Raw genomic sequence first — 288,358 nt, forward strand, 5'->3', positions numbered from 1 at the left:
GTTGTAACATCTCATGATTGTTGAAAATAAACCACTTCCGTACAAACGTCGACTACATTCGACAGCCACAGATGAATGCATAACCAGATTTTACTTGCTGCGTTACCACACAGAGTCCGTCTTGTTCTTTAACACACTTGTGATGAGAGTGTTTTATATTAAAATCGGATACTATCGGATAAGTTCACCTAATGTTATTATTATAAATTGTAATTGCAGATATAAGGTAAAATTTCTTGGCTCAGGACTAAAGTCGACGCATGGCTGAGCACCGTACCGAAGAGGTTAATTACTGTAGATACACATTTTGGAAACAACCGATATATTATCATCGCCATTTTAGCTCTAAGACGTTTACTGCGGATTATTAAAAAGTAATTATTGGGACTGTATAGCCCTTGTTTGTTAATATAATAAATTCTTACTCCATTATCATTACGTAATTTATTCTTTCTGAAACTATTGATTTTTGGATGCGATGTACCATACATTTATTGACGCCAAAGTAGCATTTATTTGACTGAAGCTCTCACACCTTTAACCAATCATCCTATATATTAGAATTATTAAGTTTGATATAGACCTGTTATTTTTCGTTAGTAAGAGATATATATTAAAATATTTATGTTTTGATCGGACTATACATTACATTTTGTTTGATTTTATTATTAGAAATAATTAACAATAATCAAGAAAATAATATTGATTTAAAAACAATGTTACAGTAACTATAATGCTTAAAATAATATAGCAGCTATTTAGCAAAAGGCGACAACCTTTGTTAGAAATTCTATTTACATATTTTTTTACAGTGTACATACAATCTGTTATATTTATGTTAGGGTTTAGTTTATTAATCTATCAAAAAATACATCATACGGAATCTGATAATAAAATTCTGTTAATAGTCTATTCTACTTTTTATAATAATAAACATTATTTTTATTTCATAGCATGTAGCATATAGCATGAAACTTATAGCACTTCGTTTTTCAGTATAAGCCTAATAAAATTTGTTTTGTTTTCGCTACAATACAAAAGGTAAAGTCGCAAATAAGCTACGCGGTTATAGCTGTATTAACAGCTAAACATATAATTTAAAATTCTACGTCGTCTCGAAACTTCGGTGATAATCATTTCTCAAAATGCTGGAGGGTGTTGTAAAACGACTTACAAACAAGTGAGCCCCCTGAGTACTAATTTCATTCAGAAGTGTCATTGACTTAACGGCGTCTCAACTTTGCGGGATGTTAGACAATGACGCGAGTTGAAATAAGTTTTTTTTTTTTATATTTAGGCAATACCAAAGTTTTGAGGCCAGAAATCCATACTTAAATATCTCTAATGCGTTTGTTTCAGTACAATGTAAATAATAACATTTACAAAATCTTATCTAATATAGTTAACAACTTTGCTAAAATTGACATAGTTACAAAAATTAACACATAAGTTTTTTAATATATCAACTGTTTAGCATGATACAGTAAATTTTACTATGCTATCATCATTTTTAAGTTAGTACAAATTAAATAGATTATTAACCTAGACATCATCATTTGTAATGTTGGACAGCGTTTATGCCTATAGGTGCTCATTGCTAAGCTTAGGCCTTCACGAAAGATATCTTTGTGGGGGTTATAACATAATCGCCAAGTTTGGTAGGCAGATTGGCGATTGCAGTGTGGTATTATGGTCGTCGAGGACACTGCTGCCCATCTTTCGGAAACTTTTTTGTGTGCAGTGGAAATTTTATATAGTGTCAATTATACAAGATGTTATCAAGAGATCGAACCCGCGACCTACAATAAAAGCTCAGTCCTCTACCGCTGGGCTGCCACTGCAATGCCGGATATAGGCCCGCCTAATAGATAAATTAGATTTCTAAAAAGACCCTTATGAAGCGTCTTCCGACAATCTTAACACCGCTTGCTGATTCGTGATTTCGACTCCTAAACCGTAATGTTCTAGCGATCATCTGTTCTGAACGCTATACCGACAGTCCCTTTAGCTTGAAAATCCGGTAACCTATGTCGAATATTGTCGTTCTTCTACAGAACTTTTCATTTCTGATGAGAAAACCCGTGCAGTTCTCTCCATGGTTAAACTGTGAGCTTACCAATGAGCTTTGAAATGAGAGACAACTTTAGACAAGTTCTTATTTACAAATCATTTAGATAAATAAATATTGCATATATTTTGTTTTACTTCCAGCAAAAGAATGTGTGAAATCGCATTTTAAAAGAGTTACTTATCACAATCAAATAATATCTTTTATCTAAAAAGTATTTATTTGAAGTAATTAATTATGACTAGTTTATATGTTGTTAATAGTACCAACATGCTCTGTTATGAGATCGATAATTTGTAACCACTAAGTACCAGTAATTAAAAAGTTGTAATATATTAAGGTAAGACAATTCTATACAGGGTGATTAGTTATATAAAAGATTTGGAGAAGTGTGAGTGTAGTCTGTCATTTGCTGTCAGTTATTCTGTGGTGGATCCGATCCAAAAATTAAATGAAAGATATGATAATTTATAAAAATCAATTTCAAATTATAATATACATAATTATCGTCTGCTATCTGTCCTTGCAGATTTTTTACAGCAAGAAATTATTAACTTGTCTCATTTGAATTGAAAATATAAATTAATTTAACATATTTTGGAGTAATCACTATGTACAGAGTGATTTAAAATAGGTGTTATATCTTTAAAGATTTAATTGCCAAAGGTAAAATACATTTACCTCTAAAAATCTTTCACACCTATAGCTAATCACTGTGTATATTTACTAATTGTACAGTAAGGTTAGAAAAATGTATTGCGTCAACACTAAGTTCTAAAATTAAATATGTTAAATAGTAGTTTTTAGTAGGTCTCCACAGTTTTTCATGTTAGTGTAACCCTTGGAAGCGATATTAGAGATGGGATTATTTATTCAGGACTCTACATTGAAGAAACATCGCCACTGTTTACCCAATTTTGTTTCTGTTTACTCTCACCTAATAGAATCACGTTGTTTATCATAAAATAGGTTTTCAAAATAATGTTTATTCTTAGTTAAATTTTTCGAGATTATAAGAGAACAAAAATTTATGAATTTTTTTAAAGAATATATAGGGTCTGTGGTTATCGGTGTAAAAGCTCTAGAGCGATTAATTTATAGCTCATTTGTGAGCAAAAAGTTTTATACCTTTTACACCTATGTCAAATCATTCTGCATAGAGTGGTCACTACGAATATTTTATAACTTTATTGGAATACGATAAGCCAACAATTTACGTTAAGATAGATAAAGTCTGCAGATGTATTATAGATAGTAAACTATAATGAAATTTAATCTACAGTAAAATGTATTTTGAAATCGCTATTTATTAATATTATTAGTATAATATTTCTGAAACTATTGTTTTTAAATAGGGTGTTTTAATAATGCATTGTAGACAGCAAATGACACATACATTATTCCCTTTCAAAGGTATTATACTAAGAACTAATATTAATTGATATTAATGATTATTGTACGAATATGAATTATGATTAATATATTTCATTGATATATACGACGATATATATATATATATACGGAGGTTTATTTTGACTTACTCATTTTTCCTAGTTTTTATATTTTTTATCAACTATCATGTTTACTTTAGTTCCCTGTTGTACTTTATTAAAAGATATACACTAATAAATATCTAAAAAATAATTGATACCTGTTACTCCGTGTATTCTAAATGTAGAAACTTATAATACTTTACGTAGTCTACCATCAAAATTATAGTAAGTGTACTTAGCTATCAAATATAAATCATGTAATATATTGATTTTTATGTATTCCATACAAAAAAGTGGTATTTTAAGCTTGTATGTATATCTGTTTGTTTTGCTACATAGCACGCTAAGCTAACAAAATTTATAGGGCTTAGTGTAATAAATAATGATATTGGCAAGTATAAGCAAAATGTCAATGTCCACTCCGAGAAATCATTAAACAGGAAGGCCGGCGACAAAGGGTAAATCCGATAAAATATTGGCGGCATTCGTTCCTTCCGAAGTTGTTTACTCGTTCTTGCCAGAAAATGTGAAATATTACAGCTAAAGGCGTTTCAATGGTCGACTCAATCTCAAAAGCTTCGGGTCACTGGGTTCGACGGAGGTGGGGTGAGGAATAGGGGAAAGACGGTATAACATGAATTATTCATTAGAACGTAATGAGCCGCGGGCAGGACCGCGCTCATACGACGCCGCGACCCATGAGCAAGTCGAGATTGGTTTAAGCATTTTTGATGATAGCTTTCACTATTCCGTATAATATTATGAATAATTTTTCTAGGAACCTAATTCAAGTCTTCATTCTAAGAATAGCGTACAGACATCAGACCATGGCATTGCAAATGATGGAAGACCTGTATCCGAAAATCCATAAATACAAAGTGTTCATAAAAGATGATGGACAACATATAAAATCACTTACACGTAGTTTCATAAATAACTTTCCAATATTTTTTTACTCCGTATGGGTATATATTTATATATATATATATATACTTATATATATATATAAGTATATATTTATATATATATATATCTATATACGTATATATATATATATACTTCTTAACCAAAGAGATCTATCATAGATTTGATCACATTCGTTTTGTGTTAATTAAACTAATTCAAATATGTTTTGTCATACAACGTTATAAAGCAATCAGAACTCACTGTTTCTTGAAATAGATTCAGATAAAACATGTTCACTCCTAAACAACAACTAACTACACATGTTCTTTCCAGACAATTATTTCTTTACTTATGTAAAGGTATGACTAGTAAAAAATATCTTTTAATGGACTACGTATTAAAATTGAATTAAAATAGGGAAAACGCAAAATTCGCTCGCAAATTATCAATAATACTTCAAATTTGAGGAGGTCAGCATATTACTGAATAAATACAATTGAGACCGATTATTACGATGCCTTCAGTGTCGACCGAGTACAATAAATATTTTGCAACCAACCCATTATTTTCTCTTTGCATGTATATATTAAGCAATTTTTAATATTACGTGAGCTGATAACCTTCTAAATTGAATAAAATTATGAATATTTTCACAAAGTTCAATTTTATAGAAAGTGATAATGTGACGCTGATTATAGATACTCGTATCTATATGTTTATTCAATATAAAGAATAAAATATAGGTTAAATAAAATATTAGTTTTCTTTAGTTTTCTCAATACTTGTTCATTTGTTTGGAACATTTAATGCTTTTGTTTTGGTGCCGCTGAAAACAAGCACTGTTTTAACTTATTACATATTGTTTTGTCAATGTCTAAAGTTTGTATAATATTATTCGTTTTTTCTTTTAAACATATGGTTTATTTTTATATATGAATGCTGTTATTTTAATATTTACAATATTATGGCTGGCTTAATATACTGCAGCTATTTATTCGAAAACTTATACATATTTAAAAAAATATCGCAAGGAAAGCTTTGTATGTTTTATATTGTTTTATTATTGCCTTCGTACAATATGCAACGTCTAATAGAAACGTAATAAGCTATTCTGTAAAGATAACTAAGCTATACAGAATACACCAAGGAAAATATACTCAGATATACAATATTTAACCATATTCGTTCAAAGAATGGAGACAGTATTTTATTTTTTAATTTAAAAAAGCTAATACGTTGTATAACATAATTAACACATAACGAATTTATCGATAGGAAAATAAAAACAGAAAAATTGGACAGTTGGAACTGAATGAATGTAAATAATAAATGGAGTAGCATAAGATTACTTATTTTTTTATCCAATTACAAATTAGTTATGAAGCGAATACACTTAAACACCTAATGGCCCTATGTCTTCTTGGCTACTTCTTAAACAAGTGTATATGTCTGTGTAATCACACTGAAATTGCTGAATTGCAAAAAAATATAAGTATAAGTATGATTGAGGGTAGACGATTATATATATGTATGTCTTGTCGGGCAAATAAATAACAACGCACCAGCGGCGCAAAATTCTCGCTTGAATCGTCCGGAGATCCGAATCTTCTAAACATTTTTTTTATAAACACTTTTTTGTTCACCATAGACAATAAATAGAGGTAAGAAATAAACAATTCATATGGTACAAGAGGCTGTCTTATTACTCGAGGCGATCTCTACCAGACAAGCTTTGGATAGAGATGAGAGACATGAAGGAGAGGGTAGTTTAAGGTGTACTTACACATAAATACGTAAAAATATACAAGTATACCAATACAAAAATATATTACTATACATACATATATACATACAAAGATACTAACATGTACATATATACGTGGTTAACGTATTTTATAAATACCAATATTTAAGAGATGCTACACAAAATTATATTTTAAAGGCGAAGGATGTGTTTTTTACCATTATTATAAACACTGACAGCAATTTAGCGCATCTAATTGGCTCTGGTAGCTCATTCCGTAACCTTACAGCCATAACAGTGAAGGATTTATCCATAAATATAATAGAATGAGCAGGCATAGTCAATTTCAAGTTCTCCGATGATCTAAGCAACTTATCATTTGAGTCACGTAAGAAAAGAAATCTAGATTTAAGGTAAGAGTGACATTGTTGTGCCGTTAAATATAAGAAGATTCTCGAAACTCAAATTATGTTAGTGACTTCAACAAAGCAGACATCGCATCTTTTAAAAACACTACTGATGCATCTTTCGATGAAAACGAAACTATGACTTCGCCCACCATATCTGACAAGATATATTCAGCATATATGTTGCTAATTTTATAAAGCTATGAATAGTGTAAAATAAATTATTTAATAACATTGCCAGCTTATCGGTTTTTATAGGATACACTTTGGTGAGTGCTCGAAGGCTCTTTTCGAACTGATTGAGCCATCTCCATTCCTTTAACGGACTACTAGGCGCAGGCAAAATTTCATCCATATATTGTTAACATACCCAAAAGTCGAACTAAACGGTTTGACGGTTTCACGTTTTTAGTGAGAGTCGCAAAGAGTTGGGACCTGCCTGGGTTTATTTTTCCTGATGAGTTGAACTCTGGAGCCTTTAAGAGCAGGGTTTTCTTTTGGATGGTTGAGTACCACCTTCGTATGCATCTACACTTTCCATCAGCTGAGATGGAAGACATACGCCTAATCCATTACAATTATATAAAAACATAACAAAGTAGCAGATTAGAAAAAAAGCTGAGGAAATTTAAAAAATAAGGTTTAAATAAATAAGATATTAACAATAAATATACATAGCTGAAACAATTAGGTCTACCAACATTCTATCTATTAAACTAAAGATTTTAGATGGCACGCATAAATAATTATGATAATTCTATTAAGATATATATGAAATAGTCATAAGAGCTTGAGTTAAGTCATATTATGATGATGATATAATAACTAGGAAATTAAAAAAGAAAAAAGAGTCAATAAGAAGTTAGAATAATAGTAGCATTTTTAATTATGAAATACAGCATTATTTTGTGGAGAACTTTCAAGAGTTTTACACATTTTTCATTATTTAAATTGTTATAATACCCCGATAACCAGATTTCGGATCAAATTATTTATTTAATAAATATAAATGTATGCTCAATATTTTCTTGTTACCTATTTTATGAAAAAAAAAATACTCTTTTGTTACTTATAATAAACTTTTGTTTGGGTTAGCGCTATTGTGCGGTAAATAGTTTCATATTTCGTAGAATAATATCTATAAGGTGTAATAATTTCCTCGGAACAACTCGTGATCAGGCAAATAAGGGTAGGCAGTAACATTTGTTACGTTCCCAGGAATATTAGCAAGAAATACACCGCAATGTACATTAGACAGCTCCGCTTCGAGTGCGTCTCACTGAATAAAATTTCTGTATCAATTTAACACTTTAAAGATTTACAGGTTTAAGCCTGTTTTATTGGGGTAGGTTTTTGTTGTTAGACTTATTTTTAGAATATCTAATAGAATCAGGCGTGTTACCTTGCGGAAGTCCATCCTAACTAAGAAAGGGACTAATATCTATACTATAGTAGCTATAGTAGTAGCTCAGGAGATGTGCCCCGTGGAGGGGTGAAATACGTGTAGAGTAGATAAACGGTAGGTAGTTGGGTTTCGCATTGTTTACCGCACACGTATTTATCAGCGGGCGGTGCACTTCATTGCATGACTACTGGTGCATAGCGGAAGTAGCTATATAGTAGTACCTTTCTCAATATTTTTAGAACTTTATTTCTAGAACATTTCGACTTACAAATAACATATTAAGACTGAACATGTTTATGTTTCGAACTGTGATAATCGATAGCATCTTTCTTTATCTGTAGGAAATAGGATGTTCATAATTGGACATAAGCCTTCCCCATGGATTCCCCATGGAAAACGTCTGCATGCAGAGTTTACCAACGGCCTTTAGTACGCTATCTGTCCAAATATATATATATATATATATATATATATATATATATATATATATATATATATATATATATATATATCTGTTACTTTTTCGTCTACGGATGCCCTCACTTCCAAATTGATCTTGTAAAGATATCCCGAGCATCGCTATTTATTTTATTTTTATTTTGAACTTACCATTGCACCACGAACTAAAAGACCACGTCTCTGATAACTGTTGTAAATACAATATATAACAGTGGGGGAAAAAATATATAATAACGTCATGCTGAAACTAAAATTTAACAGCCATTTTTCATCTCAACAAGAAAGGCCAAAAGTTCATAATTTAACTTTCAATATTATTATCAAAACTGTCAATAAAAATAAAAGTCCGCTCACTTAAAAAAAGAAACGAATTATCATTGTTTGTCTATGTAACCACGCTCTATACCCAATCAAATCGTTTATAATTAGAAAGTCAATTTCACAATAACCAATTGTACACGATCGTAAGTACGAACCCAACGGTAATTTATTTTCATTTATATACAATACGTTTAACAAATGATAAATTTAATTTATTTAATGTGTACATACTGCTGAAGCAAAAGTATTAAAGATATATTCCAAAATACGCTTCTCGAGGTTAAATACGGTCCGTACTCGAAGTAAAAACTTGTACCTTAACAATGAGAATATTATACTATAATATTATAATATAATATATGTCATATTTAAATATAATACAACAGTTATTAATTTGGAATAAAATTGCGCATTTGACAGTGCGCTACGAACTTCGCGCCTTCGACAGTTTGCTTTGAAATTAGAATGCATTATTCAACCTATACTTGGTCAGTTATTTATAACTATATATTTTTATTTTTATATCAAATAAGTTCTTTAACTAATACACCAATTAGTTTCAGATATATAAATTATTTTTAGACATATTAAATGTATTTGTATGATACTTTATACATGTTAAAAGAAAAGCAAAACTACGATACAATCGCACGTAAACCGCCGACGTTATTCTTTATTTGTGTCGCGACCGGTTCCGACCGCTGCCAATTGTGCGGCCGCAGGAATGACGTCACGTGTGCTCGACACTTTTCTGCTGCTCCAACACGTTTCTCGCCTGAAAATTCTTATAGCTTTCAATAGCTTCTTACACATACAGTAAATGTATATGCAATGGTTTGATATTTCATTTATTGTTATTAAAATTACTCTGTTTTATGTATTTATATAAACGGTTAGGGTTTATAAGTGTAAAATCTTTAATTGATTGAATTAATACCTCTTATGTCTAAAAATAGTGCCGCGGATAGATATCTCGGACGGGATTTACACACAATATAAAATAGCGCTTATGAAGATCAGGTATTGCTTGTAACTATACGGCGCGATTTATTATGGGTATAATGGTTTTAAATGGGGAAGGAATAGATATTTTTTCATCTATTTCTAATCAATTCACGTAGGTGAAGTCATCATTATGTAATATGTTACATTACTTTCTTTTATTTATTGGAATGTGGCTGACGAATAACTTCTAGTTGTACAAGTTCTATTAAGACAGTAAACAATAATCAATTTGAATTTTGACAACGTTTTTAATTATGCTATTTATTACTTCTGAAATCATTGATATTAAGATAGTTTGTACTATACATTAGTTGACAACGAATGAGCTATATATTTATCCCTTTAAATCTTTTACTCATATAATCAAATAAACTTTATAGTATCAAAAAATCTGTTTGTTCTTCTAACATTATCTTGCGTAGTTCTATTTTATGGTACGAGATATATAGTTGAATTTATAACACATGGATCTGCAGCAAAACAATGACAAATTAAAATTTATGATTTAGTATTTGACCGTACTGTTTTATTCAATGAACACGAGACTTGTCGGTTTAAGCATTATTTGATATAGTCAGATTAAATATTTATTCAAGCATTTGTATAGTCATGTCGAATTAAAAGATAGTTGCAGTGAATGTTCTGTATTTTTCATTCGTTTTGAGTGTAATGAAGGTTGAAAAGTAATAAGCTCCTAATGTTAAATAAAGCAACTTGAAGTAACAGTGGATAGGCCACATAGCGTAGAACACATGGCTTTAAGTTTTATACCCTGTCACAGGTTCTGGATACCTCAAACCGGCGAGCGTAGCAAAGGACGTTTACCCATAAGGTAGATAAACAAAAGTCCTATTGGAAGTCTGAGTCTGAAGATGATGATAAAATAATACAAATTATGTTTTCAATGGTTTATGAATACAATATCTGAAAGAAAAAATAAAAACATTATTATTATAAATAAAGGTATTTTCGTATAAAATTACTGCGTTATTAGCAAAAAAAAAAAAGATTTTTCACTTGAAAGTTAAGATATACCTTTGTTAGGTTAGTACCTAAAAATTGAATTTTTGGTGAACCCGTCAAAATCGCAATGATATTTTTTTCGATATACAATGCCGAGCCGAAAACGGTATCATTTTGAAAGCGATTGGTGACCGACACGTAATGTATTGGCCAATATAACGCGATACGAATGAAGAATATTGAAAAATTTACTTCAACGGGGGCGAGCTGCAGTGCGACAAATCGGGTGGACACGTACGAATTATTGTATTTCCCTTAGTGTGTACTGAATACTAAATTTCGTTTGTTGAAAATGTTCGTTCCGATACAATGCAGAAACCGTTCGACCGGAATCACATGTACAGAGAAAAATATCACCACGTAATATTCCAATGTTTATTCTGATGACATTAAAGTAATAAAACAAGTATTTTGTTTTCAGGTTGTCATTTACTGTTTTCTGGTTGACGTCATAGTTCGAAATTCGGTTCCAATTTCGCGTGACCCTCCGCGGCCTTGCATCGTGAAATTAGGACAGTTTGCTATTTATATTATAATTACTATATTTGTTAAAATATTTGAAAAAAAAAACTTCTCAAACGTTTTATAAAATCTTAAGGCATTGTTCAATTAAAAAAAGTAAATTTATTTTTCAATTGATAGTTTTACAATTATTAGAAATAGCAGTTATCAAAACAGTCCTGTTATTATAAAAATACATTATTGTCACTCTAGTCCCGTAACCACTAGCTAGTGAACAGAACTAACTAGTGAAGAAGATAATGCGTTGTGTAATAGTTGTAGCGTACGATACTATATCGTAGGTTCAATTTCAGTGTTTGTCCTGAGTCATTGTTTGCAAGATTTATAAAGAATCGTAGGAGAGAGGCTTGTACTCGGGATATATTTCCGAAATCGAATAAGGAATAGAAAGGTACGTAGACTTACGAAAGTGACAGACACGGCCGAGTTTATTAGCAAGTTAAGTGGTCACATTACCGCTAGGTCCTTATAGTACGGGAGAGGAAATATAAGACCGACAAGCGACCTTGTCAAGGTTAGGTTAGGTTAGGTTATATATATATTCCTTCATGTCTTATTGGAAATCTGAGGAGTAGACCAATGCAGAACAAACCCAACAATGGAAGTTTTACGGCTTAAATGATGATAAAAAAATTATGCCTCTGACAGAAAGAAACCCTGTCATCCTCAAGATGAATTTCGTATGAAAAGTTGTTGTTTTAGAAAGTATGACAAGCTAGGACTCTTATAGAAGCGCCTCTAAATCCATGCTTCGAAGTAAAGGAAAGTGGACTGTTGAAAAGGCTGTAAAACAACTTTCATTATCATGACTGCTCTAAAAGGAATACATGAGTAGGAAGAATTACCATTTTCGCAAATCTGACATGTTTAAATCATTATCAAATTAATATTAAGAATAAAAATCATTTTCAATGAAATTAATTTTTAATTATCAGCTTTATGACGGCTAATTAAATAATTTCACTTTGAGCTGAGGCTGCAATCTAAAGCTGGAGGATTACAGGAACTAGATAAAAAAGGAGAGCACGCCGGGGAGAGGGTCGTCGCTGGTTCGTGAATAATTCATTAAGATTTAATGAGCCGCGGGCAAGTCTTCTGTTACGCTGTTCTAAAAATCTAGGATAGGCTAGGCCGAGAATAATGTCTTCTGTGTATAAAATTTTGCATACCCAATTCCTTTTTTTTCTATTATAATAAGTAAAACAAATGTATATGTATACATATATATATAATTAATGTATAGTACATCTTATTCAAATAAATTGGTTGCAAAATAAATAATTATAATATAAGAAGAAAAAGGGTTTTCAAAACATCGATTACTGCGTTAAATTAATTATTGTTTATTATCAGTGCTTGCAGACTTTGTAGTGCTAGAAGTTACTGGTCTCTCGGATTGAAGAGAATTCCAGAACTATCACTTTATACAGGGTGTTTGAACATAGGTGTAAAAGCTTTTAAGCTTTCGAATGAACTATACACACACGACTTTAAGTGTGTTACATCCATCACTCTATGTAAATAAAAATTCTCAGTTAATTATTGTTACTTGTACCGTTAAAGTCTAGCTGACTTTTAAACTACGATATTTAAAATGTAAATATGTATACATACATATATCTATGTATATATTGTATATATTTGTGGTGAATTGATTGGAAGTAAAAGCGCAGTTAAATTTAAATAATTTTGCAAGTAGAATATTAATGAGAAGAATCTGTTACGTACCGATCTTAGATAACCACGAAGGTAATTTGCGGTAAAATTTCGTACCATGCGCCTGGGAAGCCAAACAAATGGTAGATGTATTTAATAGAGACACGCATAGATTGTTGTATATTATACGTTCCTTTTAGTCATTAATTAATTTATTAATAAAAAATCAGATGAAGATTTTCATTAATTTTGAGAGATATATTATAAATTTCACTCTAGAACATACGTGTTGAAATATATATTGAAAAAAAAATGTGTTATACATAGGTTGTCCTGTGTTTTTCAATAAGGCCATTTAGAAATGACCTGCATCCATTATTCTACGGACAACTTTAAAAAGTCCGTCTGTCTACCTTGTTGTCAGTGCTATCTACCTGAGAACCTTAAAACCTCATAAGCTATCTGTTCTATACGACATGTGGCCTACAGTGGCCTCAACTTACCAATACGCTAGGCTATATCGGTTACTTGGGTTGGTATACGGACCTCCTCACCGCTTTTGTGGAGTTTCTTTCTGCTTTTTCTTCACAACTATTGCACCTTGAGAAGAAAAGTAGAGTTAAAAATAAAAAGGATTGAAAATAAATTGAAAATTGACGATCAATAAAGTTTCTTAAAAGTTCCAAAGTTTTATAAACAATTTTTTTATTTTATCTTGGACATTAGTTATTCTGAACGAGGAGTTTTGTTAAATGTTCCAATGTTGAATAAACTAAATTTATGTTTTATCTTTATTATTATTATATATATATATATATATATATTATCTTAATTCGTTTTGGTTGAAAAATATCTCCATGATACAATAAATAAAGATTAATAATAGAAAATCAAACGCAATAACACGATTATATAAAATACATACCTTTAAGAAAAATGTTAAGAGTTATGTTCGTATAAATAAATCAAAATAGTACTGACGATACGTTTTATTAAAATATTGGTTCCACGAAAAATATGTGTTTTCCACGAAAAATCTCTGTTATGTCTAGCCATGTATTTGAGACTTAAGGCTTTGTGACTACCTGCGGTAAGGCATGAAACGTCAATTTATTTTTTCTTAGAAAGTACTATTTCTAGAAAGAAATGTAATACATACGAAACACCAAATCTTTTACTGACTTTTAAATGCACTATTAGACTTCGAATAAGTAAAAAAAAAAAACAATTCTTTTAAAAAAATAATTATGGTCGCTGAGCTATTGATTCTTCTTTTCACACTCTTTAATAACCAATTATTTATATGATTAAAGGTCGCAAATAATATGAATAAATGTATAAGCTAAACAAAAAATAAATATTTTTGAAGACAAAATGATTACAGTTATTCGTGAAAGAAGCAACTTCGCTATATTCGATTGTTGATGCGCACTGTTAGCCGTTTTGACTTTTACATCTTCACCGGAATCAGGGCTAATAAAGCTAATAAACTAAATAAATTATTCGTCCTCTTTTTAGCTAGCTTCCTCAAAGGTATCTATGGCAGGATATATCACCACGCTTGACATGCGGGTTGGTGATCGCAGTGTGATATTATGATACATAGAGTGTCCTGCTCTCAATGCTATGGGAACTTGTTTAGGACCAGTGGCAGCCCTTTATAATTAATGTACAAAGTGTGAACTATATAAAACTGTACCCCAGGAATCGAACACGTGACATATCGCAACTCCTGGTAATTTTTCTGTCAACATGCCAACCTTCAAAATATATACTATAGAGCCGAACACCTCTATAGTTGTATTATGTAGCCTAAAGTAAATATATGGTTTTGCGTTATACTGAGAGAATATCGATAACGATACATTTTATATATCGACTCTACCTTGTTCAGTTTTTGTGACTACAAAAATATGAATGCTCGTACGATATCCTACAAATACCCGGCCGTGTTTCGAATTTTAAATACCTTTCAATGAAGAGTCATACTAGTAACAAATATTTATTCCACGCAGCAAACTTTGCAACTCTTTACGTAAACTAACAGTCGAGAAAAAAAAAGTTTCAGTGTTTTCAAATTAAATCTATAAGAATTAATTGAATTATAGGATATAAAAAAATATTGTACGTAATAGTTTTATTGAAGACTATCCCGCTAGTTCAGTCAGAAGTTATCGACCTATCGCATTCCAATAGAATGTGTCATTGTGAGTTACTACTACACTTATTGATTAAATATGGAACAAATAATTACAATTTGTTTTTTTTTTAAACTTACGATAAAACGTACCTTGTATCTGATACGCAGTTACAAAAGTAATTGTTTTAAGTTTTTGCGCTATTCTAATATTTTCTTTTGGCCTCCTATAAAGTACTTATAGAAAAAAAATCGATAAAGTTGTTCTTAAGTTATAGCGTTACCAAGGGAATTTCTTCTTCTTCTCTTCTGCTGAAGCTCTCTCACTGCAAGGCTTTGCGCTGCCCGTAAGAACTTTAACTATGTCGTCGGTCCACCTAATGAGAAGCCTACCCTAGCTGCATCTATCAGCTCGTGGTCGCCACTATAGAGCCTTTAGGCTTTAACGGCCATCGGTCTACGACCAAAAGAAATATGAATTCATTTTTATATGTTAAGTCCGCCATTATATAAAATATAAATAAATAGATTAAAAATAGATACACGTAAGAAATTCATTAACTACACCCATTATTATTTAATTAAAAGCGATACAAGAAGGTTCTGATTACTCCACGCAAATAACCCACGGGCTTCATTAATTGTTACCAAAAATATCAATTAATTGTTTTCTTCTTCGCTAATAAAATTCACTACTCGACGTCTCTCCGTCGGGACTTAGAAAACTCGATTTATTTTCGAAAGTCATCTATTTAATTGAAGTAACTTGGCAACTGTTATAAAAGCTTTGGGCTTTAAAGGGTGTATTCAAAAGTGCCTCCGTAATGTTGTTTCATTGTTAGATGGGACACGCTTAAGCGTTTATTTTGGTTTAGTCATTTATGAAGTGTTTTAAATTCGATAAGGTTCGTATAGCTGAATAAGAACTTTCTTTGTTATGTAAATCGCTTAAGGAAACCATGATCGAACATGTTTTTTTTATTTACTCTTTTTGTTCATCTATGTAAAAAATCATTTGAAATAGGCTAAGCATAAATAACAAAGATCGGTAATTTTTTAATTTTTTTATTACTTTATTTTCATTATCATCGCGCTCATATATATATTATCGTCGATGTAAATTTTTCAGAGCACCTATAACCGCGGTATAAAAATAGACGTTAATTACAAATGTAATATATTTTCTTATTTGATTTGACTGTTAGGAGATATTGCATAAATATAATGGTGGTTTGTCATGGTGGTTTTGACTCTCTACCAAACCATCGTAGGCATATGGTCATAACAAGTATTAGTAAATTGGAATACTTAATAGTATCCAGTACATCGGTAATTAATACTTATTCAGTATACCGCGATGTGTGCTTTTATCTTATATGTGATTTGGTACGATATATTGACCTCTTGGATTGGCTATCTGAATACGAAAAAAAATTAAAAAGGTCTTATTCAAGTAGGCTTTTACATGTGCTTTTAAAACGTCAATTATTTTAACATTAAAACTAGTAGCTTCTACCAGCTCGGAACTCTGATCTGTTGAGAAAAGCCGCCCAGAAACTCAACACTTGATGAAATTTAACAATTTTCATGTGTACATTATAGTGTTAATCATATAACTTTGGAAGGTCGAAACATTTCGGTTAAGTTATAAATTTTACTTATTTATTTAAACACATTTTATACATTTTACAATGTATAACGGCAAACTTAATGCCGAAGGCATTCCCTACCAATTAACTGTTTGGATGGTGCAGAGATAAATAAATAAGGGTTGGTGAAACTAGTTAATATAATGAAACCGGAACAATAATGTAAAAAAGTAAAATCAAATTGAGAAGGAAAATAAAAACACCTTGTGTAAATATACTAATGGCTTCTTGATATATACTTTTAAAATGCTACAAAAAGATTAACTTATTAAATTATTTTATCTTTTAATTTTATATTTGAAACTATCAAATGAAAGGTGTTGTAATATACCTCGTAGAACCTTTTTTGTATATACGTACACAGGCATCCATCAAAGATCTGTTAACATTTTGAAAATAGTATATATATATAAAAATTAATATATATATTTTTATATATATATTATATACACATATTTATATATATACATATATACATAAATTTTGTTATTTATATTGAAAAAAATAGGATATAATATTGTCTGTGTTCCAGTTATATTAAAGGACATTAACGACTGTCACGTGTCACGAATGTCACGTGCATTGTTTCTGTTACCATAATGCCTGAAAAATTGAAATATTTTTGGAAATATTATATGTATCTGTGTGCATCATTCCTGAAAAAAAGAGGTAATAAAATAAAGTTAACAAAAAATGTACGTTTTTTTTTAAACTGAGCGCTTCGCCGGTCAGAACAAAGCAAGCGTTCGACATAAAAAAGCACTTGTACTGGTAAATAACATCCAATAAATTTCATATTCTATTGTGGCAAAATGTATTTGAAACCAGATGGTGCTCAAAAGTTATTTGAATGATCATTGTACGGATGTTATTTTTATCTAACATACTTACAATTACAATTAAAAATATTCAGAACGAACTAAAAGTGTGATTTATATTTAAATTATTCTTTAACATAGAAATATTTCAATTTAAATGGCAACCTTTTTCTCAATATATTTCAGTAATAGACGCAGCTACATACATATTTTTAAAATATGTTATTCTATTATTTTTACGAGAACATTGTTCAGCTTAACCTGTCAATCATACTTTTTTAGAATAACCTTAATCTACTGTTAGCTATACCTATAGGTGTATTCGCAAGTCATCGGTGTACATAAATTCATTTTATTTTATATACGAATTATTTGAGCAGTGGTAGCTCTGTGGTAGACTGAGACTTGCGACAGTAAGTCGCGAGTTCGATTCCCGGTATACAATCTCATATAATTCATTCATTAATTGTGGTTTTATTTTAAGGGTGTAAATAAGATCCAGCTAAGTCAGAGTTCCCCAAACTTTTTTTGTGTCGTAGACCCTTTGACATGTTTTTCCGTGTTGGGTAGACCCCCTACTTACCTGATATTGATTTCTTGTAAATTTCTCCTTCCTGTAAGTTTTTACAAGTTCAAAATGTATTGCGACCACAAAGCGAATACCAACATCCTACAACTTACACAATTTTATAAACATATATAATAATTTTTTTACTTCATAGGTACTTTTATAAATAATGTAAATGTTTTGATATTATAAGATAGTATGACGTAAGTAAATAGGTACTATCAGTATATGTGTTGAGATCCACTATCGTGGACCCCCATTTTAATTTCATGGACCAGGTTGTCAGGTTGTTATAGACCCCTAGGGGTCGATATAGACCACTTTGGGAATCACTGAGCTAAGTCCTAAGCTAAGCTTGAGCTTACCTACCTAAACAGGGACTTAGCTCCATCTGGTCACTGAAGTAGTTTATATACCACAGTGACAAGTACCTGTGTATATTCTGATGCATTGTATTATTTTAATGGTACCTCAGTTATTTTTATGATTCATCTATAATAATCACATCGTATTTACAAACCATTCTATCACTTATTTAACACTCTTACCTAAGTTCATCCAATGTTTGTCTGGAATAAATCGCTGTTTTTAATAAGACAATTGCTTGCATCGCTTCTTGTGCCCGTGTCATATGGGTAGCCATGAACAATAAAGAGTCAAACGAAAAATAAAATAAATAAATAAATGTATTGAAAGCCTCCAAAAAATTCTTCTCAAGACATTCGTAGACGTTCTAGTTTATCTGTGTCGGAGTTGGGCACCTCCGTCAAGTGCGGAGTCGTTACAATGAAGTCACGCGCGCCCGAGTTTTCCGGCCCTTGCTGTCAGCAAACCTATTTATTCGAAATATCAGCTACGAATAGCGATGCAATGTTTATTCCACTATACACTGATAAATATTTAAAAAATATATATATTAGCAGTTTTTATAAATATTGAACTAGCATTATTATTCAGCTGGTAGCAAATTCGGAAGTCGATGGATGTAGGCCGCTTTCGATCGGTCTATTAGGGCACTATGTCCAGAACTTGTCTTCTTACGGCTGATATGATTATGATGATAAACATTTTTTAACTACATTTAATTGGTGATATGCATATGACCTGAACATGCGCCCCTTTAAAGCTTTTACACCAATAAACAATCAGTTAAATCTGATGTGGAATAAGAAGGCTAGTCCTTGTATATGTATATATATATATATACATGTGTGTACAAGGACTAACCTAATATAATAATAATAAACTAATAGTTTCTAAAAAAAGTGTAAAAGCTTTAAAGCCGTAAGTGTATAGATAATTTGCCAGCAAAAAACTTTTAAGTAAAACCTATTTTAAATCACACTCCATAAAGAGATCACTATGAAAAATATAACGTTAACTTCTTCTTCTTGCAGTACAGTCTGCAGGGATAGGAAGTAAACAATAATTAATTTTAAATATGTATTATTTCGCTTAAAAACGCTATTACTACGTGTTATTTAATATTTCTGAAATTATTAATTTTTTAGGATAGGTTTCACCATACACTAGTGAGGATAACGTGCAGTACATTCACCCCATTTTATTTTTTTTACACCTGCAACCAATCACCCAAACTAACAAAACCCAACTTTTTTAATCTTTCCAGCCACATATTACATATCGGAGCATAAAAATAAATAGCTTCACATCTAGAGGGCTTTATGAACTCTATTTTTTCTGTATTAAACACCTTCATCCCCACTTTCAGTGTTAATTATATAAGAATTATATCACAGAGCCGAAATAACAACTCTGAAATTAAATTTCTGAGAAAGATCATTGTTCATAGAGAAGTATTAAACCAAGCAAACAAAAGCAGGTATCGGTAACAAACAGCGATGTTCAACGGATCCTCGGATTGTGTTCAAACACGCCGAGCACGAGCGTTTTCGTCAAACAAAATCCGGTATTCGTTGCACACGGTGATGAATACATTAATTGAAACGTGCCGTTGTGATTTTTAACACTCGAGATGTATTCAATAAACAATATATTTCATTTTTATTTCATATTTTATTATTTCAGGTACTTAAGCGCTTTTATCTTTATCAAAGTATAAGTTAATATTGAGTTTAAATATAATATTAGTTTACTTAAAAAGCTATAAAAATATCCCGCTTTTAATCGTATTTATAATGAATGCGATATACAATATATAGCGTATCGTCGAGCAAGGCAGTTTAACGTACAGGTTCCAAATTTTTCCTGAACCAGCGTTCCTGTAAGAAAAAATTCTAACGTATTTCTTTACAAAATTGTATAATAAAACCAATTTTATAAGTCAGTTTATCTATCTTATAATAATTATAAATTAAATATTACTTTATATATTTCTCTAATTATGCTTCTCGTGATAGTAGAAGAGGGTAGTGACTATAATTAAAAACATTGCAACCTCCAGCCGGCCCTAATGGTCATGTGTGTGGGAAGCCTATGTTCAGCCGTGGGTACCCTACAGTGGAAATAATGATGGTGAACAGAATTAACTTAGTCGTATATTCCGTTACAGCCTATTTACCTACTATTACTATTATTATTAGGTATTGCGAGCAGTAGCTACATGGTAGAGACTTGTGATCGTCGGTCGCGGGTTTGATTTTTGGGATACAATCTCACGCAATTCACATTTTGTGTATTCAATATAAACGATTGCTACTGCTCACAAACAAGATTCCTGAAGATGGGCAGCAGTGTCCTCCACGTACTATACTACCAACCTACAACCTACCTACTAATCTACTACCTGCCTACTACTTACCTACTACCTACTCACTACCTACCTACTACCTACTACCTACCTACCACCTACCTACCTACTTACTACCTACCTACCACCTACCTACCTTCTACCTACCTACTACCTACCTACCACCTACCTACCTACTACCTACTACCTACCTACCACCTACTTACCTTCTACCTACCTACCTACTACCTACCTACCTACCACCTACTTACTACCTACCTACCACCTACCTACCTACTACCTACCTACGTACCACCTACCTTCTACCTACCTACTACCTACCTTCTACCTACCTATCTACTACTTACCTACTATTACTGCAATCGTCTACCCGCCTGTTAAGTATTGCGATTATGGTATATCCCCCATGGATATAGTTAGGAAAGAGATATACAATAATGACTATGTAGATGATGTTAAAAAGATTATTGTAGAGCTAAGGAAGTTTGTATGTCATTTTTAAAACCTTTATAATCTACAAGTACGAGAGTTTTTACGGTAATTTATGGTCATAATGACCGCCACTTTCCATAAATAATCAATACATCGAATGAGGTCAGTTCAAAATAAAAAAAAAAGCTTTGGCAAAATTTTTAGACAATACTTTTAGGAACAAAGGGAACAGTCATGGCACATATTAAATTTCGTTACTTTTACACTGATTCAATAAAGAAAGTCGACGCCGACAATACGCCGAGGCGCGCGGCATTAATTAATCATTTTCACTCTCCCCGACAAAATTCAATGGCCGACATCTCGTAGACGGCACTCCGACAAGTCAATAATTTTCGAAAGTCATCTACTTAATTATACCAACTTAGCGACGGCTTACAAATTCCTAAGATAAAGTAAATAGGAACTAACTTATTTTTATATTTAAACCATATTTTTATGGAACTTTATCTTCGTTTGCTGGTAAACCTTTTCTGCGCGATTTTGAATATACAAGCAATTGTATTCTGGATAAAATTTATAGTGAAAATATGTGCTTCGCAAAAATTACATATCTATATGTTTAAATAGCCTCAATGGTGTTTTATTTGTTTATATTAAAAATATAGTGATATTAGTTTAGCCGAAATCACTAATATAGTTACAGTGTTTGTTAAAAGACACTTTAAATAAAACTATTTTTAGAAAATCTTCTTAAATTCAATTAAAATTGTAACAGCGTTGGCAGAGATCTGGAAGCTTCGATGGTTCAAAGAAAACCTCTTCCTATACCACGGGTACTTATATATCAAAGATACTGGATTCAAGCCATTTCCAACAGGTATCCTGGAATATCTTTGACCAGCAGTTGATATCCTGTGCCTGGAAAAATGATAATTATAATGAATGTAGTGTTTAAAATATAGCATATGTCTATCCTATAAAAGTACATTTTCAACGCGGTAACTACATATAGTTTACATCATAAAGATTTAGGCTACGTTTCCATTAGAGATATGCATGGAGTATTTTCAACTGGCAATGTAAATGGAGTGACTCTATTGGTTCATAACAAACATCTCACGATACGCATCCACATATCTCTAGTGGAAATGCAGCTTAATGTTTACGAAGCAACGCAGCTTGAGAAATCACCACTGACATCCGATTTAACTTTCGTCATCGTCTTGTTTTGAAAGCATGTTGCAGCAGTATGTTATAAAGGCACATTATCATCACCAAGTTAAAAGAGTGATGGTTTTCTTCACTTTATACACAATATTTAAAAAAATTGAGTAACCATCTAAATATTTTACGTAGTTCAAACACGATCAGAAGAACTATAATTATTACTTGAAGTACTCTTTCGGTCATCACAAATATGGTCACAGACTCCATTATCATTATCACCGTACTAATGTTAAGTGTGGACAGCAACGCTGAAATCATGTTTTTTTTTTTAAAAAAAATACTATCTACTCCGTCATTTACATGGTGATTGGTTACAGCTATTAAAGCTCTAAAATGTATACATATATATAGTATCGCTTATGTACGTTTACTAGTGTATGATGCAACCCACAAAAATCAATAATTTAAGAAATATTAAAATAACACGCAAAAATAGCGTTTTTAAGCGAATTAATACATATTGAAAATTAATTATTTTTTACTTCCTGTCCCTGCAGACTGTACTGCCAAAAGAAGAAGTTAATATTATATATTTGAGAGTGATCTCTTTACAGAGTGTGATTTTAAATAGGCTTAACTTTAAAGTTTTTTGCCGGAAAATAACTTTACATACTGTTTCAAAACTTTCACACATATAACCAATCGCTCTGATTATTTAAAAAAAATTGTAACCAGTTCAAAGGAATGTAGTACATAATACTCTTTGCGTTTAAGAAAGCTTTTCAGGAGTGCCTCTTTTAAAATAGAAAACTATGTATGGTCCAGAGCTATCTTAAAAGATCCTACAATAACATACACAAAAAATATCCTACAATATATTCATATTTATTTTACTCCAAAGTGCTCGTATGTGTGGTTTCTATCCAAATATGAAAATAAATCTTGTGTAATAAATAAACTCAGTACTAAAATTTTATATTCGAAATTCAAATCTATCGATGTTGTTTCACTATTTAATAGGTGGCATAATAGATTCACACTGTCGTTAGTTCATGCATTCATATCGTAAAGGTGAATTTATTGAGCACTTTCGATGTAGTGAACTGAGCTATAACCAGTTCCGCACTAAAATATTCCGTGAAAAATTCACCATTCATATGCTATAATATATTCAACGTAACATTTATATTTCGTTCCAGCGGTCAATGACTTCGATATCTCCCGGTTATGTAGCTATGAATACTGAAATTATTTAAATTAAACAGCGTGCGTTTATATTCTACATATATGAACCACCTTACAATATGCTGTTTTAGAATTAGAATAAAATATAATTTGAGGCGTTTCTATCAATAATTTAAACGTTGAAACAGGCCATCTAAAATAGATGCGTATTGCCTTTAAGTGATTTTTTCGTAACTCGAAACATCAGTTATTTGTTTGTAAAAACATAGTTTTTCATTTATAATTAAAAATGATTATAATTTCTAAAAATTAAATATCGCATAGTCAAAAAGAGTAATACTAATTTAATAATGCATTTTTCATGTTATTATTAACATAGCATCATTCACAGTGACAATGGTAATATTATTGAATGTGCGTAATGAGAAGACAGCCAGAAGAGCCCATTTTAAAAGAAACCAGAATCAGATTGAACTCCTCTATCGTAGAGTCATTAAAGCTACGAGGATTTTTTATGACTCCTATGAGGATACCACAAAAAATCGGCACACATAAAGCCTGTAATTTTTATTTATTTTTTACACTGTGTTAATGTAACATTAAAGATTAAAGAAACTTTTTTATATACTAAATCGTCCAAATGTTTTGTATTTTACTTTTAACTTATTATAAGCAAGAAAAACCGTGTTGCAGAAATAAATATAAATGATATAAAAAGAAAAACACGTTAAGATATGCCCGACATAAAGACTACGCAACCCTTGTCAAATGAAGACGTCGTAGAGCTATTTGTCTCTCGAGAAAAATATGGAAAGGAAAAATGTTAAAATTTTCCACATCAAATAAATAAAACATGAATGTAATGGCTAATGTATTTCAAGTTTTGTTTCTTACATAAAGACGGTAATTCTCAAAACAATTTTTCATTTTTATTTGACCTTGAACTTTAAGCAAGTTTAAGTACTTTTAATATCAGATGAAATTGCAATATTTCTGAAAACGATATTCTTTGACCAGTGTTTCTTGCTGGGGATGACTTAGACGTGGTTATTTACGATAAACCTTTTAAGAAGACTCAAAGACACCCAAAGAGCAACGAGCTTTGCTCGGAGCTTCGTCGCTAGATTGAATTAAAAGTAGAATATCCACAAGAGAACTAAGTTCGAAGTGGGAGTGGGTGGGGGTGTCACATCACTTGTGCAACTGAAGGCCGGTGGAACTGAAAGTTTCGCGAGTGGTGACCACGAGAGGAGACGCGAGAGTAAATCCAAATAGGAGAACCTGCGATTTATAACATCGTACAACATCATCTAGCTTAAAGTACAGTATGCTGAACAAGGACTTTATAATCAGTTATATAAATAGAACTATATTTGGATGTAAACAATTGTTTTCTCCATCTCGTGATAAGGTTATTAACTTTTGAAATATTGTTACGAGAGACGGTTCAAAAAGGTCGATTTATTAAAAAAATAAGGAAAGAAAACAGACCCAAGAAATTTTCTAAAATAAGCTCACTGCAGCTTTAAGCCCGCTTTGTGAGCCTGTAGTTCTTTATCCGGAATGCCTTCTCTCGGGAACCGACGACAATAAAGGCGGGATTATGTACTTATTGAACTTTGACATCTTTATTGAAAATGTTTAACTTATATGTGAAATGAGAATTTTATTACTCGTACAGGTAGATTATACTGATATTATACCTCTGGAATAAGGTTAATATAGTGTTATAATTTCATTGTTTGATATTAATATCTTTGAAAATAAGACACCATACTCTTGACAATATGTATATCTAAAATAGTAATAGTACTCAAATATATGAATATATCAAATATTGGAGGAATTTTTTAAAACAATACAACGAGTAATTCAATTAATTTTATTAGCTATAAAAACGGACTTAAATTAGTGATATATACTAACATGTTCCTATTTTACATTTCAGAATTAAAAATAAAAACTGAAGATTTTTTTTCTAGGATTGTTGCAAAAATAAATATAAAACATTTTTTAACAGATTTAATAGTGATATTAAAGCGTGTGAATTTCTTGAGAATATTTGGTAGTAATGACAAAAAAAAACTTCTTTTTATGCTACTATTCATATGCTCTAAGCTAAAGGATGCCATTACAGGCAGCTCAATTTGATTCTAATTACAATCAAATTAGGCTCTATCAGAACTCGTCTCATTACGTATCATTAATCACATTAAATGATCCTAGGATAAACGTAATCATCATTTCAGCTGCAAGTTCACTGCTGGACTAAGGCTTTCCCAAAAAATTCTACTTAAACCGCGTAGGAAAATAATTCTATGAACATATGAATCAAAACCAGAAAAAAAAACTGAAATAAAAGTAATATTATAGTATAAATGATCGCGTGTAAACGTATTCCATTAATTCATCCTAACAAACAGACCAATTCAGAATGGGTGTAATGTAATTTTGCGGCGATTCGTCGGCGAATATCCTGAGAACTAAAACAGATGGGACTACGAATCTTATCTTTGCTACTAAATTCATTTAACTACAAATTTATATCAGACTGAAACAATACATGCCTTAATTTAGGACGAATATATCTAATTTATATGATTAATACATTTGAAAAAAAATTTGAAACTAAACAGCGAAGACAAAAAAATGCTTAAAACATTACTTTATCATCATTCCAGTAGTAGATCGTCCACAGCTGGACAAAGACATATCACAGATTTGAAAAAAGACCGTTTATGCTTCTACATATATAATAATAGTTTTATAGTGCAAAAAACCATAGAGTGGAACATACTATCAGCATCAGTGGTTTCAAGCATTTATAACTTAAATATCTAATGGATTCAGGCATTACTTTGCGGAAGTCCATCCTAAGTAAGAAAAAGAACTAATATATAGCTACTTCCGCTATGCAGCAGTAATCGTGCAATGAAGAGCACCGCCCGCCAGCCCGCTGATAAATGCACATGCGGCAAACAATGCGAGTTATACAACTACCACCGTTAAATCACTCAACATGTGTTTCACCCCTCCACGAGGCATCATCCGGACCGATTAGTGCCATCATCGTGTGATCACTAGGTGTTTGACTACTGCTACATAGCGGAAGTAGATATATATTAGTCCTTTTCTTACTTAGAAACGATTACGCTCAGAGTTTCACTGTGAGATCAAGTCAGAAATGAGCGAGCGCTAGAAAAACTGCTCATCTGAAATGGCAATGGGACTCGAGAGTCTCGGTGTTTGGTACTAATCGGTGTAACATTACTCCTTCGTTTGCCGTATGCGCATTTATCAGCGGGCTGGCGGGCGGTGCACTTTATTTCACGACTACAGCTACATAGCGGAAGTAGCTATACATTAGTCTTTTTCTTATTTATAACTTAGGAGTCTTCAAGAATAGATTGAAAGGGTTTCTTCTGAGCAAGCATGTACAATCTTAGGTTTAGTCATCGTTTAAGGTTAGGCGAGACAGAAGTCAAATGCATCGTCTATAAAGGATAAAAAGCGGCCTCGAGCGAACTTAAATAAGTTATCTTTTTACCAGAATTGACCAAATTATGTATTTATTAACCTTAATTGAAATATAAAACAATTTATTAATCTTCTACAGTTTTATATTAATAAATAACATAATGAACAATAGGCCTATATAATGCAAACAAAGGACTTACAAATAAGTTTCTTGAAATGACTCAACTACACAAAAGCCGCTCTTCGATAAACTGAATGAGTAGGCAACATAAAGAAAGATATGATAAGGAAAGTGTTCATCGAAATTTCGCAACTACAGTCAGAGTGGGGACAGTAATAAAAAACCTCAATAAGATATTGTTAAAAGTACATTAATTTCTAAGTAAAAGTATTGTTTATGTATCATATCATCAATTTAAAACAAGAGAACATTATAAGGTTTATTTACGAAAGTTGAAAGCATTACTTAGTTTTTCATATTTTATATACAGGTCGGCGTCTTCTGCAGACACAAACACAATAGTGTCTCAGTCTTAGAACTTCTATATTTAGAAGGTTAAATTATGTCTCATTGCGACGAGATTAAATACGACGATGTTAAACATTTTCTACTTTTCATAGCTTCTTTGTAGAATCGAAAACTGACAAAATTTTTTGTAATAAAAACGATGATATGGTAAAAAGGATTGCGTGTAAACATCATCCTAATAAATAGGCCAATTCAGAATGGGAGTATTGTCGAAAACGTTTTATAGTATTGTGTGATAAGTTATAGGTATAAAAGTTTCAAAGGTGTTATTGTATTGCTCATTTGCTATTAATTAATGTATGCTATACTCTATTCAAAATTCAATGGTTTGAAATATAACAAATAACTTAACAATAATATAGTAAGATAAAGTCTGACCCTGCAGACTGTACTCATAAAACTTATAGGCCTGTAGCTTTCAATAGAAAAATTAATTAATGTAAAAATAATTTTCAATGTGTTCATTTTATACAATATATTTGTAAATTGGTTTAAAACCATTAAATGGGTGAATATCCATTAGTTAGCTAAAAGCTTTGAAATTTTTTAAAAAAGTTTTTTTTTATATTGTAATACAAAAGGTAATAATTTCTCTCAGTAAAAAGTGAGCACGGTAAATACAACGTTTAATAAATTTATATATAAAATTCTCGTGTCACGGTGTTCGAACTTGAACTCCTCCGAAACGGCTTGACCGATTTTTACCAAATTTTACATGCGTATTCAGTATGTCTGAGAGTCGGCTACTATCTATTTTCCATACCCCTAAGTGATAAGGGTGGTCCACGCCTAAATATTATTTTTAATTTTTTAGACAATTTTTTTGGTTTTTATTTTATTATGATATAGCATACAAAAATACATACAAACCTAAATTTTCACCCCTCTACGATCAACCCTTATCTTATATTTGTTAATTAAAAACTTTAATTTTTTTTGCAAAACAACGTTTGCGGGATCAGCTAGTATTATATAAATTTAAAAATACAGTCCTCCAGAGGGAGTCCATAAAAATATGGAAATTATTCTCTCATTGTGTTTACACAAAAAATCTTTAAAGAGACTTTGACAAACAGAATTCTGTATTCAGGGCACACGAAGGGAAGTACAATAATTGGAACGTGTCCATACGATTTGTCGCACTGCAGCTGCTTTGCTTGGGGTGAGCTTTTCAATATTCTTTTCCTGGCTCACGTACCGTCGACCAATAATATTCGAATTGGTCATTTCCCGATCAGATTACCAGGGTCATTCTATTTTCTAAAACGTTGCTCTCGATTGTAATAATTTTATTAAAGTTAGTTTTATTTTTCTTAAATGGCAACACTACTTGACCCCGTCACTCTTTTGTGACAACTTCCAGAAAAATGATTGAGAGTGGTGGGGTTGAAACAGCATTTTGATTATTAAGTCGGGAGCTCGGTCACCATCGAAGTGATAAGTTGTCCAGTGGAACTATGCTAGTTGGCCTATAAGAGTATTAAAAGTAGAATAAAAAAAATACTGTGCTTTGAATTGTTGTTTTTCTGATACAATATTGAAGCCAAAGCTGACAAAGAATCTGAGCTTATTTATTGAAAATAAACATAGGCTAAGAACCTTCATCACTCTCCTATATAATGTACTCTCAACACGAATCATAAAATAATACTCATAATCTACGATAAAAAAGTTGTATTGATCGTACTGTCAATTTAAATATATACGTTGATATTTTCAAGAGAGGTCCAAAAGCAGAATTAGAATTTTGAAATTTAACAAAATAAAATAGTACTAAATAAAACGCTAGACTGGTCGATGACGAATACACGAACTCTTTATTTTTATTCTTAAAAGAGAAAACTACAGATATTACAAATTTCAAGTTTTTTAGGTTAGAAAATGGAACGCTTTATTAGATAGACTCGTTAAAAGAGAAATAAGAGGCAAAGATTCCGTAGTTAAATTAGAAAATGAAACTATGTGTAAATTGTAAATACAGTACCGTATATTATTTAAATTAATTTCATTAAAATCATTTACTATTAGATTTCATTGCTACAATATGATTTTACATATTTAAATGATTTTTTTTGAAACAAATCATCAGTTCGGTTATAACACTGAATTTGGGTGTCCTAAATTATATTATTTGTCGTACTAGTAAGCTCACAGTTATCTATGGTCGCTTAATAAGCTATGACGAAGGCATTACTAGAAATTTATTTACAATAACTGATTAGGAATACGTGTAGCAGGAGAATATATGTACCAAGTAAAATAACCGAATTGGTAAGATGAACAGAGGCAAAATGACAGTGGGCAGGTTATATAATGCGTAAAATAGGTGGCTCCTGCTGCTTTAAGGTTCTGAAATGGACACAACAGACCAGACAGCGTAGCGAATGACGACCATCTACAAGATGGACATCCGACTTAATTGAGGTGGTAAGAAGGACCCGGATGAAAGTGACTTCCGACCGAACCTATTGAAAATATTTCAGGGTTACCCACTTCTGGCAGTGGACATCCACCTGCAGTATAATAACGAGATGAAACTTTTATTTATTCGCTCAAATTCTTTTTAAATAAATCTTTTCATTCCACAGAGGCTTCTCGGTGGTTGCTCCAGAGGTGGCAGTGCCAGGGAAGACGACTGCCGTCCTTGTGACATTGCACGGAAGATCTGACAATGAAACTGTGGATCCTTTAAACGTGACCGTTCGGCTCGAGACTCAAGACGCGGAGAACGATGTGAAGCTATTAACGACTGCTAGTCAGATGATTATCGGTAAGTGTTTGAAATATAAGTTTCTGATTTAAATATTTTTAATTTAATAGTGCAGCACAACCAACGCTATGGAAGAAGAATAATAATGTGAAATATAAGTAATCAGAACCTGGCCGCTTTAAGTTAAGGATCTGAAGTGTGTGGACGGAGTGCTAGGATGTCCACCTATAAGGCGAACAGCCTTTTTTTAATAAAGTCGTTTGTCAATTCTGGATATATATATATATATATATATATATATAATTAAACTCATTTGGACTATGACTATATTTAGTCCTTTATGTGATATTTTCATTTCAATCTTTATTTGATATTAAACATTACTATGTAGTAATTTTAATTTAATATTTTTAATAAATACGTTAGGATAAATTTGAAAAGTTTCACAATAATATATATAAAAAAGTACAAAGGGCGGTCTTATCACACAAGGCAATCTCTTACCGCCTTGGCCATAGTATGGAAAAGGTATATTAATGAACTTCGTTTTTATACATAATAATCATATCACTACAAAGAATTTTCTCTGGTATATATCAATGAATATACATTAATAAATCTTATAAAACTAATCACATATAGAATAAAAAACTTTACGGTATGTTTGTCAATATTAGTTTGAACTATTAAAGCAATCAATAAGTTGCAGCTTATACGACTTAGAACTTTTTAGACTAGACTTTAAAATCTGGATATTTATGTCATTTTTAAAGTGTTATCAATTCACAAAAAGGTTAATTTTATTAGGCCTACACGAACGCCAAGAACATTAGTGTCTTAAACTTATCCATCTTCGTATTCGTATCTCGTAAGCGCTTCTCCAAAAGTTTTATTAGGGCTTCGTAAGACCAACGAAGGTAAAGTTTCTTAAACTCATAGTCTGTTTACTTACGTAGTTTGCATCGGTTTAATATGTTAATAGATATTTGTATATAAATCAGTTCTAAATAAAATAAAGATTGCAAAATTTTATTTAATGTATTATCACTGCATATTTAACGGAATCAGGCGTTACCTTGCGGAAGCCCATCCTAAGTAAGAAAAGGACCAATATTTAGCCACTTCCGCACAGGCAGTAGTAGTCGTGCAACACATAGAATCTGTATTTGGCACTAATCGGTGTAACATAATTCCTGAAGATGCCCCGTGGAGGGGTGAAACACGTGGTTTAACGGTGGCAGTTGTGTAATTCGCATTGTTTGCCGCATACGCATTTATCAGCGGACTGGCGCGTAGTGCACTTTGTTGCACGACTACCACTGCATGTGCGGAAGTGGCTAAATATTGATCCTTTTCCTAATTATCACTGCAATCATTGATATATTCCACTGATTTGAGTGGACCGATCGTAAATATCTCATAGCCAAAACATCATTTTTCAGATCTTGAGAGCTCCCTCAGGAGCTTTGGCAAGGATCGCTATTTTATTAGCGAATTGGGAGACTGCCGATCACTAAGATTTCTTAGACGGACACTACATAACTTCGACTTAGGTATTTACACAGAACGCGTTTAGTATTCTTGGGCGCTGTATTACCTTGGTAAATTTATTGCCACTTCGAAACAATCTACATCCGGAGAAATGGCTAAATAACCAATCTGTCCAAGCTGATCTCAATTGGGCAAATCTAGATTAAATCTAGAAATGATCAGTTTCATTCTATTATAAGTTTACATTATAGCTATATTTAGTTATCATATTATTTAATTTTATATTTCTTTTCTTAATCTTAAGCAAATGTATGTACGTTCTATGTGATAACCGTATGCCCATTAAAACTAAGGGTAAAGTCTACAAAGCCGTTGTCAGACCAGCTATGCTATGGCACGGAATGCTGGACTGTAAGTCAGAGACACCAGCAAACACTTCATTTCAATGAGATGAAGATGCTTAGATGGTCGGGTGGCGTCACTTGAATGAACAGAATACGGAGCGAATATATCAGAGGTTCGTTTAAGGTAGCTTCGATCCCCAGCAAATTACAGGAAAATAGATTGCGATGGTATGGCCACATTCAACGAAAACCAGATGACCACGTGGTAAAAACTACCTTAAGCCTCCCAGAATTCCCAAGAGGGAGAGGGCGTCCAAAAGCTACGTGGTGGTCTAATATCGGAATGGAACTGGAAACCCTTTAACTTGATGCAGAGACAACCCAGGATAGAGTGGCCTGGCGCAAATTGATAAGGAGACCCGACCCCAAATAAAGGGAAAAGGGAAGGAAGAAGAAGAATCTTAAGCAAATGTGTAATATTTGATTAAGAAAAATGTAATACTTTTACTGTATGCAATATTTTTACGTACCACGATTTTTAATTGTGACAATTCTTTTTTACTTATAATGAATTGTTTTTGTAGTTTACTTTTATTCTTTCTAATATCTATTCAAGTATCTGATTTTTTATTTTGATAAAATATCTTCTTACGTTTTCTTATATAATGACATATTTGTAAATTCATCCTTTTATTAAATGCAAATAACATTAATCACCTTTATCAGTTTAAGCGACGTTTGAAAGGGAATTGTGTCAAAAAGATATTTAAAATTTTAATGAAAACACCGCTACAAAATTTTAATTGCTATTAATTTGTATAAATATGTACTATAAAAGTAATTTTTATTATTATGTAATAATCCATCAATAAGATAAAACCTAGACTCGTTCTCTAATTATATCGTTAAAAAAATTTTTATTCGTCGTTTCTGTCGATTGATGCTTATGCCTCCCCCAAACATATCGATGGTAGATTTATGATTTAGGCTGGTGATCACGACGTATTATTATGGTACGTATAGTACGCTGCTGCCCATCATCTGGAAAGTTATTTATGAGCGGTGGCAATCCTGTATAATAAGTGCACAAAGTTTGAAGTACTTTTTAAATTAGAATATTGTATCCCGGGACGTTGTTGTTCTCTACCGCTGGACTACCAATGCTATTTTTTGAAATGGATATTTTCTATTGATTATTATTTAGTATATAAAGTAACAGACAGAACAAAACAGAACAATTAAATATTTACACATATTTTTTCTATCTTCTACAGAAGCCTTTATAAAATGTTAAATAGGCAATATATATTAAACGTAATTCACAATATTAGGTTTAATCAAATCCATTTCCAATATCTCGAATTTCAAAAAGGCGTCGAGGTAAAGGCTGGAAGTGATTACTAATTCCATCTCAAGGAAATCCGATTTACTGCAGCACGTAGCCTAACGAACCGAACAGTGGGTGTCAACTGCGCCGCCTCATCAGATGAAATGGAAAAATTACAATTTACCTTGTTAAAGGGAAACGCTTAAGCGGGTATTGGATATTTATATACGATTATTTGATAGAATAGTTCGTATCTATTTTTATAACACTCTTTTATTTAAACTAGTTTTTAAATCATTATACTTTTGACTTATTTTTTGTATACGAGATGATTTGTTACATGTGGAAAAATTTTGAAAGAGTCAATATGTAGTTTATTTTTCAGTAAACACACTTACAGCTTTTATGTCGTAAAAATTGACTTCTCCATCCATAAGTTATTTGTTCTTTATGTTGAGTTCTTTAAGAATAGAAACATTCAACAACATATGTAGTCAATGATGCCTTATACTTATTGTACGTTATATAATAAAAGTTTATATATTTATATAATATATAATATCATGTAAAATATAGAACGAAGAAATATAGGGAATTAATTATTTCTACAGAAAGAAATATAGGAAAATTTTTAAATCGCTTTATATGAATATGAACCTAATAACATGGGTTCACATCCATGCTTATTTGTTTATGGGAAATGTAATAAAAAATCTATTTTTAAATTCTTTTAAAATTACGCCCCAATATTATTTTAGAATTTGTACGAAAATTAATACTTGAATTACGACCGTAGATATTCACAACGAAATAACTTCGTCCCAGGAGTGTAATACAGAACCTGTAAATTCGCTGTCAACTTATAATTGCTACTGAATAAATCATTGCAATTTTCGAGTCAATATTTTATAAATATTGATGTATGTACGTTGAAAAATTCAATATTTATATGATCACTATCGACGCAGGTGTTCAGTGTTTTTATTTTTATTTTTATAGACAGTTTTATTATATTCAAATATGGATAATCTTTTTGATGGTACTGCAGATATTTCTGGAAGAGATGAGATCGCCCCTTGTTAAAATTGTTGTAAATTATTATTGTTGCCTTTCACGTATGATGTTATATCCTGTTAATGTACAATAAAGAGAAAATAAACACTAAACCAACAAGGTAGATGTTAGATGCAAATTGTTATTATACCAGATTTGATATGAACAGAAATAAAATTGAGTACAATAAGGTAAACTCTTCTAAATGCTTCCTGTGTTAAAAAGAGTCCACAACAAATTCAAACTGTTGTAATCATTTTTAAAAAATCCTTAATATTATTTGAAACAATCTGTCATAGCTACCGAAATGGCATTTGCAAATTTTTGCGGATTTAAGAATGCAGGGTGCCCTATTAGGCCTTTTCGAATGTTACGAAGGACTTTTTTCTATATTAACAGGATTGGTAGGACTCTTAATATGGATATTATACCGTGGTAGATAAATTAATTTATAAGGGTGATTATTGCTTAATAAATCCTTCAAAATATGAAAGAATTTTTACTAGTTTTTATATAATACACATTTTAAATTTTTCACGTAATAAGTCTAGAGGAATATATTACAAACTTATCTTTACATACCTTACATATTATTGCTAACCATATTTTTCTTATATTTATTGTGTATATTCTTATGCACATATATATAGACTATGTATTGTCATAAATATTTTCTCAAAAAACTTTTCTTAAGGGAGTCAATGTTTTCGTGACATCTAGAAAACTCTTTAACAGAATAAACATACAATGTAATAAATAACTTACAAATATACAAATGAATAAAACATGTAACAAACTTCAATTATATAAAAGAACAATGTCCAAAGCAAGCGTTTGTCCGCTTCAAGGAACTGTCGGAAGTGCTGCGTTCGTCTCCGCGCATCCGCTGACAGTGCAATGCTTTCTGCTTTTATTGTGGCTCCTTTGAAGTGAGATGCACTTGCGTTATTATTCTTAGTGAATAATTGTGAAAGAGATTTATTACTAGAACTTTTTCGTATTTTAACATAATTCGGAATAAAGACCTCTAGTTACATATTTATTAACTTTATGCTGAACATGTAACAATAGACTTTTTTTACTTGCATATATTAACAGTGCTTTATTTTTATACTTTTTTACATGTTTTACTCTTAGCCGATTTCGGCAGAAATAAACTTTTGATCTTTGAACTTTTGATCAAAATAGGTCAAGGATTTTTTGGATAGAGTTATATTATTGGATTTTGTTTAATTTACGAAATATAGGCAGTTGACATGCTATATTGCTAAAGGTATAAGTTTTTGGAGTGAAGACCACAGACCAGTAAGACCCGAAGATAGACAAGAACCTTGTTTAGGGTGCTGGATATCCCTCGATGCTGCCTTCTTCTAACCGCACCTAGAGGAAATCTATAAAAAGGCCTAAGTCCAGCTGTGATCGTCCTCCAAAAGATGACTAGATAAATATCTAGACTATTCAAATAACCCTTACTTACCAGTACTGTTGTGATGAGCAATAATGCTAGTAAGATATTAATATAATACGTTTAAAATCTGTGAAATCTTTTACTTATTCATCAATATACGAGATTCCGCAACTTATTGTAAAGGGTAATATTCAAGTTAACTGTGGGAGAAAAACATATATCCTGGAAAAGAAACTTATGTCGGTGATTTGAAAAGAGAACCCGTTCGCTTTTCAAATCCGCGGTGTCATAAATTAAGATTGTTCTAATGGTCGCCGACCTTCGTTAGAAGGTGGAATTTTAGGAAGAAGATATTCATTACCATATTTCATCCTAGGATTCTGATGTTGTCCTCGATTTAACTCAAATAAAGTTGAAGCTAAGTACCAACTATGCTCTACCTCCTTGAACTCGAGGAATCTGTATTGCTCATGTTAACAGAGCAACAGTTGCAACACAAAGCAAAAAAAAACTTTCCGGGCCTTTTCCAAGGGAGCTCAATGTATTTTAAGCAAATTTACAACAGTAGGTAGTGTTAAAAAATAAAAAACATAATATATTTTAAAGAAAACTCGCTCCTAGCGTCGGCTAGTTGCCAGTATTTTATAAAGAGATATTTTCGACCCTGCATATCGTAACGAACCATGCAGATGTAGACATAACTGGGGTGCTCTTAAGCTGAAATGAAAAAAATTATATACGCTATACAAAAAGAAAACACTCGAGTTACGGTTGCGTATTAAGCGTTCATTCTAGAAATTTATGTGAGAGAAATATTACACTCGCGAGACGTTTTCTTATGAACATTAGCATTATTACGTTATTGTGTAAGTAAAGGTATTCTTTGTCTTTTTTTTCTGTTTATTTCAATATCAAATATTTATAATGTTTCCCGACATTGAGCTTTGGTTATTAACTTATATTTTGATTTATGCCTGTCTGCTATTCCGTATTTGGTATATGTATTAATAATATTCTATTCGATGTCCTATCATGCATTTGTAAACGTTGAAAAGCATAAATTTCACTTTATTTTTAAAGATATGTTTTTGGTTTGATTTTTAGACTTTCTTATATTATTAATCATTAAAGAAATTTCGTATTTCAACTAACATAAATTTAAGACACCTCGAAAGCGTTGGGCCGGTTTAATTTGAAGAAACAAAGAGAACCAACCGCAATTGACGGACCAATATACATATAAAATGTTTCATTGATGTTGTTTTTTGGCAATGTTTTCATACATATGTTTTTATATTAAACAGAAAAATAACATAAGCACAGTTTCCTAAAATTTAAAGATTCAAACCCAGACAAAAACTTTGAAATATAAGATCTATACATAGCATTGCGATTTATTGGTGTATTAATATTAAATGTCAAATAAAGCTTCTTGCACCCCAAGAGAAATGTTTGATAGAAAAAAGATATGTATCATTGTATAAGCTTCATTAAATTAGTACATACATCTTTTGTATTCAGTTTGGTTTGTAATAGTTATGAATTGTCGCGTACTGAATATATTAATTTTATTAAATGGAAAATTTATAAACAGTGTGAAGGATGTTTTAAGCGATGATCGTCATCGTGCCAGCCCATAGATGACCTCTACAAGACATAGGCCTCCCCCAAAGATATCTATGGGGGAATATACCATAATCGCCACGCTAGGCAGACGGGATGGCGATCGCACTGAAATATTATGGAGCACGGAGGACACTGCTGCTCATTATATGGAAACTTCTTTGTGATCAATGGAAATACTATGTAATTAGTGCATAAAGTGTCAACTATTTAAGATTGTAACTTAAGAGTCGAACCCGTGACTTACCACTGCAATTCTCAGTCATCTAACTCTAAGCTATCACTGCTCCTAAGCGAAAGTGATCACAAAAAAACGTTTCGAGTCGGCGCTTCTGAAATCAATTCTTATGCCTTAGGATGGTTTAGAGTTTATAACTTTAAGTTAAAGCGTGATATTTAAGAGAGTCTTACCCTAATTCTGGTCTCTGTCAAATGAGATTCTTCTGGTATTCTTCTCTTTACTTACACAAGTGATCACTGTAGATCCTAAGTCGATGATCAAAATAATGAATTTTTAAAAACTGATAACGTCGTTAATTTAAAATAAATAAGAAACTAAAACAATTTTAGATGAAACGCCGAGAATCGATTCCAAATCAGTTCCGTCCGATATTGGAGTTTCAATCACGCTTCATTAAGCTGTTCAGTATCTCCAGATGAGATTGGCAATTGCTTTGTGCTATTAACACTTTGATTTATCGAGCCCTTCGATAATGATTTCGTGAATAAATGAAAGCGAATACAACTTGTCGCGAGGAACAATCGATGGGCGTTAAATCTACTGTGTTTGTTTGTTTTTATTAGTACAGTTACGAGAATGAAAAGATTTATAGATATGACTTCGTTATTTTTAATCTTCTATGAGTTGATTAAAATGAACGAAATAATTAATAAATAAAAATACGTTTTTAAATTGTAATAAACAATAATTGCAACTTGCTTAAAGCGCATTGAAATTCTTTTTTAAATAAATAACAAATTTATTAACGCTTCTTAACATCAAATGGATTGGAGTAATGTAATAAAAATCTTAAAATAAATATTTTTTATAAAGTTACTAGCTAATTCCGCAAACGTTGTTTTGCAAAAAATATATTTTTAATTTTCAATTTAAAAATAAGGGTTGATCGTAGAGGGGTGAAAATTTAGGGTTGTATGTATCTTTGTATGTTGTATCATAAAAAAATAAAAACAAAAAATTTCGTCAAAAAAAAAAATTAAGGGTATGAAAAATAGATAGTAGCCGATTCTCAGACCTACTAAATACGCATATAAAATTTGGTAAAAATCGGTCAAGCCGTTTCAGAGGAGTTCAAGTTCGAACACCGTGACACGAGAATTTTATATATTAGATAATTGTACAACGTTGCTTAAAAAAATTAAATACGCACTTTTTTATAACTTTAGTAGTGTTATTCGAATAAACACAACGTTTTATTCGTTTTTATAGCATTTAAAATACTTAAGTTATTTAATGGATCTTACAACGTTCCGCAAGTTTTATGAAATTTTCTTTTAAAAGTAAATAAATTATTGTAACTATTAATACCGTGTTCTTGAGACAGGTAGCATTCAGAGTCTTTCGACGACCTTTACAATCGTGTGAGTAGAGTTGATATCCTATGCTTCGCTTGCCAGTCTGTAGTCTGCATTTTTAAGGGCCCAGCGGCCTTCTTTTCAGAGTGTTATGTAGTCTGGTCACTACCCATTCAAGTTTTCCCTATTTTCCTATTTCCCTGAGCAATATTGGCTACTTGCACTTGTCTACGAATATCATTTTTGTTTCGATCTCGTAGAGAAATTCCGAACATAGCCCTCTATATATCTTGAACAGATGTGATCTTGCCAATGAGGTCGAAAATATTAAATTTATTTCATTATTTATGAAATATAATACCATTCTTGAATTTATGTCAGTTTAAGAAAGAAAAAATGCATAACAAATATCTAATAAATTTTTTATCTATAATAAGCAGCAAAGTATTTATGTTACCACAAATGTGATTACCAATTCGATGTCAAAGAAAATCTCCGCGTCCCGTCTAACGAACCGTGCGGTAGCGGCAGCTGCTCATCACATTAAACTGAGAATTCGCAGTATTTGCGCCAGAATTACTTATACCAATTACGCTGTATGCACGATGATTGGAAATAGGTGTAAAAGCTATAAAGAGGTAAAAAAAATAATAGCTTTTTATATATATACCTTATGTAAACAGAAAAAAGTTCGAATTACGTGGAATTATAAATTTGTTTCGTCCATTAATTGAAATAAAAGTGTCAATACGAAAAAGTGGAATTGCAATATAAGAAAAGACATCGCTGCAGCCCCTATACGCCTACTGCAGTACATAAGCCTCCACCAGATATATCAGGTAGTTTGCCTATCGCAGTATTACGTGTTTACGAATATTACTCATGAAATAAAACTAATATCCAACCGTGCACATTGCGTTGAATTTTCATTTTTAAATTTCCGACTGTTTTAAATAATTTGTTGAAAATTAGTTTCACAGACACATTTATTATTGGATAGTAACAAAGCTTGTATTTGACGAAATGAAATTATTTATCAAAATAATCGAAGCCTGCGATGAAACAAAGTAATCAAACAAATCTATGGTAATGAAAGTGTATACACGTGACGAGAATTAGCTTGAAACTAGTGCGGGGTCACGTTTTATCAATTCAGCATTAGTTGGTCTCACTGTCTGCGCTACAATCATGATCCATTAGCCGATCCGCTGATCGAGTTACTGATCGCTTTGAGCTATTAACACTTTGATTTACTGAGTTCTAAGGTGTTGATTTCACTAATTAATCTAATTGGGGAACCCTCCTAGTTACAAGTTAATTTAAAACGCATATACTCGTCAATAAAGTCGATAATTATTTTTATTCTTTATGCACACACCCGTAATTAGACATGAAGATTTACAATTTCTAATAGATTCAGACGTTACCTTGCGGGAGTCCGTCCTAAGAAAGGGATTAATATATAGCTACTTCCGTTATGCAGCAGTAGTCGTGCTATGAAGTGCACCGCCCGCAAGCCCGCTGATAAATGCGCGTGCGGTAAACAATGCGAAACACAACTACCACCGTTAATTCACTCTACACGTGTTTCACCCCTCCACGGAGCATCCTCAGGAGATGTTACACCGACCAGTGCCAAATACTGAGCCAGACATATCAGACGTACAGACATTATCTGGTACAACGGTATCCCAACGGTAAAGTTTTGAGACTACCGAACGAACAAACCTAATTTCTGATTTTATTTAATCAAATTTTTTATTAACATTTTAAGCGTTGACGAATATTATCATTTTATTTCAAATAGTTTTAATCTGTCTATTTTAAATTAAAGAACAATGAGCATTTACAACCCAGCGATAAATGACGAGACTTGCGTCCATAGGTCGCGAGTTCGTTTACCGAGATACAATCCTAAATTATTCACACTTTGTGAATTGATTACATAGGAACTGAACCTTAACCTGCCACTGAACGAACAAGTTTCCAGAGAATGCGCAGCAACGTCCTCTGTGTACCATAATACCACACTGCGATCGCCAACCCGCCTGCCAAACGTGGCGATTGTGGTATGTCCTCCCAAAGATATATTTGAGGGAAGCCTATGCCTTGCAGTAGGTGTCTATCGACTGAAACAGCGACGAAAGTTCTTTAAGTTGTCTATTAGTAACATGACACTGTTTTTCAATTCGTTAAAATACTTTCCGTGATCCGTTGTTCAAACTAAGGTAATATACTAAGGCGTTCTCGTTGTTTTAACAAGGCGTCAGAGAAAACCGAGGAGTTTTTGCCGATAGGAGACTAGCATAACGCTTTAGTTGCCTCCGCTGTGGAAGGGATGCAGGAAAAAGACCGGGCGTGAGCCTTCAATATGTCAAAAAATATTATTAAAAACAGAAGACAATGTTAATCAACAGCACAATGCTTTTTATATTTGCGTGAAACGAACAATTTATCATTCTTTAAAAAACAGATTATTTTTTTTTATAAAACAATGAATGTTTCGTAGCCCGGTGTCGAGACCGCGGGTCTAGATTATGCTAACAATGCTTACACTGTTGCTTAGTCATACAATATGTTAACTTTAACTGACATTTAAATTACTTATGAGATTAAATATCACTCTTCTGTCTTATTTTACTAGTAAGTTTTATTGTGAATTACAAAGGTTTTTATTTTGCGCCATAAACCCATAAATATACGTGGTGTTTGATTATAGGTGTAAATATAAAGAATATTTGCTTTCATTTAATGTATGGTACCCTACACATTAAAAAAATCGCTTGCAAAATTCATATTATCACATATTAAAATTAATCATTATTTACTATTTGTCCTTGCAAACTTCATTAATTTGACGCATTTAAATTAATAAATAAAATAAATGTAACATATTTCAGCGAATACTTATACAGGTTGATTGGATATAGATGTAAAAGCTATCTAAATATAACAAAACCAATCAATTGTCTATTATTTAATTAACAAAATAAATATAATAAATTTGAGATAGCGAATTTAATCAATGAAGGCTGTATTATAACTTAAAAACTTGAAGTCGTACACAAGTTTTTTTTATCATTTTTTTTATATACATCTCACACATTCAATTTGTGTGTTTGTGACTCTATATTTACACTTATGTACGCATGTGTGGTTTGCCACAGGACACCACTGCAGACACTTTATCTTGTCCAGTACTCTATCCGTAACGCAAACTGGCTCCTGAATCGGGTTACGTATTTACTGCACTTTGATAAATTGAACGATTTATCTGCAGCCATTTAATTTTGTAACTCGAAACTGCATCGGTAACAATACGTGTATATACGTAGCAATAAACAGAAAACCTTCGAAGTTTTCAGTCCGTCAACAATGTAAAATTATGTCTGTTATGTGACAAGAGAACAAAACAAAAGATTTATATTTTAAATTCAGTGTTCATTCAGATAAAGTTCGTTCAATGCAAGTGCTATAATAAAGAACGGTACGAAATTTATTCAAAATATACACGAAAAGCTTTTAAACTTAATTGTGTGCGAATACTTTTATCGGCCGCATCGGTAAATGTTTTCTATATAAGTTATTGAATACCAATGAAGACTGTGACGTGGTCAGACGTTATGTCTGTTTGTCATTTTAAAGACAATAATAAGTTTTAAGTGTCTAAACGTATATTAATAAATACATTAAAAAATTATAATGGAATTGACTACAAAAATTAAAGAAAAAATGTTTTAACAAAGTTACTTCTTTGCCAAAGTAAATAAGGCTTTAGAAAGACTCAACTTGTTAATAGATCACAAAGGAAAAATATCTTTACAGATATTATATATTTTGCTTTGTAGTTCTTTACATGTGAACCATCAGCTGTTTTAAAGTTTAGTCAACTTTCAAAGGCGAACTCATTGGGATTTAGACTTGTAAATAGAAGTATGAATAATGGCGGAACAATCATAAATACTGGTACAATAAAAACCGTGTTATTTTGACAAAGGTGTAACATCCATATAAGAACACATCGTATTGCAAGCCACTACAACCACAATAATAATTTAAAATAATTCTCGTGCCATCAAATTAAAATTCAAACGGGGATTTGAATTGAGACAACTTCAGTAATGCTACCGTTGACTTTGGCTTGGGATAATTTTTTTAAGAGCAAACAAGTAGACGGGTAATAGTTTCTAGCCTCCCGTTAAACGCTTATAAATACGTTTCGTTTGCAATATTTTTTTTTCTTATTCATCGTTACCTTATTACTTAGGGACAAGGCCAATCAAGGCAGTTGTACGCTATTTTTGTCCAGGAGTTTTTTTATTTTAATATTATTTATTGTACACGCTAGGATAGTTTCACAATAATATACAAAAAAGAACAATGGGCGGCCTTATCACACGAGATCAGTGGACATATGACCTCGTTTAGTCGTAGGAAGATACTGGGTGCATGAAGCTTCCTAATTTCCTTAGGTTAACTAGGAAAAGTCTAGTACTTATTTTATTAAGCAGATGATGACCTATGGCTAAACGAATGATTGATGATGGTGAAGCGTTTACTAATTAAAAATTTATTACGTATTTAAACCAAACAACACTGTTGTTTTGACCAACTAAAGGTTTATCTGTTGATAAATACTCGGCAACGGTATATAGTGTCACGTTTATATAGTATCGTGTAATATACATATATATATATATATATATATATATATATATATATATATATATATATATATATATATACATATATATATATATTTCGCCGTAAAAGTTAGGTAAATTAGTAGATATTTCCCAAGGATATTTTTTAATTTTTTACCACTATACGTTTGAGTTATTAAAACTGTCTTCTTGTTCAGATTTTTAATTAGATGGTACACATAGTTAACTATAAAAATCTTTATGTAAACTATCATAAATATTACGAAAATATTTTAACATGATAAATTTATAACCGGTTGAGATCAAGCTTTTGTTAATTTTATTGGACACTTATGCTAATTAAAATTATTCCACAATCCACTGGTTTTCCTGTTTTCAATTAAAATAAATGCGTAATAAGCATGATTATCGCATGAATTGTTCAATTTTAATATTCGTATAAACGAATAGTTCCGTATAGTAGTCATGTACACTTGTAAAATTTACGTAATTGATATATTTCTGTTTTATTAATTAAATAATGTAATGTGTAAATTAAACTAATGTATTTTACACTACTAGATGTTATGTGTATTTTAATAACCTTATACTTAACACCTTTTGCGGAACTGCGCAAATTTAAATTTAAATAAGGTTATTAACCAGATCATTACATCACATTGAGAGCACAAATTATATGCATAGATAATAACAAACCTGTTAATATTAAGTAATATGCGTAATATTTATTTAAGACATTTGGCGAAGAAAACGGGTACGCGATTTAAGTAGCTATTTTTTTTTAATTTGATTAAACAAACTAGCATCTGTGTGAATTGAGCGATCAGCTATTTCTTGTTATCTTAGAGCAGTGAAATGTCTAAAAGAGATAATATACAGAAAGAAGCATGTGATCAATTGGAACATATTAATTGGCCAGTTCATGGCAGAAATTTAATTAACAATAATATTATTTACAATGTAATTTGTTATAAGCGAAAAAATTTAAATGTTTGAATATAGCTCATTACCTGTCAATTAATGTATGATACTACACACTTATAATCAATAAAAAAAAAAAAACTACTAGCGAATAGATAAATAACTAAGAAAAAACTATTAAAAAATTATGATATTACAGTAAAACTTATTGTTGCTTCGAATAAATCACACAGAGACTCTGTGTTTGGCACTAATCGGTGTAACATTACTCCTGAGGATGCTCCGTGGAGGGGTGAAACACGTGTTAAGTGATTTTACGATAGTAGTTGTGGAATTCGCATTGTTGCGCATTGTTTGCCGCATGCGCATTTATTAGCGAGCTGGCGGGCGGTGCACTTTATTGCACGACTACTGCTGCATTGGTGGAAGTAGTTAGATTTTGGTCTTTTTCTTACCTAGTATGGACTTCCGCAAACTAACGCCTGAATCCATAAGATATTTTTATTTTATTTTTATTTAAATATCAACTATTTTATTACCCACAACGATGTCATTACAGAGCAACAAAAAGTTAATATTAAATGAGAAATAGTAAAAGCGAATTTACTCAAACCAAACATTCAAGTTGTACATTTCCTGCAACATTTACCTCATTTTCAACGGTCGCTAGATCTATGTCATTAGCATCATGTTGGATTTAACATACTTATTTTGTTATGCAGCATTATAACTTTCGCGAAAGCGAGGCGACAGCTAGTTAAGGAACATTTTGTTCGGCAAAGTTTATTGTACAGAAATTTGCAGAGATTCGCCCCGGACGCCGACGCGTAAACAAGCAAAGTTGTTATTCAAAGGCTTTCAATATACCTGAGCTAGGAAATTCGTTGCATGAGAAGAGATAAGTTTATTCCAACAATTCGGGCGTTCTTATTTTTCCGTAAACTTATTATTATTGCATCTGACCGTTCCTTAATTTATTTGTTATAGATAATATAGATATTCAGTGTGTTAATATTCACACTAATACCATTTTCGATTCACGGAGGTTGGGTCACTAGAAGAGGAGTTTTTATAATCAAGGAAAGGACCAATAATTAGCCATTTCCGCACATGCAGTGGTAGTCGTGCAACAAAGTGCACCGCCCGCCAGCCCGCTGACAATGGCGTTTGTGGCAAACAATGCGAATCACGCAACCGCCACCGCCAAATTACTCAACACGTGTTTCACCCCTCCACGGGGCATCTTCTGGAGTTCTGTTACACCGATTAGTGTCAAACTCTGTGTTTAGCTGGCGGGCGGTGCACTTTGTAGCACGACTACCACTGCAAGTGCGGAAGTGGCTAAATATTGGTCCTTTTCTTACGTAGGATGGACTTCCGCAAGGTAACGCCTGATTCCTTTAATTGTTTGTGTAATCGTTTCTTCGGTACTAGTAAACGTTGTTTTTTCTTTCGATGTGACGCTCCGTCAATGTCAGACTACAAATACAGCAAACATTTTAAATTCAATACGTCATCCAAATCTCGTTGTATAACGTAATCCCGGTCAATTGGCTTTGATGACGTCACACAGGGTCTTAATTTTTGCTTTCCATACATCGATGACTTACTCGTTTTTTGTTCCAACGAGGCTACATATCTGCATATAGGCTTTACATATGTTCACCATTAAACATACAAAGCATCAATTTATGTTGATAATGAGACCGTTGGCTACGGCATGTAATTATGATTGGGATCGTGTTATGATAAAAGAAAGAATGTTGATTATAACAATACATAAGGAAGAGAAAAGGTTCAAGAAATACGTGTTTCATAATAAAAAAGGGATATTAGCGAAACAGTTAAAACATCCAGTAATGTTATGCAAACTTCGTTCACCGAGAGTTCAGATAAAGTTAATATAATTATGTAACTAGTGACTTGAAAATGTTCAAATTGAAGCTATTCATTCTCTGCGGTCGCCTAATGAAGCAGCTGGGTCAGCTAATTTACTGAACTTGAGTGCTCCTTGCATATTAAACTTAGAAGCGAGGGAATACTCACTTCAATTTTTCTATTTTTTAATTATCATGACTGATTTTGTACTTTCTGACTCTTCTTACATTTACAATAAAAAAGGGACAGTTACAAATGTTTTTCATCGTATTCACATCAGCTGTTAGATACCCACAGTGGGTATGTATAGAGATTCTCCTAAGATCGCCATGATGAAGGGTTTTAAGCTACCCGCATACAGCGACTTCCTGCAACCTTAGTTATGTCGTGGGTCGGATCTAGGAATCTATCAATGAATAAAAGGATAGTGTAATGTTTGTATAGACGCTTTTTGGGAGGTATAGGCCTACTCTAAATATATCTATGGTCAAATATACCATAATCGCCACGCTTGGCAGGCGAGTTGACGATCGCAGCGTGATGTTATGGTTGGCAAGGGACGCTGTTGTCCATCCATTGGAAACTTGTTTGTATGCAGTCTAAATCCTATATATATAATGTAAAAAGCGTGAATTATGTAAGATTGTACCTCGAAATCGAACCCGGGACCTAATATCACATGTCTCATCATTTATCACTTCTCAAAAACTTATATGTTCTTTAACCCTTTCACGACCACGGGGACGCCGGTGTCCCAAGCAAAAATCATGGATTAATTAAATATTTACGTAACCATTGTAAATTATTTTTTTGTTTTAATATTTCGGAAAGTACTTTTTTATTATTTTTTACTAGCAATATAGGATAACTAACACCGTTTGTTGTTTATCGTCATCGGAACGTTAGAGTTCTTTTGGCGCGAATGATCTGCTGTTTGGAATAAATAATTGATATTGTAAAAGTGCTTTTCAAGTTTTTACAGTGTCAAATTATCATTACCTGGTAAGTAAATTGTTATTCTAAATATTCAGTAGTAATGTATTTATGTTGTATTCTGTGATAAATCGTTATAAAGATTATGGGACACGGATGTCCCTTTCGGCGTAAAGGGATACTTTTTATACGGAATTTCTTTACTTTTGGCTTGGTGATATACCAAAATGTTATCATTTTCTTACTCATATTTTTCTCAGAATATGTTTCGTAAGGGACGTGGAGTTTTTGAACTTCGAAAAAATAAAATTCTTCAAATTTTTGTGGGCGACAATAGCGATGAGGAAGATGACTTAGTGCTTGATGACGAAGACCAAAGACTTCTAGTACAGGATGATGACCAAGGGGTATTTGATGTCGAGGTTGAAGAGACGACGACTCTTCAACGGCAAGAATCACCTGAACCTTCAACGTCTCAAAAAACAATCCATCTAATCACTAACCAATCATCTAACAACAGGAATTGTTTCGCCGAGTACCACAAATAACTTGCCCTATTATATTTATATTATTCATAAACAAGTAAAAAAAAGTACACTAAGTAATAAATGTACATTATTTACAACAAAACAGACTTACCAACAAGTAAACCAAAATTTAGAGTTTAAGTAGAAAGTAACCCTTAGCGACCATAGGGACATATTTGTCCCATAAATTTCCAAAAAAAATGTAAAACTTTTTTGAATTTTTAGTATAAATTATGTTTTTAGGATGCCTATTAATTCATTACATCTAGCTAAATTAATTAAATAAGGTACCGTAACCTTATGGTCCTGAAAGGGTTAATCTAAGATGGGCAGATTAAAACTATTTTAAAACAATGATAATAATCGTAAAAGACAAAAATATCCTTTCCTTACGTGCATGTGTACTGTTTTAACATCTAAAGCCATAATTTATTTTATTTAAATTCACTACAAATCAAAGAAAATCAGAAATTCGGTTTGTTTATTTTACTTCTTGTATTGACTTTAGGATTTCCGTTGCAACTCCACAAATAGCAACTAAAGCTTCTCCGCACAGAAGATCAGGAATTTCCGTTTGATTTACTTGTACTGCTTCAGGCTTCAGTGATTTTAACAAACATACTTTTCCCAGAGGAAATAGATTTACCTAAAGTTCAAGCAATCGTAAACTATTGTTGTTCGATACTGTAAGTGCTGTTAGAGGAAGTTAAATAATAGATACTAAAGTCAAGTGGTTTTCTTTTCTATTGTAGTTCTATGAATCTATGATATTTGTATCTCAACCCATAAAAATTTTTTTGAACTCTTCAAAGAATCTTTTGCGTGTTCAGAAAATTAAAATATGCCTTTACCTTTATCATAAGACAGTTTTTAAATCACCTTGGTTTTAGTTTTAGATATTTCGATCTTCTTGATACAGAACTATGAAATTTTTTTACAAAATTTATAAATGAAAGAATTTTTACTAAATATTATTAAAATATGTTACCAACGATTCTCAAATTATTAATCTTTAAAAGTTGTAGTGTAAGTAGACAGTAAAAGATCTTGTAGACGATCGGATTCTCGCTAGTCTGATCAAGTGAAGTCAATAACGGAATCCTTCGTTATTAATGACTAAGGAAAGCAAAGAAGGTGGTGAAATGAAAGCAACTTCTCATCGATTCTGTATAGGTGTTTCAAAAGAGGTAGAGCTTTTTTGTAATATTTATAGTAATATTTTGTAATTATTTATTAGTAATCAGATTAAAATATAGTAAGCCGCATTATTCTATACATGATTTACATCATAAATTGAGATATAATGTTACATTACGTTAATAATTATACTGGTGCCCCCTTTTTTATTTTTATTCTTAAATACAATATAGCTGTGTAAGGGATTTACCTACGATAAAAGCTATTGATAAATCAATTCTCAATCTAATTTTAAATAAAATCAAAATGTACGTTCTTTGATTTTCCTTTCGATTTGCTCGTTATTTTCTGTCATATTAGATTTATGTTAACATTTAGTAAATATTTTTTATTATATGTTATGGCATTTTTAATTATTTACTAATCGCGATCCTTTGATTTGTACGTTTTTGTGTCTCATCTAAGGGTTATTTTATCATTAAGTAAGCGTTTCTATTATTATACGTATTGTATAATATGTATTTTTAATTAATTTTTAACCACAATCCTCAGTCACGGCCACAATGAGCACGATTAAAGAGAAAAGAGAGAATTATTGTTTCATTGTCTTTAAAATTTCAGCCGTAGGATGTTCACTGCAACCTTCAGCGTTCAACTGTTTTGCGTACTATGGCCTCCCCTCTGCAACTCTTAAATTCAACTTACCAATACGCTATGTCGGTTACATACCTAATTCGATTTCGTGGAGAAATCTCGACCCAAATCTTCTTCGTGTCATGTTTGAATTACTGTATGTTCGTCAATGAGGCTCTAAGTATGACATAACGTTTCACATTGTTTTTTTTTTCAATTTGTGATAGTAATAAATATGATTACTAACCTGACTATTTTGTATAAAAACGGCGTTAGATTTATTCTTCAAAATATTAGAAATCTATTTGCTAATTAAGAAGAATTTTTTTATTCATAAAAGAAAGAAATTCCGAATCAAAGTTCTTTATAAAAACCATTTTCGTTCGTCTACAAAGAAATGAATCGCTTGTAGATGACTTCAAACTACTTTTTTGTATCAAGTGTAAAATAAACAAAGGAAAATACCTCCCTGAGCGGGTCTCAGCGCTGGTTCAAATAAAAAACGCTTAAAACTCTTCCGTGCATAGGTCATGAATCTTGCCTTGCTTCACCGACGGTACGGAGTTTTAGAAATACCTACATTTTCCACTTTTGTCGTAAGCGCAGTAGTTACTTGACGTTCGAAGTTTGAGTTGGAGATTGTTACAAAAAACATTACTTTTTTGTTTTATTTGAAACTCTACCTGCTTTAGAACTAAAGTTACTATTTTGTTTGATATTTCTTTCTATATTCGAACTGTTACGACTTTAATATTTTTAAATAAGACGTGCTTTCTTTCTTTATGTTCTTTCTTTTTCTTTGCTGCATAATGGAAATGAAAAACTAAAATTTAATTATTATATAATTGAAGAGTACTCTCATGCAATGTCCCCTAATTACTGTATAAAAAATTTAATAATTTTATCAAATAAAAACTTACATATATAATCGAATAAACACGTCCATAAACTTAGTACTTGTTAATGATCCATGGAGAAAAGCATGGTTACTCAACTTAAATTAGAAAAACATAAAATTGGAAGATGCTTTATCAAAAAGTATAACGCTAAAATGGCATGGCAATTGATAAAATTTTATGATATGTGTGCACGCTCAGACCCATGGAGGATTTGTTAATTTTCTGAAGAAGAAATTAAGGCGTTACAAGTTTAATTTTATTTGTTGTATTTATCATGTGTCTATCACTATTTTTCATATAAGATTTTAAATAATGGCGCAAATATAATATGGGAAATATGTATTGCAAAGCAATAGTAAGAATACCAATCTCTTTAAAAACAACTCTTAGGGAATGTATAGGTCTTAAGTTATAAATAGCTCAGCAATGCAGTTCTTTTCTGTGAAATAATCATAGATTTAATATCGGCGGCGCTGCCCTAACATTTTTTATAATCTTACGATAGATTACAAAAAAAAAATTAATGAAATTGGATGTAAATATATAGGTAAAATAAAATAATATAGATATATGTGCCGAGTACGGCCCTGCGCTGCGACAGACTCACGCGCAGCTCGGCAGGCTCTGCGCGCGCTTGCATCCCCAGTTGCCCAACCGTCCCAGCGCTTAGCACGTCGCTCGCTTCACGACTCTTATACTTTTTTATTGCTATTTTTCTATTTTTAATAGTTTGGCTAGACTAATAAAACTTGTATATCATTTGTGAAGATCTTTACTTTAATTCCAAGTAGAAAAAACAGATAAGGAAACCATCTCCATTGACATATAAAAATATATTAACTAAAATGCTTATTGTATAAAAATTGAATCAAAATTATTAAAAAGTCTGAAAATTTTGAAAAAAATCTGGCACCTATAAGTATTCGGAGTATAAAAATACTTCTTCATAATTTTAGAAGCAAAGATCTGCTAAACCTGTTATAATTAATAGATCTTATTTTAACACAAGAGAAACCTAAAATGTTTTTGATTCACTAAATGTGTTCTCCTGTAAAATTGTAATTTTTTCGATATCGGATTCATCTTTGTTGTTATTTGTATCACAAACCACTAATACAAAAATAGACGCAAGTAATAAAAGGATTTGACGTGTCGCAAACTATATGTTAACCTCGTAATATCACTTAACTTCTGAGTTAGAGTATGCCCAACAGTTACTATAGCCGTCACAATGGCGGAGTATTCGCTAAGGTTTACGTTACAGAGCGTGTTTGAATGACACTTTCAGTAATAGGTTTCGTGACTAACACACAGCCCGTAAGAGAAAGTTCTTCTCGCGATGTGCGGCGGAGTTTTTCAGAAACCATTAATGTGAACTACATTAAAACCTTTTAGGTTTTAATCGTAAAACTTTATATTACTTACATGGGTTACATAGTTAAATGAAACTTTATTACGAGTACATTTATTTTTATGTATTACTTGTAATATAACTTGAGGAATAACAGTGGTAATATTGTTACAGGTAAACATATTACCTTAGGAAATAAATCAAAGCCTATACAGGGTGATTGGTTGTATATCTAAAGGCTTTATTTATAGCTTAATTGTCAGCAAAAAGCTTTAATTTAGATTTCATTAAAGAAGGCAACTCTAAAGTGGACTCGACATAATTTTAACCCTTTCGCTTTATTATAAAAAATACGTTTGTTGTAAAAAGGTGCGTAAGAATTTTAAAAAAGCTGATGTGGAGCATGGTACAAAACGTTTGAAAAATACCGTTTTATATATTTTACAGCTATTTATAATCTGTAAAGTGATCACTCTGAAAAATATTTTTTTATACTGTTTTTTTTTATATTGGCAAACCATTCGGCTTCTGTCTCGCCTGATATTAAGCATACTATGGTACGTGCTTGCCTAGAAGATACCTATTCACTCTTTACTTGAAGACTCATAAGTTATAACTGGCTCGACCTAATTAAGTCGGCAGATTGTTTCACTCCTTGGCTATTCACTTTTATAGTAAAAGTACTATCAAAACGCTTAATATGGTTTGAATGGATTTCAAACATCTATAACCAATCACCTCATATACACATTAGAAAAACTATTGAAGTGTTACTTACTTAGTGAAATACGAATAGAATAAATAACCTACCACACACATTTATACTTAGAATTGTGAGCCATGTACAGAAATTATTCCGTTCAACTTCTTGTTGTAATTGCCAGATGAAGATTAATGTAACAATTCCGAATCTTCGCGCGCCTAATGAATATTTATTTGAAAGTATTCATTATAATGTATTGTTTTGTATTACCTAACACGTAGATTTTAATAATAATAAATCATTTATTTATTGAAACATGAGTAGATACAAGCCTCCAAATAATTTATCACAGCAATATTGCGCGATGTCATCTCTTTACTTCTGCAGTGTACAATGCAGAGACTACAGAATAGCATTTTAAGAAACTAATCTAATACACAATGGTTTATAACGAAGTATGAAATACACTAACCATAAACATCAATGTAGTGAAAAAAAAACAAACGTCGATGATATAAAAGCGTGGAACGTGGGCCAACCCTTCGGAAACACGGTACTAGCGGCTATTTCTTAAAGCGATTAACACTATACCTTAACCATACTTTTGAATTACATATATTGAATTTCCGTTATTTTATCGCTAAAAAAAATATAAATTTAAATTTCAATAAAAAACATATTCTCTTATGTAAAGATATATACTCGTATTAAAAGTAGAAGACAAAAAATACGTAGTCGCGATTGACAGATTTTACAATCATAATTTCAGCTGTACATCTTCCACTGCTGGTATAGGCGTCCCCCGGACATTTCCAATAAGACTATTCTGAGGGCTATATCACCAAATATTAAATCATTTTTTTAAATATCATAAAGTAAATGCATACATATCATACATTACTTATGAGGAATGACGTAATTGTAACATTTTACAATAATAATACATTAAGTTTAATAATAGTACATACGCTATACACTATTACTGATATATAAGTGAAAACAGAAAAAAATAGAAAAGACTTCTGTATTGCGGAAACCTAAAACTATGTTTTATTTGTTTATACACATACACTTACTAAATTTTTAATAAATTTTCGTTTATTTCAGTAGTTAGTGTGCAAACAGATTGTGAATTTTCTTCGACATCTTTTCCATTTGGAGGTGCTCCAAACGATTTCATTGTCGATATTGAAGACCCACGACGCCTTAGTTGGATTTAAATGGAACGTTGTATTTCCATTTTAATAATATTTACTCCTTAACTTGTGTCGGTTCAAAGACAATGTTTTTGAAATCTTTTACAATTTGCTCTTTCCGGTGCTTGCTCATGTTTCTTAAGAATTAACCGCTTTGTTTGTTACAGGTTATGGTATAATCTCACTCAAAATACCAGCATCTCCGGCCAGTCACTGTACACTTCATACAACAGTTGGTTGCGTGGGCAGCGATGACTGTACTGCAAAGAGTCATAGCGTGATCAGACTCCTGGGACCTGTTAGAGATGTGATCGTTAGACCGGCACGTCATCATTACAGACCTGGTGAAACAAGTAAGCAATTTTAAATATTTCCAAATCACAGTTTTTTTATTTGTTACTTATTTATGCCTTTTAGGACTCTGTGTTTGGCACTAATCGGTGTAACACATAACATAACTCCTGAAGATGCCCCGTGGATGGGTGTAACACGTGTTGAGTGATTTGACGGTGGCGGTTGTGTAATTTCCATTGTTTGCCGCAGACACATTTATCAGCGGGTTGGCAGGCGGTGCACTTTGTTGCACGACTACCACTGCATGTGCGGAAGAGGCTAAATATTGGTCCTTTTCTTACTAGCTTCTTATTTGTTCAATACAAAGAGGGAAGAGTCATTCTTCTTTAAATATCTCCCTTAGTCATATACGAAGCTTAAAGATAGACACATCTTTTTCTACTTTTCATCCAATGGACGCCCGCTGCTAAAGATCGCCACCAGTCCTGCGACATCCCGCGTATTATAGTGATGTCAATAACAAAATTAATAACACTGTATAAAGCAAATTGATGATTAGCCGTTGAGGACGAAAGTTTTTTGAGCGGGCAGTATTGGTCTTGGTCATTGTGATGATTTTTGGGGGGAGGCCTGGCTGATATGATGATAATGAAATAAAGCAAAACTGCACTTTATTTTAGTTGCATTTCATTTATATACCTTTTGTAATATGTTAAATGTGTATATAATTACATATAGCACAAAATATATAGTATATGTTAGACAAACGCACAACTCTTACTTACAAGTTAGGTAATATAAATAAATAAAATATTTAAAGATATGATACGTCTCTATGAAAAATATTATCAAAATCACAAAGAACAAAATATTCACCTTTAAATTTTTACAAATTTTGAGAAGATAGGCAATGTTTTAGTACTACAGATTATATTGGGAGTTCCGTTTAACAAACTAAATATCTTTCCTACTACTACTTAAAAAAATATATGATTTTGACTATATGATGATTTTTGTGCTCTTGCTGGATATGCATTTTCAAATTAATTTATAATGAAGTATAAATGAAAATTCAAGACAGTATCGTCGCTTTCCGTGGTACGGTTTATTTAGATGTTTCCATCTAGATGCAGTATATGGGAAGGAGAATGGCAATGTAAATATTCATTTACTATGCACATTTAAGCACAGTATAAACAAATGTTTTCAAGTTCGATAACTATTCAAACTCAAAGATGAGTCCGACCACATTCGAAAACACGTTGGTGCATGTAAAAACATTACAGTAGCCAAGTTTTGGAAGTAATGGCGACGGCTCCGCGAACTTGTCCGTCTATTGTTAACTTCTGGTTTATTGTTCAAGTTCGAACGTAAACCGGGTGTTACTCGGTGTAATTAATTACAAGGCAGCGGCCCGTACATTTCTCCACCAACAGCTTCTGCGAGCGCTTACGGACAAATTGACTTTTGAACATCACAATGGTATTTTGGGATTAAACTGTATTCAATTTATAGCCAAACTCGAGATGTGTTTTATTTTTACAATTCTTATGCATGCATATCTATTCTAAACTAACAAACCAACAGAAATACATAATATAAATTAAGAAGGTACAAAAATATGATTGCCTATTATTAGCTGAACATAATCATACACAGCTTTGAACATAATTATGCTAGATTATACATAAAGTTTAATAACTAAATTAAACAGAAAACAATATTAAACGGCGCCCCTAATATTAAAAACAATCTATTTTATGTTAAATTAGTATGTACCTATTTTAAAATATTAAAAGTAATTTTGATAAATTTGAAAATAAATTTATGACACTTTCGAAAAGAGATGAGATTTTGTTTGTTGTGTACTACCTTTAGGTACTTTGTCTTTTCAAGGTCTTGTGGTTCGGTTCATCGTTTAAACCTTTAGACAGCTACTGCATAGCATGCCACAAAGATATATTGGTCGGGATCCACCATATTCGCCACTCTTGGCAGAAGGATTGGCAATCGCGGTGTGGTATTATGGTACCCAGAGAACGCTGCTGCCCATCCTTTGGAAAATTGCTTATAAAATGGAAATCCTATGTAATTAATTCACAAAAAGTGAATTAAATAAAATTGTATCCTAGAATCGAACCCGCGACCTACAATCACAAGATTCAGTCCTCTACCGTTGGGCTACCACTGCTAATATTAAGTAGGTTGCTACACTATTATTTTACCGACATTTGAATTGATCGAGAGATATTCACTATAAGTATATGACCTCGTAGATATATTTGGGGCAGACCTATGCCTTCCAGTGGCCATCTATGGGCTGAAAAGACGACGAAGATATAGATAGATGCCCACTGCCAATTTGTACCAAAATTTTGATTTGCGTTTGTGTTTATGCGAAATTGTTAACATTTTATCGAAATAAAGTTAAAATAGTCATAAAATTTCACATAAACACGCTGTAAAAAAGTACTCACCGACAAGCTTTTGTGTAATATCTATTGTTATGTTTACTTTTTCTCCAATAAATTTCGCTTGAGCTGGTGTTGTTTTACGAGTTCATTTCGTATCTTCGCGATACTTAAATTTATGTTTCGCTCAAAACATAACTTAATTGAATCAAATTCATTTACTGAAAGGTTAAGCAAAATGTATCTTATTTTATACAGTTTAGGTATATTTTACGACGAAAAGAACTTCATAATTTTCTTATAAATCTGTTCGATGTTCAAAATGTTTTTATATCTCACCCTTATCTGCCAGTATTATATGGATATTTAACTCGGCGGTTTAATTATGTAAATATAAAAGAATTTATATTTAATGGAATCAGGCGTTACCTTGCGGAAGTCCACCCTAAGTAAGAAAAGGACCAATATTTAGCCACTTCCACACATGTAGTGATAGTCTCTGTGTTTGGGCCTAATCGGTGTAACATAACTCCTGAAGATGCTCCGTGGAGGGGTGAAACACGTGTTTAGTGATTTGACGGTAACGGTAATTCGCATTGTTTGCCGCATACGCATTTATCAGCGAGCTGGCAGGCGGTGCACTTTGTTGCTCGACTGCCACTGCATTTGCGGAAGTGGCTAAATATTGGTCCTTTTTTTACTTAGAAAGAATTTATATTATTATTAAAAACATTTTTTTTCGCTTCAAATTAAAAGGAAATTAGTTGTTTTATTGAACAATTGATGTATTTAATATAATAAATAATGTGTTTTGTTGCAGTAACATTCTGGATACTGGCTTTGGATCACGACCTGAGATTGGTTCGTGGCGAAATAGCTTACGTCGCGCTTAGCGACCCTGCCGGAACTAAAGTCGCTATATGGGATCAACTATCAATGGACGAAGGTGTGTATGAAAAGTTTTATATTCTATTACATCTAGTGATTATATCTAGTTAATGACATATATCAGATTTAATACGGCATTTGTATAAGCAGATTCACAATTATTTTACGATTTTTATTAAAATATTTTATTTATTTCCTTTTAAAATATGTAGGAAATGATAGAAGAAACGAATATATCGTGTAGGTAAATGTTTCTATGGGCAATGTATCTTCATCGACATTTTAGCCCATAGAAGCTCTTATAGGCCTTCCCTAAAATACCTATGGGGATATATACTCACCACGTTTGGCAAGTTGCTGCCTCTCAAATTCTGGAAACTTGTATGTGAGCAGTGGAAATCCTATATAATTAATGCACAAAGTGTGAATTACATAAGATTCTGGGAATCCCGCGACCTATGATCGCAAGTCTGGATTCTCTATCTCTATCTACTACTGAAAGTATACACTTTAATAATAGGACATTATGTCGACAAAGCTGCTATTGCTAAATTTAAAAATAAACTTTACAAATAACATCTGTACGCTAGTATATAAACATTGTTAACTTTATAAGTGATAACACGTTGAGAATATGTGTTCTCTATCCGGATATTTCAATGTTTATTATACATGTATTTTATATTCTTTTTAAAATACTTTGTAGTGAGAGTAGATCGTTGTGTGACTATGAACTTGCCAATAAGCCCTGAAGTAAACGACCACGGCTGATAAGGTAACAAGAATGTCGTTGTCGACAATTTTAAACAGCGGGATTACATTACCAAAAACTTCATTACTCCTTGTAAAGTATATTATTGATAAAAGTCTTCTCGTGTAATGATAGCTAAGTATTGATTGCGACATTATTTTATTTATTTGGTAATTAAAATTTTGTATTAATTTTTGTTATAGCTTTATATGAGGTTAAATTATAGTCCATATTTTGCGTTAAGCTTTTCGTCGTTATCATTTGATTATTTACCGTCCTCTGATATAATGGCAACTCCAAACACTCTCGAGCCTTGTTTGTTCTTCTACCTATCGATATCAAGTTTTCGTAACATAATCCCGAGTGGGGTCTTGTAAACAATATGTACGGTTGGAATAATGTTTTTCACGCTAAAAGCGTTTTCTTGTCGCTGAAACAATGGATCAAGGCTGTGCCGGTATCTGACAGATTCAATTTCCGATTACAAATAGTGACGAACCAGCTTTTGTTTGAATTGTGTATTATATTCTCTTTTATTTTATCAATGCTCTTAACTGATTTATATTTGAGATAAAAATTTTGTTGCTATCCAATTACAATATAAACTCTATATAATCGAAAATAAATGTTTGTCTGGATATCAATCTTTTTAATTTCATAATACCATTTCACGTCAAAGGTGAGCTATCGATATCGAAAAATCAACTATTTTAATTCTCCACGTTGAGGTTATGCACATACCTTAGGTGTTAAACTTGATACACGTACGGAGAAAATTTAAAAATTAAGTGCTTTTCAACCCTTTGTTATCTGCAGACGATTGTATAACATTATGCAATAATAATAATGGCTGCTGGAACCGGGCTTTGGAATAAAGACCAAGAGCCCATAAGTAAAGCGTAGAATATCAAGTTAGATAGACAACCTTATAAAGGTCCTACTGGAAAGTTATGGGGGAGGCCCATGTCCAACATTACAGGTCTTAAGGCTTAAATGATAATTGTAATAATATCTGATCTTGGACATGAAAAAGTTCCATTTTTTTTTATAATTTTTACATATACCTCTAAGTTTTAATATGAGTGATCAGTGTAAAACCACTCATTGTGGTGAGATCGTAGGCATCCCTTGGCATGTTAATGATGAATAGACAATGGTTCCTGATACCAAAGACCATGACAGACAAGGCGGTAAAATAGTTTGATAAATAATGAAATACACTTCACCTAAAAATAGTTTAAGCTCATAGATGTTTACGACAAGGCATTGGTGTACCCGTCTTTGTGGGCTATGGTAATCTTTTATAATTAATGATCAAATTGTGAATTATGTAAGATTGTACCACGATAATCGAACGCGCTACCATCGATCGCAAGTTTAAGTCTTCTATTTCTACGCTAGTTGTAAAAATGTACACGTATTACAGCGTTGACAGAGTATATATATATATATATATATGTATGTATGTATATATTTATATATGTATATATATATATGTATATTTATAAATATAAATACGCTGTACATAGTATGTATATAGTATATATATTTGATAGTAAATATACTTACAAATATGTACAATCGAGTGCACTCTCAAAAAAGATACCTTTTGTTTACAAGTATATATTGTTATTAGTATATATCTTCAGTTATTTGATAAAACTGAAGTCTTTTCCTGTTGGCTATATGCTCAAATCAATAGTTTATACCATGAGCTAGGAAGCTTTTTCTGTATATTTGTTTTCTTTCTTAGATTATTAAGGGTAAACTTCGTTTGCTTATTAGAATAATAAAACAAGGAAGTATAAACTATAGTTTTAAGCATAAATTAGACATACATAAAGTCGAATATTATTAAAGAACCGAGTATATCTGATACTAATTCCCCTAGTCGAGGGTCCAGTTAATCTCGCCAATTTCGGATCAAGTTGAGTTAAGAAATCAAAGTTGCAAAGGTTAGCAACACATAATTTCAATGAACAAACCTTAAGATTAGATAAATAAATATTGATCTGGGAAATAAAAAAAAATCATTTTTTAAAGCACGGAAATAAATAATGTTACGTTTTCACATAAACTTTAACTAACAGAAAGCAAAAGCTCACTAAATAGTCCATTATGTAACAAACACCGCAAATGAACTAGGGCAGTGTAGTAAAACTATTCAAAGTTAAATGCTTCTCTACAAAGTCTAAGACAGCGGCTTGTTATTTAGCGTTATGTGTTTGTAAATAATGGTCACAAATTTTGGTCGTTTACGTTGTATTTAACTGAGTAATGTGTCCTAGAAATATGGCAGTACGTCTTCTTGACCAAACTTGTTCTCATTATCAAGAACATATAAACGTGTAATAAAATAAATTTTCCTCTAAGGAACATTTAACCTAAACAGATGAACCACACAGTGGGCAGACAGTCGCGCGAAATCATAAAATATTGAAAACATATCGTCTATTACAGAGGTACAACAAGGGAAGGGAAGGAACTTGCTACACGCGAGCCACATGACGTTCTTAGAGAAAAATTATTTGTGGCTCCTGTGAATTAATTATACCCGAGTTCTCTTTTCTCTAATAAAAATATTTTTTTTGATATTATAATACCGATCAGTATTAAATAGATTACTGAGAAGTGGTACCATTAATTATAAAACAAAATTTAAAGAATTATCATGAAGTAAAATTAATATATAAACATATGTACATTGTACTTCTATTAACTTGTTTTCGACTATATATTTTCTGTATTTTTAATAACTACAACATACATTTTAAATACGTATTTAATTGCGGCTCGCCAAAAATAACAAACTTTGCAAAATGGCTTGTAATGCCAAGGAACTCGGCCATCCTTGATCTGCAAACAATTAGTTATTTCCTTTCAGAGAATTAAACCAATATACACTTTAATTTTCATTTTTGATTAGCATATATTAACAAACATAACAGTGATTTAGGTTCAAGAAAATATATCTAATTTAAAAAACTGGCTTTATTAAATGTAACGTTTTATATTTCTTAATATATTATGAAACTTTTTGGCTGTCCAAATGGATTTTGTAGATTCCGTTTAACCTAAGGTCCCTTTTAAAATAGCGAAACTCGGGGGCCCCTGGGGAGCCTGGGCTCGGGCTGCTACGTGGTACGATTTTACCGGATTGGGTTACCTTATTAAAGAGTTACTTCTGAGGAGAATTTTGAACTTCAAACATTTTACGAGTGCAAAAGCGCTTTGCATCGAATAATTACATATTTTTGAAATGTTTATTCGTGTTAGTAAATATGTTTAAATTAGTCTTTTGTGTGGTTAATTAAATTCGTATGATTCCACTAAAGATTGCAGCTCTAATTCCTTTTCTTTAACTGTCTAAACATTTCTAGTGCCATCTAGTCTTGTGTAATTTTCCCAATTGGTCTTCACCAATCAGTTGTTGTACTAAGGTCATCGACGTAGCTCGAATCGTTTGTCCGAAGTGGCAGTGAACGAAGCACATCGCTCGTGTAGCTGATGGCCGTTGGGGCCAAGTGATTCTTAAGTGTTGACCACCGGCCGGTAATCGACGATATAGTTAAGTTTTGGGAAGGTCTCTGGAGACCTTTGGTGAGGGCAGCCAGAAACTGGTCTTCGTGATCTTTGGGATAGGCTTTACAGTGGGTGTCTATAGACAAAAATAATAATAATGAATCAATTGTTACAGTCTGTTAACCTTGACATATATCCGGCCCTTTGGTACTTTAGTTTGATGACTAGCGTTGGAACATCTGTTACTTTGGTCCTTTCTCATATAACTTTTGTTCTTATTTTGTGTTTCGACCGACTTATATTAATTTTGGATTGTGATTTTTGTATTTTACGCTTTCTGTGTGTAGTTCCATATCTGACAATCATATATTAAGGAAGATAATATTTTTTATTTAGACAAACAAAAATTACATGCACATTGTCATAGAATAAACGTAACGTTTTTTATTATATCTATTGTATAGTCACGTTTACTGTATAATTAAACCAGCCGTATCCAATTTATTTACCTGAATGTTATTATCAAACCAAAATTATAAAAGCATTCAATTTGCATAACCGATTTAATAAGTTTAACTCGAAAGTTAATAATACAAAAATTAAATATTGCATTAACGTTTATATTTGCATATTTTCGATTATCGTCCTTGTTAAATCACGTGAAAAGTTTTGTTATAAAAAATACAAAATGCACACTAAATACACACGAACTGGATTACTTATTGATTTATTTATATTAATATTTACTTTGGATCAACGACAGTGATTACTTTTGTAAAACCAGAGTTGGAGAATAAATCATATTTACTCTATCAAGGCACGAATATTCAGTTGTTAAAAAAAATGTCCAGCTTGTAAAGTGCACAGGCCAGGATGCGATTATAATCCTCGCAGCTTTAAGTTTATGAACACCATTCTCGGTAAACACAATTTGTTTCTGGTTAACATCGAATCGGGTACTTCGAGCATTCTGGCCACTGCAGACATGTATGTATATATGTGTGTATATATATACATGTAAATATATATAATGTAAAATTTAGTGAAATCAAATATATACATACTTGATTTCTCTGTAAATTTTAATTCAGTTTAACTTATTTTTCTTCTTTCCTCCGTCCGTATCCAGAAAAAATATTTGTTTATCTATAACAAGATTGGCGATTGTCGTGTTTTACTTCGTCCTTCTTTTCTACTATTCTCTTTTATAATATTCTATTCTATACTATTCTGGTAAAATGCATTCTAATAACTAATATTAATTTGTTCATTTTTTTGTCTTTATATATTCTATTGTCTAATTAACACACGTCACTTGTTTGTTAATGCCTTTCTAAATTTTTCTCTGATAAATGTTTGTGTATTATTGTGTAAAATCGAGATACGAATACTTGTGGGTATTTAGTATGAATGAGGTCACATCGACGGCAAGAAAAATAAAGTTTGAATCACTGGAGATGTTGAATCTCTCAAGGATCGCTGTTAGTCGAATGTAAGAAGATTCTACGAAACTGTGTCGTATTGGAAGTTTATAGCTATTGCCAAAATAATATTAGTGCCGTTAAAACCGCTAATCTTACGTTTATATCTATATCATTACTTAAGCTATCTGTCCGACATATGTATTTGTTTATGTTATATAATTACGCTATCTAAGATATTTGACAATAATCATACCAACATTTACTAGGTACATGTTTCTACTATAGCGTGTCATTTACCCAATTTTATGTCTCTGAATGCGTGAATATATGAAATATGATTGTTATTTAAACAAAATAGTATATTAACCATTTCTATTACAAAAGCAAAAATTAAAAATTTGTTATAAATAGCTCTTCCAAACTTTTATATTTTTAATGCAATGTTTAGTGTTTCTATTTGGATTAGGAATATTATAAATTAACAATGTTTTTATACACCTTAATCCATATAAAAATACTACGAATAAAAAGACGCATGATAGTCTATCGTCGTCAAAAAATCAATATTTTAGAAAAAAAAGGCGTAAACGTACCATGGAATGACGCTTTCTGTAAAAGCCTTCTCGTGTCATATTCAGCGGAAACCCGTGTCAAATTTTGATAGATTGGATTTGACTCTACACGACCCGCTGGCTTATCATTGACGGCTGTATTTCACTGCCGATTATGAAGTGTAAGAATTCAAGTTTTATAAAAAAAAAAAAACTTGTGCAGTTTAGTGGTCAAAGACTACAGTTTTTGATTGTGGGACACGCATTTGATTTCTATGTTATCTTTTATCTTTTTAAAGTTATTTGCGAGATCTTTTGAGATCTATTTATCTAATATTTAATCATATGATTATAGTCTTCATCACCCAGCTGTAGAACGCCCACAGCGTGATCTTCACTCCAGACACTTAAAACACCAGTAGCCATCTGTTCTATTTACTATGTAACCTACTCACTTTAACTTCAACTTGCTAATGCCCTGGGCAATGTCAGATAATTTCGTCAGTTTACCGATCTTCTCATTTCTGATTAGATCTCGTCGTTTTTTTATGTAAACTTTAATTAAACCTACAAAACTTTGTACAGCAATATTCAGATATGACTTTCGAAAAAGACAGCTTTTATTTTATCAACGTGGCAGTATTACATTGATGAAATAAACGCGCGAACCTCCAAGAGCTTCAATATTCCAGGGATCATGTTGGAATTTAAATAACGACGCTGATTTATAAAGGAGAGTAGAGCTTTCGTGCGACATAAATATTCTTTTACGTAGAGAATAGTATCATGGTTGGTTTTCTTTACAAAGGTTTTTTTTATAATTTATTTGAATTAGCTATTGATTTAATTAAGTTGTTTTAGTCTGTAGTAATGTTACTTAGTATAACGCTAATGAATTTTAAAAATGTTCTAAAAAGTCATTTAATAAATATTTTAGTGCATACGTTTACTATCGAACATAGGCTACATAAAAAAATTATGAAAGTATTGGTAGAAACCAGCCAACGTCTTCATTATACACTGAACTTATCGGTACGTAGTATACAGTTTAGAATACATAACAAACTCTATCTAGATTCAAATTAGTAATTAAAACATTAAAAGACATAAATTTTATCACTAAGCATACCATAACGGGTCAAATGACCTATTTTGAATATTTGCATTAAAAATGTAAAAAATGCGATGAGCTACGGATCAAAAATATTTAGTTTTTGCCTTTGTATCAGAAATTGAACATAAGGTAGGGTCATTTTATCCGCTGTGGTAAAAATAGGTACCTAGTAAGTGTTGGTATGATAAGTGTTAAAATCAGTTCAGTCAAAATCCTCATAAATTAATACATAAGATAGTTATTCATCCATCTTTTATCATCATATACTACTAATTTTTCAACTTCAGGTTTAATAAATGATTTTGCTTAAAAATATCAAATTTAAATACGTGACAAATGAATCAATTATTTGTCTACTCTACCCTTTTAAATGTATATCAACAAACCAAAGTTTTCTTTCGAAAGGACGAATTTTGTTGATTAATTATAGTCCAACTTCGCAAATTCCGCAGTCAGCTGTCATTTTCCGCACCGCAAGTCTTTTTGCGACAGTAACTACAGATATATGTCATTGTCCGCAAATCGTATTGTAGGGACTGAGGCCGTAAAATATATCTGTACAGTATTAACTTTCGACTTTTATTTTTTCAACTAAAAGAAAGATAAGAATTATTTATAATTAATAATTAATGTCAATTAACTCCGATTGTGTCAGGATCGAGAATCCTCATCATGTTTTCAGCCGTAAGACTTGCAATGCTGGACATATTCCGCCCCATATATATTATTTAATAAGACTGGCAGGAAGCGCTCACCTCGAAAATGGAACAACAATGTTAGGTTTGCCTTTCATCCACTCCAGAACATTAAACCCTTGGCGAACACCTGTTCTGCGTATAAAGCCTGTCCGCTGTCACTTTGACCTGCCAGTTCGCTTAGCTATACCTATGAAAGTATGCTTTCGTCTTCCAATCTCCTTATTGTATTGAACATGACGCCAATTTAGATTCAGCTTGGCGAGACGATTTACTCTGTGTTTGGCACTAATCGGTGTAACATAACTCCTGAAGATGCCCCGTGGAGGGGTGAAACACGTGTTGAGTGATTTGACGGGGGCAATTGTGTAATTCGCATTGTTTGCCGCATACGCATTTGTCAGTGCGCTGGCGGGCGGTGCACTTTGTTGCACGACTACCACTACATGTGCGGAAGTGGTTAAATATTGGTCCTTTTCTTACAAAGACAATACAACTAAGAAGAAAGGAACACAAAGATTTTCTTCAAAATGTTAACTCGGTTCTTATAACCGTAATCTATATAATTAAGAAAACATATTAATAACATTGTATGATTTAAAATTTACTTCGTGAAAATGTAAGTAGACTTGCGAATTTTACGATCGAAAGTTCCAACATAAATAGTGTATTCATAATCAAGCACTTTGTATTAAAAACATTTTTAAATTAATTTCAAGATTCTTTTTATTTTTCTAACAATTGAGAATACTAGACGTTTTTGTATTAATCATCTCGACTGCAAGGCGTCGCTGAAGTCATATGTAGGCCAACATGCCACTTAGCTTAAGTTATATCTAGGCTGGTGGACACTTGTAACAAATGCTAAAAGCAATTAGGTTAAGAGAAGTTCTTGCCAGCTAGTGGCGAAATCATTTAGTCAAGACACCGAGTTGCAAGAAAAAAATTATTTCATAAAGCCAAATAACTGAATATAATTAATGTTTTAACCTATACATGACATTAAAAATTCCAACTTTAAATTACAATGAGTCTTTGTAGTTCAGCGGTAGAGGACTGCGATTTGCGATCATAGGTTGCGAGTTCAATTTTCTAGTATCAATCTTATATAAATCTCACCTTGTGCGCTAATTATATACGACTGCCAATGCTCACCAAAAAGTTTTAAGAAGGTTCTCCTTAACGTTTGCCCACCCGTCTGCAAAACAGGGCAATTATGGTATATCCACAATAACTTTGATAGAAGCATATCCCTTACACTAGTGGGCTGTCACTTAAAATTATTCATGTAACAGAAATAATGTAGTTCTCTTGCTCTATAATAAATTATAGTAACAATGTGTACAATACGCGGCGATAAATATTGCACATCGACCTTTGGAAAGAGATAATCGGCTAATTCCGGCACTATCTCTGTCCCACACTGTCTATGTGACGTTTTGTCAGTCATTGTATTTCGTGCGACAGAGATAACGCTCTACGAATCCGAAATTAGCCGATTGTCTCTCTCCAAAGATCGATGTGCAATATTTATCGCCGGGTACTGTACTGCTTCTATGCATTAAATTAATTTATGAATACAAGAGTCATATAACTATTAAATCTTCGGCGATATACACTACCTTTTTTTTAACAATTGTTTTTTATGTAAATAAAAGGTAAAGAAACTTATGCAAATTAATAGTATATTTCAAGTCGGTGAATATTTTACATAAGAATATTTTTATTCACACTATTTTATCGTGCCAGAAAATTTTCGAAAATAAAAAAACTAATACAAAAGGAGTTTAACTCATGCCAGATGATAGCCTAATTGTATTTACATTTAGACTGATATATGCAGTAAATAAATAATCAAAAAGAAGATATATTTATTTGGTAATAGTGAAAGATGGTTATATATGGATGTAAAGCCCAGCAGATTGGCAAGTTGCTGTGGCAGCCAGCATGCTAGGGTCTTAAAGTTCTGGAGCAGAGACCACGGCAAGTGCATCGTAACACGTTCACCCATAAGGTGGTATATTCTCTAGTTTTCTGCTAAAATTAAAGTTTGTAAAATACTAAACGAATCATTTTAAATATCTTATATATAAGCTTGGTGTATGTTAAAAAGTAGTAAAAAATCATAATAATAGAATAAAGTAGAGACCACACATCGGCAAGTGCAGCGAAAGACGTCTGTTCACAAGGTAGGTTAAGGTCATAGGAAGAACCTTCAAAAACAGTTCGATTCAAAATCTGTAAAAGTGGACTATGACCAGCATCTACTACTGTTTTCAATTGAAATATTGATGGTGAAGTCGGTATTTCACCAGTGAAAGACCTGTTGAAAGTTGAAGAAGAAAAGACTTATATTAAAAAGATGAATAAATTAAGATATTTTTCTTCACAGGAGTACGGAAGCTCAGTGCCATTATCGCAGCAGGAGCTCGTTCAGGTGTCTGGCGTGTTGAAGCAAAGTGTGGTGGTGCAGCTGCACGAGTAGACGTCACAGTTGGCTCTGGACCTGGAGGATCAAGTGCTGCAGCACCCGCTGCTGAACAACATTACGTGGAACTCAGATTTGCTGATAGCATGCGCCGACGATACAAGCCCGGACTGCCTTTTGTCGGAAGGGTAAGTACTTAACATTACCTTTGACCTGAGTTCGACGAAGACATAGAAGCTGTAAAAATCATTATTCAGGAATGTTTAGTTGATCGAAATGTGTGATACTTGGTTTGTTGGCTCATTTACGTGATTGATATTATAATGTACATGTGAAAAATAGTTAAATTTCATTTAAAAGAGCAACTATTAAATCTCTGCTTGACTCTTCTCAACAGATCAGCGTTCTGAGCTTGTGGTAGCTTATTCTAATTCAACGTAAATTTAAATTTTAATAATAACAGAAGAAATAAAACACTAGAGAGGGCTATGATTATATACCATAAGGAATTAAAGTTTGAAAACACCAACACCATTGAAACTGCGACTGCAATTTCAAAGACATTAATATAAACAAATAAAGACAAAAGGGTTGGACGTAATTAAAAAAAGAGTTTTGGTCTCTTGAGATTTATGAAAAGAAAATTATTTTTAACGTTTTAATGGTTATACGTTTCTGGCAAAGATTCAAAATGAAAGATAAACTTTTTTGAAAAAAAAAAAAAAGCATCTTGAGTTGCATTTTTAAGTACTTGGTCTCTACGTACATGAACGAGCAATAACAAATGACGGTTCGTTAGCTCATACTTCGTTTGCTGAACTTTTGAGGACGGCTCTTTATCCTGACTCCGAACAATACTTCATTGTAAATACTAACATGGATACGACATTGCATTATTTAAATTGGACGTTTTATTTAATAATGATATAAGCACTACTTTTAATAGTGTAAAAATTATTTTAAGCACTTGGAAATTTTGATTTATTTTCGCGATGTGGTCATACAGAAAGAATTGAGATGACTTTGCTAAGAGTTTCATTGCGAGATCAAATCAGAAATGAGCGGGAGTTCGAAGAATTGCTCATCTGAAGTGCGACTACAACGGTAGACGTGGCGTGGGTGGGCCCCCCACTAGGTAGACCGAGAACATAGTTGAGGATATTGGAAGTCGTTGGATGCAGGCAGCTCAAAACCTCTCATCGTGGCGATCTTTGAGGGAGGCCTTTGCCTTACAGTGGGCGTCCAAAAGAAGACGATTTTTTTTTTATTTCATCTGTCCGTGATTTAATGTTGATACAGAATCTAATTCCACTGGCAGAGAATTTTGTAAATCACTATTGACTAATATAAAATGCATTTATGTTATTAATGAATTAAAACTCTTTTTTCTTGTATTTATTTTAAATGTAAGTTTAAATGTAATAAATAATAAATTAATAACGATACGGCTTTATATTTATTCTATTATTATTCTTATCACAAATAGCGTAACATTATCAAATTTTCTTGCATAAAATACACATTAAACTAAAAAAACATACTGATCCGGTGTGATGGGTGCCACATGACATGAAAATAGCATAACATAACATAGTAATAATAGTAATTTTTGTTTTCCATTTTGATTATATTATTAACGTAATATTGAAATTATTGGTAAGCAAAAGTAATATTTGGATTTATGGCTTCGTGTTGCAGATAAACATCCGCATTAATTGCCTGTTAGTCATTATTTACTCAATTTCCAGATGTAACAAACAACTCATTTCGTTTGTATGCGGTAGGCACGGCCTCTCTATTCTTTCCTGCGTCTTGGCAGTGGTACAATATAATAAATTACGGAGGCAGCCTAACGAAGAGCTTTTATATCGACGTGATTCTTTCTCCACCCTGTCCGTGTCTCTGTTTCGAATTAGTATTACTGGTAAAGTATCCTTTTTTGTTAGAATGTCTGTTTTTGATCGATGTAGTTCTACGGAAAAATTATAAAAATGATAGAATAATATTTTAAAAAGATAAATTAATATACAGGATGGTATACATGAGATTCTTTAAAGAGGTAAAAATATAGGTAAAATAATGTAAACTATACCTATTTATATATATTATAACCAGCCCGTATAAAGGAATGACTAAAAATTTTTACATTAATTTTGCCAATAACTTATACACAGTACAAAGTCGGCAAGGACAGATAGTAAACAATAATTAATTTTAATTCATAGCAGTCCAAATTATGAAAACGTTTTTATTGCTATATTATCATAACTTATTAAATTATTTCTGAAACCACTGATTTTTGGAGTGTACCGCTACCGTACGCTAAACTGAGAGCAAATGAGATATACATCGACCGCTTGAAACCTTTACATCGATAATCAATCACACTGTATAACCCACGCAAAGTTATTGGGCGGAACTAATAAAGTGATTTAATTAACAAGAATTTTTGATTTAAGTCATAGGGGTGAGTCATAGGGATTTAAGTCAATTTAAATTCACACAATTACATTTTTAACAAGTGTTTATTTCTAATCAACAATATATTCGCCTTCGTTATCAACAACCTTTTGCCATCTAGTATGCAAATTTCCGTCATTGAAAATAAAGATTGAAAAAAGCAGTAAAATTCAATCGTTTTTTTTTTAGTAAAATTGTATTGTCGACAGAAACGACATTACCTTCCGGTCCCCTAATAACAAACACTAGATTGCAGAGAACAGACAGCCTCTGAGGATTTCAATTTCTTGAGTATATACCACAGACTCGCAAGCTTAGCGCAGGACGTTTACCAATTACGTAGATAGACGACCTTATTACAGGCGTCAATCGATGCAGACTACTTACAACTGATCTTCTTAAAAATCTCTGAAAGAGGCCTATGTCCAGCTGTAGCCGTCCTGTGGACAAATTGATGACGTCTAACTCCGCTTTTCTACCAGAGACCATGAGGACTGCAAAGTACTTGAAACGATGGAAAAAATATACCGCGATATTGTCCGTTATAAATAATGTTTCAATTATAAAAATAAGTCCTTATGTAATATATCATAAGACTACTAACACAGAGTAAACGAACGCAGGAGCGTATTTAATTTTCACTGCTTCAAATTAAGTCCACTGTGGGTACATATTTGGACATAAGCCAGATATTGTTAAAATGGCTTAGTGGATTAATCAACCTATAGTGGCATACCATAACCATTGTGGTCTTAACATAGAATTTTATCGAAATCAAAATTCGGAAAGCAAAACTTCAATGTGCATATTTTTACTCTTTTTGGACTGTGTTACACTACCAGCTAAATAGCAATAGTTTCAGAGGGTTTAAACAGGCAGGGTGGAGAAGGCGCCTATCCAAAGCTATTTTAAAGGTACCAAAAATCGAAGGCTCTCTCGGGGCCTTGACTCAGACAACTACTTGTATCAACGGAATCAAAATGAGGAGACTGCCGAGCTGATAGATTAGATCAATATTTTCTAATGTCCACGGCCAAAAGCATGGTAATTTGATTGTTAATGGAGGCAATTCTAAAATGGACTTAACATGAGTTTAACCCTTTCGCTTTAACATAAAATATATATGTTAAATAGGTGGGCGCAAGAATTAAAAAAAAGCCTAAGATGAGGCATGGCACTAAACGTTGAAAAATACTGGATTAGACACTTCAAGAGATTCATCTGGATCAGCGAAATTTATAAGAAACAACTTTTCATTTGTGTACAAAATAAATTATGTTTGAGTACGTAATAATTATATTATTAATATAAAATATCAAAGATTTTTGAAATCATTAACAAGGCCATAGTAAAACCGCTGTTATATGTAACTTCATTACGTTATCGATCTTGTTGCATTTGATATTAAGCAAATAGAACAAAATATGTTTATTCATCTTACTTCAAGTCAAATTCAAGGATATTTATCATTCGAGATCTCAACGACTCAAGTTAATCCAAACACGTCAACCAAAGTATTCGCACGAGCTATTAGTAATCGCTGTTACATGAGAGTAGCACACTATGAAAATTATACTTTGGCATAAAGTAATTTTTTATGAACATTCTCGTAGGTTATATGTTAAGCAACATCATTACCATATCAGCCTTTAGATGCCCGCAGCAAGGCATAGAGTTCCTTCAAAGATTGTCAAAATGACCACTCTTGTGCTGTCTATACTCAATGACAGCTCGCAACCTTGACTATATCATTGGCCTATCTAGTAAGGGGTCTACCTACGTTACGTCTTTATCCTCGTGGTCGCCAATCGAGAACCTTCCGGCCCTAACGCCCACAGTTTCAAACATGATGTGACTCACCCATTGACATTTGACTCTGTGTTTGGCACTAATCGGTGTAACATTCCTTCTGAAGATGCCCCGTGGAGGGGTGAAACACATGTTGAGTGGTTGGGCGGTGGCGGTTGTATGATTCGCATTGTTTGCCACAAACGCATTTATCAGCGGGCTGGCGGGCAGTGCACTTTGTTGCACGACTACCACTGCATGTGCGGAAGTGGCTAAATATTGGTCCTTTTCTTACTTCTAATTTCGATCTCGCATGGAAGTGCTGAGCATAGCTCACTTCATTGTGAAATTTCTTTCTGGTTCTTCTCCACAACTATAACAACTTGCTAAACAGAGTTAAAATAAAAGTTAATGATCAATAAGTGTTCTGCTAAAAGTTCCGAAAAAGTTAAATAAACGTGTTTCATCTTTATCTTTAGCCTTCTTGGTGACCTAGTCTTAGTAAATCATAGCTTATATTAATTAAGATTATTAGATCCTTCTATTTTTTGTCCCATTACCGTTACACATTTTCGCTAATAAATTACTATTTTCGTTAACATGGTTATGCTGTCGAATAACGAAAATAAAATTTATAGGTCTGTGGACTCAAAAATATCCGCACGAAAGATAAGAAAATGCTTATTGTGTTCACGTAATCACATAATTAATCTTTTTATTAATTTTCTTAAATAATTCATAGCAAACGTTTCTCACTTCATTATCATTGATTTATTTATCGGGTCCATTGTGCCCGCAATTTTGGAACTAAGCCAGACCGCGTTGAATGAACATAATTGTTTAATTAAGTTTTAGCTGATGACACAGTAGTATTTACTTCTATTTGCGTTTTAATCTTAATTAGGAAATGGATAAATATATATCGCCTGATTTTAAACCAAGTGGCTGATAGCAGTCATCATCACCATAATTTCAGCCAAAAGATGTTTATAGCCTGATAAAGGCCTCCCTCGTAGAATTCCAATAAGACTGATCGGAACTAGCCTGAATTCAGCGTCTTCCAACAGCCTGAATACGGTGGTCTGGCTACCCTGGTGGACGTCCAGCGCTACCCTGACTGGCTCGTGATCTCCACTCCAGAACCTCAAAGCCCCAGCAGCCATTCGTTCTGCGTGGCCTGCCCTCTATCACTTCCACTTGTCAATCCGCTGTCCTATATCAATTACATTCCTTCGACTACGGATCTCCTCGTTTATGATTCGATCTCGTTAAAAATATTTATTTGGGTGCACCAGCTGTACACGTAAGTTAAAAGTACATTAAAATTAAATAATGGTTCGGTCATACGTGACAATATATTAAAAATTTACTGCATACAAAATTGTAGAAATATCAGACCACGTCAAATCAAACAAAAAATGAAGAGAAAAATGGTTGCACGTAAAAAGATCTAGCGTGCGAATTAAGATTCCAAAAGAGCTTTTAATTTGAATGTGTTTCCTCCGGCGCGAAATCTTCTTCACACCTGCGTGCTTAAAAACTTAATTAAAATAAAAAAATATGTTACGGAGTTAAAAAAATCGCGAGCATAGCCCTCTCTATAGCCCGTTAAACAAATAGTAGTATTTCATTATAAAGCGCTGAATTTAATCACCTTGATACTTGAAATGATCATTTCAAGTATCAAAATAAAATTAGACTTAATTACTCTTTATAACATTAGATACCTGCTAGTATAAGTGTCATCAATATCGATCCAGCCAATTCAATATTAAAATAAATCTTTTTCACTACAGGCATATGTACTGTATAAATGCCAAAGTTACATTTTTTTAAATTTTTGTCTGTTTGTCCCGGCTAATCTTTGAAATGGTTGAACCGATTTTGACGAGGCTTTTGCTTATACTGGCAGGTAACTAATGTTATGGGAAGTAGCATAAGCTATTTTATTTAAGAAAAATGCTTGAAAGAAAAAAAAATGAACAAACTATTTTCTTTGTTAATTTGATGGAAGTTACGAGCACAACTAGTGTTAAATATATTGCAAACAATAACCTAAAACAGTCATTGCAATAAACAAACATGTACGCATAGTATGCGATAGAATAATTTTATCTTCAAACACAAATAAAAATAGTTTTATTTGATGTTCGAATCGCACAAAGCTGTTTAATTTTAGTGTACAGCACACTACTGTACTACTGTACTGCTATTAGTTATTTTCATTTATTTGTATGAAACTACTATATGATATAAATAATAGTATTATATATAATATTATTTAACTGAAACCTAACTACATGTCTTCACTTTCACTATACGGTTGCGAAAACTACGTTGCAATTAAAATGACCCCGCCATTTTAAACGCGAAAAGAAAATCAGAAAAATTTCCTTTTATTAACACATTCACTTTACTTTTTGACCACTTTATTAAGTCTCTAATATCGATGTAATACCTTTTTAAAATATTTACAAATAAATAATACTTTCATGTTCGATTGTTTGAATGTTTCATACGAGTTGTATTTTTAGGTGGAAGCAATGAGTACGGAGAAACGTGTTCGAGTCCGGGTGAAGCTGTATGACGACAAAACTGACATCTATAGTCAAGACATCGACATGTCAACCGGCGAAGGAGGTTTCATAGTGCCCACAGTAATGGCCGATGCACCGTACGTCAATTTACAGGTAATATTTTTATATTATATTGTACATATAGGTATATACTGTCTTTTGTTAATGAAATATAACAGGCTATTACGTAATGTTTGTATTGATAAAGTTATTTTAGTTATTAATACAACTGCGGGAATAAAGATAATTAAGAATTCACACAGTTTATCGGTGCAGGAATTTAAATAACATCAAATTTCAGCTGTTTCTCAATGTCCGATGTCTCTTAACAATTATATTCTCTATTTGATTTAATTGCTATTGATAATACATGGTTTAAGTGTGGTAGCAACTAACAGGTCAAGTTAAAGAGTTACAAAAGATTTATACAATATCCACAATGACAGCGCCTTTCGATGGCCAAGCATGATTTACTTGCTTGGAATATTTTCTTTTCAGTCATATACTTTTGTAGAGCAGGTGAGGCATTCTGCATGCTTAGATTCAGTGGCGATCCGTCCGTGAAGGCTCTTACGTTGCTTGAATCATGAGATCTTAACCTTCAAAAACATAGTCTCGTGTTGTTATGGTTCAGCGAGGACCTGAGTGTCTGGAGTCTCATTGAAGATCTTGGAACTGTTCAGGCACGTTACCAAACGGCACCAGAGTATACCGTCGATGGTTCTAAGGCCCATCACAACACAACTCATTTACAACGAAGAGTTTTAAAGGAAATCGTCTAATTCCTTAGTGTACGCTCTCTTGATCTAAAAAAATAATTTTATAGTTTACTCAACTACAAACTGAAATAAAAATTTCGTTGAAATCTTGTAAGATGATTGGTATATAAATTATATTGTCTATTTACTTGTACAACCCTATTAATATAGGTTTGTGCAGCATTTTAAATCGTCGTTTCTATATCGAGCGAGGATTAAATCGTTAGCGTGTTCTTGGTAATGCACGGGAAGTGAGTATGTCTCACAGTTCTATCACCTGTTTGGAGAATCAGGTAGCGCAGGTCAGCATCAGGTGCGCACTTGTGCAGAGGACTCACCTTAAAGTGTACTGCTGTATGAGATGGTGGAGGTAGGACCCACTGTTATTTGGTCTCCAGGCGGTACTTTCTCCGTGGATATAACAAGATAACCTAACGGTTGGGAACTTTGGAAACAGCATAATCATCAAATTAGGTAAAGGTTAGAGATTATGTTATCGTTTAGTGTAGAAATGTTGTACAGTGAAAGAGAAATGCATTGGTGTCAACATTAGCGACTTGTTAACTTCCGCCTTACCCATTCGACGTATCGTCAAGAAAGCTCCACACCTAAACCGCTCGTTTGCGCCTCAAAGCTAATTTACGTTAATCGCGTCATTAATTGGATCCCAAGAAACTTGCGAAACTTCAATACCCTCGGGACAGTAACTGCGGTTCTAGCGCCGAATACAAATGGGCAGATTTTAGACCCGCTTACTTCCAAACGTTTCAGCGTTAATCCCGGCGCGGGCCTCGCAAATGTTCGAAGTTGGGTTAATACAAAACTGCAAACTCATAAATTATTCATAAGATACGTTCTCATTCGATGTGGATGCATAAAACCCTTGCCTTTCTATTTTAACTATCAGGAAATAAGTTGTACATCAGAGGCTGTACCTTTGTCCCCAAAGAGGTTTTACGTGGTAATGATGTTTTAAACATATTTACATATAGTAAGTAATAATTTTATTTCAAAATACATTTAGTTAAAAAATGATAGGAAACATTCGATTGTAATTTTGATGCAATCTATTCTCTTAGATATGTAAGTTGACAGTTGGATAAAAATTTAAGTATTATCCCATTAAGAGAACCAAAAATGTCAACGAAATACTTTAAAAAATACGATCAAAAAAAGTTATCTACCATACCATGAATAGAAGTCAAAGTTGCATCTTGTACAGTTTACAGCGGAATTATATTACATAATTCACCAATATCTTTTCTTCCATCGAACAACAAGACGTACGGATTCACGACATTCATACACGGTTGAAATTCCTTCCACCCGCCCTAAGCGTTTTGCTAATACTTTTATAGTTCGAGCACCCTATGAGAGGAACAATCTACCGGCGTCATTGTTTTTAAGTTATAACTTAGAAGTCTTCAAGAGTCAATAGATTTCTTTAAGCCATGTACCTTCGTAGACCTAGTCATCGCTTAGCTTCAGGCAAGATAGACGTCAAATGTTTCGTCTACAAAGGATAAAAAATACAAGTTATAAACGTATGAATTTTTACACAAATACTGTATTTAGTGAAGAAATATCTGCCAATTTTTATTTCCATCTTCGTGATATCACTTGAGAGAAGCAATTACCGTAGGGACGCTACTGGACCATCATCAGCAAATATATCGTGCTCATTTACGGAATTGGCAATTCTACTTAAGTGCTTTCATACTTTTATAACCCAGTTATAGATAAAAATTACAAATTAGTTCTCCGAACTTTTAATATTCCTGAAACGCTCAAAAAAGATTAAGCTAAAATTAAATGATTCAAATATTACAGTAAAAATGTTTTCAACGTAGCAGATTATACGAGTGATGTTTAAATTTCTAGTACATTTAGTATTAAATTTATAAATTAATATTTACGAAGACAACGATTGATCAATACAATCAAACTCTATGACTTCTTTTGTTTATTATTCTTCGTGTTTGATCCGAAGTCCAGTTTGACAGTTTGTTTTTGGTGAAACGACCTGTCTGGGTCTATTTTTCCTGATGTGTTGAACTCTGGAGCCTTTAAGAGTAGAGTGAACACGTTTCTTTTGAATGGGTATATACCACCTTCGTCTTCGTTTATACTTTCCATGAGGTGAGATGGAAAACAAACGCCTATTACATTACAACTATATATATAACGTCTCCAAGTTTCATTAAACGCTTCCTTCGCTTGTTAATTTTAACTTTTATTTATAATTATAAGTATAATGTATTTTTGGTGTCCTTGAAAATTTAACACAGATAAAATATGAGCCTTTTCGCAGTACATGGGTTCAGGCCCAGAGAATATTATTCTGAATAAATATGAGTTTTATTTTTGTAAAAAGACAACAATAATAGTGAAGAGGAATAAATAAATAGTAGCGATAGATATTATAACAATTATGTAAACTTCAATCAAGGTTTACGTAATTACTGTCCAAAGAAATTAGAATGAATTAGAACCGAACTGGAACTGAAGTGATTAGTGAATTTCATCCAAAACTCGCTAAGCAAAATTGAATTCAATCAAATTGCAAGGTTTGCAGTCTGCGTTCTAACTGCAAGATCATTGATTAGCGTTTTAGGTAATTGTTTGTACGTTTGTGGTTATTAATTATGAAACTATAGATTTAACATTTAGGCATAAAGTGTCACTTTGCTATTTAAAATTGCGTTCCTAATGCCATCATATATAGAGCTATTTGTTTTATAAGCATAAAATCTTTGATGAATGAAAGTATAGTACATTCGCTGTTAATCAATATACGGTATACTCTGTGTAAAAATCAATAGTTTAAAAAATAATTACTGCCATAATGATAATATAGTATGTGTCAAAATTCGTTTACCTACACATTGAAATTAATTTTTGTTTATTATAATATGTCTCTGGGCACTATGCATCGCCAAATGTTATTCGCCTGTCGTATTTAAATAAAAAATTAACACATTTCACAGAGATACAGGTGATTGAAAATAGATGACATCCACACCATTAAAGCTCTTACAACTAAAGCCAATTATGTGTATAATATCAAAAAAGTGTTGTATAAGTTTCAGCTATTTACGGAAAAGTTTGAAAAATATATAAAAATAGTTTTCTATAGTTTTTACTTTTTTATTACACATTTAAAAAATATTTAATGGAAATAGGCGTTATTTTGCGGAAGTCCATCCTAAGTAAAAAAAGGACCAATATTTAGCCATTTCATTGCATTTCCGCACTATGCATGTGCGGAAGTGGCTACATATAGGTCCTTTTCTTACATTTAAAAAATGTTGATTTATCTAAAAATAATAAACTAACTCTCTTGAAGCAATCGATCGATATTGATTTTAAATAAACACTATTTAGCTTGTTCGTTTTTAAATTACAGAATCTGTTTATTTTAACATTATATGTCATTGTCCAAACACGGATATAATAAATATGGCTTTGAATTGTATGTTGCACTAACAGAGCCCGTGTGCCGCCAAGATTAAAATTAATTACACTAAAGATTTACATACGAGTACATAATTATTTCATCGTAATTATTACGTATTTTATATATTAACATATTAAGTAGTGTTTTAAGTAAAGTTTTTGCTTAAAAGTGAATAAAAAACATTCCTCTTCAGTATAGAGCTGTGTAAAATTTAAGTGATCTATTTTAAATTTTCTTTTTAATAATTTGGAAAGACCAATGTTCATATTCTATGGTTATTAGACATAAATTGAAGCAATTGCATTAAATGCTATAAAAAATATAAAAATCGCCGTGTGCATAATGTTTCATTTTTTATAAAAAATATTAGTGTATAAACATGGCATAGAAAAATATCATTGAAAAATATTTTTATTTCATTCTTGTATTTAAATCATCAAGGTTTATCAATTCTTAACGTTTATCAAAGCTGTAATTTTATAGATATAGCCTTCGTTTTGGACCTCTCGTGCTCCTGCCATGTATAGGCAGGGGCATTATTTACTCTAAATATTTCAATTTTTTTTGTTATTTCCACGCTCTTCTTTTGTGTTTAAAATCTTTCATTATTTTTTTTTCTTCTTTATCCCTTTAACTTCTTTCCATACTTTGTTACCTGTACATAACCTATCTTCTTTTGCCCATTTTCCAGAATACTGTAACAATTCAATTTTTTATTATTAATCTTTGTTTTACAATTCTTATTTTCATTTAAGTTTTATTTCGTTTCTATTTCGTATTTATTATCCTTTACTACTATATATTTATTTATCACAATTTTTCTTTCTGTGTTTCACAGTATGCTCACAATATTTATGTTACTTCTATTAGCCTACGTCTTTTTACTTTTTATTTCTGTTCAGATAATCCTCGTATAGAAACTCCAGAAATAGCTGATGTGCTCCCTCTTGGCTAACTACTAAAGCTGTAATTTCCCCTAAGCATACAAAACATAATAGCAATCTAATCCTTTGGTATGTAAGTATACCGTTCGACTCTAATCTCGTCACGCAGGCGAAGAAACTTTCCTATACTTCTGTTATACATCTCAAAATTATATTCTATCTTTAGTTTCATTAAAACATTAACTTGGTCATCTGCATCATCATAAATATGGATAGCATATACCCCTGATTACATGCACCGAGAATCTATCGCAGTTAATCCAATATTGATTGAATTAGTCGGGTTCAGTTCTGACGCGAAGATTAACAAAATTAGTCTGACGAGAAGTTCGTGCCCGCTTGACTTAACGCCGACGGCTTACGGATAACCTAAACTGATTTTGTATGTAACGGTATTTAAGCGTATGGTAACCATGTACCCAATTTTTACAAGGATCTATTTAACCCTCAATAACCTAGAGTTTCAATTTTGATCTTTTAAACCGAATGTTCACATTACTATTAGTTTTTTTATAGATTGGCTGTACGTATTTTAATGTTGTATAATATTCTTTCCGACGAAATTAAAAAAATCTATTTTTCCCTTCATCTAGATCCTCAAGCAAACACAGTTACATTAAATGAAAAATCACTTCCGTAAATCAGGCTACTAAGGGTTAAAAACGTGCTTACATATGTTCCTATAAAAGCATGCCTAAATAATCTACCATGAATAATTGTATAACATAAATAGCTAATGGATCTTTAAGTTTCTGAAGCGAAGACAACGGCTGGTTCAAGTGCAATGTAGCACATTCACTTAAAAAGTGGACAGACTATATCGTTAATGTCGTCGAATGATTCTGGATGCAGATTGTTTATAGCAGGTACTATTCGAATTTTTTTGGAAATTTCATAATATACAAAAAATAAACAACTACAAGACTCCTTAAGGCTTTGAATACCATGAACTGGCATTCGCAGCGTTGGAGTTATGTGGCCAGAAGACGTTGTTAAAATCATCGAAAGATATCGGATGTGAGCCGCTTCCAACTGATTCTGTTCTGTAGTATAGTAGAAATGATGAGGGGCCGTTAATTTACATTTAGATTAACAATTACTTAGGTACATAAACTCTTATTTAACTTTCCAAATTTATCCTTTGTTAATTTTGTTTTAATGTACAGAATGCGATAACACAGTCAACTGTATTTCAGTGTTATAATTGTAATTTTTTTTATTCTGTTTACAAGATTGCTTAGATGTATCATTGTACATCTTCATTAAGAGATGTAACTACTTAATATTTCATAGATTAACACACAAGTACAGTCCTAGTATTGAAGCTGGTGTCTAGAGTAGGTTTGTAAAGGCCTCCCTACAATGCATTAGACCGCAGACGGCAACTACTCACTACCTAAACAAAGTTTTAGTAATCCTATCAAAGCTACTTTGGAAACGCATTCCAGGAATAAGCTGATGTTCGCTCTTCATAGGACTTCAGTAGGTTACAGAGAGATTTTGCTGTTACACCTCTCACTCGCACCTCCATCGCGTATAAAGTCCCTGCGATGTTATTACCTATTATTATTATATTACTAGCTGATCTCGCAAACGTTGTTTTGCAAAAAAAATATTTTTAATTTTCAATTTAAAAATAAGGGTTAATCGTAGAGGAGTGAAAATTTAGGGTTGTATTTATTTTTGTATGTTGTATCATAAAAAAATAAAAACAAAAAATTTCGTCAAAAAAATAAAAAAAAATTTTTAAGGGTGAACAACCCTTATCACTTAGGGGTATGAAAAGTAGATAGTAGCCAATTCTCAGACCTACTAAATACGCATATAAAATTTGGTAAAAATCGGTCAAGCCGTTTCAGAGGAGTTCAAGTTCGAACACCGTGACACGAGAATTTTATATATTAGATTACCATAAATTTAACTAACTACATCATAAAATTCCGACAGATTAATTTTCGATAGTCTTTGTTTGTTGTAATGAATATACTTTTATTATTAATATTATTTTAAAAGTAAATAATTTACTTCAAAATATTAATAAAAAAGCAGTGAAAACATAGATTTTAGAATCCAAGTCGATTACCGCTAGGTGCATTAAAATTCAATGTATATTAAAACTTTGAATACGGTCTTTGTTATTGGTATGATATATTTTTACATATAATATATATTTATTTATTCATATAATAAACATAAATTCTGAGCAATCTGGGGATTAAGTCACTAAAAGCCTTTCAAGTGATTATCAAGTTAAGCTTTACCCGCAAAAATGATTATGTGAGAGAAATAAGAATTGGGATCATCTTATATGCAAATCCCACTTTATACTGCTTCTTACTTCTTATTACGCTTTTGAATAATTTCAGTTACATATATGATTACATTGTTATGGCATCTTTATGAAAATATTCAAAAATTATATGAATATTAGAGAATGGATATTTACAAACGTCCATCAAGTATTAAAACTTTATAACAGATTTACAGTTCTATGATTATATAATACTGAATTGATCTTGTAATTCTATACTATTATATTTTAATAAGAAAAGCAATATGCTTTACACAAAATGAATTATGAAATTATTGAATTATGAATTATGAATTATGAATATGAAATTACAAAATGCTTTATTGTAATAAAGTCAAAATGAATCTGTATGTGATGTTTACATTGCTTGTAAAGATTTAAAATAATGCAAGTTTAACAGCTTTTATGGGCTAACTTATCTTTTCTTGACCATGGGTGAATTTGAGATCAAAGTGATACATGTTTTTTTTAAATCGCTCAAGATGTTTAATGTGTCCCATAAATCAACGTCAACCCAAACAAAATAAATTAAGTCTGTTATTACAGCCCGCGTATCAGAGCAACAAAAGTAATTAAACAATTTGCTTCAATTGTTTGATTAATCGCATATTCAACCTTAATCAACCTTTTGAAATAAGTCAATATTGAAAACCGTTCATCGCGTTCTAAGGCAAAAAGGTGAGTTCCCATTAGATCAGCCACTTGAATAATAATGGAATCTGTCGGAACATAAAAGCTATAGATAATCCAACTCAGATATGTGTAGTTCATTGATGTATAAATAATTTATTGAATGCTCTACAACTTCGTAATTTGCAGATAATCTTTATTTATATGTTGTATGACCTCTGTAATACTTGAGTTACCAGCATCAATACTGCTGCTTTATCTATTTTTATATTAATATTCACAAATGCTGTTTATTTATTGGTAGCTGACTAGCATCTACTAATGCATAGTGACATGGAACTGAAGGCGCTTAGTTAATCCTCTTTACAAAACTCAATAGCTTCCATGGTAGGCAGAAATTTATTAAAGTTCTATACGCTCGAAGTGTTTTATGGAAGTCTTGGTCTTAGTGAATTAGGACACTAATTGAACTAATTAGGATATAATGAATTAGGACCAACAATTATTATTACTATAATCATCACCATCAACGACAGAGAAGCTGAAGGTTGTCCACTTATGCACATAGTCCTGGTCCAAAATTTTTGCAATATGACCGGTTGGAAGAGGCTTTTATTCAACATATTCCCAAGATCTTACCATGGTCTTAATCTGGCTGTAAATAGAAATTAACACTCACCAATGCCTAAAAAAACCGTCTAATATTTATAATGCTACAATTATATATATATATATATATATATATATATATATATGTATATATATATATATATATATATATATGGCGTTACGTAGCACTTAAATGTAACATTATTAATCAAGATAATATCTTAATTAAAGAAAAAGAAAATTAAACTTTCAAAGAACAATTTAATACAATTCGTAGACTTTCGTAGACGTAGAAATATTAAAATTTCATTAACTTTGCTTTTAGAAAATAGTAGTGAATATACCATTTAAGTTAAATGAAATGAAATAACAAAATATCTAATTAAAAAGGATCGAAGTTAAGCTACAACTATATACATCTTATAACTCTTAAGTAGGCATCCAATCTAACGTGCTACGCGTAGATCCAATTGGCTTAATGAATAAGCAAAGGAAAACTTAATTAGAACTCGTAATCAGAATCTCATCAAACGCTTCCAATTATATCAGATGCGAATGGCTCTTGATTTTTATTAATTCATATTTGTAAATAAAAGATTAATTACGTCACCTTATTTAGGATCCACCTAAATTTAAATTACTGAATTTTAGTCGTAAATTTTTAGCGTGAGTGGATTTTACGTACTCGTAAAAAAGTAGCAAACATGACCATAGAGCACTAGTATGCATGAAGTTGGAAGATACATAAATAATGTAAATATAGATACGACAGTCGTCATAATGTCAGCTGATAGACGCACAAGATGACCACGGTCTCCGATGGACAATACGAACATAAATGGGAAGTAAGGGCCTCTCGTTCCCTCAGCTTTGTTTACAGTAGGGACGTTAGAAGTTCGGGTTAAGTATAATTTCAGTAGTAGTACCTCTATTTATATTTCTCCTTTCGTATTCTGATCTTCGCTCTCACATCAACTTATTTCCCTCGCCTGAATGTACAGATAGCAATTGTTTTATTTACAACATATTATTAATTTGTACTCTCTATCAACAATTTTAATCTTCAATTTCTATTTTTATATTAACATTTATTTATTTATTAAATTACATCGATATTTTTTTAACGTTTTAAATATTTTTTGTATACTTACGGTTGGACTTTATCCTTTTATTTTTATTGCGAGGTGATGGCTACACCGGCAAAACAGGAAAAGTTTGGCTCACAAAAAGCAGCGTATGGGGGTGTATAGAGGGTATATAGAATAAGATAGAGGAGGCCGATCTAAAAAGTACTTATTTCCAATATAGGCAGGTTATAAAGCATCTTCATCATCACAAGGTCATCTTCATTGTTTTGGGTTCCTTTGGGCACGGAGTATCATATCAACTTCATTGTTATCATACTGTTCTTATTTTCAGCACTGTAGTGAGTAACTTAAAGATTTGTGTAAAGTGATCGACGGATTTGGTCTGATTATTCCATCGGACTACGATCTCTCGGTCGTTTGCTCTTGACTTTTCAAGTCATTGGTAGTCCAAGATTTTAGTCATCAGTTTTGGCTACGTGGCATTAAGGTTTCAGTACACTACACAAGCAAATAGTAAGCAAGCCTGGTTTTGATTTTGTGGTGAAACTTTGTTACCAAAAACTTTTACGAAACATAAAGAATGAATGATTATAGGTTTAGCTTTAAAGTGGTGAATATATAGCTCATTTTTGCCAAATAATTTATGATACACCCTTTTCTAAATCAATGCTAGCGTAAATAAGACACAAAGTTTTCAAAATTCGGATTACTTCATATAAAGGTCAATTATCGTTTACTATCTGGCCCTGCAGATTTTGTACTACCGGATATTAGCATGCCGTATAGCAATAGAAAAGAATCATCAATGTATTTCACAGTGAATACTTTATAAAGATTCATTAGAAACAAGAGTTAATTTTTCTTTTAGTTTTCGTGCAAAATATCAATGTTTTATAAAAATCGATCGATTTTTAATAATTATTACGTTGTGGAAAACAAAGCACATACTTAAAAATTGATATAGGCAAAAAAAAACTTTTCGTTTTCTCATTTATAATAAAGCAGGCCGCACTCTTGTTTACTAACTTAGGACATAAAAGTCACTTTAGAACTTCAATACATACAAGTAATTCGCCTTTCATAAATTAGTCGTCTAGAACTTGTGTAATGCCTCAACAAGTTTGTAAAGGTTTTCGAGTTTCAAAGAGCTTTAAGTAATGGTTTCAACCGCTAAGAGTTCATAATTTGAAATTACGAAATTCTCTCTTCCCGGACTGCAAAAGGATGTACAAAGTATTGTTTAAATATTAGTTCCCAATTTACTAATTAATTTATCTTTAATACAAATTACTTAACTAATATCGTTTAGTTTTAAAATACATATCAAAAACTTAGTAGTAACTTACCTAAGCTAATAAAGGCTGTTGATATTTTTAGACGTTTTTCCACTTTTTTAAATTCTTCCAAATAATAACTTTCCTTAAAAGAGGTATTCGTTTCAGTTGTGATCTCTCCATTCGACCAAAATTTCTTACTACCAAGACATTTATTTAGTCACAGGAGCTAAATCTGGAGAATATGCTGCATGGGGTAGCAATTACTAGCGCAGTATATTATTTTTTGTCATAAGGACTACGTAGGTATTACGTACTTTTTCTGAAGTCAAATGTAGTCGGTTTTAGTAAAAATCAATAAAGTATCTACTTAAAAGCCGTGAAAAATTTTGGCCGGTGATCGTTCTACCATTCTCTAAGTAATCTATGGTAGTGTACATATACGCGTGTATCTATACAAGAAAGTCTTTATTAAAAACTTCTATTTAGTAATAAATTGTCTAAAAATAGTAAATCAATATATCGTATAATATCGTATAATAATCTACTGCTTATTATAACACGAAAGCGCCAAAAGATATCCGGTCATTTCCGTGTGATGGATAGAAAACAATAGCGTAAAAAAAATTAATACTAACAACTAATAAACTACATGAAAAAAAGGTTGTGTGACGTCACATAATCTGTATTTTCTTCAATTTATTATAGTTTTTACGTCTCGTTTTAGCATATGTATATCACCAGATGATCGCTAAAAATCAAAGACGAGATTTGGTTAGCACCAACCAGCCAATCTTGTTTTTTTACTAGATTTATGCATATATTGCCACAATTATTAATAATGGTTTTTTTTCTTCACCTAGCTAAAAATTTTCATGTTATGTCATTTAAAAGCCTATAACAACTTAGGGTCAAGTGAATCAAGCTTAAACTACATTCGAACGTTACCTTCGTAATTATTTTGTGTACATAAATAGTAAACCAAGTGTGCATTATATATAAACCAAACACCTAGTAAATTTTGCAGCTGACCCTGCAAACATCGTATTGCCTGAAGTTACTGGGCTGTGGCATTCGTAAAGGAAAAATAAATTTTTGTTTAAATATAAATTTGTGACGGTAAATACTGACCGACTGAGTAGTGGTAGCTCAGCTGTAGAGAACAGTGATTTGCGATCGTGGGTCGCGGTTTCGATTCCTAAGGTAAAATCTTATGTAATACACAATATGTGTATTAATTATATAGAATTGCCTTTACTCGCTAATAAGTTTCGAGAGGATAGGCAGCACCGTCTTCTACCATAATGCCAAAATGCTATCGCCTACCTGCCTGCAAATCATGGAGATTATGGAATATCTCAACATAGATATTTTTGGAGGAGGTCTATGCCTTGCAGTGAACACCTATAGGCATATCGGCGAAATACTGGCGGTTGCAGCTGTTAAAAGAAAATATAAATTTATAGCGAGTGAACTGTCAAACGCGCGAAATTCAAAGCGAGCTGTCAATCGCACGAAGTTCATTGTGAACTGTCAAGTGCGGAGAATTTTAATAGATGCAGTTATTATATTTTGAAACTTATTAATTTTCCACGAAATTTTTTAATAAGAACTTACTTCAAAACTACGAACTTAAAAAAAACGTAAAAAAAAGATGAATGAAATCTGTGAAGTCGTTCTAAAGCAATGGCGTCATCTAGGAAATGAATGGAATTTCATTTATGTTTAGAGATATCATCCGGATAAATAAATATAATAATTTGAATTATAAATATAATAAAAATAACTTTTATAGAACGAAAATGACAAAGCGTGAAATTTAGTTCGGTATTAACTTAGCTGTTATATTTGCTCTCTAGTCTAGCCAATAAATTATTAATCGAATCAAAGTGTTGGTCCATTTTCGACGATTGATGGCTTTGTTTGCGGTTTCGGCCAGCTATAAAGTTTGTAGATGTTCCAGTAATATAAGCTTCTATCATTCACGTTTAATCCACATGTACATTTTACAGTTATAGTCATTTATTTATTTATCCCCACTTATATAATGTAAAAGAAACGTTTTATTTTTCAAAGCATTATGAATAATTAAATTAGGTATTTTAAAAAAGACAATCTTGATACGTTGACAATAAAAACTATGAAAAAATTATTAAGAATGGTTGTCGTCATCACGATTACATAAATTTAAAATAGGTGCCGCAGGGAAGGGAGTGAATCCTGTTCATCCATCTTACACGGTCGTCTGTTCACGTTGTGATTAGAGGTCCTTACTTTGCTTTTGGGGACCCGTCTTAATGATTTGTTTTAAATATAATAAATTAATCATCAAATTGGCTTACTATGTAGTTTATTAAATATTACAATTAAAACTGACAAGAGACAGTTACGACGTTACATTATTATACAGACCTCAGACTTAATAGCGTATTAGCATATTTTCTTTAGGTATAAATATAAATCCCTGTTGGCGGCAGAGATCTGAAATTATCAGGACATCGGTGCCATTGTCTTTCATTCTCATGCTTTGTTTAAATGAAGTAATAACTAATACGGTCCGTCGAATCTATCAACCCATTCATTATAATAAAACTAGAATTCTATTCTTCAAACTTTCTTCTGATTTCAAATTCAAATTAATTTTACTCAAGTAGGCATTAACACGCACTTTTAAGTAAGACACCACTTGTTCGGAATACTGGTGACCATGTAAATAAGTTAACAAACCAAGTTCCAAACGCTACGCAAAACTAAACATTTCGATGAAATAAAAACTCCTTTATGTTATTGTAAGATTTATTAAATTTTAGATATAAAACTTAAAAAAGGAAGGCCCCGCGGGACTTTACTTGACATGCTTACACTTAGACCCATCAAGGATTTGTTAACTTTTTTCCCCAAAACATCACATATGAAAACAAATTACTCTCTTACCTTCGAGTGAAAATACTTTTTCCCGTGATTGATGCACGCAAGTTTATTCATGATAGATGTATCGTTTTAACTAAAATTGTTTTCCTTAACCTGTGTTTATATCGCAAAAAAATTCGTAACTAAATATATTATCACAGCGAATTTTTACTATTTTATTTCAATTCACATGTGTTTAATGCAATTATGTTTAATTTAATAGTAGTCTGAAATTACTTCAAGTAAAGCTCGAGTAAAACTCATTGTCCTAAACATAAGATGTTTACATAATACTAATAAGAAAAAGGTATAAAATATAAGCGTAAATGGATTCTTTTGTCAATAAGTTAATAGTATTGTGTAAATATTTCAGTATCTGTAATATCTCCTTCAACTTATTTCTATTATTTCCTACTTATTTCTATGTTTAAGCAAAATCTGGCGGCCTCAATAGAAATTTTTCTGTTTAAATTATATCTGGCCTATCATGGTCCGATAGAAAAATTAAATTATTAAGTGGCTAACAAATTAATGACTTCATCTATTGATGTAATGTAAACAAGCGCACTTCTCCTCGCAAGGCAATATTCAAGAACACTTTTTTTTATAGTGAAATTATTACGCCTTTTTTTCTCATTTATTTTGAGTATCATCAAATAACAAAATTCCACAATTTCACTTTCAAATCTGCCACTGAAGGAACTAATACCAATATTGAAAAATATATAAAAATCTATGCAGGAATACTATATCTTTGTTAATTTTGGAATTAAACTTCGTGGATTCTTACTACGGAAGCTAATTATTGTCAAGGATTCGACAAACGAAAGTAACCGACATAGCCCAGTAAATTCAAGTTCAAGTAGCAGTGGACATGACAATAGCGCGCAGAACAGCAGGCGCTGGCGCTTTAAGGTTTTAAAGTGGAGATCACGAACTGGTAAGCGTATCCTAAGATGTCCACCAACAAGATTGTGAGACGACCATGTTTTTCAACAATGGTCCCCGCTTTTAGGGACCTCTTGTACCCCTATCTTGTTTGGGACAGGGTTTTTATTACTTTTTTATTTATTTTACATAATCGCGTCACTTCCTTCGCCTAGTTCCTCAAATATCACAGAATTATTACATTTGTATATTTATTTATTCTATTTTACTTTTGTGCCCTCCTTATAATATGCTATTTATTAATATTTTACATAGATCACCAATATTTATGTTTTATTTTCTTAACGTTCAATTTTTATTCAACCTCCTGTTTATTTGGTGGCATAACCGACTTGTTATTAATTTTTGTGATATCCTTCATCATCCTTCAGCAGAAATCAAGGAACGCTGGACTGTAGTTGATATCTCCCATTAGTGTGGGGATGTGTTCCACCCTTTTTTTTTAATTAACTGGCATTCGGAGTCATATCGAAGTCTGGAACGACCATTTTAAAAAGACCTCGTCGGAAGATGGTAGATACATACCGCTTTCAACCGGTTTTATTAGAAGTCTCCGGAGGAGGCTGTCAGTGAACATCTAACGTTTGAAGAAAGAACAAACGAACTAAGCTAATTTAGTTTATTTAAATAACTGCCAGAGTTTTGGTCCTATTATTTTAGTACTACAAAGATACTATTTTTTAAAGTGATATATAAAACGAATACATAAATATCTTAATCATTGCTGGAAAATACAAAGTACAATAAAAACAGCAATAAAAAAACTTAATTCTGTTTTTTTGTTTGCATTATTTTCTTTGATGTCGAATAATGGAGGGCTTAGTGTTAAATCTGTTGAAGTGAAAGCTTTTAAGAAACGGCCATTAGGCGCTAATCTGGGTTTGAGGACCACGAAAATAAATTCTAAATAAAGAAGTGCTTTTATTTCAAATTTAATTCGTAAAAATTGCTGACATCTTAAAAAAATATATCCTCTCAGACTTTATCTCTTACCTTAATTATGATATATAAGAAGCAAAATAATTTCTTGTATAACTTAAAATTTCACTTTAGAAGTAAAAAGTTGTTGTTTTAATTATTTATTAACGTTATGAAAGCTGTGAAGGCTAACATTTGCTCTTATCAAAAAAGATCATAGAGCTCATTTTTACACTGGGATGTCCTTTTTTATGAAATGGTTGCATGGTTTACGATAACTACAAAATTTTTGTATTTATGGGGGCTTAATTTACGTTGTTTGACTTCGTGTTTTCTATCGTTTCGTTCTCTCTATTGCATTATGGATTTGCCGAGCCTTGATGATTTTTACAATGTCCTGTAATTCATAAATAAGTTGAAATATTTTTATAACTGTGTATTTATACATTGTATATGTCGAGTCTTTTATTCTTCTTTTTAATAAATTCTTGACTCAATCGAATGGTGTCCTTGAGTAACTATCTGCGTCAAACGATAGAGCGAAAGACTACTAGCGCCACCTGTTAGTATATAAATACATCTAAGTCTATCCATATATGTAAGAATGTAATATTTAATTATAACAATATAGCCCATTTTTTGACAAACATATACTCCTTTTTAAGCTGTTATCAAGTGATCACTTTGAAATATGAAAGGACATTTACCTTAGTACAAATTCGGCAAGCATAAAAAGAAAAAATAATTTTGAAAATGTTTTTGCGCATTATAGAATCAATTAATTTTGGATACTCGAAACTATACATTAATTTACAGCTAACGACCTAACATTTACCCCCTTTAAACCTTTTATAGCTACATTCAATCATCCTGTATATAAATATTACATTATACATGTATTGTATGTACACAAATATATTCCCATAATTCCTTTCGTTGATAATATTTTTGCAAATAATAAGTAACAAAAATTATTATCAGTTACAGGTAACAGTTAAAAATATTTGATAGAATATTTGCTAAAGAATATTAATATATTCACAAAGTGAAAATTTTAAGCTAATCCTGTTGGAAACGTCTGTCCATTCATCATTGGGATTATGACAGAGAGATTAAAATGTTAACTTGATATAATACCATGAAAAAGATACGCCATATGTTTAATAATCATACTGTATTCAAATAGCATACCATTAAATTAAGTCTGCCTTTTCATAGAGATTTATTTATTTAGTATCATAAAATCAAGCAATAATTTTACTTAACGGTAGAAATTTATTTAGTTAATATTGGACGAAACGTCTTCCTGTCGAATCTCTCGAATATATTCCTGTAGATGAAGGGTAACGGACAAAGGAGGACAAAAAAGGGACCAAGTATGCGACAACTCATAGTACTAAAACGTGGTCTCTCCCTTCGAGCCTCATTGGCATGCTGACAATCGCTCAATGAACATTTCAGAGGCTATCCTCGGGACTTCCTCGCAATCGTAGACAAACAATTGATAATTTGAAGTGGTACAGGGCAGGCTTTGTAGCATGTAGAACAGTAGGCCGCAGTGGTTTTGAAGTTCTTCTTTAGAACTACGAACCGGCAATCACAGCTTTGGACTTTCACCCACAATGTAGATATACAACTTTTTTAAAGTATGTGTGTTTGTGTGTGAGGCTGTAAGCGCGCACATGTTTTGTAAATCTATGTACTAGTGTGTGTGTTTTTTTTTTTCGAAGAGGTTTAAAAATACGTTTACGTATGATAGGGCCTGATGTTGGTGCCCCGTATGTCGGACTCGATCTAGATCAATACCGACTAAAAACAATCCTCTCTCTTCGGTATCCCTGGTCCCCACGGCATGGCCGCTAGGCATTACTTCGTGGGGGGAATGAAGCAGCTTTCTCTGATAAACTGGCTGTTCAGGCCAGTTTCCTTCGCTCCTGCTCTATTTTTCTCAAGTCCTTCAGCGCGTTCGTACAGTACTAGTGTGTATATGTTTGTGTATGTTTGTATATGTGTGGATGAATGTGTATACGTGTATGTGTTGAAGCTAGTGTGTGTGTGTCCGAACTAGAAAGCTACATACAATTAAAAATATTGTTTAAAATATATTTGAAATAGCATTAAAAAATTTAACAAAAGAAGCAGTTTTTAAACTATACAAGTACACTAGTTAAACAATAAATTCCTGCTAACATGGAATCCTGTAAATTTACATTAAAACTCTGTGCAGTAGAGAAGCGTGGAAACTTTTGAAATAGTAAACTGATTTCAATTGAAATGCAGCCGAGCAAAAAGTATTTGCTTACAAACAATTACATCGATCGAATCATTTGTAACAAAGAATCAGTCAGGAACTCAGCAAATGTATTGTACGTTTGACTGTTATGATTTTATGCAATAATTTATACTAAAACATAAGCTAGAAAATTTAAACCGTACCATAAGAAAGATTCTTTCTTAAAAGCATGGGAGTTTTTATTTATATGTATATTTAATTACCTTATAATATTCCCACTGCTACTACGTAATTTCTTATCAAAAAAAAATACGGGCACCATTCCACCACAGGCTCAGTTCGGCTTTTTAATATCTTTTTAACAATTATATATAGGGTGATTAAGTTATAAGTGTAAGGCTTTCAAAGGATAATTGCATGGCTCATTTTGATGTCAATTAATATATGGTACAACATTTAAAATAGTCAATGATTTCAGAAATAAAAATAGTGTAATTATATACTAAAAAAATTAAATTCAGATTAGCACATGTAAAACTTAATTACTTTTTACTGTTAGCTCCTACTGACTTATACTAACAGAAGATAATCTACCTACCTGTCGTATTCCCATAGAAAAAATAAATTAATGTAATATATTACTAAGTGATCATTCTATAAACGTTCATTGTAAATAAGTTTAAAAGCTTTAAAGATTTTTGCTGACAAATGAGCTCTACATTCACCATCTACTGGAAATACGGAATACAACCCCGGGACTTACGTCTCAGTGTAGTCAATGAGTTTAAAAAAATAATTCTGACTTTTTATGCTATATACAAATTTGCTTTTTTATTAGACTTTACCAATATTTTTATCAAGACACAAAACATAAATAAACAAATTTTAAAAAGTGGACCGACATGAACTTGCTATTTTATGATAAGTCGTCCCACTGCAATACATAAGACTTTCTCAAAAATATCTATGGGAGGATATGCCATAATCGCCACGCTTGGCAGGCGGGTCGGCGATGGCTGTGTGTTATTATGGCACGCAGAGGACGCTACCGCTCATCCTCTAGAACCTTGTTTTTGAGCAGTGGCAGTCCTATATATTATTGCACAAACTGTGAATTAGCTTATTGTAGCCCGGGAATCACACAATAGTTCACAAGTCTCAGTCATGTACTGCTGGATCACCACTGCTGACAGTCATCATTTATTCCTATGTCCCTAATATGATGCAGAGGGCGTCCACAATACGTCGCCACCCCAACCGGTCTTAAGCCTCGCGCTTTACTTCGCTCCACGTCATTCCAACTGCCTTCACTTCTGCAGTGATCGTCCGCAGCTAGGTTTGCTTTGAGCGGACACGTCTTCGCTATATGTGCTACGCTATATATGTATGTGATCAAGGATCCCTTTAGAGCGTGTCTATCATATTTAGATCGTGTCATCATCAGTGATAATTACCACCCATAATTTAACCGTAGTAGGATTTTGAATATAATTATACTGACAAAACATTGCCTTTTAAACAAGAGACACTCAATAAATACTATTCGAACCTTTTCCCAAAAAATGTTTATTAAAAATCCCAATATAAGTAAAATAATTTAAGATAAAGACGTAATGAGTATCATTATAATTATTCAAATCATTAACACATTTTTATACATAATAATAATAGAAACAGAGTATTATATGACAACAAAATGAGATTCTATTTCCGTAAATGAATTTCTACTAAAACTAATTCCTGGACATTTCCGAATGACGTCACGTTAGTGTAATTGTTGCATGCATCGCAAAATATGTTCGTTGCGAACAAACTAACGGAATGAAACGGAGATACAGCTCGCAAAACTGCCATAACAATGTTTTATTGCGACCTCACAAATAAACTTCTGCTGTATACGGTGCTCGCGTATTTTGGACTCGGTTACATTTGTCTCGGCAGACGGATTTTCATTAAAATGTATCTCATTTTGTACAATGTTACATATATTGTTAAATCTATACATAGACAAACGAAAGTGTCTTAATAAGTTTGTCTACATGAACGTTCGTTTTTCAAATCAAAGCAAACAAAAATTACATCGTATTTCGTTTTAATTTTGGTATATTTACCGCCAAAAAGAAATAAACATTAAAGTATATATATTAACAGTATATACAATACAGAGTGAAGAATTTATATAAATGTAATGACGTTTAACGAAGTATTATTGAACAAAGGAATAATTTAGTGTATTGGAATGAATATAGTATGGCAATTTTGAAAATATCGGAAAAAAGTCGACAACGACCACGATAACATATGTTGATTTTTCAACCAAATTTTTGTTAAATATCTGTTTTTAAAAACTGTAATCTGATGTTAAATAGATCGAGGCAGTCAATTTACAGCTGAATTACGTAAAATTATGAAATTAAAATTGGAGATAGTTAATATATATATATAGTTAATAACAAAGTTCGTTGTCAAAAGTTCTGCTCTGCATTTTTATCTAGAACATTGTGTGATCGAATCAGAAATGAGATCCGTAGGCGACGGAAAGTAAAAGCCTCAGACTAAGGTTGTAGAGTGGAGTCCACGGAATGGCATTCGCAGCGTAAGGAGGACAGAAAGCCTTTTTAAGGTCTTTGGTACACGCTGCATATTCCTTGTCAACCAGTTGGCCTAGCCGTGCCAACCTGTCTTACTGCAAATCTACGGGAAAAACCTATATCCTATACAATGGACATTATATAGCTGAAATAATGATGGTAATGACACGAAACGTTCTATTTATAAACCTTATTACTTTAGTGTCATGTTCAGTGATTTCTATAGCGATGACAGTGGTTAAATTAAAATTTTTACCGTTAAATATTATGTTCAACAGAGAGTTATAAACAAACTCCATACATATAAAACGTATATATTGTAATTTTGAACGTATATTCGAAATTTGATTATTGAATCATCTGTGGCACATTCCAAAGTTTTTAATTGCGCTGTTGAATTAATATTTTACATTATTGTCGTCATCATTACCATGTCAAATGATAGACGTGCTTTCCCTGTGTCTATATGACTTCTCGCAACCGTCACGCGGGAAGCCCATCGCACTGTCTATCGACTTTTGGTCGTCATTCGAGAACCTTTCGTCCTCTGTCTTCAGTTGCACAAGTAATGTACTTCGAGCACTGTTACTTCGTACACTGTTAATATTATTAATTCAACTTCCTGGCATCGTTATATTTACCTTTTCATTTATTTTATGTAACACTTCTTATTATACAATTTATTTATAATGGCGAACGTAATTGCGAAGATATTTTCAATCAGTTAACCATTTAGGCAGAGCAATGATAAATTAATGAGTAGTTGAAAAAAGATAAAATCATAAAAGACAAAAGATGTAGGTTTTCCAATAAAATAAAATGCAAAATTCTAGTGGAATTATTAAAAAAATACATTTCCTTTTCACTATTATAATACTTATAGATGCGATGTTGGTTAATTCGATTTGGTATGAACAATTTTGGCTTTCATAACAGAATTTATTTGAACTACAAAACCGAAAGCAACACAGATTTTGGTCGTAAAACAACCGTAACAATACTTTATTGTGACCTCGCGTTGAAACTTTTGCACTTTGCGTACGTTTCCGAGCTCGAATGCGGTTTGGTCCGAACTGGCTCTGGTAACGCTGAAACTAAATTAATAACGCAACTTCGATTATACTTCTTTACATGAATAATTTTTTTAATTTTATTTAGGTACATCTATAACATATACTAATATATATATATATACGCTTGTATTTCTTTAGTCTTATTAGCAACAAGAAAATTTTGCCCACATATATTAAAGGGACTGAAAAGTAATGTCGTTTCTGTCGACATATTTTACAGAAAAACTGTTCCATTTTTACCGCTCCAGTATCGAAAATTTGTATACTAGAATATAAAAGGTTATTGATAACGAAGGTGAATATTGTTAATATAAATAATAACTTGTTATAAATGTAGTCGTGTGAATTTAACTTAAGAAAGCGACATTACTTTCCGGTCCCCCTAAAACATGTACTGACATAGTCATGGTTTCAACTCACTGCAAGGTAAAGAGAAAGATGTCTATGGTAGGTGCTTGATGCTTGACGGGGTATGGCAGTGTCTTCTGCGTTGAAGATAATTACCAAGATTTGTAATAAAAATTAAAAGTCGTAGTATCTAATGTAAAATAAAGTACTGTTGCGTTTATATGTTCAACAATTATAACATAAATTTTCAATTAATAAAAGTATATATTAGAATAGTAAGTCAGACAAAGATAGGAATACATAAATAAACTGCACGTGTACCGTAAAAATAATTAAAAATAAGACAAGTGCGAGTGCGCAAATAAAAATCAAGTAGCATTTGATCAAGGAAACCTAATTACATTGCCCCTCGATACGGCTGAAAATTAAACACGCCTCTAATTTGATTTACAAATCTGACTTGAGTGGATATGATTACATCCACTCAGACTTTAGATTATATAACGACTTCGGACCGGAGATAATTTGATTAATCTACTCTGACCTAAAATGGAAAAGGTAGATATTATAGACATAGGATCAAATTATTATATATATATATATATATATATATATATATATATATATATATATATATATATATATAAATAATGTAATATATAATATAATATATGTATAATAATTTAAAGTCGCATTAAATTATTATATATATTATATTGTTAAATATTATATTTTCGCCGTTTCGGCACCTAAACGCCAATTAAAATTCCATCTAAAAACTACAAAAGATCTAAAATCAAAGAGTGAAAGACAATTATAAGGTAACAAATAATTAAACATTTGGAGGTCTGTAAAAATTGCATCAGAAAAAAAAAAACTAAATCTTAACTAGTTAGTATTTTTAGCCCATAGAAGCCTACTGCAAAGCATTTAGGACTTTTCCAAAGTAATCTGTATCATAATTGCCACGCTTGGCAGGCTGTTTGGCGATTGCAGTGATATTATGGTACGCAGAGATACTGCTACCTGTACTCCTGAAATTTATTTGTAAACAGTGGCAATCTTATATAATTATTGCACAAAATGTAAATCTTATATGATAGTATCTCGGGAATTAAACCGGCGACACACTATGGCGACTTTCAGTCCTCTACCACTGAGCCATCACTGTTCTGTTATTTAAAATATTGTTATAGACATATTTTATATAACTATTAAATTATATTTATAGCATTGGAATAGACTATCATTTATATAATCAAATATATTTTTTGAAATACACTTTATTTGATATTCTTCGTTTAGGTCTTAGTGGTCATTTTCCAGTTAGTTCAGCTGCCCCCCCCCCCACCCCCTACAGTCGCTATATATCGCCATAAAGCTTAGTATTTGAATTTTCGTAGCAGTTGTAATAAGATCTATCCGTCTGTTTAGGGAGCATGCACGAGATCGCTTGCCTCCGATTTGCCTAGCACAGCAAAACATTCCATTGAGTTCATAATACGCGTAACTTATCCAAATATCTTGTGATAGTAGTTCCGACATAATATGACATATTTGCGAAGAGAAAAGCATAAAGTCAAACGCTAGAACCTCAGTATCCTTGTTTGTCTTTCGTCGCTGGATCCAGCATACGTCGACACTTCATTTATTATAAAATTTAGTTTTTAGTTTAATGCCAATTTTTCCTATGCTCTTTGTGTTTATAATTTTTTTAATTTCAATCCACAACAATAAAATGAAGTTTTACAGAATATAAATCAATTGGTTTATTCATATAAGTAAGTTTTATAAAATACTTAGCTTTTTGATTTCTAACATTGTAAGTAAAATTCGTTACTACAATAGAACAAAGCCAACTTGTCTTATTCAAATAGCATACTCGTATATCCATTCGATTCGCTAACTGACCACGGACTGGAAACGGATTGATTTTAGTTTAAATTTTAGCTTAACTTTAGTCAAACGAATGAATTGCTCGTTGAAGAGAAATCCCCTTTACATTAAGCCCGACTCCTCGAGTCTTCAATTAGAGAAATGCAAATAATATATCTGTCTATATCAATGCAGAAGCGAGCTTGGTTGTAACATGCAATAAGATGTTTTTGACATTTATTGAATTTATTTTTATATGTTTCTGCAAGCAAGGATTGCCATTTTTTTTTATTTATTACTATACATAAGTATATTCCTAATTTCTATCAACATGAATTTTATTACATGTATATTTTAAAGCTTTTTCTTGGTAGACCAAGAGGATCCTGCAATGACTATTCATTGCAGGATCCTTCTTGCAGTGCATGCCTTTCAAATGCACTTCCATCGCAAAGGTAGACGATATCTGTATCATATAAGGTTCGGCGGTACTTCAGCTCTGAACAGCTGCTTAATCATTACACTGCTCAAGTTCGATCCTGCATGGAGTACTGTAGTCATCTCTTGGACGGTGCAGCCAAATATCATCTGGAAGCTTTGGAGTCAGTTGACGGAAGAGACCGTAGATTAATTAACAATGTAAAGCTCTCAAATAGCAGACTACACACCCTTGAGCATCATCGTCGAATTACCAGCTTATCAGTTTTTTATTGGATACACTTTGAAGAGTGCTCGAAGGCTTTTTTCGAACAAATTGAGCCTTCACCATTCCTTTATCAAACTACTAGGCGCGGGCAAAAGTTTCATCCATACGTTGTTGACATACCCAAAAGTTGATCTAAACGGTTTGACAGCTCGTTTTTAGTGAGAGTCGCCAAGATTTCTAACGACCTACCAGGGTCTATTTTTTCTGATGAACTTTGGAGCCTTTAAGAGTAAAGTGAAAAGGTTTGTTTTGGACGGGCGTGTACTAACTTCGTCTTTATATACACTTTCAATCAGCTGAGATGGAAGACAAACGCCTATTCCATTACAACTATTTGAAAAAATTTACCTTTCACTCTACCTAGAATAATAAGTCTTTTCAAAGCGTCGTTTTTGATGAAGAAGGTGTGAGTTCTGAAGTAAAGATTTCTCATAAAGTAGACAGATGACATACTTATGGTCGTTGGAAGACGCAGGGAGCAGGTCATTTTTATTCAAAATATTATCTGGAGGCCTATATTAAGCAGTGGGCGTTCACGTCTGAAATGGTAATGATGATGAGTCCGTGATATCAGTAGCATTCTTCTAGATTCCACATTTGTATGGCATCAAAATGGTCTATCGTTTTCTATCTATACTGATAACGTTTCAGCGTGGAGAAAACTAGAACTACCTTCTTCTTCTTTTCAGCTGGTGGACGCCCATTGCAAGGCTTAGGCCTCCCCCAAAAGATCGCCTCGACAACCAGATAACTTAACTATGTCGTCTGTCAACTTAGTGGGGTCCTACCCAAGTTGCGTCTACAGGCTCATTATCTTTACGCCAAAACCTCTCGGTCTCTAACAACCATTGGTTGCGCGAGTGATAGATCCGCCTATTCTCCAATAATTTAGATACGTTATTTTTACTTATTGATTCAGATCATTTACTCAACATTAAACGAACTCTTAGTTTTTCTGTAGATCCCAAAGTTGCTATGTTCTAATCATATTTCCTTACGTATTAGCCATCTTATTTAATGTAAGATTGTCATAAAACTGTTTATTTAAGAATAAAGTTTTCAGCTCCAGTATAGACACATTATATTACAAGACTAAGATAAAACACCATGTAGATATTTTTGAAACAAACTGTTTATATTTACATAAACCGTTAACATTAAAGCTCTGGATTTAAATAATTTGCGGAATGGTTTTGTGGTCTTAGTGATGGTTAACATGCAAATGTTATAAAATTTAGTCATTTGTATTCCTCGCTGGGGCAATGCTCGTTTTACCAATGAGCGTTGGGGATTCCCAAGTTCTTCTATTCGATGACTTGATAAACTCAATTAGATTTAAGTATCTGTAAAAGATTTTATACCCCACAATGTAATTTTACCGCTATTAACTTTTAAATAAAAATTAACCGTCTAATGTCTTGTTAAGCGAGAAGGACTAGGCTAATTTGTCTAAATTATTTTGTCATGTTTTATTTATGTGTCCTTACGAAGAGTAAAAACAGTAAACAATTTTTCATTTCCCATTCAAACTAAACAATTAAATAAAACAACGCTCTCTAGCTGTCAAATTTTGTCGCCAATCGCAATAAAAAAAATTATTTGTGCATTTGAACAAAAATATATAATAAGAAAACATTCTTTCGTAAATAAATCTTGTTTATAAACAGATATTAAATTAAAAAAAAAAAAACAAAGTAAGCAAAAAAAACAAAGTAAGCAAAATAAGTTAAATTTATTTATTATTTCTTTTGGCTACTAGCCAATAACTTTTGACAGTAAGTCTGTCGTGGCAGCTAGTTTCGAAACACAACCTTTGACTCTTTTTGAATAGCCTTTTTTGTACGTCCTTTTAAGTTTCTATAACCACATATCCCTTTTACTTTCCTCTTTCTTTTGAATCTAAATTTAGGTTAATATAATTATACAAAAAATACCGAATGCTATTATAACTATTATTGATTGATCTTTTTGCCTTTTTTTCGTTTCCGCCAAAAATTAAATGGAGATTATAATTGCCAACCTTGCGAGGTGGGTCGGAGATCGAAGTGTCGTCTCATGGTACGCAGAGGACGCTATTGCCCATCCTCTAACAACTTGTTTATAAGCAGTGGTAATAAATATAATTAATGCACAAAGTGTGAATTATGTATAAGATCATATTCCTGTTATCAAACCTGTGATCAATGATCGCCACCACTTCTCATACTTCTCATCTTTTAACAGTATCCGATTGTTAAGAAAATATATGTGATGTATGAGTTTATAAAAAAAAGATTTAGATAGACAATAGATAAGATACGTTGCTATAAATCCATAGTAGAATTCATATTTAGCTTTTAAATTAAAGTTATAGTCATGTTTCTTTCATTTAAAAACTTCATATTGGCATATTTCTTTGATTTATTTATTACTTATAAAATTTGAATGGCTGATAGGTATAATATAAAATGCATATGTAAAGTCACGTATGAACAAGCTGGTGGTAACCATCATTTCCTAACGGAAATTCGACTTCATTTGAAGCGAGACTTGAAGAGGACTCATGATGTAATTTGAATTTATAGTTTATTGAATTGAAACTGGTGTTTTGCTAAAATTTTTAGCTTAAAAACAGAAAATTAAATTTAAAAAGCTATTAATGACTATTAGTATTTTATTTATGGTCGTTAAGATTGGCTCTCTCATAATGACAGTCATTATTAAAGACCGCATCCATATGAACATTATGTTGAAGTGTTGGTTTTCTATAGAGATTACTATTGAATCTAATTCAAAGAGCAATGGAGAGAACTATATTTGAGTTTCACTCGGAAATCAAATCAGAAATAAAGAGATCTACAGAAGAATCAAGCATATCATAGAAGAATTGCTCAATTGGTGATCACGAGCCGGTAAGCGCAGCGTGGGAACGCCACTCCACTAGGTGAACTGGTGACTTAGTCAAGGTCAAAGGAAGTCGCTGGACGCGGGCAGCGCAGGACCAGTCACCGTGGTAGTCTTTTGGAGATGCCTATACATATCCCTATCAGCTGATATGATGTTGATGATGACAGAAAATAAAAAAATTGCAATGAGATTGGGAAAAACAAACGACTACCAGACTTTGCCAGAGACGAGAAACTACTCTATCTTATAATTTTCAGTGACCACTCGTATACGTCTTGAAAAGAACGACAAAATATCTCAATTTAATTGAAAATCAGATTGAGTTTCATATAATGGATCTCTTCAATTAAAAGCTATAAGAGTTCCAAGCGCCCCCTAAGATGAGCTAACATCAAGCTCATTCAAGTTTTTCTGCAGTCATTCACATTACAGTGGTAGAGCTACACGTTCACAAGCTTTTAATTGTATTTTTTTTTTGTCTAATATACTTCCAAAATTTATTATACGATAATTAAAAGGATATTACTCGTTGGTGTATAGTTAACCAAACAATTGCCCACAAATTTGTTACTTACTTTATTGAATACAAGCCATCTCCATAATTTCTTAGCAGTAAAAAAGTTTATTAAAGGTAAATATTTGATATTTAAGTCTTGAAGTTTAATAAAGGATCTATTTCAACAAACTTTAACCTTGCGAAATATCATAGTTTAAATACAGATTTTAATATTTCATTGGTTTTAAAATTAGTATAGAGGGTGATTGGCCATAAGTGTAAAAGCAAGAGGGGTATATGTATGACTTATATAATGTCAACGTACGGTACACTCTTTCCTAAAATCAATGCTTTCAGAAATAATAGATATAGTAATGCGTAAAGAGCGTTTTCACACTTTGGGTTACTACAAATGAAAATAAATTTTGGTAAATAATTTGTACCTGAAAATTTCTGCCAAAGATTATTGGCGCGTCGCATTCCAATAGAAAAAATCATTTATTGTTCTATTTATTAGAAATGATTGAAGGCTAATCTTATAATATGAACTAGATAATTACTCCTTCAAAGCCTTCATACGTATAGCCAATCACCCCGTGTATACGTAGCCTTTGAATGCTTAGAATTCGTTACGAGCTTATTAGCTTCAAGCGAGACAACTTGATTAAACTTGTCTAATACGCGACTTTGATTTGCTGTATTGAATGCACACTTCGTCTGTGTTGACTAATAATTTAGAAACGAGATTATATTTCATCACTTTGATATAATCTTTGTTGATTAAAGTAATACAAACATCTTTATAGAAAAATTAATTAATTATAATCTAATGCAACCTTCGATTCTTAATTACAACTTGCGCTTTACTAATGAACAATATAAATACAAAAAATATTGTTGTTCAAAATAAAATTCCTCCATAACATTATACTTCTTATAAAAATGTTGATTTGTGACAATGTGATTCAAACTTCGGATTCTTTATTTCGCTGAGTACAATATTATATTACAAACTTCTTATTAGGACGCTTTAATGCGTTTATAACTTTGATGTATTAACATGTAAGTCTTATAATTTTAAATATGTTTTTTATATTTCCCGAAGCGATCTAGATGAATGTAAGGTATTCAGAGGGAATTGAGGTACCTTCCACCGAAAACCGAACAGATATGTTTAAGACTATTAAGACATAATACACGACAAAAACTGGAATTTGAATCTAGGAGCCATAAATTCAAAAATTTAGTAAAGATAATATATCAAGGATATATATGAAGCCCTGTTAGAGTCACATCATTTCATATATTTTTATAAAGCTCCTACTCTTGGACAGCTCTCGTTCACTAATATTCGAGGAATAGTGACTTAGTTTACAGAGGTTTAATAGCATTCTCAGGTTTAAATTTTTTAATACCATTTTATTTTCTCCTTCCATGCTTTACAATTTCTTCTTATATTCTTCATCTGTCTCGCTTCACATATTCTAACATTTTTTACATTTTTTTTTAATTTCTTTAAGACACTTATCCCTCAATATTATTGGTAAGGTACCACAGCTTTATATTTTAGAAAATCACAATAAACATTGTACGTGTCTTTCTTTTATTTCTTATTTGTAAACACCTTATCTATGTATAATATATATTATAAATTACAATTTTGTCAAAGTAAGTTTACCTAAGGGGTCGAAGACCAGTGGGTAGACCCAGGTATCGCTGGATCGATCGCGTTGAGGCAGACTTGCGCGAATTGAATGTCAACCAATGGCAGACGATGGCGCAAGATAGAGGAAAGTGGAAGTCTCTCGCTTCGGAGGCCAAGACCCACTTTGGATCACTGAGCTAGCGGAGTAGTAGTAGTAGTAGTAAGTTTACCTCTTTGATTGTGGGGTCTTACCCTGCTTACGTAACTAGCTCTTATTTATTTGTATTGCATACTAAATAATTGCCTTGCAAAATTTATGGAACATGGGACACTCTTCGTCGCCCACTAGGGAGATGATGTTCCTAGTACCTATACTTTTATCCATTTCTGTGTTTTAAACAGAACAAAATATTCCAAATACGAGACAGTTAGTTACCAGGTGCAACACGGTCTGGTCCACCGCGAAATCACAGATGCACGAGGGACTCTCCTTGAGTTTAAACCTGTGAAGGTACTCAGCGAATTCTCCGTACCCTGCGAGCCTTTGGAATACAACCGTGTCTGATTCGCCATTTAATAATTTAAAACGTATACAAAATCTGAGAACCAATTAAACGATATTACATCTGAAACGCTAAAACAAACTTCCACGCGAGTGTGGGAAAATTTGTGGTAGCAAGCATTTGCGTACGGAAACTAAACTGCATCTAAAACAAGTTTCGTGAAGTTGCGGTTTTTGACGTGCTCGTAGTAGTTAAGAGATACGCAGAACTCGGTATATGACTGTTCGGATTAAAGCTATGCAAAGGTCCGAATTTTAATATAAAATTTTTGTACGAGTAAATTTTACTTTTTAATCCTAGTGTCATCAGTCAAAAAGTTACATATGATGCTATTCTAATGTTACTTTATCGTCATCATCATTTCAGCTGTGTGACATCAAAAGCTGGACATGGGACTCTACCATGGATATCTAATACGACTGATGGAAAGTGGCCTTTCACCCAGCGTCTATCATCGTTTTCGACAAGATTGTCTGTACACTTTGTGGATGGATTCCCTAATCTGCGAATGAATTTCCTTTGTATCCACCAGTATTTTTAGGTCCTGGAAGGGACCAGTTCGTTAGCTTGTTTACCAGTATGCTTACAACTTTACTGAATTTGAGGAGGACGATCGTTTTAAATACTTTGGTTTTTTTACTTGTAATAAACAAAGTAATTTGATTTTTGATTTATTACAACTTATTACAGCCTTAGGTTGCTTTATTAAAGAAATGTTTCAAGATGTAATGATTTTAGTCGATTGCAACAGTGTTTATTCTTTCTATTGTTTTAACTAATTTTGAGGTGGCAAAACCTAGACCTTTTAATGTCAACTAGGCTCGTGGAATCTTTTAGGAGCGTAGACACTCTCCGATGTATTATCTATCTTTAAGAAATGAAAATCCTCCAAGTTTTAATGGCCAAAATGGTCTATACCATAAATAACTCGGCCTATGTTATCCCTGTTAACACTTTCAGGAATTAATTCCGCTAGCGATGTTCGAACATATTTTCGAAATATATGAAGTTGAACACGAACAAATGTTTCTTTATTATATTGAGCAATAAATCCGCGAATTGGCAATTTCAAAAACGAATTTATATCCGTTTCTCTTGCTTGAAAGCATGTAGTAACTCAGATTTGTATTTGTTAGTTGACGAATACTGTATCGTTGAGTGAGAATGTTCCATATCACTGGCCACTACGTTCATATATTTATTAATGCTCTAATTCGAATGTCAATTTTAAATCGGATACTGACAGTCAGAAATTCGTCACTGTTTTTGGATTAATCACTATTATAAAAAGTATCTGTAATGTACACTTATTACAATTTGCTTCTAATTTCATCGTCAATGACGGAGTAAGAAATATGTACACGAATGGTTTCTCACTGCCAACCGAAAAACGCGCTTATTGATGACTCCTACATGATATGGGAATACTACACTTCGTATTCTGATATCAAAAACTAGCATTAAAAGTCTTAAATTCTTGTCGTCGTAGAATTTCAACTTAAATTGGATCAAAAGAACGACATCAAAGCAACAAAGCTTCCATTTTATTTTTTTATTTTTTTGCAAAAATCTCCCCCTCTGTGTCGAAGCAAACATGGCAAAGGAACTCGATAAAAGGACAATAGAAAACCAATGAGCTGTAAGTTATCCCCTGCCGTCGACGTAATGACTGAGGGGTCCGAAGTTCACTAAGAAAAACCAAACTTCCTTAATCACCTTACAAAATGGTTGAAAGAAAAATAAAATCCCACTAAGGAACCGTTTATACGTGTTTTCTATTAGAGTTTTCTTGTTTCATTCGATCATTAATAGTAAACAACTTGAACGTTCAACTATTGATATGACATCGTGATAAATTGTGTAATATTTATTTTCTGATATTAACACGTTTGATTACAATTTTCTTGTAATTTCAAATCTGGTTTTAGACTTTGAGCTAATCTAGTAAAAGTCTATTCACTGTACTATTAAAAATAACGGATTGTTTTATGGAAAATTCAGATGCGTAAAATTTATGCATATTTACCGCTAATGTTTATAACTATGTCCAATTATTATTATTATTTTTTATTATAAATATACTTTGTATATAACAGAGTTGACATGAGAAAAACAAAATTTTTAAATCTTTCTCTGAATTTTTTTAATTAGAACCATTTTTTGTTCTCAAAGAATGTCAATAATCAAATCAAAAGTCAATATTAAAATATCAAACCTTTGTTCGCAATGTTTGTTCAAGTTTTACTTGAAAAACATGATCGAATGTTGCGATCTGACCTGAAATGAAAGTCAGATCAAAGTATTGTATTGTATTGTTATTTAATATAATTGGTAACATAATAAATTAATACATTAGCTTTAACAATCAGGGATAGTTAGAGGTCTTCTTGATTTAGAAGCTAGACGTAACAATCAATAATGAATTGCAATTTAAGAAAAGCGTAGAAAAAATTTTACTATCGGATTATGTCACCTTTTTTCATACTTAGGCAGACAATATTTTACCTAAAATTCCTTAAATTTTGATACATTGAAATATTGTTACCCGGGTCTTTTAAATATTGGACGGTGCGTCATAAAAATAATATCCAGTGCTTTTAGGAAACATACAAAAAGATTTATGGAGAATCTAGCTTACCGTTTTCGAACTCTAATAGATTTTAATAGCAACACTGATAAATCAATTTACTTTAAACTGAAGTCTATGCGCTACGTGTTCATAGTTTCATGTTTCTGTATAAATTATTTCAAAGAGATATCGATAGTTTAGATATTTTAAATGAACTTTAACTGCCCTGTAGAAACCCATATCGTCCGATGTCATTATTTATAATTAGAAAATACTGACCAATCTTGGTCAGAATACACCGGTCGCACGATACATATGCTAGTGAATTGGTGGACTTGAACTTGTTAAATAATAGTCCTAGCAAGATCTCCAAATTATATCTTACCAGCACATTTATTACTAATTTTAAAACCGGTTTATACGGTCTTTTTTAAGTTAAAATAAAACAACATTCACAGACATTGTACGTTAGTGTTTTTTTCATTCCGATTTATTTGTATATTTATTACAGCAGTCTTCAGAGAAATTATGATTCAATACACGTTTCACTTAATCTTTTAGATATTACTAATCTAACGATCTAGTTTAGAAGTTTATCGCCATACATACATATATATATATATATATATATATATATATATATATATATATATTACTATGTGTTAAGTATTATATATAATGTAAATACAGCCTTCTTTTTTTCTCTTGTTATATATATAGTTGTATTATTAAGTAATAAATTGATTATAATAATAAAGTTTGATATATAATATTTTTGTGTTCTTTTTTATTCAATTGTTCCATCTTGGGACCTCTCATTCAACCCCTATTATAGATGGACAGGATCTTTATGTACATTAAAATTTTTCAAATAATTTTAATTTATTTCCATACTCGGATTTCCTCCTTCTCAATCTCTTTCATTCTTTCCTCCGATTTCCTTCACCATATCTTCTATTCCTTTTCATACATTCCTTCCATTCCTTCCTCATTACTCACTTCGTCTTTGGTCCAGAGTTTACAACTTTTACGTTAATATTTTTTTTTATCCAATCATTTTGTGTTAGACACGTTTCAAATTAAAATATTAGAATATTCATAATAACGCACAAGCTTGTTATTGTTGTGTATTAGAATACATGGACTATTTAACTACGTCATCATGTGCGGCTTGTTAGCGTTCCACTTAACGTATGCTAATTGAGACAACCATTACCATTATCTCTATTACACATAGCTACGTCAAGTTTGTCACGCCCAAGTTTAAGATGAAACACTTCGTTGACAATAATGTTTTATGCATGCTCCTAATCTAAAGTGACAATATGCTAAAATGTTCAGCAGTGGCATGTTTGTTAGACATAGTTACTTCTTGAAATAAGTCGCTGGTTCGATTCTAGTAGATGTAATCTTTACGTCAATTATTTATCACCTTTGCGGTCAAATAAAACCGACACATTAAGAAACAAAACACAATTAACTCTAATACATAACCTTTCTTCGAAAAGATACTTGAGTATCAAAAATGTGCTTGTAATAAGACGACAACTAAGCGAAAAGTATATACTTTTCTCACAATTGTTTATTTAATTCTTGCTCTCAATTATCTATGGTATGGCGTGTCAGATATTCACAACTTTCTTCTTTATTTATTATCTTATGAATGGCGTCATATTTATAACTTTTAAATAATTAAAAATGTGTCGCGTAAAGCTTGTATCGATATTTGTGATAATTTTGTTAGAAATCACATATCGTTTGGTTCTCGGATATTGATGTTTCCTCTTCATTGTTTGTTAGAATTCAACTTGTTATATATTGTAAACCAAATATGTACCGTGAGTAGCTTATGGAAGCAATATGTAACGTGAGAGGCTTCTTTACACATAAAATAACTTTCCGTTTTAAGTAGCCATATCTATAATTAAGTAGAGATATAAGATTACAGCAGCACTTCGAAGGAGTTAGAAATTTAGCTCTACCAATTTTCCGACGTGATTAAAGTAGATGTGAAACCCGATTTCTAGTAACAGAGCGTGCATCTTATTTCTCCGAGGAAGTGGATCGATATAGATCGTTGACTTCAAATTATTCGATATTACCTAATACGTGTGCTCGTTTATTACATAAGGTTGTTGCTTTAATAAAACCAAAACTGGATTTAGAATTGGAATGTAAAATTAAATGTGAAACTCATTTATAATGGTCTCAGATTAATATATAGGTTTAATGCTTTCAATTTTATATAAATGTAGTGTGTAACTAATAAATATATATTTTAAGAAGTGATCTTTGCAGATATAATTGCCTACAACCAATAATACTAATGTATTATTTTTGTAAAGTTCCGATTTCTAGGACACAAGTGATGAAAAAGAGCTTATTTATTTTATTAAATTAAGTCCACTAAAATTTATTTCAGTTAAGAAATTGAGTTTAAACATTAATTTGGAACAAGTTGCACAACTAATTAAAAGCAAAAGGTATAAATACGAATTACAAATAATTGTAATTTACTCCAGTGGGATTCTAGGAACCAGGACGGAATTCAGTCAGGTAGATAATTTAGAACTTCGCTACGAATATGATATAATCAGTATGTTACTAATAAACAGACAGGAGCTTAAGTTAACAGTTAAGTAAACAGTTTTAAGTAGAGCAGTGGTAGCCCAGTGGCAGAGGATAGGGGCTTGCGATCGTAGGTCGTGGGTTCAATTCCATGGATACAATCTTGTGTAATTCACACTTTGCGCATTATTTATATGGGACTACCATTGATTATAAAGAACTTTGCAGAGGATGTGCAGTTGCGTTCTCTGCCTACTATAACATCACACCGCGATCTGCGATTTTTGTGGGGTTTTCATGTTATAAAGAATTTCCGGAAATAAAAGTTGCCTTTCATTCCTTCCTTATAAGCCAGTATAAGACCACGAGAAATCGAGCCAGCCGTTTTAGAGATTATCCGAATTAAACAGTCATGCAGACAAAAATTTAAAAAAATGCAATTTTGGTATACGTACTGTATTTATATTCATAGGCAAGTAGTACAAAGCGTTTATTTTATTATCACAAACACACAATCCAATTAGTTATTTGTATAGATGTATATTAAATATCCAATAAAAAAATAATTTTTTTAACCATTAACATAGAGCGATGAAATATGCAATATAAATTTGTATCGCGTGAACCATCAAACTCGGGAAGTTCAAAGCGAACTGATAAATACAAGTGTTTCCACAGACATGTTATTTTCAAAATTATCTTATGAATCTTTTTCTTATTTTATTAGGGAACTGTAATGGCGGTCTCAACTTACAGCGTGCCTTAGGATTTTTTTTAAAAAAATTGGTGGTATTTTATTTTTGGTGGTTTTATAAATAACAAATTATAAGGAAGTTAATCTTAACTTTCTGGAGTAATAAATAAAATTTAAAATCTTTCCATTACTTTGAAACCTACTATACGTAAAAGTCTTACGGGACAATGCTAGAATTCAATAAACATAAAAATAAAATGTAATAAAGCTCCGTATCACTCGGGCGCAGGCTAGAGGGTTTCTTTTCAATATTTATGATACAGTAACCCAAAAAGGTCCAATAAGAATGACCGCCAGTGTTACTTAACAGTTATTTGAAGAATTTCTATTATTTGATATTTCACTTCGTACATTTTACTAGACATTTAATAGAAAAGAATGATTCGTTTTTATATTTATGTTTACTATTTATGAAACGTCTTTCACTTCGAACTCCATTCGCATGCTTACAAACCTCAATGAATCATGTGATATATATGAGGATTCACTACCAGATCTAATCAAGAGTGAATAGATCCGCATGCAATATGGAGTGAACATAATGACCGGCAAGTGTTAAGATCGATAGATAAAAACTGGATTTTGGCCACCAGTCCTGTAGGATATCTAAGAGAGAGACCTGGATATATCCAGCAGTGAATGCCTTACGGATCTAATGATGTTGATAATGTTTATGTTTGTAATACGTCTTTCTATCAAAAAATAAAAAATATAGATTTGATAAACAAAACATCAACAGAAATAACATATTATACTTTCCGGTAAATGCAATGTATAGTATGCGTCATATTACGTACCAAAAAAAATTTAAAGATAGTGTTACAAATAGTACTTACGTACCAATAGTAAACGTATATACAGAAATTATTGTGATTTTTTTATTACAAGCGAAATAATAAAGATAAGACTTATCAAAGGACTAATAAAGCTGTACAACTTTTAGTGTTTTGTACGCTACAATGTCAAGTAGATATATTTATTTCTGTTTATCACTGGATATATGAACATATTGTCTTTGAACTATACAGTTTAATTTATTTATTATTGTTATTCTTCTATTACTTGATGATTATCGGCTGTGTTTTTCCTTATTAATCAAGTCCTTTCAAGGGTTGTGTGGAAGAAAGTGCCGTCTACGATATTGACAGTCCTTTGTACTTCATGTTTCGCCTATTTATCTTATGTATTTTTACTTCCTATGCTGATACAAAATAAAAAGTGAATAAATAAATAATGATATGTTATTTAATACGAAGTAATAATTGTTTTGAATTATCGTAAAATAAGCAAGATGATAGCGTTATATTGCACTATTCAAATTTTATTTTCCGTGAGCAATAAATAATGACTCGCTGCGATAATAAATACGAACTTAAAGTTGCAACAGGAATACCAAATCTTTTCCGCGCATTTATGCAGTTGAATAAAAATATACCAAGCATTTACGAGTTCTTGGCAAGCGATTTTTGGCATACGAAATGCATAACCACTACAACTGAACCTATATTTTGTATGGAGTTACAAGCGGACGGAATATCTGAATTCGTCCGATATACAATTGAAAAATTCTTTACAGAATTGTACAAATATGTCATGCGTGTTGTGAAACGCAGTGCAGTATTGTGATGAGGTTCTCGAGCGACGCTTTTGCAAGATTTCAAAAATAGGTCGGAACACTTCTGTATGTTATATAGGATTCACAAATATTCACGGCATAAGCTGTTGAATAAAAAAAATATCTACTTCTGAAGGTGACAAATGACAGGTTGTGCATTTTGCATATCATAAGCCGTGGTAACAACGTCTTTTATTTAATTAACATTGTAGTAAATTAAATTAATAAATCAACGGTTGTTTGTTACAGGCGGAACTAGTTGCGGTCGAAGGAAAGGAAATCGAGACACATTACGTTCTAGCCAGGGAAAGGATTCGTCGCTGGAATTCCACTTCTAAGTGCTATCTCCTTGTTGAAAATCTTCCAACACCACTACAGGTATAATAAAATAAGTATACGTATAAGTTTAGTTCAAAGGAGAAGATTTTCAAGAACTGCAGATGTTTGTGGCACACACATAGTCATCAGGAATGGAGGGTTATACTCGGTAAATCTCTTCGAGATCCAATAAGGAATCAAGAGATCAAGAACATCACGATGATTTGCGCTGTCAGTATTAAACGACTGATCTGTAGTCGCATAAAAATAACCAGCATAGCCTAGCTGCTAGAAGTGACAGTGAACGGGCTACGTAGCGCGCAAAGCATAGAGCCTTTGGGGCCTTTTTGTTCTGGAAGTAAGACTACGAACAGGTCAGCGCAGCTAAGAACCTCTCAAGGTGGACACTGGAAGCAAGTCGCTTTTAAACGCTCATGTCTGAAATTCTTGGCGGAGACATGTGCCAAGAGTGGATGTGTTAGAGCTAAAATTATTATTATGATAAATAAACATAGGTCATTATGAATAAAAAAGAAGCCTGACCCAAAAATGTAATCAATAATTCTTTTTGTAGGCTGGTGGTGTTGCAAGTGCTAGTGTGTGGTCATCATGCGGATGTAGACAACGGCTCTTGGCTGCAGTCACCAGCGGTGGTAGAGCAGTCCATTGGGCTGCCGTTCCTGCTCCAGATTCTACCAACAACGATGACCTGTGCCGATTTAATTATACGTAAGTAATTTAAATACTTTTACTATTCATTTGCAGTTCATATTATCTACAAATTAAACAATAAATCATATTTCTTATCTTAATTTTAGAGATGCTTGCTGCACTTATAAAGGTTGTTTCATATTCCAACATCAGGTTGTAATCTGGTGACAGCGTCTTAATTTAAAAAAAAATTGTATATATTTTTAAAATAATTTCCATGGACTAGCCTAATCTTTTTTAATTTTTAAATGACCCCCGTTATTAGGGCTCCTTGTACATTAAAAAAAATGACAGTTTTCCAAATAGTTTATTCACTTTCTAATTTTTTTTCTCGCTCTTCTTTCGTCCTTCTCAATTTCTCTCACTCGGTGTCTCTCTTTTCTCGCATATTATTTTTATTTCTTTTCATTCCATTTCCATTCATACATCACCTCTTTTCTATCACTATTTCCTTCTGAACTGCTTTACGCGATATGGCCTGTCACCCGAATTCTGATTGACGATCGATTTATTTATGGAAACCTCTTTATATCTACATTGATATAAAACTGATTTAAATAGTCTGTTGCATAATAAAACGTCGAATTTAGTTAGGAGAGTTAAATAAAAATAAAAAATTCTTGTAACTTTTGATAACATGGCAATGACTCTTGTCAATTATTCGTTCGTTTAATAGTTTTATACTTAATTATAATTTAAAAGCATTAAATTCAATGTCAAAAATATCATATAATAATGATAAAAAATTATTGAAACTAATATTGAAATGAAGTAAAAGTTTACATTTTTGAGAATAATAAACTACAATTACGTAATGAACTGAAAACTTACCCGACATAATTATGAAATAAATTTCTGTTTTTATCTCAGCTAAGCATACAAAACAGCGCAGACTCTGGGTGGAATGAGGGTTATATTTTTTAAAGGCAGCGTAGATTCTTTCTAAAATGTCGATAATTACTCTTCGGAGATTGCCTCAGTTAACGAGAAACGGGAGCATAAAAAGTAGCAATAAATAAGCTACTCTTAAATTAAGAGAGAGCTTCCTCCGGAGTAACCTGGCGTCTCCGGTGAATCAATGAGCTTTCTAATGGGTATTTGTAACCTCTTTTCTTTCGGCTAGTTTTATTTCTTGTTCGAAATTTAAATGCATTAAACGATTACTACAAAACATTTTATTTGAATAATTAGTCAATTATTTTTTTCTATCGGACAACAAAATGTACGAATTCGCGACATAAGCGTTTTGTTAATACTTTTATAGTGCAAATAACCAAGGAGGTGAACAACTTACCAGCGTTATTGTTTTCAGACAATTATAACTTAGGAGTCTTCAAGACAGGTGAATGGGTTTCTTCTGGGTATGTAACATCTTATACCTCGAGACAGAGGTCAAATGCGTCGCCTATAAAGGTTATAAAAATACTGTAGAGCTGTAAGTGTGTATTTAAATTGTGTAATGATGAGAATAAATTATGAAATATTACACTTTGCTATAACACAGAGATAAGATTAAAAAAAAGTTGGGTTCAGATTGAATAACTAAAGTCAAATTGTGGAGTCGAAGCGCAATTTAACACGTTCACTGCGGCTTGAGGTCGATTCAGCCTCATGATAAACTTTGCACTGGTGCGGCGCGAACCTTGAATTGACCCAATATTGTAAAAAAATATTGATGAACATGAGGCAGAAAAGGCCTCAACCGCACTACTAGGAAGTTCAGCTTGAGGCTGATTCGACCTCAGCCGCATCAGCTGAAAGTTCTTCAAAATTGGGCCCGCAGTGAACGTGTTAACAATGCCAGGGATAAGTAATTATAGAGGTTGATTGGCAGTGAGCGTAAAAGCTGTAAAGGGGTGAATATACAGCTCTTCTATTGTCAATTAACGTACGATACATTTCACTCAAAAATGATGATAATAAAGTAAATAAAATTGCTATCAAAATTTAAATTACTACATTATAAAATTAATAATTGATCACTATCTATCCCCGCAGACTTTGTAATGACAGAAGTCATAAGCCTATAGCACTCCAATGGAAAAATTAATTAGTGTAACATGTTTAAATGTGATCACTTTATATATATTAAGTAGGTATAAAAGTTTCGAAGCATTTTAGAGATTAGAGCTATACATATGCTTTTAAATTGTACACGTATAACCTTAGTTGCCTTGTTTATATTTGAGTATATAAAACTTTTCTCCCTGACTCTGCAGCCATTATAACAGATTTAAGATAAAAGCATATCTATAATTAGAGTAAATATTGTTTTGTTATTATAATATTCTTTAGATGTATCGACAAACAAATCATGATAACAACAAGTCAAGTATTATAAACGTTTGCCGGAAACTTTTGTGTTTATTCGGAACAAGAGGGCGCGACGGGGGAGGGACATCGCTTGAGCTTCAAAAAGTTTACTTCTTGTGATTTATACGCGTTTAGAGAATGGCCGAAGAGGAACACTTTTAATGTTGACCCATTTATCCGGAATGTTCGGGATCTGGAAACGGCAAAAGTTTGTACTGTAACGCCCCATTACTTTTTATATTTTGCGATGGTTTCGCTTTTAAGTCGGCCATTGACAATGCGGCATGTTTCATAATCTTTCGAAAAATTATTAAAACCAGCAATCACATTAATTGCCATCGTACAATCTTTTACCACGCGACATGTATCTGATTTTATACATAACGCTACATACTATATAACTCTCATAAGTACGTTGAATAAGAGTCGACAAATACTACAATTTCAAGTCAATTTGTAATAAAAAATATTGTGCGAGGCAATTTTTTTTTATTGATCAGTGGTCGCCTAGCGGTAGAGAACTGTAACTTGTAATCGTAGGTCACGGGTTCGATTCCCGCGATATAATCTGATATAATTCCCACTTTGTGCGTTAATTACATGGAATTTCCACTGCACACAAAAAAAAAATCGAAAGAGTAGCTAGCAGCGTCTTCTGCGTACCGTAGTACCACATTGATCGCCAACCCGTCTGCCAAGAATCGTGATTATGATATATCATTCCATAGATATTATTGGGGGAAGCCTATGCTTTGAAGTAGGCGTCTATAGGATGAAACGACGACAACGATATTAAAGTTTTATTATCTGTTCTAAAAATATTCAAAGACATTGTAACATTACTAGCGTATCGTGAAAAATTCTTTTTCGAATTTTTTTCATTGATGTAAAAATGTATTTTAAGTCCATTTTTGCTTTAAATATTTACATAACTTATATATTAGAGGAGCTAGAAAGTAATGTTGTTTTTGTCGACACATTTTACAAGAAAAACTCAATTGGTTTTCATGTAAAATGTTTTTATCGCTACGGCAGTAAAAATTTGTATACTAGATGGAAAAAGGTTTTTGATAACCAAGGTGAATATTATTGATTAGAATTAAAATATTGTTAATAATGTAGTCTTGTGAATTCAAGATAAGAAAGCGACATTACTTTTCGGTCCTCCTAATATGTAGGACATAAAAGATAAATTGATTATTTTTTAATCTAAAACAAAAAAGAGATAAAACCATCGCAATCAACGTAATCCCAGTCGCAATTCAGTTGAATGCTGTCATTGAAACAATAGAGGATACACAAATCAATGTGTGTAACTAGAGCGGGGCCGCCTCATCTGGGGACAAGTAACAAATTGTTTGAAGCCTCGGCAGCGCGGCCATTGTTCTGTAAACGCTTTGTGGTAACAAATGCATTGTAACTGTGACGTAAAACTGTTGAGAGTCGGAACCGCTAATTGCTGCATTATAATCATGCAAATTGATGACAGGTTTATTTGTTATCTAAACACTATAGTACCTTAAATCACAGACGCTGTTGAAATAAGTTGAGGGGTATCGAATACGTTTTTATCACAACTGCTAGTGATATTATTTTCATGTATATATATACAATCAGGTGTGTAATGATTATTTGAAGAAAATGCAGTTTTACTCGTCATCATGATCATCTTTATATAAGTCAACATACGAGACAAAGCTCTCCTCAAAGACTGCTAAACGAACTGTCGCTGCCCACATTACAGCTTACCCACGCAGCACCTACCAGCTAGTTGTCAGTACGCGTCTGTCGGCTGATATGGTGAAGTTATACGATATTGTATATATATCTTCTTCTTTAAGTGCCTCTCTAACTAGTGGAGGTTGGCTATCAGCTTCCTGCTGTCTTCCTTATTTTTGGTTCTGCGTAATAGCTCAGCAGCGCTGGCGATTCCGGTCTACTCTCTAATGTTACGAAGTCACGACTTCTTTCTCCTACCAACCTTCCTTTTATCAGCGACCTTTTCCATCATGATAAGTTGAAGGAGATTGTATCGTTGGTGTCGGTTGTATATATATACGATATTTTATTATCTAAATGTCTTACAAGTTTTAATTACTTTTTGTTTTAACTCAAGAATGATTAATTGCAAGTTTAAAAAAAGTCTAATACAACTACATTCCAGAGATCGTATCGCGGAGTAACTTAACGAGAATTTAATTACGGGGACAATTGTGTTTATTTACTTTAATTGTACAAAAAAGGTTTTATATACTGTATAATTTTCGTCTCGGTAGAATATATATTTTAAGTGAAGCATAAATCTATCAAAATTTACACAAATTAATATGTAAAACTAAATCAATACCAAATATACATGATGCATACTAGTTTTTATTTCGCCTGTTAATTTCGTGTTGTTCAAATACACAGGATGTGTACTTTAAGGTAAAAAAAAAACTTAAAAGGGTTGAATCTTTTGTAAATCATGCGTGATTTCGCAAATTTATATTCCCATATTTTATTTCAACATTTTGACGTGTTCTTTTGTACATTTTTTTTATTTAAATTCAACAAAAAGGTTTAATGCAAATCACATAGACTGTATCTACAAATCTATAGCTACATGGATTCATAAATAATTAAAAACATAATTAAAAGCGTTTCCGAAATTCGGACTACTGTTAAAATTATTTATCGTTTACTATTTGTCCCTACAGACTTTGTATTGCCAGAAGTGGTTGGGCAGTCGCATTCCTATTAAAAAAATTCATTTACTAAATATTTATCAGAATACTTTATACAGTAGGAAACTATTTCCAATTACAGCTTTAAAATCAAACTTTTAAAGCTTTTTTTCAATTTATACTTATACTAGCTACTGTGAGATAAAAGACTGCATTTCTATTAAGCTTAATAAATAACCGTATTTCGCAAGCTAGAATACTTGAATATAGTACAAGACATTTAATTTGGCACGTTGGAAACAAGAGCGAGATATTCGGTTGTATTCATTTTGTAAAGTGTTATTATCGCCAAGCTCTGGAAGTACGATAAAGAAAACGCTCTATAAATAAATCTTTTATCCGACTTGCCAAATTAAATGCCGGTACTGTTCTAATCTAATGGTAAAAATAGAATTAAAGTTCGCATCCTAGCACTAGTAAACAATATTTAATGGAGTCAGGCGTTACCTTGCGGAAGTCCATCCTAAGTAAGAAAAGGACCAATATTTAGCCACTTCCGCACATGCAGTGGTACAGTTATGTTACACACAGGTGTTTGGCACTAATCGGTGTAACATAACTCTTGAAGATGCCCGTGGAGGGGTGAAACACGTGTTGAGTGGTTTGGCGGTGGCGGTTGTGTGATTCGCATTGTTTGCCGCATACGTATTTATCAGCGGGCTGGCAGGCGGTGCACTTTATTGCACCACTGCATGTGCGGAAGTGGCTAAATATTGGTCCTTTTCTTACTAGTAAACAAGTTTGTGAAAAGTGACATAAGTAAATGTTCTTACCTAATGTTCCTGCAATGCAGGAACATTAGGTAAGAACATGCAGGAGAGAAATTTCACTCGCCTCTGCGTTAAATATAAAGTCTAAACTATTAAACAAGAACTAATGAGGTTCATTAAGTTCCAAGGTGGCAAACACACAGTTTCCGCAGAGTTCTTTATTAAGGTTAGAATTGTTAAGGCCATCTTTACGAATATGTTTACGCACATATCAGAAAAAAAACTATTACTTTTTTACTCTTTTCAATATACCCAATAACTCAAATGCAAGATTTATCTGTCGTAATTATATTATTTAAGGGTAATAACCAATTAATCAGTATCAAAATACCGCAATATTTAAAGACGAAAGGTCTTTGACTTTTGTGTGTTGACAGTCCTTATAAAAAGGTTCAAGGTTACCCGAAAAGGCAATGGAGATGGAGTCAGAAATGAGAAGATCGGCAGAAAAACCACGTAAGATAACGACGTAAGATCAACGACGTAATTAGAAGAGCTGCTGCTCTGAAGTGACAGAGGGTATGGCACATAGCTCGTGCAACTTATGGTAGTTGGACAGAGATGTTGTCGAGTGACGATCAAGTACTAATGGACTCGGTGTGGGTAGGCGCCCCACTAGATGAACCGACGACATAGTTAAAGACACGGGAAGTCTCTGAATGTGGGAAGTGTAGGATCTTTGCAGGAGGCCTATAACAAATTTATTATGAGATCCAATCAAAAACGAGTGAATGAAAGAAACCAACGTATCCCAAGGAAGTGTCAAGTTGACTTGGCAGTAGGCGCGTCATAATGCACCCAGAATAGACGGCCGCTGGAGCTTTAAGGTTCTGGAGTGGAAATTATGGCGGACAGTCCCACTACGTTGGACTGTCCTGTCCGCGGCGGCAACCTGCGCGCCCTAGCGCATTGACGTAAGCCAGCAGCCCGGATCCCCGGTAGCTCGACGCGCGTGTCTCACCGCACTCTGGGCTCGGCGGCACATCAGCACACACGCAAGCACGCCCTAATAAACTCACACTCCGACGCGCCTACCTTTGTATAGTGGTTGTGTGAACAATAAACTATCTCAATAGCAACCGCTTATCTCATTTTATCACCACAAAACCATGGAACAGTACGCACAGAGTACTACGTCCATCCACTAGGTAAAAAGACTTCTTTATTAAGGTCGTAAGACGCTGGAGAGAGTCTCTGGGAGAGTCCATGTCCAGCTGTGAACGTTTTACGATAGAAATTATGATGAATCCTCAAATGAATTCCCAGTTATATCAACCCTAGACGATAATATTACGTAATATGCCTTTAAAGATGGATGGAGGAACTATAATTGGCTTAGAATTTAGCTCCAAAGTAATTAAAGTTGAACAGACGACTATGTTTTAGTCCGCGACCGCAATGGGAAAACTTTGCCGGTCTCGATTGATCGGCGAATAACTAACTATATTGTATTACTGTAGTTTTCGATTGCAGCATATTGTATGAACATTAACTACATTAATTTGTGTTCTAAAATAAAAAATATTTAACTTTCTATCATCATCGGGGATCACAATTTGTCAATAAATTCTCTAGACGAATGCATTGATTAATTTAAAAATATTAAAAAAAAATGAATATTAACACGTTGGCTGGCACCGTTATTTTCGTAAATCTGGCATAAAAGGACAATTTGACAATTCTAGTGTGCAGTTATTATAAAAAGCTCGAAAAATGTTTTTATTAGAAGCAGTAAAATTTTATTTTATTTTCAGATTTAGAAATAATTTTTATGATTTTTAATAAATTTTCTATCGTGCAAGCCAGCATTGATTTTTGTTCTTTTCCCAGAAGTCGTCTATCGATATTAGCACTGTGATATTTCAAATATAATCGTAGCTGCACAAAAATTGCAAATAAACACAGGACGAGATATATCGTAGTTGGCGTTCTAGAAAAAAACGAAATTTACGAGTTAGTTGTAGTTGACAGTCAACGTGTTAATATATAAATTATAATTCACTCCGCTCTTGGACAAACCGACACAACATCGTTGATTCGTGAAAGATGTAAAGGCTTTGAAGAAGTGAATAAATAACACATTTGTAAGAAAAAACTTTTAAAGCTTTTACATCTATTTCCAATCATTCTGTATATATCATGTGATCACTCACATAATGCCACTGGCCAATAACTTACGTAACATTAAGTTGATAATATTATAAATAAATGATTTATATCTTACATTATATATTGTAAATTGATATTTATGGTCACCAAAGTTTAAAACAGCATTATTGTTAATATATTATGCGTGACTTGCATGCTTGCGTGGCTTGTTACATTTATGCATCATTGTCATCATTTCGTCTATAGAACGCCCATTGTTCAACAATACGCCAATTATTAATTTCCAATAATGTCGGCAAAAAGTCTTCTGACCATTTTAACAAGGTGATCTATGCATAAGTGTGGATAGACTCAATAAGAAGCACACGTTATATGTTCTCATTGTACATTAAAAATTAATTTATTGTCGTACACTAAAACAATTACTTCAAACATTACAATTTACTGTTAGGATCCCGTAGATTTCTGATCACATATAGCACAATCATCTTACTTACGTACTTCTTACGACAATGTCATTACCTTGTTCTATTCATATGTAATAAAAAAGTAGACGATTAAAAAAGTAGACCAAAAACATTTTTCACATAAACCAAATAAAAAAAAATTCATACAGTGTACATGACAATGACGAATGTGTTGGTTTTGAGCAATAAAAATTATATCGCTGTGAAATGAATAAAACTGTCACCCGATGCGACCATGTCATAGCAGAAACAAGATCGAGTCTGCTTTGATGAATGTTCCCCAGTAGACTCATTGCAACACGGTCCAATTCTACGTCTCTCTTTTCGCAAAAATAAAAACTGTATACGTATAGTTTTATACAAAATATGTTACTTAAATATTACATTTGATAATAATTTTAATTCAATTATTACTAGATTAAGTTTATTTGTAAACAAAGCTAAATATTGAATTTAATTTTTAATTTAAAGAGTGTTACATATAGATATGAACACAAAACTAAACACTCAAATACGTAAAGCAAAACGCGTCAAAGAGAAATCATTAATTTTGTCGAACATATATATATATATATATATAAGTAGACGTATTTTTGTGTATATTATGTATAATGATTTATGCAATTCAGTGGTAGGAAAGAAGCCATAAGGTAGTCCTGTGGTGCGATGCAGTTTGAAGGCAGTATAGCTTGCTATATATCTATGATAATTAGAAGTTATATTGGGTCACGTAGCGTGCAGAATAGATACTAGGACCTTAAGGTTGTGAAGTGGAGACCACAATCTAACAAAGACAGCACGTATGCTATGAACGTAGTAACGATCACCTACAAGACGGACAGGCGTACTAGATACTTCTTTAAAATCAAAATGACAGATGACGTACGTGCTAATCAAGGGGCGATGTTTACGATAGGATGCTATACCTGATTTTAGTTGATACGACTTTTTTATTACATTAAAACTGTAATCACACACTTGCTATTGTCCATGCTGTCCCTCACTTTATTACCTATTTTATATTTGGGTTTTTTTTTGGAAAGCTTTTAATATTTCGAACGTATGTCACGACTTCAATGCTTGCTTGCACATTCATGATACGGGAATTCCAAATTCAAAAATCTTTTATTTACTATGTGTAAACAAAACTTTTTTTCTTAACCCTAAATGATATTTATTGATAAATCGCTATCTCAGTACGTGATTGTACTTTATTTACTTAAAAACATCCGCAACATATTTGGACGGAAACATTGACAAAGGAGTTTTATTTTATGCCTTTACTGTACCCATTATAATCGACCATGCGAAAAGTTTAATGGTTTGCGCCGTGCGTCTTTGACTTCCGATTATAAAAAGGGGACAATGGAGTTGTGCACGCAATCCTAAATGCACCACATAAAACAAACTGTCCAACTAATATCTTTGTCAAACCTTGAATATAAATCATGATGATTATTCTATATAAAAAAGTTTACCTAGATACATCTTATTTAGTTATTATATAAGTAATCTTTCTTCTACGCCTTACAAAAGATAAACATAGTTACACTTTTATTAGAATCATTCCTTCAAGGCAATTTCTTTCAGACAACCATAGTATGGAAATAGAAAAAGGACAAGTAACGAGTAATTAGTCTGTACAAAAAGCATACATAAATAAATAAACATGAGTATTTATATGTATGTATTTTTTAATGTATGTAATTTGTATTAATTAGTTTCCATTATTTTTTTTTTATTTTGGAAATTACAAAAGGCAGCTTGGTTAGGATACGCATTAACTTTACAAATTGTGTCATGTATCCTTAAAAACCTGTTAAACATTACTCATATTAATTAAACTAAGTCATGAAGAACATAATGATCTCTAACACACTACTAACATAAAAAAAAAAAACAAATTTGCTGAGAAGAAAAACACATATTAGCGTGATATCTGTTATACCCAAAATCGGCATTAAAAACCGATGTATATTTAAATTCACTAATAATGATAATAAACACCGGTACCAGTGCATTACATTTAATAGATATATTCTAGTCCGTTATTTTATTTGCACAATAAATTTGGTCAAGTATTTAACCGAGATATCTGAGCGAGTTTGCATATTAAAGTAGCAGTGTGCTTACTGCTTATTGGTCGCAAAAGCAGAACAGATCACCGCTGGCGCCTTAAACTTCTGAAGTGGAGATTATGGACCCTCAATTCCACTTTAGGGAGGTGAAACGAAAAACTCTGTCTGCAGGCCACGGTCGACCGACGCTAATGGGAATTTATAGGGAAGATTTAAATAATGATGATAATGAACGATGTCTATTAAGTACTAGCGAATAGGAGTACGAAAAGATCTCACACTTATTTAAAAATGCCGACTTTGTACACCGCGGTAAACCCGACTATTACATGAACAGTGAGAAGAAATTCCGGAGGCTTATTGCCGCTAGGCTTCAATTGCTCGTTAATTTATTATAGCCCAGCGGTAGAGGACTGAAACTTGCGATCGTAGGTCGCGGATTCAATCCCGGTGTACAATCTTATGTAATTCACATTTTGTATATTAATTATATAGGATTGCTTCTGCTCACAAACAAGTTTTACGAGGGTGGGTAGCAGCGTCTACTGCGAAGCATATTACCACACTGCGGTCACCAACCAGCCAGCCAAGTGTACCAATTATGGTGTATTTCCCTTAGATATATTAGGAAGTGGCCGATTCCTTTCATTTCTTCGTCAAAATCTAACTAATTGTGATGTAATTTAACAAAAGAGAAAATCAAAGAGCTTGAAACTGATTTAAGTTTAATGATTCGAATCAAGTTATATTTACAAAAGCTATAATGTCTTCATTGAGTGAACATTATTGGTTGGAATAGTAACACTAACTTTCTTAATCAAAAACCGAGGAGATCATTTGCTGCGGCAACCTTATCCCATTAAACTAAGATAATTGAAGTTTTCGACAAAATTAATGGTTTCTCTTTGACGCGTTTTGCTTTACATATTTGAGTGTTTAGTTTTGTCATCAAATATTTAACAATCCTTACTTTTGTTTACAATTAAACTTAATTTTGCAATTATTAACAAAATATTATCAAACGTATTATCTAAATAACATATTTTCTATAAAACATTTAATTGATATTTATAGTATACAGCGATTGAAATAGGAGAAGCTTTACAACGTCAAATTTAAATTATAATTACGACGTTGAAATTCATGTTTATATTTATTACAAAATCCGTATGGAAAGTATACCAAAGCGAATCATAATATGAGTTGGATACAAACTTTTAAAAAGTGGGCGTTATTGGTGCTTGTATTTCTGTTTGTAACCCTCGTTTAAAATTAAACACTGGTCTTCGTTCCAAATCGTAGGTGACCACTGCAAGTCATAGGTCTCCCCTAAAAATATCTATCATAATCGCCACGCTTGGCAGACGGGTTGGCGATCGCAGTGTGGAATTATGGTACGCAGGATACACTGCTGACCTATCTTCTGGAAACTTGTATAACAAGTTATATAATTAGTGCACAAAGTATTTGACACACATGAGAGGTCTTTGATATCAAGATTGAAACTGAAATTAGATAGGATAGATGCCAGCGCATTCTTCTTCGTGTATGTATATGTACAACGATATTAAATATATAAATAATAATATGTATCTATGTATATATATATATATAAATATATATAAATAGCTAAAACTGATATAAATAAACAATATAATTTATGACTTTTACTATATTATACATTAATTTATTTAAAGTCGCTGCCCAAGCGCTACAGATCGTTTAAGATAATGTACTGGGCCAACTCATCAATAGATTCTGCAGCAGAGTTTTTCTTAAGGAGGTTTGGTAAAATGAACGGAGGTATATCAAAGGTTTCCGCAAAAGGTCACGTGGTTATTACTTCAGTTATTATTAGCTGACGCCTATCTTGTTTTTTCTTAATTATAATTTCTACACCTGAAACACTACGAAATCTTTGTGAATTAAAATTACGGAGTTTTCATATTGTTCGTAAAATCAATAGGCTTATCAAAAGTCATTAGTTATAAAGTTATGATAAGATTTTAGCTTAAGTCAGTCCGTAAAGTTAGGTAGGACGGAGGCTAGTTACTGGTATATTTGTCTTTTAACTTAAATTACTTTTTTAAACTTAAGCACAAGGCAATTATAGTTCCTTTAATTACCATCGCTGCTGCATAATTGTTCACTTTGAGTATATCAATTACAGCACCTTTTAACTTCCGTTTGAAAGAAGTTTCACAATTTTAATCTAACATTTTTCTTATTTAGATTTAAATGAAAAGGTTGGTTTAATCGTATTTGATATTTAAGTATTTTTAACTCACTTTTTTGGCCCCGTTTTATGGGGGCCACACGTTTTTCCCTACCATGTGGAAAGGCGGGGTTCTACAATTAGTTTAAAATAATTTATTCATAATTTATATTTATTTCTACTTTTATGCATCATATTTTCTTGCACCCTTTCTTATTTTATACGTCACAAAATCGGTCATTCTTGTTATTCTTTCTTTACTTTACATGCGTAGTTTTCCATTCATTCTTCATATTTGCCTTATATCTTATGTCTATCTATTACAATTGCATCTAATACTACATTCCTTAGGTATATGTTATCATATAATATTAAAGAATGATGTAGACATAGCTTGGTTGATGCTCGTTGTGATTTTCCTCATTAAGACATGCCGATTTCCTGACAACATTGTTTTTTACCGATTTTTCGCATGGGCAATTCTTATGTGCTCTAGTTTCTTTAATTATTTTTTATGTTGTAGTGTAATATGTACTGCGTATAGTTTTAAATCTATTAGGGAAGAATATGCACAGCAGTGGATGATAATTCTGTAAATAGAGACCACATGATAAAAATCAAATCGTCAATATATGGAGTATAATAAAAATTTCACTAGGCTGTAACTCAGCTTCTGATATAAGAAAAAAATGTGTAATGAAATGTTTATCCCGTGAAAAGATTCTGTATCCTTTTAAAAGATATTGTATTTCAACATCTAAACTTATTCCCATAGATAAAATAACTTTGCTAAACTGAAAATTATGTATGTGTTAATTTCGTCAAGTAAATTGCGTTCATAGACTCCAGTTGGCACACATTATTTATTATTTTATTTACAACAGTATATGCTTTTCTTTGATCGACCAATGTAAAGCCAAAACGTGCGAATGTATATAAAAATCCCTTTAGCGTTTAGTTCCGCCATAACTTGGTATATTTCACAGTATATTATCGATAAATATATTTGGGAATGTATTGTTATAATTATAAAGATTAAATATAAAGGATTTTTTTATTGTTATACAATCATCCAAAAATAATAAAAACTCTATTGAATTTCATGTTATTTATTTTCAGTAGATGGCGCGTTTATGACGATTATAGATTATTATAATGATCTTACTTAATAAAGCTCCTTTGACTTTAACCGATTCTTCCGATTTCAAACGCCATTACTTATATATTTAAAATGCACTGAAACGTGATTTTTTTAAAATAATTATGTATTAAAAAAATTCCTCGTTAAACAGTTTGCTTTGGACTTCGCGCTTTTGACAGTTCGCTTTGAACTTCGCGCTTTTGACAGTGCGTTGTGATTTCCGCGCTTCTGACAGTGCGCTGTGAACTTCGGTCATTATTATAAATTACGTAATTGATATATTTATTTCACATTTAATCAATAAATAAAGCGATCAATATAAAACAGGATAAAATATTTTTTTTTTTGGAAATCGACTGGCTCAATTACTTCCGGCAGTACAAAGCTTGTCAAGATAGTTACGAGTAGTACGCCATGAAGATATTTACCTAAAAGCATCCAAATAGATCAAAAAAGTGAAGTCAAAATATTAAACAATTATCAACGCTCGTAGCTTTGTACAAACACCGACCGGTACTAATGATTCCAACCACCGTTATCTGTTAGCGTGTACGTAGTAATATTTGGAAATGAGTATTGGCCATTGTTCTAACCATTGCTATCACGATGCATTGCCTTGTATCTGTTCTATTGATTGATGAATAAGCTTATTAGATTTGAGAATTAGATGACTATACTTATCAGTTATATATCTAACTTCTACAATACTCTAACATGATATAATACAGTAATCAATTGTTACGCTTTTGTTTATTAAATACAACATTTTTTATAAAATATTTGTAATAAATCGTAATTTTGGCCCATAGAGCCCACTGCAAGGTATATACCTCACGCGAAGATGGGGATTTGGCGATGGGATGGATGGGGATGTTGGCGACCGCAGTGTAATATTATGATATCTATAAGACGCTGTGAACAGTGGCAATTCTATATAATTAATGTACAAAGTCTTAATCTTATAAGATTGTATCATAGAAATCTAACGCTCGAAGCAAGTCGCAAGTCTCAGTCCTCTACAGCTACGACAGGAGATTTCTAGTCTAAGATACACGCTGTACCTAGCTAACATCACATAATAACTTAATATCTAAAATTACTATCAGTATTTATACACACACACACACAAACACACATATATATATATATATATATATATATATATATAATTTACATATATATATATGGATATAATATATATATTTATACATATATACATGGATATTTATATATATATGGAAGCGTCCTGTATCCAGGTTCACTATTGAAACACTTGCTTCATCGGACATGAGCTGACGGACCCTTCTGTCCCGTGAACTCATGTCCGATGAAGCTTTCAAAGCCTTAAGGCTAACAGCATTAACTTCATCACGAAAAATGTAAATGTACACCTTATTTATCCTTGTAGCCTTCCTTATCCTTTTTATTAGCCTTGTAACTTGGAAAATTTTAGCACTTCTCCGATTATTAATCCGTATCTAATTTCAACGTTAAGTACCAAGATTATAAGGAAGATTCGTTTAAAGTACCTTTCTTTGCGTAAAAAAAAATCTCAGCCCTTAAGCCAAGGTAAACTGATAATTGCTATTTAATTTACTGCCTTAAAAGATGTTAAGGGCGACTTATCCCCGAATTCAATTTAATTTCTTCTTGATAATGAACACCGTTACTCTCAACTTTATTAGAATATTGCTTCTCTAATTAGTAACTTAATTTGAAATGTATAATTAATAAATCGCAGTCTTCACATTACTAAAAGCACTTTTGTTGGATATAACATGTCGAGATTCTTCTCCCGTGATCTTAACCACGTCGTTGGTTCACTCAGTTGATGATCTACCCATACCGAGTCTACTGGCTCATGAGAACCTTACGACCCCAACGGCCATCGGTTGCACGAGCCATTTAGCTGCCTACTGCCAGTTCAGGCAAGCAATTCTTCGAGCTTTTGGACGAAATGATGTTGCAGAGCTTCTCTAATGCTGTCCGGTTCGTTGATTGATTTCTTTATCGAAGTTGGACTTACCATTAATTTTCTTATTATGTTATTGGTTGTAATGAAGGTAGTCGATAACGCCCAGCGACTTGGCCAGTAAAAATGACAGTAATAAAACCACGTAGTGCTCAGACCAGATATATATACATACTTACATTTACAAATATATATACATTTCATTCGGAACAACTAATAAATTTTTCATGTGTATATTATATTTATGATTAGCATGCTTTTTTGTGTGTTTGTATTTTTAAATTATATTTTTAAATTGCTATAATTATTGTGTTTAACAAAAATATTACTATTTTTATTATTAAATACGCGAGCGAGTTCTAGTAATTCTTCCTGAGAGTAAGAATGAAATTACGAAACCTTTACTGCAGGTCTCTGGAAATAGTAAATTTTCTTAACTTATTTTTAATATTATATTATAAGTAACTCATTGAAGTACCTATAATTTCTTAACAAAAAGATACATAAAACAGACTAAAAATTTCAAATTAATTTAAGCATTTAATCATACTAATTTTATGTAAAACATAGTTATGAGAACAAAGTTCAAAATGCTTATAATATAGATATATAAAATAACTAGGAATAAATTCATAGTTAATTAATACGCGGTTAATGTGAAATGGCAAGTAGTATAACAACAAAATCTTTCTATAACTGAAGGATTGAGACCTGTACAGCGAACACTGAACCCGACGTCATTTGAAACAGACTTCTAGTGCACCGTTGGTAGCTTTATTTTTTTAAGATAATGAAAGGATTCTAATCGGTGAAGGTGAAAATCCACTGTAATTTGGCCTTCCTCAACCAACTACGCGGGCCGTCAGCTCCGAGCACCGTAATTGGACCCTCTCCCTATAACACGGTGTATCTATGGAATGCTAAGAAATTATGTGTCATGATTTTCAGAGCAATCAAGATTTTTTGTTTTAAATAAATCTCTTAGTCAGGTATATTTATAAATCATTTTGCAAAACTAAACCCTCTTAAATCTTATACGATAATGAAGGAACTATTATTGACTTAAAGTTAAACTCTAAAAGTAATTTAAGTTAAACAGACAGCTATGCTTGGCTCTCTGTTGTAATGGACAAACTTCGTCTTACGGTCCGTAGATCATTGAATAACCTTATTGTACTAACAAGTTTTTTCTTTAACAATATTACCTTTCACATTTGACCTGAGTTGGTTGTCAAAGGAATAATTTCTACTGGTTTTTCGATTATACAATAAAAACTGAAAAAGAAAGCCTATATGTCTCTTTGTTAGATGTTATAACATGATGTTTATATGGTCTTTGAAATTCACATAACAAACAGTAGATGTATTAACCATATATACTAAACAAACATATGTAGCTCTGGCTTTTAAAAACAATTTTTTTTCCTTACTATATCTTAGTGGAAGTTTTATGGAAGTCTTTTTGATTAATATCTGAATAATTAATCCTAACAGCGACGTTTAGCATTTTACTATTTGTACATGTCTATAATAAAAGGAGACGTAAGTTGCTAGCGCTCCATTCACCTCAAGTATAACGGGTCTATCAAGTTAGACTTATGACCTAAGTGGTAGGTTTATGGAGGCCTCGATATGCATTAGCGTTCATGTTTACCGATATCCAATTCCGTTAATATTTCCTAATTAAAATACGATTTTGGATTAAATATACTAGTTACAGTAAAGACGTAAGTTTATCGGTTTTTTTTTTTTTAATGGTCCCCGCTGTTGGGGACCTCTCGTTCCCCTATCTCGTGTGGGACAGGGACTTTTTAATTCTAGTAATTTATTCATATTTTTTTTATTATTATTATCATTCTTCTCTTTCATATATCATCTTATCTGTCGTACTGTTTCTTTCATTCTACAATTTTCCCAGTCTTTCTCTTTCATTCCATTAGCCATACATTCATCCTCAACCACTACATTCTAGGTTTCCTTACTATTTTATTTTGCAACATTATTTATTGTTCAAATATTTAACACGTATTATTCCTTTTATTTCTATATTTTAGTGTTCGTTTTATTTTTACTTATTGCATTTATTACCACCTTCCTGCAGTTGCTGAGGAAGCATTCTCTCTCCCCTTCGTCTTGCATGATGGCCGAGATATTCCTTTCCTCTATCTTTTTGCCTATCCGGCATTCGGAATCTGCGCGCAGTCTTCCGAACGCCGGACAGTGGGCCACAAGGTGGACCACGGTCTGGCTTACGCCCGGTTCACAGAAGCACGAGTTTAACTTCTTCCGAACTCAGCTGTCGTCCGTCCACTTAAACCAAGGCGTACCTACGACACCTCTACCAGCTCGCAATTGCCATACAAAAACCTTTCAAACACGTAAATTATTACCACTATTAATTTTCTTAACTTGGGGCTATAAATGTATATATTTAAATTTAAATACAAATTTTACATTTAGTTTTAATCAATGAACTTTTCATGTAGAAGTTGTATGCATCAATTAAGGACACATAATTGTATCAATTAACACGATCGTGTAGCAGTTATTAAAAACACTAACGAGGAACGATTAATCCCACTCAGGTTGCCGTATTGCACAAATTTCAGTCATTCGATTACACAGCGGACGCAGTACCTTGCTTAAATTGACTTCAAGCGAAGAATAATTTACAGGCCTACAATAATAGGATTTTATTCAGTACATTTTACGAACTGGTAGATTTTTATTTTTTGTTTATGATATAAAAAACTATTAAATACTTTTCTCTATCCGGTATAATATTTCTGTTGGTTAAAATTTTGAGAGGTACAGACATAACCTTATAGATAAGTTATAGACCCTTTTTAGACCAATGCGTGCTTTGATCTCTTATAATAGTAAGTTGAATGATGGCAATGTAAATGGGTTCTTCTGGTAATTGTCCCATAACGTGCACAAGTATACATTGAAAATGATCCTAAATGGATAAAAATGTAAATATATGTATATAGTGCAAACACAGACGACAAAAGAGAGAGAAATGAAGCTCATTGATGCCTTAGAAATGTGCTGCTGGAGAAGAATCTTACGAATATGTCCGACTTAAAATCGCACTAAGCAAACTTACATTCATAAATTTTAATTTTTTTCCAACGTATATTTTATTGTCCTACTTTTCACGCGATAGCCGCCCACTGAAAGGCTTCTGCGCTGCTCGCATCTAGCGATTTCCTGCAACCATAACTTTGACGTCGGTCCATTTAGTAAGAAATCCACGCCGCATCTGCCAGCATATATAATTGACAATAAAAATAAGTACAAAAATTGTACATAAAATTTGTTGACAAAAATAGGCACTACAATAAAAAATTATTACTTGAACTAAGATACATGTATATACAACCATGCCATTGTATAATAAATAAAAGTTTTTATCTATTAAGAGGTGATAACTCACACCTTTACTTTGTAAGTTAAGAGTGTCTTAATTTTGTTCTCTAAATCTCTAACGCTAAAATAAAGAAAGTCTGTACTGATAAATATAACTGGCGTCAAATATTTTTAAAATCTCGCAGGTTACGCTCTTATAGATAAACCTGTACTTTTCTTTTACGATATGTTCGGTTAGATATATACCACACGATGCTAGAGAAATAATCCCATAGATTTATAGTGTACGATAAAGTGTACGATCTAGTTGTCATCTAGTTTTGATGGTAATATAAAGTGCCCTTAAGGAATTCTAGAATAAGAAAGGTAACAGGGGGCTGACGAAAACCGTCTAACAATTACTCTGAACAATATAACTCTACCAAGAAAACAAGGCGGAAAACAAGTAGAAAATATAATTTGTTAATGTTACAAGAGTGATATTTCAGAGATGGAACGATCTCTATTCCCCCAGGTTTCCGGTGACAGCTGACATGGCCCCGGTGAGCTCTCTACTCGTCTACTACGTGACGGAGGCAGGAGAACCCGTGAGTGACGTCGTCAGTTTCCACGTGAGGCTGTTACACAAAGAGGTAATTTAAGCTTTATACTATTACTATTATAGTTTAATTTTGTATAAACTGTTTTATGTTTCGTAATAATTAATTATACAGGATTTAGAGTTTAAATGGCATTTCTCATAATTGTTACGTACAATAAATTATAATTAATAATCTAATTATTTTTTTAATAATACATGGAAGAACTGTAAATAAAATAACGATACTTTCAAATAAAAATTAATGTAAGGAAAAATAACAAAGCCGCTTTAATAAAAAAAAAATTAACATTTTAAAATAAGAAACATGTCTTTATATATCTTTAAATTTCCTAACTGTTGACATAGTAAACACGGACGATCTTGTTAAAATAGACGGAACAAGCTGGATGAAGGCTGATGGCATCGGACCCAGTAGATAATCTTTGGAGGAGACCTAAGTTCGACAATCGACGTTCCGAGGTTAAAATGATAATGTGTTTAAAAGTGAAATTAATAAAATAAAAACGAATTAATTCTAGACCAGTATTGCAAATCTAGAAACGGTTTCACAAAACGAATACCACGCACCACCGCCGCACCGTTATCTAATATTTATTGCAATTATAAGGCTTTGTCTAGCTCAGCGGGCGTGAAATTGAGCCGCCGTTTACCGAGCTTAATTAGTGTAATGTTGATTTTGAGATCCCCTATTGTCTGCGACAAAGTTTATGGCGCGCGTTACTTAACAGAGCTGATTACCATGCATTTCACTTTGCATATTACTTAAACTTAGACCACTATGTGACGTAAGAGACGAAAGCTTTCTTACATGCTAAACCTCTCCAATATTAAAGCATAATATATCAATGTCTCCCAAAATGTTACAGGGAAATCCCTAGATGTACACGCGAAAGTCAACGGGAATCTACGTAGGTGTGACAAAAAAACGAGTGTTCACAATTCGTAAACTGGGGTTCGCGAAAATATATCACCTTTCAACAGCGAAGAAGTAAAATGTAAAAGCTTCTCATAAATCACACATTTATTAATTATAAAGTCAAACTCACTATACATTGAATATAAAGCTTTATTAATAGAATAATAATATAACAGTTAGCCCCTTAGCTATGATTTAACGTTTTCTTTTTTTTACTAACGTCAGCTTTTATCATCGATGTCCCCAATACAACTTTATGTAACATTATTCTACAATTTCACTAACAATCCCTTGCAAGGGGTTTTACACACGACCACATATATTTCCTCCTATCATTTAATTGGTATCAAAACAAAGTTTTTATTCATAAAAACAAAACTCAAACTTGTTTTAGACAACTGGAATCAAGAGCCAGAGCTGCAAAACTTACTCGGCTATAACTAAACAACACGGTTTCAGCACGACGGAACGTCTATGCCACGCGACTTTTTCTGTGGTTAAAGAACCTCTTTGGAACATAAAAAAACATATTTTTTGACTTAATTTGAAAAAAACAATTTGTCTCTTTTTGGACATCTATATATAAAGCTAAAAGCTTTAAAGAGATGATTTTGTAACACATTTTCCGTCAATTAATGGATGTATCCTCTATCACGAAATAAATGGAATCGGAAACAATGACTAACATAATGATATTAAGAAAAATCGGATTACTATATACTAATATTAATTATTGTTTACTATTTGTCGCTGTAGAATTTGTAATACAAGAAATTATTGGAATGTCGTGTTCTAACAGAGTTTTAGAGTGATAACTTTTTACAAGATTTCTAAGAAATAAGTATAAAAGTTTTAAAGCTTTTACATAAATAAAAAATCATTCTGTAGATTTATTTTTGTTACATTTTGTACATATTGAATTTACAATGGCAATATCACTAAAAGTTTTTTAATATCCGAATCAATCTATATTGAGAATTACTCTATTAATTTTTGGAATTTAATGTCTGTGTTCTGATGATCTCTATCATCTATTGCGAAAGATAAATAAACTAAATAAATACATAAACTGAAATAAATTAAAAAAAAATGTTTTGATCGTTTTTATAAATTCTTATAAAAACTATCGGACAAGATATTAATTTCGATGATAGATAATTTCATCGTCATCGCATTGCATATAAAATACAAAAACCTCAAATATTGAAAAAAATGTATGAGAAATATACACAAATTAGTTTATTTCCTTCTATACTTCTTTTTTTAATTTGAACATATAAAGTAGTTATAATTTGTTTCGAAGAAAAATCAAAGTTGAAAAGCCCTCTTGGCTCTGCAACGTTAGAAATAAATTATCTACGAGTAAAATAAACTAAGTATTTCGCTTTTAGTTCAAGGTCACCTTAATGATACTAGAATTCTGTAGAGAGATCTTGCCTAACTTAAATCTGGGTTCAGCAATTGAAGTAATTAGTGTACAACGATAAGTCAGGTCAAAAGCCTTGCGTCTTACGTCTTCCAATAAAAACAATCTACATTTGCAAATTTGTTAATATAAAACAATTTTATTCCGAAGCATCCAATTAGGTAGCTAATTTCATTATCTTTATTAATTGAATGTAAATGTCATATTTCTATTAAAATTAAACTCGACCTTTGAGGTATAAGAAAATTTACTAAAATGTTGACTTTTGATTTGTAAGTTAAATAATGCGGAATGATTAACTTTTAGCTGTTATCAATTGTGTGTTCAAAATTTAACATAACATAAATCTTTGTCGAAGAAAATGTTTTTGTATGTCGCCATTTATTCAATAATGAAGTCTGAAGACTTAATGCTCACTGCTGCTAAAGAAACGTCGTACTGCGATGTAAGTAGGATCCAAGTAGGTGGATCGGTGACATAGTTAAGGTCGCTAGAAGAGGCTGTATGCGAGCAGCACGAAAAAAGCCTTCGTGGAGATCTTTGGAAGAGGTCTGTGCTTTGAGTCTACGATGATGAAATACCTGATTGTTTAAACGTAATTATCCAGGGCAGACGAATATAAATAAGCTAATTATTAAAGGATATGAATAACGAAGAACCGATGAAAAGAGAATTGTCTTATTAACCTCTAACATTTTTAAAATGTTGATCGATTATAATATCAATAGATTCATCGAAACTGTGTTATATTGATAGTGTTGAAATCATCAAAATTAAATGTTATCTGTAAAGTTAACGTAGCACTTTTTTACAGAACAACCCTCTGAGTTTATTTCTCCGTCATTTATAATAATTGAGTTCTTCGCCTACTTTAACCAAGAACTTTATATAAGTATATTTTTCATTTATTCATGTCATCCGAAACAGGATTATTCCCCAAAGATAGCCATAATAAAAATAGATCCCACATTTTACTAAAATATGATAAAAACTTTCACAAAAGAAACCATATCTGTATATAGGTACGTGACTACAGTATTAAGGCTGCTTCCCACCGGTCTGATTTGAAATCTTCAGGAAAGGCATTTGTTCAGCATTGCGTGTCCTATCGTTGCGATGATGATAAGCGGCTATGATTTTACTTTATTCTTCTTACATATCTTTATTCTTGCTCTTTTCGTATTCAGCGACTTTCCACGGGCTTGATTATGTGGTCGATTCACCTAGTCTGGGGCATATCCTCGCTGTGTCTGCACCAGCTTGTGATCGCCACTCGAAAAGCTTTTAGCCCCAACGGCTATGAGGAGTATAAATAAATCTCCTTCTCAAACATTCCATTCATGTCCATTTTGAAACTCGACAACAGAATTGATGACAAATTCTTTTAATATTCTATAATTCTAGGGTTTTCTCAAGGCAGTGTAAATTGGATCCACTTATTGATTCGACTTGATTAAACTTGGTAGGTGGTCATCCACATGGTCTTTAGTCAGTGTCCATATGGAATACTAAAGAAGAAAGGTGAGGTTCGTTGTCAGAGGCTCTTGCGTCTAACAACTGATTATCTGCATAGAGATTGTTTGTTTTTAATTTGTAGAAATTGGTATATCGCGTAGCTTGTGACAAAAAAAGAAAAAGCCAAAGCCGTGGTTTCCAAGAGACCAATGAAAATTCAATATTAATTATCTGAAAGGAGGTTGAGGCCAACTTTATCGCTCTATAACCTCTCCCTGTAAAACAAGCAGTGACTCCTAATAATAAAAAACTTTGACAAAATATGTGGTAACTGCGTTAAAATTATATAGAGGGTAATTGACAGCCGTAAAATCTTTCATGAGGTAAACGTATATCTTACTTGCAGTCAAATAATATATAGTACACCCTATCTAAAAATCAACTATTTCAAAATTAATAAATTAAAAAATAAATATCAATAAACATTTACAAAATTTACGGATTAGTATATTTTTAATACCAGAAGCTATAGATCTGTTGCGTAGTAATAGAGTTCCTTAGTGATTACTTTATTATGATTTGAAATAGGTATAAAGCTTAAGAGTTTTTTTTCTGGAAAACTGCCTATACATTCACCACTTTTAAGTTTTTACAACTGCAATCAATCATACTGTAGATTGCTTTTTACCAAAAATGTAGCATTAATGAACCGATGGGACCGGATATTATGTATGTGACGTGTAACATATACTTGAGGTAAAGTTTCGCGAAATTAAACATATAAAGGACAAAATTGAATACGACATAAACAAAGGAAGAAGTGGGCACGAAGATGGCAGCTTCCTTAAACAAAGACAAAGAGCCTTATAATCTGTAGACACTAAAGATTATCAAGTTATAACATTGCGGTAAGTAATATATGAGGTGTCTTCAGGAAAAGTTTATATTTCACCACAGCAAAGTTTATATATGCCTTTGATAACTCGGTGGTACCTGAAGAGCAAAACTTTCTTTACTATAACAAAAGAACATTGCTCTAACTGTGAAACTTTGCACACGTCAAATCGTCTTTGCAAAGCGTTCGCAAAGTTTTACCTCGCATACTGATTTCCAAGAACCTGACACAAATCTAAAGCTTACACTATTAAGCATCAGTGACTTTGGTTCTACACACATACTTACAAATACTCACACATACGTACATCTATAAAGACATTGTCAGCGAGCTATCCCGGAATTAACTCGAATGCATGTGACAGCTTTATCTACTACGATAGATGCATTGGCATTTGCTATTTCTATTTAAAAGGAACCAACAAATTCAATATCAACATTGCATATACCTGTCCTATTTAAATGTAATTATGTATTGACAAAGACGTAATTTTAGAATTCAAGTAAAAATAGTTTTAATTTCGTACATGAATTAATTAAATTACATTTCAATTAATGTATGGTATCCCCTGTCAAAAAATCAAGAGTTTAAAAATACTAAGGTAATTAGGAATATAAAGCGTTTTCTCAATTCGGAATACTACATATCAAAATTAATTATGTTTTACTATCAGTTCCATGAAACTTTGTTCTGGCAGAAGATTTGGGCGCCGGGCCAATGCAAAAGAAAAATAAATTAATGTTTATTGTAATTACATTTTAGAGTGATCACATCTGACATTGTTTGCTTATAAGTGAACTATTTATTTATTCTTTTAAATCGTTTGCAGCTATTTCCAATCGCCCTGTACGAGTAGAGTTGTTTTGAGTTTATATATTAGAACACATTAAAACCCGCTCCAGAATTTATAAGTTGAAGATATTTTAAGTAAAATTATCGACTATAATATTTGAAAAGTTTAAAAAATATATTTTACATTGAACATATCACATTACCCTAATTTTTAAAAGGAATATTAACGAACGTGTCGTTTTTGATTACATTTAATGGTATCTCTAGTTTCCATAAATTTTATAATTACTGCTCAATTAAGTTAATAGAAACCTTAATTGGGGAAACCTAAAACCGTAATTTGCTTTAATATGTTTTAATAGCAAACCGTTAATTTTAATATATCAAATGATATGATATTTAAAAATTATGGAAAATTTCTCCATTGATATTAAGAAAAACGAGAGAATAATTAATGTTACTAAAATATCTTCAAGCGTCTTCCTACAACCTAAACAAGAACCTTTCGACCTCGACTACCATCGTTCCACGAGCAAAGTGCCTCCTCGCTGTCACTTTCTAACTGGACTAGCAATTCTTCAAGCTAGTAATTCTCCGAGCATAGTCCACTCCATTGCTCTCTGGATCACCTTGAGACTACTTGTTAGGCCCATGGTAAATGGCAAAACTTCAGACTAATATGTCTTCACTGACAACACACAGACTTTTTATATAAATATTAGCTGATCCCGCAAACTTTGTTTTGCAAAAAAAAAAATAGTTTTTAATTAACAAATAAAAAATAATTGTTGTATGCTGTATTATAAAAAAATAAAAGCAAAAATTTTGACTAAAAAAAATTAGGGGTGGACCACCCTTAACATTTAGGGGGATGAAAAATAGCTGTTGTGCGATTCTCCATTCTGACCGATATGCACGCTAAAGTTCAGGAAAATTGGTTGAAATGTTTCGGATGAGTTCAATCACGCACACCGTGACACGAGAATTTTATATATTAGATTTTTTGCATCCAAAATATGTGCTCCTTCCTTAGTCCACATTGCTCTCCAAATTTTCACTCTACTCAGTACACTAACAACAACACAGATTCGAGCAGGAAAGCCTTGCCTTTACTGCCTCATCAACCATCTGAGTGTCTTATGTAGGTTCAGAAACCCGATTTTCCTGGTTTTAGTATAGTTCACGGACCCTTTTGTTACGGGAACTCATTTCTGATGAATCTGCCAAAGTCTTAGGACTAACAACAAAATTATCTCAGAAACAATACAATACAGTACAAAAAATGTTTTATATATTCAATTACACCAATACCTCGCTTTGCGTCGTTTCGTTTTGCGTTTTTTCTAAGTTGCGTCGTTGCTTAATTACCACTAATTTTCACTGTGCGTCGTTAGATTTTCGAGGTTGCGTTGTTTTGGGTTCGTTTTCTTTTTTTCTAAAAGAGTGCAACACTTTTGTTTCTAATCGCGCCATGCCATCAATACTCGGATTTCCTTTCTAGCTAAAAGTCAACGTAATTTGAATACAGTTTTATTTTCACTTTGTTTTGCTAATTTTAGGAGTTCAGTTTCAATCAAGTAGTGTGATGTGCTTTTTTAAAAGAGAATAATAAATTTATAAATTTTTACGTGTTATTTCTGGTTACAAAAAAAAGTAAATATTATTCCAATATTATTCCAGTTATATTATTTTGGTTTATTACATGTTTATTTTGTTCAATTTTCTTTTTAAAAAGTAGTTTTTTCGTGACCCTGGAGGTCGCTTTTACCTATCTTCAATCTTTACATGGTTTGCTATAGAAAATCTTAATTCACTTTGCGGCGTTTCAATTTGCGTCGTGTTTTTTTGAAACGTAACCACGACGCAAAGTAAGGTATTGGTGTACTTCATTTTCCGTTAAAAATACATGTAGTTAATTAACTACGTCGCATTAAATAGACGTCTAAATGGGAAACAAGTTGTCATCGATACAAACAAACAATTAAGTCCCGAGACTCATAGTCTGAATGTTGACAGTGTCTAGATGTGTATCGGTATATACGTGCTTATACAGACAACGCTAACGATTACACAACTAAGAGGACAATCCGTTTGTACTAATGGTGTATACTGAAGCTGTTTACTGTTCTATTGTTAATTTTATTAACTCAGCTCGGAAGAGAAATCTCTTTCACTTTCGTTTTTATTTCTTTGGTTAGTTCGTTATTTTCGCTTATATTATAACATGTCAATTCTAATGTTTAACTAATCATAATTTATTTGATATACTATGCCAATAAAAAATAATTGCTGTCCAGGAATTAAAATATCAAATTTTCAACTCAGTGGTAATTATACAATTTGGTGAACTAATAGTTTTGAAAATAAAATTTCAATGTGATAGATAGTTTTGTGGAGATGGTTTCTGATAAAAAATTATTAGTTATATAAATAATTATCGCCTTTTACAGTGAGCTTTAGTTGTGCATGGTGATTGTATAAAGCTGTGAAAGCTTTATAAGGGTGAATAGATAGGTAATTTACTGAAAATAATATATGGTATCCTTATCCTATCGACGTAGCCCGAAGAATTGCTCGCCTGTAGTGACATTGGGCACATCTCTCGTACAGCCGATGGCTGTTGAGGCTGAAAGGTTCACGAGTGGCAAGCATTAGCTGGTAGACGCGCCATGGATAGGTTACTCTACTTGTTGGACCGACGACATGGTTAAGGTAGTGAGAAATCGCGTGAGAGTCGCGGAAAATCGCTGGATGCCGACAGCGCAGGACCAGTCATTAAGGGGGTATTTCGAGGAAGGCATATGCCTTGCAGTGGGCGACCATCGCCTGAAAATAAGAAGATACCCAATCCAAAAACAAAGATGTTATTTTCGTTCCACACCTCAGAAAGCGACTAGCATTTATCGCACACTAGATTGAACGTGTGTTAAATATACTGAAGTAGTTAATATTTAATAATGTATTTCACAGGTGGCGGTAGCTATAGAAGAAAGACGATGGTGGTATCCAAGAGCTGCGTTGCAACTTCGTGTCCTCGCTCCACCAGATTCGTTGATGTGTTTGATCGGCGCCCGATCTCCTCCTGACGCTCGCTTCGATCCTCATCAGCAGTAAGTTTGTTAATTTTATTTATTTATGTATACATTCTTATGCTTATAATTATAGTTCTTATTTATGTCCTTCAAATACAATGTAGCTTTGTCAATCTATCCTGAAATCTTAAAGCTAGAATCGTCTAAAAACTTAACTTTCTACGTCGTATAATAAGGAATATACATCGTAGAACACTCGTAGAACATAAAACTTAAATACACGCTAAAAATGTTTTCGGAGATATCATAATTAAAAAATGCATTTGAAATAAGGATAAATAAATCACAGTGTTATTCATTGTGATAACAAAATACCACAAAGGCATCGGGTAACCGCTCTCAAGCAACGAACACTCTCTCTGATAGTTTGACCCCAGCATCAGAGATTGACCTTCCACGAGTGAAACCAAGTTGGTTGGTCTGCATAAGTATCAGCTTCTCTAAAATTTTACTAAACTTTGGTAGTACTGAAATTAGTCTGAACTTTGAAGGGTGTGTAAGTTTGTTCATAAACGTTTTCATTGTAATGGTTAAATTTAATTATATATAACATCATTTTAATCGATGGAAGCCGGCGGCTGCACTCAGGCGGGGAGTTGTGGAAATCCTACGAGAGCTTCATTGTATTTACTGGCAATTTAATATTTAATCTCCTCGCGCACAGCATCCAGTAACATTTCCGACAGCGGCTCGCAGTAAATCATTCTAGTGCACCTACACGCGATCAGATACGGTCCATTAATCAGACGCTGTGTCGAAAATCACACGTCAACTATACAATGTATTAAATATATGAAAGTGAACGTGGGGTAAATGGAAGAGGTGTGATAAAATATTCACACGGGTATTAAAAGTAAATTACTTAATAAAAAAAGTAATTCTCATAGCTATTAAAAAAAAACTCAACTATGCAACATTTTAATTTGCAATGCATTTCCTTACATTTACTATTTGATCAATATTGAGGAGTTTTAGGTATTTTATGTAAAAAAATTTCTAAATTTGAAGTTAATCACTTATATAGATGCTTATATTAAATTACCAGTAACCATTACATCATAGATAGTGAAGACAATTCTAATTTTTGGTAGACATACATTGATTTATTCCATACATTGACCATACAAGAGGTATAGTTAAATAAATACTTATACATGTATATACATGCATGTATATGTATATATATATATATATATATATATATATATTCTTTTAATTTACTATTGTATCTATATTTTATTCAATCATTTTACTACTCTAGTGATAGTAAAATAATTTTAATTACATAATCAAATTAGAAGCTCAAAACGAATAGCCATCTTCGGTGAAAGGACTTTTATACACAAAAATCTTTTTGGTTTATAACTTCTAGGAAAAACGGAGTAAAAATTTTCGGGCCTTAAAATGATTATTTTTTACATTTCGTATCTAAAAAAAAAAACAGTGTCGTTAATCATAAAAAGCCACTCCGTTCACGCTAGCCTAGTTTAAAATCTACTTTATCAGGACAGCAAAAATGCTACTTAGATCAAAGGGAACAGCGCGACAGTGGCGGCAAAAAACTAATCTTGTACTAGATTTCTCATTACAATTGTAAAGGCGAAAGAAGACCTGATTTTCTGCCTTGCTTTCAGTCTCGTAGCAATAATTCCAATATTAACAATAGAGAGATAGAGAGAGAGAAATTCAACAGACAATAAATAATCACCTATTTAATGTCTCTCGTTTTAAATCAAGAATTATTTATAATAATTATTCAAATAAAAATTATTACTATTTATTCAACTTAATTACGAGGATAACTTTATTGCACCTTTTTGATCTTTTTATTAATGTAATTAGACCAAAATGTAATTAGACGGCGTTTCGTAAGATAAAGTTTTCAGCTGTTCTAGCAAATTTATGACTTTATTGTTATTGATTTAGTCTTATTTATAACTGTACTCTCGTCACATATACTTAAAAGTTAGATTGGAATCAAACAGGTTTAAAAGGTTGAAATTAAATCTGGGCATTTTGAAACATATTCTGTGACCGTGATAATATTAAAGAGTTAATCGAAAAAATGGCTACAAGTGTCAAGACTTAAATTAAAAGTATAAAAGTGACGTTTATCACTAAGTATCAAGATTAGCGCGTTTCCTCTTATATTATTATGTAAATAATCGTTAACCAAATTTTTCACCTATTTTTTTAAAAAAAGTCGTCGTATTTAAGAATCAAAATGCCTTTTAAGATTAAATAAAACATCTTGCCTCTAGCTGAAACATTATTTACAGACGTTAATGTACTGTGAAGAAGTGACAAAGGAAATATCAGATAAAACTTGTATACATTATACTCACGCATATAAAATTTGATAGCAATAGATTTTGATGAGGGATAAATAATAAAATTTATGTGCTAATAAGAATAATACGTATTTATTTCAAATCATAAAAGAACAGCGATGGGAGAGAAAAAAGTGATGAGATTGCTTCTAATAGTTTCTTTATTCATTTTCCGTGGTCGTTATTTAAAACCGAAAGGTACCTGTAAAACGATATAAATATTGCAATCAATAAATAACCAAAAGCATTCACTCTACATTTAGAGGATTATTTTGACCATTGCGGAATCAATGGTAGGTCAAACACTGCTGGGGCCTCTAAACTTTGAAGCTGTGACCATGGAACGGCAATTACAGGTGTACGGCGTCCTACAAGGTGCAAAGACGGATTTGTTAATGTCTTCGGTAGTCATTGCATGCACGCCGTTTCTAATCACTCTTATTAGATATCAATGAGCGGAGATCTGTGTCCAGCTGTGTGACTTCATATGTAAATGAAGTTGATGGTGGTCTGTAAGGATCTATTAAAATTCTTCATAACCGAGTTTTTATTTCAGAACTGACTTTAATATTGTGAATTTATTGGAATTCAATGCATATCTATGATAAGAGGTGATCATTACGAGACTTGTGTGATATGCTATATATTATTAGTCCAATCTCCCTCAGTATGTGCAAAATGACAACAAATAATATAACAGATGATATTACGTTGTTTATCATTTAGGATGAAATATAACTAAGAAAATGCTTCAAAGAATTCTGCAACTTGTACTAAAGTATCTCCTTAAGAAAGTTCTTATATATTTCGTTGGCACGCTATCTTCAAGTTTCTACATCTAATGATCTGGGGAGCGTTTGATAAATTGTGCCGCGAAGGAAAATATATCGTGCCAAGCAGCGCGCACTTTAAACTTGGGAGTATGCAACTTGACACGCTAAACCACTGTACCTTGAAACTGTCCATCATGAACTTTTCTCCTTCCGTTGTTAAATTCTTTATTCTTTCACCTGTAATGGAAATATATTCTTCAATAACAATTATATACATTAGACTATCAAAATCGATCTTTGTGTCTAGTCACGCAGTTTTTTTTCTTTCGATTTAAAAGCTTTCAAATATAAATTCCGATCTATTCGAATCCAATATATTTCTTTGTCAAGTAAAAATAGTTTTGTCATTAATCGTCGTTGTCTATCATTTTTTCTATATTAATAAAGCAAACATACGGATTAGTTCAGTGTATTATTAAAAAAGGTGCCTTGCTCTCCTTGCGCCTTCGATAACAGTCAATTAATACAAAAGATTAGATGGAAATGTATTATAGAAGCTTTTACAACTAAAAACGAATCATCTTTTGTCTCAAAAAGATAATCAATGACTCGTTTCTGCAAAGGAATTTGTATATGAATAAAGTGACACTAAATAAATCACATTGTAATTTTTGTTATCAATGCCTAGTCCTATTGATCCTATTGGAAATCTAAGGCGAAGGATAGGTCGTGTAATGGACATTCTGCCATTGAAATGATGATGATGTAGTATGTGCGTTCAAAGTACATTTAAATACTTAATATAAAATATGTATACTAGTCGATTTCACCTTAGTATTTAAAAAATCTAATATCGAAATTTTTATCAAATTGATCAATTATGCAATAAAAAGGTTCGAAAGTTCGCAATGAGATCGAATCACCGATGTAACTTGAAGAATTGCTAGTCTAAAAAGGTAGAGGGCGGGTCACTAATGATATCCGTTGGAGATGAAATATTTTCGAGTAGTAGCTACTCGAAAATATCAGAGCCGGCAGATCACGAGACGGTCCGACGAAAAGTAAAGGTCACGATAAGTAGATACGATCTAGATACGGACAGTGCAAGACAGGCATCGCGGCGTTCTTTGGTGAAGGCATACGCCATGCAGTAGGCATCGGTTGACATGACCATGCTGATAAACAAAATAGGTGGTGACACGTGAGTGTCACTTGAGTATGATTTTGTTATTTAACTTCTTGCTTTATGTCACATGTGTTCCTCAATCTGTGACGAGATAGTAAGTTTTTTTTTAAATCTATTAGTTATAAATATCACTTCACCAAACTATAGCACAGTAATGTTAACTCTCCACTATGGGCGGCAAAACAGTTGCATAAATGACAGGTATTTAGAAAGCCTAGATAACTAAAAGATTTTATCTATAAAAAGTTAAAATCGCTAGTTTATAACTATAATAATACTAATTCAATTTCGAATGCGCAATTAAAAATATCCCTTGCAACATGGTATATAAAAATATATATCTTACCATACTCATTAAACAAGTTAGGGGCGGCCTTGCTTGATGCCGCAACGAAAATACTCACAAACGCCTGTAAAAAGAAAATAAAAATACTAGTTTAAACAAGCACACATAATCTGATCGTTTATATTACGTAAAGTAGAATATTTGGTATACAAAATGTTATAAAATTAAGACATTTTAATTCACTATTTAATTAACTTCAGAATATCAAATAAATCAATCAACAGTCGACCAAATACTAAAACAAAAAAAAAGTAAATGACATCAGTATATTGTTTCATTTGTTATGGTGTGACTAAATGAAATAGGGATTAATTTAAGATATATATACATATATACCAGACAAGGCTAACATCTTAACTTACCATTACAGCGAACAAAACACGCAAGAACTTCATTTCGGGGGAAATCGTCAACAGATTCTGAAGAAATCTTGTCGTTACTGTATCTTAAGTACTCCGCTCGCTAATAACCGTATCTTTTTAAACTTTAACCGAAATTTGTACCCGCCAGCTGCTATTGTCTTCAGACGATTTAGCAACAATGGGGATCATTAAATGGTTGAACCATTTTAATGCCTCATTACAGTAATAATATCGGTACAAAAGAAACATTACTCACTCGAGTACGTTATAATCGTAATAATAAATTATTTTTAATTTGTATAATATGTGTAATTCCCCTAGAACTTAGATCAATAAAATTTAAATATAATTATTTTTTAAAATTTCGGAAATGTCTATTTAAAATGTAAAAAAATTACACAAATTACATTACTACTCAAATACATGGCACGTATAGAATCGATCGAGTAATAAGCCCATCCCGATTTTTAATATAAAATAACATATTTCTTCAAAGCATAAATCTGTATTTAAATATTTACCGATATAAATAAAAATAAATCTGTACTTCTCCTGTTCACGCCGTAACTTAAGAACGATTTTATCCACCTTTGTTTAATAAAATATCTAATATTTTCTGGAAGGTACTAATGAGAACAAATTATAAATTCCATTACACCCTGCACTTGCATTTTGGTAAATAAATCGCAAAGGCAGCCGTTGGTATTTGTGGCATCATCTTTAATTTTTTTTTCACATGCCAGTTACTTGTCGCCTATAACCGTGTCAAATAGCATTATATTTTAGCAATAACTTATTGTTTATCAAAATTCGAATTGAATATTCATAATTCAGACAAGATAGCGTCTGCCGTTTCAATTTTAATCCAGCTATTAAAAAAATTACATCACTTATAGTAAAAAAAGGTTATTTTCAACTCTTATGTGATAAGTTTTCTTACCAGGTTCAAACTTATTAAGACCACTAATTACCTTTTAATGTCATCAATTGTTCTTACTACATCATTATATGATATTTTTAACAGTTTAAAATTATCATAACTAATACGAAATGTTAAAGATTTATTAGAGTTTTTTTCAAAGATTTAAAATATTTATTTTAGAAACTAACTTTTGAAATCCAAAAAAGAAGAAATCAAAATCCTATCCGAGGCAAAAGTTTCAATATACGAATGTACTGACCCTGAGATCTTGTATAAAAGAATACTTCACCAGTTTTTGTTCCATGTCCTTTATTCAGAATACAAAGCGAAATAACTATAAGTAGGCTATTTACGTGACGGTGGCCTCTTTTACAATTTGTGTGTTTACTTCTGTGGCGCCATTTTTGCCGCCGAATATCATTACACATGCTTTACTATGTTATGTAGTATGTATGTAGCAATTGGATGGACCATTAAATGTTATGCATATATATGTATATATCTTTGTAGCTTTAGACTGCTTTTGGAGACAGGGTGCTGAGTAATTTATCACATAAATACACGTAAATATTGAAATATGTATATAACACTTATCCTAATTGTTTATTACTTTTGTAAGGCGTGATAGACGATGTAATGAGTAGTATCTGAGTTTGATTTCCTGGATGCAATCTTGTTTAATTTACACTTAGTGCATTTATTATATAGGGTTGCTACTTCTCACAAACAATTCTCCAGAGGATGGGCAGCAGTGTCCTTTACTATAATACCACTTAAATCTCTTTATAGTATATCTCCTAAGAGATATCTTTGGGGAACGACTATGCATTGTACTAGACGTCTATGTGCTGAAAAGAATAAGATAGAAGATACATAAGAAGGCTCTGGTTTTATCTAAACTAACCAGACTGAAAGAGAACATATGGAGACGGTCGCCTAGTATCGTTACTTATACGCTGACCACTCGTCGCTAAATCGGACAGTTCATCGAAGCAGACTTCATAACCTCATTCGCTTTTCATCGATGCAAACTTTTTAACCTCACTAGCTTACCGTACTGACTTCAATAATGCTTCCTTTATATCTTATTTCTTAACTACTTCTCTGTACATACTTCTTCTTTCATTAATCCAATTCGCTACGTCTTCACTTTGTCCACCTTTAAAGATATACCAAAAAAAAAAAACGTTTTTTCTCGCTACATTGTACGCCTTCCATGTATCGAACCAATAAATTTAAGTTGCGATCGTAAATCACAGTCTTCGATCATTAAACTACAACTTTTTAAATACCTTTCTGAATTTCGAAAGAAATGATAGAACATAAGGTTTTAAGTCTTGTCTTTGATACTAACCATATTATTATAAACAAGACGTGTGACTTTAATAAACCTTATAATATACTATATACAGGTTCTATTAAATTTATGCAGAGGTTTTTAACAGTAGATACATCCACTACTGGACATTGGCTTCATTCAAAGATTTCCGATAACACCGATAGAAAGCAATTAGCAACCGTCCGACTATCTTCACAAGGTTATCTGTCTAATACGATACTATAGCCCTATGTAAGATTTCCCCCCTCTGTCTAGAAATTGTAAATAGAAATATTGGCTCTGACAGTTTAATAAAACTAATAAAAAATACAACACTATATGATACTTAAATTACGTAGATACTATATAGAATGAAAAAAAAACATTAATCTCAGGTAACCTTGAAAAGGTCGCCATTGGTGGGCCTTTGTGATCAGTCCATGGATCATTCAGAGCGAGACTTCAGAGCTGCTAAGTGTTTTCTACTCTGCCAAATTTTTGATGATCAATTAAAAATAATATGTGACTATTTATCGCAATCACAGCTTGAAATTTAATTAACTTCACGTCGATAAAGTTAACTAACCTAGGTCACAGATTACTAGGTTTAAATAGCGTACAAATGCGAATGCCGGCGGCATTCGAATATTAATTACTCGCTTGCCTTAATTATTATGGGATATCAGTTATGGCGTAGCTCTAATCAAGCTAAAACTCTCCCGGCACGTTGTAGCACAAACGGGGTGTTGAGTGCTGCATTGCGGAAATCCTTTAGCATAAACGCCTTTGATGCCCACGTTGTACTCGCTCTCTGTTGAGTGCTTTCTAGTTTTCATACGCATTTTAGAAATAAAAAAAAAATCAAAAGCCCGTGGAACACGCATACCATAGAGTGGCGTAAAACTTTTTCAGCTTTACCGTTTTGTTGGCATCGTGAAACTACATATATTTGGTTTTAGTTTTGTATTGTATTTGTTTAATACATAGCATATACTTTTCTTTATTATATCTAATTCATTACGATCTGAATTAAAAGAAATGAACATCAAATTTTTTTTTTAAATTGATCAATTAATATTTGCAATGTAGAGAGTTATGCTCAGATCTTCGCTGGGAGATCGAATAAAAAATGAGGAGATCCGTTGAAGAACGAAAGTCACCGACGTAGCTCGAATAATGGTTGTCTGAAGTGACAGTAGGTGGGTCACAACCGATAGCGGCTGGGGCCAGATGGTTCTCGAGAATCAACAACAGGCCGGTAGAGCCGGCGAGCGTGGGTTCCTCGTTAAAGGGATATCAAGTTCGCAAGAAGTGTCTGGATACGGGCAGAATTTGAGTCTACGCCTTGCAGTTTGCATCTATAGGCTGATATTATGATAATATTGAAACAATAACAACATAAAAATTTGACATTATTAAAGCATCAAAACACGTGTTTAACCAATTACGTTCATAGTCGTCCGCTACAAGATCTACTTCGCTATTAAAAAATAATACAATAAGGATAATATTAAATATTAAAAGTAAAAGTAAGGAGGAAGCCCCCAATAAAAGAAATTTGTTAAAAAAACGACAATGTCGATAATAACGTCACGATAGAGAGATTACTAGATTGTTATTTACGAGATATTTAAATATAATCAGTCTCAAGTCTCTCATACGTAGCAGCATAATGTTATTGAATATGTTTTATTAATATCTTTTATAATTTTTATATTAATATGAAGTTACCTTATTGTATGTAACAATTAAAGTGACATGAATTAATGACAATAAAAATGCGTTGATATGGAATGTACCTAATATTATTATTATGTATAGTGGTTAGCTATTGCTAAATGCTTAAACGGATTTATATCTATTTATTATCAATCTGTATAAAGTGATCACTTTAAAACATTTTGCATTAATTTATTTTTTACTATTATAATGCGATAGTCTCATAACTTCCAATAGTACTAAGTCAGCAAGGTCAGAAAGTAAACAATCTTTCCTTTTCATGTTCATATTCATATATATATGTGTGTGTGTGTGCGTGTGTGTGTATACATACATATATATAAATATTTCGTATAATGTTCAAAACGAATATGTATGTATGTATTCGTTTTGAACGCTAATGATAATACGCTTATAAGTTATAGCCTTAACCACTACACTGACGACTGACACCAAATGAGCAATACACTGTTTACTAATACAGTTTTTATTTGTTATAACAGAGCATCGGAACACGAAGATCAACCAGGGCCGGAGTTCGTGTCAGCTGGCGTGTCCCTCTTCGTCGGTGGCGGTGCCTGTGGCGGAGGAGTGTTGTACAGGCAGAGAACCGCGCCTGCACCTCGGGCTCCCGCTCATTTGGTACCGCCTGCCTCTCATGACCGCCTATGGATGTGGAGATGCTTTAATTACACGTAAGTCTTACTAACCGAGATTTGTAACTAACAAAAATATAACTAAAATCGTAACTACATTGTATAAGGTATTAACTATAAGATAGGTATAACACATTCGATGACCGTTGGAGTCGAAAAGTTCTAGAGTGGCAACCACAAGCTGCCTCCCTCTTCTCTCTTCACTAGGTGGACCTATGAGCTACGCTAGCTATGAGTCAACGTGCGGAGAAAACTCTCGATGCATGCAGAGAGCTTCTATCAGCACATGCAATTATGATGATAAAGTGTCTCAAAATAAAGTTTATATTCGTTCAGCCAGGTAAGTAAACCGGTACACTGGTTTTTGGGTAGTGGATATGAAGGTTTTTTAAACAAAATGTACTATTTACGGACGAATTCTAGCTCTAGTAAAGGGTTCAGATCTACAGTAGTGAGAGATTTGACGCAAGCTATATTTTTTTCATATCAATTCGAATCCATGCAATGATTACTTCTAAAATAACGACAGGTGCCATAAGATCGTCTTGCACACTTGTTTTTTTTCCTATTAAATATTTATGAGTAAATAAATAAATGAAACGTTGATTGTGCCCAGTATCAGATGTTTTTTCAATATTCAAACGATTATTTCAGATATATAATTTTTCCTGACGTTTTATTTTTTTGTTACTTACTTCTCTTAAGTGGCTATAATACTTTTTGACATTTATTTGACATAAAAATTAATTCCACACGGAAAATAGAAGTCATCAAACTTTAAAGATCATTTGTGTGCATAGTTTTATTTATTTATACGTCCCCGTTTATAGAACCTCTCATTCAACCTCTTTCATGGATGGACAGAGCCTTTATTTATAATTTCCATATTGGTCTTTCGTTTTCTTAATGTATTTCATTCTTTACCGTACTTTTCTTTACAATATGTTTGATTCCTTTCTATACTTTCCTTCTATACATTGTCTCACTTCCTACGCCTTCTCTCCAGAATTCTAGAATATTATGTTTGCTATTTTCATCATTTGTTCACGTGTGTTTAGTTTATGAAGTCTTTCCTATGACCATATCTCAGGGTCTACTCTTCTAATACACTATAAATACAGAAACAAGTAATATTTAAAAATCTAAATAAGTTATTTAGGCAAATATTTTTATTTTAATATTTTTTATTGTACATGTTAAGATACATTCAAATATTTTCACGATAATATAAAAAACTACAAAGGGCGGTCTTATCACACAAAGGCAATCTCTTACAGACTACCATACTATGGAAAAGGTAGAAGTACTAATAATAGGTAGTTGACGTGTACAAAATATACATATTTACAAACAAACATACATAGACATACAGGAACATACGTACATATGTATATAACATATATATTTATAATAAATAAGTTAGCATACATATGAGAAATATAATACAATAATAAATAAAAACATCTAACTGATTTCGATCGCACTTGCCTCAGGAAGAATAAAGAAACAGAGGTTTTTGTTATTACCTTATTATGTCTATTTTTGTTTACGCTAAAACCTGATATATCAATGCGATCCCAGTGTAAAGTTACTGAAAATACTGTACACAAAGTCCGAGCTTTGGCTATAAAATAAATTATCAATTCAGAGCTGCAAACTACGATAGAGCCCGTTATAAATAAGTCACCAAGTTAACTCTCATAAATTCAAAATCTGCTGATTCATCTGTCCGGGGGGCGTAAGTTATGCGCGCGTTGTCCGATGACAAACTGCTTTAGCTGATGTTCGGTTTGGTCATCTGCACGAATGCTAGTTACCTTTTTTTGGCAGCCAAGTCAAAAACCTATATATAGGACAGAAATCTTCGCTAACACGCAATCAGCAAACGGTAAATCAATTCACAAACTTTACAAACAACAAAGTTTTCACGATCTCTCGCGAAGTGACTTCGTTTGTGAAGAAATTGTTACACTTGAAGTGAAACGAAACTTTTTTCATTCATACAATTATATACGATGATTACTTATTGATGTAAAAGTTTTAATAAGCTTTAATATAGAGAATATAAAGCCTTTGTCGAGTTTTGTGCCCTAGCAACAACACATTCGACAATTTTTTTTAAATAAAATAAAATTTGATAGTGATTGAAATTACGAAAGCGTTTACATGAAGTATGGCATGATATTATAAGACAATTTAATTTGATACTTTTTATTTCCTATATTCCACAGACATTAGCATCCGTGGCTTTATTTTTACAATAACATTTTTTTTCATCGGTGTCCGAATGTCAGTGTTTACTAAGTCAGTGTTTATTTAAATAACTAATAATTGGGCTCTAGGCCTGAAGGGTCCACCAGTGGAGATGAGTTAAACCTGGTTAAGCCTGGTTTTTCCATGTTGAACTGGCTAAGGTCTTGGCTGATGAGAACCGGGCTCATATGCGACCATTTCGATTTTGGTAGCCGTCTCTACGCAGCGCAAGTAGTCCTCTTCCTATGTTTTATCGTACCACAACGCCATGGCGTATACGCTATATAATTACTATGCAGGTGATCCCTATTAATGACCCTAAGTATATAATATTAATAATGATTGAATAAATAAGTAATACCAAAACAATCAGCAGTGGTATCCAATTGGTAAAGGACTTAGACTTGAGATCGTAGATCACATTCGCACTTTGTGCATTAATCGTGTAGGATTACCTCTGCTCATAAATATCTTTACAGAGGATGTGCAGCAGCATCCTCTGCGTATCTTATACCACACTGCAATCGCCAACCCGCCTGTCAAGAGTGGCGATTATAGCACATCCCCCATAGATATCTTTGGGGAGGCCTTTGCCTTGCAATGGACATCTATAAGCTACAAAACAGAAAAAAAAGATAGACGATAATATATTGTTAGGATCTAAACATTTTTTTATGAAGGCCCCGGTTTTAAATTGACAAAATTTACAGAAAGTATGTAGAGACGGCTGACTAGCTTTGTTAGTTACACGAGAGGACATAGTTGCAGACTTCTATTCCCCACTCGCTTGTCGTAGTTACTTCTATAACGCTTCCGCTATCTATTATTTCTTCACCACTTCACTGTATACACATCTAACATCGGTCTTGTTTGCTACATCTTCATTTCGTCTACCTTTAATGATTTAACAGTAAAAATAGTAAAAAACATTTTTGTTTCTTGCAAAGTGACGCGATTCTTTAAAATTCGATACTACCTAGCATGCCTTCCACGTATATAACCGAAAAATTTAAATTTCGATCGTAAATGCCAGGTTTTAATCATTTATTACAGCTTCTTAAACACTTTTTTGAATTTAGAATGAAACGATAGTGACAACCTTTAACGATTTACCAAAAAAAGGTACCACACTACAATCGCTAACTATGCCAAGCGAGGCGATTGTGGTACACCCCTTCATAGATATCTTTGAGGCTGACCTGTCTTTCAGTTAGTGTCTAAGGGCTGAAACAACAGCAACCAAAACAATATAGCTAATCAAAGAGAAGTTAGGTAGAAATTCGGTCTTACACATTACAAAGATATCAAAGCAATTATTTTCATAATATCCAATTAAGCTAACATCCGGTGTACGGTTTTTCGATACAGCCATTTTCATTATATTGCTTAATTAACATATTGTAACTAGTTTGGTTGGTAACAATGCTTATGTTGAATTATTATAATGAGTTTTGCTGTAGCCATTGGACATTATCTCATTAAAAGTTCATGTATGACGGGTACAAATAGTCCCAACGGCTTTTATAGCAAAATTTTAAATGTCATTATAATTCGTACTATTTTTTTGTAGAATAATAATTGTTAATGAATATATTATTAATATTCGTCTTGCATAGAGTATAAAAAGATAAATAGATTAAAAACGTAAATAGAAACAAAACTGTGATAGAAATAATTATAGAATATGTAATAATGTAAAAAAAAATGTGTAAAATAAAAATATAAATCAAAAAATGTAAAAAGAAAAAGGGAAGAATGATAGATAAACAGAGCAAAAGGGTAATAAAGAAGAAATGTGGTATAAAAGAAGGGAATGAAAGATCATGTGAAGAATGGAAGCAGAGAACGGAAATAAAAAAAAAACTAAGTGAAAAAAATAAATTGCCCAAAAAAGACCCTGTCCCACCACAAGATAGGGGTACGAGAGGCCTCCAATAGCGGGGGTCATTAAAAAAAAATCATTATTATTCACGTAATTATTTATTAATTCATGTAATAATAATTTATTCATTAATCTTTAATTAAGAGAAAGTTTTAAACAAAACTTTGTAGTATTAATACCGATATCACATAACCACTCAGTTTATAACAAATTTACTGAGAACATGTTTACGCATATTTTTTTAATTCAACTTTAATTAACTTAAATTAACCATCTTAATTTTATTTACTAATTTGAATGTTATATTTTTTAAATTGATAGTAAAGTGACGATCGTATTAATTTAAATAATGTTTTATAAAACATCTCCGTATTTATGATGTACTTAAAGAGTGTTTCGTCTTCATCAGGAATCAACTTTCAACTGACGGCGTGACAATTGCAGCACCATCTGAAGCCGGGCGCTGGTCGCTCTGGGCGCTTTCTTTATCCAATAGAGGTCTCCGTTTCTCCGCACCGCGCACTATAAACGTCTTTCGTCCCATACAACTTGACTTCTCACTCCCACCTGCCCTCAAAGTGGGCGAAACAGTCGAAGTGGACGTGAAGATCACGAACAATATCAACAATTGTATGGATGTAAGTATACACAGATATGTACATTTCATGAATTTGTTTGTCTAAAGTGTTCAGTGGGCGAGGCATATCGGTCGGCAGCCAAAAGAGTCTTGACCACGAGCCGGTAGACGGAACGCGGGCTAGCCCCCCACTAGGTAGACTGAATGACTGACGATATAGTTAAGATATTGGTAAATCCCTGGATGCGAGCAGCACAAGTCATCGTGCCATTTAATGGAGGAGGCATATGCCTCTCAGTGGTCTATCATACGATATGATGATGATGATGATGGTGCTGAAAATATTTATTTTGTGGGAACATACGAAACCTAAAAAATGCCATTCATTCACAATGTCATCGACAAATTTTTTTTAGAAAAAATTTTGTTACTTTGCTATGAAGTGATTTATAATATATATGATAAATATTTTTTACTGTCACTCATGTTTAATGAAAATATTCAAAATATACAAATAAGCTTTTTGATAAACATATTCAATAAACTAATTATGTTTTTAACAATTGTTTGTATGAATACAATTAAAGCTAATTTCTGTTTTTTTTTTTATCTTAATGAGTTATACTCTGATACATGGCGACTGTTTCACCCATGTATGTTGATATAAATATTGCATTCTTTACGTATTCTTTACGGTATGTTATATATTCTTCTCAAAGCAACGTTAGAAACGGGTACTAACAAAAACATGACATTCAAAGTTTTGAGTTATATTATATCTAAAAGCGATCCTCCGATCATACTTCAATCTTCTTCATTTAGTATTTTGCATTTATTTTATTATTTAGACCTCCGTGATTTTGATGAACATTTTAATTGTTATTTATTGCTAAATGGAGGAGGGTCCAATGCTTCGCAGTACACCGGTATTGGCGGAGGACCACTCTAAGTCTTCGCCATCTGAACATCCCGTTTACAAATCATCATATGGGTCATAATGAAATGGAATATAAAATAAATGAAAATGTTAATCGGAAAACAGTAAAATTTTCCACACACAGACACAATGACACACACAGATATGCATAGTACGTATGATTGAGTTTTTTACTTATTTGTTACAAATATTTTAAAAATTATCATTGTACCTACCGCTGTTTAGATCAGAATCAACATTTAAAATAAATAAAAAAAAGAACATTGTCACTGTAAATGATTGATATGACAACAAATTGTTTTAGCTAGCGAAATAAATACTCATATATTTATATTATCTTTTATCTTAAGTTCTGTCAAATCAACTTTATGAGCGCGTTAAAAACATACTGTTTGTTTAAAATAGTTGGTTAAAATAATTACACTATTTTTGTTCATTCGCACCATAAATTTTACTCTTCTTTGTAGCCCAAACATTCGTTTATTTCTATTCTCACCTCACCTAAAATATTGCGTCGTGTATAACAAAGTTTATCCCGCATCCGTACGGTTCGCAAATTAATTTATGAGCGAGTTAGAATGCACGCAACGGAAATATAAGCGATAACATTTATGAAAAGAGAGCGGTCCTAAATAAATACAATTTATTCCATCTTGTTATTGTTCATACGGTAACGGTGCGTAAAGCCGTGTAATATGCCTGGTTTTATCCTATGAATTTACGTGAACCTATACATATAGGGAATATATTAAATACCGTAGACGTTCGTGTAACATACGAAACTAAGACAAACCGTGTGCACCGCACATCATCGCTATTTAATAACCAATAGGTCTAGTGGGAAACGAGGCCGATCGTATATCACACGTAGTGTCACCTCGTGATAATACTAGGGGGACTGTAAAGTAATGTTGCTTTCTTAAGTTAAATTCACACGGCTACATTTTTAATAAGAGTTTATTTCTAATCAACAATATATTTACCTTCGCTATCAAAAATCTTTTGAAATCTAGAAATAAAAATAAAAATTAATTGGTTTTCCTGTAAAATATATCGATAGAAACGACCTTAATTTCCGACCCTCTATTACTAAATATGATTGCTCCAGTTTACTGTATCGTTGCTGTAGTGTATTTCGCAACATTTTCTAGCGCTTTCAGAAGTGGTAGTGGTATTATTGTCAAGGCAATAGCAACCTAAATTATCGAAATTCGATTCACTTGGATGCTCTTGCTAAGGAATACTTAACGGATATTATTTACGAGTAACCCAATAGCGTCCACCGAAACAGTATAAGAACTCGGTGGCCTTCGATCTGATGATATACTAGAATGTTTAGTCCTGAGCTGATGATCCCTCAGAATTTCTCGAGTTTCGCTACCTTAAAAGAAATCTTAGGCTTGATGTCCTTTGCGCCCTGATATCTCGAACCGCAGAATATGCAAATGCCCTTTGGCCTCGGAATAAGTCTATTCATAGATTAATAGAATATGTCTTTCATTTGAATCTATTTCAATAAAAGATTATTCAAACATGAAATGTAAGAAAAAGCCATCATTACTGTACAACTCTCCAGTACGAGCTAGAATGAACTTATACATGAATATGGATATCTACAAATAGATCATACTTGACCTACATTTGTTTTTGTATTGCCTTTTGTATTCTCCTAGACAATGCGTAAGCTTTCGTAAGAAATTTATAAATATTCTATAATATTTCTATAAATTTGTATGGTCGATTTTTATTTATATTGTACGTACTGTGGGTTCTAAATCGAAATGAAACACCACTAGTTCATAAGGAGTGAATAAAGGTATTCAAAAATCGGATCATCACCCTACTGTAACACAAAGTATACTTTCGCTTAGTTTAAACTACGCTTCTAAATCGCTCAAGAAATCACTGTAGATCATAATCTTATACCTGGAAAAACAACACTAAATTGTCGTCATGGGGAGTAACACTTATTTATACTACGGATAAGGTTCTAGTAAGTTCGAGATAGTACTCGGTTAGAACTTCCAAGAACCGTACACAAAAAATTATAAATAACTTACAAGGTCACGCGTGTTCTTGATCCTAGGGTTCAGTGTTTATTGTTAAGAGAGTTCTATAACTCGTGCTTGTAACAATATGTAGGATAAATAACCTCTGTAGTTTTCTTAAAAGCGTAAGCGTATTTCTGACCTCCTTGACTTTATTTCACGTCCAATACAATAACAGTGTAACAACGGATTTAGGGATCAACGAGACAACTATTTATACCTGTTTTAAAACATCTTGTATTCTTTCATCTTAAATAAATCATCTTTAACAATAAAATATTTATAAAACATGTATCTTTTAATTTTAGAGAAAAATGCATTTTTGCCCAGTGCGAGGAGTCATAGCCGGCGGTAGAGAACAATGACTTACGATCACAGGTCGCAGATTTGATTCCCGGGGTGCAATCCTGTATAATTAACACTTTGTGCATGATTTATGTCAAATGGTCACTAATGAAAAGTTTCCAGACGATAGGCACAAGCGTTTTCTGCGTAGCATAAATCAAACGTGGCAATAATGGTATATCCTCCCTAGATATCTTTGGGGGAGGTCTATGCTTCGTAGTGGGCCTCAATGGACTGAAGCGACGACGCAATTTAATAAAGCGGTCACGCCGACTTATGTTTAAACTTAACAGACAATTTTGAAAATGAGTTACTTGAAACGAGGTCAAGGTTAGGCGTCCTTATCGCGCTGTCCCTCTCAAATCCGCGGAATCTGAGGGTAAGGCAAATAGTAATAATAATGATTTATTTTAGGTGTAAAGATTAACAAGGGAGTTTGTATTAATTTGTTTTCAAAAAGCTTTGAAGGTTTTATACCTACATACTCTGATATGTAACATTAGTTTATTTCTTTCATTGGAATACGACTGGCCAATAAAATCTAGCAACACAGTCTGCAGGTAAACAAAGTAAACAATAATTAAATTTAATAAGTAGTGATCGATTTATTTAAACGTTTTTTATAACTATATTACCATTACGTTATTAATTATCTCTGAAACCATTGATTTTTGGATAATTAGGTACGTTTTCGTATTTAAAGCTTTTATAACTATATTCGATCATCCTGTATGTGGCATGGAAATGCTAGGAAACGTTAATCATTTTTATTGGGAAATCAAATTACGGCAATGAACATATTTCGTGTAGTATTTTCAATAGATCGAGACCACGTGTTTTAATATAGCAATTTTTTATTGTTATGTTTCGTTGCACCGTGTTCTATTCCGATGTATGATACACATTAGTTATAATATATATATGTTCTTACATAACTTAATAAATATAAAGGAAAGAAATATGTTTGAAAAATATAAAACGCTATTTCTAAATAGCCACTGAACCTTAGTAGATGTTTTTCACATGAATGGTTGCAAGTCATTTTATTGTTGTGAATTGTGAACTATGTCTATTATACCATCCTTGATATAAAAATTCCTTCCAACAATTTTTTTTCTTTTTTATTTCATTTATCTTTAATATGTAATCAAAATTTACAATATAATATTTGTGGCCAGCAGTTATTCAAAAATATGGATTTGTTTTATTAATTAATGTTAAATTAAAAAAAAACAATAATCATTTTGATATAAGTAAATGATTATCGACAAAATATACCTATATAATACTTTATATTTAATTAATCTATTAATAAAAGAATTGTATTTTCATCAAGATTTTTAATTAAATATTTGAAATTTCTTTACTAACAAAAACAAAAATATTAACTTCAATAAAAATTTTCTCTACAAAGTATTCTTTGTTTGAATATTGTTGCTGATTTCCAAAAACTTTTAACGAGCGTTTTTAATAAACACTAGAAATCACAAATGGCCAATTAAAAATTATTTTACGTGTTTCAACTGTTTTGAAAATATTCTTAAGCTCCGCTACGAGAATAGAAGTTTTTTATTCATATTTTTTAAAACATTAAACAATTTCTTCACATATGTATACCATATAAATAATTCCAACCGCAGTAATTACCGTAAACGGTGAGTGCGAAATAAACTACATTCTGGTAGGCGTCAATAGTTATGTTTTACCAAATCTGTTCTAATAAAAATTTAATTATCTTTTCTATAATAGTTGACCTGATAAAGGTTCTAAAAAACAAATCTTGTCTTAATTTGTATTTATTTATTTAAAACACTTCTCATACAATTAATTCATAACGGCGTACTCATTGCCGAAGACATTCTCTACCAGTTGTATTCTCTTAGGCGGTGCAGAGATAAATTAATAAAGGTAGGTGAAACAAGTCAATAACATAAAAGACAAAAAAATAATATAAAAGAGTAGAATCAGTTTGAAAAGAAAAACAATCATTTAGACAAAAAAAACACTACATACAAATTTACTTACGGCTGCTACTTAATTTAAGTATATATAAGTATATTATAGTATATATCTATATTTATAAAAAAATTAGTAAACATTTTTAATACACAACATTGTTATTTCATGCGTGTAAATAAATGAATTTCAATCTTTTCCAATACGGAAACAGACGTCTTACAAACCGTGTGAAAAAAAAAGATATTGAATATTGCTGCCAGAAATACTTAGAAGTCTAAGCGATGTATTTGTCAATATTGCAAAATTTACCCCATTGCCAATTTTTACCACCAAAAAATTTTGTATAACATAATCTTTCTTAGGACTATATAAAATAAAAGATACACGAAGTCAATAGTCATTCTTCAGTTATGACGTGACTAAAACAAATAGAGATAATTTTTATAAATAGATATAAAATAAATTCGTAATAATTTAAATATGGAAAAGGAAGTCATTTACTCCTGAATAAGTGCAACTCATAAATGCTTCTTCTCTTAACCGTGAGTTGGGAGCGACTTGCTTGCGATCGATGCCGCCTATCGAATCCCGATTAGGGATCCCGGGATCAGTCCTCGGCTACGGTGGCGCAAATGGGGCGATTAGGCAATCTATCCCGGCTTAGCGGGTTCAAAATCGCATCAGTACCGCCCGTGCATTGTTTTCACTGGGCCATGCTTTAGTTTTGGATCATTTAACTGCTGTAATATAGTTTAAGTGACTTCATATCTTTGAATATCAAATATGGCGTATGAAAAAAGTGACATGAAACCACACAAATTAATTTTTATTTACACATAAACTTAAATTCTAGTCAGGGTAAAAAAGGTTTCGGTATCGAATTAACCTTGAGATTTCTCTAGTTGGAAAAGCAGACTATACTACGGGAGAAGGTAACAGGAAGTGATCAACGTATTTGTCTCAATATATAACGGCTTACAAGGGTTATCAAAAAAAAAATGGCTGTTGGACCTTCAAGGTTCTGGAGTGGAAAGTAAACCGGGAAGCACAGAGTAGAATGTCCACATTTATGAATATACGATCTTGGTTTTCGGATGACGCTGGAGACAGACGACTTGCAAGCGACCTTTTTGGAAGTTGGGAGAAGAAGGAAGAAGAGAAGAGAGGGGAAGTTGAAGTCCAATTCCACCGGGGGATGTCGCTGCTAGACATATGCTGCAGTAAACTTTCTATTTAATCTTTCTTAACTATAACTTTAGTGGCTTCTTCATTATCCTCCACTTTCTCTGTTTTGGGTAGTGACGTTACAATTGCTCATCGCCATCTTTATGAAGTGATCCATTAATCACATCTGTGGTCTTGTAGATTTTTCTGTCCCCATGGCTTTCATTCTAATGGGCGCTCAAACCAGAATCTTATTTTCTTACTATGCAACCGACCCATTTTAATTTGGATCTTGCCACTCTAAGGCTGCCACTCTACTTGTAACGCTAATTATATACAATTAACACAAGGTATACGCCTATTAGCAAATAGCAGTATAGTAGTATAAGTATTGTAAGTTTTAACCCTTTAATGACAAGCCTGAACGCTTTAACTAATAGCCTTTAACGACAGATCCTATCTGTTCTATCTCACATCTATTATAGTTTTGGTTTAGTGATTCGTAGAAATCTTTATAACTATACTCACACACATTTACGACTTTAAATCTTCAGATTGTTTACACAACGTATTAAAAACGTCAATTCTATTCTGCTTATATTAAATAGCGTTTTGTAGAAGCATTCATAACTTACATTTTAATGTAGTTCTTTACCATTTTACAGTAAGCAAATTTTCCACAGACGACTATTTGCTCTTTTATCTTTGTAAACAAAATGATATGTTTACAGTTAAAAGCGAAAGAACATCAGAGTTTCTCACAAACGGAAACTTGGACCTTGGTTAAAGTTATACGATACCCTTCAGCATTATCGCACGTAACTGTTTTCAGTAATAATTTATTTACTGTTCTTTAGCGTGGACAGTTCCTTTTATTCTAAATTGTAGAGGTTTTGGTCAGAGTTGTTTAAACTACCGTAGTATGCATAATTATTTACTTAGTTCTAGCAGAAAGGCACAGTTAGATAATGTTTGAATAAATGTAAATAAAATTACAATATTTGAGACCGATTCAACAAAACCACGTCAATCGTGAACGTAAAGGGCAACGATTAGTACAACTAACGTAGAGCTGTGGCAGTTACAAGGAGAGCTAATGAATGCCGTTTACGTAAACTGCACGGATGTTTGCTCATCGCTATTAGTTTTCTAACGTTAACTTGCACGTTTATTACTGGCGATTTTGTTGTTTCCCCCGCGGCTTGGACGCTGGATTGAAAATTTGTTCAGTCGACTTCACCGATGTTGGTTTATTTTGTAGATAGTTTAACGTGAATTTTCCTTTAGTCTTGGTTTTACGAAATTTTAAATTTTTACCTGAAATGTCTATATATGAATTGATCGGTGACGAAATCACGTTGATTATTATAATACAAAAATTTATTTTGACAATTTTAGTATTAAATAATAATTTAGCCAATAAAACTTTTTAAACTCACTTAATTTTTTTAAAATATAAAATTGTTACGATTTCACTTGTTAAGTAGTTATGGAACCTTTGTTGTTAAGCCACTTGCCTACGACCTTTAAAAGGATCATCCTTTTCTTGAAGGCACCCATGTCATTTTGACGGACGTTATGGTAGGTAGTTTTATTGTATATATAGTTATTGATAGATTGAAAAGCCTTGAGTAAAAAAAGTGTATAACTTGTACTAACAGCATCCAACTTCAAAAGATTATATTAAAGCTTGCATATTTCATACAAAAACACTGAAACATTGTAAAATAAACTAACTGGAACTTTATTTTCGTAACAAAAAGATTTTTTTTGCTTAGAACATAATGTAGTTTCGAATGATATACGCAGACGTGCTATTTCGCGTCGGATGCCGCAACTACCTGCAATGCAGGGTATGTCTCAATACGTGCTAACTTTGAAATAACTCGCAAACCCATCGTTGTGCTGTGTTATCAACTTTTATACATCACCTTTTCTTTATATTTGTTTGGTGATATAACAAAACTCTGATTTACAGCATTATATTCTACGGGTTTCCTTGGTTAATAATATATTTGTATCATTGAAAAGTACTATTCATGATAAATAGATAAATAATAGATAAATTTAAAACAAATTACGATATTACAAAGTGGGTTTATTCAGTCTTGCCATAAATATTGTTACAAATAAAAACATCTTTTTTTTACGTAACATTTATTACTATTACAGTCAGTTCATTTAATGCATTAATATAAAACCATTAAAAATATATATAGCTTATTCGAAACGGTCTCAATTGGCTGAAATACAGTCATTTGAACACTGAAGCCAGTTATCAATAGCGGTTCGCACTCTTTCTATGAGAAAATTCTTCACTGGCAATCGTATGGATTGTTATAGGGACTCCAAATTACCACGGCGCTTAAAGAAAGCTTTATTCTCTAGTACTGACCAAAAATCATGATCCAATTGATTAAGGTCAGGTCTAAATGACGGCTAGTCTTCAGCTCAGATAAAGTCGAAAGGTTTGCTTCCATCCATGATTAGGTGGATCGAGCTTTATGAGCCAGCGCTTAGTCTTGCTGAAAAGCCTATTCTTGGTTATTGAACATATATTGAGAAACTTAAGACTACTCGGACACCAGATTTCATCACAGCTGACTGTTGTGACTTTTGTTAAAAAATATCAATTGGAAATTAAGTTGAGAATAAAATTATACTTGGCTATTAATTAAAGATAAAAAAAAAACTTAAATGAGGGTTTCGAATATTGTGGTTTTTGTTTGGTAATTATATTGCCTAATAAGATATTTTTAATTATTAAGTATATATATATATATATATATATATATATATATATACATTTAAATACATAATATATATAGATATATATGTACAATATAACCTTGTGTTATACAGTTACCATAACATTACTAAATACTTTTTAAGCGATTGAATACGCGTGTAGCAAGCTCGTTAATATTATTTAGAAGAAATTAAGTATTGCATACCATTGCGTAAATATGGCTCCTACAGTAGTATACAGAAACCTGTTTTAATAACCAAAAACATTTCAACGATACTTCAGATTGTTCAAAATTAACAGGGATAGCTAGTAGCATATATATTAGAAACATTTTTCTCATAAATTCCTTACTGATTATTCATATCAGAAGTTTGTTCTGATATATAAGACAAGTATCGATATACCGCTCGGTAATAATAATTTAGTATCGAGATTATATCAATAAACCCAAGACGTGAGTTGATATTGACTCCGTGTTTGAAACATTATTGACTTATATAATGCTCAAGGGATAGCTTCCAAGTATCATAACACGGGGGAGTAACTATTCCTCATTTTATTGATATTACTGTCTTGAGATTTGATAGTAAATCATAAAAGACATCAGTGGCGGTATACCTGTGCAAAATTTGTAAATTGAATTCCGTTTATTGATTATACGTGTAATCTCTCTAATCCGTAAAACAAGATATATTTTTTTAATTATTCTTGCAAAGGTCATAACATAATATTTATTATAAAATTTAGAAATAAAGCATAGTATTTTTGTTTTATTTTACTGTCCTTGGGAACTTTTAGATTTCGCCAGATTACTTTACAGGTCAAAATAAAGTAAAATATGATAAAAAATATATGTGAAATATACTTAAGATACACCATTTTCATTGGATTTCGACGTGAATATGAGTCCAATTAAGCATTTTTTTTAAATCAAGTTAACGAAATTGCGTTATAAGTTATAACGCAATATTGACAGCTTGATTTAAAGTGAAATAATTGTTTGAAAAACATTCACACTTTAAGAACACACAGAAGGTTACTTTATAAAATATTCCGGAGGAAATCATCACCATTACAGTTCCAGAAGGTCATCCGCTGTTAGATGTAGACCCCTCCCATGTAGTTCCGATAGAACCAGTTGAGAACGGCTGTCCCTAGAGTCGGCCTCAACGATATGTCCACTGTGTGAATAATCTATACGGAATGTTTACTCCAGAACCTTAAAGCTCTAGTAACCATCCGTTCTGCATACTATGCGGTTTGCCCACTGCTAACTTGCCCATTCGGTGGGAAATTTTGGTAACTTTCGTTTGCCTTCGGATCTCCTCTTTCGATCCTGTAGTTTAATTCAGTCATCAGATTCTGAATCAATAGCTCGATAAGCAATTGTGAGCTAGCCAACTGTGCTATAAACTCAATGTGAGATCACGTGTCATTTCCGTAAATCATCACTTGTGACACGATTGTTGAAGACTTATGTATAACAGCAGTGAAGGATATTGGACGAAAATATGTTTATTTATTTCCTCGACGCTTTCCAGCGTAGATGGATTCGACGATTGACCTCTATCTTGAAATAAGACTTAACCTTATAAGGAGAAAGTGAAGTAGAATAAATTAGTTTTACTCGTAAAATTTCCGATAAAAAAATATTTGAGATCAAAGCTTTAGGCAACAAAATTAATAAAAAAATGTTATTTTTATTTTACGTTGGTAAAGGCAGGTTGGACCTCGACAGGTAATCTTACAAAATACTTTCATGAAAAGCAATGTAATCCTCGAAGATTATCCCATCAAATCTCAAATGACTTGTATTAATGAACTCGTGTATTTTTCTTAGGATGTATATTTATAGAGATTTGAAATATTAAGCAAATTGTGCATGAAATTATGAATAAATATTAACGTGTCATTGATGTTTTTTGTTAAAGGTTACAGCTCTTCTGGCTTTAAGCGCAGGCGCTGCTTTTGCGAGCACAGGTGCTTTATATGTCACTGAACGACTTCGGCTCGGACCACGAGGTGGAACACAACTGGTAGTGCGAGTTGCTGTCAATACACCTGGAAGGAAAAATATTACAGGTATTTTTAACTATTTCCTAATTTATTCTACCAGATACAATGTATTTATGTTTTTTATATATATTTAGTAGTGCTGTCACTGTACATTGTTTCTAAATATACAGGGTGATACTTTGAAGGGGTAAATATTGTTCGAGACTGACAGGGTCCTCGAAACCTTAATATTTTTATTTGTTTCTTATACTTTTACATCGATGGTTTGTAACGCTATGCGTTTTGGCTTGTTGTTTTGTTCTGTCAATCTAATGTTACGTATTATATTACTGTTACCTAGTTTTGTAAAGTTGTAATTTAATTACTACAATAATTTTCATTTATTTAATGCGTTTATACAGTCCACACGCCAACTACAGCTCCTTTGTTGACAATTAATGCATATTTGGTATGTTTCATACAAAAATCTATAGTTTCAAAAATAATAAAATTGGTATGATAAGATAGTAAGAAAAATAGTTTTCCAAAGTCGGATTACTACATATTAATATTATTGCTTACTACTTGTTCCTACAGACTTGGTAATGCTAGGAAAAATAAATAAATGCAAAATTTTACACAGTGATAATTTTATACATAATAATTAAAAATAAATGTAAAATCTTTCATCTTTTTGCTGACAAATGAGCTATTTCATTTTTTATTCACCTTTTTAAGGCTTATCCTCGTATGGCCAATCAAACTGCTTATTTGTGACTCACTTAAAAATCATTTATTGAATTTTGTAGTGCCAATGCTTCTGCAAGCAAATAAACATAAAATAATTTCTTCTAATGAGTAACAAATGAAAATATCTTAGCTTTTATGTAAAAGAATATGTTACACTTTTGATATATATAACATCGCAGTACGATATATCCTAACCTTATTCTTTTAATTATTAGCTTTGACATATATCATACGTAAATAATACCACCGTAACAACAGCTTACAGTTAGGTATGAAGTAAATATACGACAAATTTTATATCTCAATTTATGTGTTATATATTATTGTTAAAAATTATAATCTTTGTTCAATTAATAATCTGATGTAAATGTGAGCTATATTCTCTTCTTTTCTCAATATTTTAGGTATTTAGTATGCAATTCGTACTTGCGTCGTATGGTTTGCAGACAAAATTTTATTTCAAATAAAGCCTTTAAAAACATGGGTACACAGTTACAATATATTTACAAAGCAAAATTTAGTAGCTGGAGCCGAAGCCCTCAACGAAGCCCTCGAGCTAGTTATACCCATAGAAGATTTTTAGGCTATGTTTCATCTGTGCTGTTTTCTTGATTCCGCTGAAACTGCAAATATTAAGAAAGCAGAGTTAATCCAGTCTAAAAAATTACGCTCTTTAAAATTGTTCTTCTTGTTAAATTAATTGTCTCACTTTGTAACAACCGAAAAACAAGAATTGTAATTAGCGCAAACAATCGTTAAAAGTGATTACATAAATAATTCGATGCGTAATCCTTGGAGCAAAATATTTTAATGAAGTTCCGAAGTAGTCTTAGTCTCGGATCTCGTCTGCGACTTATTGTGAAATCAAACTCGCCCTAAAGTTTTCAGCTTTAACGAGATCGAGCATTCTGAGGTGAAATTAAAATTAAAAAACAAAACAAATTTTACGAAAATTCTCAACTGTTTTAAATACTTTATAATACCTAGCGGATTCCAGTATAAAATAATAGGAACTACATTATTATTTTTCTTTTTTCAGCTGATAGATTTTCATTGAAATGCTTTTATCGAGAATCGAACCCGCGACTCACGACCTCAATTCTCAATCCCCTACCGCTGAGCTACTACTGCTCGACCTATCCTTTAGCATTAATTAAGCAATGCAAAATTTTCCGTTGTTTGACGCCAAAAATAATATTCAATTTATGATTACATATAAAGACTATATATATATCTTTTTGTATAAAGTAAATAAAAATTGTAATAAGTACTAAAAACCGTCTCGCTTAATCGGATCGCTGATAAATATCATTATCATCATGTCGGCTGATAGACGCCTACTGTAAACCATAGCCCTCCCCCCCCTTCCCTCCCAAACTTGCGTTGCCGCATCCAACGACATCCCGGAGATCTTAAATATGTCATCGGTCCATGTAATGGGGGATTCACCCACGCTGCATCTACCTGTTTGTTGTCGCCGCTCGAGGACCGTTTAATTATCTTTGAAAACCTTTTTATTAATTAATAATAACTATAGGCTTTTTCGTTTCAATGCAACATCGTATCAGAAATTAGCAGATGGGCAAAAGAGCCCAGGTCATCGACATAGCTCGCTTCAAATGGCAGTGAACGGGGCACAATAGGTCACGCGAACTTTCTAGAAGTGGCATCTGCGTTGCAGTGCATCTGTACCGGTTACCATGATGATGAAGATATTCCTCTACTACTGTTTTTCCACGTATATACAAATAAAAAGAAATTCAGGTTCAACAGGTTATTTATATACAGTGTGTAAAGGACACACACATTAAATTATTAAAATACAAACACATCACTGTTAACAGCCGAGTCAATCAATCTAACAGTCGGATCAAGACCTTGTTAATATTTTTTAAACCGATTATTTGGTAATATGTCAAGTCGCAGCATAAAGGTTTTACTGAAGCGTTTCGTTTTTTTAAGTCTTTGATGACGAATGCATTGTTCGTGTAGTTGTCACTCTTGAATATACATATTATTTCACCCAATTGTAAATCCACGAGTGCCAACTGGTGACACATTTCAAACAGAGAGAATAATCGTCTTGACAGACTGCAAGTAATGGCAGTGCAATAGGATTATAAGTCATACGCCGGGCGATTGTGGGAAAAAATCGTGATATCATTCCTGCAAGTTTATGAATATCCATGTATTTTGACAATAGAAGCACTCTGTAATAGTACAATCAAGGTGTACTTAACAAAAGTGTTTTATTTAAATTAGCATGACTTGCCACGACGCCTAAGGTTCTCTACTTCTAAATCTGCAATTATAAAAGTTTTGTAACCATAAACTTAAAGTTTGGCAATGGGTCCTATGAGACTTTTAAATTGTCTTTTTTCAAAGACGATGCTCATTTTAAAAAGTTTAATTAAAGAAGTACAATGGAGACAAATTATAATCTATTTTATCGGAATATACGGAGTATTTTAATTTCATAATTGAAGGCTATCACCGACAGTATAATTTATGATATTTTAGACTGTTTCTTATGGCACTCATTTTTGGAAATCTCTCGTTCACTCTATCATATTGTCGGGATAGAGGCTTTACATTTTCGGGTATAATAATTTATTCATTTATCTCTTTATGCACTGTTCCTGTTTCTTCCTTTCAGTACCTTTCGTCCTTTTGATTTCTTTTCATCCATCATGAAAAGTTTTAGAACATCCAACACCAAAAACTAATTTTCATCACAAGTAGAAATTTGCAAACTTACTTTTTTGGTATCGGTGGGGAAATCTTCTGGGAGGACACTAGATACCCTGTCCTCTGGAAGAAGGACAGGGCTATGTGGGATTGTTTTCCACTAAAACCTCCTAGGTTGTCGTCTTCAGTACCTTTGGAGAATCTGCCGGATCGGCCTTCTAAGGAACTCGCAACTGCCTTTCAGGACTATAACAAGACACATTTGGCGAGGAAGTTCTGCCTCCCCCGGTATCCTCGTACCGCAGCAACACGAGACCACTTAGCGTTGCTGCCCTTTTCGGGCTGGTATTGAGAGGACGATGAAGGCACCCACCCTCCACATCCCCGCACCTGTTGCCCTTTTAGTCGTATCTTACGACAGGTAGGAAATACCTTTTCTAGTGAATTGGAATATAAATGGTACCTATCACTGTCATCATGCTATAGTAAGCTAAAATGACGCATGTCTTCATATTTATGATAACTAACTTTTACCTATTTTTTGATTTCAAAATTTGAAGTCTTTTAGTATTATCCTTTTTACCTTTCATTAACTTTTCAAATGGTTTCAGGTCTTCAGGTACTAACTTGAAAAAAACTGATAAAAATATTTTCATTTGTGCAGAATCGCTGCAGTAATCTAGTTTTAGTAACAATAATCTCAACGTCAACGAAGTTTGTCAAAACTCCGTTACACTCGAGTAACTTTGCTACTTAAATTATAACTTCAAAGTTGGGTGATTAATGACAAATTCGTAATTCGTTCTTAATCAAAGTTACCAAAACATGTCTAGGAAAATAAAATTAATTGCCTCTCTTCTCTGTTTTAAATTAGTTTATCGATTAGAATATTTTTTCGTCCCTAAAAATATCGAATAAATAACAGCTACAACTAACCTTTTCTAAAGTTGTAAGCATAAAATAATACTAAATTAAAGAAATAATCACAAATATCTTGTACACCTATAATCAATAATCCTATAATTGTTTATAGGTTAACACCTAGGCTTTATGATATAAATAACGTAACTCCAACCGTCTCTGCAAAGTTTGTACTACTACAAGCCAGTCGCAATTCAATAGAAAAAATAAATTAATGTACGCTCTGAATGAGTGATCACTTTATACAGGATGATTAGAAGTAAGCTTTAATTTTTTTTGATTACTAATGAGCAAAATTCTTGATAGTTCGCATACAATGTACGCAATCAGCGGTGAAGATTTCAGTTACCAAAACTAGTCTGAGAAAATAAAATTATTTGTCTATCTTTCATGTTTTAAAATAGTTTATCAATTAAAATATAATTTTGGCTTTAGAAACATTGATTAATCAAAAACTCAAACTAACCTATTCTAAATTTACAAACTCTTTTGAAGAAATAACTACAAAAATCTTTAACGTCTATTATCAATTGTCCTGTAATTGGTTCTAGGAGGAAAAGCTTTTAAGAAGTTAATGTTTACCTGGTTTGCTGTCGGTTAATGTACGGTATACTCTATAATAAAATAAATGGTTTCACAAATAATAAATAACGTTACTCTGTGTCTGCAAAGTTTGTACTACTGGATGTTTTTAATCTGTCGCTTTCATATAGAAAAAAATAAATTAATGATCACTTTATACAAGATGATTGTGAGTAAGCTTTATAGATTCCATTATCTACGTGAGTATTGAAAATTCTATAATCATTGATAATTTAAATACAATGTATGATATCAGCGGTGCAGTTTCAACATCTATTTATACCACTAACATGAGGAATACATTGCCTTGGAAAGACAACACTCAAATTAATACGAGCGTGCTAACAAGGTGCTCAAATTGATGGCTGGGCCACAAATTAACATTTAAATTGAACCCGACCGAGAACAATCGCATCAATGACGTTAGCTCGTGTATTATGCAGATGAGGGACACACTATGATAACGCAAACTCATTGGGGAAATATCGAATCGTATAGAGTTCGTCTGACGGGTATGTTCTATAGAAAATACTGATTTTTTTTGTAGATTTCCTTTTTAAAAAATGGCCTTTTTTACGACATAAGTATGGGTGGATGGATGTGTGGATGGCTGGATGGATCGATGGATGGATGGATGGATGGATCATGATATAGATTTTATTTACTTAAGCTATACGACATTTTCCTGTGAGCAAATTTATTATAACAAGCGATTCACAAATATTATTTTAAAAATCTTTTTACAGTATGAGGTAACGTACAACTTTAAAATTTATACGCTCTACCATAGACATAGTTTTGATGTAGAGACGGTATAGAAATTATAGAATATAGTATTAGTCTGTTAATATAAATGCCAGTTATATTGAGCAGTGGTAGCACAGCGGTAGAGTATGAAGACTTGCGATATAAGGTCGCGGATTCAATTCCCGGAATACCGTCTTTCATATTTCACATTTTATGCATAAACTATGGTTGCAAGTTTCCAGAGGACGGATCAGCGTCTTCTACGTACCGCAATACCACACTGCGATCGCCAATCCCCCTGCCAAGCGTAGCGTTTGTAGTATTATTTCAGTATGTTGTAGTATTATTCCATTTATATTTTTGGGGGAAGCTTATCCTTCGCAGTGGGCGTCTATGGCCTGAAACAATGAAGGATATGTAAATATTGTTAATATAATGTAAATGTTTATATTGTTGACCTTATTTGTGGATAAAAATAAATTCAAAAACTTTTGAAAGAAATAGCTATGTACTGGCTATGATATAGTGCACTTAATAAATTAAACTATGGCAATAAAATTACCACAAGCGAATATTTAATTGAACACAAAAAATATTTTTTCATACATTGACATTAAAAAAATACTATGTAATATCATGTAATCTAATACACTTTGCACGTGTCCTTTTTTTTATAGCATAGCAGCAAAAGCCATATAATATTTAATGTCGATAGTAAAAAAGCAATAATATAACAGATTGGCCAAATACAATTTCAAAAGATATAAATGTTCTTTGTGATTCCAGATCATTCCATCATGTAATAAGTAATTGTCGTTGTAGAGCGATCATATTTAAAATGAAAAAAATATCAAATGAGCACAATGATTATTGCATATACTTACATTATCGTTAATGATCTTAAATTAGTTTTATTAACAAGAAAATTGAGAACAAAAACAATTTTTATAGAGTTATCAGATCTGTCAAAATCGAAAAGATTCCAAAATAATTATGACAACAGCAACAACAAGTATACGTATTTTGTTGCGTTTTTGTTTGGTAATTCGTGGTTTAATTTTTGTTAGTTCTATTTTTGCATAATCCACACAATTCGTGCAGTTTGTCGTTAAGTTATTCCAAAAATTAAACATATATAAATATATATATATATATATATAATAATAAAAATATATATAATATATATATATATATATATATATATATATATATATATATATATATATATATATATATATATATATATATATATATATATATTATATAGGCAGCCTTTTTTTGAAGGTATTTTTTTACGTACTTCATTCAATTATTAATATTAGAAGTTGTTATATACGGTCTACATAATTTTTTTTAACTATTTTCTATCTCTATAATTCATTTCATTATGCTTTACTAATTTATTCCTAGTGGCTATATTAGATTGCTTTAGCACGCTGTTAGTCGTTTTGGCTTTTACAACTTCTTCAGACTCATGACTCGCGAATCTGAAATCCGCAAGGTAATAAACTAAAAAAAGTCTACGTCACATGTGTCGCTTGACGTATTGCATTGAATAATTGATATCTATTCGGTTTTCAGATAACGCTGTTTGTATTCCTAGTACTTGTGTGCATGTGACATATTTAAAAAATAGGTGGCATTTAAGACATCATCCTCATTATTATAATTTTATAATCTTATTATTATATTTTTATTTTGACAGTTTTTTTATATAAATAGAGATATATTAAAACGTATATACGCAATTACCAGGCGGTGGTGTGTCACCTACCGAAGACGTATCTGACTTTCTTTTGATTAAACGTACACGTTTAGCGGTTGGAAGTGATATACCACACGAGTACATTGGCAATGAAGATGTTAGAAGAGTGATCGAAGAAGGTGTCCCCTCATATATATAAAGAGTATTTACAATCACTGACAGCGTTCGAATTTTAATCGACGTTTGAATTTAAATTCTAATTTGGAAGTATGATTTGACAAAAAGTATTGTGGCCAGCGACATGGAGCGGGAACGCTACACTTATTTACTTCGACAAATGCAATGTAATTTAAAATTCCAGTAACAAATTGTATCTATATTTTTTTCAGTTGAAGTGACTGGATACAGCGCGGACAATTGTTCCATTTCTTACACATCTTTCAACAACGAGACCCTCGTAGGCTCCGTGATAAGGTCTGCAAGTGTACTTGTACTGCCCGAAGGTCTACATAGAAGTGACACTCAGAGCGCTTACTTTTGTGCTAACGGTAAGTTATCACTATTACAATACTTTCAAGTATTCACATACGGAACCAAAGGAAATATTTTTTCGTATTTTTATTTACAAAAATTAACGCTATTAAAGTGTTTCTCTCTTTTATGTCTCAATTATATACGACGGTGACAAATACTTTTATGCAAACTATTTATAAAGTTTAAGGCAAAAATTCAACCGTCTACAATATTGTAAATATTATTCTAATACTAGTTACGTTTCATTTCTACTGTTACTTTAGCAGTGGTAGCACAGCGGTATACGAGTGACCATTCTTTCAGTCTTAGTAGACGCAATTGCGATTCCCGGGATACAATCTTATATGATTCATAATTTGTGCAAAATATATGTAAATATATATAAACTTTTCCCAGTCTATTTCACTTAAATAAATTTTTCAAAAATGAAATTAAAACTACGACAAAATATTTTCATTTGTAAATTATTCAAGTTGAGCAGTGGTAGCCTAGTGGGAGATTTGTAATAGTAAGTCGTGGGTTTGATTCCATTGATACTATCCTATATAATTCATACTGTGCATAATTATAGAGGACTGCCACTACTCATAAACAAGTTTCCAAAGGATGGGTAGCAGCGTCATTTGAGTACCATAATACTACACTGCTATCGCCAACTCGTCTACCAAGCCTGGCTATTATGATACGATAACATAATATATACATACCCCATAGATGGAACTTATGCAATGCAGTGGGCGTTTATGGGCTGAAACGACTACGGCTACTGCTAGTTTAGCGGTATCGATCTTTCAACTTGTATTCTATTTAAATAATACATTACAGATATATTAAACCGGAAAAGCTAGGTAACTAATAAGAAAATTTAGATATTCATACACAACATATCTCCTATAATCTGTTTTCGTAACTTTACTTGATATTCATTAAATAAATGAACGATAGCATTGCGTGGAATTTAGTTATTACCTTCTCATTATATGATTGTTTAAGAAATACCTAAATAGATTTATCTTCTTTTTCCAGAACATCTAGCGGTGTCTTCTAGAGGTTCATGGGAATGGCAGTGGGTAGCGGCACCACGCAATCGAGCCGGACTTGTTCTAGAACTACGCGCCAAAGGAGCTGCACACGTCGCCCTCTCCTCCATACGCGAGCCCTCTGAGGACATGTATAGAGTTGTATTTGAGAGGACTCGTGTGTGGATTGCTAAAGGAAAGCATGGTACGCATGCAATGTAGTATTTTGTATTCTTCATTCATTTAATGTTGTGTACCCAGAGCATGTTTATAATCCCCGAAAATCAACATAAACGCGTAACTCTACCCAGAAAACCCGAAGATCTGAAAGCTGTTTAAACAAAGACACGAAGCACTAGTAGTTTGAAAAATCTTTGTGTCACATAAAGTCTCCATTGCTAACAAACTACTATGAAAAATGTTATGATAAAACTAAAGGACTCCCAGCTCTATTAAACCTGGGTAGATTGGGATTCGAAATCTTTTTTTGACAAGCTCGAGTACTGAGTTTAAATATAAAAATAAGAATGAATACTAATAATTTCTTTTGTTCTATTTTTAAATACTGGCTGCAGTCCGCTTCCAACCTATCTTAGGCTATCTATAGGAAATCTGTAGTGGAAACCTATATCCAACAGTGGATGTCTAACTGCTGGAATGATAGAGATTTTAAATATGATCTAGCCCAGGGTTAAACTAAACGCAGTGTCTATGCGGCCCGCTAGCTATTTTTAAAACTTAATTAATTTTATTTACTTCCTCTGATTATGTAAAGTGGTGGCTAAACCGAAACAATTATTTAATAATATCCGTCAATCAAAACTGAGTGATGCTTAATTGAAAGCTGCGTACGTATTACATATACGCATTTTCTCAATAACAAAATTTCTCGTTAAAATTTTCAAGTATATTCGTTTTTATATTGTTTATTTTGCATTAAAATTTGTATATTTTTATTCAAATGTTTATTAAAAACAAAGTGTATAATAATAAGGTAATATTAGTGAATTAATAATAAGGGTTACATAATGTGCTGCCTGCCCAAAAATTTTATAATTCAAATTGGCCCGTTGATTAAAAGTGTTGCTCATCCCTGATCTAACCTAAAACTGATTTTCAACTCAATACGAAATACACATAAATAAATATCAACTGTTACAAGCTTATATTCTTTATTCCATTCTTCTTTTAATACAACAATCAATTGTAAAAAAGAATTTATATCATTTCGCCATAATTAATATTTAACACAAAAACAATTATCTAGTAATACATGCTTGTTGTTTCGGTGTTATTGAAAATTTGTGGGTGGGACTACATCCAACAATAATGTCCTGCGGATAAAACGATGACGATGATAAGTTGAATGATGATGATTTATTAAAAAAAATGTGTAAATTCATTGACTAAAATTTATCTTAGAAGTGTAAAAATATAAGTAAGAAAGGAACTAAGATATAGCTACTTCCGCTATGCAGCAATAGTCGTGCAATGAAGTGCACCGCCCACTGATAAATGCGCATGCGGCAAACAATGCGAATTACACAACTACCACCGTTAATTCACTTAACACGTTTTTAACCCCTCCACGAGGCATCCTCAGGAGTAATGTTACACCGACCAGTGCCAAACACCGAGTTCATTCGGTATGGAAGTTTTTGGCGGTGCACATCATTGCACGACTACTGCTGCATAGCGGAAGTAGCTATATATAGCCCTTTCTTACTTAGGATAGACTTCTGCAAAGTAACGTTTTAATCTATTAGGTAAAAATATAATTTATTACAAATTGCACTTGTCTGTTTATTGCAGGTTATGACGTTCACCTAGCTAGCGCTGAACAGACGGAGAGTGATGAGGAATGCTCAGGAGCAGAATCGTGGTGCGCGTGGTGGGTTTGGTGGGAAGGAGGGAGACTCTCTGTGGGCAGAGGGGCGGCTCCCTCGGAACGCAGGCTTCTTGTATGGCCCTTAACTGCTAATATGAGAATCAATTATGTAGGTTTTAGCGCACTTTGGGGGGAAAAAGCTGATTTCAGGTATGCTATCCTTCTCGTTATATAAAAGTTTTTGTATACTTAAATAAAATATATTCTGACGTTACTAATAACTCACAAACGTATGTCCTATGAAAAAATTTTAATATAAATATAATACATTCGAAATGGAAAGACGACCTTGTATAGGTATATATATATATGCCGTTATATGCTGCATGCCGCTTCTTACCTAGTATAGAATGTCTTTGAGGGAGGCCCGTGTCCATCAATGGACGTCTTATGCCTAAAATAATGACGATGATGCTGAAGTTTTATTAGAATATTTACTAATATCAAGAACCATATTTTGCAAATTAAAATTAAAGTATGAATTAAAAATATATTTAACTATTCAATTTAATACAAATGACAAAGTCTCAATAATTGATACAATATGAACGATGTCCACATGCGTGATTTAAAAATGGGTTTATTGCGATTAATGACGTCAGTGAGATTAATGTGTGCAATCTTTGCGACCGGATATATACGTTCTCTACCTTAAGAAGCGAATTAGAAAAGACACCACCTGAGAGTGCAAAGTACCACTGCATAATAACCTATTTTGAAGAATACTCTTACCTCTTCAAAGTTATCAATAAAATTTACTATTCATTATAACATAGATTTATCTGTTTCTTTATTTTTTGCAATACTAAATATTTTAAGTTATCCCAATATCTTACACATATTCATATATCATGAAATAAATGAATTCTTACATAAAATATACTGGTCTCAAAAATTACTTTAAATTAAAAAAAATAATGTAAATATTAAATGAGCACCCAAAAGGTTAAATATAGCCTTTAAAATTATTTAGTCGTAAAATGAAGTAAATTTAAGTAATTTGAGCACGGAATCTTAGTTTGCAATAAATTAATTATTCCTTTGGTTGTGTCGTCCACCTATTATATATTTATTCGAAAAATATGATAAAGTACTTCTAACTTACAGGATTTGGAATTTTAACGAGGAAGCTGGCTTTTCCCAAGTTTTAGAACTTGGACTCCCTCACGGAGTAGTACCGGGATCGGCAAGCGGCACACTTTTAGTGTCTGGAGGTCTTCATCTGCCATTGTATAGTCTACTAACTGATTCTGCTGATCAATGGACTGCAGTATGGAAAGACTCGCAGCTATCTGCAGCGTCAGCCAGTTTGGCGCCGCTTTTAGCGTTGGAACATATTCCACATTTAATTGAAGATGCCGAAAGAGAAAAAATCTTGAAAAAATTGCCAGAACAGGTAAGGAATTAAAGAAACAGATAATAATCGAAATACTAGAACTTTACAATCGAGGGTGCTAAACAGACTATTCATAAAATTACGAGATATTTTAACATCTAACAACATCATACACAAACTTAAGATTTGCTTTTTATATCGTGGTATTAATGAGAAATTTAAATGCACTCCAAACAGAGCCTTGAGCAGTGGTAGCTCAGTAGTAAAAAATTAATACCTGCAGTCTTAGGCCGCAGGTTCATTTTCCGGTACAGTCTTATATAATTTACAATTTATCTGTTAATTATACAAGAATTCTGCTATTCCTAATAAAGTTTCTAGAAGATGTGTAGGAGCGTCGTCTGCGTACCACAATACCATACAACGATCGCTAATCTTATTGTCAAGCGTTATTATGTTGTTTAATCCCGTAATATATCTTCGAAGTACGCCTAAACTTTACAGTGGGCGCCTTTATGCTGAAAAAGATGTCCTTTGGCTACAAAGTACTTTGTACTCGTACAAAACAAGACAAGTAAATGTCTATGACCTTTAAGTAGACGTTTATGGGATGAAGCGACAACGAAATAGAGTCTTGTATTTTTCAGGCATTCTAGTTGTTTAAGTCATCTATATATTATTTCACTTCCCATTTTTTTCTAAATGTCAACTCTGATAACTAAAAACTCTTGTAGTTTCTTGTGCTTTTTAACATAAAAATTGTAATTCTTCTTATATATTACATATGTATAATTGTTTATCAAAATAAATATTACATACATGTATGAAAAAATACTTAAAAATATTTTTCTGGCAAAACTGTTGTCGTGTAAGTAAATATAAATTAATTTCACAGGTTCAGATTCTACTATCATTTCGTAAAAATGACAACTCATTTAGCGACCACCCGGCAATGAGCAGCCATTTGTCCACTATCAAAATTTTAGAGATCTTAACAAAAATACAATCATACTACCCAGTCGATCCGGACTTACTTCAATCCATTAAGAAATGGATTCAAATGCGACAAGAATCGGACGGTTCTTTTGCTCCTTTACCCGCGGACAAAGAAGTGGATTATTATCCAGTGGACTTGAAAAAAATTAACGGAACTGAAGCTGAAGTTAACGAGTATTACTATTATGATAAAGACGGAAATATGACTGAAGAGGAAATAGAATGGGAAAGGAAAGTTGAAGTAACCGCAGAGACATTAACAGCACTTCTTGAAGTTGGCGTTGAAAATCAGGTAATTGAAAATATTACATAGGTAATAATTAACTGTAAAATTAATTACTATGTACTAATGAGCAATTTATTACAGTTCGACGTGAATGTTGCGAAAAAAAGTCAAACATATTTAGAAAAAAATATATACAATCTCACATCGCCTGCTGCACTCGCTGCCACAGTTTTAGCTCTCGTCCTTGCAAGGTAATAAATTCTTTTTTTTAACTATTTATTTATTAAATTTTATGGTACTACTACTAGTACCACCAATAGTGATTACAATTATAAACATACACTTATAATAATTAATTATGAACAAACATTGTTGTCCACTTGTTAAATGCAGTCACAACATCTATCTCATTTTTTTTTCTTTGCTGCTCGTAAATCCCCTACCATAATTCGAAAGAGATCATTACATGCAATCTGCTCTCTCTGGATACACTTACGGTAACTAATATGACATATTTTTTTAATTTTGGTTGCAATTAGATGTTCCATCACATATGTGAGACTGCTAAAGCCATTTTTTGCATGGCAGCTCGGATGTCTTTGCGAGAAGTTTTTTTTTAATAATGCTGGTATTATTACGATTGCGTCAAAACATATCTATGTAGATAATGTTTTATTTGTCCGAAAATACATTTAAATTTATGTAAAAAAACTCTAATAGACACAGTTTGACAAGGAATAAAAAAAAGCTGTATACTCCTAATTTTCTCTTCAAAATTTAAATGAATTATTTAGCGCACAAAGTACGTATATAAATATAATAAATTTCCTCAATCAACTTTGGATCTACCACTGGAGAGATTTTGAACAAATATTAAAAACATTATATAAAAAAGTATCTTATTGTATCTAAGAATATACTGATGTTAATATGATGTTGATGCTCACTCAGGGAGCTAATTAATATCAAGCGCTCTTTATAAAACTATATTTGTGAAAATCAACAGTTGAGTTTCTCACCGGCCTTCAAAACTAGTGGTAGCTTCCTGTATAGATTACACCGACATTTTATGTTAATTGCCGATTCGAAAATGCTTATGACAGCCTATTCGAATAAAGAATGTTTTGATTCTGACCAAAGGTATAATAAGGTGTGGGTTTGGTACGAGTATATAAGTTTTTTATTATTTTTTTAGTTCTTACCATTTTTCTTCCATTGGTACAATGGAAAGAACAACATCTATCGTTTAGGTACTATAGCGGTACTAATACTTAAAACTAAAATTTTGGAGAACAAACAAGAAAAAATAATTATTTTTAACACGGAGATAAAAATAAAACAATAATAAAAATAGTAAGATAATATTTCTCTGTTTTACCTATCACGTAACGATATTAAAATTAAAAATCAATTTCATGAGACATATGCAGCTAGTTTAAGTTAATTTGTTAATTGAAACTTCAACCTCTTCCTGCGTTGTATCCCTTACTACAGAGAATCGTGTTACTTTTTACAAAGCTTACAATTTACAAAATATGGCACAAACTTTTTAAACAGGTACCGGCCTTTAGACGAATATATTACTATAGCTACTGTGGTACAGAGCCATTAATATAATAAACCATTGTTTGTTATTCTTATACTTTTTAAATCGTTCACATTTTTTATCATTTTTTTTACCATAGCATGTATGGTAAAATAAAATAAAATAATAAAAATGTTCAATAAGGTCCTATGAAAAAGTTTTTACACATAGTTCTAAGTAATAAATGTCTCTTGATTTTATAGTTATCCAAGATTTTATAAAATATGATTCATTCGTGAAAATATTTCCAGTCTTAACGATGTCATATTAAAAAATAGGGGGAAAATTTGTGACTTTGTTAGTTGTTTACAACTTTATGCTAGTATTGTATGATATTATGATACGAAAATAAATATTTAAAAAAATAATTCAAACGCTATACACACACTTATACACTTCAGTGTACTTTCATTTGATTTCTTTAATGTCTTGTACAGAATTTTTTTAATGATGGACTATATATTTTTAGGAGTCCTATTGTCCCGGAAGCTTTAGTGATATTAAGGAATGCTTCTACTACTGAAGAAGGCGAGTTTGGATGGCCAGCTCCAAGAAAAGATGCTGCAGATTGGCTTTTAGAAGAAACTTCACGAAACATTAAAACTACCTCTTATGGTTTGACTTTTACCAAATATTACATTCATTAAATGCAATATTTTTACAAAAAATATAAAAAGTATAGATTTTAGTACTCAATAAGAAAAAATTACACAGCAAAATTTAGTAGATAAGTATGACAACACGTCTATTTACTAAACATACGTATTTCAATTTTTAACTATTACAAAGCCCCTTCACAGGCTATATATAGATTTAATTTTATATAATTTTCGTTATAGTAACAAGCATTATACTTAAAGAGCAGTAATAGTCTAGTTATACATATATCTTTATCTAACTTAAAATATAAGATCACGTAGCCAATAGGTGCCAACTTCTTTTGAATTTTATTTCATCCTTTGCTCCTAAATATAATTTAAAACGTAATAAAGCATTTAATATATATATAGGCATAAGATCAAAGATATGTCAAAATTATAAGAACATTTTTACTTTAACCACGTGGTACATTGTTAACACTACCCAAACAGGGTTTTAAATCATACAGTGCAATTTTTAGGAGGAATAAAGTTAAGAGTGCTTAAGGTTAGAGAGCAATGGAGAAGGCTATGCTAGAGGCTTCATTACATGATCGAATCAGAAAAAAGGAGATTCACAGAAGAGGCGTAGTTTTTTGAATTGCTCCTGTAAACTGGTAGTGGACAGAGCTCATCGCTCTTACATCCAAAGGTCTATGGGGTCAAATAGGATACCAGCAGATGATAGACGCGCCATAGGTAAGGGAAGAGGGCGCCAGTCTGATCATAAGGAGACCTATGCCTTACAGAAGGCATCTATCGGATGATTTATTGACGATGATAAAGTTAGAAAAGGACCAATATTTAGCCACTTTCGCACATGCAGTGGTAGTCGTGCAACAAATGCACCGCCCGCCAGCCCGCTGATAAATGCGTATGCGGCAAACAATGCGAATCACACAACCGCCACCGCCAAATTACTCAACACGTGTTTCACCCCTCCACGGGGCATCTTCAGGAGTTATGTTACACCGAATAGTGCCAAAAACAGAGTCATAATAAAAAGTCATAGAGTGGCTAAATATTGATCCTTTTCTTACTTAGGATGGACTTCCGCAAGGTAACGCCTGTTTCCGTTAAATATTGATGATAAAGTTACTATTTTTAATTACAGAAGCAGTGACTATGGAACAATACGTAGCTGGAGTAAGAGTATTACTTGCCGCATGTGCAAGAGGTGCATTAGCTGAAGGCGAGGCGGCGGCTCGCTTTTTATATTACAGAGCGTCAACACTTCAACGTCATCCAAGCTTGGCTTACAGTGCCACTAAAGCTGCAGCACAATATGCAGCATTGGCACATGATAGGTATGATTTAAAAATTTGAAACTAAGATATTATTTTGACATTTTTAATGTGTACACTATAGTTGATTTTATGTTTAAAAGCTTTAAAGTTAAGTTCATTTGCGTTTATTTATTATTTAGACCTTGTCCAAAAACCAATACTTTTTGAAATATTAAGGAAAAAAAATTCATGGCCCCCACTACAAGGGTCCTCTGGCACTTCCCCTGTAGTGATACACAGGGAGAAGAGTCACAATAGTAATTTATTCGCTAATTTTTCTTATTTACATACACTTTTACCTTCCATTTGATGTCATCCATTCATTCCTCTTTTGTTGGTCACAACTTCTTGCATTCCACTTCATTCTTTGTATTCCTTTAATACTTCGCCTCACTTACGTCGCCATTCCTGAACGAATAACTGCAGTTAGTACATTTTGTTTATTTGGTTCTTTTTTTTTAATTCTTTGCCTTATCATAAAGTTTATACAGATATATATAAATAACATTATTATAATATAGTATGATAGCTTTTCAAAATTCTGATTGCTGCGTATATAAATTATTCATTGTTTTGCATCCGTGTAGATTTTGAACATCCAAAAATTATTGAACTATCGCATACCAACAGTTTTAGAATGATCACTTTAAATATTACACTCATAAAAAAGCAAGCCGGCCATGCGTAGTGGTAGTTGATAACAAGTTCATAAATCAAGTCATTGGAAAGGTGTCTGATTCTTTATTCATTTAAAAACAACACTCATTTACCAAGGTGCATGTCCTTAATTTTTTTAAATCTTTTTTATTCAGATTTCGTTTGTTTTGATTTTAGACATCGTGCGTTAACTGTTTCCCTTGCAACTGCCGGCATGGAGCTCACAGACACGTTAGAATTGCGAGCTAAAACACCGCCAAGGCCGTTACAACTTCCCGGCTTACCTACAAAAGTTTTTGTATATGCCACAGGTGCTGGTTGCGCTACTGTACAGGTATGATTTTTGATATTTCTCATAAATTTTTGTTACATTTCTGTACATGTTACTTTATACTTTTATGTTTATTTTTATGAGATTACTTAAAACAATACAATCAAACAAGAACAATTTACTATAAGGTAGTTCTGTTGTTATTTTTATTATTTTATTCGTTTCAGTTTTTTATGTACATATAAAATAGTCTGTTTTTACGACAATACGTTCCATCAAAAATTGCCCATTGTTACATTGGGAATTTCGATTAATATTTTTCTATTTTTAAGTACATATGAATTTATGTTTTCACGATAATTCGTTCTGTGAAAATTCCTCGTAGTAATAGGGAATTTCGATTATAATTTATATAATTTTATTATTTTTCTATTTTTATCTCCATATGAATTTATCTGTTTTCACGACAATTCGTTTCATTCAAAACTATAGTACAATGTATTAATAATTGAAATTCCTCATAGTAATATGGTATTTTGATTGTAATTTTTCTGGTTTTTATGTGCATATAAATGAATTTGTCTTGTCTTCACAACAATACGTTCTATTAAACAATAGTACAATGATGAATGAATAGTACAATTAAGTAAATCTAATATTATCCCTCCCATTTTATTCGTTTTCTAATTTTCGTTTTATTTTTCAGGGTACAATATCATACTCAACTTATACACCCAAAGCGGAGAATGCACTTTTGAATATACAAGCTGCTATTATTGAAGAAATACATCCGGAGAGAAGTAGCATTGAAGATTTGCAAGGAAATCTACCAACCTTAATCATCAAAACTTGCTTCAAGTAAATTATTATACAATTTCATTTTTTTTATATTTATTGTCTGTTATTTTAATATTAATAGCAATTATTTGAACGCAGGTGGAAGGGAAAAGAGCGTTCGGGTATTTTAAGACTTGAATCGTCACTTTTCTCCGGATATGAACTTCACTCCGTTAATCCAGTCGTACTAGATGGCGCAACGTTTGCAGATCTCCATTATGGCTCTAGAGGCGAATCTGTATGGTTTGTTTTTGCTAACGTAAGTATCATTTTTGATTTACAATTATAAAGGTTCTATTACCAGTGCTTAAATTTACATTTTTATACATAATAATATTATTTTTTTCTTCTTTAATTATGGTATATAGTACGATAAGGAAGAGATAGGTTTTGATGGTTTAATTATTTTTACAGATCAGTTCTACTTGCCCCGTCTGTGTCACTTATGAAGCGCGATCAAATTTTGTGATCACAAGTTTACGACCAGCGTTTGCGAAAATATATCCATCCATACGTCCAGACTTAGCGGTTGAAACCTTTTTCCACGCTAGACCAGGCAGTCCACTTCTTAGAGGGATTACCGACGATGATTTCATTACTTGGTTCGACAAAACCGAAATAGCCAGTCTTACAACTACATCAAATATTGACAACATTTGCGAATGTGGACGTATATGTAGCAGAGATTATGAATTCAGAAAACAAAATGAAAGTGGACATGCTATACTTAATTTGAAAACTAATGATAGTTCAGCTGAAATAATAAGAATTGTTACAGTATCCGAAATAAAAGACATTGAACATACTACACCTATCGTACCATTAAAACTTCATAGTACAAAATTAACTACAAGTTTACCCACACATAATTCAATTATCGAAGATTCTAATATAACAGAAATCAAACTAATAAGTGATCATTACAATTATGTCAAAAACAACAGTACTGGTGGAAAAACTAATGTAACTATAAATAAAAAGATTAATTTCCCTGACAATGACAAAATAGATAATAATCTAAAACCCTTAATCACCACAACAAATATTGAAATAAACATGAAAAAGCTGCAGAAGATTTTTCCTAAAAAAGAAGATATTAAAAAGAAGGTGCTGCCAAGGCGAAAAGGAACTCTCAAAGCTACTTATGGTGACAAACAAGAAAAATTCTTCACAAAATTTAAACTTGAAAACGATACTAATACTAATAAAACCAAAAGTATAAACATCAGTACTTTGAAAATGGAAAATCACACGGTGCAAAATATTTCGATGATACAAAAAGACGATCATTTTATTAAAAATGACACAAAAACTATTGAAAGAAGCAATGATACTATTAAAAGTATCAATAATTTATCAACGAATAAGTTAAATAACACAAGTTCCATCATTTATAAAGAAACAACGATTCCACCTCATACAATTGCGGCCATTACTAAAAGTAACATACAAACCTTACATTACAAAACTAAAAAGCCAAAACCTTTAACACAAATTAAGAAGCCGCTAATACATTTCAATTCTAACGACACTAAAATTCACGAAGACAAGAATAAGACATATACTAAAAACGCAAAAGTTAAAACTAAACCCACATACACAGAAAAGGTTGTTGTAACAAAAACACTTAAATCTATTAACAAAGAAATTCATAAATTACCTCCGACCCCTATATCTGAAACCTCAAAAACTCTCTCTGATCCTGTTAAATCTGATATAGCTCCAGAAAATAGAGAAGGTTATGAAATTTTGGATAAAAATCGTCTTTGGGATCTGCTCAAGGAAGGTACTGATACAGAAATGGCAAAAATCGAAGATAAAGTTCAAGTAAATAACAGGTTAGGCGTTGTGTCTAATCTTACACAAAATGACAATCGGTCTTTATAAACACGATTGTTGTATATCTCTAAGACTCAAAGACTTCAGTGAATATTTTTGTAACATCCTCTAATTACTTTACCTCGTCGGGATGACAAAACCTCGTTGTCGTACTTAATGAGCATAACTTAATTAATTGGTTTAGCAATTACATAGAATGTGTTGTATATATTTTAACATAAGTTATTTCAATAGCAAAGCTGGTGTAAGTGCTGTGAATTAATATTTGGATGTTCTTATTGCTCAAAGCCTCTAGTGAACTTAGGATGTAACTGATAAATTTAAATCTTAACAATGACGTAGTTCATCGATGCCAAAATAAACATGTAATAGCTTTGTAGAGTGGAATTAAGTATTAAAATATAAAAGTTTAAGAGGTACATGAAAAATAAAATTGTATGACGGAAATCAAGCGATTGTAATCTCTTATTAAAAATAAATGCTGTATGTATCCATTGAAATATTTGTTCACGTGCAGTTAGTTAAGTAGGTATTATTAATAAACTAAGTGTGGAAATGGCGTTCACTTAAGTAATGGAGGTAATGTAAATACTTCTAGAAATTGCCAAAAAATTTAACTAGATACGCTTTTAACCCTATTATATTTTATCCTTCTTAGTATTTACTCCTTTAGCGTATTTAAAACTAGATCTTTAGAGTAAAATTAAACTAATTGCCCCCAGAATCTCCATCCGTCTATCGTCTTCTGTATCTAATGTTAATGTAGTTTCCTACTTTAGCTACTTAGATGTTTTATTTTAAATTTTTCGAAATTGTAAATCGGCGTCTTATAAATTTTATTATTTATTAAGCGTATTACGAAAATTTTTAGTATTAATTTGTTTATAGATTCGAAATTACCAGACTTCAACGCAACTTTAAAAGCTGGGATGGGAACTATCTAAAATCATCCGAATATGAACAACCACACTTTATTTTTTGATTCAAAAATATTCTCAAAGGTTTCCAAAAGTTTTCAATAAGCAAATTATCACATTTTTATGACTATACGTCTGATTTACAATTTCATGCTAGTGTCCCTTTCTTGTAGTAAATGTAATAGCGTATGTATAAAATAAATTAGATGTTAATTACATGTAAACGATTTTTCTCTCTTACTCTTACCGTATTGATATTTGCTATTAAAATTATTTTAAAATGAATCCCAAAGTATCAAAAATTTAAAAAAAAATAACAGAATAAAGAAAAAATATTTAAATTTAAATTTGTGATTGATGTTTTAATGTTTTTTCCTTTGTTTTTATTTATAATTTTTGGAATTATAACCATGTAATAGAAAACGGTTAGAATGATAATTTTTTTGCGAATGTTTTCGGTATAAGTTCTTCTAACTATTGTAATGTATAAATGTACGGTTGTATAAACTAGGTGCTTTTGCGGAGGATTCTTGTCAATTTAAAATGTAAAAATTTCGATTCCTGGACAGGTGATGAACGATCTGTCTGTAGTTTTAAGAAATTTTTGGAAATAATACTAATTGTGCTTACAGTTTAAGCTTAGTCATTAAATATAATTACCTCGATGTACTGACAGAGTAATTAATAGAACGATAAAATAATACTTCGGAAAACATCGTTTTTTTTTTCTTTCCTTTTTAGTTTCAAAGGGTTGTTAATTATGGGTGTAAAAACTTTAAAGGGTTGAATGTATAGCTCATTTGTTTTCAATAATGGTATGGTAAACTGTACTGTAAACCTTCAGAAATAATAAAAAACATACATACAGCTTTTTAAAAATACGTACTACACATTAAAATTACGTCCCTGCAGATTTTATACAGACAGAAGATATTGACTGTTCTCTTACTCTGCAATATGTTCCATTTAAGTTTAAAAGTACATAGAGGGTGAATGGAAGTAAGTGTAAAATCTTTAGCGTATGAGATTTCGCTAATACATATATAGCTGATGTGTGTGTTCTTTTAACTTTCCCGTAATTTGCTTCGAAATCATGATCTGTTCATTTATAATATTTTATATTTGAATCTATTAAAAAGGTTTACAACAAAAAGGCTTTTTTTACACTTATAACCAGACATCTACAGTATAAAAACAGAGACATAAGCTTTGCGAGAAGTTGTCTGTGAAAAAAAATGTGATATTCTTTATAAAAAGGTAAACATTGTTTTTACTAGTACCAAAAAGCGAGTACTCCGAAAACATTTAAATTGAACAAAGGCACCGAGATCAAACGACGGCAAGTTTATTTTGTTTCTTCTCTGATTATTTCGGACGAATGATTGCATTTCTTGTTAAATAAATTTGTCTTTGCATTTATCTTATACATACGTAATTTTTTATTCACAAAAGTATAACCGGCCATGCTCTATTTGAACACATTTACTACATTTCTTTGTTATGGAATTTATACACAATTGATTTTTTTTCCATTCAAGCTATGTATATATAAAAATCAAACATACATACATAGCACAGCCCACTTAAGGTAAATAAGGTGTCAGGTAAGCCAACGATTAAGGTTAACTATCGAAGAAATGTAATCAGGAACGTAAGAAAATAATGACAGATTTTGTGTAGGATGTGAGGAAAGAGAGAAAGAATTATGAGGAAAGAAAAGAGCTGAATAAAAAATTCTTAATAAAATTATTTACACCAGCAGTGTACTACGTTCCTGCCCCACGTGGCAGGAACAAAGAAAAAAAATAGAAATGGTATTAAAGTTCTGTCGTGGAGGCTACAGATCACCAAGCGCATTGTAAGACGTCCACCTAAAATGAGGACATACGATTTTATTCAGTTGGGAACACGCTGTATTCAAGCCGCATCCAACTTGTCCCTTAAGTAATTATTAGAATAGGTTAAAGTCTATCAGTGGATGTACACAGGAATGTCGCACACAGTTCTATTATTGATTTTTAAATTAATTTTACACAGTAGGTAACCTACGCTTTTGCTTCAGAATCTGTAGAATACATTCCATAGCTACGAGTACATTCAATGCGATACCAATCTCTCTACCATATTTTTATGCCGAGTACTGGAGTGTTTAGATCACATAGCTACAAAGGATGTATTTAAACTCGAACAACTGATGGTCACCGTTAAAAATCGAGGCTAAATGTAAGTCGAAGTCCTGTCAAAAGTTTGTAAGGAATCTAGTTTACTCTTCTCTAGGACTAAACTTCATACTTCGCCTTTTTTTCCAAACTTTAAAAACTTAAAAATTTTAAATTTAATACATAGAATTATTAAATATATTGAAATAACAACATAAAGGTACTGCGTATTATTTTGTACTAGAAAAGTGTATAGTTTATAAGATAAAAAATCAATTGTAATTAAAACAACAATTTATTATTACGTTTTCAAAATTGCTTTTATTATTCATAACATTACAATGATATTTGTTTCATAGAAGTAAACTTAAGATTGTCTATGATGCTCACAAAAAAAATAAATTATTGGCTATGAATATCTACCGAACAAAGTATCGTTACAACAATCTACTTTCTTTAGCTACTGGTGTTCTAATAAATATAAAAACAGAATACTAGAAGTAAATAAAAATTACATGATGATGATTCGAATCGTATCTACGGAATACTATTCAAATAATTTTAAAAGTATCGATTTCTCTAGATATAAGTTAGCATTTTTGTCCGGTATAGTGACGTATAGTTGAAGTTTGGTAATAGATTGGTTACTGTTGGCTCCGATAAGATTTCACACCTCATCTCCTCCGGGCGTAAGTCAACCAAGTAGGTAGGTCCGGCTTCTGAAATAAATAAATTCAAAATTAACAATATATTATTAAGAGCCAACTCATATTGGTACTACAAATATATGTAATATCGTTATTACACTCTAAACAATAAAAGAAAAGCACGAATAAACTAGCAAATCCTTTGAAATTTCGAAATACAAGTGACATCTAGCAAACCGCAATGGATTCGCATGATGGATTACGATCTACTCTTACTACAAGGTACACATTTTGTTCCTACAAATATATTTAATACTGCCACTACTTCCAAACGATAAAACAAAAGAATAGATAACCTCGCATGTTCTTGTATATTCTAGAACAGCAATCTGCAAAGGTTCACTTAATGGATTGACAGTTCTAAACTTCTTCACACTTCTAGACTAATTACAAATGATAAGTCAACAAAACAGTTAATATGAAACATCTAAGTAGGAAGTAAGTTTTATTTATTTTGCATCATGATTAGTCGCTCTTCATGTTACGTCGCAGATTTTAGGTTCCAATTCTGAATCCGCGAAACCTATTGCTGCTTTAAAGACTACCTTTTTACTGAAATAACAGGCTCTCTCAAGTGACTTATTTTCGTTGATTCATCAAACCACGTATGCTGACTAAGTTATTATCATCTCAGTAATTTTAAATTTAGGTTCAATATTATCACATTTCAGTTCAAGGAATACATGATTACTTGATTAACAGGCCAAGCAATCTTTATTAAGGTCAATCAAGATCACGACTTTGCACAAAGTTTTACACCAATATCTTATGAAGTAAGACTCTAATCTCCAACCTTAAAACTAGAAATGGTATGCTTTATAATCACAAAAAATTTCGTGTTTTTACTGCATATTCAAATCAGAACCAAGTAATGGTAATTAATCTTTGGCGTCAACAGAACAATTAGCACAACAGAACTGTTGTCAAAAAACAAAGGTATGCAATTTTAATCGTATGACATGGGGTTATTTGAATATTATTTATAATATTTGAACTATTCCTATGTCAGACGTTGGTTGATAATTTTGAACTGAAAAAACTTTCGAATTGAACTGCTAGCGACATCTCTCGGTGATATCGTGACTTAGCGTCCCGAACACCATGCATAGTACCAATGCAACGGACGAATTTACTTGAAACAGTGTTGTTTTTTCACCGCATATCAATTACACTCAAATAGGTTTTCAACTAAGAAATCAAATTAGTTCTTTAAGCAACCAAGTGAGGCGCCACTATCGATTAGACTAAATAATTTACTAATGTCCTACGCCTGAAATGAAAATGAGATCTAGATTTTCATTAGCTGACTAGCTGGAAATTAACGCGACAAGTTTATCTACAAAACCAAAACGAGTCAGTATTGCTGTTTCATTTCAGAAAAATACATAGCAGTTAAAACCATTGGACTAACACCATATAATGATCCAGACATCCGAGGTATATTTGTATGATTTTACTCGGTATATAATATTATTTAAACACAAAGACATTTAATTTTGACGGTGACTAAAACTAAAGACCCAACTGGAGCTTAAGGTATCAAAAGCATCACTATAACAAAACTATTTAATATTCAAATTGTAAAGGGTTGATACCGTTGTAATTCTCACTTTGTTATTAAAACTATTCTATCCAGGGGAACATTTTCAATAGTGCAAAATTTAAATTGAATCGCTGTGAAATATGAAACGTTTGAATCGCATAACATTCAATATAGTCATGAGAAGACGCTAGTAAATCCTTTCCTCTATGGATTCTAGACGAGAATATCTAGGTCTTATTATACCGTTTTACAGTCTTCATTGAGTCGTTGGTAATATAGTTTTGATATTGTGATATTCAATGCGAGGAATATTGGTTATATTCTATAATATTGACAATATGCTAAGCTTTATTTTCTATCCTATGAGCATTCGCGATGAGTTCAATATATTAAATTTATTTACATATGATTGTTACATAGTTTCTGAAATTAAATTACTTACTAAGAAAATACATTATCTCAATAATTGTTTTCACCTTTTCTTAATAATTTTTCAAATTTTGGTAAAGTATTTTTAATTTTTTTTTAGGAAAACATACATGCATTTCTTCTTTTTCTTTTCTAACCAATAGATAACAACTGCAAGCATAGGCCTCCCTAAAAGGTTGTCACGGTAACCGCACCAGCGCTGTCGCGTCCAGAGACTTTCTACGACCTAAACTATGTCGTTGGTACAACTAATGGGGGGACAACGCCGCATCTACCGTCGCAACTCAAGAACCTTTCGCTCCAACCGCCATTGGTTTCACGAGCAATTAAAGCATTACAGGCATTTAAATAATTACGATATAAGACAATTAGGCTACACATAGCTACAATAGGCAACCAGAATTAATTTCAAAAACACAAAAGAAGACGAAAGAAGAAGATAAAAACATACTATAATCAATTTTTAAACAATGCATCACTAAGTTTTCACTATTATGGAGAACCGTGGTCGTGGCATGCAAACGATTTTTATTAACTGTTTTTGATATTGATTAAAGATTGCATTAAATATGTCCCTTGTAGAAAGAATGAAATTTAAATATAACTTTTTACCTCAGTTTAAAATTAAAAAGCATCTAATAACAAATCCTTACAAAATGCTCGAATGATTTAAAACTGTCTGAATTATAGATGTTAATAAGTGGCATTTTAGTTTGTTTAATTCTGTTTTATCTAACATCATTCTGTTAGCAACTATAAACAAATTAAAAAACCAGTGACACTCTTGAATGCGAATCTCATGAAATATGCATTAAATTTTAACTAATTGAGCATAAAACTGCTGCAATGATGTGGAGCCGATCCCTCAACAAATGAATACACAATGCGGTTTACATTCCGACATGTTATCAAAAGTTTCTGTTTAGAAAATTGCTATCTGAAGAACGAAAACGTAGAAATTAAAAATGCAAAGAAACTTATCTTTTAGAAGGTAAAACATAAACAAAATCATTTATAATACAAGAAGGATTTCTTGAAAAGTTTGTAATTGAAGCCACAAAACTTGGAATATTCCAAGCTTATATATTTAATACGAGATTTTACTCAAGTTTCAAAGAGAAATATTTTAAAGCAACTGTTTCATAAAACAAATAGAATCAAAAAAATAAAATTGATTTTTTTTTTAAATATTATCTGTGGTGTAATATAAATAAATATAAAAAGACTTAACAGCATAATTTCTATGGAAGGCACTCTTTATGTTATTATCGAAATTGAATAATAATTAACAAGTGTTAATTAATTTCTTTGTACGGAAATAATATAAGTACTCTATCGTTTATCTCTCCACCATAATATGGCCAACAAACTACTCTTTAAAGACATAAAACTGTAATAGAATAATTCTTTATGGCTCAATTCTATCACGGATACAAAAGACGTCTATAATGGGTATTGTTAACATTATAAACATTAATAGAAGAGAGAGAGGAAGTTGTAATGTGTTTAAGTAATCTAGTTTGTTTCGTAAGAACGTTATAGTCTGCTATACAGATATACACAGTAATTGTTTACATGTCTTAAATCTTTAAAGAAGTAAATTTACAGCTCATTTACTGTCAATTAATGTCAGTGTAAACTAAAAAAAACAATGGATTTTGAAATAATAGATACGGTGATAATAATATATAGTAATAAAAAAACTTTTTCAAAATTTGTATTACAACATGATAAAATAATTTATTGTTTACTATCTGTCCCTGCATACTTTGAACTGCCAGATTTAATTGACCTACTGCAATAGAAAAATTCAATTAATATAACATATTTCAGAGTGATTACTTTATACAGGATCGATGAAAATAGAAGTAAAAACTTTTTACTGAAAATGATCTGTATTTTCATCCCTTTAAAGGTTAATCTGCAGCTTATTTGCAAATCCCATTCCAATAGAAAAAGGTGATTAATGTAACTTATTTCAAGGTGATCGTGATTAGAAAAAGGTGTGAAAACTTTAAAATTAGTTGCTGACAAATGAGCTCTATATTTACCACATTAAAGTTTTTATTAGGGAGAGCTGAAAGTAATGTAGTTTCTGCGCATGTTGATATTTGATTGACATTTGGTAGCTTATTACGTACTTGGAAAACGTTGTATGCTAGATGGCAAAAGGTTGTTGATAACGAGTGTGAATATATTGTTGATTAGAAATAAAAACTGGTTAAAAATGTAGTCGTGTGAATTTAACTTAAGAAAGCGACATTACTTTCCGGTCCTCCTTATACATCTGTAATTAGTCACCCTATGCACTGAATATATTAAAAATCGTTGTACACTTATTTACATATTAACATAAACCAAATGGATTTTTTTATTGTATTGAAAACATCGTTTTTTTGTTTATCGTTCATGGCCCGTGTACCAAAAGGTAAAATATGTTGAACATTTAAAGAAAAAATATTTCAATAATATAATTAGTTAAGTGTTGGTGTACAATAATAATAAATAAAAAGGGATACTTACTTCCAAATCCTTGGCCCAGTTTGCGAAGACTTCGGAGCGTTTTCCAAACCTGAGAAAAAATAATTTCCTTTTGTAACTCTATAGACTAAAAACTTAAAATAAAAAAATTTATACGACAAAACATTGTATTATAATATCATTACAGTTTCATTATTATATCGGCCACAAGAGGCCAAGATCGCCTCGATGACCGGACTTGCACTGTCCGCATCCAGCGATTTCCGGTGACCTAAACTATATCGAAGGTCTACCAAGTGGAAGCCTTCCAACGCCGTGCCTATTAGCTTGTGTTCCTCATTTTGGGAAATTACGTCTCAAACTACCCTCGGTAACCATTACTGCTTTTTTTAAATCTAATTTCATTTCACATTAAATGCAATATTGCACAATATAAACTTCGACCGCCAGATATCTATTATAACAGTTCGAAACAGATAATCTAGAAAAAAATATTTCTGGTTCTCAATAAACAATTTGTCTTTGAATGAACTTAATAAAAAATTATAAATAATACTCTTCACTGCCTCTATTCTGCCTTGTACAGTTTGTTTAAATTAGTACTTTAATCAGTTTTCTTTACATTATTTTTTTTTCACATTGCGACGTTATATGAATTCGTTATAGATGGCGACTAGTTATTTGTAAAAGCTGATGAATGCATAACTCATTAAGTACTGATGAAAGCTGAGTGAATATATAACTCATTTAGTATAAATTACTATAGGTACAATAAAATAGTAGTAAATAAAGCGTGTTCAAAATTCAGATTAATACAAGTTATAATAAATTAATATTTACTACCAGTACTTGCAGACTTTGTACTTCTAGAAGTTATCTGGCTATGTCATTCCAGTAGTAAAAGTAAATTATTGCAACATATTTAAATGTGGTTACTTTATAAAGGCTGATTTGAAATAAGCGTAAACGTTTTAAAGGTTTTTCCTGACAAATATGCTATATGTTCACCCCTTTTTTGATCCTACATATAAAATCAATCGTCCTGTATATATAATCATTATTAATAACAATTTATCATCTCTCCCAAGGTTAATAAGATCAGAAAGTTTTTAGGTATTAGGTTAGCCTGTGTTTCTCTTGTACAGTACTTTTGTACAGACAAAAAAGTTCTGAATAAAAAGCGAAGAATATCTATTCTCGTGATTACATATACATAGTATAAAAACCAATTGCTTTTATGGCTAGCTTGTAATCCCTAAAATGTTCCACATACATATTTCATTAACAATTCAAATTCAAGTACTGTGAAAACGTAACAATCTTCGTTCTTTGTATAGTGCAACCCAAATTCGTCTATTATCAAACTAACCCATTCGTATTACAGTTAACATACCCGAACCGTTTTTTAAATGTAATTTAAATATCAAAAAGGCAACGTATTATTAAAAGCCGAGAAAACCTTATGAATAATTATACAGAATGATTATTTGCATTGTAATGAACTTCAATCAAGAATTCACTTATTGAATAATTATGTAAAATATATAATTTAAATTTACGTTTTGAGAATAAAATTCTGAACGGCGATCACTTAATCTCCGCTAGATTAATGTTAATTAAAATTTCGTTATATTACGGAATAAAGATTTGAATAATGATTTTTTAATTATCATCTGAAATAATGAAAGTTTAATAACATTAGTATTCCTTACGTATTTAATAACCAAATGCTTAATCGATATGATATGATCAAGTATCCCAAATGCTATCATAATTAAAATATATAAATCTCCACTTTTATTTTTAAAAATATTGACGGTATAATTAATAGTCTTTCAAAGTACGAGTACTAATTTTAATAAAATATTACTCTTTGATTAAATTTTCTAAATTTATCTTACAGCATTCCGATTCTGTGATCAAATCCTTGTTGAAAACATTTTATATTCTTGATAATTTCTTTACATAATGATTTAAGTCAACTTTGTATATTATATTAATGGTTATGTAAGAATAATTTCTAATAAAAGGGTTTTTATATCATTGAAATATTTTCTGAAAAATATTATTGTCAGGATCTCACAATGTCATCCTAAGACATATGGCTCCTCTCAAGATCCCCGCGAGAACTGGTCTATTACTTCCCGCATACAGCGAATGACCACATGTCTTCGATCCAACCAGTGGAGGGCCTGTCCACGACGTATTTTTAAACAATATATAAATTTTTAAATATTAAAAGAAGAAAAAAACATCAGTAAATATCCGAAAACAATCAAGAATTATCTCCGTATGTTTCTAATAGAACAGAATCAGAGCTATATATAATGAATACGCTGCGAGTATCATAAATATAAATTAATACGATGTCCGTAAAAGAGTTTCCCTTGCTGCCAAAAAAATTAAAAAAGAATAGGTTCTATTTTCAATTTTATTTTTGAGATTACTTGACATTCAGTGCAAAATTGAGATATCGACGCATCCATTTCCGTAAGAATTAAACACGTTGAATTCTAATATGTGGTCAAGTATAAAAATACGATTATCATTGGGTCAATTCAATATTCATTATAAAGAATCTTTAAGTAAAACTATATTTTGGTGGACAAGATAATAATTATTGTTTATTATCATCATTTAAAACTATTTGTTAATAAAGAGCCCTAATGAAAATGTATAGAATTATCCGTTTAATTTCATCTTTATTAAATATCTTTAGGTCATAACCTAAGGCATTTAGTTAAGAATTTTGACAGCTCTCAATTAAATACAGACAGACAAATAAAGTGGTCGTAAACTGTACTACAATGAGGACTGAATAATTAAACGTTCAGAAGCGTACTGGTCACATTGTTTCTTAGTACGGTTCATTGGTTTGTTTAGAATTATTTTTTGAATATTATCTGTATTAATAATACGTTTGGGAATTTTTTTTGTATCCACTCGTAGTATTGAATAAATTGCAGGGACATCACATATTCAGGTAAAATAAGTTTTTCAATTTTAATTCTACATTCTCTTTCGTCCTGCACATTGTCTTTTGTTTATTCTTTTTACCCATCACATAATCTATCACTTTTCGCTTCCAGATCTTCTTTCTTGCATCTCCTTCCTTCTTTTATCTGCATTACTAGATTTTTGACATTAATTATCACAGATTATTCGTCTTTTTATCTCACATTTTTTATTCTCTCGACTTTTTAAAGTCTAAGCCTTTTTTCTATTTCTGAGTAGCATAGTAGGTATCGTCTTATATCTTTTATTTTCATTTTTTTATAGAATGATATAAAAATAACAATAAATGATATATCAGATGGTTTAAAAACAATATTTCACGTCATAGGGTTCCATGTCAGTTAGTAAACGCCCTAATGATAGTAACACATCACTAATAAAGAATTTATGTACTAACATTTAAAAATGGAAGAGAGAAGAGAGCTTAGTCATGCGGGAGGAACACTGAACGTGCGATGCCCATGCCGTATCGACAGAAGGGATGGGGATCGGGAAACATCGATAGTCGTACCTTGGCCGGGTGTGGTAGGAGTAAATGCGGTCTAGATTCTGCAGCTGAAGAAGCCGCACCGCACGATCTAACAAGTCTGGGTCGACGCGTTCCCCATCCGCAACGTCGCGGCGGTCAATCCTGCCAATATCGATAACGATATAACATCTGGTCACATCACTACGGTTTCGGACATTTGACACGACCAGCATACGGTTGTGAAATCGACAAATTGAATCTCGTTTCCTATTTATCAAAAATAAAATAAAATAATCAAGTCATCCGCGATAAAAACAGACCACTTACTACTATTATTAGTAGGAAAATAGTTTTCAAAATTTAAAGTTTTACAAAATTAATTTAAAAATAGTGAGCATGGACAAGCGACGTTACATTATGTTATTGCTTCAAGAACTATACACACCTGAGCAAAATATGTTAAAAATTGACATTTCACCTTTGTAGCTAAGGAGGACGAAGATGTTACTTTCTTGGAAAGTATTGCTAATGGCTCTTTTAACGGAATAGCTAAACAGAATGCTTTAAGAAAGCTTCCGTTACATTCTTCACGTTAATAAATTATAGGTGAAATTAATTTTGTATTCGCAATGCTAAATAGTTTAACAGTATATTTTGATAGACATTGACTTTGAGAATACAAAGTACTTTGTGTACAAAGGATGTAAAGAAAATTATTAACAATTAATGTTGTGCTAGGCATTAAGATTAATCGCAAATTTGATTTGTTTCAATTTTACAATAGACATTATATCTTAGCTATGTATTTATTTTAAAATTTTAATCTATCAAAAGTGTAAAGTTTGAAGTGGTCGTGACATTTTATAACACATTATAATTTGCTTGTTTTTCTTTACTAAATTTTAATTTGTTTTTCTATGTGCATCATTGAGAGCCTACAATTTTAAGAATGTTGAATAAATAAAAGTTGGTAGTAATAATGTATTGAATAAAAAAAAATAATTCACTCCGTTTAGCGGACTCGTAGCAATATTTTCGCACTGTAAGCTTCAACACGATTTACTATTTACACGTAAAATTTCATTTGCGAAAGAAAACAACAAACAATGAAACTTTAAATTTTAACGATATTATATCGTCTTTATTAGAGAAATATAATATTTTTGGTAATGAAAACAAATCCATACACCGACAACGAAATATTCTTCATGTCGAACACTGGAAGTGTATGCGTTACAATCAGTCTCACGTCATTTTAATCAATCAACGTTCAAGCCGCAAGTGAAATAAGTTCTTTAGTTTATAGTTCGCAGTTTCGTGTTATGGTAAGCAGAGAACGCTGCTGTGCATCCTCTGAAAACTTGTTTGTGAGCACAAAGCGTGAATTATTTTAGTGACTGTATCCAGGAAATCGAACCCACGACATACGTAAGTTATAGTTCTCTACCGTTGAGCTACCGTCGCCCAGTATACCGGTTACCGGTATTTAAACCTATGATCGTAAAACATAATCTTCAACGCGGCACAACTTCACTAAACCTAACTAACTTCAATAAATCTTGTTTACTTGACCCGCGCTATCATTTAAATTCATTCCTCTATATCAAATTCAAACCATACGTAAGATTAAAAATTAAATTATTCACACTACAGTATCCTTTTTAAATTACATTCGTTAAAACTGATTTCTATACGGATCAAAGTGTAAGGTACAAAAAGGTAGCAATTACGATTAGCGATACCTTTAAAATTAGTTTAACAGATGTTTATTGATCCACTCGTTAGCCGAGCTTTAATATTACGCAGCTAAATTAGTTTAGTATCGGCCATTTTGTTTTAATCTAATCTGTAATGGTCTTTGAAAGCGTTCTTTTAACTAACCTTATCTATGAACATTACTATACCAAGAACGAGTGAGGGGGCGTGTAAATAATTTATACATATAGAGTTGTTCTAATCAATTTGGTAAACACTCTTCCGTTATTTTTGTTGTTTGATATATATCGAAATTAATCGACATATCATAGACAGTGAAAGTATTAAAGCATATTTATTTCAATGCATATGTACATTCAGGTATATTTTAATTAATTTTCTTAACTCTATTTTCATCAATAAAGCAGAAAAAGGAGATATAAATTAAAAATAGGCAAAGAAAGATATGCGAGTTGCAATCGTCAATAAACATATTTACTAATTTATCAATATATTTATTACAAAAGAAATACACTTATTTTATTGTATTTTTTTAAAGCACACTTTATATTTGCCTATATACGCCCACTGCATGGCCTTCCCTTAAAGATCGTCACGATTTATTCGGTTATTTAATTCCGGTCTTGTGCTCCCTTGGACCTCGTCCAGGCGACTGCGTGGTCACCTTTCGAGAAACATTCAGGCCCACCGACCGACCGTTCCACGTGAGATTTGGATCACCCACAGCTACTTCAGACAAGTAATATTTCGAGCTATCAGCTACCTTAGTCTTGCTGCTTACCCCCTCGTCCTAGCGAAGCTCTAAGCATAGCCCTCTTCATTGCACTTACATATTGGGTATGATATAAAATACAAAATAGTAGTAAGTAAATTAGCTTAAAAATTAGATATATAAAACATGTAAAATATAGAAAATTTAATATTCAAAAGAAACTAATGTTTCTAAAAATGCAAGCGTGGGCGTAGAGTACATCGTGACACTTGTGCGCATACAAGGGAAAGCACTTGATACCGGACCGCAAATAACAACGCAATGCATCGATAATTAGCGTGACACTCGGGCGCTCATTAGTTTGTGCATGTAACCGTTAACATCGACGTTGGAGTGGATTGTTTGAGAGCCACTCGTGATATCGTCACGGTATTTCCCCACAAAAGACTAGATAGTTTGAAATAAATCGGTGCTGACATTGTTTTACCTTAGTGTTAAGACACTTTGACTCACAATCGTACGCTGTCATTAACCATTAGGTCAAAGATTCAATATATCTTTATGTTTTTATTTATTAATGACATATAATTCTCAGGCTACAGTCTAATGTAATTCAGACTATTTGCATTCATTACAAAAGGATTGCCACTGATCACAAACAAGTTTTCAGAGAATGGGAAGAACGTATGCTGCGCACACAACGCTACTAGCAGTGGTAGCCGAGCAGTAAAGGTGTGTCTCTGTAGAACTGAAATTTTTTTTGACAGAAGTTATTTGACCATGGAATTCTAATAAAGCTTCAGAATAATCACTTTATATAAGGTGATTGGCAGATGGAAAAGCTAAAGGCTCATTAAAATTTACATCTAAAATCAATCTGTATAAATATATAAAACTACTTTTATAATAAACCAGTAAGTTGTAAGTTTTATCAACTAGATTCAATATAACTTTTATTACCATGTTAGAAGCGACGAAATAGTATGGCTAAACCCTCCGGGCAGACCGCATGTTCGTCGATGACCCTCATTTTATATTAAATATACGGTGTACACCCAAAAACAAGACATCGTATGGAACTTGATTCTTATTTATTATTTAAAAACCGTATTATTGTAATGTCCTTTCGTAAATAACATACTTTTAGTTACTAAATATATGATAAAAATATTTAAGAATATTTTACTGAATCTTACGACAGAATGTCCACTGCTACATACAATACCCGACGATTAATATTACACATCGACCTTCGGAAAGAGACAATCGGCTAATTTCGGCATTATCTTCGTCCCACACGACCTATGTGATGTTTTTGTCAGTCGTGCGACAGAGATAACTACTCTACGAAGCCGAAATTAGCCGATTATCTCTTTCCAAAGATCGATGTGCAATATGTATCGCTAGGTGTTGTACATAGACCTTCTTAATAGGTTTCCAATAGGATAGGTAGGAAGCGGCTAGCATCTATCATCTCCGTCTGTCTACTTTTTGATTAGATATCTTATACGACGTTTGCTAGTCTGTAGTCTCCACTAAAGAAACTTAAGGCCTCAGAGGTCATCTGTTTTACTCACTATGAGGCCTGTTCACTGTCAATTCAATCAGCCAAAACACTGGGCTCTATCGGTCACTTTCGTTCGTCTACGTATCTCCTTATACCTGATTAAATCTTGTATAAAAATCCCGAGCATAGCTCTCCTTTGTTCCTTGAGAGGCTATGTGACCAATAAATGCTAAAGTGTGAGACCACGTTTCAATGCCGTAAATCATCTCTACTAACGATACAGTAAACCGCCATAAATAATTTTGTTTTGTTTTCGAATGTTATAATAAATTCACAAGATAAGATACATTGTACATGAGACTAATATAAACAAACTTTGACGTCATATTTACATTAGAACAAATCGTGATTAGCTTGTTTTATTTCCCGGTATTCAGATCTGATTACCCGATTTACCCCTATTAATCAAAAACTTGATATAAATAACTTTTTGGTCTAACTTTTAGTACAATCAATAACTTTAGACGATATCTATCTTAAGTGCCGTTAAAATTATAAATGTGATATAAAACAACGACCATAGCTTTTAAAATCAAATCAACAATATGTACTTAAATCACAATATTTTGTTTTAAATCAAAACGGTGCTACCTCGCATGACTCCGATAGATGGCGCTAGTGGTCGATTGTCTATCATTATCCGTAGACACGGGTGGTCGCATATAATGACACCGCCCGTGTGAGCCGGTAATTAATTAATAATTAAGAATCAACGTAAATTCGCCTTTACGACACATTAAAAGCGTATTACGCGAAAGCGATTGAATTCTTAGTGTAAATATATTAACAGACCATTAACAAAATGATAATAAATTTAAAAAAAAAGAATTGTTTGGTTGAAGCAATGAGAATAAATATTGTTTGTTTCCAATTTAAACAAATTTATATCGAGTATACCACAATCATTTTTGTAAGTTAAGTATCTTAAAATCACGGATGTTGACGAAGTTAATAAAGGTGGAGATTTATTTACATATTTGCTTATGGAAGCACATTATACATTGTTAAAGACGCCTACAAGTATCTAAAACCGATAACGTAGCAATTTACCCCTACCGTAATTAATATCAATGGTTTTCAACTATATAACTTCTAAGATAGTTTTCAAACGTAACTACATGCAAGTAAACACGCCACACATTTATCAACATACCTTACATAAAATTTTGCTTTGATACGCACCGTTTAAAGGTTCACAAACACCTGGAAATATGTCAGTTTGTGTTTCGTCATCGTTTCAGCCCATAGACGCCCACTGCAAGGCACAGACCTGTCTTTGAGATATCTATGGGGGATATATCATAATCGCCACGCTTGGTTTGGTATTATGTCACGCAGATGTCGTTACTACCTGTCCTGTGAAAACTTGCGTGTAAGTAGTGGCAATCTTATTTAATAATACAGAAAGTGTGAATTATATAAAATTGTAAAATAATTTCATCTTTATCATCATGTCAAGCGATCTCCAAATTCGATGTTGAAAAAAATTGTAAATACTTTGCTAGCAAAATAATTAACTCGAAAATTTAAGTTATTTAAATTTAGCTGTAACATATATTGTTTTATATATGCTACATGTCTGGGATAATTGAGATAGTTTTACTCCAGTTTCTCCCGTTTCCGTAATCAAATTGCAATGTCCTTGACCGCCCACATGAGAAGAAGAAGTATAAAAAAACCTCAACGCAGCTTTTGTGTATCAAATTGAAGTCCTATGATATGCTGGGTTTCTTAAAAAGTGTCTCTTTACCGTTTCTATTCAGTAAAGGAGCTATGTAAATTCCTTTATCACAGAAAGATTTTATGTCTACAAACTTAGAGTAACAAATATTGAATCCAACAAGCAATAAAACCAGAGGTTTTATTTAATGGAAACTTAGATATCTTGTTTCGTCACTTTATTGTAGAAAAGGATATAGTAATCCTTGCACTGGGGTGTCAAATTAATAAACCTCTGTACGAAGCGTCTAACGACGGTAAACTGTTGCTGTCTTCCAAGTCTCGCATGTGAAAATAGTTGTTTTAACATACAACTATTTGTTTATGTAGACTTTTGAATATAAAAAATACAATTTATTCTAATATTGTTTTAAAATAAATCCTGTTTATAAAATATATTATTACAAAAGCAAAGAATTTCTTTTACAATATTTACAAACTGATTGTTATTTATAATACAAAATTATTTTCCTTTATTTTAATAATATCTGAATTCATTGTTAGCCATGAAACGCATTAGAAATAAATCGACTGTAAATATAAAGAAACAGTCAAACCGATACGTTTTTCAAACGCCGCGTGGTATATTTCTCACGTTAATATTAAATATCATTGTAATTCGACAAAAATATTCTTAGAAAAAAAAATGTGTAATTGATTTGAACAAATGTTAGCATTATCTCCTATTTTATAGAGGAAAAATAGCAATCATTTTTTTCATTACCGGAATTAGCTCCGGAATTCGTTCACGAGAAAATCCGTAGTGCTTAATCCTGTGATTTTCGCTAGGCCATGAGCTTAGAGGGATCGAGATCGACCTACTAGTTTTCCTTTTTACGTCGTATACAAAATACAATAAATTAAAAGGAGCGAAAAAAGTAAACAAAGCGACTCTACTAAATACGAAGTAATTTGTTCGAAACTTAAAAGTTAATAAGAATAAAGATTTAATAAAAACATTTTATTTTACTTCATCTGCAGCTATATTATCATCATAATTTTCAGCGTCTTTTCAGCGTCTTTCAACGTACCTAACAATGTCCTCTGTTAGGACCGACTGGAAGTAACCTACATGATCCTCAAGAAGCACTTTGTGCGTAGATGTTCTTCATTAAGCTTGCCGGTTCCGACTTGTATAATTCATGAATACTGTAAATCTATCGAAACCTCTCGATCTATATGTATAGTATATTACTAGGGGAACCAAAAAGTAATGTCGCTTTCTTAAGTTAAATTCACACGACTACATTTTTAACAAGTTTTCATTTCCAATCAACAAAATATTCACCTTGTTATCAACAACCTTTTGTCATCTAGAACACAAATTTTCAATGCCGGAGCGGTAAAACCAATCGTTAATATATGTACATAGAAACGAAATTACTTTTCGGTCCGCCTAATTCACATACGAGTATGTATCATCGTTTTTATAATAATATTTAGTGCGTATTTGTGTTCTTATATAGTTATATTATATCCTTATACCTTATATCCTTACCTTATATAGTTTGGCGATTTTATACGTATATTTTTTTTCAGATAAATATTATATAAAAAAAGAATGATATTTTATTTTTCTAATATTCGTTGCTCTGACTTATCGAAAAATTTTGTTTATTAATTCAAATATACAGGCGCAAGTTCATAAAAGACTCAATTCGGTCATCAATACGAGGTTAAACAATCTCTCATAGTACGATAACGCTATAAATATAACATCAACTCAATGAACACTAAATAGCAATTATTAATGTGACTATTCCACAGCTTTCGTGTAACTTTAAAAGATAAATTTCAATTACATGAGCATAGCACAACTGCGATGGCGTGACAACAAAAGATTAGACTTACTTAATCAACGTTTTTCTGTTCCCCGGGTCTGATAACCTTAAGATCTTTTCAGTGTAATGTATATTTATTTATACTGATTTTATAGTAAAATAAATATATATAAATTATAGTAAAATGAAACAAATACGAAAAACAAAAATTTTGAAATGAGGTTTTACAATACATTTCGATCTAATGGTTCCACAATAAAGATTAATTAAAAAAATTTTAGCAGAATCATATGAAAAACCATATTACCGTGTGGTCACCCAGAAAGTAACGGAGTGGGTTGTGCTTGAAACTTCGCTGCGAGATCGAATCAAAAATGAAGATATCCGCAGAAGAGCCAAGGTTATACGACGTAAATTTAATCATTGCTCATCTGAAATGACAGTAGTGGGAACACACCACTCATGTAACCAATGGCCGTTAAGGCCAAGAGGTTTTCAAGTCCCGACAAGCTGGTAGATGTGGCTGAGGTAGATACCCCATTAGGTAGACCGACATAATTAAGCTCGTGGGAAGTCGCTGGATGCTGGTAGCACTTGTCGATCATCGTGGTAATCTTTGGAGACCTATACCTTGCAGTAAATGTCGATGATAACAGTATGAAATATTTCTAACTTATGATTAATCATGCCAATGAATTGTGATAAGTATTTTCCAAAAGAATTGTGAAAGTCGTCACAAAAAAAAACAAAAAAGTTTGTTTTGGGCTTTTGTCAAATGGAACTCGTAATTTTAAATTGAAGAATATAGATATATTTTATATACATTGTAGACGACCTCAGTCAGATAACATTTTCTTTCGAATCTAATCATTTGTTATTTTTCACTCGATATTCACAAGTGATAGTGATACATAGTGACGTATGACGATAAGTTTATAGTTATATAAATAAATTAGTTAATCGATTGTGAAAACCTCATTACGAAATTAAAGTACTCGCATATTAAACATAGAGAAAATCTCAGTTATTTCAGTAATCAGCCACTACTTAGAATACAAAAATAGTGACGAGAATTACGTCATTCATTTTACTATTTGTAGCTGCCAATAATTATATGCTACGATCATTGCGTAGCGTGCTACGATTATCGCGTAGCATGCTACGATAATCGCGTAGCATACTACGAAAATCGCGTATCAAGCTACGAATATCGCTTAGTATGCTACAAATATCGCATAGCATTATAAATGTCACAAATAATGTGGTACAAGTACTAGAAACATAATTATTCATGGTTATTTTAAATATAATGAATAAGATCTTATTTCATTATTTCTTAAAATAAAACTTTCAACTAAATTTTATTAGCTTAAATTGGAGATATGTGAACACATATCTAATAGAAACTTTTTAACTTGTTCATTATTTTTTTCTCACGATGTCTGTTGCTATATTTTTTTCACTTGCACTATAATCAAAATTGAAACCTAAGACTTCTTATAGAAAAGGACTACCGGTGCGAAGGTCTCATAAATTTTGGTAATACATAATACAAGTAATATCGTCTTACACTCGGAATACAATACAAAACCAATTAGTCTACATTAAAATTTCAAATTTTCATCACGAAATATGCAAATACACATTTATAACTGACATTCGTGTACCAATGGGACTTGTTACACGAGCCATAAATTATACGAGAAAGCCTCCACTACTTTAGGTGCTTATTTTAAAATCAATTAATCAAATTACATACTTGAAATATCTTATTCTTACTTTACCTTACTTATTTTTCACTTTCAATTTACTATGTGACGTGAAAGAGTTATTTAATAATTTTAACCTTAAATTATAAAGTGTTAGTCTTTCCAGAGGTGTCGGCGGTGAGATGAGGAAGACAGATTTGACAAGACATACACAAGATATCTGAGAACAGATTATTTAGCATTTTCGTAACTTGTATATTAAACACAGGAGTAGAAGTCACATTAAGTGAAGTAGGTAACAATTGTCAATTAACTATGGCAATAAAAAGTAGGGTTTCGTTTCAAAATTTCGATATAATTAATAATTATAACAAAACAGAGTCTAATACTACAGTGTATACTGTATTAAACGACCTTTAAATATTATATAACAGATTTTTTTTAATATTTAAGGTTTTAGAAGAGTTCATGATTTTTTTTTATATTAAAGACGAGGTTTGTGTTGAATATACATTAATATTCGCCTTAGTGAATATAAGTATTCCGTATTCCTAAGTAATTATCTCAGGAGAATCGAAAAAGACGATGAAATAATTTTAATGTAACATAAAACTTAATTTCAAGCGTGTGATTAAATTTTTTCAACAACCGGATGCTATTTGACAAAGGTTGTTTGCTATAAGGAATTACGGTAGCGAATTTAATGACTTTTCACCGCTTTTCAAAGCTTATAAGGCAAATTTGAAACGTTTTAAGTTGACAAAGTGTTTGCAGAAGTTTCCATTGTCATTCGTTATACTTTCGCGCCCGCTGGGAATTACATTTCATTAGCGTACTAACTGAATAACTTCATCGGACGAGTAAAACATTTTATGAATTAAATGCAAACATTAGTTGCATACGTTATGAATATTGCAAATAAGTTTGTAGCTATACAAAATTATATTTCTTTTCTTTCCCTTTTAAATTACATTTTTTGGCTTTGTTATATAAATTTACTATTATTTTTATTATATTAATTTACGTTATACTTTCACTACTATCACGATCATGTCAACCGATAGCAAGGCAGCGGTCATCTCCCAAAGATCAAGGAGTTCCCGCGACAATCAATGTGTGGTCGGCCTGCCTAATATGGCACCTACCAAAGCCTCGACCACCGGCTCATGATCACTATTCGACGTTATGCTATATGACATAATGCTTGAATCTAATTCAATTTATATTCAACTATCTTAATTTTTAACCCGTTGGCATGGCATTTTAAATCGTACCAGAAAAGAGGAGAAACTGAGTTAAAGGCCTTTAGCCTATACCTTTTATTATCTTAAACTTGATGTGAGCCTAAACCTTTTAATATTCAATTGTCTCTCTTTCTCTATTATATTATCATGTCATAGAGTATTGCTGTACTGCTCGTACATTGATGTGTTTGCATTTATAGACAAATTAATAGTGATTATTACGATAATTACCACTTTTATTTAAATCATTGATTTGGAACATATGCCGTTATTTATTAATAATTTATAAATTAAATAATTGGCTATTGTTATGAAATTTGGAACATATGCCGTTATTTATTAATAATTTATAAATTAAATAATTGGCTTTTTATGAAATTTTGATATATTACTAAAAGACATAATTTAAGCATTTCATGGATTTTCAGTGCGTTTGCCGTGTATTTCGCGTTTCGGCGCTGGTTAGATGGTTTAGACGAGCCTCCTTGTAATACTTGCGTACCTTCACCAACCAGATGTATCCCACTACCTAACCAAGTTTTAAATAACCAGTGCTGTATTAGAAGTCATTCTAGAAATAAATGGATATTCGCTTGTGACAGGCCTTATTTAGCATGATAGAAAGATTTTTCTGTTACATCTCTCGCTCTTAGCTCCATCTAAATTTGACGAAAATCGTCGAAGAGCTATTCTAGTAATTAGTTTTTTACGTGATAAACTTTATTCCAGACAGAAGGTCCTGAGTAATAATTAAATATAAACTTGGAGATAGATATCATCATGTGTTTTAAATTTAAGGTTTGGAGGAAAAGGCGGTGATCTAGTGACGTGTTCCTTGTCCTTTTGTTAAGAATGACTGTTCACAAAAAATATCTGTCTGGAATCCAATCGCGCTACCTATCTTTAGCCATATCCCGTATTAAAAATTATATTTAATATTTTTTTAAGAATAGATCTGTGATTTAATGAAAATAATTTAAGAGAGTTTCAATGTGAAACTAACTCTTAAAGAGCTTTTTAAGTTCAGACCGTCATAAAGTAAGAAATTGTCACGTACGATGCCTTAGGAAACACTTCGTTGCACCATTATAGTGCAGTACGTTGTGAATGCAAAATAGAATTATTATACAGAAACAGCTATTGAAAAGAACTACTTTTAGAATTTATTTTGTTATTATACGAAGCTAAGATGCAAATGTCAATCGTAGGCGTTGTAGACCAATATTCACTGTATACGGATATTTAAATTAGTAACTATTTTGTTGGCAACTGTGTACAGGTTTATGGAACACTCCTGTGTTAACAAATTAAAAGAGTTCGATAAACATAAACTTATTTAAGAAAACATTTATAAAATAAGTAATAAAATAGCCTGTAAATGAAATGCTCTAACAACTGGTAAGAAGAATTTGTTATGGGCCCTTTTCAGATCTGGGCCATTCGAAAACTTCGTATTTTTAAACTGAAGAATGACGTCATAGAAAAGCTCAATTTGATTCTTGTCTCTGAAATAGTTTTAATCTCATCTATGAAAGATTTATGTTTTAATAGAGTGATGACTGAAAGGAAACAATAAAAATAGTATAATATATAAGGGATAATGATGTAGTAGTGTAAAATTAATAATATCAAAAATCAATGTATATAAATTTCTTGACTCACACTACTATTCAATGCTCGCGTAGTTAAAAATACTAAAGTAATTTAAAATTAAAATCAAATTTCGTATTTCAAATTACTTCGAACATTCTCCTATAGGGTCAAATAACAAAAAAGTACAAAGTGAATTTATAAAGCATTTAATTTTCTAATACAATTAATAGTGCATTTACGCAAGGTATTTTGCCCCCTTCATATTTTTGTCTTACTTTGTTTTGTGTGGCGGAGTAATAAGTGATAAAATGAAATAAACCAGTTTGACGATAATGAAATTTATAGCATATCAACAAGTGCGCCATCTGCAAGCTCCTTGATTAATAATAAAATGATAACTTAGTTGCGTTTAATATATGTTATAAAACTGATTTAATTAAGGCCCTATCTTACAAGGTTGTATTAAACGAGACGACAATGCAATATTACTTGTAAAAAGTCGGAAAGAATTACAAAGTCTCGTTTATCCAACAACAATATTGACTTCCATTTAGCTTTGTACACTCCATTGCAGTCTAGTCTTTTAACGAGAGTAACTTAAATCACATACTCCCGGTACGCTCTTTGTGGATCCAAACTAAAGAGAATTGTGCTCAAAGTTTTAATTTCAAATTTGTTCGTTTAACACACAAAAGATAGTACATGAATTTTATTTAGAACAAATTTAAAACATATTACAGTCGTTGTTTCAGTCTATGGAGGCCCATTGCAAGGCATGCACTTCCCTCAAAGAGATCTTTTTTTTCTTAATGGTCCCCGTTATTAGGGATCTTATTTTATTTCCACACTTATAGAAATCTACAGGTGATATACCATAATTGCCACGCTTAGCATACGGATTAGCAATCGCAGTGTGGTATAATGGTATGCAGAGGACTCTGGAAACATGTTTGGGAGCACTGAAAATCCTATATAATTAATGCATAAAGTATGAAATAACATAAAATTGTTTCCCGTGACTCGAACTCGCTACCTACGTTCGCAAGTTTCTGTCCTCCACCGCTAAGCTATCACTGTTCGGATATCAAAGTATTACAAATGATTTTTTTATGATATCAAAAATACTCTGTTTTGTTAGTTAAGTCATGCGCTGAAATTGATAGATCAAATTACGGCATTCATTAGTAAATTATGCTAAATATTCATGTAAAGTGAGAGAGAAATATATAGAAATTTAAAAGATATCACTTTGGGAAATTAAAAGAAAAATAACCTCTGAAAAATATCCATAATTTTTTAACGAAATCTGAGTAGTAAAAGTATAATCTGTTCAATATCTTGCTTCAGTTAAAATCAACAGTCAAACAATTTGTCTCAGTGAAATTTACTTCGGAATTCAAAAACAGAGGAACGTAACATTAGAGAGAAATATTTACGTCACCAACACAGTAATTTTCCTTCTGACATCAGGTCTTATCTTGTCTCCGTGCTTGACCTGCGCTCACACGTCTGCCCCCCGGGACTATAACAACGTGGAAATTACCAACACCTGAACACCTTTGTACATTGCCTGCTGTACATTAACAAAACGCACTATTTTATCATTGAACTTCCTATTCACGCATCAATTTATTACATATGAAAAGTAATAAACGTTTTCACAATATTATTCAAGGACAGAGATAAGGTATTTGTTTTTAGATGATTTGTTTTTAATTTTTTAATCTTTACGAAAATTCTAGTTTTTTTATGACATTGTTTCGTTATACAATGTCTAATAGAGATATTTTCAATAATTTAAAAATGCTTTCGAAATATATAATTTTGTTTTAAGAAATATCGTACCATTTAATAATTCATATAGAGAATTTAATCAAATTTATTACAAATGCACTATTTCTTAAAAAAAATATATATAAATTAATCTTTATTCTCTTGATACACACTTATTATTTATGCTATAACTTAAGAAAGACTATCATTTTCATTTTTCTTTTTAATAACTTACATAACACTCCGAAAGTTCCAAAATAAAAAAATTCAATTCCTGCCTTTGAAAGTATTTATTTTACATATACTCAATAAATAAAATAAACAGTCGTACGTAGCCTATTCGGACAGCAATGAACATAAATTATTCCAATAAATTGAAATAATTTATAATTAGGTTTTTTATAACTATCTACGTATATGACTTATTATAAACAGCTACTGATTTCTAATATATTATAGAATCAAAGCATCAAAGGAAAAAGTACTAATGTATTTAAAATCACTTTATAATTAAATACTCTGCATATTGCACAAAGAAATATCTATATCGCATTATGTTCTCATTCTGAAATGCTTGAATATTGGCTACAATCCAAACGCCATTATCAAAGATTATTATCTCCCCTCTGATTCAAAACAGCGATATTACAACGCCTCCCTCCGTCTAATTCAGCTTGGTATATCGTAATATATCACTGGTTATTCTATTTTAATGTATAAACTAACAGAGAAAAAAATCTTTTGCAATATCAAAAATTATTTATATATTTATACATAAATATTTTTTTTATTATCTACTATTTCTCTATAATAGAGACCAAATATGTACGACAAGGGAATAATGTAAGAGGAGATTGAAAAGTAAAATCAAATATGAGGTTCTTTTTAAAGATATCTCTATATTTAATTATGTTGTATCCATGGATCGACAATCCTTGACCTTGTTAATGATGTCTAAATACACTGAGTACATCCCGCTTTAACTGGTTGTATTTGAAATCTTAGAGAAAGGTCAATGTCCAGCTGTTGACATCTTACGGCTAAAATAATAATGAAGACCATGGTTAATTTGAATTTAAAGAGTTCCAAATGAGTTCTGACTTGAGGAAAGCCCACTGCTAACACGGTTAGGTTTTTTTTCTGAACCTTTTCGGAATGGTTTTTATGCAATAGTTAAAGTAATTATTTTCCAAGCCTTATTATTACTTAAAAAATCATTTACAGTGTACTGGAATTTTATATTTTTATTTTATGAACTTTTACAATTGTTATAAACCGCAATTATCAAACAATGATATTTTAAGGACAAACATAATAAATGTGTATTCAAAAAAAATTGCCGAAGACGTCAAAATGTATTTTCATCTTTTCACTTAGCAAAATTGAGATACACGTAGCAGAATAGATATTGTCAGTACGATTGACTGTAGCGTAAATTGACAAATGATACATTTGTGTCAGAAGTTTTACTGAAATGAAAATGTGTATGACTCTAATATCATTCCTTTATTGAATGATTATTTTTAAACAATAATAATAATCATTATCGTCGTCGTTTCAGGCGATAAATGCCCACAGCCCAGGCATGGACCTCCCCAAAGATCACCATGACTGGTTTTGCAATGCTCGATTCCAGCTGCTTTCTACGACCTTATCTATGTTGTTTGTGTATCACGGCTTATGGTTGGTGCGGATGTCCTTATTTTCAATTCAATCTCGCAGCGAATTTCAGGTCATAACTCTCTCTATTGTGCTCTAGGTGATATTTAACCATCTTATAAGGCTCGTTATAAGCGACCATACTCGGATTAATACGTTATTAGCGGCAACACACATTGATAAAATACCGGCGTATACAAGCATTGCAATATTTCAAACTTATTGTTGTCTTATATTTAAAACAAAAAAAAACATTAATACGTAATCAATAGATACACAAATAATTCACATTATATATTATTATATGTAGCCTTGGCATGCCCGTTACGATGTGGATTTCCATTTAACTCTAATAATTGCCATATACTGCTATACCGAAATATTTTTGGTGACGGGATCACATCTTTCTGAAATATTTCTGGCAATATAACATTCCTATCGTTTTTATTTACTGTATCTAATATCTTTAGTACTGTCTACATATTTTATTCTCATAAAAACTTCTTATTTTATCTTTTTTGATATACTGATAGATTTAGTGATATTTAAATTTGAATTGTTAATGAAAATTTTTACGTTTATCTAATATTTTTCGTACGATGTTCTTAAAAATAAAGTGATAAGTCGATATTGTGTTATATAAAAGTAAAATCTAATTCTGATATGAATAATAAAAATAAAATTTGATTCTTAAAAGATAAATTATAGTGAACAAAGGACAAAAAAGACTGACAAAACAATGGTACGTAAAATTAATCTTTCCCACGGGAATAATTTGTCAAGATACAGACACAACAAAATTTGCAAAAGATAAAATATGGTGAAGTAATAACATAGGAAAGATCTCCCATATTAAACTTACCTGCGTTCAGTAGACTATGTATCTTCATACTGGTAAGCTTTAATAGCGAATAGTGCTCGGCAGAATATTGGCAATATAACCCAGTGTTATATCACATATTCAACTACTTTGTGTTAAATGTTTCATTTTTTACTTTACGTATTAATTTTTGATTTCATATTAAAACAAATATTTAAGAATTATAAAGTTAGTATTTTGTGGTATCTCGCTCTGGGCAAAATTGGCAAGTCTGTAGACGTAAAAAAGATCATGAACAGGGCTATATTCGAAAGATCGAAAAAGAAATGAAATCTTTAGCCAGACGCGAGTAACCGGATAGCTTAGCAGAAAGGAAAGCTGAATTGGCAGTGGGCATGTCACATATAGCGAAGAACAGATAGCCACTACGGCCTTAAGGTTTTAAAGGTTATGAAGACCATATATAAGCAAGCATGTAGAACTTCCACCTACAATGTGGATACCGCATACAGGCCGCTCCAAGAGAACCGCTGGATACTTCTACCTGGCGTTTTGGGAGTATTATTCAGTCTTACGACGTCCACTGCTAGATATTTCTAGCAGTGTATGGCTAAAGTGGTGATGATAATAATTATGACCTTCATCATTTAAACTATTGCGGATTAAAATAAAACTAATTAATATTTTTCTCGCATGGGAAAATGATCACTGAAAGTAATAACTCAATAATGGCAAACTTTTTATGCCGTTTATTATCAGACATGTAAATTCTTTGTTGATCAAATAACAATGCAGAGTTATTTTTTAAGTACAAAATGCTGCAGAGTACAAAAAAATGTTAAACCAAAAAAGTATTTTAATATGCTTTAATATAATCCATCGACCTATCATCTGTCACTAAAGTCCCAAAAAGTTAAATTAACTTTCGAATTTAGATCATCAATTAAATCAAAATGTGTAATTGCAAATGTTCCTCTGGCTTTCCTAAAGAGTTTTTAATATGTAAAAATTTACATTTCCAGTAACATTACCAGACTAACACATAACTTTGTCACTTTCAAAAAAAGTTCCATATTAATGTAAGACAAAGAAATAAAAAAGTAAAACAGAATAAAATGTAAACCTGTTTTCTGACGGGAAGGCATCGATGGTGATGTTATGAATGAAAGCATTAGGAAAAAAATTAAAGGAAAGAAATTAATTATGAATAATAAAAGGTGTGTAAATAAATGACTTTGAAAAGAAAAAGAATGAGAACGCAAATAATATGGTGATTTTTTGAAAAAAAATTCTCTGTGTACCCAAGACAGAGGAAGTACCAGGGACCCCAAAAAAAAGTTTCACTTTAATCTACAACATATTGTGTTCCTGTAAGCTCTTTGTGCGGCTATCCGTCTATATTGACTCTTCCTAACCTACGTTAAGAGCAAAACTTAAAAAAATTAGATAGCGTACCTTGGTCTAGCAGCCTGAGTATAGTAGCGATCCAGTTCCTGCAGCATACGGAGCGCGTCGGCCATGTCGTGAGGACCTTCCTCCCTGGCCTCGGCGAAGCAGATGACGGCCAACACTAGGGCCACGGCAACGATAATCTTCTTGCTCATCATCTTTCTGTAATAATATCAAAAATTAATATTAATAATACATAAAAGTGGTATTCAATATGTACTATACTTTAAAAAATATTATAACCGTTTCAAAAATATCTTTATAAAACTTTACTAAAAGACCCTATCATCCAATATCGTAGAAGTGCAGGAGACAGGAAAAGGATTCAAGCCTTTTAATGTGGTGTTATAAGTAAATGTTACAAATACCACAGAAGACTAGAAAGACTGGGTTCTCCATAATATATTACCAAAAAGTCTTGTTATTTTGACCACGCCGCCCACAGACAGCTATGAAAAGACAGAGTACTGATTGTAAGAAAAATAAACTATAAAAGATCACGTGGATCATCATCACCCGCTGGTATAATGCCATGGGAAAAGCAGGTGATGGAAGCAGCAGCCAGTCATTGATATCGTTAAGGCATTTCAAAACGGATATAACCTTCAGTGATGAAAAACCGATTGAGAAGAAAGGCATTATACAAAAATTTGATGACAAAGTTTGAAATTTACTCGTTATTATTGTCTTTTTTAATTCATAAATTGAATTTCAATTAAAAATTCGATATACCATTTATATATAATATATAATCAAAACTATATACTCGTAATAAGCCTTTTTAAAAATATTAATTTTCATAAAATATTAATACGTGACAATATCAGTGAACATCGTAAAAGATACAGCTAAACTAAGAACTGTAATTAAAAAAGTAAACAAAAACATTTGAATTTAGAACTCCGATCAAATTCTTCAAGCATTCACTCATTTAACTTTAATTATTTTTAAAAAGTTATTTTTTTGCTTTGCTTGTTTTCCTCCGATGTTTACAACTAAGTAACGTTAATTGACTATTTTAAGAATTCCCTTAATTAGAAGTCGTTATTTTTACGTCGATATCAACACTAAATGGATTGACTTCGGAATCGCCTACGTAATTAAACCATTTTTTTAATGGAACGTATCATTGGACGACCTTTAAAGATTAAAGGTAACATTACAATTTCGTATTTCAAGATACACTATCTACATTACAATCTTTTTTAAAGTTATTTAGTTATTAAATTAGAACCTCGAGAAGTGGTTACATTTATCAACATATTCTAAAAATTATACATTTTAAACAAATATTAATGTACCACTTGTTAAAAGCAATCATAACTTCTACGATTTATGATACATATTGGCAATACGATTTTTTAATCCTTAATATCTTGATGTACGGAAGTGATTTTTTTTTAATATTACTGTGTTTGCTTGAGGGTCTAGATGTAGGGAAAAATAGATTTTTTTTTTTAATTTCGTTGAAAAGAATATTATACAACAGTAAAATACGTACAACCAACCTATAAAAAAACTAATAGTAATGTGAACATTCAGTTTAAAAGATTAGTATCAAAATTGAAACTCTAGGCTATTAAGGGTTAAATAAAGAACGTAAATAACTTCTAAAAACTTAACCGATTCAAATTCAAAATATATTTATTAAAGCAATTATTTACATGTTCTTTTGAATCGTCAGGTATTGTAACAACATAAATTATAAGCTACCACAGGCTTAAAATGTTGATCTGCTGAGAAGAGGCCGCCAGAAACTCAACAATTGCTCTTACAAGTATATTAAATTTATCAATGTTTGATGTATACTTTACTACTAATCTTGTAAATCGAAAATAAAGTTCCATACATTTCGATCAAATCAAAACATTTGAATGCTATGAAAAGATATATTTATAAATACAGTTTAAAATTTAAGTTTAAAATCAATAAAAGAAAGATCTGAGATATATTGTGGAACATAAATGCACTCAGACCCATGAAAAGTTTGTTAACCGTTTCAAAATGAAATTTAGGCGTTAGATTAGTGTATAATATATAGGTTTATTTCAAGTATAGAAAGTAACAAAAAGTACAGTTTAGCTATACGTAGCTATTTACAGGATTCAAGAGAAATATTTCACAAAGGTAGATTTCATATAATAGTTGGCGTCTGACGTTAAGCACGAAGCAATAAGTCCCGTGTGAAAAATGTGGAATTCCGTGTTGCCACGTACTAGACGAACGTGCGACCTGTTACAATTTTATTGCAGTATTATGAATGAATTAAACGCCCATTTATATTACTCCTTTCCACTCTACTTATGATTTTATTCAGGCGTATCCTTGCTTATATTTTTATGGATATTTATAATTTATTTTCACTTCCTATTTAAGGACAACCATAACCCTAGTTTTCTATTCTATTTTTTGACAGTTATGTATGTGGTAAACTTGCGTAACATTCTACAAAATAATTTCAAACGTAAATATTTAACACAAAGATATATTAAATATGATATGGGCTTCCAATATGTACAAGGAAAAACTTCGTTTCGGATAATCCTATAATTTTCCCCAGGGTGGGATATTCTGGACGCAAATTAATTACAGCATTAGCTGTAGAAGAGAAAAACTACAAATGTATGGTATTTTTCCTGCTACAAAAATCTCTTAAATTTTACTGGAGAAGAAGAAAATGGATAATCAAAATTAGAGAACGAAATGACTTTCTAACTACCGAAATAAATTTATTAAAAATAAATAAATTATTGATTAATAAATAAATTTCCTACCGTTTTCTTGTTAACTAATTATTAACTTACTTAAAATAATAAAATCGTTGAAATTATCCCAATATTATTAAAATATCTTAGGGAATCCACGGTAGAAAGAAAACATAAAGTGAAGACTGCGATAATCTAAATAACGTAAGTAAAAGAACGTTCCTTTAGTAAAAAAATAACATACGTTCAATAATATTGTCATCAACAAATTAAATAAAACCTCTACAGTAAAATTTGCATATATTGTAATCTATAATAATATGATCGGAATTTTATTTTATTAAAATTATTATTTGTATAAGTAAAGTAAGCAATTGTGTATGGTATTACAATATCCCTCTCTATAATATTTCGACTATCATGTAGTAAATCGAAAAAGTTTATCAAATAAAACTTGTAAAGAAACCCCATCATAATATGAACGATTTTCATATATGACTCGGATGCATTTAGAAACCATTATAGCTTTAAGATAAACGGTGGAATTATATGGGAGCTCAATCTCATAAATAAATGAATAATTTTATTAAATATATAACATAATCAAACAATATCAATAAAAGAGTGTGTCAGTAGATACGAACAAAAATTAGTTCAAATCTATAGTTATGTTATCATTAAATCGAATTTTACAATCTGACTTGTTTTAAATAGCAGCTGTGAAACATAGTGAACTGTTTTCGATGTTCTCCTAAAACAACTGAAACTAAAATGAATAAGTCCATCGTAAACTACATGCTCTATAGATTATTTCTATCAAATGCTCTCGATTACAAAAAGAAGGTTGATAAAGCTGAATGATAAATAAAAGAAAATCTATTTAAGTTTCATCTTATAAAAAAAAATAGTTGAAAAGATAAAATCTTTCCATTGTGAACGATGAAACTTCTTCCATTGATACGACGTAATCTCAACTCAAACCTAACGGATCCGCAACTCAAACAAGTCATGACGACGTCATTGATACGGTAAAGATGTCCATCCGCAGGACAAACTGATAGAAATTAAAAAGTTACCAGCGTTGTTCGAAATAAGCCAGTGGAAGCGGCTTACATAGTTTGAAAGTTATACTCACCCGCAGTGAAATGTTATACTAGAAATAAGTCTTCTTTTATTTTGGTGAATTGTTCAAAGAGTTTTTATATAGCAGTTCGGCGATTGAACGCAGGGGATTTTCTTAAAAAATCAACTCTTTTATGAATCATCAAAGCTTAGGCATCCCTGCAAGGTCGCCATGAAGAGCAGTCACGCCTTGACTGCATCCAAAGACTTCACGAGACCTGCTCACGCCTCGTCAAGTCTGATGGTCACCATTTAGTCCCACCAACCATCGGTTGCACAAGCAACATTCCTCGCCAACTACTATTTTAGACTAGCAATTCCTTCATTTATTCGTCTTGTATTACAATAAATTCACTAACTTTATTTTCCACTTTGACTCAATTAAAGTGATCTCTTAAATATCTCAGAGAAGTGTGCGTGAAAAGCCAAAACTGGTATCAAATTTAGTTCCATTATAATGACATCTCATATCTTAAACCGGCGAGGGAATCTATCACAAACCATAGATGTCTGTAGGAGAGATTACTTTAATACAATACAGCTACACTAATACAATCCCGACGGGCATTACATTAAAACATCAAATTGCAACGTACTCTTATTCGGGATATATTAAAGAGACACTTTCTTTTTTAATAAACTAATATGTTATTTTTGAAGGTAGCTTATGTCACTTGTATATCGAAATTATTTTGATATATATTGCATCCGATCACTGGATATATATGTATTTAAATACATTTCACGAAGTCATATTTATACTTATAAATTCGTTTTGGATAGTATTTGAAGTTTTAAATATAACCTCTATACAGTCTATATCCGTTTTATACAAACATTTCAAAACTGTAACGAAACAAAAGAATTATAATGTAAAAATGAACAGTTAAATTTGAAAGTGATTATTCGCAATTCGTATTCGCGAGCAGGATCCGTAATGAGTCTTATTTAATAAAGAATGTTATTTGTTCTGTCGTTCTTTACGAAATTTTTGTTGTATCACTTTAATATTAATGTAATAATCTCACGAAAATGTAAACAGTTACCTTTGAAAGGAAAATATCAAAAATACAGTACGCAAAATAATATTTTTTTCTAAATCTTCCATAAACAAGTTGCGAAATTTCTTTTTAAACTATTATATATTAATTCCTCAAATTATAATTATCGCACTTATAGGGCTTGATAGGTTACTATGAGACTTCGGTGGTAATTCGCATTGAGAGTAGTGAATTTTCTTTTTTCAGGGTTCCAAAGGTTTACTTGTTTTTTTATTTATTTTATTTTGCTATTGGGGACCTCTCGTTCCTCCCCTTATTTTGTTGGAAACAGGGATTTACTTTCTTTGTTAAATTTTTCACTTCCTTTATATTATTTTCATACTCATCTTCCATTCTTCACTATCTTTATCATCTTGTTCTTCGTACTATAATTCAGTCTCTTTTTCTCTTCTGCTCCAATATCCATTCATGCATCCTCAATTACTGTAGTTTAGTTTATTACTCTTTGTACATTAAAATACTTAACTTTTACTTTCTTCACTCTTTCATTTCGGACGTCGTTCGCAAGCTCAGAGTCGCGCAAGAAACCATGGGAAAAGCAATGATTTCTTCGTGAGATCGAATTAAAAATTATAAGATCTGTGAAAAACAAAAACGAACGACACTGCCCAGTGGATTGATAAGTTGAAGTTGCAGAGGGTAGCCTTAAAGTTCTAGAGCATTTAAGGGCCGGCAAGCACAACGTACGACATCCAACTATAGAACGGTTATACAACCTCGTTAATTTCTTAGGAAGATACGTCTACAATATCTATCGGTGATGACTATACCCAGCAGTGAACATTTTACGGCTCGAATTATAATAAGATTCCTTGTAAAAACTAAACATATATCCTGTATTGTACAATTGAAAATACATATATAAAATATAAAACAATTTGTCAGTAAGTATAAATATTTTTACTGCCAAGCGTTTTCAATATGATAATTGTTGAGCTATGTGTTTTCAAATTTAATAATTAATCCTTTATTTCTGATTTATCATGGGTAATAAATACCATATCATCGTTTTTCTTCAACATGCCAAAGTAATAAAACTGAGTCTAAAAATAATGTCCCCATATGGTTACCTCAAACGTAAACGTAACACTTTATGTAGCACTTAGGAAAGCTCAAATTTCTGACGCATTTGGGATGCTTAAGTCATAAAATAAATATTAAAGTATTTAATACACTTTTTCACTTTTGTTCGTAAATTAGGTTCCAAAAGCTTTAATCAAAAATCATAAAGAATTATTTTCTTTATTATATGATTATTGTTCATCGTACAAAAATACGAAAATGTCGTTACCGTGTTTTAGTTTTAAGGAGCACATATGTTAAAATGTATAATTTTGTACTAGAACTGTTGCGTGTTATTGTTTCAGCTGATAGACGTCCACTGCAAGAGAGAGACCGCTCATAGATATGTATGGGGGATGTACCATAATCGCCACGTTTGGCAGGCGGGTTGATAGCAATGCGGTATTATAGTACACAGCAGAGGTTTCTGCCGATCCTCTGGATACTTGTGTGCAGTGGCAATCCCAAACAATGGACAAAATGTGAATTATATAAATTTGCATTCCGTGAATCGAATCCGCGACCAACGATCGCAAATAGCAGACCCCTACCATTGTCCATGTTGAGTTTACTGTTTTTTAGTAACTATGCTAGTTTTTTTTCTATATTGTTTTTTTAGAATTTGGTATTAATATGTGTAAATTAGAACTGATGCAGTCGCTAGAATTTTCAAGGTTTCAGATATAATAAACAACTAAGAAGAAACATTTTTAAATTTCAAATCACTGCATATTAAGTTTTATTATTCTAACTATCTGTTCCTACAGTATTTGTATTTTAAGAAGTTACATACCAGTATAATACTATATACTATACAGGGTTATAGGAGCAAAACCTTAGTAAAGGTGAATGTTTATCTCATTTGTTGTCAGTTAAAGTATAATAGTAGCTTATCCAAAAATCAAAGGTTTCAGAAGTAATAAATAATCTTATGGCAAAATGTTAAGTAAAGCGTTTTCATATTCAAATCAATTTTTTTTAAATTTGAAGTTATTGAGCTATCGCATTCTAATAGAGACAATACACATTTCAAAGTGATACACTTTAAACAAACTGTTTGAATTTAGATGTAATAACTTTGACGCTTTTTGTTAACAAATGAGCTATACATTCACCCATTTGAAGCTTATATTAGTACAACCACTTTGCGTAATTAATTCTCAACTTATTACCTGATTACAATTTATTTTACTATTTAAAATAATTTGCATTGAAAAGGTAATTTATTTAATATTATAAAACTAAAAAATAAATTACATAGTTATTGTTTTTGGCACATCAAATCAAGCCTTTATGATAAAATGAAACATATTCTCTGCTGGGGTCGCGTTAGTGTGGTCTGGGATTGAGTGAATCCTGATTTTACCGTGACTTGTAATCTCGCAGGACCCGAAATGGTCGTGGAGATCCGCTTTTTCCATTCGTAACGTCGCGCAAAACAATACATTTCGCTCAATCTCATAGCCCGCCCATCCCCGGGGCATAGGAAACAATTTATTTAATAATGCGAGCTATCATAACATTTTTATCTAAAATAATACAAACTGTAAATAAAATATAACTTTTTAACGTCAGATATTTCTTTGATATCATCTATCTTTTTCCGTAGCTGGCTCAGAATGTAATCTCTAATCTCAAATAAATTTAAATACTAATCTACAACAGTTTTAAAATACGGATTGTTATTAAAACATATCAAATACTCGTCTGGAACTCTCGTGTTCCAAACAAAACACTGTTTTGAGCTTTAAGTTAAATGATACCATAGGAGATCTTAATCTGTTTCTAGAAACTTCTTTAAATTGGACTCTTCTAGCATTCTTCTCTTGAAATTCATAACTGATTAAATTAATTCAAAAAAGAAAGTAAAATATACGAATATCTATCTAAAGCCGTCCACGAAGACGCGCTTCACATTTTTATGTTGACATTTTTATATTGTATTCGTTTTACTAATATAATGTTGATCAAAAAATTTAAAAATGGAAAACATCAATTTTCATTTTCAAATTTAAAAATAAGTTCTAACTTGCCGGCGTTCTATGCATAAAAACTTTTTAAGACAAAACTTTTATATTTATAAATAAAAAGACGGACTTCTTAGATGTCAATCCCGAAGCATAGATATATCTATTTTTTTCCTCCATAATAATATCAAGCAATCGATGCTTAAATAACTATTACAACTACACGGATATTCTTTTCACTGGACTCGGCAACGATCATAGTTGGTTTATTCAAATGTAATGTACCGAACTAACAAATTCAATATGAATTATCATTTTGATTACTTACGCCGTTAGATTTATAAGAAAGGTAAAAATTAAATGTACATATGAGTATAATGGCACAACCACATTGTAAAGCAGTGTTATTCCAGCGGTAGAGAACTGAGACTCGATCGTATGTTGCGGGTTTGATTCAAGGGATGCAAATTAATACAATTAATAATTTATGCGTTAATTATATGAGATTATATGAGACTGCTCACAAACCAACTTCCAGGTAATGAGCAACAGTATCCTCTGCGTACTATAATGCCACACGATGATCGTAAACCCACCTACTATGCATGGCAATTGTTATATGGGATATACCATATATACCTTGCGAGAATTTTTTTCCTAGCAGAGAGCGTCTACGAGCTTAAACGACGAAAAACCAAACCAAACCAAAACCAAAACCAAGTGTTTAACTAATAAACACTTGGTTTTCAAAATTAAATATTGACGATATAAATAGGTTGCTAATTAGATTATCGTTGATCTCTAAATATGATGTTACGAAGAGTCTCAGGAACGTATTTGCATTATTATTGTATTGTAATCAACAAAATATAAGTTATGTCAGAAAATCTGATATTGCTATTTCCAGAACCTAACCCATTTATCATCTTTACCTAGAAGATGAAGGAGTAGTTATTAAGATATTTTCACAAAATAATTAAAAGTTAAAGCTTATAAAGATATGAAGTAAAACGTTCTGGTGTCGTTATGTAATAAAATCATGATTTTTAAAGGACTTTGTTCGCTAAGGAGTTTTTTTTACTAATAATATATTATGAATAAATTCGAATCAAGATAAATAACAAGCTTTACTCAGTAAAACAAGGTGCTGTAAGGTTTTATTTTAATAAAATAAGAACTCTGCCTAGTACATAGCCTGTTTTATCCACTTTAAATGCATGTCGTAAATCTAGTATTTTTACAGACACGACTATACTTCCCAGATCTCCAAACTCCTCAAATATCGTGACTGTTACAGCTGGTATCTCTCTACCATCTGCTTCTGACACCTTTGAGTACTTGGGTTATTTTTCGAAGAGAACGACAAAATACGCCATGGACGCAGAATACGATTAACCTCTAAGATTCTCATTACACTTGATGTACTATATATGAAGCCAACAATCGAGATATTTGGTGTGAAATTATATGGGGAAGCTATATAAGAGGTAATAACGTTCAGAATTAAGGAAAATCAAGCAAGAAGGAAGAATACGGTCGTCAAAAAGTAATCGATATCGCAATTTTTTCGAGATGCGAGTGTCTTAAAGTAAATCCATTCAGTTAAGCAGATCTAAGTTGACCAACAGTGTGTACATCTAGCAACTTTATTATTTACATGGTTATTAGCTTATTTTATTAATATTATAATATTTATTCTACAGACATTGGCTTTCGCAATTTTTTTAATTTATCTTTAATAACTTCGAATTTTTTTTTGTTAAATTTTTGCAAGTCACAGTATTTAATGAGCTAAGTTATTCTAGTCTTTTTTTAAACTATTTCATAAATTAAAACTATTTTTAAACAAAATTAGACTAAACTTTTTGTTTCAACACTTGCCAACAATATCTAGTTTAAACATATTGCATCGTTATTAGATTAAACATTATTAAGTTAAGCCTAAGTGCGCCCAAAGATATATGCGTCAGATTATGACAGTTGAATTGCGAAAATATCTATTTAGAAGTGAAAAGCCTTCAATAACTTTTAACAAACTATCTAATATATAAAATTCTCGTGTCACGGTGTTCGAACTTGAACTCCTCCGAAACGGCTTGACCGATTTTTATACAAATTTTACATGCGTATTCAGTATGTCTGAGAATCGGCTACTATCTATTTTCCATACCCCTAAGTGATAAGGGTGGTCCACCCCTAAGTTTTATTTTTAATTTTTTAGACAATTTTTTTTTGATTTTTATTTTATTATGATACAGCATGCAAAAATACACACAAACCTAAATTTTCACCCCTCTTCGATCAACCCTTATCTTACATTTGTTAATTAAAAACTTTAATTTTTTTGCAAAACAACGTTTGCGGGATCAGCTAGTAACTATATATTAATTGACCACACTGACAAACCGTTGTTGCACTTAATAAAATTAAAATCAACTTGACGATGCTAATTGTCTGCATACATTTAACAATTGCGTATTAATACATTGTAAAAACATTTATAAAACCAATTACGATATTTGAATGCTCTTCAGAACAACAACGCTTCGCAACCACACGTAATGCACACTTGACATAATACGTTCGGTAATATTCCAAATTAGTGTAATAAAAGTACAATCTAATCGTAACGAGTCAACGATCTTTTATATCATCACAGTGAGTTTCGACATTTTTGTGATATGTTTATCAAATAATGTCGATAAAGTGAAAGGTAGAAATGTTTTTTCTTTATGAACACAAAGGTAAGCTGCGAATAAAAAATCACATATAGGTGATTCTGCCTAGCCATTCAAATTGGTCAAATAACTCGGTAGCATATGATTAAATCTAATTTTTTACATCTAAGAAACCAGTCTGTTTACCTAAAAGTAGACAATTACTGAAAACTTTCAACAACAATACAATGATAAATCCGAAAATGTAACTTTTCTGGGCAGATAAAAACTAAATATTGATTATATCATAAATATTGTATTATAATGTTATAGAAATATTTTACAAAGATTATAATTTTCAATGTTTGATACATCATCTTTGTATAATTTGAAATTTAATATTTGAAGACTTACGGTATAAACAAAAAAGGAAAAATATGTGAATTTTTTAATTACTTACGTAATTTTGATGATGATCTTCAATTTACAACAACAGATATATCTTTTTTGATTATTTTTTTTACTTATAATTTCCTCATGCTTTACATAAAATCACGTTAACTTTTTCAATGCCTTCTCGTCTGCGTTTGATCACTAACTTGTCTGATGTAAAGCGATGACGTGATCGTAGATGAAGCACGCACACTCAGTATGTACTCTAAGCCTCCGACTTACTTCCATTTGAAAATATTTTTTTTTAATAATTTTAGACAATGTCTCTTTTATATAACACCTTAATATTAATGGTACCGGAAAGCAAGGTCGTTTCTGTCGACATATTTTACAGAAAAACCCATTGATTTTTACCACTCCTGCATCGAAAATTTGTATACTACATAGCAATAGGTTGTTGATAACGAAGGTTAATATATTGTTGATTAGAAATAAAAACTTGTTAAAAATGTAGTCGTGTGAAGTTAACTTAAGAAAGCGACATTACTTTCCGATCCTCCTAATATTATAATTATGAAATAAATTAGACAATTGATAGTTTTTTTAAGTATAGATAGAATTCGTGACTGAAATTTTATATTCGCACGTTCCTAGAATGATAATACTTAAATGATTAATATCGCTCTTAACGGTGTTATCAGAATGTGATTTGAATTAGAAATTGAACTTCATGATTTATTAATTTATTCGTAATATTATCCATTTTTATTAGTTTTTATAGAATCAATTAAAGTGAAGATCCCGATTTGATAAAAGCTAGAGTTAAGTAATTACTTTCATTTTAAACCTGAGAGTGTTTCAAAGGCGTCTTGATCTAGATCTAGAGTAGTCCACAACATACACGTTTTTTTTTGCGATCAATCACAACATTCTTAATGTCGTATTAGAGCAATACCCCTAATACCATCCCCAAATACCCATTCTCTATCAGTTACGAAATCACACACAATCTTTGGGAGTTTTTGTTTAACAAATATTTAAGATTTATTGTATGATAAATTAGAGATTAAATACGGGATCGTAATGTAAAACTGAACACATGTGCCAACACGAGTGTTTTCTAGAGAATATTTACTATAAAATAATATTTAGTTAATGTAACGAACTTCTTTCCGCTTAACAGTAAATTAATAAGTAGATATAGGACTTTGATATGTACACAATTGTAAATTATTTAGTTTAATTTGGACACACGTGTTTGAAGTTTTTTATGACATTTTAATGGATATATTATAATTTAATACTTATCATTCTATTGCAGACCAAAACAAATAAAAAACAAAATAATCTTAAAACTATTCCAGACGTTCTTGAGCTATGGTATAACTATCACGACTTTGTTTTATATATGTATATAGATATATAAATAGATAAATATAATGTAACCATAAATATGTATTATTAAGAAAAAAATTCAAAATTGTCAGTCTTATATTGCATAAGCACTTCTTGAACATTTGTGCAAAAAAGTCATCAGGAGTTAACATTTGACGATATGTTAACATAACGATTTACACAGATTTCGATGTTTAGGACTACTATAAGTATTCGTCATTTCTTTAAGTTATTAAAGTTTCCCAATAAACATAATTATTCTCATTAAATATTTTGTAAATCATACGGGTGACCAACGTATGTACGCAATTTGAATAGATTTCAATGTATACCATTAAAATATTGGTCAACTCTTCATGTTAATAATGTTACCCAAAAAACAATTATTCTCATTACATATATTTTAAATCATACAGGTGATCAACGTATGTACGGGGTAACATCTTACGACGAAACCTTTGAGAAGTCTTTATAAGAGAATTTCCATAATTCTCCAATCTACGGAGACAGGTAGTAAACAATTATATATTATGTTTAATTATACACATTTACAATTTACACATTGTGTCTCCTCATGAGACGTCGTATTACGTGTTTCTAACAAGAATAGTGGTAAATTTAAGGATTAAAATATCACACAAATTATTCCTGAGGTTTTTGTTAAAATAAATATTATCTGTATATATATTTTACCACTTAGTTGGTTAATGATTTAACACGTTTTATTTATTAACCTAGTTCTTTAGAGTTTATTAAAATTTTGCACGAAACAGTTTGTGTTATAAAATCACTATATATGTAGAAAATAAAATAAATTCAATGTAGATATATACTCACAAAAAAATTGGCATAATAATGAGACGTATACACCCAGTCATATGTTATGTTAACAAAAATTTATAGAAGTGAGAAATAAATGTGAAGTTTATCCGGGAACGTAGGCGTAATTTATCGCATTTAAGGATGAAGAAACCTGTATAAAAAGTTTTTGTATATCAGTTAAACCGTTTTGATAAAACGCGTTACTTGTTACACGAGTTTATAGATACAAATATCAGGGAGTTAAATAACTTACTTTCATTTTTCAACAATGATGATTACAAATCTGAATCGCTTTTCAATGTAAGAAATATTTTTAAAACTGAGAAGTTTCCTTCTCAGTCTGGGAAAAAAGGAAATTAAATAGATGTGCTTACGTGTTTATATTCTAATACGCATTCGAATGTAAACTATGTATAACATATATGGTAAGGGCACTAGTAGTTGACCATGTACTAGTAATTGACCGTTTTGTATGAAATTTTAAATAATAAGCGTTGTGTTTATCGTATCTAATTAAAAAATTAATTTATAAGTAGCTGCTCTCATCTATTTACAACTGCGGAAAGCTCAGAACTAAAGCGCATTGTGTGTAGCAGGAGCCGATAGTTGTTTTTGACAGGGTTCAACTGTGAGGCACGTTTCTTGATTTCGTGACTGAATATTATATTTTTTTTATGTGAAAATTAAAATTTTAAGTTTTGACATATGTGTGGTCTTATTTACCATAAAAGTAGGTTTTTATTCATATGGTCAACTACTGATGCTAAATACGGTCAATTACTAATTTTTTTCAGATTTTGATTGGTCAACTACTGAAGCAAAAACTTAATATGAATCAAATAAAAATTTAAGTGTTTACAATTTGTTAAATTGAAAGACTTCTTAGCAAAACTTAATCTAAAGGGTATAAGAATTTCCTTTAAGCACCCACTGATATTCTAAAATTTGAATGTATGTGGTCAATAAAAAAAACATTTTAAGAGCGCTCTTAAGTGGTCAACTACTGGTGCCGTTACCTTACGCTTCTGGCCGCGACGACCATCGAAACTTTTTTTATCATCATTTAAACCAACGGACATAAGCCTCCTCCATATACTTCCAAAAGGACTGGTTGGAAGCAAGTTGCATTCATACTTTTTTTATTAACATTTATGTAGGTCGATGAAACCTTCCCACAATTTTTTTTCAACCCAAATTTTTTTAGGTTAAGTCTAACACGTTTTATCGTTTCGACGTGAATTTTCATAGTCAACGATGATAAGAATAATTAGACCGAAATTTAAAAATGGAATAATATTCGCTTTTTAATAAATTTAAATATTAAGGGAATCCGAAAGTAATGTCGTTTCTGTCGACATATTTTACAGAAAAACCGATTGATTTTTACCGCACCGGCATTGAAAATTTATATACTAGATGGCAAAAGGTTGATAACGAAGGTGAATATAATATTAAGCAGAAATAAAAACTTGTTAAAAATGTAATCATGTGAATTTAACTAAAATGACATTACTTTCCGGTCCGCCTAATACATAAAATTTAGTTTATTCATATTTATTATTGTTTCTTTAAATCAAAATTCGAACGTCGAATTTATTTCCGGCACTGACGATTGTTATTGTTCTTAATAACTACTTTTTCTACTTGTTGCATTAAAATAAATAATCAATGTACATTACGGAATATCCGACTGACATATGTAACACACAAATGACGTCCGAGAATAAAATTCTGAGATAAACGGATTCCCGTTGTCTCACTAGGGAACGACGTATTATGCTTCGTACATTATGAAAATCTGCTCTCCAATGGGACTTGTCAGAATTATTATTGAAATATCAAAGCAAAATGGACATAAAGTTGGTCGATCTGCTATGCTCAAGTCGCTTATTTAATTCTTCGCTTATTTAATAGGGTGATTGGTCTTAGAAAGCTTTAAAAGTTATACTGACTTCATTTTCTTTGTTTGGATGTACATTTAAAAACAATAATCATCAAAGATACACAACAAATCATCACAATAAGCGATCTTGCGTTGCTCGCATTTAGCATCTTCCCGTGATCTTAATTATGTCATCGATATATTTAGAAGGGGCATACCAGACCGATTCTACCGGCACGTGGTCACCACTTCACAAGGTTCTTACCTCAGTACTCAGTTCTCAGTACCCTATCAATATCTCAAACTACACCTGTGATATTGGTTCATCAGCGGATCGCCTCATTTAGGATCCAATCTGCTGCGAAGCTCGGATCATATCCCAATCCGTTGCTCTCTGGGTGACATTGTCCGAATAACATCAAAAATCTCAATGATACGGTACCGGATTGATCGTATTTCATGTTTAGAGTGACATTAAAGCGTGGGTAAGAGAACCTTTGTTTATTGAGTACACCTGTTCTTAATACGAGGAATCAAACAGTTGTCAGCTTTATAAGAGGAAGGGTTTGAGAGTAAATTTGCTTTTAAAGTATCAGATGTCACGCACGCTAATGTATTGGTTCGCGGCTAAAATAAACTTCGCCAGTTGCTTTGTTTTATTTTCGACGTGAGAAAATTAGGCACGAATAATTATGTCATCGTGAGAATGCTTTCTTTTACAATTATCAAAATCGTCAAGATGCTGCCCGTATTTAGGGACTTCCTTAGTCCCTGACTATATCGTCGGTCTTCCTTGGAGCCTACCCAAGCTAGTCTTTTACTATTATGAACTTTAGTTAATTTTGATTTATTTATTTGACGTCATTAAAAATTTAAATAATCAAGTAAGCCAGTTTCCGTACGTCAAAGTGTTTATACGGGAATTTAAAAATATTTTCACATTATTAAAAAAAAAAACTAAATTTCGATAAAATCGATGTAATACAAAAATTAATAGAAATCTCCGTTAGCGATAAGACAGCCGGTCTTTTGCCTATTACATATTACAAAAACAAATAGTTAAACAAAAACTAATGTTATTATGTAGTAATCCGAAATATAAAAATGTTTTTTTTTTCATTGCTTTATAGTTTATTTTTGAATAGGATGTATTTGATATCAAATGAGCTATACATTCATTCTTTTTAAATCCTAACGCCTATAACCAAACATCCTGTTGATTTATGCTTTCATTTTCAAAATGATGTATTAAAACTTTTTTTATTTGTGAAAGATGAATAATGCGTTTACGTAATAGTAAAATCATATCTTTTATTTATTATTATAACTGGATTTTAACTACTGCCTAGGGGCATTTTGGTTCAAGCCGGCAGGACAGAGAAGGCGCTTAACATAAGACCTCTCTTAGGGTGGCGAAGCCGCTGCTCCCGAGGGATCCCCAGCTCGGGCCGCTACATACTTACTATTTCATCAGATTGAAAATCCTGCCCATTACAAAAAGGTTCTACTGTGTGCTTAATAAGAAGAAATGCTGCTTAGAATGTTGCGCTATATTGTGATCACTACTTTGACTAGGGCATGATAGCATTTATAAATTAATCTTCAAAAAGATAACAAATCCTTCATGGGCATGAATGTACGCATATATAATAAAGTTCTAAAAGACATCTTAGACCTTCATTTTCTTACTTTTAAATCTATAACTAATATTATATTATTAAATAAATCTTTGTATAGCATTTAAGGGTTTTTAGTCAATCGGAATGTGTGGAAATTAGTTTGTTGACTCATTTAAATGATTTGTATTATAATTTATACAAGAAAAATAGTTAAATTTCAATTAAAAGAGCAAGTGCTAAACTTCTAACCGGATCGTCTCAACAGTTCGGCGTTCCGAGCCAGTGGTAGCATACAAAAGCGCATGTGAAAGCCTACTTGAATAAATATTTAATGGAATCGGGCGTTATTTTGCGGAAAACCATCCTAAGTAAGAAAAAGACCAATATTTAGCCACTTCCGCACATGCAGTGACAGGATATATAACTATACTACTACTATATAAATAACTTTCCATCTTTGAGTGATTTAACGGTGGTAGTTGTGTAATTAGCGCAATAAGCGCATTTATCAGCGGGCTGGCGGGCGGTGCACTTTGTTGCACGACTGCCACTGCATGTGCGGAAATTGCTAAATATTGGTCCTTTTCTTACTTACTTGAAAAAAGATTTATAACTTATATCATCCGCTACTATTTAGATAAAAATTATATACACCTAGATCTTTGGCTAAAATTATCTTTAATTTTTTTTTATGAAAACAACGTTTTAAATAAAATAATTACGAGTTATTGTTAATCTACGAGAAGGAGTTCCGAAATGCAAGGCCTATGTATATTGGGAATTACATTTTAATTTTTTTTCAATATTGAAACGAAAAGTGAAACGATGTAAAGAGAATGACGTGGGTTCTGTAATTTCAAGGTTTAGTTCTATGTGTAAAAACATATTTAATAATTTTAATAAAATGAATAATTTTTCAAGTCAATTTCTGATTACGATAACTTTGTTAGATGTTTCAGTTTCATATGAAGTAGTTAGTTATATAGTTTGTAAAACAAATACAACAAAACTATAAATTTCCAACCTTAATTATTACGTCACTAAAAATTATTATAACAGAAGAATTGTAAATATGGTACTATTCACGAAAATAATTTTATAAACAGCTTTAAATGTCTAGAATATCGTATCCATATCAATTATTCTAAATCTTTTGCTTTTAAATTTATAATCTTTTAGTACTGTGTAACGTTATACACTCAGCAAATGTTTTATTTTAAATATAATTGACTCTACATAGTATTTTTTTAAATTCACTACCTCAACTATTAAGATTCTAAAATTTCATTAAAGAAGAACTATACAATTTTTCATACAAACAACTTTAAATGACTAAATTATTGTAGCCGTTTCAATTTTTCTTTCTCTTTTTTTTTAATCCAAAATTTCAGTACTGTGTAACTATATACGTCAGTCTAAAGTTTTATTTCAACTATAATTCACTTTAGTCAGGTTGTGTATGTGTGGGTTTTTACAGTATTTTTTTTAAAAAGTTGATTCTAATTTTATTTTTGATGTTAAAGAAATAATCATTATTATTAATATTGTAACCGGAAGCTTGAGCCTTGTAAGCTATGGTATAGTAAGACTCTTTCGTTACCTAGACATTACTTTTTGCTTTTATTAAAAAAAATGACGATCATTTTTTAATCATTGAAGCAAAGCCTTTGTCGTTTATATGTAAGCGTGATCATTTAATTTTAAATACACTCTTTGTAAGTGTAATAATTTGTTATACATATATATCCAATGTTTTTATTGCGCAATTATTTCAATAACATATGAAAAAAGTTTCATAAAACTTTGATTTATTCTATTGAGAAAAAAGTATAATTTTAAGACGAATCTAACTAATACTCCTTAACTTACAATAATTAGAATATAAATAACATACTTATTTACTTATGTGTGTTAAAATCATTCTTAATAATTTTCATGATGATTTGGAAATGTTTAACGTATTGTAATGTTAATAAATGAAAGTTTTAATAATTAATCAAAGTTTAGATAAAGTCTTGTATAATTACGATATGGGCTACGCCTACAAAAGGTAAAAATATTTAATATTGCCCTCCGAGTGACTACGAAACTCATGTAAACTTGTATTATGTTCCGGTGTTAAAGAAACGAGAAATTAAATTCTTTCATAATCTCGACACGCTTATTATTTAAAATATGAATTAGGTTGCGATAAAAATTAAAGAAAATATAATTAGTGTAATTTTCAAATATGACTGTGTATAGAATAATTAAAAATTCTTTTCGATTTAGAAGTTAACAAAATTTTGGATTGTAATTATTAAGCGTACATATTTTTATTACTGTCTGTACGGAGCGAAATTTTAATGTCATTTTATTTTTTTTTAAACATAAATTATAAAGAAACATTTCTTTCATTACAACTTACTTTCTTTTTTTCTAACAACTATTTTTCTTTACAAATTTTGCCCACCAAAATTTACAAATTGTTATTTTTTTTTATTACGTAGATCATGTTTTGTTTTAAAATTGTTAATTAAATACTATATATTTTTAAAACATTAAAAACAAGTTAAAAAAAATAATTCGTTTAAAATAAGAACAGAGTTGGTAAATTCAAATTAAAATAAATGATACGTACCTCGGATTTTCTTGCGGAGACTGGGTGTTCGAAAGTTTAGTCAACTCTGCGAAGTCAGACAGCGCGAAAGTGCAACAAGTCTAAGTGCCCTGGACGCTGTGGGCACCGGCATTTATAGGCAGCGTTTGGGCGGGCTGAAGGCGGAGCCACGCAGGCGTACCGACCCAGCACCAATGTCGCGGAAATTAAATGATAAGCTGTATAGTGCTCCTCTAACCTCCTACAGCTATGCTTTCGCTGTAAGATATTTAACACCCACACTATCGCGTCAGAGCATGATTCATTTTCTATAAAGTGACAGATATTACCTGCAAACATATCAATCATTGTAATGCAAAGTAAATCATACATTTTTGCACCCAAGGAATTTTGACAAACAATGTTTAATTTATAATAATGCCCTAAAATTATAGATGAAATTCCATCAGATTTCTGCTACAATATTAGGCGATAAAAGTAATACTGTTATCCGATACAAATTATTTTTATATATATATATATTAATCAGATATATTGTGAAATTTTAAATATGTTCACTTGTTCTATAAATATAGATTATGAATACTTTAGACATAAGCATGTCAAGTCCTTTATTATATAAACGAGTTTCATTTATTTCATATCGTTCGTTTACTAGATTTTCAACAAGGTATCAATTTGACACGTGTGTGTGATTTCTAAATATTGTTACAAAGAGGTTAAATTAAATAAAAAAATCGCTTATGAGCCCCCTTTCCAGCTCCTTGTGACCACTTTACAGGGTTACCGTTTGACGTTGAAAGAAATATTGACTTAGATAACTAATGATAGATACTGTAATGTTTTTAATTTTTATTTGAAATTCTTACTTCATGAATAAGATGACCTCAAGCTGCCGTTTCACTGGAGATGAATGTTGCGCTATACAAAATATACAAAATGACGGTTGAGTCGTTTGATGTCATGACTTCTTTCGTCAGACATCACATGCTGGACATAGGCCAATCCAATTTCCATTAGGACCCATTCGATGCAGCCTTCGTTTTCCCTACGAACCTTAAACTCCCAATATATCAATATGCTGTGATATATAGGTTAATTTCGATCGTCAACAGATCTTTTCATTCCTGATTCGATCTCATTGACAAATCTAAAGAATAGATCTATCCATAGCTCCTTGAGCGACTGCGACAATACCAATGAAGCCATAGGTTTGCTACTAAGCTATTTTTTAGTCGTTTATATGAGCGAATCAGTTTTGATAAATCAGATTTCGACCACATACAGCACCTTTAAATATTGTGGCCATAATATATATATATATATATATATATATATATATATATATATATATATATATATATATATATATATATATATATTATATATATATATATATATACATACATACATACATATTATTGTAAACCATAGTAATAACTAAAAAGATACTCTTATCGTTCAAGGCGATCTCTAGCAGAGTACGTATGGATGGAGACGAGAAACATGAAGGAGATATACGAGATATACTGTTAAGAGAAGGAGATATACGAAAGAAACCCGTTTCATTCGTGCTTTTGTAAAACAAAAAGGCTAATAGTGTATCTCATTTATCCGTCATTTTAACTCTTTACGGTCTATTTTATGCATACAATAGCATGTCTTCTATCTTGCCTGTTACATGAGAGACTAATTTAGGATCTGTTTTAAATAAGTATTTTACTGGTACAAGTAACAAAATGAACAAGTTAGTTGGTAAAACTTGAGGAGGACGATGAGACTAGATAGATAATAACTTCAATCATAATCATCAATGAGGACATCACAAATAGGACGTCCATCGCTTCGCCGGTCCGTGGTCTCTACTCCAGACTCCAGAACTTTAACGCCTACATAGTCATCTGTTGTACACGCTATATGGCCTGTCCACTGCTTAGTTTTTTTTTTTTTTCAGACTGTCTTTTTTAAATATTTGCTCTTTTTCCGAGCAATGGTCTAATGTAATATTCTAATTCCGTGTTCATTCATCTATCATCGGCTGATGAGACTTATAAGAGATTATTTAGATATTGGCTTTTTCTTTCAAATAATATAAAAAGTTTGTTTGATAATTTCGTGCGTATTATTTTGTTTCCTTTACTTAAATTAAATTTAAAAATTTAATTATAATCTTAAAAATAACCTCGCTGTCACTAATAATTTTGTTTTTTTTTTGTAACTTAAAATCACAGTACTCCAAAGTTGTCATTGTTGAACATGTTAAATGCAACCATACAAACTTTTCTAAGTGACTCGTTTCGAATGCACGCATTTTGCTATCACGATAGAATTACAATCTCATAACGAAGAATTGTATGAAACAACCCAAGGACCACAACTCGATATAATTCTCCCGCCATTTTTAACTTTCATATTCTGAATAGACAACATTTAGAATATAAACACAAAAATTTTGATGACATCACAAATTACAATCAATCCCGTTTTTTTAATTTTTAGATGAAGGCTACTTTTTATTATACTTTGAACCATTCGAAACGTAATGCTCTAAACTTTATTCGTGTACCTTTTTTGTTACAGTTTGAACGCGCAACAATAAATTACTGAAACGTGTTTAGCTGTAATGCAGCAGTCAGCAATAAGGGGCTTGAACGTTGCATACAGTTTGTTCCATCACTACAATAAAATAAATATTAACTGTCGTATATACATAATAAACGCATAAACAGATAAATATATCTTTTTCAATAACATTAGTTGTTTATTTATTCAAAAATTTCGTGGTCCTATATAATTTTCGAACGGATGATTTAGTTTCACCGACTTCTGATTATTTTTACGATAACATATAATCGAGGAATGTGCACTACATTCAACCAAATTGTTTGTCACCTTTTGGATATTTTTTCTTGTGAATTATCTGTAACAATAAGCTTCTTCACATTGACGTCCACAATTTGCGTAATATGACAGAAAAATATCAACCGCTTATAGATTTCTGATGCGTTTATCCTTTGGCATTCATTTCTTTCCATACATATCTGTTGGAAAGATTAATGAAAGTACAAGCTGACAAAAGACTTTGTTATTTCAGCGATAAAAATCCATTGCTAAACATAGACTTCCCACATAAAAACAAAGAAATCCAAGCATTTATCGTAAGGTTATGTTAGGGTAAGGTAAAGTTTCGTTAATCATAAGGAGGCTGAGACCATCACGTTGTACGAAAGGAGGCCGGATACGTGCTAAAGGCTGACGGCGCACGTAGCTCTTCTAAGGAAACCTCTTTGCAACGCATTGGCGTATATCTTCCACGACTAGACTCCCATAATTCTAACAATGAATATAAACTTAAGCAAATAATAATAAAATGTGAAAATTTTACTTGAAAAATAAATATATTTCTACAAAATAATTTACTTTTAACAATTATTACGTCCGGGAAACTCCGAAACATCCTCTCGCCATCTTTCACCAGTGTCTGTTGCTATTGACATACGGAGCCGAGATATAGTCACTTATGATGTGCCTTATAAGATTCTACCCAGAAAGCAATGGAAAAAACTATGCCGGGAAAGTCGCTGCGAGATCGCAACAAAGAGATTCGCAGAATAACTATGGTCACCGACAAAGTACTGAACGGATCACATCGCTCGTGTTACCGATGGCTGATGAGGCTGAAAGGTTCCTCAGTAGTGATCACGAGCCGGTTGATGTGACATGAGCAGGCCCTTCTCTAGGTGGACTGACAACATAGTGAAGGTAGTCAGAAGTCGCTGTCATCTTGGTAATCTTTGTTCTTGTAGTGGGGATCCATCAACATATATGATATATGATCATGATAATGAACACACTATTTAATGGAATCAGGCGTTACCTCGCGGAAGTCCATCCTAAGTAAAAAAAAGGACCAATATTTAGCCACTTCCGCACATGCAGCGATAGTCGTGCAATAAAGTGCACCGCCCGCCAGCCCGCTGATAAATGCGCATGCGGCAAACAATGTGAATCACACAACCGCCGGTGTTGACTCTGTGTTTGTGTGGCTCCTGAGGATGCCCCGTGGAGGGGTGAAACACGTGTTAAGTAATTTAGCGGTGGCGTGGTGCGGAAGTGGCTAAATATTGGTCCTTTTCTTACTAATGAACACACTACTTATCTAATTCCAAGAACACAAATTTTAGATCAAAAAATATTATTTATTTGTAACTCGGTACACTGTCTTCAGAAAAATAAACGTTCTGTTTAGAAGTAATTGTTCTATTAAAATGGAATAAAGACATCTGTGTTGGACGTAAAAGATAATTTGATAGGATTATATCAACCACGAGCTTTCGGGCATTTTCTTTGAAACGTTAACATTTTTTGACAAAACATGTTATTTCTCCGTTCAAAAGTTGTATTGTAATATTCTTAATAATTATATCTCATCATTTGTCTGCGCTTGCTTAAAATTTTTTTAACAAACTGAAAGACAGAGTGCACTATCAAATCTGAAAAAGATCGCTTTATCATGTTGTTTTAAAGTTATTTTGTTCTAATATTTCTCTGTCTTTAATATTGTTAAGAAAACAACTTTAAAAAATCACCGGTAATGTGTTCCTTTTCATGTTCGATGGTGTATTTAGATACATTCGAAATGTCTGCAAATCATGCAAATATGTGGAAATAATTGTTTTGTGAACTTCAAAGTAATGTTATTTTGTTATTGTCACTACACAGCAGGGGTAATATTCCGATTTTGAAAAGAAATTATGTCAAAAAAGAATTATTAAGATTTTGGTACGAAAAAAAAATAGAGTTCAAAGAAAAACGAGTGTTATAGTCCATGCAAGAAACGAACCCAGAGAAATTCGGCAAAGATGAATCGAAAATTTAATCCATTTGTCTAAATTTCTTTTATATACAGGTCACACATCCCTTTGGGAATTGATTTAGCGTAGTCAATATGTACCAAGAGGTTTGACCGAAAATTCTAAAATACCAGCGAATATTACAATCGAGAGGCATATTTCAAAGATACTACAATCTACACAAATATATAAAATCGAAGTATCTGTTATGTCTATACGGTAGATACGCCAAAATAACATTTTTTTTTTAATTTTTGTCTGTCTCTTTCTCCGGTTAATCACTGAAATTACAGAACCGATTTTGACGGGATTCATACTGGCAGATAGCTGGTGTAATAAGGAGTAACTTAAATTACTCATATTTTATATAAAAATAATAATATAGCAATATAATAAAAATAATATTTTTGTGAGTATTCTCTGATATTAACCACAAAAAAAAATATTAAAAAAAGAAATGCATGCAGTAATTTATAATTTTCATTACGAATCAGAAATGAGAAGATCCACAGGAGAAATAAAATCATGGACGTACGTAGCTCCTCTAAAGCGACATATATGGCTCTTGCAGTCGACGGGCGCTTGCAGACGCGGCGCGAAGACTTCAAGGTGTTGAAAGACCAATCCCATAGTCAAGGTCGCGGAGAGTCACTGGAACCGGCAACGACCTTTGAGGTAGACCTATGCCGTTCAATGAACATGTATCGGCTGAGATGATGATAATGATGAAATGTAAATTTACTAAGAAAGTTATTCCAACAACAAACTTAGGTCTCAATAGACCATCTGTCAAAAATTCGCTGTTTTTCATTTTGTATTACTGTGTAAATTTCGACATAGAGCTTCTATGAAGAAATGAGTAGAGAATACCTGACCCAATTATAATTAATTACAAGTTACAACGATAATTTCATTAACTGTTCGAGAAATTTCTAACTATCGATTAGGGAAGGGGACCTGTGTGAAATATGACAAAATTGAAAGCAAACACTCGCTAATTTGAAACTGCGTCTGTCAATGTATAAATAGTAGAGCAAACATAATCCAATACGGGTCCTCAAATGGAGTTGAAACTGAATATTTTTTTACCACTTACAGAGGTCCCGTCGTTGGTAATAATAAACATGTTTTAATACATGTTTTCAGTGTTACATAAATTCCCTTTATCATTTTTATCTTCTTAGCTTTCATATACTGTTTTCAATAAAGCTTATTTTATATTTTACAATATTTTAACTAGTAGCAATCGCCAAGACTTTAAAATATAAAATCATGATTCAAAATAATTTTCTTAAATTAATTTAACTTTTTTACTGTACATGCTAGAATACATTTTAATAAATTCATAATAATAAATAAAAAAGTACAATGGGTGGTATTATCACACAAGGCAATCTCTCAACCATAGTTTAGAAAAGTTAAAAATATAAATAACTGGTAGTTAACGTGTACAAAACGTATATTTATACAAACATACATACATATGTATGTAACATACATACTTATAATAAATAAGGTATAAAACATAAAATAAATATAATACAATAATAAATAAAAACATCAAACTTATTATTATCGCACTCGTCTCAGAAAGAATAAAGAAACAGAAGAAAAAGAAATTTATTAAAGTATATATAATCATAGGTCTAGTAAATGGTTCTTTTTTTCCATATTTTTTAATTTTTATGTTTAATGTAGGAAAGTCTTTCAAATTTTAATAAAGTAATGGTAACTCTAGTTATTAGCATGTAAAGCAAGACGCCGCATTAAGATCCGCCTACATAGCTTTTTAAGAAAGAAATCTAATAATAGCTTACTTTCTTAAGATCCATTAAAAGACAAAAAAAGGGAAGGTAATCTTAAAAATAATACATGACGTCGTAAAGAGGCGCTATGTAGAAAGAGAGCTCAGGGAACAACGGCTAAAGAACCGAAAGTTACCCAAGTTTGTGATGTATGGATCAAGTAAAAGCCTTCACGGAATCGCCTTCAAATCTGCCATGGAGAGCAAGAGAATACGAGAAGTGAAAAGAGTGTTAAGTCTTCAAATATCTAAATAAAAAGACCTCAAAAGTGGACTCCATTTTGGTAGATAATAGCGTTGTATCAAAAATCCGCAATAAATGATCATATGTTCAATTCTGATATATTATTTTACAGAAATAGGTAAGAAAATCTTACTTTCTAAATATTCCTTAGACATTTTTTTAATTGTTTTCCAATACTTTTTTGTACACATAAATAAGGGAGAAAAAAAGAAACAATTCATATACAATCAATAAAAAAAATAATACAAGAGGCGGTTATATTACTCGAGGCGATCGCTACCAGACATCCTTCGATGGATATGAGAGGCATGAAGGAGAGGGCAGTTTAGGTCGTACGTACATACAAATTCATATGTACAAACATACCAATACAATCATATATACATATAAACAGATATATAGACATGAATAGATGTATCTTCTCTTTAAATATCTTCAGATATTTCACGGTAATCGATTTCGAGAAAACAGTGTTCATAGAATAAGAATCGAAATATTAGGTCTAATATTAAAACATGATTGTATATTCCGCAGTCGTCAGTCCAGCGACGATTTCATTACTTTGTTTAGAGGGCGTCATTTCTTCCTTTGGTAATGGGCCCACGTCCGATGTTAGAAAGTTTTCACATTTCTCTGACATGTTTCCTAAAAGCTATTACAGTGGAATAATTCACGCTTCCAACTGAACTATTTTCGATTTATTTTTGTTTTAAGAAATAATTGCATATATTATAAACAAAACAAATTGTTGTTTGATATTATATATAGAAAAACATAATTGGTATTAATTAATGTGGTACTTTATAAAGATTCTATAATCACCTCCACAAAGGAACAATTAACATCTTTGCAATCTGTAAAATGTAATGACTCATAGAAGCTATAAAATATTTGGTGGACCGCATTACTTATGTTTAGGATGCTGAATATTTAAAATATCAGACCAATCACAATCACGTATTAAAGTAGTTTTTTCTTTGGATCTTTCGAAACTTGCACTTTATACGAAAGACAACAGATGCGCCTATGCTGCTCTTTCGAATTAGGAAATCATAAGTACTGTCACTCATTATAAAAAATGAACAGACAAGAGTATTTGTAATAAAATTTTAGCGAAAATTGAAAATTGTAACTACTAGGCGTACCTCGGGCGTTATTGTGCTATGCATCTAATTAAAATCTGAACAAATATGCAGTTTTGATACCTCAAGCAAACTGATGTAAAAAGAACATTTTTATAAAAATCTTTCTGCGAATATACCTACTAATTTACCAGAATTTTATAGCGATTGCATGCATGCTTTATGAATCTACAGAGTATAAACAGAGACAGACACACACACACAGACATATATGTGTATACATAAATAAATAAATATTTATATATATATATATATATTATAGCCTTAAATTAGAGCCCAAATGCTAACATCAAACTTCAAGCAAAAAAATTAAGACTTGTAGACAGTCGATGGACTTTGAGTAATAGCTTAAGTGTAAAAGGACTTTAACAAATGCGTTCTGTGGCTGTTGGACACATTTATGAAAATAGACATATAACTTTGTGGTTCCATATGGGAAAGCCATGTGGTTTACTTCCACATTTTCTTAATATTTCAATAAGAATTGAGAACCTATATCTACACTTAAGGTTTTATACATTTAAATAACATTTTTTACCCTTTATACTTGATATAGGTAAAAAAACATTTGGTTTTGCCTCTATAGTACAAGTTCTAGAAGGCTATTGCTGATTAAATTGTACGTGTACAAAGTAGGAGTATATTTAACTATTCATTTCAATTCATAGATACCGCGTGGGATGCAATAAAATTAATGCAAAATTAGCCTCAGCGTACTAACAGTAAAATCGAAATGGTGGACCCATCTAATCAACTAAGGGAGTGCTTCCTGCAATTGTTAATATTGAAAATCCTAATCCTTACCTCGCTTACGACGTAACCTATTGTTGGAGATAAACTAAATATGTTAATTATACTTTGAATTTTTCATTGGTGACTAGCTGACTTTTGCTTTGTTTGTTATAAATAAAAATTAAATAAAAATAAATTTTAAAAACATTGTCTTTATTGACGTTTTCCGATTAATATACTAGTTTTATTTTCTGGTGCGTGAACGAATACAATTGTTGCTTTTCTAATAAGGGAACACATGAGATACTATTAAAAATATAATAAACCTGAATTTTTAATTGTCAACATTGCAAATGCAAGTCGCAATTATTTTAGTAATTTTATTTTGAAATAGAACTATTCCAACGACTGCAGAAACATGAACCATGGTTTGACCGTGATCTTTCCCGAGCTGTAAAAATGTGAGTGTGTGCTCATTTGCTATCAAATAAAATATGGTATACCTTATCCACTTGTTACAGAATTATTATAATTATTAATCTCTGTCCACGCAGACTATGTACGGCCAGAAGTTATTGGCCTGTCGCATTGAAAAAAAAAAACAAAAAAACGTAACAAATTTCAGAGTGATCACTTTATACAGAGTGATTTTAAATAGATGCAAAATCTTTAAAGGTTTTTACTAACAAACGTGCTATACATTTACTCTTTTAACGCTTTTACACCTATCAGCCTGTAGATGCTTTCTAGATATGGAGCTTGACAAATATATATTGTAAATTCCGTGAACTGTTAATATAATATAGTGTAAATTCTGTATCAAGTTTATTCTGTACGAACTCAAAGTTGAAACCAGGCTTTCTACCAGCTGTATCATCTTGTCACAACTACGAAGATCAAATAAACTAGAAAAGTTGAAACTAAACATGCGGGAGTTAGTAGTCCTAAAATGTTTTCCTATTGATGCCATTTTCATCATGATCGGCTAATAGACGTACACTGCAAGACATGGGCATAGGCAAGACACTTCTTCAATGATCGACACGATGACTGGTCTTAGGCTGTCCACATCCAGCGACTTCCCGAGATTTAAACCATGTCATCGGTCTACCTAGTAGAAGGTTTAACCACACCGCTAAGCCGGCTAATGGTCACCACTCGAGATCCTTCCGGCCTCAACAGCCTCCACTTGCACGGTGTGCCTCGGCCACTGTCACTAGAGACAAGCAATTCTTCGAGCTACGTTCTTTCACGAATCTCCTCCTTGTCCTTTTTATACAATAAAATAATTATAGACTATGAATGCTATTAGAAATTACAGTTTTGTAAAAAAATTACAAATTTTTACTGAAACATTTTACTTTTTTACCCATGTTTTTATATAAGTAACTGTTTAATTTATTAAATACCTTGAAACATTTAGTATTATATTTTGTAAATTATATTATTGCGTTATAAAATAGCTGCAGGTCAAATGTTTGTACATGACATAATAGAAGAAAGAAATATGTAATGAAATTACAAAACTTCCTTTGATCTCTTCTAAGCGCAAAGAATTTAATAGCGAGTACTTAAAGTAGGAAGATTGCTTTTTTTTATAATTGTGATTATCCAAATATATCCTTTTTGCGACATTTACTTGATTATTGTCAATAATACAAGCTTTCTGTCAGAATAGTGAATGTAATATTTCTTTTAAATTACCTGTCTTTTTTATTATAATATTTCAGAAATTTAAAAACTTTGTATAACCCATCAAGTATTACTAAACCTTTTATCAAGATTTTTATTTGTTTTAATACACAGGAATAAAAATAAATAAACAAAAGTTGAATCATTTATTGAGCCGGCTTAGGTAAGTAAGTAATAAAAGTAAATGTGTGAAAATTAAAAGGATAATTTAAAAATTACGTATTTGGAAAGCACTTGTAATTGTCTTTTTTAATTATTTATCTACAAAATATCTAACAATGGATGTATTATAAACTATAAATTAAGTTTCAAGTACTTCTAAAATAAAATAGTCGCACCATCTCTTTATATTACATAACTTTATCTAAATAACTGGGTTATTAACGATTTTTAGGATTACACTTAAAATAATAATATTAGTTGGTAAGGACATGTACAATATAATAAGCTAAGAAGATGATATCCGCCTAACTATATGACCAGACTGGGCCATAGTAGCAGAGAATAGAGCTTAGTGGAGAGAACTGGAGAAGTCCTTTATTAAGAAAGCACCTGACGGGCTAAAGGATTTCATCGATTGTTTTAAATAAAATCCATAAAAGGATCAGGGATGAAGGTATGTAAATCAGAGAACCCGGGACGCAGCACAAGCAAATTCTGAAAAATCTCATAAAGCGGCAACCGTCAAACCAAAAAAATCTAACTCTCTGAAATCCTGAACCCGTAACAATATTGCCAAAATTGTAGTGGATTCGGAATAAAGAGTTTTATAATTACAACCTATATATGTAATCAATATCAAATAACATTGTTAATCTATTGCTTATGGGATTTAGTTGTGTAGCGATACTAATTGCGTTTGACACGTAATTAGGCTTCAGCATGACGCTGACAGCACATACTAATTTGTATTTAGATATTTATGACACAGTTTCTATTTGACATTAGAGAAATATCATTGTTTTACATCTCGTCGTAGTTGCAAAGATATTGTGAATTATATAATATCGGATCCCGATAATTGAAGCCGTGACCTACGATCCCAAGTCAACAGCTGGGTTACCACTGCTGTGCATTTAAAGTAAATTTATTATAATCAAATATCAATGAACATCACTTATCTTTAAACCTGTCAATCTACATAAGAAACGTTAACTTCGACATGCCACCTCTCCTTTCTCCAAAGCGTAACGAAGTTTGTATTATTTTTTGGAAGTAGAAAAATTTTAGCTTACTTCCAGAAAAACTATTCAAATATAAAAGTTATTACAAAAAACTAATGTATGTGCGTCCCTTGGGCCAGTAAAGAATGAAGATAAATATGTTTCTCAGTACAAAGTTTAATGAATAAGGCACGAATGCTTAAAATGAATTAGATCCAGTGGGACCAACAAGAGATAAGACTTTTAAATGACCTTAATTTTCTGATTAAAGCAACGTCATATTTAGAAAAGCGTATAAAGGAGCTTAAACATAAAAATGAATGTCTATGTGTATGTCCTTTATACAATCGTATACATTTGATGTTGTGTTCGTATTCATGTGATGATCTTTTGGAAAGCAGTTTTGCATATGCCCACGGTTTCCAGGTTAGTATGTCCAATTTTCGACAGATGGCACCACTATCATTCCAACCAATATCATAAAAAACCGTGTCAGTTCATGTTGATTTGAATTCAATAAAAAACAGCTAAAGAATGCAAACTTTTCTAGCTGTGGATGACGTAATAATTTGTGCAATTTATGTAATTCATGTGCGGTTCGCATAATTAAAATAAAAACGAAAAAAAATTATGTGTTTTCAAGGAGAAGTCGCAGAACAAGGCCAGTATGACATTATTAATTAGTTCTTCTCTAGCATGTTATTTTAAGAAACCAGAGGTTTGCTAAATGATCGTCAAACAGTTGTTCTAATGGCTTGATATTACCACAGATAAAAAATTATAAGTCCAATTTTGCCCGCGAACCACTAACGTCACGTTTTTAAACTGCTACAATAATAATCGTTAATTATAAGGCACAAAGTATGAATTATATAAGATCATATTCAGAGAATCGAGCCCGCGAATTACGATCGCAAGTCCTAGACTTCTACCGCTAGGTTACCACTGATCATTGATTAATTTGAATTTAATATAAAGAAATAATTAAGTTTACAATGTTATGTTCTAAAACGCATATGTATTTAACTAAATATAATGAACTCATTATTCGACATTTGTAATTAGCAATATGACCTTTGTATCAAATTTCGTTTGACAGCTAGTCATTTGTGATCATAATCAATTTATGTAATTACAGGTTAAGACGTGGCATCGAATGCTTGTATTCACTCTATAATTAACTTCTAGTGTTTTTAACTCGTTATAACATAATACGAACATTCGGCAATAAACTTAAACTACTTTAAAATTAAATTTACTTCTAACTACATTCCATAAATAATGTTACAAAAAACTACTTTTTTTAATTTGTGTAAATTACAACAAGTAAATATATATAAAGCTTATTTCAAGTGGTTTCCTCTAGCTTAAATGAAGTCTTTTATTCGTCGAGGCCACATAGCAGCAAAAGTCACAAGGAAAAAATCATCACTGCCAATCATAATAATTTTTTCGAAGCCTCTAAATTATTGTAATCCAGTGGATTAAGAACAGGACTAGATAACGGCCAGTTTTATGCTCTGATGAAACCCGGAACATAGTACGTTTCTTACCAAGATTGGGTGGATTAAGCTTTTATGACCTGGCCACAAGTCTTTCAAGGGACCTTGTTGGTTATTGAACAAGAAGTTGTTAAAGAGTTTCACTACGTTCTCAAGAACGGTTTCTTGATACGCTTGTGTCGATATTGTGATGCCTTTTTCAGAAAAATATGGAACAGTCACTCCATCATAGCTAACACTCCACCATCACTAAAGTCGGATATAGCCAATGTTGTTAGGCACGAAACCTAGTTGTAAAACTTATTTACAGATTTCGTCATAAATGCCGTCATTTTGTTTGTTCATCATAAATACCGTCACTTTGTTTGTTAGAATTTTGCTTATTTGCATGAATTTTCTCATTCGTTAACAAAATTTTCTGTTACGTCCCTTTGCGTACCGCGTAAGTAGTTGTTTTGATATACCACCCTATTATTTTTTTTTAAATTATCAATCAAGTAACGACCAGTGCGTCTCTTATAGGCTGCAAGTCCTGAGTCATCTTTTAAAACATGCGTCATGGTTTCAGACTATCTTAATCTTCCGAGATAAAATATTTTGCTTTCGGATAGGGTTTCTTCAAATTCTTTCTTTTTCTGCTTTGATCGCCTTTTTCGTACGAATACTATACTTTAAAAATAGTATTAGGAACCATATTACTTTATGTAATGCAATCACAGCGATTCGGTTCTCTTTTTCTCCCCACTCCACTTTAACATCACAAAATATTTAACAATATGTTGGTGGGAAAATTAGAAAACGCAATGAACAATCATATAAAAATGGCAGATTCCAAATTCAAAAATAATATTTTTAATTATAAAAGTATTTATGACCAGACTACGTTTATATATTACTATTAAGTCGGCAGTGTTCAATTCATCATCATTATAAAATTATTCAGGCCGAGAGACTAATTAATGCTGAACAGCTAAATCCGGTTGAGTTATATTTAGGATTGTTTCATTTCAACTCAAAATAGGTTCTTTTTATCTGGGTCATAAATGTCAATATCACATTTAATGCTAGCACTTTCATATTTATAGTTTAAAATGCATTAACGCTAAAAAGAAAAACTCTTTTTAAATGCTCATTACCACTTATTCCATTCGACAAACGTTAGTAATCACTTACCATGTTACTTACATTTTACTTTTTACTTTACTAGATATTTTTGTCCCCGTAAATAGACAATATGTTGTAACAATAAAACTTCATTGCTTTTAAGAAAATCGATCTGTCTTTGTGTGACAATTTCTTGCATAGATCAAAACGCAAAAACGAAACTGTTACATTGTTACATTCATTTCAAATTACATTACAAAAACATAAATATAGTCTTCAAATAGTTCCATGAGAGCAATTATAACACACACTAATTATAATTTTTTTATAATTAGTGTGTGTCTTAATTAAAAATTAATCATTATAATAGATCATTAGAGATTTAGGCTTTTTGAATTCAAATTATTAATAAGTATACTTCTGTTTAGGTTTTAATTTGCCCCATATGATTTAGGATCTCCGTCTGTAGAATTCGAATTTCAAATTCAAATTATCCGTAACTGTTAAATACGTGAAAAATAAAGGGCAGCACTAGCTTTATTATAGTTTATTAATCTATATTTTAATTTACAAAATTCGCAAAATTTTTCTTTTAATTTTTATTAAAATAAACGTCTAATTGGTTTTTTTAAATTTGTAAACGGACTGGACACTCTGTAGTAAACTTTGGTACACAAAATAAAAAATCGAATTTAAATTGTTTATTTTCGCTATGAGTGTAAGTCTAAAAATAGTTCTTTGCGAAAAACGTCATATTTTTAGAACCTTCTCTTAATATATATGCAATGGTGGGACCATCGGTGTATTAAATTCATCTGGTATATTAAATTGCACTTTTTCTTGGTGTTTCAATTTTTTAAATTAATTCAGGCGATGATTATTTATATCTTGAAAATTCTCTTTCTTCTAAAGTCATCTAACGTCCATAACGGCAAAACACCTTACAATATTTTTCTTGAAGTCTGTGAAATGTGAATCACCGCTTGCGATAATCGTACGTTTATATATCTTTGCCTATTTATTTGATTTGTTTTATGCATCCTGTCTAACACAATATTTCGCTTTTAGACCCAATACATAAGACGGTACATCAAATGAACCCAGAGATGTTTATTCCACTGTGTCTCCTAACCAATTTTTTCTTTTCTTGTAAAATTGTTCATTGTATGAAGTATTTTCAAATAAACTTTTTTTTAGTGACAGCCCTAGGTCAACTCTCGTGGTCCCTTGTTTCTAGTCACACCATAGAGCGCCTAAACAATTTAAGAGCTCGGCAATGCTCAATCTGATAATGCACAGAATATAGCGGTACGAACTAAGGCTCCAGAATGAGCTTTCAAGATTTTTGCTATCTATAAAAGAAGTTTAGGCCACGTGCCACCTGTGTCCTACTATCTCTAACCAACAACATCACCACTACAGCCAAAACATTTTTTTTAATAATTCTTGTGCGTAATAATTTAAATTCGAACATGAACTCAAATTCGGACGCCGCCAGTAAAGTATTACTAAGTATACTAGGAAATATTTGTATTAGTAATGTGTAATTGTGTTTGTGTGTAATTTGTATTAGTATGTTATTAGTAAGTATACTAGCAAAAATTTGTACGGGTGGTTTACAACTATCCGCTAAACGCGTTTATCGGATGCTGACCTTATGTTCAGTCCCAAAAACACCTTTTAAAGACGGCCAGCAGACTTTCTCCCATATTTCAAGTGTAACAGTAAAGGAAAATAAATAGTGATTTGAATTTGAATTGGCAGATACTTGTCCGACATAAAGTAGTACGACACACACAAGACAAAAGTGATATTTGGCCGACAAACAAAAGACAAAACAGGTGTCTAAAGCATTCAATGAATACTAATTTACTTAAATATCAATATTTAATTAAATAATTGTGAAATATTATTTTAAAAGTAAACCTAACTTAACTGTGTTAATATTTAAGTAAAATTAGCAATTCAAGTAATTGATCGTCCAAAAACATGTCACTGAGGTGAATGATTCACTGGATAAAATTAGCTTTTTCTTAATGTTTTCAGTGTTACGTCTATAAAGTGAGTTAATACTTTGAGAGTGTAACAAAAATGTTTTTAAAAGGTCATATGGATTCCAGAATGACCAATACGTATAATAAAATTAATGCGGAAATATCCGAGTTGGACATTTTTATTTGAGACTGATGATCTTTTCAGTGCTACAATGCTTTACTTTTAGTAAACTTTTTATTCTCTAGTTATAATGTAATGAAAGTATGAAATATTTTTTTTTTCGTTTATATATAAGGCAGCATAATTATGGCCAGAGCTGTGTACGCCTATAATAGACAAAAATGTTTAATTTTATACTATGTTAAACAAAAGTAATGTAAAAATATATATTGTTTTGCTGTTGGCGTGTGTATTTAAAATAAATATAAAAAAAACAACTTTTTATAACAAGAATACAAAACTTTTGCAAGTATATTTTTTATAATTTACAAATAAATACATAAAAAATAACAAGTGTCAAATTAAAATAACGTATTTTTTTGTATAGTCGCTAACATCTAATCAATTATGGCATCGTTATCATACGCTCGCAGTGGAAGCTGTCTATAAACCCATCCGCGTTTGCTAATTACAACAGATTCACTTAAAATTAACGCTAACACCGTTCCGATATAATAAGCAAACGCGAGTTCCACTCTAGGGAACGATAGTTACGCACCGATACTTACTGTATTTCGCCCACTTGAAACATACTAGGGTGTCCATGTTTTAAAATAAAAATACACCTTTCCCCCGATTTACACGGTATTTGTTTTACACGTTTTCGCTTGTACACGGTTTTCTAAAAATTTTTTTTTTTTGTTTTAATAACCGATTTTATTAACATCTCTCATAATGTAAATATTTCTGCTTCAAACATCGAATCGGCACAAATAACTTCGAGTGATGAAAGCGAATTCGCATGAGAGTAATTTCTGACAGTGATAAAGGATAATAAAACACCTTTCGTTTTATTTTTTGTTCTTCTGTTTAATGTATTGTAATTAAATAAAACAAAAAACAGTGTTTCCGTAATATATTAAATATTTTAACTTGTCAATGCATTTTATTTTTATTTCTGTGTACACTAAAAAATATTGAAAAAAATCACAACTGTTAAATAGCAAAATTACGTATTTTCTGCAAGTTTTTCGATTTACACGGTTTTGACTTGAAAATTTAAAATTTTCGATTTACACGTTTTTCTCAGGAACGTATCTACCATGTAAATCGGGGGAAAGGTGTATTGTACATGTATTTTGAACAGGGCTATATACGGAACTCCGCTGTGGGATCGAATCGGAAATGAGTATATACGCAAGAAAAACCCTGTTCACCAATATAATACAAAAAATTTCACGTCTGAAGAGGCAGCGAGGTACATCCGTCAAGCAACCAACAGCTGCTGGATGGTTGGGTAGAAGGTTCTGGAAAGGCGCCCACAAGTCAGTAGACTTAGTGTGGGTGGAGCCAGTTTTTTTTTGGCCCGCGCTATTTATCACAGTTAAACAATTTTGGCTTATTTACATAACTTTCTGTTTTATTTATTTTCTCTTTATTAATGCAGTGGGAGTCTATCAGCTAATATGATGATGAAACAATATATGTCATTGGAACTATGTAAATTAACAATGTATGACAATACAAAAGCAAAAATTTTGATTTTTTTTATTCATTCTTTAGTCTTTTTATCAAAAAGCATACATTTTCATTTTAGTTTACCATGATAACCGACTAAGTTACGATTTTATTCTCAGGTGATGATATTCATAGCAAACTATGGAAATATTCTCTGTTGAAGCTACCAAAACTTAAATTATTATTTATTATTTTTAGGTATTGCATCTAAAATAATAATGTCCCTTCTTCGAACACCAAGTAGATTATATTAGAAGTTTATCGTGTCTAAACATTTACCCACACATTAACAGGTACTCTACGCTCTTTCAGTGAATCCACTTATCTTCAGTCACTGGCTATGTACGATCTGGCTGGTTCTGCAAGTCCAATTCCGGCGAAACTACGAGAGTCATAAAGCTCGAAGCATGAATGTCAACCGAAACTATCATCATCATTTCAACCGTAGGATATTCACAGCTGGACATTGGCCTCTACCGTCTTTATAAATATCTATACATCCAAAAGAACCATATAAAACATAGTATACTCCAAGAATGTTTAACGCTTTTATATGGGAAGAAAAGGACCAATATTTAGCCACTTCCGCACATGCAGTAGTATGCGGCAAACAATGCGAATCACACAACTGCCACCGTTAAACCACTTAACACGTGTTTCACCCCTCCACGGGACATCTTCAGGAATTATGTTATACTGATTAGTGCCAAACACAGAGTGCACTTTTCTTACTCAGGATGGACTTCCGCAAGGTAACGCCTGATTCCATTAAAAGCTTTTATATGGAATAAAGTAAATAACAACGCGTGCGTTGTTTACTGCCGCTGCTCGCATTAGATATCGTATTAAGAAATATTCATATAATTTTAATTAAAAAAAAAATCCTTTATACCTAAGTTCGCTAAACTGTTTAAAATATTAAATTCATGGTAACCCTATTCGTGCCTTTTAATTAATCAGCAAGCGGTATCAGGCGCGCTATTGCGCTGTTGTGGTGAAAAGCTAAAGATTCGCTTCAATGTAATGCCAATAAAGTTTATGCTTGATGGATAATTTATTATTGGAACATCTACAAATAGAAATATTTATAGCGTTGTTTCTATTTTTACATGCAATAACAGTTCATATTCACGACAAGTAAATGTAAATCTTGCGAAATTCCGTTCGGAAAGACTGAATTTTCTAGATGAAGCCTCAGGGATATACTGAAGCGTAAAATAGCCTTAAGAGTGTTTGATCATAGTAGTAAAAGCTTTAAAAGCGTAAATCTATAACAAATTAGCTATCAATAAATGTATCGAACACCATATCCAAAAATAAGTAGCTTTAGAATAAAATATTAAGAAAAATCATTATCAAAATTAGGAGATCAACACGATGGCTTCCTCGACTTTGACTATGTTATCGATCTACCTACCCACGCTGCTCACTGGTCGGCACTCCAGAACCATAAATTCCGACTGCTGCGCATTAATATTAATAATTGTTTACTATCTGGCCCTGCAGAACTGTACTGACAGAAGTTATTGGCTTGTCGCATTTCAATACGAAATTAAATTTAGTAACATATTTCAGACAGAGTAATTAGATATATGTACGAAAGCTTCAAAGCTTTTTGCTTACATCATCCTGTATAAAAAGTATAAAAGCACACGGAATAATCTGATTATAGTGTAACACAGAGATGAGCAACATGCGGGCAGTTAAAAATATTGCTACAGTGCTCCAAAAACTTCTAAAATTCACTTTATCGACTTTTTCCCATTAAAATATTATTATAGTATTAATTATATTAAAATACTGATCACTGATCAAAAATGAATGATACACGATTAAAAGACTTTTTGCTTTTTACCATCAATTCCGGCTAATGCTGATCCACAAGTATCAAAAAGACAGCGCCATTTTGTATTAAAAACTGTATACGAACCCTCGTCAATATTTAGTTTTTTTATTATTCTAATGTTTGTTATAAATAAAGTTTTAAGTACAACTTGCTCAATTTTTTAACAAAATTAAAATTGACTCGTTCATTAAAAAGGCTGATGAACCCTGGTGTAATCAATAAACCAGCGATTTGGACCTCTCAGGCACCGTCGAATCGAAATGCCGTAAGCGTTTCGATTGACAATCCAAGTCGAGATCCTCTCGCGGGCAATATTTAGGCGGTGATGTAAAATATATTTCAATTTGCAACCGTATAACAGTCTAAAGATTTTGATAATTATTTTGATTCATCAGAATACATATTTTGCGATAACTATAATCATTACATGTTATCTTAGCTGTAACAGACAATACAAACAAATTTCGACCGCTGTTGAAATTTCTCGCTTCGTGTCGCTTCCTGTACATAACTAGTTTCATTAGAAAAAATCTATACACAAATAAATTTTTGCCTATGATTTCAGTGTTTGATTATAATATCACAGACGATAAATAGTGTTTTAATTTTTAATAATTTTTCAAAGTTTCAGAACACAGAATTAATAGATATTGTTTAGATATAAAGAGTTTTAGGAGTAAAAAGAGGTTATTTTTATTAAATAAAATATTTGATATGGATTTCAAAATTATATAGCTATTTCTAAACCAGCAGGAATAATTTCATGTAGTCAGTCTCTCAGTCGCGCTACACATGAGTTGTAATTCTGTTGCATATAGCCCTTACTCGAAGTCTGACGTCTGTCAATAAAATATTTATTCTGTGTGTATTATATATGTGTCGTCGTTAAATAACATATGTAGGCCAGTGTAGCTGCTAGATTAAGTAAAACGCTCTATTCATTTGAATCTAGTGCTTAGTTTTTTTTTTTAGAAAGTTTTGCATAATATATATTTTGCGTTTATCACTTTAAAATATAGTGATTTTACATAAGCATATTAATTTCATATATCCTCTAAAGAAATATATGTAATCCCTTTTTTTTCTCTAACATATAAGTAACATATAATTGGAAAGGCTGGTTTCTGTAATAGTATGAATAACAGTTCAGAAGCCAGAATGTAACAAATGTTTGTACTGATATTGTTACGGACTTATTATTAACTGGATTATACTTAACATTTGAATTAAGACAAAACATGTTAGAGCCATCTGTATATTGCATTATGATACTTGTAAAACTTAATGTTAAAATTTTGTAAGAGATGGCTCTTTGTACTAATTATAAATAGCTTTTGTAATAATTATTCGTTGTTCTTTCTGTAAAATCTTAATAAAATTTTTACTTTATGTTTCAAGTTAATATATAAAAAATACAAAATACTATTTTTTCAATTTATAAAAAAAATCATAACAGTAATTCATAGAGAAAAAACGAGCATAGCTTTTAGCTGATAGCAAAGATTTTGTAGCACAAAACAAAGCGTGATTTAATAATTATCTTATGTTACTGGCTATAAAACTCTCCTAGGCGTAATAGCCAACAATGTAAATGTAATGTTAATACTTGTGTTTATATTAACGCACTAACATAATTTTAATGTCAAAATTGACCATTGATGTTTTAATACAATACTAAGTTGTCTTAAATATTTATAATTGAACACAATAAACGAATTAGTGGAATAAATAAATGAATATTAGAAATAGTGAACCGATCGTAGTCTTTATTTTGTATATCTCGATGAATTAAAGATTTTTTAATTTTGAAGTTTTTTAATATTTAAGTAACATTTAATTATGCATGACGCTTGTTTCAAGATTTGAATTTTTTTTAAGAAATTATGAATAATATTGCATTAATAACAAAAATTTTGAATTATGGCAATTAAATACATCGAATTGCAGTTGTCAAAATTATTAAACGTCATTTAGTTATTCAACGGTTAAAAATTTAAAAACTTTATTAGACAGTATAGTATATTTTTAATAATTTACAATGGTATCAAATAGTTTATTGCAGCAAGTTGCAGAAAATTACCCTAAGTATGTTATTGAGAAGCGATCAATCCCTAGTTATGTTGGAATGTATACAGGCGATAATGAAGACGCAATATTTGTTTACGCCAAAGTAAGTTTTTTTTTATTTAATTAAAGTTTAAATTAAAAAAAGATATACTTTAAAAAACTTAGGGTTTACTGTTTCATTCTTGACAACGTAAAACAAATTTATAAAAGCTGATTTATGAATAACTATTATAAATAATTATTTGTTTTGTAACATTATTAGGGGAAGCAGTCGAATGACAACGATTTTGATAGGAAAAATAACAGCAAATCAGGTATGTTTCAAAATAAAATATTAATATTATTATGTCCATCCACTTGTACTTAGGAATACTGGTAATCTGCTGATAAATTTAAAAATATTATCTAGCTCTTAATGTATAATATACCCAGTGTAATTTACAAAAAAAAAAAAAATTACACTGGGCTGTCGGATTAACAAAAGTATACTTCTCTATACATTCTATCATATTTCAAAATAAACAAACTTGTGATCTAATACAATAATTGATGACATTGATACATACATGTTCACAACTTTAGATCAGATAGTCTAAATAAAATAAATGAATTTTATTGGGACCTGTTACCAGTATACATTAATAAATGTTTTACTATTAAAAAAATTAAATTGTAGTCCACAGTAGCATGATAATTATGCAGTTAAATGCAAATTGAAATTTAACAAAATCATTGTGAAAGATAAAAATGACAAAATATTTCATGTAGTTATCTTCTCTTTTCAGATGACTTTGAGCTAACTGGCTCCCCTCTAAAGCTTGATCTTAGTTTGCACACAATCCTAGATGAGACATTGCTTCCTGATGAACCACAATTGTGGAGAAAGGAGGAGTCTGGTCATATTCCTATGGACATAGAGCAAGCAAGGTGCAGATTTTTTTTATATTACTGACTTATAGATAGGTTGTAAACTAAATTAGATGTGATTGACCAAAATATTTGTGAATTAGGATTTTCAATTTACTTCTCAATGAAAAGTTTTAACTTAGATCCACCTGTAGAAATTATACATTTAATTATATTCATGCATACCCATTTTATGAATAACTTTTGACACTATTAGTGACATGATGGCATAACATTTATTTTGTGGAGTTTTCTTTGGGTTGATTTATGAGTGAAAAATTTGCTGTAGACTTTTAAATATGCAGTTTTTATTCTGCTTCAATTGTACAGTTTATTATTTAAAAAATCATAAAAATAGGTTGCCATTTTGTCACTGTTGGAATAAGGTCTTGAGGGAATTAAATTTGAGCATAGTTGTAGCAAATTCTTCCTTACTTCTTTGATTAATTATACATATAAGCAACATAATTAAGTGACTGGTAAGCAAGCATCTGGGAAAGGTATAATCAAAAATAATGACAATGATGTACTAGTGATAATTAAAAATATGATGATAATATGAGAACAATAACAGCGTGAAAAAATTATATTTGTTTATCATAAATAGCTTTAGTAGTGTTATTTTAAACAAGTAACATTAGCCCTGATCACATCACTAATAATAATGAATATGGTGATTATAAAAATCTTCGATTATAAAAAAGTTTCTTAAATCAAAAAGAATTATCTTATATTGAAATAACTAAAACATTATTACCCATAATGTCACGACACAAAATGAGAGCAGTGCTGCATTATTATGGAATTTAGCCCACTGAGCCAAGTGGAGATGCATATTGTCCTAAAAGGTCCAAATGCTCCAAAGAATTTCTATTTTTTTATTCAAATTATTTTTATTTTTACACATATTTGTACCCACCAATAAGACTTAAAATGTTTGTCTACCCTTAACTATTTCTTTCAATAGTGTGTGTTTTTTAATAAAATGTAAATTCTTTATTTATTATCTTTCAAATTAATTTATCTCTTCAAAGTAATCCTCTTCTGATAAAACTCACTTTTGCCAATGGTTTTCCCAGTCGTGTAAGCAGGTGGAATAGTCTATTTCCAGTATAGCCTTCAAGACCTTTGACTCAGTTTTCGGTTCCTTAATCATGTCACGGCATTCCCATATTGACTTTTAATTTTGCTGAAGCCAGAAGTCACACAGAAGCAAATCAGGAAAATGATGGTTGTGGAACAATATGAGTTGTGGTTTTGATGCCTTTTTTCCAAAATATTGTGCTGGCACCAATTGAGGCATACATGCATCTGACAAAATTGAAAAATTTGTCTAAAAGATGTGTAACTTGAAGATTCTTAAAGAACTTGAAGAAAATTTTGGTAAACAGATGCTTGGTAAATGTTTTAAAGTTCTAACAACCTAGAAAAAATTAATTACCTGCTTACCTAATGGCCGGGAGCTATAAATTAAAATTTCACCTTTTTGATCACTATAGTACATAATAATTAATTTATTTTCAGAGATATCGCAAATTTCTACAACAAAAGTTTAGCTCAGATGACAAAAGAAGATGCAATACCTATGTGGATATTATGCAATCCATCATCTGTTAATAAACCCTTGCTGCTAACTATACAGTCTGATGAAAAAACTTTCTCAAGAGGCATTGTAAGCTATGAAGGTGCTATGACATTGGAAGAAGTGGATGTAGAAAAAATAGTTGAAGATTTTGCTGCTCAAGAGGGTTTAAGGAATAACTCGGTAATATATAACACACAAAGTTAAAGTAAATAATTTAATGCTTATGCTATACATTATTTATAGCATTTCAAAAAATTATGTATTGGTTCTAATCCTCTGAAATTGTAGTATGTAGTGAAACCCAGGAGGCCTTCTAGTTTTGTTATTTATAAATTTAACGCCATCTTTATCAGATTTGCGGAATCTGTACATTGGGAAGGGCCAAAAATAACAAAGTTATTTGTAATTATATAACTAAAAGTTGAATATGAATACAGTATTTATAGAAGAAAAGACTCTTTCTTCTATTTCGATTTAGTTTAAAATCATGTTTGTTCTCTCTAAAACTGCTACATTACTTATTCCGATACAACATATGCCAGGTAACAAATATAACTAATGACTGCCACTAGGGCCAATAATCTAGTTAACAAAATAGTTGGGAAAATTTAAGTTGGACTTCAATGTCGAGGAAGCATTGCAAATGTGACTAACACACTTTAGTCGCAAAAGCAAGAAGTCCCTTGGGCGAAGGGCTTTAGCACCAGTCTTCCTCCTACAATGTGATGAACCTATCTCTCTTCACTTCTTAATTTAAGATTTAAAACCCTATTCACCACTATTCAACTCATGATATCATTATATGATTGCTTAGTTAAATCAATTTATCTTCATAAATTTACAATTTTTAACAAAAGTCAGTAAAATTATGGAACTATGTATTCACTGTTTGATAGTGAGTTAACATATTTTACTTTACTATTCAAATTTGTACTTTTTTCAGGTAAATGTTTCAGTTAATTGCAAATATGTCCTTTCTGGTGTTACATATGGATGTTTAAACACAGACGAGCTGTTGAATGCACCTCATGGTGGAGTAACAGAGTTATTGTGCTCATGGTCTACTAAGACATTGCTCACTCCTTATATCAGCTGCAAAGTTAATTATGTAAGTATATTGTCTTAACACTGTTTTACTCATATGATTTATTTCATAAGAAATGGTGGGGATGTGTAGATTATACTAACTGGGTTATATCTGTGACTCCATGTTGTAAGAGTTTACATATTAAATCTATTATAATAACATACTCAGTCACTTGATTGCTGCAATGGGATCCACCCATGAAAGCATCTGAACTGGCAGTGATGGCTATAGACAATCACTGTATGTATCGCCCCACGCTCGCATTTCTCGTAATGATTTTTAGTCAATCTATTCACATAAATATAGGCAACTTTTGAGATAAACAATCAGTATCAATTTAGACTGACATACACATATTTATAATTTACTAGACTTACTAAATTAAAGTTCACACTATCTAGACCTGAATACACATATACTCTCAGTCACACACATACTCTTGTGCTTCATGAATGTGGGAAACCTTAATGACTTTAATCCCACAGTTGTGTAAGTAGTCATGTAACTTTAGCATTACAAGCATTTTGTATGGGACAGCCATTCATTTAACAAATGTTTTAGTTAGGATAGAGAAGTTCTTTTTAATTTCCTCTAAACAGAAAAAGGAATAGTTGTTTTAGCATCGTGTCTATGGCAACCATTGTAGATCTCATCAACGCTTAACCTCAGGCCAGACAAAAGACACATGCTTGACCCATAAAGGATAAAAAAATGTTAAATGCTTTCATGAAAATCACAATTTTTGACAGCATATACCAATGCTGCTGCCTGAGTAGCATTTGTAGATTCCACAGTATTTTGAGTCACTCCAGAAATCATTTATCAAAGTAGCTACCTGTTTTGATATGGATCTTGTTTGTACATCAGTAGAATCTGATCTATATATGACTGGCTGTAGGCTGAAGGCGTGTATTCAAAATTAGGGAGGCCATTTTAAATAAGCTTGATTATCAGAAGTACATAATGTAAAAACACTACATACTATCGATTATTTTACAGTGAATCCACAAGGTAGATCAACAACCTTGTCAAGGTAGACGAAAGACGCTGGTCCCAAACAGTCTTTTTGGAAATCTCCTTCATGGTTGGCTTATGTTCGGCAGTAGACGTTTTAGTGATGAAATGATGATGATGAAACATTTGACTGAACTTATGACCCATCTAGGTATTGTCTAATTTTTTTAATACAACTTATAAAATGTGGTGTAATTTATACAGTATGTTTTCGTTTACAGGCTCAAGAAGTGACAGTGGGCCACCTGGCAAGTCCGTGTAACACTATATGGCAATCTGTTACTGCCTTGCACAATATCAATCAACTCTTGGTAGAGATTACTGCGGCTGGTGTCGGTTCAATTAACTTAGAATCGGCTACAATAAGGTATATATTAAAACTTTGTGACACATACTTTTGAACAGGCCATTTCGAAAGTATTTTCTCGTCGACACGAATAAAATAATCAAAATTAAAAACTTTATTTATCTATATAATGTTAAGGGAAAGCTTAAAGGCTAATAATAATTTGACAATTTTGAAAAAGCCAAAATGTAAAATGAAATTAATGTGGAAATATAAACTAAGATTAGAAATATCATCATCGCTTCTGTTATAAGATGTCCACAGCTGGACATAGGCCTCCCCCATAGATTTTCAATAGGAATGATGAGAGTGTTCGACATTCAGCGACTTTTGATCACCTTAACAAGGCCGGCTGTTCACCTTAAATATCCTTCTATTTAAATATGTTTAAAAGTAACTATTTATGTAATTATAACAAATATAGTATTTACGTAAACACCATATGTTTGTATATCCAATTAATCAATTTGGTCACCTGCTAGAGAATGCTTGGAGGCATTAAGTCTGCCTTTAAAAAGTTGTAAAAAAGGCAAATAAATAAATAATTCACTTCAAGAGACTGGCTGTGTTTAGTACAGTGTTTTTTAGGCTGTGGATTCTGATGTAATTTCGAAAGTAAGGGAATAAAAATTATAATTTTATTTTACAGAAACAAGGTACAGGGCATGAAACAGTCAAATGTAAAAAAGCGTCTCAATGAATTGCTAAACTTGACTGAAATATATACTTATACTGCAGAATGCCCTGCTGGTGGATGTATATGTATCACTGAAGACACTAATAGCTTGAAACAGTGCCTTTCTGCCATGCGCGCTAAAGGTTCCAGCAATGATTTCACATATAAGCTCTGGGATATATTACGAGGTAAAAAATACTATCACCATATAGTTGGTCTCTTTAATTGTCTCAAACTGTTGAACAATTTAGGCAATATCATAAGAAGAATGAGATGTGAAAATGAAGTCTTCTCCTTTTTATTTTTAGGCTATATTCAGGCCTATAAGGCCTCCATTGAAGATAGCCATGATGACCAGACTTGTGCTTCCTGCATTTAACGACTTCCTGCGACCTTAACTATGTCGTCGGTCTACCTAGTAGGAGCCAGCCCAAGTTGCATCTACCGGGTCTTGGTCGCGAGAACCTTTCGAACCCAAGGGCCATCAGTTGCACGAGGCTGGTTACAACGGTTTCGGTAGCACATTATTTTCGACCAGACCCTTGCTGCTGCCTAAATGGCATTTGCAGATTCCGCGATTTTGAATGTGCAGTAGGCGCCTAATCTAAGACATCTAGACACCGCATTTGCGCATTGGTTTAACAACTACAATAATTATAACTGTTAAAAGCTAAAACAGAAAAATTTGTGGCAAAAAAAAAAATGTCAATTGTTATTTTCTATTAAAACGAACAATATTTCTTACATTACAGATTGTGAAACTGCAGAAGAATTAATCACATTATTGTTACACACTCTCAAATTTGTGTCATCTGGAAAGATAAGACCTTTTGTAAGTGAATATCATTCCCTGGAGTACTAATATAATCAAAGCTTCAACAAAATCATTACTTGTGTTTTTTTTTTAGATTGATGTAAATAATAAATCGTATTTATCAAAGCTGGTGCTAAAATTATCCAGGGGTCACTCTCAGGCATCAAAAGTGTTGAAAAATCTACAGTCAAGCCCACCGCAAGCTTTATCTCTTGTTGCACAAGTGGGCATGGAAAAGACCATGTGGGAATACACTCGAGTTATGACGCTCCTTGAACATTCCTTTTATATAAATGGCATATGGAATACAGACGCTAGGTACGTAATTTTAGAAATAGCTTGCTGCCTCCATCGGTATCTCCAACTTAAAGAACGGCCCTCTCGACCTCCCATAAGGATGGTCTAAACTAACCTCTAGGTGAAAGAAATATTCCTACCAAATTTAAAGTCTCTAAGCCTTATCATTCCAGAGATATGTTGAGTAAGAGTAATGTACCAATGAATCTTATCTATTGAAAGTAGAAGTAAAACATCACGTGAACGATTACCTACCCGCTAGTCTAATCAAGTCTCCTCAATGACTATACTTACAATTAATTTACCCCAAGGAAAACAAGGATCCTATAGCATGGAAATATCTCGTCATGGATCCGATTCCGTTAAGATGTTCAAGAAGGATATGATTTTAGTGTTAGCTTAGAAAATCACTTTTGAAAAGTGTTTTGCGTAAGTGCGAGTCAACATCAGCTTGCACGTTAGAGACTCCGAAAATAGATTTCTTTTGATAAATATTTCTTAAATAATTCTTTGATTAGAATTTGTTATCTTTAAATTTATTCACTAAATGTTTTTTTGAAATTTTCATCATTATTTTAGCTGAAGACATTCCTTTGCTTGGACATAGGCATGCCCCAGAGATCTACAATAGCACTGAAAGCTACTACCTAGAATTATTATTCTTAAATCGACTTATAGTCTGCATATTGGGAAAGGAAAACTGTACATATGTAGTGTTCACACAATAAACATATATCAATATTTTTCCTTAAATGGGAAAAATTGTGTCTGAGCATAGGATTTCTGGAAATTTCTCTTTCTTTATTAGATTTCTTATCTCAACAGAACGCACGAGTCAATAGAACAAATAAATCAAACTATTCAAGACATGACCATGGGTGGTGACTTCACACTTAATCCATTCGAGAGTCTAGGAACTAGTGACCAGTCTATAAGGCTGGACTCTGAATCATTCTATGGTGATGATCCGAATGAACTAACTGTTGATGATTTTGTTTCGCTTAAGAAACATGGGCTTGTCAGCGAAAAGAAAGATGTCAATGAGGTAACTACATTTTGGTAGTATTTAGTATATTTTGGTAGTATTTAGTAACTGTATTTTGGTGGTATTTGGTTAGTAACTTTGCTTTAATAAGTTATAGAGGGGTCGAAAGGTTCTCGAATGGTGACCACGAGTCAGTAGTCGCGGCTGGAGTAGGCCCCCTACTAGGTGAAACGACGATTTAGCCAAGGTCACGGGAATTCTCGGATTTTGCGAATAGTTCAAGACCTGTCATTATGGCAATCTTTGGCAGAGACCGAAGCCTTGAAAAGGGCGTCCAAGGTCTGAAAAGAAGAAGAAACTATTTTTTTAAATCTGATTCTTCTAACATTGATTAAAATAAAACATAAAAATAAAGATACCAGTTTGGGAAAGCGAAATAAGCATTCTGCAAAAAAAATGTACCAAAAAATCTGAGAAAGGTAAGGAAACGGTATCAGAGTGAAAAAAAGAAAGAAAGTAAAACTGTAAATAAAACTTTATAATATATAAAATCAAATGTGATACCCACTGCGGTTTACAAATTTATTTAGTAAAAATAGTTTATTCACTAAATAATTGTGATAAAAAAGAAGCTCAGTACCTGAGTTATTTGAGAAGTGAGGTGAAGAATAAAGGTGATGAAAAGGAGGAAACAAAACATGAGTATGTAAGTTTATATGAAGTATGTTACAATACCGAATGAATGATCTTGGGAAGACTAAAAGACAAGTAAATAAATAAAAAAGAACCTGAAGTTATTAATTAAAAATTGTAAGTTCCCTGTCTCTCAACGAGATAATGGAGAACAAGAGGCCTCCTATGATGGGAACCATAAAAAAACAGCGGGACACATTAGTCTGTTTTAGAGGATGCTTCTTTCTCTTTCCCTCTGACTTCTAGCTACTAGCATTGATTAGTTCTAAATAAACAAGTTTAATATATGTCTTCTCAGGTACCATTAATTGCAGATGAAATAGACATAAGCCCATGGAAGAACCTACTGATGAAGTTTGCTCAAGTACATGTCTGTTTGGAGCATTTATATCATGCGGAAACGTGCTTGAGAACAGATTTTGGTATGCTCTGTTTTACAATGTTATAGCTATGTTTTACGATATTGTGTTATATATACTTTAGTTTATTTTCACATTCTCATACATTTTATAAATATATGGAAAGATTAACATAGGTCAGTTTAAGAAATGTATTAGTCATATTGTGTCCATCATGTCTGTTAATGTAATAAGAATGTGATCTTTATGTACCTTTGTCTACTACTCTCTCATCTCCATCCAAAGGTTGTGTGGTAGAGATCGCCTCGAGCGACAAGACCGCCTCTTGTATCATATGAATAGTTTCTTTTTTTCCACTATTTATTCTCTATGGTGTCCAAGAAAGTGTTAATAAATAAAATTTAAAATACCACATAACAGTAATTATATTAGTAATAATTGTATTCTTAATAAATTATAATATGGAGGCACACACTGAACAATAATTAAAGTATTTAATTCTCTATGATTTTTTATATTTATGGGAACATGAACCGATTATCTTAAATATTTATATACATCATCCATTTTATGTATACATAATTCCTTTAAGTGTTTCAAGTGCTTGTGTAATAATAAAAATATTTTTTTTTAATTCCAGCGCAACTAAAACCAGTAGCATCAAAGCTTCTAGAAATATATGTGTCAGATAAGTCACCGGTCAAGACTGTGGGTCAGCTCATGTGTGACCCAGTACAGAAGATTTGTATTCCAATCACTAATAATATTGTACAGGATCATTTGAAGTGAGTGATAATATTTATTGAACCAAAATAATAAAATATTTTTACTATTAGATACATAAAAAATGGCTTCAAGTATCGATGCATTTAATGTTCAGAAAGTATAAAAATATTTTATGAAATAAATTGTCTTTATGTATATTTGATGTTCGTCTCCATATGTGTGACCTATGGACGGTGGTTTCGCTGCAAGATTGAATCACATATGAGAATTGTTCTTATGAAGTGGCGGTGAGCATCCAGCTCAGAAGGTATACCTTTGAAAAAAAGTCCACTCGTCGAATCCAACTCGGATAGGCTGTGCTCGGGAAGTTCCGAAACATCTCGTTCAAAATACATGCATAAAATGCTAATGACTTACGGAATCAAGTCGTGTTCGCCCACGGTGGGCCATATAAGAAGGCACATGATCATCCAAAGAGCAATGGAGAGAGATATGCTTGCAGTTCGCTGCGAAATAGAATCAAATATGGCGAGATCTGTAGAACAAAGGTTACCGACGTAGCTCGAAGAATTCCTACCTGAAATTAGTACCTGAAACTGATGGCCTGAGGGGCCAAATGGTTTTTGAGTGGCAACCAAGTGCAGGTAGACGCGGCAAGTTTTGGTTCTATTAGGTATACAGACAGCATAGTTAAGATCACGGAAAGTCACTGGATGCGAGCTGTGCATGACCGGTCATAGAGGCGGTCTTTGGGGGAGGTTTAAGTCTTACAGTGAGCGTCTAACAGCTGAAAAGAAACAAAAGAAACGTTAAAAACTGAAAAATTTTAGACAAATTAAATTTTAGTGAAAAATAATTACCAAATATATACTATCTTTCAGAAAGGCGGCGTTTTGGTACCGTATGGAAGTTAATAAAAAAGATGATACGAAAGAGTCTAGTTCAAAAAGGGATGCGAAATTAGTATATGTATTCTCACAGACACCAGTTTTTCCGCCTTCTGTTTGGCAATACATAGGTGAGTTCTTAAAACATAGAGAGGGATCTCCCCTTAGAGTTCACAAAAAAACTCAGACGGGTTTTTTGTCACTTTTAAAGTCTTCCATACAATTAGTAGAGCAATTTATTCTCATTCTGGTGATACAAAGTCTACAGAGACATGTAGTAAACAATTAATTTAATTTTAACATAAAATCCGAATGTGAATACGATTCTTCTTACAAGTGTGTAAATTCAGTTTCTGTTATTTCTCCAACTTTTATATAGAGTGTGTAATAATTGATCTCCAATGAGTCAGGCATTCACCATTTTAATGCTATTAATCACCTGTATAACTTATTTCAGAACCTCCGTCTGATGACGTCGCAGAAGTGACTACGGTCGGTGAAGAGTTGAAATTTCACTTTACAAAATATATTTATATTAGCAATAATCTGGTTAGAAAGTTAGGTAGATAGGATTTTGAGTTTATTTATTAAGAATATAAAGGCTGGTTTCAAAAACTGAAAGAAATTTTTATTTTTTACTTGCGGTTTATTATCTATATAATACTTCATATCTATTTTAACAACCAATGATATTTTTGATTTAAAATTGAGTAATTTTTAGAGAAATTAATTATTTTGGAATTTGTAATACTCTCGCCGTTAACCAAGTGATAGGTATATACAGTAAGGCCTAATTGTTAAAAGAAACATATTTTTGTGATATTTACATTAGAAGATAAGTGTAATAAAACAAACGTTTTTTTATTTTTAATCCGTATACACATTTATATATGTGTGTGTGTGTACGTGCGTGCGTGTGTGCGTGCGTGCATGCGTGCGTTCGTTTGTGCGTGTGCGCGTGTGTGTGTGTGTGTTTGTTTCTAAAATGACCGGTGATATCTCTACTTAAAGACTTTATATTGAAAAAGAGGAGTCATGGAATGTTTTACTTCGTAGCATTGGATTCCCTGATTACAGTGATTCGTTAGAGGTGTAATGGGTGCATTTATAGATCATTTGTCAGCAAAAAGCTTTGAAGCTTTTACATCTGTTACCAATCACTTTGTATAAAATGAATTATGAATCGCTCTGGAATATGTTACATTTTTTTTTGTTGGTATAATGGCCAGTATCTTCTGGTCTTAGTCTGCAAGGACAAAAATAAACATTTAATTTTAATATGTACTATACTTTAAAAACGCATTTACTATATCATCATTACGTTATTTATTATTTATAAAACTGTTCCATAGTCAGTGTTAATTTCCTTATTAGATAATTTCCATGAATTCGTACTCTTACACATTTTGAAAGTTAATTTTTGATTCCTACTGATGAGTATAACGTATTGGTTTTCGTAATAAGCGATCAAATTTACTTTGGGCGCCTAATCGAATTCAGTCCAATGCATGTATATCCGCTTTTTTTATAATTATATCAGAATTTCTATAGTGCTTGTCAGTTAATTTGCGACGTTACGTTTCATGTGGAAAGATCTGAGCTAGTTTAAATTGAACCTTGGACTGCATATCCCGCTCCTACCAGCTACGATGGCACTAACGGATATTTAGTGACTCGAAACCTGTTATTTAGGATGAAAAACTCAATTTAGATGCGCATATTGAAATCGCGATCAACTTCGTACGAGCGCCCACAGCGGATATCGATTCATTACTTAGCCGCTCAACACACAAATTCACGGATATAAGGTGCCGCAACCTATAATACAATCTTGCAACAATTTATGAGACATTCAAATACTGCACCGTCTTGAGATAGACTCGTACGTTTTTTCTGACATCGAAATGACAATAAAACAACCTTTGTACACTGGACACTCATCGTTGCCATTCGATAACCAACCGGTCTCTTCAGAAGAGAGGTCGGATCGTGTATCGTTGGGTCATCAACCTCCGATCATATTAAATAGAAGCGTTGGTGGAATATCTTCCGCCACTTTCAGGTTTCAATCTGGCAATATATACCGACTAAACCGCGGTTCAGCCCATTCGAGCGCCTTTGTGTCAGACTGCTAAACGGATATTGTAAACGAATGACAGTCCAAGCTGAAGTCCCCTCTTTGGAGCCCTTAAAACTAGTTACTACACGAAGCGATCTAAGAGCTCCGCGACCTAGTAGTAGTAGTATATAGCGGCCCGAGTCGAAGCTTCCCTCAGAGCCATCAAGGCAGCGAATTAAAATTAAATAATGTACTAACTAATATATAATTGAGTAAAACTTCCAAATCGTATTGTTAATATGTATAAATTTTAGCTGTGTTTACCCATAAGAGAAAATTGTATAAGAAAAATTGTAAATAATGATAAAACGCTGTCGTGTCTCCCAGCTGGGAGAAGAAAGACCCTTATCAAATTGCGGCAACCTTCTCCCAACTGTCAGCGCTCAGTAAACGCGAAAAAAACTCATAAAAAACAACTAGCGATACAAATTAGAATTAATAAAAGAAGTCTTCAAAGTTCGCCACCTTAAAAAGAGGCCCCTGGTCAAAGGCGGCTTTTCGTAGCGATCATATTTAGTAAACGTGCGACAGCATAGGTACTAAGGTTAGTCGCATTTTTAATGCGCTGTTGTATCGTAAGAAAGAGCACATAGTCAGCGACTTCTTCAAGGCTGTATCGACGCCAATACGCGACAGCGTCGCTACTGCGTCGGTACAAAAAGTCGCCGTTGGTGAGGGGCCTTACATTGGACGCCCACGACACCAAACAAAACCCACGATATCTGATAATTACAATTAGATAGAAATGAGTGTCCGGTCCAAAGAAAAAGTTTTTTTCGAATTCGAGTGCCGGTCTGGCGTTAAAATCAGGGAGGAGTCAATAGCCTCCCTGATAGGCGGAAAAGGTAAACAGTCATTCGTATCCCTCAGCAAAAAAATCGCAAAAAGTGCGATAGAAATAAACAAAAATCAAACACAGTAAATAAATAGATAAATATATAAAAAAAAGACAAAATAGGACCAAAATGATACATAAAATTGTGATAGAAAATAATTATAGGATAATTATAGTAATTAATAGAAATATTATAGTAATAAAATTTTAAAATAAAAATGTAAATTGAAAATGTAAAAAGAAAAAGGGAAAGAATGATAGATGAACAGAGCAAAAGGGAAAGAAAGCAGAAATGTAGCATGAAAGATAGATAATAGACCGAAAGAGAAAGTAAAGTATGAAAGAAGAGAGAGAAAATAAAAAATTATGTGAAAAAATTAAATTGCCAATAAAGTCCCTGTCCCAACAAAGATAGGGGTACGAGAGGCCCCCAATAGCGGTTTTACGAAAAAAGAAAAAGTTTTACGAAAGAACCGGAAACCACACAAGAAAAAAAATCAAGAATATAAATTTAAAGTTTCAAATAAATAGCGTATGGAAGTGATTATAAAGAACGTCATGCTACCAGTCATGACTAAAGTTGTTTGTTTAGATGAACAATAAACGGTGGTAATGAATTCCTTTAAACTGAAATTTCGCCTTTGATATAACCCGTTGTATATGTTACTAGAGTGCTCACAATATTTATTTGATAGTAATTGCAACGATTTACGTTTTTCTCTTTTTAAACATCTATTTCGTGCCATTTGCATTCCTTTCCTTTTATTCTGGTTCATTCATTCGCAAATCATGATGCTTTGTATAAATACATTTTTATTTATACGAGAATAGTATGTGTATAAATGTGTACTTCAATATCAATACCGCATGCGAAGTGTTCGATAACATTTTTATTTTTCTTCAATATTGGCCTTAAGGTGTTGTCTTGAATATTAAACGCCCACGTGTCGTCACCAGATGTCATAGAAAAACGGTAGGTTACAGCCGCTTTTAACCGGTCTAATTGGAAATCTATGGTGGAAGCCCATGTTCAGCTGTGCACGTCCTGCGGCAGAAACGATGATGAACTGAGCCTTCTGCAAAGGATTGGAAAATATTAAAAAAAAACTTGTATTAAATCGGTTAAAACTTTCTCAAGTTATGGCGTGACTTAAGAATACGAAGTTATTACTTATTTATATACATTGTAACAACAAAACAACTGGACTTATTGAAAATATGTGGGGCAGACCTATGTACAGGGAGTGGACGTCTTATGGCTGAAACCATGATGATGTAGAACAGATTTCCCCAAACTTTTTTAGTGTCGTAGACCCCTTGCCATGTTTTTACGTGTTGGGTAGACCCCCTACTTACCTGATATTGATTTCCTGTAAATTTCTAACTGTAGTGAAGTTTAGTGTTAAAAACTTAAAGTAAAAATACATGTTAATTTTTACATTTGTTAATTGAATTTAAATTAAAACTACTTAAAATAAAATTTTCAGCTTCTCAAACAAAAATAACACTGACTCACTATAATTTGTGGGATTTACTATCTGTTTATATTTTTTAAAATATTATATACGTACTTTTATAAATAATGTAAATGTTTTGACATTATAAGATAGTATGATGTAAGTAAATAGGTACTATCGGTGTAAGTGTTCCACTATCGTGACCCCCATTTTCATTTCATGGACCCCCAAATTTGTTTTCGCTTACGTAGACCCCTTGTAGGTTGTCATAGACCCCTAGGGGTCGATATAGACCACTTTGGGAATCACTGATGTAGAACCTTCCACAGAATATTACGACGCATTATAAAATTATTAAATCGGTCAAAAGTTTCTCAAGTTATGGCGTGACCAAGGGAAATATTAAAATGTATTGTATTGGACACAGTGTTAATAAATTAGCAATTATTCTAATGTTATTACGAATGACCGGTTTGGCAATGAATTCCCTTTGGCCTATCCCTTTCCGACCCATTTGTTAAAAGCATTTTAATTATAAGCGGAACAGAAGAGAACCGAAAATACACCACCGATACACCGTCCGCGTGAACCGATTACGTCAACAAACTGAAGTGCGAGCTAAACAATGTCTTTGATCTCCGGGGTTAATAAACCGATTGATGGACATATAACAGCCAATTTCAGTTATATTCTTACGGCTTACGTAGAATGCACGAGTATCGTGAATCGCACGCCTGTATTCATTCTCTTAAGAAAAGCATGAAGTATTTGTCTTGACTTTTTTATGGGGTACGCGGTGCACGCTTCGAAAATTTCAGAAACATACGAAAATTGCCATAAAAATTGAGAAAAATGGATAAAATTTGAATGAAATTAAAATCAAATCAATTTTTGGTCTCTTGGATCTGTTAATTAATTCAAAATTATTTAGTTAAATTTAATTTTCAAGAACCGTTTGCAACAATACAAAAAAAATTACTATTATATATTTTTTTTCTCAAAACACAGTGGCTAAAAAATTAAAAAAAATATTTTACCCTTTTATATGTGATTATGTTGAGTGAAAAACATATGTTAACGTACTAAACTAGTTATTCAAAATGTCCACCCTATGCTTTAATGTACGCTTTTAAACGGTCGGGCCATTCGTCGATGGATTTACGAACGGTTTCCATTGGAAACTTGGTCAGTGCTGCATACAAAGATTTCTTGAACCACTCAATATTTGGGTGACGCTTAGACCAGGCCATGTCCTCTAGCACAGACCACAATTTATATTCAAAAGGGTTTAAATCCGGGCTAGTTGAAAACCAATCATCAGCTTCTATGAAGTCTGGAATGCTTTGCTCAAGCCAAATTTGGTTAGTGCGCGCCTTATGACCCAGGGCTGAATTCTGTTGGAATGTCCACACTTCGTTTTTTAATAAGGTGTTGTTGAGGTTTAACTACCGCTTCTAAAATGGTATCGTGATACACTTTGGCTGAAGTTTCCACTCCTTTTTCGCAAAAATGGAGATTTGTAACCCCTTGGTAGGAGACACCACATCAAACCATGATGAATGTTTGATGATGGCCTTGCTGAGCTCCGCCTCGGAAGCTTCTTTAGAGCTGTGTACATACACTCGAACATTTTGTTTATTGTAGTGCTCCTCGATTGTAAAAATGTTTTCATCGGTAAACAGAATTTTTGTGTATTTTTCGTCTGCGTCCCGACGTAGTCTTGATCTTTCGACTCTCTTTTGTTCTAGTGCCTGATTTAAGTTATGTTCTGTGTATCTCCGGTAAGCCCCTTGATCTAAGTCTAGTTTGATTAACCGAGAAAGTGTCCTCGGTGGGATTTTTATTTCTCGGTTTCTTCGGATTTCGAAGAATTCTGAACTTGGCTGCATTAACAGCCTGGTTTGTTCTAATAGACCGCGGTCGGCCGGATCTCTGACGGTTATCAACAGACATGGTTTCAGTGTACCTTTGGATGGTACGATACACAAACATTCGGCTAATCCTAAGCTTTTCCAATGTATCAAAAATGTCGGTTGGCTTCTTACCTACTAAGTGCAGTGTAATTACTGCAATTCATTTTAAAAGTAAATGATTTCTAAGCAAAAAACATATAATAATGTCGGGAAAGAAGTCTATTTTATATCGTAGGAGCCAATGTTCGAAATTCAAATTCATTTATTAAATGTATGTAAACACCTAGAATAGAATTTATCTAGACTAGGTAAAGTTTGCATCCAAAAAAAGAGGTGACAAAAATGCACTTTTGTTGATGTTCTTAGTAGGTGTTTGAAGACATTTTTAAATTCATTTTAAAAAATGTGAAGATATTTATTTAAAAAATCACACTTTTTTATAATTACTCTTAGATCGGAACGCGTTTGAAACTCTCGTAACTTTAGTTAAAGAATGCTATTACAGGGACGCTAGAATCAAATTTTATTCTAGTTTGTGTCTCTTAGGCTCTTCCTGCATTATTACAAAGCGCTCATCCTTGCTATAAAATATCCTAACGGGGAATTACTATAGAAAATAAAATAAAAAAGCAAAGCACGTATTTAGCGAACAATTATAACTGAATTTTTTTATACAAATTGATTAACCTAACCAATCAGATATAGGTGAATAAGTTTTAAATGAGGGAACAGCCAAAACAGTAATAGAGAGAAATAAAACATAATTATAGGCTCAAATATTGTTACTAGGAAATTAAATAGTAAGTAAGCACTAAAGTAAAGAAATAAAGTAAATTATATTATAAATAAAAATATTGCAACTAGAAGAATAAAATATAAAAACTGTTATAAATTTATGTAAGTAATAGAATGTAAAGCAGTATAAAACTGAGATTAAAGAAAATTGTAAATAAAGATACCTAGATAGTTATAGTTGATGGATGTATGGCGACTAGAAAGAAAGAGAAAGATTGAGAAAATTGTGGAATGAAAGAAGTAGAAAGATATATTATGTGATGCACGAAAGTAGAGAAAGATAATAAAAAAGAGCGTAAGTAAATTATTAAATAACATATACGACTGTTCATCCCAAAGATAGGGTGCGAAAGGCATTGATAGCGGCGTCCATTAATAAAAAAAGGAGTGAACAGTAGTTTATCTGTCACCAAAATGCTTTTAAGCTTGTATCCCTATTTCCAATAATCCCAGATAAAGTGATCACTCTGAAATAAGTTACATTAATTTATTTTCTTAAATGGAATGCGACAGGTCTGTTACAACTAGTAGTACAAAGTTTGTAATAAAACTAATTATATTCAATATTTTACAATCATTGTATTATTATTTCTGAAACCAGTCTGTGTTAATACGTATATATATATATACCAACCTGATTTCGAAGATTAATACTTGATTTACTGTTATTTCACTTGAATAATCATCGACGTCGTCGTCGTTTCAGACCATATATGCCCATAGTTGGACATGCGCCTCCCTGAAAGATATCTTTGGGGAGGATATACCATAATTACCGCGTTTGGCAGGCCGAATTTTCTATCGCAGTGTGGTATTATAATACGTAGAGAACGCTGCTGCCTTTCTTCTGTAAACTTGTTTGGAAGCAGTGGCAATCGTATAAAATTAATGCACAAACTATGGAATCGAACCCGCGACAGGGCTACCACTGCTCAACTTGAATAATATACGGATGAAAATATTTTCGAGTCATATTGGTTCGATTGTAATTTTTTTTTTAAATGACGTAAACCGCAAAGGATTACTTTCAATTTATCATATTTTTCCTTTTATTTACTATCTAAATGAAAGTATTTATTTAGTTTATATGATATATATATATAGATAGTTGTTCCTTAAACTGGTAACTATTAATTGTTTCTTTGCGCACTCGTCAAAAACTTTTACAACTAGCTTCTCAATGCTTTATGAATATTACAGTATAAATTAATAAACCTTAAACATTTTTACGTCGATTCCAAATTAGACGACATAAAATTAGCACAAAATATGAGTAAGCAATAAATTTAAAGCTTCCTAAAATATTTCACCCTACTCCCCATGTTCTGGTGATCTCATTTCTTTGGTTATGTATGATCGATGTAATAGCGGGCGATTTTATGATCTCTCAGAAATGTACAGTCGGCTAGATAAGTGATAATATTATTGATTTAAATTTAATATATTTAATTTAAAAATATGTGCACGACCCATCTATGTCGTAGCTTATATACTGCTGGTATAAATTCAGATAAAAACATTGCTAGATGCTCTTATATGTTAAGCAAAAAGTTAACGTAAAAGTCAAATTTGGAATCCCTTTCTTATAAAGGCGTAAAGATAAGCAGGCCTTATAAACAGCCAAATCTGAAATCGTTAATGCATAGTTCAGGATCGTCTTAAGATTTACATCTTCATCGCTGGTCTTAAATAAATAAAGACTTTCTTTTTGACAATAAATATTGCTGCCCAAAATGGGGTCTTCAAATTCCCTGGTTCCGTTAAATCTAACATAGGTTCAAGGGCTCGCTCAGGAGCTTGGGCACGGGTGACACAATTCTATTATATTACCTACTTCACAATTAAAACCACTTAGCAGATATTTCTAGACGACCACTAAAAACTCAGTGTTGTATTGTAATTCACTGCACATAATACTTTTCCTATGCTGCGTGGTCACCATTCACGCCCACAACCAGTCACTTTATATTATTGGTACATGTTTATTTTGAGACTTGGTTTAAACTGTTTTTTGGTACTGGTAACAGATTGGGCATATTATTAAATTATATTTAAGTCACGTTTTAGCCCATAGACGTCCACTACAAGGAATAAGGCTCTTCTAAAGATAACTATGAGGGGATTCACTATATTTGGCGTTAGCAGTGTCGTATTATGGTACTTAGAATACGCTGATACCCATCCTCTAGAAACTTGTTTGTGAGCAAGTGTCAATCCTGTTTGATTATATAGATTGATAATATTCCGGGAATCGAAACCTGCGACCTATGATCGCAAGTTTCAGTCCTCTATCGCTGGGCTACCATAGCTTTTTTTTAAATACCTAATTTTTATTAAATTTAATGACTAATGATAGTATGTATCTTAAGTAATGTAAACGGTGGAAATAATTGGAATGTAAATTGCAAACCTACAATGCTATTGAATCGTCAAATATATAATTAATGATAAGTATGGCGTAGTATTTTCAATTTTACAGAATTATAAAATTAGATTATTTCTAAAAAAAAGTCAATAATTATTTTATAGTTTTGACTGTCTTTAATAATTTACTGTTTATGCATTTTTTATTTACATAGGATTATTAACAGTGGTTACTTCTATGCATCATGTGGAGAATGGCGGTACAGATCGATTTGACAAAAACTAGAATCAGATTGAAATCACTTCCAACTTAAAGCTGCAAATATTCAAACCGCACTCTGATCTGAAAAGTGACCTCAACGAACCCAGACAAGTTTTTTAATGGTCACTTTTAGATTATCCTTAATATAGTACGAGTAATAGAGAAATTCGTACTTAATCTTTAATTAACATAAAAAATTCCTCACACTGTATTAGAATTTTTTGACAAGTTTTTATTTAATAATCTATTTAAATTTATTACATTTATTCCAGAAAAGACACTCTCATAATAGTTACTAATTTTATGAAGCGTAGAGGAAGGTATAACAATCTTATTTTTGTTTCTAGTGCTAACCATATATACATCGCCATTTTTCTTATATTTACTAATATCCTAGATATATCCTATACCAGACCCCAGGTCAATATATTGATTGGTTTATTCATTATCCATACGACCAACAAAATAAGCGCTTGTTTTCTCAACTGTATCGTTTACAACACCCGTGTTTACATTCGTGCGTGTCTGTTTACTTGAGGGGCCACGTGCGTTAATTATCCCCCTTATTACTCAAATCATATTGTGAAGCTATTCGCGGCTTGTTTTGGTAATCGTTCCGGCCGACAGTAGGTTACGGTGCCTTGTTGATGGCGTCCCGCGTCCGATACCTGGGTTCGCTTTCGTAACATATCGTTATTTCTACAAAAGAATATCTTTCATATATCACAACCTCTAATCATATTAGATAGAAGCGTCGCTGGAATTCCTTCTTCTTTCAGCGGTCACGCGCTCCGAAGTGATAGTAATATTAAACATGCAATAGCAACCGATCAAGTCGAAGTTCGGCCCTCTTGGGCGCACTTGAGAGAAAATATAAACAGGTGTCGAGTGACAATGCAAGATTTCCTCATGATGATCCTTCAATCAGGTCACTACATTGAGCACCCTCCTAGGTGACATAAGATCTTGGCCTTCCAATCCTCCTAAACCTATAGGGAATAATAATCCTCCAACTCTGATTTGTGGTTGGCAGCATAACCTAAGACTAGACCTAAGTGGAGGTCTTCTTAAAGGGGCCTTAGAGCCTAGACCCTCCATGAGCGTCTGCCGATGCCATCTAAGAACTCGGCTGCTTTTCAATCATGTGAAATAGTAATACGGAGCGATTCGAGCCGAGGCTTCTCCGGGAACTCTTGAGCTTCGCTACTTTAAATGAGGTTTTAAACTAGGCGCTCTTTACGCCCTGCGACGTCGAACTCATGAAATCTATAAATGCCATTTGGACAGCAATGAGGTCCAGTTCAAAAAACATGAGACATGGTAGTTTTCTTAAAGGTCATTGTGAACTTTGCGAATTCATTAATACTGAAATACGTATAATAAAACCTTTTATTTTTATATTCTTATTTTACATTTGAAGTGCTGGTAATGTGGTAATAACTTTGCTTATGATTAATTGTTAGGTAAGTGGTTGGTTTATTATTACGGGCAATGGATATCTCTTTGAGTGCGAGCCTCTTCTAACTTCTTCCATGAGTTCCTTTTTCTGACTTGAGTCAACCAGTATTTCCACGTTATTATATGGTCAGCCAATCATCTATTTGGTTTTCCCACGTTTCTCTTACCTGCTGGTTACTTCCAACTTGTTACCTATTTGTTCCATCGGTTGTCAGTGTAACGATACATGTGTCCGGCCTATTAACACTTTAATTATAAGTCATGTGTAACTGCGTCAGTTATTTTAGTACAGTAAACTTAAACTAAAAAAAAATATTGTCATTTTTAAAATAAGAACAAAAAAAAACAGATTTTATGTTTTTTGTTTTGTCACTAAAGTTATTGAAAATGTTTCCAATAGTTGCCTTTTTAATTATAATCAATAAAAGAAAAGGTTTTCGTTTCGAAATAAATTACCCAAATTTTATTTCACTTCTTGCCAAAAAAATAATTGTTTAAACATTGTTTGTCATTGAATAAATCGCTATCAAATGACACTTTGACCGAATAACATGTGATTCCGAAGACCTCTCGACGTGTAATCCCCTATTAGACTATTAGAGAGCTTGTTAGGCGATGCTTTGAAATATGAGACACTGGGTCAGTTGGTAAGAAGTACTATTGATTTTACCAAACGATTCGCTGATGACACAGTTACCTAATTTTCCTATATTACGAATTTCTATTCTTTTAAATCTTTGGTTTCATTTCTTGATATTGGAAAAAACAGGATATTTGACACGATTCCTTAACACGAAAACTATGCATTGATCGAATATAATGGCAAAACTTTGCAATCATGTTAAGAAATAAGAAAGAACGACTGAGATATGTCTTTATATTGTTACTTTTCATCTGATTTCTTGGACCTAGTTTTTCTTCAGGCAAGTTTTTTTATAGTGCTGTGCTAACTTACTTAAACTTAATGAATATCTATTAATTTTGCATTTGCGGAATTTTATCTCCAATTTTATTTTTTAATTGGATTTTATTTGTGACAAGAGTTTATTTATATACAATAATTACATTGATACTTAACAATTACACAACCCTCATTGTTATCCACTAAATAAGGTAGCTTTAAGTACTTACTAGTTGCTTAAATTAAATAAAAAATACGTTCGAGTTTTATTTTTGATTATATACACTTTTATCTCTTCACATAAATGATTCATGAGCAGACTATATTTATTTTACACGCCGGCCCGTGTTTGTCAGTCGAACTAGTAGACACGCTGACACAGATCACTCACATTCGAAGAGCGCAACAGTCAATTTTGAACAGAATACAGCTGCTTTTGTCGTTCGGTCAATTATTAGGTCGCTTCGTTCAGCTGCTAAGAAAAGGCGTAAATTTTAAAAAGAGTAATAAAATGAACGTAAATAGATGTACATATGTTTTACTATGAACTAAATATGTGCATGTTTCGAAATGTCGGTGATCGGTCTGTAATTCAAAATCTCATTACAATTTTTACCGTATATATATATCAAACTTTTATGTGCCATACTCCACCTAAGCCTTTCTAAAATCTTTCTGTCCTCCTATGTAACATAAATAATTTTTATATTAAAGCGAAAGGGTCGTGTCGAGCTCATTTTCAAATTACCTCCCTTAAAAATCAAATTGCTTTTCTTGTGAGACGTGAGTCCCACGTTCGGAAATGCTGATCTAATATATCATCATATCATTTTCTCTCTTTCTTATATTATTTTATTATTACTAGGCTATTTGTACGTTGTACTTCAAGTGATATATTAATTTACATATAATACACAGGGTTACACATGTATCTGATGACTCATCATGATATCTCTGGAACCTTAAGGCATTGATATTTAATATTTGGTAGGAATATATCTTCTGGCGTGTATAGATCAGCTAAGACCAGATATACGAAATTACATTCAAAAAACCTATTTTTTTGCTATAGCATTTTGACGTCTAAAAATTAAGAACAATGGATTTTATGAAATAACATCCATAAAAGAAACCTTATTTTAAATTTAACTAAGCGTTAAAAGATCTGGTTCAAAATTATATTATCGTACCGTTCCTTGTTTAGGAAATTAGATGATTTATAATTGCGACTGACATGACCGTCGTTCGTTGACCCTCGAGTCACCTTCGACCCGTCTTAATTGCAGTCACTGGATAACGGTGACGCAAGGGGACCGGGGAAGGAAGTGCGAGTTCTTGCGACAATTTCTTGATCAGCTGTTTGTTGGTAAATTGAACTTTTTTTTTCATAAATGTAGCTCATATTGGCTTATAAATTTATCAACACGAAAGAATTTTTTTACAGTATATAGATGTGTAAAAATGGTGTAGTACTCAATTGAACATATAACAAATTATAAATTGGACTGGAGTTTATAAAATGGTCATTTCGAATAATTCATAAGAGCACTGAAGTGTTTGTGTTATTATAAATATGTATTTGCCTTTAATACATAGTGATTGGTTATAACTTTAATAAACTTAAAGGAGGGAATATATTGCTAATTTTCTGTCAATTAATATATGTACTCAAAAATGAATGACTTCAGAAATAATAAATAACTAATCATATTATAACAGGAAACAGCGTTTTCACATTTTTGTTGAGTTACTTACGTTTTACTTTACGTACTTTACGTTGAGTTACTGTGTATTAAAATTAATTCTTGTTTACCAGTACAAGTTTTAACAGGAATGTTTTATAAAAACAACTACTTGGAGATCCCATTGGTTATTGGAAATTGAAATAGCGGGCAAAAGAATATGTTATCATCATTTCGACTATAGGACGTACACTGCTGGACATAGGCCTGTCCCGTAGATGTCTAATAGGACCGATTGGAAGTGTGTCCTTCATCCAGGGTCTTCAAGACCTTAGCAAGCTCGTATGTTCACCACGCTTGCCAATCCGTGGTATCCACTTCAGAATCTCAAAACCCTAGCTGCCATATGTGGCTGCTATGTGGCCTACCAACTGCAAAACTTCAACATGCCATACTTTTGTTTATCTAAGGGTCTCAGCATGCGAATTTCCGTTGAGTGACTGTGAGCTTGCCAATGAGGTTTAAACTAAAATACGCGGCAGTAAAAGATTGTAGTCGCTGCCGTAGTCTGATTAAGACATCATACGTCATCTCTGTAGGGATAACAATGCCGAAATTTTAAGTTGATTGACGATTCGAAAGTTTTTGTAATAGCATCTCTCTTTCTCTCTCCTAAGCATTATTAATGCGATCTGATCATGGGGTCTGCTTTCCTTATCTTCTTTCTCCACCTCGCGCGATTGGACAGGTCGTTCGCGGAAACTTAGCAGGCAGACATGTCTTTCGCTATGGTATCTGCCCATCTTGTTTTCGGTCGTCCTCTTCTTCTGGACCCAGAAAAGTTTAGATCCATAGCGACATTTCCGATGTGTTCAGGAGATCTCCTCTTTACGTGTCCGTACCATCTAAGCCGACTCTCTTGTAGCTTATTGGCGATGTCACGTACCCCGAGGCTACCGCGAACGTACTCGTTGCGTATTTTTTCGAGCCTCGTCGTTCATTTCGGCGACTTGGAGTGAACGGAAATTTATATATATATATATATATGAAACGTAGCCTGAATAATTTTTTAGCATGTCAAAATTTATAATTTTTTTAAATGAAATTACTCTAAAAAAGGCAGTTTGAACCTTACTAGGCGGTCAGTGGCCAGTTTGTATTATATAACTATATTAGTAGCCCGTATATCTTAGGCCTCCCCAAAGTTTGCCATGCGACTATCCGCGACCTTAGATTGTCCGAACATTTTAACTGGTTATGACAGAATAAAGTCTTCTAACGGTATATTATCCAAATGGGAAACCAACAAATTAAATTTAGAACACTTAACTATTATTTTACACGTAGAAAAAGTCCAAAATGGATATAGCATTAGCGTGATCTAAGAAATTTTTACAATATTTACTTCCTTTCATTCTTAGCTCGCAGGTCCTTGGTATATTGATTTGGTGAAGCTTTATCGTGCACATACATCTCCAGTTATGGCCCCATTACCAATAACAGCCTGTGTATATTTATTCTTTTGTGTTTCATTTACTCGTCACGCGAATGCTTTTCTCTGAATTTTTATATTGTCTCTTTTATTCGTTTCTTTATGTGTATATAAAATACTCGGTAAACATCATGAAACTCTCAAATATAAAGGCAGATTGAGATTTTGTTAATTCGAAAGTTCGTGTTAAAATGAAACTAATCAAAACAAAAGTGACGACTAATGGTTGAAACTTAACACCAATTGAAGTTTAAAAATAGAACGAGTTTAAAATTATGTATCATCACATCAGCAAATAGATGCCCACTGCAAGGCTACAGGTTTCCACCAAATATCGCCACGAGAACTGTTCTTTCGGTGACTGCAACCAGCGACGTTCCGCGACCATTAACTGTACCGTCGGTCGACCTAATGAAGATTCTATCTAAGCCAGGAACTGCAGCATTTCACGCCCGCTGTCACTTCAGATGTGCAATTCTTTGAGCTAAGTCAGTGACCTTCGTTATTCTGCAGATCTCTTCATTCCTAATAATGGAAGATCTCCAACGAAGCCTCAAAAAGTATGTATAAGTAAAAATTTTATTAAAAAAAGAAATCAGTGTAAAGAGACTTATAGAAGAATGTAATTAAACTGAAGTGTATTCTAAACTTAGTTTTTAAGATGAATTTGTTAGATTGCATAAATATTTGATCAATACGTTCGTCTCGTTCTAGTAGATGGGACAGAAACTTGGTTTACCATCAAAGAAGTCATAAATAAACTGAGAGTGGCACAAAAGGCAATAGAGATGAAGCTGATGGATGTCACTCAAAGAGACCGAATTAGAAACAAGTGGTTCAGAAGTCAGAGTAAGCTCTAATGGGAAAGGGCCTATGTTGCCAGAAAACTAGACTTCTGGTGCAAGCGTTTGCTAGAATAGGATTAGAAAACGAAGGAGAGATGATATATGGCGAGTAGGAACGGGAATATCACCGTCCAAAAGTGGGAAAAGTAGAGAAAAATAATGGCGGCTTACACTAAATTTATGGCCGAAGAATGCTGAAAAAATAATGATAAAGAAAACATTTTTAGTTCAGTAGCGTTAGTAACTAAGGTGCCTTTGAAACAGTACCGTAGTAAAGTTTGTTTGCTATGGAAATTGCTGATACAATGTCTCGCCTTCAGGAAGCCGTCGCTGTTTCGTGAGGTCCTCTAAGGAGTGGGGGTCACTAAAGAAATAAGGTCACGTGGGCGGTGTTCTCACGTTTAGTGTTATTAATTTGAATTAATTTGTTTTGTTCTTGTTTAGTCTTTAACGAGGGTCCAAATTACCGCTTCATTACATTGTAAGTAACAAACTTATGTAATAGAAAAACTAACTTCGTTTTCAAAATGAAATTTAAATGAGAAGTAAATTTTGAAAATGTTTACGTCTTAGAACTGTTTATGTATATATTTACTATGAATGGAATAATTACAATTATTACATTTTCTTATTAAATTATCAGTTTGGTCAATGTTAACGCTGGTTTAATTGAGCGTTCCCAACCTTGACACGCATGTATTCCATATGGGTCATGTCTCAGATTATCTACTAAATCCATTCAACAGAAGCCTTACATTTATTAACTTACTTGATTAATTTGTTACGTAATGACATATATTGCAATTACACATCGATTCTTTTTTTACAAAGAATTACTGGTAATTTAAAGTGTTCCTGACGGAAGGTGAGAAATAAAATTCATACGGAAAAAATGCAACATAATTGTTCGCTCAAATGTATCAGTGAAAAAAAAAATTGGTTCCTTATAAAGATATTTATAATTTAAGCTTTTTTCGTTATTTACTCGAGATTGGGCGTTTAAGTGTATATTTTTTTTTAAATTGTATTAATATCAATTTATTTTTGTAACCAATACTTTTTAATGCTACCAAAATAATTGTACTACGCCTTAGGTATGCCCGAGGCGAGAGGGGGAGTGTTTCTGCCGCTCCGTTACGTCAGTCGGCCTTCAACGCTTGCGGCGGAGGCAATTATGGTCTTATTTCGTCGGCCTCCATCTCACTGCGATTTCCTAAGGCGCGGTATAGCCGTTTCGGTAGCACTATAATCAAACGTATCCTAATAATTTCATTATTTTGTCGTAGCAAAAATTTTAAAATTATATTTCACGTATCAAAAAATGTTCTCTAAAAATCAAATAATTAAATTAAAACTTGCCTTAAGACAACTTTGTAAAAACGTATTATAACCGTATTAATTTGAAAACGTCTTCTTCCTACTAAAAGAGACTTTTATCTTAACTCAGGAAGAACTTTTCGCCTTTCTGGAACCAAAACACCGATGTAGGAGCCTTAAGCTCTCTCAATGGCATGAAATTGTAAAATGGCTAAGTAATAATGGTTAACAAATTCATTTTTACATAAGGATATTTACCTATGTATACATATATATATGAATGCCATGTAAAAAAAATACCTACACATAGAATTTATTTTACTTTATAGTAGTCAAGTGTTGTACCAAAAAATTGTTGGAATGTTTTTTTTTAATTCTGTTTTGTCTTGATAAAAATACGTTAATTTGGAAAAGAAAAAATGGAAGTCGTAATAACGATACGGTATCATTGTTTAAGAAAAAAAAAATATGTTAATTGTCTGTAAAATCGCAAGAACGGTCCGCTTTCAGTGATTGTGAGTGGGACGAAGTGTGCAGTGTTGCCAGTTTTTGTTCCAGCTATATTCAAAGCGGAGCCTTCGGCTAGAGTCAGGGATGAAAAGGATTGTGTATTTTTTTTCGCGTCTACTGTTACCATTGTTCGTCGCTCGCGCTACGTGGACGGAGATCTTTGTGCTCACGAGACTAGGTTAACAGGAGAGATTTGTGTACTGCGGCCCTGATTGCGTTGTAACTACTCGTGAGATTACACTGGTAAAAGTCTACTCCGTGTGTACTAATGTTTTCTTTTAGCGCGAACTGAATGTACTTCTACGACTTGTTTCAACTTGCGTCATATAAGATGACTACTTAATACAGGTTTATTAGCTTTATTAACAGCATATATTCATATATGGATAACTCTGCGTGGATCAGATTCAGGGGCGATTCCGTATGGGTCATTACTTGATCCGTCAATCGTAAAGCTGCACGGATTTTGGATCATGAGACGTTAATTCTAACCAAGTTGAAGTCTTAATAAAAGTGTATAGAAGCATCAGCGTGGCGCTGGCATCATGACACTTCTATGCATTACTCTTTTCAGGTATCTACGATTAAGTAACACTGAAAACTGAGAAAATCTGACTAGGTGAGTTTAAGTTGTTTCAGCTGGATCCGGACAGCGCGAGAACATTCATAGCGGTGACCTTTGGAGGAGGCCTGTGCCTTGTAATGACCATATATCGACTGAAAAGAAGAACGGTCGAAAGAAAAACCATGGAAGAACCGAACCTGATTTTCATTTATTTATTTATTCTTATTATTTTTAGGATCATTTACTGAGACCATTTGCGTACATTATGAGATGAATGCTAGAAGAATTTCATATAACAACAATTTGATAGAATCTTTAATCACAGAACTGAAAGAATTAGAACTGGAAGATCAAACAAACTCAACCAGTTTGTTTAGTGATAACTTTCTCGAATATTATATATAGAAACACTGAAGGATTTTTCTCGGTGTAAGTCCGTCATAACACGACCTTGCTACCTCGGCAGCACAAGGGCTTATTGCTTTGCTTTTCCTACACGGAAAAGGTTAAGTAAAATTAATTTAACCTTCTAACCACAGCCCTTGTACGCTCGCTTAAAGATAAACCTTATTGTTTCAGACTTAGAGTTTAATTCATAGCAAATATTTATTTTATTGCGTCGTTAATGCGCATCGAGCGGCGCAGTTAAATGATTTCTTTAATAAAAAAAACCTCGGCCCGTTGGCGGAAATGCGGGGTTAAGGGGAGAGGGTAATATGCTGCGATAGCCGTCGACGCTTATGAAAGTTCTTTTCACTTATTTATATTTTTGTAATATACGGTCGGTTTTCATTTA

The 288,358-nt window shown here is 32.1% G+C and overlaps 3 protein-coding genes and 1 long non-coding RNA gene across 4 annotated transcripts; 2 read left to right on the plus strand and 2 right to left on the minus strand.

The window, feature by feature from the left end:
* The first annotated feature begins 29,996 nt into the window (after positions 1 to 29,996).
* Positions 29,997 to 188,153, plus strand: LOC137926736 (C3 and PZP-like alpha-2-macroglobulin domain-containing protein 8). Its single transcript, XM_068770426.1, has 25 exons — positions 29,997 to 30,010; positions 30,294 to 30,475; positions 54,207 to 54,392; positions 57,565 to 57,690; positions 68,082 to 68,305; positions 74,900 to 75,055; positions 112,960 to 113,088; positions 113,603 to 113,757; positions 133,417 to 133,534; positions 141,958 to 142,097; positions 151,539 to 151,730; positions 156,236 to 156,464; positions 167,537 to 167,687; positions 175,383 to 175,541; positions 176,554 to 176,751; positions 178,359 to 178,584; positions 179,542 to 179,830; positions 180,666 to 181,058; positions 181,134 to 181,243; positions 183,047 to 183,192; positions 184,330 to 184,522; positions 185,336 to 185,492; positions 186,136 to 186,287; positions 186,366 to 186,525; positions 186,681 to 188,153. The coding sequence occupies exons 1-25, from the start codon at positions 29,997 to 29,999 to the stop codon at positions 188,151 to 188,153; spliced, it is 5,658 nt and encodes a 1,885-aa protein (XP_068626527.1).
* Positions 144,491 to 147,154, minus strand: LOC137925144 (uncharacterized). Its single transcript, XR_011107657.1, has 4 exons — positions 147,077 to 147,154; positions 146,715 to 146,778; positions 145,361 to 145,419; positions 144,491 to 144,611 (listed from the first exon to the last, which is right to left on the minus strand). It is a non-coding gene; the product is annotated as an uncharacterized lncRNA (long non-coding RNA).
* A 3,541-nt stretch (positions 188,154 to 191,694) lies between the features above and the next one.
* NPF (neuropeptide F) lies at positions 191,695 to 236,948 on the minus strand. Its single transcript, XM_068768473.1, has 4 exons — positions 236,873 to 236,948; positions 217,574 to 217,729; positions 196,384 to 196,432; positions 191,695 to 191,900 (listed from the first exon to the last, which is right to left on the minus strand). The coding sequence occupies exons 2-4, from the start codon at positions 217,723 to 217,725 to the stop codon at positions 191,856 to 191,858; spliced, it is 246 nt and encodes an 81-aa protein (XP_068624574.1). The 5' UTR covers positions 217,726 to 217,729; positions 236,873 to 236,948; the 3' UTR covers positions 191,695 to 191,855.
* Positions 236,949 to 258,643: 21,695 nt separating this feature from the next.
* Positions 258,644 to 269,658, plus strand: Zwilch (zwilch kinetochore protein). Its single transcript, XM_068768574.1, has 14 exons — positions 258,644 to 258,775; positions 258,935 to 258,986; positions 259,458 to 259,599; positions 261,103 to 261,343; positions 262,107 to 262,271; positions 263,486 to 263,631; positions 264,260 to 264,474; positions 265,039 to 265,118; positions 265,195 to 265,418; positions 266,223 to 266,442; positions 267,374 to 267,497; positions 268,075 to 268,219; positions 269,042 to 269,178; positions 269,505 to 269,658. Exons 1-14 carry the CDS (start codon positions 258,644 to 258,646, stop codon positions 269,615 to 269,617), a joined length of 2,136 nt encoding a protein of 711 aa, XP_068624675.1. The 3' UTR covers positions 269,618 to 269,658.
* The last annotated feature ends 18,700 nt before the right edge of the window (positions 269,659 to 288,358 follow it).

Source organism: Battus philenor, unplaced genomic scaffold (genome assembly GCF_028537555.1).
Source record: "Battus philenor isolate CCGP_79_NKW_IND1 unplaced genomic scaffold, ilBatPhil1.0.hap1 SCAF_10, whole genome shotgun sequence".
Classification (NCBI taxonomy): domain Eukaryota; kingdom Metazoa; phylum Arthropoda; class Insecta; order Lepidoptera; family Papilionidae; genus Battus; species Battus philenor.

Excerpts from the sequence above, each read along its gene's own strand:
- LOC137926736 (XM_068770426.1), top strand. Across the intron at positions 151,731-156,235 it reads TGGAGATGCTTTAATTACAC|GAATCAACTTTCAACTGACG; the intron begins GTAAGTCTTACT and ends CGTCTTCATCAG. Across the intron at positions 183,193-184,329 it reads CATTAAAACTACCTCTTATG|AAGCAGTGACTATGGAACAA; the intron begins GTTTGACTTTTA and ends TTTTAATTACAG.
- NPF (XM_068768473.1), bottom strand. The coding sequence starts at position 217,725 with ATGATGAGCAAGAAGATTATCGTTGCCGTGGCCCTAGTGTTGGCCGTC. Across the intron at positions 196,433-217,573 it reads ACTCAGGCTGCTAGACCAAG|GTTTGGAAAACGCTCCGAAG; the intron begins GTACGCTATCTA and ends ATTTTTTCTCAG. Across the intron at positions 191,901-196,383 it reads ACTGGGCCAAGGATTTGGAA|AAGCCGGACCTACCTACTTG; the intron begins GTAAGTATCCCT and ends TATTTATTTCAG.
- Zwilch (XM_068768574.1), top strand. The coding sequence starts at position 258,644 with ATGGTATCAAATAGTTTATTGCAGCAAGTTGCAGAAAATTACCCTAAG. Across the intron at positions 262,272-263,485 it reads TCAGCTGCAAAGTTAATTAT|GCTCAAGAAGTGACAGTGGG; the intron begins GTAAGTATATTG and ends TTTCGTTTACAG. Across the intron at positions 267,498-268,074 it reads GTGCTTGAGAACAGATTTTG|CGCAACTAAAACCAGTAGCA; the intron begins GTATGCTCTGTT and ends TTTTAATTCCAG.